The sequence below is a fragment of the Tenebrio molitor genome, chromosome 3 (genome assembly GCF_963966145.1).
Source record: "Tenebrio molitor chromosome 3, icTenMoli1.1, whole genome shotgun sequence".
Taxonomy (NCBI): Eukaryota; Metazoa; Arthropoda; class Insecta; order Coleoptera; family Tenebrionidae; genus Tenebrio; species Tenebrio molitor.
Genome location: NC_091048.1, coordinates 271,633 through 533,592, shown reverse-complemented (window position 1 = coordinate 533,592; position 261,960 = coordinate 271,633). Strand labels below are relative to the sequence as shown.

The 261,960-nt window shown below is 35.4% G+C and overlaps 20 protein-coding genes and 9 long non-coding RNA genes across 42 annotated transcripts; 17 read left to right on the top strand and 12 right to left on the bottom strand.

The window, feature by feature from the left end:
• Positions 1–5,572: 5,572 nt before the first annotated feature.
• Positions 5,573–6,220, bottom strand: LOC138125302 (uncharacterized). Its single transcript, XR_011157399.1, has 2 exons — positions 5,773–6,220; positions 5,573–5,709 (listed from the first exon to the last, which is right to left on the bottom strand). It is a non-coding gene; the product is annotated as an uncharacterized lncRNA (long non-coding RNA).
• Positions 6,221–22,255: 16,035 nt separating this feature from the next.
• LOC138125418 (uncharacterized) lies at positions 22,256–24,753 on the top strand. The gene is made up of 2 exons (XR_011157449.1): positions 22,256–23,479; positions 23,547–24,753. It is a non-coding gene; the product is annotated as an uncharacterized lncRNA (long non-coding RNA).
• Positions 24,754–25,320: 567 nt separating this feature from the next.
• On the bottom strand, positions 25,321–26,497 carry LOC138125417 (uncharacterized). The gene is made up of 2 exons (XR_011157448.1): positions 26,360–26,497; positions 25,321–26,310 (listed from the first exon to the last, which is right to left on the bottom strand). It is a non-coding gene; the product is annotated as an uncharacterized lncRNA (long non-coding RNA).
• A 225-nt stretch (positions 26,498–26,722) lies between these two features.
• Positions 26,723–29,328, top strand: LOC138125419 (uncharacterized). The gene is made up of 2 exons (XR_011157450.1): positions 26,723–26,847; positions 26,915–29,328. It is a non-coding gene; the product is annotated as an uncharacterized lncRNA (long non-coding RNA).
• Positions 29,329–43,259: 13,931 nt separating this feature from the next.
• LOC138125661 (uncharacterized) lies at positions 43,260–51,785 on the bottom strand. The gene is made up of 3 exons (XR_011157506.1): positions 50,172–51,785; positions 44,329–48,818; positions 43,260–43,741 (listed from the first exon to the last, which is right to left on the bottom strand). It is a non-coding gene; the product is annotated as an uncharacterized lncRNA (long non-coding RNA).
• A 2,075-nt stretch (positions 51,786–53,860) lies between these two features.
• On the top strand, positions 53,861–56,048 carry LOC138125659 (uncharacterized). Of its 4 annotated transcripts, none has more exons than XR_011157505.1 (5): positions 53,861–54,138; positions 54,190–54,809; positions 55,183–55,701; positions 55,747–55,875; positions 55,927–56,048. XR_011157505.1 is itself a non-coding variant. In XM_069041094.1 (5 exons), the coding sequence occupies exons 1-5, from the start codon at positions 54,130–54,132 to the stop codon at positions 56,023–56,025; spliced, it is 1,368 nt and encodes a 455-aa protein (XP_068897195.1). In that variant the 5' UTR covers positions 53,861–54,129; the 3' UTR covers positions 56,026–56,048. The 4 variants fall into 4 exon arrangements, 3 of the variants coding, with proteins under 3 accessions (XP_068897195.1, XP_068897196.1, XP_068897194.1); XM_069041094.1 differs by having other exon boundaries at positions 55,755–55,875; XM_069041095.1 differs by having other exon boundaries at positions 55,747–55,932.
• Positions 56,049–56,145: 97 nt separating this feature from the next.
• Positions 56,146–57,122, top strand: LOC138125660 (acylphosphatase-2-like). The gene is made up of 3 exons (XM_069041096.1): positions 56,146–56,305; positions 56,355–56,481; positions 56,689–57,122. The coding sequence occupies exons 1-3, from the start codon at positions 56,248–56,250 to the stop codon at positions 56,801–56,803; spliced, it is 300 nt and encodes a 99-aa protein (XP_068897197.1). The 5' UTR covers positions 56,146–56,247; the 3' UTR covers positions 56,804–57,122.
• Positions 57,123–60,481: 3,359 nt separating this feature from the next.
• On the top strand, positions 60,482–70,295 carry l(3)80Fj (lethal (3) 80Fj). Its single transcript, XM_069040747.1, has 23 exons — positions 60,482–60,635; positions 60,715–60,817; positions 60,869–61,064; positions 61,114–61,300; positions 61,727–62,135; positions 62,186–62,562; positions 62,611–63,456; positions 63,517–63,695; positions 63,747–63,957; positions 64,005–64,578; positions 64,705–64,984; positions 65,040–65,244; positions 65,298–65,531; positions 65,590–66,448; positions 66,505–67,279; positions 67,344–67,998; positions 68,050–68,677; positions 68,742–68,971; positions 69,023–69,216; positions 69,268–69,479; positions 69,528–69,781; positions 69,832–70,056; positions 70,149–70,295. Exons 1-23 carry the CDS (start codon positions 60,621–60,623, stop codon positions 70,275–70,277), a joined length of 7,977 nt encoding a protein of 2,658 aa, XP_068896848.1. The 5' UTR covers positions 60,482–60,620; the 3' UTR covers positions 70,278–70,295.
• Positions 70,296–70,438: 143 nt separating this feature from the next.
• und (methionyl aminopeptidase und) lies at positions 70,439–73,362 on the bottom strand. The gene is made up of 4 exons (XM_069040766.1): positions 73,178–73,362; positions 71,066–71,878; positions 70,842–71,016; positions 70,439–70,778 (listed from the first exon to the last, which is right to left on the bottom strand). Exons 1-4 carry the CDS (start codon positions 73,320–73,322, stop codon positions 70,526–70,528), a joined length of 1,386 nt encoding a protein of 461 aa, XP_068896867.1. The 5' UTR covers positions 73,323–73,362; the 3' UTR covers positions 70,439–70,525.
• Positions 73,363–73,400: 38 nt separating this feature from the next.
• On the top strand, positions 73,401–77,200 carry LOC138125443 (dihydrolipoyl dehydrogenase, mitochondrial). The gene is made up of 6 exons (XM_069040764.1): positions 73,401–73,556; positions 73,759–73,908; positions 73,956–74,339; positions 75,930–76,256; positions 76,304–76,502; positions 76,556–77,200. Exons 1-6 carry the CDS (start codon positions 73,515–73,517, stop codon positions 76,975–76,977), a joined length of 1,524 nt encoding a protein of 507 aa, XP_068896865.1. The 5' UTR covers positions 73,401–73,514; the 3' UTR covers positions 76,978–77,200.
• Positions 77,201–77,414: 214 nt separating this feature from the next.
• Positions 77,415–80,579, top strand: Plap (phospholipase A2 activator protein). Its single transcript, XM_069040756.1, has 7 exons — positions 77,415–77,628; positions 77,682–77,875; positions 77,926–78,301; positions 78,354–78,656; positions 78,703–79,184; positions 79,604–80,163; positions 80,213–80,579. Exons 1-7 carry the CDS (start codon positions 77,489–77,491, stop codon positions 80,540–80,542), a joined length of 2,385 nt encoding a protein of 794 aa, XP_068896857.1. The 5' UTR covers positions 77,415–77,488; the 3' UTR covers positions 80,543–80,579.
• ND-B18 (NADH dehydrogenase (ubiquinone) B18 subunit) lies at positions 80,567–81,209 on the bottom strand. The gene is made up of 3 exons (XM_069040775.1): positions 80,983–81,209; positions 80,764–80,932; positions 80,567–80,714 (listed from the first exon to the last, which is right to left on the bottom strand). The coding sequence occupies exons 1-3, from the start codon at positions 81,113–81,115 to the stop codon at positions 80,627–80,629; spliced, it is 390 nt and encodes a 129-aa protein (XP_068896876.1). The 5' UTR covers positions 81,116–81,209; the 3' UTR covers positions 80,567–80,626.
• A 396-nt stretch (positions 81,210–81,605) lies between these two features.
• LOC138125442 (protein-L-isoaspartate O-methyltransferase domain-containing protein 2-like) lies at positions 81,606–92,232 on the bottom strand. 3 transcript variants are annotated; one of them, XM_069040762.1, is made up of 4 exons: positions 92,089–92,232; positions 91,224–92,020; positions 91,029–91,173; positions 81,606–82,766 (listed from the first exon to the last, which is right to left on the bottom strand). In XM_069040762.1, exons 2-4 carry the CDS (start codon positions 91,918–91,920, stop codon positions 81,845–81,847), a joined length of 1,764 nt encoding a protein of 587 aa, XP_068896863.1. In that variant the 5' UTR covers positions 91,921–92,020; positions 92,089–92,232; the 3' UTR covers positions 81,606–81,844. The 3 variants fall into 3 exon arrangements, with proteins under 3 accessions (XP_068896863.1, XP_068896864.1, XP_068896862.1); XM_069040763.1 differs by having other exon boundaries at positions 91,224–91,974; positions 92,089–92,215; XM_069040761.1 differs by having other exon boundaries at positions 91,224–92,191.
• LOC138125454 (uncharacterized) lies at positions 86,346–91,173 on the top strand. The gene is made up of 2 exons (XR_011157461.1): positions 86,346–86,527; positions 90,300–91,173. It is a non-coding gene; the product is annotated as an uncharacterized lncRNA (long non-coding RNA).
• LOC138125453 (uncharacterized) lies at positions 86,537–90,146 on the top strand. Of its 3 annotated transcripts, XR_011157460.1 has the most exons (6): positions 86,537–86,892; positions 87,019–87,210; positions 87,258–87,446; positions 87,504–87,662; positions 87,729–87,957; positions 88,011–90,146. It is a non-coding gene; the product is annotated as an uncharacterized lncRNA (long non-coding RNA). The 3 variants fall into 3 exon arrangements; XR_011157458.1 differs by having other exon boundaries at positions 86,537–87,210; XR_011157459.1 differs by having other exon boundaries at positions 86,537–87,210; positions 87,255–87,446.
• A 1,452-nt stretch (positions 92,233–93,684) lies between the features above and the next one.
• On the top strand, positions 93,685–99,524 carry l(3)mbt (lethal (3) malignant brain tumor). Of its 4 annotated transcripts, none has more exons than XM_069040752.1 (8): positions 93,685–93,826; positions 93,882–94,064; positions 94,952–96,252; positions 96,612–97,286; positions 97,338–97,566; positions 98,283–98,594; positions 98,650–98,869; positions 98,918–99,524. In XM_069040752.1, the coding sequence occupies exons 3-8, from the start codon at positions 94,954–94,956 to the stop codon at positions 99,399–99,401; spliced, it is 3,219 nt and encodes a 1,072-aa protein (XP_068896853.1). In that variant the 5' UTR covers positions 93,685–93,826; positions 93,882–94,064; positions 94,952–94,953; the 3' UTR covers positions 99,402–99,524. The 4 variants fall into 4 exon arrangements, with proteins under 4 accessions (XP_068896853.1, XP_068896854.1, XP_068896852.1 ...); XM_069040753.1 differs by having other exon boundaries at positions 93,730–93,822; XM_069040751.1 differs by lacking the exons at positions 93,685–93,826; positions 93,882–94,064 and adding an exon at positions 94,079–94,693.
• Ssl1 (general transcription factor IIH subunit 2 Ssl1) lies at positions 99,503–101,392 on the top strand. Its single transcript, XM_069040767.1, has 7 exons — positions 99,503–99,629; positions 99,736–99,880; positions 99,934–100,135; positions 100,184–100,486; positions 100,535–100,788; positions 100,841–101,090; positions 101,148–101,392. The coding sequence occupies exons 2-7, from the start codon at positions 99,822–99,824 to the stop codon at positions 101,277–101,279; spliced, it is 1,200 nt and encodes a 399-aa protein (XP_068896868.1). The 5' UTR covers positions 99,503–99,629; positions 99,736–99,821; the 3' UTR covers positions 101,280–101,392.
• On the bottom strand, positions 101,267–105,678 carry DCTN2-p50 (dynactin subunit 2). The gene is made up of 5 exons (XM_069040768.1): positions 105,519–105,678; positions 104,993–105,465; positions 104,548–104,944; positions 101,645–101,747; positions 101,267–101,592 (listed from the first exon to the last, which is right to left on the bottom strand). Exons 1-5 carry the CDS (start codon positions 105,552–105,554, stop codon positions 101,411–101,413), a joined length of 1,191 nt encoding a protein of 396 aa, XP_068896869.1. The 5' UTR covers positions 105,555–105,678; the 3' UTR covers positions 101,267–101,410.
• LOC138125450 (transcription factor Adf-1-like) lies at positions 102,797–104,542 on the top strand. The gene is made up of 3 exons (XM_069040772.1): positions 102,797–103,826; positions 103,882–104,047; positions 104,102–104,542. Exons 1-3 carry the CDS (start codon positions 103,679–103,681, stop codon positions 104,445–104,447), a joined length of 660 nt encoding a protein of 219 aa, XP_068896873.1. The 5' UTR covers positions 102,797–103,678; the 3' UTR covers positions 104,448–104,542.
• A 107-nt stretch (positions 105,679–105,785) lies between the features above and the next one.
• On the top strand, positions 105,786–110,502 carry LOC138125435 (uncharacterized). Its single transcript, XM_069040748.1, has one exon. The coding sequence runs from the start codon at positions 105,889–105,891 to the stop codon at positions 110,494–110,496; it is 4,608 nt and encodes a 1,535-aa protein (XP_068896849.1). The 5' UTR covers positions 105,786–105,888; the 3' UTR covers positions 110,497–110,502.
• Positions 110,503–112,368: 1,866 nt separating this feature from the next.
• On the bottom strand, positions 112,369–121,357 carry LOC138125438 (high affinity cationic amino acid transporter 1-like). Its single transcript, XM_069040755.1, has 11 exons — positions 121,207–121,357; positions 120,735–121,040; positions 116,150–116,278; positions 115,830–116,093; positions 115,508–115,779; positions 115,358–115,455; positions 115,065–115,307; positions 114,878–114,946; positions 114,473–114,809; positions 114,309–114,417; positions 112,369–114,234 (listed from the first exon to the last, which is right to left on the bottom strand). The coding sequence occupies exons 2-11, from the start codon at positions 120,961–120,963 to the stop codon at positions 112,805–112,807; spliced, it is 3,180 nt and encodes a 1,059-aa protein (XP_068896856.1). The 5' UTR covers positions 120,964–121,040; positions 121,207–121,357; the 3' UTR covers positions 112,369–112,804.
• Positions 119,056–120,728, bottom strand: LOC138125456 (uncharacterized). Its single transcript, XR_011157463.1, has 2 exons — positions 119,595–120,728; positions 119,056–119,537 (listed from the first exon to the last, which is right to left on the bottom strand). It is a non-coding gene; the product is annotated as an uncharacterized lncRNA (long non-coding RNA).
• Positions 121,358–121,544: 187 nt separating the features above from the next.
• Positions 121,545–127,562, top strand: LOC138125436 (uncharacterized). Its single transcript, XM_069040749.1, has 6 exons — positions 121,545–124,085; positions 124,136–124,674; positions 124,726–124,780; positions 124,846–126,905; positions 126,958–127,084; positions 127,136–127,562. The coding sequence occupies exons 1-6, from the start codon at positions 123,653–123,655 to the stop codon at positions 127,501–127,503; spliced, it is 3,582 nt and encodes a 1,193-aa protein (XP_068896850.1). The 5' UTR covers positions 121,545–123,652; the 3' UTR covers positions 127,504–127,562.
• LOC138125441 (cationic amino acid transporter 2-like) lies at positions 127,495–136,761 on the bottom strand. The gene is made up of 11 exons (XM_069040760.1): positions 136,398–136,761; positions 135,873–136,127; positions 135,641–135,769; positions 129,191–129,346; positions 129,035–129,139; positions 128,712–128,986; positions 128,418–128,655; positions 128,118–128,366; positions 127,902–128,068; positions 127,743–127,851; positions 127,495–127,687 (listed from the first exon to the last, which is right to left on the bottom strand). The coding sequence occupies exons 2-11, from the start codon at positions 136,114–136,116 to the stop codon at positions 127,560–127,562; spliced, it is 1,800 nt and encodes a 599-aa protein (XP_068896861.1). The 5' UTR covers positions 136,117–136,127; positions 136,398–136,761; the 3' UTR covers positions 127,495–127,559.
• A 1,316-nt stretch (positions 136,762–138,077) lies between these two features.
• Positions 138,078–158,988, bottom strand: LOC138125440 (cationic amino acid transporter 2-like). Of its 2 annotated transcripts, none has more exons than XM_069040758.1 (6): positions 158,791–158,988; positions 146,689–146,914; positions 140,604–140,732; positions 140,031–140,186; positions 138,373–139,539; positions 138,078–138,321 (listed from the first exon to the last, which is right to left on the bottom strand). In XM_069040758.1, the coding sequence occupies exons 2-6, from the start codon at positions 146,912–146,914 to the stop codon at positions 138,203–138,205; spliced, it is 1,797 nt and encodes a 598-aa protein (XP_068896859.1). In that variant the 5' UTR covers positions 158,791–158,988; the 3' UTR covers positions 138,078–138,202. The 2 variants fall into 2 exon arrangements, with proteins under 2 accessions (XP_068896859.1, XP_068896858.1); XM_069040757.1 differs by lacking the exon at positions 158,791–158,988 and adding an exon at positions 146,981–147,124.
• On the top strand, positions 140,079–141,124 carry LOC138125455 (uncharacterized). The gene is made up of 2 exons (XR_011157462.1): positions 140,079–140,220; positions 140,561–141,124. It is a non-coding gene; the product is annotated as an uncharacterized lncRNA (long non-coding RNA).
• A 298-nt stretch (positions 158,989–159,286) lies between the features above and the next one.
• Positions 159,287–160,067, top strand: RpL27 (ribosomal protein L27). Of its 2 annotated transcripts, none has more exons than XM_069040773.1 (3): positions 159,287–159,354; positions 159,560–159,784; positions 159,833–160,067. In XM_069040773.1, exons 2-3 carry the CDS (start codon positions 159,566–159,568, stop codon positions 160,019–160,021), a joined length of 408 nt encoding a protein of 135 aa, XP_068896874.1. In that variant the 5' UTR covers positions 159,287–159,354; positions 159,560–159,565; the 3' UTR covers positions 160,022–160,067. The 2 variants fall into 2 exon arrangements, with proteins under 2 accessions (XP_068896874.1, XP_068896875.1); XM_069040774.1 differs by lacking the exon at positions 159,287–159,354 and adding an exon at positions 159,378–159,502.
• On the bottom strand, positions 159,636–164,348 carry LOC138125449 (protein FAM117B-like). 2 transcript variants are annotated; one of them, XM_069040769.1, is made up of 5 exons: positions 163,943–164,348; positions 163,545–163,817; positions 161,717–161,941; positions 161,582–161,647; positions 159,636–160,929 (listed from the first exon to the last, which is right to left on the bottom strand). In XM_069040769.1, the coding sequence occupies exons 1-5, from the start codon at positions 164,049–164,051 to the stop codon at positions 160,634–160,636; spliced, it is 969 nt and encodes a 322-aa protein (XP_068896870.1). In that variant the 5' UTR covers positions 164,052–164,348; the 3' UTR covers positions 159,636–160,633. The 2 variants fall into 2 exon arrangements, with proteins under 2 accessions (XP_068896870.1, XP_068896871.1); XM_069040770.1 differs by lacking the exon at positions 161,582–161,647 and having other exon boundaries at positions 163,943–164,341.
• Positions 164,349–169,348: 5,000 nt separating this feature from the next.
• LOC138125444 (cytochrome P450 6k1-like) lies at positions 169,349–171,465 on the top strand. The gene is made up of 5 exons (XM_069040765.1): positions 169,349–169,640; positions 169,689–170,538; positions 170,591–170,806; positions 170,874–171,125; positions 171,193–171,465. Exons 2-5 carry the CDS (start codon positions 169,689–169,691, stop codon positions 171,354–171,356), a joined length of 1,482 nt encoding a protein of 493 aa, XP_068896866.1. The 5' UTR covers positions 169,349–169,640; the 3' UTR covers positions 171,357–171,465.
• The last annotated feature ends 90,495 nt before the right edge of the window (positions 171,466–261,960 follow it).

Here is a 261,960-nt window from a genome sequence, read left to right as displayed (position 1 = left end):
TTTAAGCACCTCTAACTGTGTGCCAAATTTCAACGACCTATGCTAAACAGTTCTGAAAATATTTAGCTGTATCCATACTTTTTAGCGATCGTGTATGTAGATTTATGATTAACTCATAGTCGTGTTTCGTTGATTGTTAATTCTAAGACTAATTTGTACTTTGTAACAAAGATAGTCTGCATTAATCATTAATAACCCCAGTTGTGGCAGTTACGAGTACAGTGTTGAAATTGGAAATAAATTTATTATGTAACATTAATTTCGGTGGATTAAGTTATGACACGTTGTCTTTTTTCTTCTCACGTCAGCAATTTGTTTAGTGTTTTCGTTTTTCGTCATTGTTTTCGATTCGTTGTAAAATTATATAACACAACGTTTAGTGTCACGTAAACAAACAAAACTGTTTAATACGATCAACATAAAAATTCTTGTCGGTGTCCACCCCGCATGATGACACTCCTCATTGACCGACTGTCCAGATTGACCTAAAATAACCTTCTCGAATGCTCCTCGGATAAAATGGCTCCGACGACACTGACCAAGATTAAAATAACAAACAAAATTTATCGAAATTTTTAAATAGTCTGTACATCACTGACCTATGCTAAATCAAACAATGAGATACTACGGATACAACGTCCAAAATCTGCTCTGTAAGAGGTATTCGACCTTCTCTGCAATCACGGTGCCGTCGAGGAACACTTAAAGTTTGGTCGAGCCGCCTCTGTTGTGGTCAACATAAATTTCGTAATTTATAGCCCGGATGCGACTTTAATCGTCTAAAGTTACTCCAGGTGTTGTTTATTTCCTGTTGAATTTGCGCACGTTTCACGCCATTTCCCAGAATTATTTACTATGATTTTGGCTCTGGGAATGGGAAATCGGCATTTCTTCAGCGACATACGATACGGCCATTTTGTTTTCGTCGGCGCCGTCCACTACTCCACTGTGTAATAGGACATATTGTTCAAATTAATCAAATTTGATAATGAAAGTGCGACAATTGCAGTTTTGTCTCGGAAACAATGTCTACAAATAAAAAAATTATTTTTTACAATAATCTTTCTATAGGTATTCGACGCATTTCGCGATTAATTTATGTTTTTGTGGGTTGACCAAAACAAAATATTTTCCCTTAAAAAGATTACAAAATGGTTGGCTGCATTCTTTCACCAGTCTTGGATATGTCCCTGGGAGATCCGATTTCAATTTCGAGAAGAGATTTGTTATCCCTCGGAGCCCGACTTGATTTTAAACTGGTTGAACTACAGCAGTTTTCATTTGTAAATTTGTGAGGAAAAACAACAATAAATATGTAGTTTATTGTTTTAATATTTACAAAAATAACCTTACGTATTATTCCTTATAAGTTGACAAGAAGAGTTGTTTGTTGGGCAAACTCATCGATGAGTGAAAACAGTGGCTAAAATTTTAGCTTCTAATTTTCATTAAAATATTTCCTAACTTAAATCTGTATACAGAGGTACATCAAGTGGTTGCAAATCTAAAGATCGTGGTGGCTAGTAATAGGTACAACACTTGATACAAACAATATGTTAATGTTCTTTCAAGTTTTTTTTTTTAATATAGGTACAGGGTGTTAGGTAAATGTCCTGCCAAACTTTAACTGCGAGCTACTGGCTTCATGTAGAACTCGGAAAAAATATTTAATTTTTGATTTACAATTTTTTTTAACTGCTTCTACGTTGTCCCACAACCTCGTAGGTAAAATTTCGGCACATTTTTAAAATACACCTTGTATATCATATTTTATAAAACGTACACCATTGCGGTTTTCTTGTTTTAAAGCATATTTCCTAGATGTTACTTCGCATTGGCGTAGGTACGTTTTATAAAATATGATATACAGGGTGTATTTTAAAAATACATATGCCGAAATTTTACCTACGAGGTTGTGGGACAACTTAGAAGACTAAAAGCAGTTAAAAAAAATTACCTCAAAAATTAAATGTCAATTTATTTTTTGACATAGAATTTTTTAAATATTTTTTCCGAGTTCTACATGAAGCCAGTAGCTCGCGGTTAAAGTTTGGCAGGACATTTACCTAACACCCTGTATAATAGCAGATTATGTGTTCTGATTATGTCTAATCTATTTTTAATGTAAGTTGAAATAATTGTTCTACACGCAAATCTATTTTAATTTTTTTCATTTATTCACGCGCCTAGCTCACTGAAAATTATCTATCCTGAAAATTTCTCTACTATCTAATGTACATATCTTAACCAGTTGTAATGTAACAAAATATGATGATTTTCAAGATAGGTACTCGGTGCATAAATGATAGGGCCTGCGAACGTACCTAGCTACCTACATGATTGTATTAATTAATGAACGACTGAGTTTTTCGACCTCGGTGGAATTCTTACAATTTATTTTCTCACACAAACAAGGCAATGATCTTGACGGGTGTTTTCTTTCAATGCTTTGTTGTTACTCTTAAGATCAACAAACTGACATTTGACACACTTGCGAACCTTCAAAAAATTACCTAAACCGATAAAATTACGCCTAGATGTGATGTCATCGGTCAGGGAACTTACCGTGTTACGAATGAATACGTTTTATGCACCGAGACGAAACAATAATAACTGATTTGTGTCTGACCATCAAAGCTGATACACTAACACGCATTATTCATATAACTAATTCAATATTTTATGTATCTATACATTTTCCTACACAAAAATAAAACAAGAAGCAGATTTTGACAATCCCCCGCGTTGTTCTGAGTCCTGTAGTAAGCAATGCTTAGGTATACACATTACTTAAGCATTGCTTAGTACGACGGTGCAAATGGGCATTAGTAACACAGTTTTTGACTTGTTTTTGTTAGTTATAAAATTTATTCTTTCCAACTTTTTTTTCTCAAAAATTTCCTTTTTAGAATTTGCGTCTCTAATAGGTCTATATTGTATTCAATTTGAAATCGTTTATGGCTATAATATAAAAGTATAAACCACGAGTGCTTTAATAGATGCTCTAAATTTTTTTTTATCAATATTACAGTGTATTATTGTCATTTACACCAAAAAACTTCCAATATTAATGTTCAAACTCTACTTTTTAACATCTGTTGCAGATGTAGTTGCATCCGTTACCTTGAATTACCAATTAATACAAAATTCCCTAGAATTTGAAAATTTAATTTTTTTATTTAAAAATTAAAACAACGGTGCAAATTCTAAAAAATAACATAAAAAACTCGTTTTATAAGGCCATCGGCGCACTCGTCCCATAGAAAACTCCCCTACGGCTCGTTTTCTACACTTGGGACTCGTGCGCCAAATCAACCCTTATAAAACTTGTTCTTTAATATACTATTATGTAACGTAACAACATTTATACTGTCGTTTAGACAATTAAAAGGGCTATCAGAATACCTAAAGAAAAAAAAAATAGGGGGTTTCCATTTAAGAAAAATATTTAGATAACATCATCACTCGAAAATATGTAAATGACTGCTTGGAAATTTATTTGGGATTAAAATATGTATTTTTATAAACTAAAGGTTTTTTTGTATAATTTTTAATAAATTTATTCCATAGTTTTGCCGCCAACGTCCATAGGTACATGAATAAGTAAATATGTATGTATGTATGTACATACATATGTACCTATGTACATAATTAATAATTATCTAATGAAAAGAAATATGCAATACCGGGTTTTTATTTGTTTAATTTAGATATGCGAAAGCTGTCGTCTTAGTTCTGTTGCAGTTGCATAATATAGTAGCACTTCAAACGTAACTTTAAATGACGGTCGTTGAACCAAAACAACGCACCTGGCATTGACTCGAAATAAGATCAAATCATTATGTCATAATCTCCAAGCGAGGTATTTCCTTTGAAAAAACACCATCGGCCGAATTCTTCGAATCGGGTGGAAACTACCCAGACACTTTCGTTTTCACGTGAGCCGCCGACGGAAAATTTCCAAACCTTCGAAGGTCGCACCGAACACTTTTACTCTTATTCAACTTAACGGAACGAAATAACGGCGAGAAAAATCGTTGACCGCAACTTCACCAAAGAAATTAAAATCTGCCCCACATGGATAAACGTGCATTAGAAGAAGAGCTCCGTCACATTCTATCGAAAGTGAGTTTATGACGTAACCGGGCGTTGAAGTCGCCAGCTTCGCGTAATAAATAATTACACACCTGTTGACACAGAGCCGCGGTGTTTATTGACACCACTTCCGTTTCCACGACAAGGTCTCTCGTCAAGTTGTTTCCGGCCTTAGGGCTCGCTCTTCCCTTAAAAAAAATTTGCGAACTGTCTTTTCCGGGTCGACGTTTTCCTCAAGGTACGACTTTGTTTGGTCGGAACCTTGAGGTTAACCTTGATTTTTGGCAAATATTCGCCAGAAGACCACCAGGAAGTGCTGGTCGGAGCGAAAATAATCGTTTCATAATTAAACCTTGATCTTGTCACATGTTAAAATAAGTCTCGTCAACGAACTTCAGAGTATAGGTTATCCGATCGATAAATTGCATAAAACCGATGCAGAATCGAAGAAAAAACAATTTTAGGTGATTACGATGCATAAAGGTCAATGCAGAAGCGGTTATCGCGGTCGAATTGACGCGCAAAAATCATTCGAAATGTCAAGAGTCGAAATTAGCAAAGAGAAGGGATATGGAAGCGAAAATTTTTAAAATGAGATACTCTGTGGCGCCTTGAGTTATGTACATTTTAGGAAGTGGCATTGATAGGTAGTTCAACACTCCAATTTATTAATTATTCATAAACGTCCACTAAATTTACTCGTACCCATTTATCTCATGTTTAGAGTAATAATAATTACTTTTGATAGTTATTGTAAAAAAACAATTAATTAAGGAATAAATACACGGTGGACCATCGTATAGCAACAACGCTCCAAATGGCGTCAGGACGCAAAAACTGAAAAAATTAAAATTACGTACTTGATTTGACTCCCTGGATTGAAAATAGCGCAGAGAACTCATAACACATATTAAAAATTATTAAGGTGTCGCTGTATTCAAATTAATTGACATTTAATAATTTTTGGAAATTCTTTTACAACCGACAGGTCACACATAATTCACACCTTTATGAAAATCAAGATTTCAACGTTCTCAAAATCACTAACCTAACTTTTAAGACTGACATCTGATAATTGAAATCTTAACTGAAATTTTTGGTCACACCAACTCTATTTTTTTGTTCGATATAGGTAGCAACATGGTCACGGCGTTGATACTTCAGATTTCCTACAAAAATTTGAATTTTAAAATTTAGTTCTGAAAGCAATTGTACAAAAAATATTGTTTATACATATTTCGTGCGTGAACATGTTTTTTGTGCATGAAAAGGTCTTTTACGGCCGAGACGCAGGTCGAGGCAGAAGCATTGGAAGCCTGATGTTAAACTGTTTTTAATTGACATTCAGTTTATAATTTTTGCAGGTTTGAAGGAAGATCAGAAGCTGTAAGATTTTGGTTGCAACTGTAAGGGTCACTTTAGAAAGGCTGAATGTTTGGGGACATCTGTTTTTGTTTGCCCGATCATGATTGGTCTCTTTAAATGATTAGTTTTTCTTTATTAATCTCCACTTTTAATTACAACATACGCAAAAACTTCTTGGAACGAAATTAATATCAGTAAGTTTAACTTTTGGAAATTGGTTTGATTTCATAGACGGACATCGACCGATCACTGGAAAAATGACCATACCCTTAAAAAAATTCTGTAGAAAGTTATTTCATGAATTCTACCTACCTCCGGTGTGAAGACCCAAGGTCTTTAACCCCAAGAGGCAGATGCTTCAGACGTATTAACAGAATAGCGATGGGCGCCCTTACAACTCTCGAGGGTAACAACCTTTAACCACCGCCACTGACCTCACTAAAAACGAACCGTCGAAACCATCTAGAATTCTAGACTGTCACTTTTTTTTTTGATCAAAAATATTTAACGGTTTTAAATTTGTCGACCTTGGCGGCCATCGATTATTTGGTTCAAAGTTTCGATCTATTTATATTGAAATTACTCATTACTGACGTTCGCAATTCTTTAGTAAACAGAAGATGGCACATGCTAATTTGACATTTAAATGTTTCTGTTATTGATTGTAAAGCGTAACCTTCTACTCTACAGATACCAAACTGAAATTTTCAGTCATTTGCAGTCTGCGTGATTTTATACGAGCTAGTGCATGCTCGCCATTTTAATTAGATGGTTTTTTAAAGTCCACAGATTCTAGAAGATATATCACAAGGATACAACAAGAAAAAACACAAAGCGATAAGGCAAAAACAGTACATAAAACAGGAAAAGGTTTGGAGCCGTTTAGATGCATTTTTCGAAGTATGTATGTATGTTGGTCGTAATAAAAAAGAAATTGCAACAGGGAGAGAAAGAATAGTGTTACAGATTACAGGTACTGGCAAGATACAAGAAAGTGTGAATATTTTTTATTTCTTTATGGTATACTTATTATAATAAATTAATTGAAGTACTTTATAATGTATCTGGTTATTGAACATTCAAGGGCACTACATACATTGTTGTGTGTCGTCGTCGAATTCCTTTTTTCTCGTTGCATATTGCATAACAGATCAAATAACAGCGATCTCGGTTTTGTGAAGTCTGCGGTTAAGGGCCCAGACAGGCAGGTTTGGAGGTTTCGTTCGGTGAGACCTACGCTGTGTAAACTATCATCAATTTTTTTTTCTATTGTCAAGAAAGTACATTGAACTCATCACGACCGATCCCAAAAGGAATGGATTTTTTGTCGGCAATTCCACAATTATTAACTACTCGCTTAGATGAAAGTATTCTGACTCACGAGATTATTTCTAGATAAATGCAAACAATCGACCATGAACTCAACTTTTTCGGAATTATTGACGCACAGTTAAGGCCTTTAATTCCGATAATCAAAATTCATTCAGAATTTTGTTTCGCAGAAGTTGCTTTTCGGAATTGATCAATACCTTTACATATTATTCAACCGCATGAGAGAGAAAAAAAGTGTTGTACAAGGTCTCACTATACAAATACGTAATATCATAATAATATTGACGGATTGCAAGGCTATTTCACATTTTATTCTTTTATGTCAAGTGTTAATTATTTAGGAATTCTCGCAGCCATTGGCAAAATCGACTCTAGTTACACCTACGAGTAAGTACATATACGTACCTACGCAATAACAATATGTATTTTATAAAGATTTTTTTTCTAGTTGTATATGTATTAGGTACATTGAAAGTAGACTTGTAACATCAAATGTTATTCCTTTGAAGTTTTTGCGTAAAATAAAAAATAATAGTATATTATATTATAAGTAATAGAAATACGACGAGTGCGCTTGCGCACGAGTGGGACACTTCTCAGGAGTTTCATACTGGCATTTCGATCACGTGTGATATACGACGTTTTATCTTACAGGTGCAACTATTGCAAAAAATCCAAGAAATGAAGTTTCATTCAAATAAAATGACAGCTGTCAAATTTACTCACTAGTGAGTACTTTATCTCACTCGTGACTAAAATTTGACTTCTGTCACCGAAAACAATGGTGTAAGGTAGCTCAAAACCTCCAGCTGTAAGATAAAAATTATAATATGTAATAATTAATAATAATAATAAAACCTGGCTTGAATGTCGTGTAAAAAGTGGGCGTATAGTAAAAATAAATGATGACACAAAGAAATAATGCTTTCAAAAATACCGTGAGATCGAAAAAAAAAATTAGAGTGGACTGTGACCAAAAATTTCAGTTAACAAGTATAAATCGATCCAACGATCAATATTCAGAGAGGTTATGTTGTGAGGGCTCTTATTGTCAAGGGGTTTAAATTCATGCACAACAGACACACGATAGGGAAAAACGTGCACATCTTTTTTAAGGATAAGCTGAACTGTACCAAAAAATGATAGGTTAGTTTCTTGGGTTAATCTCCAGATGGATTTATTTGGGGTCTCTGCAATTCTTTGTTCAACCTCTTCAATATTTTTATCTGTTCTTTTTGTCGGTCGTCCACTGCCTTTTTTGCGCAGAACACTACCTGTTTCCAAAAACATGTTTACGCATTTGTAGACTTTCTGGGCAAGTTGTTGGTAAGTGCCTTGAAAGTCCGGAAACTTTTGTTGAAATTCCTCAAAAACTCGAGGTGTCGAATAGGACCATTCGCCGTTCTCAAGTGTTTCTCCATTTCTGAAGTAACACTGCACAATGAAAATGTTTTGCTCTAAAGTGAACATACATATTGTAATAGCAAATTTTTAAAAGTCGATAATTAATAATGACAATTACTATTGTATTGACATTTGAATTAAATTTTTACGTGTTGCCAACTGGAGCGTAGTAATCAGGTCCATCTCGATTTTTTTTATTTTCGATCGCACGGTATTATCATCACTTGCTAGAAATATCCGTAATCTATACAGGTGTCCCACTTAAGATTTTCAGATTTTATATCTCTATTATTTATGGACCGATTTTTTTAAATTTTATTTAACAAATGGATAATTTAAAGGATGGAGATTAATCTCGCGTTAGTACCTCCAGTCATTTTAACTCCCTTTATTTGGGAATTAAATCTTTTAAGTTTTATACTAAACTATAGGACGACAATAAACAATGACTTCCGCAAAAATTCGTCCCCTAAAGGTAGTCATACTACAAGAAAAAGAGGAAAAACCCTATCAATTTAAGTATTTAATTTTTCGCAGAATTTTTCAATTGTTTCAAAGCGACTTGACATGAATATCTCAATATCTCACATTTTTAACAAAATATCTCAAATTTTTTTCCGTTGTCAAGGATAATTCTGTTATACAACTTGATTTTTTTTGTCAGAAATTTATAATTTAAAGGCTGTATGACACGATGCTAAATTTTGTAGAAAATTTGTTAGAAAATGAGAGAGGACCAATGAACGATCAGGATCTGATAAAGACAGACTATGATCCTGATCGTTCATTGGTCCTGATCGAGGGTCTCTCTCATTTTCTAACAAATTTTCTACAAAATTTAGCATCGTGTCAAACAAGCTTAAGAAGCATAATGTCCATGTCGTTGCGATTTTCTTACCGAATATGCCCTCGTGCATCAATTAATATTCGGAAATAATCAATGCACTTGGGATATTATAAGTGATAAAAATTTTTGTGTAGACACATGTTCTTTGTAACGAGCAACAATCGGACAGTAGTTTCGTGTAGATTCAAATAAAAGAAAATGTTTTAAAATCACATTTTTTATTAATCAGGCATTTTATTACCAGTAATTTATTCTTCTTTCACTAGAATACGTATCTTCCAAATTTCACAAAAATCGGTCCATAAATAATAGAGATATTTGTCCAGCGAGATATTGGTTGACATAAAAATCACTAAATTCTAGGCAGAGAAAGTACTACCTAACGTAAATTATTTTACCTTCAATCAGTAATAGTAATACTTCGAATAAAGTTTTTAGGGAAATAAAAATTGGAAAAGTTGCCCAGAAAAGTGGAAATTTGGGGAAAAACTGGAAGTGCTGTTTTGTATGAGATTTTTTTATGAACTCAGACCATAACTCTGGATTCGAACGATGGATATGCGTAATTCTTTTTTTGGTTTTCTTGGAAAACTGCATAAATTATAATTTTTTTATGCGCTCTCGATCATAACTGACAATAGGAACGACATATTTGATTCATTCTTTTTTTTTGTTCGATATGCTCCCGGAATGGAAATTTGTAACTTAATTGAATGTTTCCAATTAAAAAAAAAATTTGGAAGATTTGTTTTTACTTTTGTGTTGTTTCGCGATCTGTCCAACAAATGTAGTAGTTTTCTTAACCCTCCACCCTTAGTTTTATTTCTATTCCAATTTATTCGCTACGTGCACAAATGTCGAAAAATTGATTGAGTTGTTTATTTGCAATTGTGATTCTGTTGTAAGTTCATCGCAATCGTTTCATGAAATGAATTAAGTTTCGTCGTTTTATCTCAAACAAATTTATAGATTTCCAATAGCTTTTCACAAATTCACAAAACAATCACAAACAAATTTATTGAAATTTGGATTGGACAAGACAAAGTCTGTTGGGTCAGCTAGTGATAAATAAATCCGTCCTTTATGCCGTGCGCCCTTTATTTATAACATTTATTGTAAAGTAACGCTTAAGGTATAAGATTATATGGCAGCACTAAAATTATCCCAATAATGGAAACCAATATTGGCGTTAAGATGGTTGTCACGGCTCGTGCAGCTGCATCCCTTTTCCTTCGTTCAGGGGAGGGATTAAATTAAATTAAAAAAAAAATTAAATTAAAATTTTGTGAAAGAACTTGTTTTTGATGTTTATTGTAAATTGTGTTATTGTAACGAAATTACCTTTAGTACTTTGTGTCTTGAAAACAATAAAGATGATTTGTAATAGTATTGTATATTTAATAAATAAATATAATTTCGTGGGTACGCATTTGTTTTGAGGCCGGCTCTGGAATTCACAACAGAATTGCTTGAAGCATGATTTATGGTTGGGCTGACCGCCTACTGCAATTGCGACAAAAGGAACGTTTATCTCCGGTGAAATACTTTTAAAGGGCCTTAAGCGTTACTTTATTTATATTATAATACCTAATACATGACATGTGAGTAATTTAGTAGGTATATTTTATAGGTGCATAGAAATTTATTTTGTGCTGAAAAGTTGCCACTGCTGTACTTCTGTCGAATCTAAGATTTCGCAATTAAACATTGATAAGACGTATTTCCTGTTTGCACCATGAGACCAATTTTTTGCAAAGCAAATGTTGAGTAAGTGAAAATGACTTATCGTGAACCAGTTTAAAATACATTAGCCCTCTGTTTGTTTATCATCTTGATGTAATTATTTCTTCAATTTGTTGTTGTTGAAGAATCAATCAAACACTTTAATTATGTCATTGACGATAAATTTGTTTTTATGAAGCGCAATTTATTGATTATTTTGTATCTCTGCTAAACATTTATTTATCAATAGATATGCCAAAGATATTTTTTTACCTTGAAATTATGCGCACTTGCAAAACTTTTAGTGTGTTTTGATCGTTATAAGGGAACCAAATTACGAATGAAATGAAAATCCTTACTAGTGTTCTCAGACCGGCCCACAGTGCTAAACAATCGCGCCGCAAAATGAGCGTAATAGGGGATCTTGCGGGCCAAGCAATAAAACATCAGGAAATACTATCTAGACACCTGAAGACGGTTACCATCACAATACCAATGCAGATAAGCAATATCTGCATGTTCAGCTACACTAAACTCATTAATTTTGATAGCTATCAACTAGTTACAATTGTTTCAGAAATTATGTTGTTTATTTCCATAGCTACTAGATTTTAAAGTCGCACTTTAATAATTATTTCAATAAAATTTGAAAATTTTAAAAAATTTAAAATCTGATGTAGTTCTGTAAATAAATAAAATAGGACCTATATTCATGTAACATATTTTCTTAAAATGACTTCCCGAACACGATGTCAAAGTTTTTTACTCCTATTATAAATCACCCTGTATACATCAATCAATTCTTCCATGATGTACAGCAACAGATTTGAGAATAAAGTTATCTATTTTCCCTGGCTAGCAGTCACTCTTAATATTTTTTCTAATCTTTAAAGAAGTGAAAAATACAAATTTTTATTGAAGATTAGTATAGCATTAATTACTGTGACGTAAGTAATGAAATAAATGCTATCATTCAAAATCAGATAATTTTGCAAATAAGGTTTTAAACTCCTGGGGCCAGTTTACAGAAACGAAATTACGTTAATCGTAATCAAATGCGAGATTAACTGAACACGTGATCAGATTGAAGCAATCGAAGTTTTTAGATTCATGGGTTAATCGGGCATTAAAATTTAATTCCAATTAAATATTTAATTATCTTTCTATAAACTGGCCCTTCTTAGTTTACTCGCATGATGTATGCACTTACTGATAAGGTCCTAAAACTTTTTGAAAGGCTGTTTTGTCACAGTGTTTATTTGTCTCACGCTATTTTGTCGCGGCACTCTTCTGTCGCCGCGCTCTTTTGTCGCCGCGCTTTTTTGTCGCCGCGCTCAAACGTCGTAGATTCGCTAAACAGGTATCTAAAATTTACTTTAGTAAAAAATAGGAGTAGTTGCTAAAAATAGTACTAACAATTTCGGTAAATCGAAAGTTTTTGGGCAAAAAATTGTCAAAGGTACTACAAAACAGATATTATTCTTTTTTACACAAAGTTTTTTTTTGTCAACTTTATCGAAAATTCGAGAAAATTAGTTTTGTGAGATTGGAAGAGTTTTTTTGGCCTAAAGGCTGTATGACACGATGCTAAATTTTGTAGAAAATTTGTTAGAAAATGAGAGAGGACCAATGAACGGATCTGACAAAGACAGACTATGATCCTGATCGTTCATTGGTCCTGATCGAGGGTCTCTCTCATTTTCTAACAAATTTACTACGAAATTTAGCATCGTGTCAAACAAGCTTAACAATGAAACGAAGAACTTCTCCCGGAAAACAAAAAATACAACTGACATTTAACTGACAAATATGTGTGAACTGGCCTTTATTGAATATAACCCAACTTTTGACTCGATAATGCTATTTCCCTGCTTTTTGATGTCACAATAAAAACTTCAAAGTGATTTTTAATAATTGTCATTTATTAATGACACTAATGATTGGTTTACATAATTTTTTTAGAAATGTCAAAAAAATGTTGGCCAAGATTCCGTGTCCGGAATAGTACGGTCGGTGGACAAATAAAACTGGGACACTTAAAATTTAATCTGTGTAAATCAGACCATTGAATTGTCAATATATTTGTCAGTGTCTATATAATATATCGTACCAAAGTTAACCTATTTGTGATAAAGCCGTAATTAAACGATGCAAATTTGTAAATTTTGACTTATGTGATTGTCATTTTTGTCCCAGTTTTATTTGTCCATCGACTGTACATACCTACATATTTCTGATATTCAGATATTTTTTGAATTTTTGATTTTTAAATTACTACAAAGTGCGAAGCAAGATTTATAACTCTGCACAAGCAAAATCGCCAATTCAGCGATACTGGAGACTCTGACATTTCCGTCATTAGTTAATCGTTTTTTTTTCTCTATCCTTTATCGGGCACGTTTTGTTGTTCTGGAAATGTACTAAATTTAATCCCTGACTATACTTTCCAGATAAATTACGCCAAGGTCGTTAATTACTACATCTGCTTTTTATCACTTTTTTGGCGCTGATAGTGGGTAGTACAACTCTGATAAAAAATGTGTGCAACTTTGTTTAAAAATATCTTCCACTGCCGAACCAGCAACCTCCTGTCATTCTGACGTAACTTCTTGTCGTCTTTTGAAATGTTAAATATCTGGCGAACGTTGACTTTGAACAATTTATTCCAGCTGAATAATTATTATGAATATGCATTTGTTTCAGTCCTTGGAGGTCGTTCTAATAAATAATTTTATAAAAATATGCATGAAAAGAACTGTGGAAAATCACATTGTGTGATGTGCCAAGACCACACTTCCAGGCAGTTATTGTACATATGAATTGATTACTCAATGAAATGATTTATTGTTTTATCGATGAGTTGTTTTATAACGCCGATCGACAACAACAATTTTATCCGTCATGAAATGGAATAATCCTGATTTCGCAGTTTCGTTCGACTCGAACAAAAATAAGCTTCGTTTTTGACATTTTGACACATCATTTAAGTTTCTTCCCTACAATTAACAGAGAATAAATTTAATTGTAAGTTACACCTATTTTAAAATATGTACACGCTTTTTCTTTTTGGGTTGGCGAAATCAGACTTGTGGTCAAAAAGAACAGTAAAATCTTTTTCGCTAATGAACCACTTAAAAGGACACCCACAACTCATATTTACACAGATATAAACCTATATCTGCAACGACTTTACCGCCCATAAATCCACCAATTCCAATGAGAAAAGTACTTTTACGACCCTTGCAGTAAAGGTCTGACCGGCTGAGAATTTAGGTTTATACGGTTCCGCAAAAACCACGGATGTGCCGACAAAATTTTTATTAGTGCCATAAAAAACAAAATCCAACCTGGTTGGTGTTACACACAAAAGAAAGAGAGATTTGGTGAACAAAGCTCCATTTTTTAAAATTATCCACCGTAAAAACGCACAAAAACTGATTTCATGGTGTTCTTGATTTATGTGTTGTAAAACAACCCTGACCCAATCATGCCGTTATTGGGGTTAGTGAAACGAATGAAATACCAATAAAGTGTAATGGCTTCGGTAGCGTCTCAATCGACTTCTGAATATTTACTGCCTCGTTAATAATTTTCGACTTTTACGGCACATTTTCAAGTTTTCTTTTTTTTCTGGAATAGAATGCATGTGACAGAAGTCGAATGGGTGTCTACTTCAGTCATCAAATCCGGGTTCAGTGTCTTTGTTCTTCTACAAAGTTATCAGTCTCTTTGGGTCACAGAATTTTACGATACAACAATGCAAACGAACGATGTGCCCGAAAGTACTTTGGCCGACGAAATAATTGATAAATTATTGTATGTATTTGTAGTTTAAGTAATTTTACAGGAGTAACCTAAAGGAGAAAGCAAAGGGTGGTGGAAATAAAATGCAAAAAAGGGAAAAAGGGAAGGTGGGGAGCAAATTTAATGGGTCGTAATGAATGTAAATGTAAATTGTCAAGTAAACAGAGAAGTAAAATGAACAAAAAACAATCACTCAATTAAACAAATATGTATAATCTGTTTCAAAATCAAAAATCCACCAACACTGCATTCTACCTCGAAAATACAACCGACAACGTCGCCACCTTTTGTGTTTAGTGTGTCTGCATGTGTCAGAAAAAAGTGGGGTTATGAAAGAAAACTGTTGACAGTCGTTTTGGTCGTAGTTCATCCTGTTTTTTATTCTCATTTTATTATTTTACTCAAAAGGTATGATATGGTAGCTACCACCTTTTTGCACATAATAATTACTTTGTGTTAGGTAAATAAACTCAACAGTTCAATGCCAAATTTTGGCGGGAGTTTGGGCCAACCCAAAAAAATGAAACTTATTCTAGGGATTTCTTTTTTTCTGCCAACATAATTCAACAGGTGGTGGATTTTTGATTTTGAAACAGATTATATGTACTTAAATATCGCGCGTTCAAATGAAATCCTGGGCTGGGGAGGCGTTGGAAACCGTCAATTGTTGTGCTTTTTTAAAGCGTAGATTACTTGGAGCATGTTGAAAGCTAACCTAAAATTTAGAGCCAAAAAAGACTTCTAGCTCACTAATTATTGATATCGCACAATCAAGGAAAAGTTTATTTGGAATTTTGACGTTTTCTGATGTGAAATTTTGTTGACATTGTATGACTTGATAATCGTAAAAATTTGCAATCCCGACAACGGAAAATTGCGGTCATCCTACCTACTCTGACTGGTCAAGTTTAAAATGTCTTGTCTCGATTATCGCTTGAGATAGACTTTTTTTCTTTAGAGGCAGTCCTGAGATACCTCTATAATAGTTATTTATTCAACGAGTTCGTGTGTAAATTGGGCTTTTTTTGGTATGAGTGGGCCAGATTTTTAAAGGACCACGAGTGCCAAAAAAAGTCCAATTTACACAAGAACGAGTTGAATACAACGTTTTTTTGTTCGAAATTGCTTAAAACCTTTAAAATTAACTTGACGTTTCGTTTTAACAAGTTGTCACATTTATCAAAATCCGTTCACATAGGAGAAAATTCTCAAATTCTGACAGTGTCGATCAAAAAATGATATTTTTTTAAAATTAGGGTCCAGTTGCAGCAGCCTCTTTCTGGTTGTAGATACATATTTCCACTGCAAATGATGAGACGAAGTGACAAAAATTAAATCGGTCGTGCCCGTCGGGGCCCCACTCGTCGAAGAAATCCCACCACTGTAACAGCTTTTCGTCGAGCGGAAGGTCGTGGTATCGCGTAGCGTAGGCTGACGGTAGTTCATACCTTTCGGCCGAGAATTTACAACATTCGTCATAATTTCCGCGATAACATCGTTCTAATCACTCATAAAGAATGCCGCTGTTTTTGTTATGTCACTGGAATTATTTGCAAATCAGCTCGGGGCGCAAACGCCAACAATGTGATTGAGGCGTGAAAAGCGCCTTCATCAACAAATAGTTTCGCTTTTAACGACAATCGGACGTGATCCGAATCACTCGCTGCCGGTGAATCACAGGTGGACGCGATCCGGTGCGTAATTGTTCCGCAGAAATTCCCTCTTCCCGGAATCAGGGTTACTATGAACGGCGGACATAGTAAATAATCTCTGTATCTTAACCTTGAACTTAACAATGCGTAATGTTGAGACTCGTTTTCAATTGAACATCTATAATCGGAATTCCAGAAGCTGAGGTCAGGGATTACGATGCATTTGCTACTTTTCCACTGTGTCATTTCAAGAGAACAGAATTTTTATTGTGATAGGCGACATGCGTAAGTCGATTTAAAAATCCAGGATAACTGTCGCCACTCTCGATTAAAAATTTATCCTCTAAGATGGGATGGCAAAGTTCAACAGTTATCGGTGATATGTAAAAATTCACGTAGCAATTTTTGCGATTACGCACGTTGAGCGATGAATTTTAGACGTTGCGAAAACATAACGAAACATTTTTTAAATTTAGTATGTATGTAATTCCTTAAATTTTATTTCTAAAATTTCGTTCGCAATCTGTCATTTGAACAACTTTTTCTCATAACTTCTTTTGATATCTCCATCGCGAAGCAAAATATGGAGAATTGCCTGTATTTGCGATAGTCGCAGGCGGCAGAGTTTACAACTTGCAATTCCTCTGGGTCCATCGAAAGCTCCTTGATCGAAAGCTACACCTCATGTAGTTTTACTACAGAGTTTTACTACAGATAATAAAATATGTATCATCATACAGGGCCACACACTATACAATTTTTTTTATCAATGAACCATAGGGATTTACATGGTATAAACTTTATTTCGCATTTTAATGGTTTTTCTACTGCTAATTTCAGAATTATTTTTCGCACACTTTTAGCTTACTTCAATTTTTACAAGTTCTGATAGATTTTTAAATGTTGTTGCATTACATTAATACATAATTTAATAATTTTAATCCATATTTTCATATTTAAAGTAAAATTTGTCATTTTCTCAAAAACATTGTTATGTAAGGTATCAATTTTTTTCATTGATCGTTTAGCTAGTATGAAGGCGTACCAGAAAAATAGGAAAAAAATTGTCATTTAAAAAACTGATTGATGACGTCATTATTAGGAGATGACAAGCTGTCAATACAAGTAAAGTACTGAATAATATGCACTTTTTAAAAACAAAGTTGACCTTTTCGAGGATTTTTTTCAGAAATTAAGACTTACAGTTTTATCGAATTTATTCTGAACTTTACGAACGCACTGTATGTATTACTCTTTTTGTGCTAAGCCCAGAGATTGAAGACCGAAACACAGCTGAGGTCGGCAACTGAGCGAAGCACAAAAAGAGCTTCTATTCTGAATGATATACTATTTTATCTTCAAATTTTAAGGCAATACATAATAGACATCGTGAGTCATTCAAAGCTGCTCGACCAGTGGCACAGGGAATAAAAATTATTTTTTCACATCGACGTTTTCTCCTCCATGGATAAAGGCTTAAAAGACCTTCCAAATGATGTATCACATAACTTCCTTTACTATTTGAAATTTCATGCACGCTTCGGTTTTACCCTAAAAAACAGTAAACTCACAACTATTTGATTTAATTTTGTCAGTGGAGAGACTATTTATGTCCCCAATGTATAATGTCCTGTATAGTGTCCTTGATCCTTTGGAATGAGAACAATTTCCCGATAAAAGTGGACTGCCCAAGGGTGTTAAAACTTTGTTATAATGAATTGTCGTTAGTTTCCTTTGTGGCAACCAGATAAATGAATTGCAATGACCGATGTGCAAAAACTGACATTGAAGCGGTCACTTTCTAGGGGTGTCGCCTGGCGTCCTTAAGCCTTAGATTCTTGACATTCTGTTCGTAGGTACGCCACTTCCTGACTCGATCGTTGATGTGTTTTGGCAGTCAAATCGAAAGTAATTTAATAAGAACTCGTTAAAAACTACCACGACCATTTTTAATTATAGTGGAGCAAACTGGTACAAAAAAAGTTGTATAATTTTCGGAGTTATTTTTGTTGAACCTACTGACCCAAAACGACTATCTTATTACCAATGCATTTTTGCAATAACTCATGACCTACCGCACTCGACAAATTATTAATCCAGTGAGTCATCGGCGGATTCTGCACATAAAAAGAGCCAAATGCGAAACAACGATTGTCGGAGAAAGTTTGTTTTTCGGCGTGCATTTTTTTCAAAATATATCTAAGTATGTAAATTGTAATCGATGTTTGACAATCCACAACAAACGGACATTGACATAGTCACGAAAAAACATCTTCCTCAACTCTTTTCTATGAATGACGTCAAAGCTGTCTAATTTATTTACTTACACATCGCCTATTAGTTTCCGATTTTACTGAGAACAACTTTTTTGAATACAAAGTTTAATTTGTTTACGTATGACGTATCGATAATATCAAATAATAATTAAGTCGCAAAAAATAAACCCACGTGTGTCTTAATGTTTACAGATATTTATGAATTTGTGACCTTGTCAGTACCACTATGCGTAAAAGCATAGGTCCTGGCAAAATAGTACTCACCCTTTGACTTTTTAATTATTGCTATGCCAATGTTGCTTTAGATATACTCGAAGTACATACATAGGTATCTAGGTACTTAAATAATGTTATACTTGCACGAACATTTTCCTCAGTTGTTTTGTTTTCCCCTAGTATTATTATGGCGGTTATTATTAATTCAGTATCCCACCTCCACCCGGCGGCACGGCAATATTGCCGGAGTACATACACTATTACGGATAATACTACCAAGTAATAGTGCAGTGCCTATCAACATAATTACCGGCGTCTCGCCTCCACATTTTGACTCACGATGTGACATGAGTATAATAATATACCTTTTTGAATTTCAACCGCCAATGTGTTCTCTAAGTCCAAAATTTTTAAATTTTTAGAAAGAGATTGCGGTACTATTCCTGTTGCTGAAATTATAAATGGTAAAAACGAATTTTTTTCTAAAGACCAAAGATTTCTCATAGCAACGGAAAGTTCTAAATATTTATTAATTTTTGTATTATATGTCTGTGTTATATTGTGTGAATTTGGAACAGCTATATCTAAAAGATATGCTTGCTTTTGTTGTTTATTTAAAATAATAATGTCTGGTCTCTTATGCTGAATGTGAATGTCAGTTAAAACTGTGCGATCAAAATATAATTTGTAATTGTCATTTTCTAAACAACTTTCTGGTTTATAAATGTAATGTGGTTGTGTATCCTTTAATAAATTGAATTTAACTGCTAAATTCATGTGTATAATTTTTGCGAATATATCATGACGTTTTTTATATTCGTTTTGAAAAACCCCTACCACCATTTTCGCGTGGTAAATTAAATCTTTCAATAGCAGATTTGGGGTGATGTTTACAGAATTTTGTAAAGAGAACCCTAGTTTGAATATTTATATTCTGTAAATTAGTTTTGGACCATTTTATAACACCAAAAGAATAGGTCAACAATAGAACAGCATATGTATTAACTGCTTTAATTAAATTATTACCGTTTAATTTTGATTTTAAAATATATTTAATTCTTAAATAAAATTGTTTTTCTAAATTTTCTTTTATAATTGAATGTTGAATATGATTTGATTGATTAATACCTAAATATTTATAAAATTCTCCTTTATTTAAATTTTTAATGATTTCTCCTTCTTTAGTTATATATTCTAAATTTTCGTAATGACCGCGACATATTGATTGCGTTTTACACTTATCAATACCAAAAATCATGCCAATATCATTTGAGAAATTTTCAGTTATTGTTAGTAAAGATAAAATGTGATTCTTTTAGATGCATAAAGTTTTATGTCATCCATATAAAGAAGGTGATTTAATTTGGATAGTGTGGTATTATTAACTCTAATATTGAAACCATATGCAGTGCTATTTAATAGATTTGTCAAAGGATTAATGGCTAGACAAAACCATAAAGAACTTAAAGAATCTCCTTGATAAATTCCCCGTTTAATTTGAATAGGCTCGGATTTTAATTTAGTATTGTTTATTGATAAATTTAAAGAAGTTTTCCAAAATGTCATAACATGGGATAAAAAGTTAATCAAATCCAAATTAATTTTATGAATTTTAAGAATTTTAATTAACCATGAATGTGGTACTGAATCATAGGCTTTTTTGTAGTCTATGAATGCGGTATAAATATTTCTATTATTTTTTCTAGCTTGTTCCATTATTACCATATCTATTATGAGTTGTTCTTTACAACCAAAACACTCCTTAACACAACCTTTTTGTTCTTCATTAAGTATATTTAATTTTTGACAATGGTCGTAAATTATTACTTTAATGCAAGATGTCATAATTTTATAAATTGTAGGCAGACATGTGATTGGCCTATATTTTGATGGATTTTTAGTATCGGAATCTTTTGGTTTCAGATATGTTATACCATGGGCCAAAAACTCTGGAAATGTGTTAGGTTCCCTAATAAATCCGTTAAAGTGATCAAGTAAGCATTTATGAATACAAGTAAATTTTTTTAACCAAAAGTTATGAATTTGGTCACCTCCAGGGGATTTCCAATTATGTGAACTATTAATATTTTTAACTAAAATTTCAAGGCTAATTTGAATATGATGTGGATTATTACTATCTGGTATCGCATTTTCTAAATTAGGAATCCATTCTGCCTGATTATTAAATTGAACTTCATTTGACCATATGTTTGACCAGAATTCTTTAATTTCATTTATATTTGGTATACCATTATTATTTTGAGTTTTATTATCTGCTAAATTTTTGTAAAACAACTTCTCATTATTTATTATTATTTCTCATTAACTATTATTGTCGAATATTTTTATAGTGGTATCACGAATGGTCATTCGCTTTATGAACACAATGAGTGCGCAGCACAAATGGTGTTCGTAAGTGTAATGAATGACGATACCATGAGTGATACCACCATAAAAATATTCTCTATACAGGGTGTTTTCGAAGTTGAAGCATTCTTTGTAACACGAGGTACTATACATTATTCTTAAGAATTTTAGCCTAAATCTTCTTAGTAAAATGTTTGTATTAACGGAGATAATTGATTGTATTTTTATTGTTGTCTAAAATTTTGAGTCCGGTCCTGTTTATTTCTCCGCTGTACTAGGTAGATTATTAACTGACGTGGCCCAGGATGGTGTCTTTCTGGAAATCGCTTTGCGTACTCTCTGGACGCCGCAGCTGCATTCTGATAACGTGATTGATAACATTGCCCATTTACATGCATACATTAGCAACATATCTGTGAGCTCATTATTTTCGTAATGATAAAGCCATTCCTACTAATTATATGACAACTCTGACAGTATTTAATTAACGTCCATCCTCATTTGATTTAACAAATCAGCGCAAATTTGAGCAGGACCGGTTTCAGAAATTTAAAAAAAATTAAGTTATTGTATCTTCATTGCCGTACACATTTTACTAAGGTGATTTTGGCTAAAACTCTGTGACCAAAAGTTGGCCAGTGACAGCTCCGGGCTCTCAGGGGGTTTTCGGGGCATAGGGCGTGGGTTCGGATTATAAAAAAATGGGCGCCAGGCAGCTATTGTCTTGAGCTGGTTGTTAAGCTTGTCCAGCTGCCGGGACAAGTGCTCAGTTTCTCGGATGCTTCGGAGTCAATACGAAAGAACTTAATTCCTTGCGAATTAAATAATTGGTTTATTCAATTTTTGTCCAACAGTCCAGGAAATTCGAAATGCTTACTTAAGTGTGCACTGGTCCGTGGAATTGGCAACGTTACTCTACGTAATTTTGTTAATTGAAATTTCGAACCAGTTCACATTAATGATCTTATTCAATACCTTATTCTGGTCTTATCAAGAAAGCTTTCCTTTACAGGTGACCTTGTAACTTATTTGTGAATAAACTTAAAATTAATACAACTCCGATGAAAAAAAAACGAAAGGAAAATCTGTTGCAGGCGTGAAACAAGAATGAAGCGCAGTCTTCTGCTTTCATAAATTTACAACGTTAATTTAACATCGATTCTATAATGGAAAAAATTGCAAATTTACTGGAAGTAGAAGAACTGCTACTAATAATTGAAATGTGAAATTTGAAAACTTGAGCTTTGTGAAGTCTTTCTAAAAATTTGAAATTATTGAAATGCGAGATTTTTACAAATTGAAACGGTTCTAAATATTGAGAAGCGGGATATTTGAGGCGTTCTTTGATTTTTCGCAAATCCGCAATTAAATTGTGCGACTTATCTTACGCCGGTAACGTGGTGTGACCTTGACGATTTTCTTTAGTCCTTGGTGAAACGGTACGTGGTCCGATGACCTTAATGGACGGTTTGCGGTCTGGCGACGACCACTCTGACGAACGATGTGGCGACGATCACCCCATATAACGATAGTCCTGGTGAACAATCACCCTAAAAGCGACGCGGCGACGAATGACCCTAAAGAATAACGTTCCTGGTCCGAACTATCGCCCCAAATAACGATGACTGGTCCGGCTGACCCTAAAGAACAACGTTCCTGGTCCGAACTATCGCCCCAAATAACGATGACTGGTCCGGCTGACCCTAAAGAACAACCCCTAACGAATTGTCGTTAGTGTTGCGAAACTCAATCGATTCGGTAATTACCTTTCCGCTGAAAGGGGTTGCTTCTCGATAATTCGAAGGAGGACTTTCCGGTTCTCCTTCGCGGTACGGTAACGGTAATCTGGCTCGAACTACCCCTAACGGACGAAAATTAGTGAAGTGAATTCGCTAATGAAGGATAATTACCTCTATCTCGCTAGATGACGAGGGGTTTCTCGACCACGGCAAAACGGTAAACGGTAAAACGGTAAATCTTCGGGCTCCTCGACGGCCCCGAAGGCTGGCAGCGCCGGACGATAAGCGCCATGGCGTTCGGCAATCCACCCACAGGGATGATTGCGGATCCCGAACGCCACGCACGTGATTCGCAGCTCGCGACTTGCGGCACCTGCCGCCCGCTCGGCGGTCGCCGACCGAGTCCCCTTTAATTTCCGCTCGCGATCGGTTTTTTTTTTTTGGCTACCCCCTGCTCTAGGAGATCAACCCGAAAGATCTGGACCTTATTCCGTTGGGCGATAAGGCGTCCCGGTTATTGTACTGACCGCGCATCTTGATGACAACTTCCGGCGATCCTACACTTGCGCGCTAAATGACAGATGGTCGAACATGGCGCCGGTTTGTTTACGTTGGACGTCACCGATCCGAAAATTCAGATGTTGAAGCGGTAATGTGTCGGTGAGTCCACGCGTAATTCACGAGAGATGTTGCTTCCAGAATTCGATCGCAAAAACGATATCCGCAGATGATCCCGATGCGCTTGGGGCCCGCCGAGATACTACTACGCTGGCGACACCAGGCGCGGCATCACAGCGTGATCCTGACGTGTCCCCACAAAACGGACCACCTGCGAACGACGGTACGAAACTGGAAGAACGACGATACGGCTGGCACCCAGACTCTACAAAATGGACTGTAAATGAAACGCGACAGGAAAAAACGAAAACCGAAAGTGAAACTGAAAGCGAAACCGAAATAAAACTGAAAGTGATCCGATAAACAAAAATGAACCCTGAACCGATAAACTCAAAATGAATTGACTGACGGCACAAACAAACTGAATTATTTCGAAATGAGCGTCCCCAAAAAAGGTTACGGCAGGGTGGGCGCGTCGCGACGTCATATGCCGTGCGTTGTGTTGCTTGTTCCTGATCTTCGAACAGCGATCTTATTGTCCCGCGAGCATAAGTAGGACCTCTTGGCCTCCTACCCCGGCCAAAACGAATAGTGGCACTTTGACCTGCTACACTACCCCCCTCCTCAAAAAGAAAAAAGAAAAGGTAACGCGGTTGCCTTTTTCTTTTTACACAAAACGAAGATGAAGTCTTCTCAAAAACGTCAAAATTTGTTCAATGGAAAAGTTTTGATTCCGCCACAAAATGGCTAGTTGATATCTGCGCGTATCAAACGATTGAAAACTGAATCTCAATGTCAATTAGTACTTGAGTACTGCGGTATGATGTAAGTCGAATTCGGGATATGTCATAAATGGGGTTTTTCAAATAAACTTTTCCTGAACAAACTCCACGGTAAAATTTTTGGTCTCGATCATTTCAAAAAAATTCGACAAAAAAAATGCAACGCAATTTTCGCTGCAGCGCTCGAAAACGGAAAGTGAAAATGCGACGAAGCGTTTTCCACGATTCCACGGAACGTCATCCGCAAAAAAATCGCTCATAGAGACACTTGGAGGTCTTCGAGTGTCTGACCTTGACATTGGCGAAATGTCCACCGTTTCTCCGATTGTGCGACAAGGATGGAACTCAAACAAACATGTCACCCGAAAAAGTGTTTCGCAGCGCGATAACGTTCTCAAAAAATTTCTTATCTGTGAAGACACGAGATAAGACTGAATACAATCCGCTAATTTTCTCTGCAAAATTCCTGCTTCTCTTACACGGTAAAAAAATTGAAAACTGAAATTTCTCTGAAACCCAAACCCAAAGCTCCGATTGTTGAACAATGAAAAATCTGTGATCTTGCCAAATCTGTAGTTGAGTCACAAACACGATAAACAAAGCTGAATGAGCCAAACTGACCAAATTTGCGGAATTCAAACGAGGAAGCAAAATCGTCAAAATTTGTGACTGCTACAAAGTTGACAAATCACACCCCTAACAAATCGCGTCAAAATTTGTGGCGGCTCGATTGACTTGACAGGCCCTCGAAAATCCAAGCGTCAAAATTTGTGGCTGTCAAATGCAAGCGAGCCCTCGAGGCCCAAATTGGTTTACAAATTTCGCGAAAATGAAGATGAGCGATAAACGAAAATTTGTGGTTGCTCCAAAAAGTCGGGAAATCGGGCCCCACGTTGTGGGCGTCAAAATTTGTGTGACCAAAAGTTGGCCAGTGACAGCTCCGGGCTCTCAGGGGGTTTTCGGGGCATAGGGCGTGGGTTCGGATTATAAAAAAATGGGCGCCAGGCAGCTATTGTCTTGAGCTGGTTGTTAAGCTTGTCCAGCTGCCGGGACAAGTGCTCAGTTTCTCGGATGCTTCGGAGTCAATACGAAAGAACTTAATTCCTTGCGAATTAAATAATTGGTTTATTCAATTTTTGTCCAACAGTCCAGGAAATTCGAAATGCTTACTTAAGTGTGCACTGGTCCGTGGAATTGGCAACGTTACTCTACGTAATTTTGTTAATTGAAATTTCGAACCAGTTCACATTAATGATCTTATTCAATACCTTATTCTGGTCTTATCAAGAAAGCTTTCCTTTACAGGTGACCTTGTAACTTATTTGTGAATAAACTTAAAATTAATACAACTCCGATGAAAAAAAAACGAAAGGAAAATCTGTTGCAGGCGTGAAACAAGAATGAAGCGCAGTCTTCTGCTTTCATAAATTTACAACGTTAATTTAACATCGATTCTATAATTGAAAAAATTGCAAATTTACTGGAAGTAGAAGAACTGCTACTAATAATTGAAATGTGAAATTTGAAAACTTGAGCTTTGTGAAGTCTTTCTAAAAATTTGAAATTATTGAAATGCGAGATTTTTACAAATTGAAACGGTTCTAAATATTGAGAAGCGGGATATTTGAGGCGTTCTTTGATTTTTCGCAAATCCGCAATTAAATTGTGCGACTTATCTTACGCCGGTAACGTGGTGTGACCTTGACGATTTTCTTTAGTCCTTGGTGAAACGGTACGTGGTCCGATGACCTTAATGGACGGTTTGCGGTCTGGCGACGACCACTCTGACGAACGATGTGGCGACGATCACCCCATATAACGATAGTCCTGGTGAACAATCACCCTAAAAGCGACGCGGCGACGAATGACCCTAAAGAATAACGTTCCTGGTCCGAACTATCGCCCCAAATAACGATGACTGGTCCGGCTGACCCTAAAGAACAACCCCTAACGAATTGTCGTTAGTGTTGCGAAACTCAATCGATTCGGTAATTACCTTTCCGCTGAAAGGGGTTGCTTCTCGATAATTCGAAGGAGGACTTTCCGGTTCTCCTTCGCGGTACGGTAACGGTAATCTGGCTCGAACTACCCCTAACGGACGAAAATTAGTGAAGTGAATTCGCTAATGAAGGATAATTACCTCTATCTCGCTAGATGACGAGGGGTTTCTCGACCACGGCAAAACGGTAAACGGTAAAACGGTAAATCTTCGGGCTCCTCGACGGCCCCGAAGGCTGGCAGCGCCGGACGATAAGCGCCATGGCGTTCGGCAATCCACCCACAGGGATGATTGCGGATCCCGAACGCCACGCACGTGATTCGCAGCTCGCGACTTGCGGCACCTGCCGCCCGCTCGGCGGTCGCCGACCGAGTCCCCTTTAATTTCCGCTCGCGATCGGTTTTTTTTTTTGGCTACCCCCTGCTCTAGGAGATCAACCCGAAAGATCTGGACCTTATTCCGTTGGGCGATAAGGCGTCCCGGTTATTGTACTGACCGCGCATCTTGATGACAACTTCCGGCGATCCTACACTTGCGCGCTAAATGACAGATGGTCGAACATGGCGCCGGTTTGTTTACGTTGGACGTCACCGATCCGAAAATTCAGATGTTGAAGCGGTAATGTGTCGGTGAGTCCACGCGTAATTCACGAGAGATGTTGCTTCCAGAATTCGATCGCAAAAACGATATCCGCAGATGATCCCGATGCGCTTGGGGCCCGCCGAGATACTACTACGCTGGCGACACCAGGCGCGGCATCACAGCGTGATCCTGACGTGTCCCCACAAAACGGACCACCTGCGAACGACGGTACGAAACTGGAAGAACGACGATACGGCTGGCACCCAGACTCTACAAAATGGACTGTAAATGAAACGCGACAGGAAAAAACGAAAACCGAAAGTGAAACTGAAAGCGAAACCGAAATAAAACTGAAAGTGATCCGATAAACAAAAATGAACCCTGAACCGATAAACTCAAAATGAATTGACTGACGGCACAAACAAACTGAATTATTTCGAAATGAGCGTCCCCAAAAAAGGTTACGGCAGGGTGGGCGCGTCGCGACGTCATATGCCGTGCGTTGTGTTGCTTGTTCCTGATCTTCGAACAGCGATCTTATTGTCCCGCGAGCATAAGTAGGACCTCTTGGCCTCCTACCCCGGCCAAAACGAATAGTGGCACTTTGACCTGCTACAACTCTTTAGAATAGCGCATACTATCACATGTTAAAAGGAACTCCTCAACTTCGAAAACACCCTGTATAAAAATGAGGAAAACACCCGTATATCTTTGACTACGAATTGTATTCAACAGACTCTTCAATGAACCAAATCAATGATTAAAATAAAATATTTCAAAAACTAGTTCGCAAATTTGCGTTACACATGAAGAGAAGAAAAAAGTGGGGGTTGCCATTTAAAAAAATTACTGATGACGTCATTGCGCAAAAACCAATTACGTCATTAAACAAATTCCACGTCACAGGTGGCGTTTTTCGACACAAAATCGACGCGTCCGAGCGATTTTCTTAAAAAGATCACATTACGCTATTATAAATTTTGTTCCTTACTTTATCACCACACTGTACTACATATAACGTGCGATCAATTAAAAAAAAAATCGAGTTACCTGGATTGTGCTATTCTGATGCTTTGATTGGTTCAAACCACCATTTTCGTCTACTCTGATTTTTTTTTTATTTGATCGCCCGGTAGTTATGTACCTACGTAAACTGATATTTTACTTATTAGATTCTACTAAAATCGGAATAAATCGGTCATTAACTGCAACTGTAAGACGTATTTTATCGAATCAAATCTAGATTCAGTCATTTCTTCGATTATAACAACCAAATATAGCCTTTTAACTGCATCAAGGATAAAGATGATTTACATAAACTTTTAGATCTGCGCAGAAGGAATTCCCCGATGTTCAAATAGATATACATACATACATTGTTTCATTTTGGAAGCTAAATGTCTATTGAAATTAACAATCCATTTTTTTTTAATTTTTTTTTCCTTCATGTGTTTAGCAACCAATTGCGTGACAAATATTGCCCAATCAAAACGAGAAAACAAAAAATAACCCGATAAAATTTCTCTAAAATGCACATGTGCAATAATCTGTTAAAAAATGTCGGTACCTGATTAAAAAAAAAAAATTTTGAATAAAAAGGATTGGTTTCATTCTATTCAGGAAATAATCAGCCGTATACCCCTCGTGAAAAATTTTAATATAGGAAATTTTTTTGCTAATGAACTCAAACATCCATAAATTATTCGGTCAGAAGACTAATTATTATCAAATACATAAAAGCCCTCGACTTCGTCTCGTGCTTTTATTTGCTAATAATTGGTCTTCTGACCTCATTTATGGATGTTTGAGTTCATTAGCAAAAAAATGTCCGATAAAAAATTTTGCACTTGGGATATAATATGTGATAAAATTTTATTTTTGATACTTATCAATTATAGTTCAGTTAAAGAGTTAATCTGCCACAATTTTACTCTTCACGAGGAATGCAAATATGAACCTAATCTTTTCTACTGATTTCAGTTCAGAACAGCCTGTCGGCAAACACACACATCTGTTTCTTTTAAATTAATGCAACACAAAAACAAGTAGCCGGTGTTCAAACAATTGAAATACATAATCTAATTTTTTGTGATAAATGACAAATTAAAGTTTTCAGTTCATTTTATATTATTTCTCCAACTCTTCCAACGGTTACTGAAATACGTATTGACTGTCGTTCACTTCCAGTCTTTAGTCTCACACTTCCCGTTTCAGAAGATATACATTTGACAGCTGATGAGGCTGCGATAGTGGAAACAAAAGCGAGCACGAAGCTACAGCTTCCCCACTGTAGCTTGAGCTGTGAGAGCCGGATGCGCAGTGGTCTAACACTAATTTTGTCGCATTGCTTTGCTGCTTCCAGGACCTCTTTATTGGACCTCTTTATTCAACTTTGCGCATACCTCACAGCTCAAGCTACAATGGGCAAGCTGTACTTGACCACACATTTTTTTGAACTCGCGTTAGGTAGGTACAATATTGTTTCTAAAATTGAGATCAATTTGTCCATTGATATGTAATTCCATATATTTTTGTACAGGTGCATATGTAATTTGAGTAAAATAATTTAATTAAAAAAATACAATACTGCAGATATTCCTCCCCAAATTCACAAGTGGATGCATTATTTACGACGATTGTATCAACCCAGTTTCTTTAGAAACCACAAAATAATTTAAATAACGTTCAATCAGACAGACATTAAACACCTACCATACATGGTGTGCTAGTTCGCATGACCTTAATTCTTTAATTTTTTCTTCTATGGAGTCATTTATTTTAAAAGCTCTTATTTTATGCCTAACCTGCCGCTACACACGTATCTATGTGCAGGATGTACTTACGTTATTAAGAAAGTAGGAAGCTGTTTTTACGCCGCGTGCCACAGATACAATCGAAATCATGAACATCAGAAATAACATGCAAATAATAAGCAAATAGTAAAAAGTGCGCTACAAGGAGAGGATAATTTTTTGCGAGAGTAGACTGTCCCAAATAGTAACAACTTTTGATAGGCACTTAATAACATTTCTGATTTAGTGTGGTATGTCTACGATTTTGCTTTTTGCAACGCTGCTTCTCATTTAGCGATGATCCTCAGACGTTTTAAAAGAAATTAAAAGACATTTCACGAGTACAATTCCGTTGTGTTTAGAAATCAAAGATACGTCACAAATCAAGTCTTCTGGTGGTCAGTACTCCGGCGAAACATGTTCGTTCTTGAATTTGTTTTCCGGTGGTTACGCAGAAAAGTGCGTGCTGCTCACTATGTGGGTTAAATTGTGTAATCGTCATAGAATCGTGCAGATAGAACAGCACGCATGTCAAGGTTAGCCCACAGACATGACACACCACCGCCGTCTGAATCTACACAACACTTTTGGTCCACCGCCAAAATTAAACCGGATTCACGAATAAGATGACCTTCATTTAAATCAATTGGTGACACAATTTTTGCTGACATAATTTTGGATCGAACACCCTCTTCTTCGCTGTTGTTGCTTTTCTATTATCGTTTTGGCTCTTATTCGCCAGTGTATGTCAAGGTCGGAGGAAGGAACTAATTGACCTGAATTCACCGACGACTCTTACTAAATGTGAATTGGTCTCGGCGTGCGTGAGTTGCGCAAATCGTCGCCAATGCCAGCTGTGTTGTGTCGAAAAAATTTGATTTTGCCAACCCGATTTGCACCACGCACGTCCAACACAATGCAAAGTACGACAAACCTGAGGCTGGGAAAAAAAGATCTTTTGTCAAATAAAAAAAAATATTTAGCCTTTTTCTTATGAGATCAAAAAATATAATGAAAGAGTTCTTCCTTGTACGAGTATATTGGTCCAGTTAAAACATTAGAACTTTGGTAGAATTCTGGAGGTGGTTTTGACACAATTGAAAAAAATTAAAAACCGTTTAATGATCCACTACGAGTGGAGTAACACGTATCTGCGAGGAATAGCTAAAATCAAATGATACCTCCTTGGTAATAGATGGTATGCACCTCTTACCATCATTTTTCTGTTCGGAGGGTGTTGTAAACGACGCCGTCTACGATCCATCTGATCACACACATTCTCTGTTGGTGATAAATGTGGTGACCTGGAAGACCAAGGCAGTTTGATTCACAACTCATGATCTGGGACGTCCAAGAAGTGACCACGTTTTGGAAATAGAACCTGAAATTTTACAAACCATTGAAGAAGAGCCAAATTTGAGCATCAGAAGACTTGCTTTACGTGTCGGTGTTTCCACTTTTATTGTCTATCGCACGTGACATCTTTACCATGTCCAACGTGTTCAAGCTCTTCAACGTGGAGATTCATTTCGGAGGATTGCTTTTTGTCAATGACGTGGCCGGAAGATCGACGAGGTACCAAATTTTTTGAGTCGATTATTAACAACGGACGAAATCGAAATCGTTTAATTGGACCCCATTATTTACCTCCACGCTTGAATGGCGCAGCGTATTTGGATTTTCTTCAAAATGTGCTGAATGATCCAGTTAATACTATTGAAGAATTAACTGCCCGTTTGATGCAAACGGCCGAAAACATACGTGAAAATCCGGAAATCCATTTTGAACATTTATTATGATTAAATCAGGTCAGTGAAATTATTACTAACCTATCTCAATAATACGTTTTTCTAACCCCTAATTTGACACTTCGCTCATGGGATAATCATCAATTAAAACGAAACAGAGAGTGAAAATGTTTTTGTGCCGTAAAAATTTTGCCAGTTTTTTGAAGAAAGAACGATCGCTGTTCTAATACTAACAGTTTTTACTGTTTTTCATTCGAGGATTTTAATCGAGTAATTCTTTTTTTGTGTTTCGTTTTCAGTAGATGTCTAAACACATGAGCGAGTATGAATTTTAGGGTTCAAATCATATTTTTTAATTTTAACTATTTTGAAAATTTTGCAGAAAAAATGATAAATAAAAAAATGTTTATTTTATCGAGACCTACTGGTGATTAAATTTATTACATGGACTTCCATAACACCCTGTATACTTGAATCCATATTCATAAACTGATGCTTGTCCTTATGAACAGATACATCATATAATTTCTTTGATTTTTTGATATGACAAACATAACGTAGTTTAGTAAATTGACTTATAAGTCTAAATAGCAGACTTGTGATTTTATAAGGATATGCTTATTTTTGTGAGCACTCAAAAAATTGTAGTGTGGGCTGCCATTTCAAGGCGTAGAATAGTTGGGCCATACTTTTTTCAAGGTAAAAATAAGACAAAACAGTTTATTTGTTGAAAAATTTACAAGAATGTTGCACAAAGATATCGAGAAGAAATTTTACAACCCTTTTTTGAAGAGTTACATGATGATGAACTCAGATTTGGTTTTTTCCAACAAGACGGGGCCACTGTGCACACAACGCAAGGCACCTTAAATCTAATTGGGGAATTTTTCGACGAGCGGATTATATTAGTCGGAATACACCGATACCCTATCCTTTCAGATCCTGTGACCTTACGCCATGTGATTTCTTTTTGTGACGGTATTTAAAGAACTCGATTTTTCAGCAGCTTGTAGACAATCTAGATCAACCGCAACACATAATAATGGAAAAAATTAATAAAATTAATAACTCTAACCATCTGTTAAGAAATGATGCAAATGGAATTGGGCGAAGAGTTCGACCGTGCCTGGATGAAGGCGGTGGCCATTTTGATCACTTATTGTAAATTGTTTATTGCAATAAATAAAAATAAAAGTTCATTTGATGAAAATTAATTGCTTATCACATACCCAAAAAGTGGGGTTCAGGTTAAGTTGATGACAGAAAAGACAGACAGACAGACAGTGGTACGTTTACAATCGAGTCTTCAACGTCAACTTTGAGGATAAATTTAAATGAACGCACATATCATGCGTTCAAATGAAAACCTGGGCTGTATAGGCGTTGAAAAAAGTAAAGCATTGAACAGTGTAATGTTTGAATTTCCCGCCGTTTGACATGAATGACATTTGTTTATATTTAATCGGCACATAATTGAACATGTTTGTTTTTGGCAAAGGGTGGTCTATAACATTTTTATATGTTCTCTATAACATTTCTAGGAAAAAGCATTAAAAATTGATTTAAAATTTGGAATAAAAATTACAACTATCATGATCAATTTCAACTTTAAAAAGCAACAAACTGACGGTTTCCAACTCCTACCCAGCCCAAGATTTCATTTGGACGCCCGCTAGATTCGACTTGTGATATGGAAAAAATAAAACGTTCGGTTAGGCCCTGTGCTGTTCTTTTTCTTTGTGATTGTGCTATTGAAAGCTAAACGTAGAAAGTTTATACTAAATTAGTTGACAATATAACCAAAAACAGTTAAAAACAGCACGTTTTGAGTTGTTATTCAAATTATTTCTTCGTTTGTGTGGCGTTTCAAATAATCAGGGGTTGGTTTTTGTAAAATTAAAGTAGACAGTAATTTTCCTCTTGTTTTGAGGGTCAAGTGTGCAAAATTTCATTAAGATCGGAGAAAAATTGTAGATTTGCATACAAAACAAACAAACAGACATTCAGTTTTATATACAGTGAGAGGCAAAAGTAAGTCAACAATTCGATAAATCATAAACTTTTGAGTTTTGAGAAAAGAACATAAACAGGTTGATTTTTAATTTAAATTTCACGTTTATTGACGTAACATTTTTTTATACAGGGTGTTCATTGTCAAAGTAATGACGTCATCATCTACTTTTTTATGCCTTTCGGTACTAACTAGTCGTAGTCAGAATCACGAAGCAATGCGTGTACGTCATTACAGATCCATGACGTCACGACATTACTGCGTTTATCTGCGTTAGTCAACGCGAATATTCGGTATCTTCGAATGTTTTGAAACTTGCAGGGATCGTAAAAAACGCAGGCAAAAGATAGCTCTGAAAAGAATTATTTTATTACACGTAGGAAAGCAATGAAACGAGGATCTCAAAAGGAACGTAAACACTAAACAACAGCGACGACTTCTTCTAACCTCACAATTTTCTTTAATCGTTATCGATCAACAAGATGATCTAAATTGACTAAAAACTGATTCCTCGACATGCCAATCATCAGGGATAAAAGTTACTAACAATTTAACGATATAATTCGCAGGTTTACGGTTTTAAGTTGGTACTTAAAATGGTAATTTATTAGAAAAGTCAAATTGTGTAAATTTATTGAAAATACTCTCAAAATAGACTACAATGGCAGAAATTTCAATATTGTTAAAAAAAGCAAACAATTTTTGCCCATGGAGAGTGTCGTAAGAACTTCAATAACAGTTCATTTTCTCGTGGAACACTATCCAAATGTAGGCTTTACAAAATTTAAGGTTCAGAGAGTCGTCAATTTATTTGAAGACACCTACGTGATAGTAGATTACATACCGAAGTGGGAAGTGTTTCATTCCTGTCGAGAGCTAAGATAGTTTACCAAGGCGTAGCCGAGGTGAACAAATGCTCGAGACAGGAATGAAACACATTCCCACCGAGGTTTGTATACTATTTTATGCGGAATCAATACATTTTTAGCAAATAAACAATTAATTTGATGCAGTTTCATTTCTACTGTTTTTCGACTTTCAGTAAGTACGCCACTGGAAAAACCTTATAATAGGGCGGAAAGTGGCCTATTACTGACCAAGAGAGGGAAGTAAAGATAAAAAGGAATGGTTAACTTTCCGCCCTCGAATAAGGTTAGGAATGCGCATATTACAATACGATTCCGAATAAAATAAATTACCTTGCTAAAATATTTCGATCGTGTTTTAGTCCTTTATGAAAGAATTAAAGCATCCAGTATAATAAATTACGTCCAAATGTCGTATTTAACTTTGTAAGTGTTTGTAAGGTTAGAACACAAATCTGTGGATTAGAAAGATAAACGTCCAATATGTCACCTGCGTTTGTGCAAAGAGGGGTGACAAAAATTCGACGATGGGTGCAAGCGTCTACGTTTTTGCATCTGCAGCCACGGTTTTTTTCTTTTTTCTTGCAAACCAGACGTCTTTCAAGGACGAGTTTTTCCTTACAACATTTTTTATTGACGATCAATTTTTTGATATAAATCTTAAGTGATTCAACATTTTAAAAAGGCATGTAAAAATTACATTTTTAAGACTTGGGTTATTGCTTTGATGGAATTTTACTCTTCACTGTCTAAAATATCTGCATTTTAAATTTCACAAAAATCCGTTGGAAAATAACCGAGATATTATGCTCGAAAGTCTTAGCTGAAACACCGTGTATGTATAGTTAGTTATTTTTTTTTTAACATAAATGTGTCAAATGTCGACCAGTTATAGACAATTACTCAATGACAATATTCAAAGAATAAAACTGCACTTTTTATAATCTTTAATTTTTTTTTTGACGTAGGTAAATGTACCTGTGTTGTTTTGTTTGAAAGCGAGACAACATGTGACGTGATATTTTATAACCGACAATTGTATTATAATACCGCATTGTATGAGTATAATAAAATAAAATGTGTTAATTTAAATACATACAGATAAAAGTATAACAATAATTTTTCATCATGTTTCTGCTCTACAATGAGTTCCTAAGTATGACCTGGATTTTTCTATCGTTTATAATTCTGGAGCAATTACGTTATACAATGACGCGAAGCAGCTTTGCTTGTGTCTTATGACAAAAAGTAAACATTTGTGTGATAATAAAAGAATCTTCATATCGATAAAAATTAAGTACATAAATAATGATTAGTTAAATGTATACTCGAGTTCCTCAACCTTACTGAACGAGTAAACCATAGCGAACTGTTATCTTGCATGTCATCTTCGACTGACAACACTAAAGAAAAAAAATTAAATATTAAACAAGAATTATTTATAATTGACGATACGTTGCGTTATAATTTGCTTTATGTTTGCGTTTAAATTGGCAATAAATAAAAAAATATATATTTGGAATCATTGGCAAGTGTACCTGGCTGAGTCCTGGGAATCTCGTATAAAAATATTTGAACATAGGAATTTTTATTAAGTTTAAAAAATGATGTCAATGTCAATTGTTTATTTAAAGAAGACTTTTAATTACGATCACGTTATGTTTTAGTCCTGATAACATTTAATATCTAAATTTAAATAAAAAACGGTGATTAACTTCGGTAACACCGAAGGCAGACGTTGACATTTGCACAAGAAATTTATCTAATTTAATTGATGTTCGAAGTGACGTTTATTATCAATATCACTGTTATTATTACACTACAGTGAATATAAAATTTCCAGAATCAATTTGAACCACTACGTCTGTGATAGACGGCCAAAGATGACAAATAAAAACATTAACAATGCGAAAATACCGAGAAATTTTGCAAAATTTGTTATTTTCCTATTCAAACAATATTAATCGCCCTTCAACATGACCTCGTCCAAATGAAGAAAGTAAATAATACATGACAGGTACACCTTATATTGATCTAAAAATTTGTTGAGTAACAAGATGGCCGCCGCAGATTAGAATGTGCACACCTTTGGCCAAATATTACAACCATTGTTCTATACAGCCTCTAAATTGATCCAAAACTGTACAAAAGCAAAAAAAATCTCTTTTGGTTTGAAGGTTGACAGCATGAAAAATAAGCATTAGACGCTTGACGATAAATAATCAGTAAATATTTACTTTGAGGAGTAAACAAAAATGGGATAAATTGCAAAAACTTCACATCGGAAAATTTGCGCGTTTGAATCGCGCAAAAGTAGGACCGGCGTGTTATTATTATTCGTTGCAAAAATAATTTTGCAACAAGTTCAAGTTAAAAACCGTTTTTTTTTTTCGAGAAAAAGTTCAAGTTCGCCTAACGCGAATAGCAGACGGCAAACTTGAACTTAGCAAAAATTATGGGTATTTAATTGGCTCCGATTAAGTGGCCGTTACGCAACTGTTAAATAACAACAACAATTCGATCGACATATATGTAAATATGTGTCAGAATCTTATAATAGGAGCAATAGGTCAGGGGTAGTGTGTTAAACCCACTCAATGTCACTATCCACGCGACGAATTATTCTCAACTTGCACGTTTCGTCCTTCCTATCAGTCATCCTCATTAATAAAATCCCACCACTGCCCGAGACATTTCTGCTGTGGTAGTCGTGTATTAACGAATTTTTAATGAATTAAGCAAGATTTGGTGACCTAAATTGTCTAACGCAATCATCTGAATATAAATTGATAGTTTCGGATAATTTTTGATTTGTGCGATGTTGTCGAGTCGTTTTCTCAAAAAAGGGGCCTCGGCCGGTGCTAACAATCATAATATGATGTTTGTGATACACAATAAGAATAGATAAGAGTGGGGGTTATAAAGAGGATTTCGGATTACATACTACTAAGTAGAGGTGATGGCGTTAAAAGTGCTTTTGTTTGTATTACATAATTATGTAATATTACAACGTTAAAAATTGGTTCAGGGTAAGCCAAAATTTTGATAAATTTTCAAAATATCGAAAATTGCTTCAAAAATATAAAAAGAAATTGGTATATAAATAAATTTAAAAGAGGGAGAAACGATAGATGTGAAGCGGAAAATGGACAAATTATCATAATACAGGGTATCTGTCCCCCTTGCTATGAAAACTTGTATTCTGTTCAATACAACAAATCATCGTCAAGAAAATAAAGCCAAAATGAAACTTACACATCAAAACCTAACTTCACAAATTTCGTCAGTCTCTTTACCTCTAAAACGGGCATATTTGCTGTTTATATTGAAAAATAGAGATTTTTGGTGTTTATTTAAAAACAGCAAAAAATATAATAGCTATTTATGCACCAACGGCGTTACAACGATGATTACGCCCGGAGAACGATGAATCCAGCTCGAGGGCTTTAGCCCGAGAGATGGATATCGTTCGATGGGCGTAATCATTCGGTGACGCCGTGGTGCATACAAGATTTTATTTTTCACTATACGTGAAAAAAAATTTGGCATCTTTGCAATTATGAATTGATGAGGGCGTTATGAATTCATTACGCCCGCTTATTCTTATTACACCCGCTTATTTTTATTACGCCCTGTTATTATTCCCCGGTTGTTATGGACATGTTTACGTATTTCGTATCCTAGGAGTTATCATGCAATTATACTAAAGTGAAAAATAAAATATTAAAATCTGCGAATTTTATTTTCAAGGTACTTGCCTTCGAAACACTGGGTCCTTGGAGCGAAGAAACTAGATCTTTTATCAACACCATCAGCTCGAAGTTAGTTAAAGAAACTGGCAACGTCAGAGCAAAACAATTTCTTCGTCAAAGACTTTCTTTGGCCGTTCAACGGGGCAATGCAGCAAGCATTCGCGGCACCCTTCCTCATAGCACCTTATTGGATGAAATTTTTTTAATTTAATTTTTACTTTGCTTGCTTCTGATTCCTCCAAGTACTATCATCCATAATAATATAATTTATTGTTTTCAGCTGTTATAAATTCTCATTTTTCTCCTTTGTAAACTGCCTTTTAACTGCCTTAAAGCAAAATGAGCAGATAACGAACCGTTGCCCTAGACAACACATCCAACGTTACATTTCTGACAGGTCTTGAAAAATTTGTCAAAATTGTCAAAAGCAAATGCGAAACCATTTTTAAAAGATTTGGAAGCTTCAGGGATGTCGTTTCAAACAATAAAGTTTTGTATGCAACTCGTTTCTGGGTAAATTGGGCTTTTCTAATTGCCCTCGAGGCCTTAAAACCCTCGCCACGCTCGTGTTTTAATCTTGTCCCTCGGGCAATTAGAAAAGCCCAATTTACACAGAAACTCGTTGGATAAATAACTACATAATTATAAAATACATATTACATACTTAAAATCAATAACGGGCGTCATAGAAGTTTTCACTTCTGTCGTGCGGTCTTAAGCACTCTCTTTTTTTTCTACATTTGAACGTATAAAAAAGGTGACACTTACATGAGGAAAAAATCGAGAAAAATAATAAAATACGATTTAATTTAATTAAACGTTTTATTTTGTAAATATGTACATATGTAGATCTGGCTACCCATGAAAACAACTGAATTTTGACATTAATAACGTCAATTATTACACTACCTACATTTAAATAAATAACTATAATTCATTCATTTTTGTAATGACGAACCAGCTGGAACTTTTTCTGTTAGATTTTTTTACAAAATAAATACAAATTAGACAGTTGGCAAGGATTTAAATTGTCATATCGGGTGTTTTTTTAAATTTCACCTGGTAGTAGGCGTTGAAGAATTGATGTGAACGCACCACTCCTGTAAAACGTCAGATTTAAACAGTTGATCGGTGATCCGTACCCCGTATAGTGCATTCACAATGGACTCTTCAACGCCTACTATGAGGTGAAATTAAAAAAAAAACACCCGATATTATTGTTGCTGCCAAAATGAATGAATGAAGCTGACGAAGCAGCACATTTTAAAGGCTTTCAACAAAATAAAAGATAACGGAAACGTAATGAAAAGTTACTAAATTGTAGAAGCAGTGGCGGATATTTTTTCAGTAAATTCTAATATAAAATAAAACTCTCCGTAAGTGCTGTACAGGTATCAGTCCCAGAAGTACCTATACAAAATTTTAAATGAAGGACAAGGACAAGGTTTGTGGGAAACTTTAGCATTCATGACATGTCCCCAATTATTGTTAATTTGGCTGAGTATTCCGATTCGCACTTAGAAAACAGCGACGATGACGAGGATGAGTAGGAAAATGCAAAATTATTTCATCGTTAGGTTCAACTGCTTTTTGTTTAGTGTAACCTTGCCATTTTTTTTAATAATAAAATAATAATAGTTATTTACATAATTAATGGGATAAAAGCAATATTACAGGACTCGAGTGTGAAGATTGCAGATGACGAGGGCGTTAGCCCGAGTTCATCTGTAATCACACGAGTTTCCTGTAATATGCTTTAGCCCACGTGTTATATACAAAATTTTATCTAAGACCGCCCCAAATTAAAAAAATAAATCTTATCTATTGATTTTCGCCAGTGAAATAAATGAGTTTCATTGCCGCACTCAGTGGGATAAGAATTTACTTATGCCACTGAGTGAGATAATGAAAATGCGTGAGGTAATGAAGTTCTTATCCCACTCAAAATTAGTGGGATAAGTATAATTTATCCCACGGGATTAGATAAATTTAATTTCACTATACTTGAAAACAGTTTTGACAGAACAAATAACGCAACCCATAACCTAAGCTTTTAAAAGCCCAAATTCGCGGGAAAAGGGTGTGTTCGCAAGACAAAAGTTACTAAATTTAGTAACTCTAGTTCGTCATTACAAAAATGAATTGATTAAAGCAGTGGCGGATGTTTTTTCCGTAAATTCTAATGTAAAATAAAACTCTCCCTAAGCGCTGTACAGGCTTCAGTCCCAGAAGTATGTACATGAAGGACAAGGACAAGGCTTATGGGAAACTTTAGCATCCATGACAAATACCCAATTATTGTTAATTTGGTTGAAGATTCCGATTCGGACTTAGAAAACAGCGACAATGACGATGATGAGTAACAAAATGCAAAATTATTTCATTGTTACGAGTACATTCAACTGCCTTTTCGTATTTGTTTAATGCAACTTTGCTTTTTTTTCAAGATAATTAAACAAATTTAATTTCACAATACTTTGGATGGGACCAGTCTTGACAGAACGGATACGGAAGATCACAACAGAAAAAACGAAGAGGTCGAGGATGTGGGCGTCGTCATCTTCATTACTGATATGACCAATTAGTACTTCATCATCATTCTAACGAATTTTTCACCAGAACCACTTTTACTATATTAAGGGCCGATTTCACCAACGCTAGTTAACGTTAACTGTAGGTTAAATTAAAATGCTTCGTTACCAATGATTACCTATTGTTATAACAATGTTTTCGCATATTTTAATCTGTAGTTAAATTTAAGTTACTTCGGTGAAACCGGCCGTAATGAAATATTTAGTATAGTAATATTTAGCAATAATAATAAGTTGTCTCGTGAAAATGCAATAAATAATCATAAAAAGAGAATTTGTTGTCTTACATTTGATACGTACTGACAGCAAACTATATATTTCAACATTCAGAAGAAACTTCTAGTGTGCGTCATTATTTTCTAGAACTGCACGAAAAACTAAAATCTCTTGTCAATGCTATGAGCAGTATAAAAAAGTGATTTTTTTTAGTTTTGATTAATGTTGTACCAAATTTTAATCAAATGTTGTCCAACTTCATCAAGGCTAGCTGGTTGATGTTTTGTAGGATTCAGGTCTGGACTTCATTCTAACCGGTCTATTACTAAATTCCTGTCGCATCAGGAACCTTTTAGATCTTTGTTAATGATCGAGGATTCCCTAAACATGTTCTGTCATCCATAAACATCATTAATTTAGCAAAAAACGTAATGGAATATGTTTTGGTCGCTTTTTGGAATGCTTTGTTCTCCAAGTAGATCAGAAAACAATTAGTTTTTAAATGACTTAATAGAAAAAAAGAGAGAAATGAAGAAAGTTTTTTATTTCTTCCTGTAAACTAATGTTAAATCAGAAAGTTTGGGTCCTTCCTGTACAATATTTAAAATTTTTATTGTAGATACATACAGATGTCCAAAAAATGACACACTAACGAATGGTGTACTACGGTATACATATAAGAGATTACAGTAAACCTAAGAAAAATGTAAAAAAATTCAATTGGACTTATTTGCTGATTTAGAGGACTTTGAAAGTGGCACGACGTACAGTCGATGGACAAATAAAACTGGGACAAAAATGACAATCACATAAGTCAAAATTTACAAATTTTCTTCGTTTAATTACGGCTTTATCACAAATAGGTTAACTTTAGTATGACATATTATATAGACACTGACAAATATATTGACAATTCAATGGTCTGATTTACATAGATTAAATTTTAAGTGTCCCAGTTTTATTTGTCTACCGACCGTACCATTGCGGGCAAAAAAATGGGACATCAAATTTCTGTCAGTTTTGAAAAATTTATTGTCATTTTTTTGACACTATTCCAGTTGACAGTTTAAAAATTTATTTTTTAAAATTTCATTAAAAAAAGTTGACTATTTTTCATTGATTTTAGTGTTAGAAGTATCACTTTTTTTCACTTAGTGAAAAAAAGTTATGATGTCAGCAACTTTTTTTAACTGCTTGGTTTTAATCCAAGAATGAACGATATACCTACGTATTCTACAGAGAATTGATTTATCAAAATGAAAATTGAAATAACGATTAGAACAATTAGTAACATTAAACCCACCTTTCTTTAGTCCACTAGTAATTTCAGGACCTTCATCTGAATCACTCATTTTGACTTTTATTGAGACTGACATAAAACTGACAAATTAATTTTAAAACAATAAACATATAATGTTTCCGTAGTTACCACAACCGGCCACCGCACTTGACCAAAATGGAAGCATAAATTACAGTTAAAATAGGTTTTGATTTATGAAATTTAAAAATGTTTTATAGACAACTCGTGTTAACGTGCTTTTTTTTCATGCGTGTGGATTATTTAACTCGTCTACGACTCGTTTAATAAACTTCCACACTGAAAAAAAGTTGCACTTCTAACAATCGTTGTCTAAATAACTATTATACTTTTATACTATTTGCCTTTTCCAAATGCCCCCTTCTTTTGATAAAGGTAGATTTTGATTGGAACTTTACATTAAATAAATATTCAGTTATAATACCACGAATAGTCAAAGATTGTCGAATATTTTTGTTGTGGTATCACGAATGGTCATTCGCTTTATGAACACCATGAGTGCGTAGCACGAATTTGTAATTGTCATTTTCCAAACAACTTTCTGGTTTATAAATACATATAATGTGGTTGTGTATCCTTTAATAAGTTGAATTTAACTGCTAAATTCATGTGTATAATTTTAGCGAATATATCATGACGTTTCTTATATTCTAAAATGATAACCTCACAAATACAACATGACTCATTTTTCACCAAGTTATACAGGGTTATTATAAATGTTTGTAGTCAACGAGCCCATGAAAACAAATGAAATTTTTTCTTTTGCCGGTCCATAGTTCCATACGAAAATGATACGAAGTAGATTATTATTCTTGACATTAGGAGGTTATGTTTACCTTCAAAAAAGATTCTTTGAATTATTAACCACAACAGTGAAGATTCGTTTAAAGAGATTGTTCCAACGTTTTAATACCGTGAGTAACAGTGACTAAAATCCATCAAGACGGGATTTGTTATCAAAGTGAACTTTAAAGTTCATATGGTTCAATCCATCTCATACAGACAATAAAATTTAATTTTCTCAATTTCAGTTTTGTAAACTTATCCACTGGTGTTCAACCACAGGTGTGTAGAACTGAATTGTTGCTGGTAATTATTCAATGGGTACTGAATCATTTTTGTTTTAATAAGTTTCGAGGAAACAGTGTTAGGTACCACAAGATTCCAAAACTGTTGATGGAAAATGAAAGAATGAAATCTTTGTAAATAAGACATTTTATTTATGTGTTATATGGCAACAAATTAAAGCTATTTGACTGTCTAGCAAGGTTTTATTGTTTTTGATTTCCAATGTTATAATGTGGAGGGGCAGGATACACAAGATGAGTGACGTCAGACAGGTTCCGTGCATGCGTTGATCCAATCTGGAATTGTCGTTAACGAAATCAGCAACAAATATGGAAGAAGAGGTATACTTATTAGTTCTAACGTCTCCCTGACTACAATCAGGTTAGGAACTTACAGCAGGACCATGCTTTGTCTGAAAAGAATGACAAATGCAAAGTTCTGTTATCATTCATATTGTTTAAAAACCAGCAACACGACGTGGATAATCTGCTGGTTTCAGTTCTTGAAACAATGACATTTTATAAGGGTGCAAATTTAATCTTTTCTTCACAATTTTCTGACATGTGCTCAGTGGTACACCTGATTGTGCTGACAGTCTCAGCAATGATGTTCTGGGATTTTGTTCCATTCTCTCTCTCAAATCTTCACCAACTTGAAGCCTTCTTGATGACTTTTCCTTTGAAACATCTCTAGTTTTGTCTATTCACAATCCATCGAATGTGGGTCATTAAAGATTGTTCCTCCATCTCTAAATTAGGAAACTTTGCGAGATATTGATCCTCACATGATTGCATTCTGTTTTCATCTCGTACACCATTTTAATAAAATGAAATAATAATGAAAGTAGTCTGTTCCACGGTGTACCCCATTGCAATCCTAAAAATCCTTTTTATCCTGAAAAAATGTGTTTAGGAGAAACTGATAATTAGAAGAGAGAATTTGGAAGAGAACAGTTAACCTGAAAATAAATTTACTTCAAAGTTACAGAATTTTACTAACCTAACCTTGATCACTTGTATACTCATCGTCGTCTGCTATGGTCGTCTGTGGTCTTAACACTCTTAACTTTTACTAAAGACTTATTTTGATTCGAAGGAAAAAAATGCGGCAATCAGTGATTTGACACTGACAGTGACTTTTACAGTTTCAGTTGGTCAGGAGCTCACTCATGCCAATATTCCACTAGATACAGTGCACAATCGAAACAAGACGGCACAAATTTAAAGCATTTAAAGCAACACCTTGTCTAGTTTTTTTTGCTATCCGATAGTGATGGTACGATTAAACATCTTCGATAAGGTAGTAAATAGTACGCCAATTTTGGGACACGCTGTATGTACGAGTATACACATTTATACTGGGAGGGGCATCGGTTATGCGCAGGCGAGACTTCTGATTAATTAAAATGAGGGATATTTTATATAGAGTTCTGTTAGGGGCTGAAGCGCTGAAGGGACATTTGGTGGGGGAAACTTGCGCGGTCCAAATATCGAACTAATAGCAACCACTCTTATTTACTAATAAATGGACCTGATCGAACCACAGAACAGTCAAACGAAATAGCGTTGCTGCACATTCCCATCTAATGTCCCTTCGCCAAACGACTGGAGTCTGCCTAACTAATTATTAGTAAGGTATATTTGAGATTTTTATACATGAAATCTCAGTTGGACGGACACCTCCGGGACCGTAAAAAGTTGTCCGCTTTAGGGAGGTCTCCGCTTAAGGGACAAACTAAAATGATATAATTAAAAAACAAACAAACAAGTATGTAGTTGCAGATGCTTGCAAAAAAAAGGAAAATGAACATTTTACTAATGTAAATTAGGTTCGTCCATTTGTCAATTTACTGTCTACTTGATAATAATAATAATACTAATGTTTATTTGCCCAACAGTTCTAGAAGAACCAATTACAGAGCAAAAATTACAAAACATGACATTAGTAACACCCATAATATTACATGAAACTAAATTAATGCTGAATGATATTCATCCTAACTTTTATTTACAAAAATAGATCGTAAGAGATTTTCGAAAGTAACACCCAGAAACGTAATAGATGTCAAAATCTTTACAAACTGCATTATACAGACTCGACATAGATTGAATAGGTGCACGAAGTAGGGTGCCTATCAAAGAATTTTTTGAAATGTCATTGAATTTTGACCATAATTCTAACCTATCTCTCCGTAAGAAGGTTTCACACTATGAAAAATAGTAAAAATGTGTCCATTTTATTCTGACAATTCCCGTTTTTTTTTTGCAACAACTGTACATATTATGTATGTATTTTTGATTAACACACCAAACAAATGATACATAATTATATCATATTAAAATAGTCCAATAATGTTGTTTGCCGGGTATTTGTTTTAAAGACGATATCTTGGAAATGTAAAGAATTTCTCCACATTTCAGCTAAGCTTTTCAAAGGTAGGTCGTCTTCTATTAAAAAATCGTCATTTGCAATAGTGTTCCCATAATTTTCACATGTGATTCCTTTTTTCATTATTATAAACATTCACTATTTGAATTTTTTCTTTAAGTGTCAAATGTGGCGTTTCGCGGACATTTTAAATATTTTAAAGTTAAAGTTATAAGTTATAGTGAGACACACTCTACAGTCAATGACCACACCAACGCCTTGTAAACTGCTTGATTTGATGATTACATAAGAGAGAGCGCTTGTGCATAGGTACATCGTTATAATTTGATGTTGTCCGTTCAACGGAGATTTTTGCGTGATTCGTGTAGAAATATCGTGTCCGGGTCCACCCAATGGAGAGTCCGTTTAAGAGAGGCTCCTATATACGAGATTTCCTATTTCCGAGATTAGGACTATGAAAATGTGTCCGTTGAACAGAGGTGTCCGTTCATGGGGGGTGTCCGTAAACAGATATTTCTCGTTATTTTTTTTTGTTAATAAATAAGGCCGTAACAGTTTTGTTAGTTTTCTGACATTAACTATTAATTTACTTATAATGTTTTTACACTAAAATGAATCTCTATCTACCTGCCAGCGCATCAAACCCTGATGTCACAATTACAAATTTTGACTTGGTTGGCTAAATAATTCGCTTTTTTATTTAAACGCAAACCAGACGCGTGATTTATGGCAAAATGGTGTAATTTGCCAACAAAAGGATCATTCACTAGTAGCCGACCGTTTTGAAGCCACTTATTTACAGTTTTGCCAAAAAATTGACAGTTTCCATTGTTACCTAAATTTATGACAGCACAAGTAGCAGCAAATTTAAAATGTAAAATTGCGTTTAATTCAAAATCTAATTGGTGTTTTTTTCCGCTGATTTCGTAAATAATTATATGAAGTGAATCTGTGTGGGTCAGTATAAAAATCAGAACTGGACTTTCTGGTTGTAAGTGAAAAATTATCAAAAAATTATGGAATATACCTTACCAATACCCAGGTAAGTGTGAAAAATTTAGACAATTTTATTTAGTTAGAAGTCGAGATTTCTCGCCTGCGCGTAACCGATGCCCCTCTTGGTACATATAATACTCGTTATAACGAAATTAGGTCCAGAACTTGACATTGAAAATGAGAAAATTATGTTTATTGTTCATAGTTGGTGATTGTAACAATAACGATACATATGTAGTAGAGGAATTAATAATAATATTGTAATTGCGTTGCTATAAATAAACGCGTTTAGTTGAAAAGTACACTTCGCAGCTACATATAAGGCGTGTTAACTTGGGATTTTCAAAAATAAGTATGTCTCATCAAGGTTTTCCACTCAATAAACTGTATTAAAACCAGTGAACTCCGTTGAACCTCATATCAATTACGATTGTATATAAATATCGATAATTAATATCGAAACGACAGTATTATTACATTTATTAGCCTTTTTTCTCATCGATTGTAGATTATTTTCATATACGATTTGCATAACCAGTTCATAATAATTGCGCAATTACATAATTGTTTATCTGTCAGCGGCAATATTTGTGCCAGAAGTAGTTGCGTCAATGGACATTGTCTTCGTTTCCTCGGCGAGTTTTTCGATTTTTGAAAATATTATCAATGGCCGCCGTCCGTAAACGTTCAGGGACCCGGATGCATCCTTGACATTTAATCAGAATGCAAATAAATAACTATGCATCTAATCTCGCATTGCATATTACGAAATGCATTCGATTTAGCAGACGAAAGCTCAAGGTCAAGGAGAATTATTATGTTACCAGTACATCGAAGCGATTTCCTCCGGGGGAAGAATCCGAACCCCCACAGAGGCCCCGCACAAATCGAGATTTGTGGACCCAATTTAAATGGTAATTAAAACAAAAAGATGGAAAAAACGGCGCCAAAATATTTCCAACCGGTTGAGTTATTTTGTGAAACTTTTTTTTTATCGGTGTTCCAACGTGACCAGAATATTATGTTCGTTCTGTACTTACATGCGATGATTATAAATAAACAAAAAAATATATGCGAGACGTATAAAAAGTCAGGTCAGGGACGTTGTTAAAATGTACATTTAAAAACATTGCCAAGTAGATTTTTTGCCGACGGTCGACAAACCAGGTGGTGCTGGCACATTATTAATTTTTTGACTAGTACATACATACGTGTCTAATTTGTACTTTTTACCAAAGCACCCAGTTGTACTTTCTGAATTCGTTCTTCTAATGGTTGATTCGTAACTACAACAATTAGGAGTCAGTATTTTATTTAAAAAAAAAACAAGAACATTTTTTTAACAGGTGACTCCACTATTTTTGAAGTTCGTGTCAATACCAGTTTCTTACTGCCTATCAGTCTCCAAAAAGCTGACGTGGGTAGTAAGTTCCAAAAAATCTACGATGACATCTTCTTATCTTTAAGGTGACAGATTTAACCTCCACATTGTTACATTTTTTATAATGTGAAATGAATATTGTACACTCAACTCAACTTCTAATGCCACAGTATAACGATAACAATAATTTACTAATGCTTTAATTTACAGCAGCATTTACATATCTCAAGACTCTGTTGATATAAATTGACATATAAAAAGTATTTCCTAATACATATGTACATATAAGTAATTTTTGGGTAATTTTTGAAATTCTTTGTACAGTTGCGGCCGTTGAAATCTCAGACAGGAAAGATTTAAACACTCTGTACAAATTCCGAAATTTGATTAGCGTAAACAGAATTTTCATGAAAGATTATAAAGTCAGTGTCAGTTTTTGACATATTAGATCGGAATCGCGCGTAACTTTTGGAATGCCGCAATTATCTGATTGGGACGGTGTGAGTATAAGAGCCATTGAGATAGAAATTAATGTGGATAATGTTTGAGTGACATTTTGAGAAACGTCACTTTCAGTACCATTTACAAAGCCAAAAGTTTGGAGTTGTCAAAGTGTCTGAGTTTTCAACGGCCGCAACTGTACTACTGAAATTCTTGCTGCCAGAATGGAATTCATTAGATGCATAATACATTTATTAATGATGATTATTGATGACACCAGATGGTAGTCCATAAAAATGGCTAAAAATATCAAAACTAGAAAACTGATTTTTTTTTCTTAAAAAAAATAAAATAAATGGCCATACGTCCCTTATCAGGCATCAGATGGCGACGAATCTTTCACCGTTGGACTTCCCCGTTTTGATTTTCTAGAAAAAGTGATTTTTTTACCTAAAAAAATAAAACAAAGAAACTAGCTCATAAAGCATCATATGGTAATGAATATGATGGTTATTGATACAGTGCAGTTCGTATTTTTTGCCTTTATCTTTGACAGATTTGTAGATTCAGTAACAAACATTGAATAAAGAATATTAGAGTAATGTATGGATAATTCTTACAACGAAGATAATGTACTCGTATGTATGTTACGATTTTCGGAAAAATGTAAATAACGAAAGACGAAAGAAGTTATTTTAAAAATCAATTTGAGTTACACGTTATCGAGAAATAACTTGTTATTCTGTACAAAATCAATCACTTTACGCAATTCCGTTATTTATAAGACGTAAGAAAAAAATTCAAAATACATACATACAAAATATTTTCTATCTCTGCGATAAATTTCGCTAAAAATAATTTTCCACAGAATTAATAATCAATAATAATGCACAGGTGGTCTTAATTTTATAGCTCACATTTGAAAAAAAAAGCATTACAAGTACAAAATGTACAGGGGGTCAGCAACTTCAAGACGTTAACAAATTAACACTTTGAATTCTCTCGGCTTGTGCCATTTTTAAATTGTGTAAGATTGTTTTAGACCTTCTAGAAGTTTTCGACAAGTTGCTGCAAGTGAGGAATACCCTGTATATGAAGTTGACCGGACTACAAATAAAGTACAAAACACGAATATGAAATTCAAAACTCACGTCAGATGTGTTGATCATTTCGCAACCAAAGTATGGCGCGTGTACATATTTTTTTCTTAACAACGTAAAGTATCCAGATTAGGATTATTTGCATACGATTTTTCACAACCGTATATTTAGAATCAATGACACACTAAAATTATGTATGCGGTCTGAACTGAGGGTTATCTAAATTTTTTGTCGTTTTGTATAATATAATGACAAGTGATTTAAATTTATTACTACTATCATCAAAAATATGGTGTGAGTACTACAAGTGACATTACGTAACAGTCTCTAGTTATAATAGTACTTACCATGTTTTATCACTGTTCCCGTTTTTGCTCTTTTTAAATACGTTGACTTTAACGAGCCTATCTCCTAAACCAAAACAGATACCATTGTGCAACAGAAAAAAATTATATCACTAAAATACGGAGTAAGTTCAAAAGTCGAAAGAAATATTGAAAAAATCCTTTCTTTCCAGCGGACCTTTCCAACCGTTTGTTGAGAATATAATTTTTCAATTTGAAACATTAGAGTATAAACTTGTTCTGACCGTACCTGATCGCTTGATAATATTTTTAGAAAGACAAAACCGACTTCAGTGAAATTCTTAATCTAAATGTGTGAAGGGTTAACTAACGATTAAGTGACAAAAAATGTGACCTACCGTGTAAAATCTGAAACTCTTGGATTTACTACGTACGTAGTAGCAGTGCAAAACTGATCAGTCAGACGCAAATGTTATCTCGAGATCGCCCCCTAATTTTTTGCCATTTCCAAGTTCGTTACTATCAATCGGACAAGTTCTTTGACCCTAAAATTCGATTAAATTAGACCAATTTTTGCAATTTATACATATCTGCTAAATGGCTTGTACACGCTGTCGTATCTGGAAAATGTAAAAGTTGTAAATATTCTTGTTTGTAAAAAAAAATGTCAGTACCTGGGTACTGATTAATATTAAAAGCTTTGTCGGATTTAATTGGTAAGCTGTACCTGTATCAATTCAATTACAATTGTTAATTGTAAGAAGAAACAGCCTAAAAATCGTGTCCGAGATAAGATCAAATTCTGATTGTCCTATGCTCAAAACGTAAAGAAAGTGGTTTCTGTGTCTGCGGATTTTTTTTCGTGCGCGATAACTTCCGCAAGAATTCACCGATTTGAATTTAATTTGTAGGTACAAAATGATTATTGGTACTAATCGGACTAGTGGTTTTGGCAATATGTACTCGTATATGCAACTTTATCCAATTTTTTTCGTTCACGATAACTTCTGCAAAAAGGTACCTTTCAGAATGTTTCTTTATGTCACAATTTCCCCGTGTTGTAAACTTATGAAACCTTGAAGCTGTAATCACATGCTGGCATACAACTTTATTGTTATATGGATTCTATCTTATAATAACACAAATAATAAATAAAAAAAATCTATATTAAATTAATAAAACTTCCATATGTTCGTTCTTATTTAAAAAAAATAAGTCCTATAAGTTTTTAGGAAAGACATTTCAACAGAATGAAAGTACTATTCCGGACACGGAATCTTGGCCAACATTTTTTAGACATTTCTAAAAAAATTGATGTAAAGCAATCATTAGTGTCATTAATAAATGACAGTTATTAAAAATCACTTTGAAGTTTTTCTTGTGACATCAAAAAAGCAGGGAAATGGCTTCACACATACTTGTCAGTTAAATGTCAGTTGTGGCCAAGATTCCGTGTCCGGAATAGCACATATTACAGTTGGTGGGAAAAAAACGGGAACTGTCAGAATACAACTGACACATTTTTACAATTTTTTCATAGTGTGAAACCTTTTTACGAAAGATAGGTTAGAATTAACATCAAAATCCAATGACATTTTTAAAAATTATCTGATAGTTATTGTCAAGTAGACAACTAATTGACAAATGGACAAAATCAAATTTACATTAGGAAAATTTTCGTTTCCCGTTTTTTTTTTGCAACCAACTGTACTAATGTAGCAGAAATATTGGGTGATTCAAAATGATTGTGGATAAGTATGACACCTATATACAAAAATGTATGTGGCAACTGTGTGGGTGGGGTATGGTTGCCATTTGTATGACATTTCATAAGAATGCATTTGATCTTTTTTATACCATTGCGCGTTGATTTGAGAATTTTCAAATTCGCGCGACTCTGAATTGTCAAAGAAATGTCAACTCTATCCCACCCACACAGTTGCCACATACATTTTTGTACATAGTTGCCATACTTATCTACAATCATTTTGAATCACCCAATACATAATTAATGGTTACATACCTCGTTAATTACAACAATAACAACATTTTATTTTTTCACTCGTTAAACTTAACACGTTAACGCTTAACATCAGTTAAAATGACCAATCCGATTCAACAGAAAGGAACATCAACATCAAAATAAATTTAATTAATCAAAAGCTATCATTATTTTATTTTTAAAACAAACCTTGATAAAGTACAAAAAATATGTTTTTCGATATTAATTGCAGTCAGAGAGTAAATCAATATTTAAATATAAAATTAAATGTTCCTAAGGAAAAAATGATAATATTAGACCAAGCATGTTCTGACCCAACTTACGTAAATCAACGCAAGCAGTTTGTATTAAACAACTATGTATCTTTGCCATTTAATTTAAATAAAGACTACAAAGGACACATGACCATGAGCAAACACAAAAATGTTAAAAGCAAGAAATCAGAGAAATCGATGGACAAGTTTGTTATGTTATCAATTATCATTAACTAAACGCATTGATCAAAACACTTTTAACCTATGTTATCTCCACTCCTACAGCAAAAACTGTTTTTCAAAAAACGAAAAACTGAACAATTACGAGATTCAATCTAAATAATTGTTGCATAACATTTCACCATAAACGGGATAAACTAACCAAATTTGCAGTAAAAATGTAACTATCAATATGATTCCACATCTTCTCCATGTTAAGGTGTAAATCAGGATTATAACAACTAAGATCAGAGAGTTAGGTCAGTAAGAACAGTATTTACTAAAGATAGGGTGCAAACTATTTTCAAGTGTGCACAGAAACTAATAAATCTGACTATGAGTAATATCCAAGGTTTTCGTTTCCTCCAGTTAGGTAACATTCCTTCTGCTTCACACTGCTGTAAAAGTATTTTAATTTTTTCAATTGTTACTTTTAAAATAAAACTGCAAATTAATAACACTTAGGCCCGGTATTTCAGTCGTGGGTTAAACCAAATAAAAATGGTTAACTATTAAATTACCTGGTTAGGGGTATTTCGGTGTCGGGTTGGTTCTAATCAAGGTTAAATTTAACTGGAAAGTTAACCCAGGGGATAGGGGTGGGTTAACCTGCTTTTTCTCGGTTAGACATGCGCATTACTCGTGCCAAAAGTGCGGTGCAGAATTATTTATTTTTCTGTTTTGGCAAGTTTAATATTAAATTAGCACTTATAACGGCTATTTTGCATTTTGAAGGGGCGCCAAATGAAAGTTTGAAAATGGACAATCGTCGAAGATCCAAAAATTAGAGTTTGATATATGCATTGTATTTACATTAAAATGTTAATTGTGAAATTCAATTTAATTTGATCTTACAATAGGTATTATTTATTTTTACTTGAATAGATATTTTTTTATTATATCTAGTTTACAGTATTATAAAAGAATTATTTTTTGTTAATAAAAGATTATTTTATTTAATAGTATGCCCGTACCTTGTGTTTCATAAATTTTTATATAAATTCTGATTTTCCCCGAATTAAAAAGAGCTAGAAGATTAATTTTTTTTTTTATTGTTACATTAATATTTATAATTATTTTTTTGTTTTTTAATATACATATCTGATCCAAAAGTCGGTATCTGTTGTAAAATTCCATTATAAAAAAATAGGTATGTATTTTTGAATAAAAACACCTCACTCTTTAACCAAAACAACTCTACACGTGGGTTAAATACTGTCACAGCTGACAGCAAACGGCAGCATTCTACACCTGTCCGCTACGACCTTTTCGAATATGTCTGCCGAAAGCACTGCCAACATTAAGAAAAAGTTGGTTAAATACTTTAACCCATAACTAAGCACTGAAATACGCATACAAGGTTAATAATTGGGTTAAAATTTAACCGCGTTTTGCAAACCCAAAAGTTAACCCTGAACTGAAATACTGGACCTTAGGACCGGTTGCACCAACGCCAGTTAAAGTTAACTGTAGGTTAAAATGTTTCGTTACTTTAGTTACCTATTGCTATAACAATGTTTTCGTATATTTTAATCTATAGTTAAATTTAACTCACGTTGGTGCAACCGGCCCTTAGGGTGTGTTTTTTAAAATTCCCGGGTAATTTTAGTCACGATACTCACGATAGAGAGTTTCGTGATGACTGATGACGTTCCTGTTGTGTTGTTGAAATTTTAAATAAAACATGGCATTTACCTCGGTTTTAAATAATTTAAAATTATTATTACCCTTTCAAATCAAAACCTATTTGTTTAAAAAATCGCTGTGAATAGTTTGTGTAGTGATAAGTGAGGTTAGCTGATTGTCAATATTGTCAATTGCGGAGTTACCAGCGTCCTCTATTGGTAACTGTATTCACTGAATATACTAATACAGAGACCTATGAGAATGGTACGTGTAATGACTTTTAATCTTGGTTTTTGATAAATATTTTTCTATTAGCACGAAATAATCATTCATAATTTTAAACCAAACGAAACTGTTTACTACGATTTGATAATCATTAAAGGCGCGATAAGGGACAAACAAACATCCACTTGTCGTGAATCGAGAACTGATGAAAACATTTATTTGGAACTAGATTCAACGAACTTGAGTTTCAAACTGGTCAACGGTAAATTTAAAGCATTGGTAGAACTGAAATCCCTCCAGAATTCGATAACACTCAAATATTGTTGTTCGATTATTACTCTTGATATAAATTACTCCCCCCGAGCAACATTTTTTTCAGTACTTCCCCTTTACATAATCTGTGAAGGACATGACGGTAAATTCCAATCACCTCTGAATGAGTCCAACGATGTCGGCAACGCACTGAGAAGAATCACTTTAGGTGCAAAGTTGCTTCAAAGCGTTGTTGCCGAGAAACTGTACGAGGAAAAACAAGGAAGGAAAACCTTCCGACTGGAAGATAGTTGTAGAGTTTTTCACAGCAGTTTAAATTACCTGAAAGCGAGGAAGATGATACAAGAAGAGTTATGGACTAGCCTTGGCCGTGAAATTGTTAATTCGGATTTGGGACACGAAAGAATTAAGTTCCTTAGTTTCCTTTCGTGTACTAAGTAAGTCTAGATATTAATCATTTACGAACACCTACGAATCCACAATCTCTCTTTAAGTACTGGAAGTCATTATTTATAAAAAATTAAATAATTGATAATTATTGTTAAAATCGTGAGAGTCACCTTGAATTACTTACGTATCTTGAAACTAATGATAGCTTTAAGTTATCTCAATAAAAAAGAAATAAGGTATTACGAAATCTCTTTTAGGTATTAAGCTGTAACCAAACCTAATAACCGCTCTAAAAATACTTACTACATCACATTTAAGTGTTGCGTCAGTTTTTGAAAATCTTTGTCTGTGATGAAAATGAAAACGAATTATCTGCCTTCGTAATCGGTATAATTGCTTCCTAATTATTCAACATTGAAGGTACTGCGGCGAAAATTGTGAAGACAATTTCACTCATGACGACATCGTGAAGCTAACGCAAGCCCACGTGGCTCTAGGAGGCGGAGGTTTGGCCCTGTTCGGCACCGCTTGTCTCTACACCTGGCCGGAGAAGTTGTCCGAAGTGGTAGAAAAATTTGAAGATTCCACGACTGTAGATAGGAAAAAATTCATGGACGACAGCTGCTACAGGGGGACTTGGGGTGCTTGCTTCTCAACAACTTTGGGCGCAGTTTTACACGAATTGTGTCACACATTCGACTTGGGCCACACCCAAAAGGGAATAATGGGCAGAGGCTTCGACGACATCTGCAAGGTTTTTCTCTGTAACAAACAAACATCTCCCGGTAAAATGTACCAAAACTCGATAAAATTCGACGAGAAATTTGAATCGAATCTCACAGAAGCAAGGAAAACGTGTTCGATTCAAAGCGAAAACGCGAAGGATCAAGATGATACTTTTTGGACGAGGAGTTGCCTTATTTTTTTAGCTCATCACAAGTAGTTTTGATTTTTTTGTTAAGTATAATGTTTTATAATTGTGAGAGTTGCAGATGGTTCAATAACACTAAACCTGGAAATAAAAAAATTATAAAGTTCGAACCAGCATTGAGAGTTGTGAAATCAACAGACGGACTAAGAGTCATCGAACTACGAAACGAAGACAACGGAATGGTGTTGTTGAGCTGGACTTTCGAAGGAAAGATTTTGAAGTACTCATTTCAGCTACCAGAAGACGATTTGGGAGAGTTGAGATACCATTCCGTGATGATGTTCGTCGAAGACAACGCTGGGAATATATTTAAACATCTTGTAAACATTTAAATAAAATGGCTCGAGTAATAGAACCCTGTGTTTTTTTTAATGCTTGCATCGTTACTCTGTTGGTTATAATTACATAACACCTATTAGCGTCTTCGATGATGTTTGTTGTTTTAAATAGACCAGATTTATAATTGGATACCTACCGCAAACATTTTAGCTGTCAGTAAAGAAACTTCGTTGCAGCAGTTTTTGGCCTCTTGCGCTAATTTTCATTTCGCGAAAATGAACAACGCAGACCCTTTCGTTTCGGTCGAATTCGAAGTTTATGGAAAAGTGCAAGGTAAACGGTTGATTTAATAAATTCCACGGACACGACATTTGTGTTTTAGGAGTTTATTTCACGAAATACTGCAAAGAGTTGTGCGAAGAACTCGGCATAAGTGGATGGGTCAAGAACACGAAAAGGGGATCCATACAGGGGAAGCTTCAAGGGTCGAGGGGAAACGTGGAACACATGTGAGTTGACATTTCGCGAAAGTCGCATTGTCGTACTTAAAAAATGCAAACAATTTTAATGTTCAGAAAACAAAAACAAGCAACGGGTACATAATAAACAGCAATTATTGGTCACTTGCCAAATTCGCGCTCAACGTATATTTATCTTAGATTGACACTGTATAAATATACAAGACGCAGCGTTTCTGACAATTTCCCATTTTTCAGGATCATTTGGTTGTCAAATACTGGCTCGCCGGGTAGTCAAGTGGAACGTTGCGATCTGAATAACTGGCAGACTTTGGCCAAGCCGGATTTTAGAGGATTTACAATAAGATTTTGAAAGTTGATGCCATGCTGGACAGGTATACGCCAGTTGTATTTTCTTTCTTTTCAATAGTTTTGTAATGTATAATGGTGAAGGTGTAGTCAACAAATCTGACTAAATTCAGTTTTCTTAATTATACCGTATAAACATATTTGTGATGATAATAAAAAAAAGAAGACTTCATCCTTTTGGTGTAGTTTACTTGTAACTTAGGTTTGTTATTGTATTAAAAATCGATATTTTTAATACAATATATGTATGTACTCGCATTTTAATTATAATCTGGATGATATGCAGTATGTGATGGTAAATAAAATTTTCCATTTTCTGTCAAGATCCAATTTTCCTGGTTATTGCATTTTCTTATCTTTACTGCAAAAAAATCTTTCTTTCAGTAATTCTAAATTTTGCGGCTTTACCGATTAATTCTAGATTTAATTAAAAAAAAAAAATAGATTACCGAATCACATCTAGGTATATCAAAAGAAGAAAAAAATCTACGCATGTACTAATATTCTATCTCCTCACGAACACGAAATGTGATGGTAAGATAAAAGAAATAAAAATCATTAATACAGGGTGTTTGGGGTATAAGGTAACAACCTTCTCCTGTGTAAAGAACTGGACAAAATAAAACTTTTATTCTAGTAAAATTTTTTTGTATGTGTTATAATTTCAAGAATTATTGTTTGAGATTCATTTTCCTTTAGAAATCTTTATTAGCTTGGTATTAATAATTACGTGTTTATAGATACGAACAGTGGCTCTCAAACAGTGAAAACAGAATTTAGTTCAGCAAAATAAAAAATGCAAATTAAAAAAAAATGTTACTAAGAAAAGTTGTTCATTTAACCTAGCTGTGCATCTCAGAAAAGTTTGTTACCTCAAAAACCAAACACCTTGTATTTGAGATAGAACAGAAGGTAGTTCCTGAGAAAAATATTCCTTTCAACTAATGATGAAGGAAACGACAAAACAAAAGAATAGAAGATACGTCCGCAGAATATTTTACATGAGAAAGTACGAGGATACAAACATTTTAATGTTTTAAGGTTCCGTTTCGGCTTGGGGTGGGTTCCGGGTCGGCTCCGGGTGGGTTTCGGGTCGGCTTCGGTGGGTTCCGGGTCGGCTCCGGGTGGTTTCCCGGTCGGCTCCAGGTGGTTTCCGGGTCGGCTCCGGGTGGTTCCCGGTTCGGCTCCGAGTGGGTACCAGATCGGCTCCGGGTACTTTCCGGGTCGACTCCGGATGGGCTCCGGGTCGGGTCAGGTCGGGTTAGATCTGCCACATGTTACTGCAGCGCAAAATGGAGGGACTTCATTCTCTTCAGCGAGCCGAATAAGAACAGAGCAAGAGGTCATAAGACCACGTACACCAATAAGGATCTGACCTGACCGCCTGCATAATCAACGCGAGCAAGAGACACGTTGAGGAGCGGCAGCTGCTTCGTGGGGGTGGAAACGGAACAATTAGCGATCTACAGCGTCTATATCGGGTGTGTCAAAAACAAAAAGCACGGACACCAAAGAAGGTACACAATTTAGGGTAATCATGGAACATGGAGATAAAATTTGTTTTTGCTTTCGGCCTTTCGTTAACGCGCAAGAGCTTTTGGAAGTTACTTACATCTAAACTACCTGTAAAACTAAATGATCCTGTTATTATTGATGTAGGAACATAATTGTATGTGTCAAGTGTCAACTCTCAAAGGTGCCCTCAATAGATATCCAAAAATTCCTTTCACGAATACGTTCGAAATCCATTTCTTCGTCAGTGTTAAATATGTATGATGAAATTTGGTGTGGGGGAGCAGTTTTCAAACATGGCAACATTGCTAACATAATATCACAGTAACGAAAAAAAAACCTTTATAAAATAAATGTCAATTAAATTGTGTCCGTTTTTAAATTGTTTTCAAAATGAGTTTTACTGCAGATAATTTAATTCATGTATAAAAAATCCCATAAGCCGCGATGCATGTGTCACTTTGACATCGGATAAAGTTAGCCCTAACTTTGCATCTGGATAAAATGTGCTTAAACTTCCATGGCAAACTTTTTCGAACCTGATTATTGTTTGTTGTTATGATAACGAACCAACAATCTTAAACATTGACACAGCTTGTAATAAATTGACGTGCAAAATGGCAATTCAATTTTTCATAATTACCTACCTATCATTATTCATTAAATTATCTCATCGAATTACGCTCGAGGTTTTTTTCGTCCAGGATAAAATTTCATTTTTTAAACTCTAATTTGGTTTCTTTTTGGTAAATTGACTCCACAAACCACCAGATAAAAAAACTCGTCCTACGGACTCGTTTTTTTATCGGGTGGTTTGTGTCGTCAATTTACCAAGCAACCAAATTATCGTAAAAAAATTCAATTTTATCCGGACAAAAAAAGACCTCTCGTGTAATTACAGTCGATTATTTCCTTCATACATAAAAAAAGGTGGCTGTGCGCTATGCTTTAGGTGCACCGCTACGCCCACTAGTTGTTACAAACATTTATAATGACCCCATACCTATTGCGTTGCTGACATTTTCATTTTCACTTTCTGGGAGTTTTTTTCTTTAACTGAAAGCTGCAGAACAATTTTTGTTACACAATCGGGGTCTATGTTATGAACATTGAACAATATTTCCATGGATTTTTTGCTGCCAGAAAAAATAGCAGATTGCATTTATTTGTCAAAGTTGACATGTGATTATACTTTTCAAAGCAAAATGCCTAATGATTAATGATAATAAAATAACAACCATTGAATTGTTAATTTTAGCCAAAATAAGTTTTTAAATAAAATGTTAATTATTAATTGACTGCTTGAACTACCATTTAAAACCCAAAAATGAAGTTGTCCCAGATTTATATGAACAAGTAAAATTGAGAGCCACGTTATTGTAAAACAGTTAGCCCAGGTTTACTTGTACATGACTACGATAATTTTAGTATGTACTTTTTAGCTCATCCTGCAACACGTATTTATGGAATGGCCGAATAGATTAATACAATTTTTTCTCTTCTCTCAAAGTTTTAATTTTGTAGTTGTTAAAATTGGATACAAACTTGTGGGTATTTTGTTTGAAAAAACTTGTATAGGTACTCTGAATACATTTGTGATGCAAAAAAAATTATAGTGTTTTATTTTCCTGCAGTTTTATTCTCAACATCTCAAGTGTTAACTGGGGCGTGGGGCGTACCTCACGGGTTGCATATACTGAATTGCGTCCGTTTCCTTGTCCCCCACCACTTCCCCTCATCAATTTACGCGCCCATAAGCTTGCGTATGTCCCTTTCCTTCCCTATATTTCTATAATCTATACCAGGATCTATACTATACTCTATACTCCTTAGGGTACGTTTATGTTGGAGCTAGGATGAGCGATAAAAGCGGCGACAAGAGCGAACTGCCATGGTTTTCAAATGGCAATTCGTTCTTATCGTCGCTTTTATCACTCATCGCAGCTCCAACATAAACGTTCCCTTAGCTTCCGCAGCTGGGATTTACCACCCCACTCGTGTGACCACAGAACACCTCGTGTGACAGTTATGACACACAGTTCACAGAATTAATGATTTTGACAACAGTAAAAAATAAATCCTAAACCTAAAGCTTGCTTTACAATTAAATATCATTAATGTTACATTGATGACCAAAGTATTTCGGCCGCGTTTTGCGCGAAATTGTAGAATCCGCTTGACATAAACATAACCAAACCACAAAGACAGTACAGATTACAGAATATCATCTATCTATTCTATTCTGTCTGTGACATAACCTTAATTTCGGCACATTTCGGCTTGTCAACTGTCAAAATCAATTCGGAAAGATGGCAGATTCAGAGGTAAGAAGATTCTCACGTGTAACCCGATTTACAAAATATTAAGCAAAAAGCGTGACCTAATTAAATACTCTGATTACAGCTTGCAAAAGCGCTGAAAGATCTTCCGTATAGAGTACAAACTGCTAGCTTGAAACAACGGAAAGAGGTTATAGAAAGTGTCATAGATGTTTTACAAAATCCCGGTAAGTCTTAAACGTAGCATGTATCATATATCAATAAATAAATAATTCCAGCGTTAAATGATAGCATCATTAAGGGAATTTGTCGAGTGATACAATTAACATTACCCCGATATAGAGACAGTTCATCTCAACTGTTAGTAAGAAATTTGATTGTTGCTTTACTCGAAAAACATTCCGATTCTGCCATAAAATGTTTGTTGTTAATGCTTGTCGATATCGCGTCTCAACACAAAAATCTTGTTGTAACGTATGCGATTCAATTTTTTGTTTTCTGCTTTTATATTGACAAATTACAGGACCAACACCTGTCAAACAGGTCTTTATGCACTACATTGGTCATGTTTAGTTTTGACAGTAGGATGGAAAGTCAACCAAAGCACTCTTCAGAAACATATTTCACAACTAATCGAGATTCAAGCTCTACTTCTAACAACTGTTGTAGCTGCAGGAATTGAAAAGCGTTCTATTAAAGCGTTTAATCTAGTGAGTAATTTAAGATGATTTTACTGTAGCAGAGGTCCTTTAGTTAAAAGGAAGATGTGAAAAAAGATGTAACAATTTTTGTACTGGAAAAATATAAATAAGCTGATGGTGGCTTAACTGAATGAAATGATGAAAGATATGAGATTCATATTAAATTTTATTGCGTAATCAGCATGCATTTACAACTGTTTTTTTTTTTGTCGCAAAAGTGCGAAAACGCTTTTTATCATTAAATATAGGTGGAGAATCTCACCAATTAAAACTGAAAATAGGCAATACGTTATTCTGCCAAGGTGGAAAATTTATGCTTTTCTGGTACGCCGACGATTCTTGGGTTTCTGCTTGTTATTTAAAATCTGACTGGGACCTGTGTAGACAGTTAAAGATACAAAAATTATCACAGTGGTTTGAAATGAAAATTTTTAGTTAAATAATTCGTGGAATTCCGTGGGTGAAAGCGAAAAATTGTATTTGGAAACCTTGAAAGGATTAGAACAAACCCAGTACGTGGTAGTCTTGGCCGCTTCTTTAGCAAAGCGACTAACTAGCATCAACAAAGCCAACTTGTTGGACGACTACCTGGAGTCGCTGTTGGAAACTTTCATAAAAAAATTTGTCAGTTGCAAAACAAGACCTTTGCCAAACGTCATCATCGCGAGTTATCCGTTATTGAAGCAGGTAAATCACGACTTGTTCAAGAAAAATTTGTGGCCTTCTCTGCAAAAGGCGATGCTAAGGAACCCCGAAATAATTCTAGAATGTGTCGGTCTCGTAATATCCGGTCTGAATCTAGATTTAAGCGTTTACGCTACCGAAGTTGGGAACAGTTTAATCGGTACGACATTTGACAACTCCTCATCACAATTTTCACTTTGTCGTTTTCAGCAAATTTGTATTCGAAAGACGATCAAGCGCGAAATGACGCGGCCGACGCTTGTAAACGTCTCTCGGAACAAATTCGAGATGCTAATGCTATCAAAGAACTGTTAAAAAAAACTTTCGCCGTATTCCACGGGTCCGAGGGCAAGCTCACTGTTGTCGACCATAAAATTAGCGTCCTGCAAGCGGCCGGCAATTTCAGTTACAACAACGTGTCAGAAGAACATCTGCAGGAATTAATAGCGAACGCGGCAGACTATTTCATAAAGATATTGGAAATAGAGGTGCACGAAAAAACTTTGTGTCACGCCCTCGACATGTTTTCTTTGTGGGGTTCCAAATTTACAGACAACGTGCCCAGCAAAGTGATCGACACGTTCAAGGTACACCGTTCGAATATGTGGAATAGTTTTTTTCAGAATAATTTTTAGAACGGCATGGGATTGAAAACTTCCACGCCTCTGGTCAGGACTACGTATATCAAGTGCATGTTGAGCTGCTTCAATTCAAAAACCATCGCTCAAGGTTCGGTTTTGATACCGGTTCTGTTAAAAGCGGTCGACAGAGCCGCGGCTCAGCCCTCGCAGTGTCTCTCGGTGACCGAAGGACTCTGCGCCACCTGCCTGCTCCTGAAGCTGGTCTCGGTCGTGGGAGAAAAAGAGAACAACTTTCAGATCTTGTGGAGCGCCCTCCTGGACATGGACAAACAAATCTTCGTCTCCGAGAAATTCCTCTCGATAACGGGAGATGACGGTCTCATCTACGTCATGCAGCTGTGCGAGAAACTCTTGATAGAGCATTCCGACAAGCTCAACGGGAAAAATTCGCCACTCCACAGAGCGGTCTTGCACTGCGTCATCTTCGGCTCGGCCAAAGTCCGGCGGAAGTGTCTGACGATTCTTAGGCGCATGGTGGGCGACTCCTCAAGGGCAGCACTGGCCCGCGCCTTTTTGAAAGAACTGCGGATTTTCCTGGAAACATCGAAGGTCCAGAACAGGATCGACAAAGAACAAGGAGATAATAGTGCTGAAGTTTCTCCGCATGCTTTAGTCGAATGCATCACTTCGTTGTGCTCGTCGACCGATTTGCCTCCAGAAGACGTGCAGTTGCTGGCTTTGGACGCTTTTCTTCCGACGCATCATCCGTCTGTCATGGCAGTGGCGCCAGACCTGTGGGTCAAGGTGATCAAGCATTTGAATGTCAAACCGAAGAATCTGATAACTCAACAGGCGGATTTTTTCAAGAAGGTGTTGGTCCAGGAATACGTCACCTCTCCGGTGAGGGTTTCGTGTCAAAAATTAATTTTTTTCCTTCATTTCTCAAATGAACATTTTTAGACAAACGAAAACGCATTGGCCACGACTGTCTCTTTAAACGCGGAGATCATTTTGCCATCCCTAATCCAAACAATTGCCACTCACTTGCAAGATCCCCGAATATGTCAAGTGTCTAAAGACGATTATTTCACTTTTCTAACACCAGAAGGCGAGCTTTACGACAAAACTGTAGTTCCAGGGTACTAATTCGGTTAAGTGAAAACGCAGTTAATCAAATGTTGATGTTGCAGAGATGACAGCAATGAAACGATGAATCTGAAACGCGAGAGTAAAGTTTACAGTTACAAAGAACAACTGGAAGAGTTGCAGTTGCGTCGAGAACTCGAAGAAAAGAAGAAAAAAGACGGTAAGACTAAGCCGCCACGGTTCACACCCAAGCAGCTAGAAGCCATCAAAAATCAGAAGACGAAGGAACAGGCCATCAGATCGCGACTGACGATTGTAAGTTTACAGTTTGCTTGTGACCCGTGTCTGATCGACTCTTTCAGCTGAACACGTCGATCATCAATTGCGTGTCGATGATCAGAGCCGCAGCAAAAGGCAACTCTTTGCAGTTGTCTTTGTATTTCAAAGACTTGTTGCCGTACATTTTGAGCGGTCTCCAGTCGCCTTTGGCGGCTCCATATCTGTCGAAACTCTTTACGGACCTTCGAAGTGCGGTCTTCACTCAGCAGTCGGAAACTCTGGGCGAGTTGATTGCTTTCGTCACGCTGAGGTTGTCGAAGCCGCAGTGCGATTTGGATGCCAACTGGGAGGCCGAAAATTTGAACAAGGCGATGGTCCGCACCGTGTCCCTGATCCACGAGAGAACGGTCTCGAAGAAGTCCGAAGAAAATCAGACTTGCTTCACTGTACCGGCGTTTTGTTACACTTTCGTATTGCTGAAGTCGAGTTTGTTGTCTAATTATGCGAGAAATCACGACGAGTTGGTCCACGACGGTCTCCAGATCATCTCCGAGCATGCCAAGTTGAGGGCGAACGAACAGAACGGCGTCAACGACGTCTACGATCCTCAGTATCTGCCGATCAAGCAGATGTTTGAGCTTCTCGTCGAAATCATAAGTGAGTGCACGATCACGTAAATGACAAAGAAGGAAATACAAAATCTTGACGAAGCGCGTTGCGATAACTTTCTTTATTTATTTTCAGTGTGTCTTTACAAACCTGTAGATTATCGATTATTTTAAGGTAGTACAACCGGGCGCGTCCAGTCACAAGCCGAGGCGTGTCTGTTGGACGTCGCCACTTGTGCCAGTGGCGACCCCGGATGTGCCAAAGCGTCCATCAACGAGATCGAGGTTTTATTGGGAGGCTTACAGAATCCTGCTGTCGTGGTCAGAGACGCGGCTTTGCGCAGTCTCACAATAGTGGTGTCTTCGTTGCCGAGCTACGAAACTGATTACGACTACGCTAAAGAAGTGAGCAAAAGAATTTGGATCGCAAAGTTCGACGAAAACGAAGACAACAGGTTAATTGCTTCTTGTGTAGTCGATTGTTTTTCCTTTTATCTGACGTTTTCTCAGAGTGTTGGCCGATAGATTGTGGGAATTAGCACAGTTAGATTTTCCGGTTTACCTGAGCGAAGAACTGATGTCTGACATCGAGCATCCGGTCGAGTGTGTCCAGTCGGCTGCATCTAGAGCTCTGGCCGCCCTGTTGGAGAATAACAAGGAACAAGTACAAGAGACGTTGGATAAACTGTTGAAGCTGTACAGTGCAAGGTTGCAGGTGAGGATGCGGTACAATTGGGGTTGAGTAAATGTGAAATGACGTAACCGTAGATGATACCGGCGAAGCTCGACGAATTTGGCCGTGAACTGGAGAAACCCATCGACACTTGGTTCCCTAGACGCGGTGTAGCTCTGGCTCTGGCTCAGCTGGCTCCTTTAATCACTCCCGACTTGATCGGCGATCTGGTACAGTTTTTCGTCTCCACCTCTCTGAGTGATCGCAACGAACAAGTGCGGAAGGAAATGTTGAACGCCGCTTTAAAAATTGTCGATCTACACGGAAAAGTAGGTCTCGAGTCCGTGAGGAACGTAGTGACGTTATTGTTTGTTTTTTTTTTTGTAGGAAACCGTCAGCACTTTATGGCCTGTTTTCGACAATTTCATGGGAAAATCTACAAAATCGGCCCATTTAGACGCCGTCAAGCAGGCCGTTGTGATTTTGATGGGTTCGTTGGCGCGTCATTTGGACAAAGACGACGAGAGAATCAAACCGATCGTACTGAGATTGATCCAGGCTCTGTCGACGCCTTCTCAGACCGTGCAAGAAGCCGTCGGCAATTGTTTGCCTCCTTTGATCCCGTCGGTCAAAGAGGAAGCTCCCGGATACATCAATAAACTTCTCCATCAACTGTTGAAAGGCGACAAATACGGCGAACGTAAAGGCGCAGCTTACGGTCTCGCGGGCATAGTTAAGGGAATGGGAATTCTGGCTTTGAAACAGCACGACGTGATGACCAAACTTACGGAGGCCATCCAAGATAAGAAGAACTACAAACACAGAGAGGGCGCTCTTTTTGCCTTCGAGATGCTCTTCCACATGTTAGGAAAGCTGTTCGAACCTTACATCATCCACGTCCTGCCGCATCTGCTCCAGTGTTTCGGTGACACGAGTCAGTACGTTCGTACGGCGGCCGACGATACGGCCAAAGTTGTGATGAGTAAATTGTCGGGGCACGGGGTCAAGTTGGTGTTACCATCGTTGTTGGACGCTTTAGAACAAGACTCTTGGCGGACCAAGACTGGATCGGTTGAACTGTTGGGTGCTATGGCGTACTGCGCCCCCAAACAGTTGTCATCCTGTCTGCCGAGTATCGTTCCCAAATTGATCGAAGTGTTGAGTGACTCGCACATGAAAGTGCAAGAAGCGGGAGCAGCCGCTTTGAAGGTTATCGGTTCGGTCATCCGCAACCCGGAAATTCAAGGTAATAAAAAAAAGCAACCGATTTTTGTTATATCCGATTGTTACATTTTTCCGCAGCCATCGTTCCCGTACTGCTGAAGGCTCTCCAAGATCCCTCCAACAAAACTTCCATCTGTCTTCAAACTCTCCTCGACACCCAGTTCGTCCATTTCATCGACGCGCCTTCTCTGGCTCTGATCATGCCGGTGGTTCAGCGCGCTTTCATGGATAGGTCGACGGAAACGCGCAAGATGGCTGCTCAAATCATCGGCAACATGTATTCCCTCACGGATCAGAAAGATCTCTTTCCCTACTTGCCGACCATCATTCCCGGTTTGAAAACTTCGCTTCTCGATCCCGTTCCGGAAGTGCGCAGCGTCAGCGCCAGGGCTCTGGGGGCGATGGTCAGAGGCATGGGAGAGTCCAGTTTCGAGGATTTGTTGCCGTGGTTGATGCAAACGTTGACTTCGGAGAGTAGTTCGGTGGATCGATCGGGGGCCGCTCAGGGTTTGTCCGAAGTGGTCGGAGGGTTGGGAGTTGAGAAACTGCACAAACTGATGCCGGAGATCATAGCTACGGCGGAGAGGGCAGACATCGCGCCTCACGTCAAGGACGGATACATCATGATGTTCATTTATATGCCGGTGGTTTTCACCAACGATTTCACGATTTACATAGGGCAGATCATTAACCCCATTCTCAAAGCTTTGGCCGACGAGAACGAGTACGTGAGGGACACCGCGCTGAAGGCGGGCCAAAGGATAGTCACGTTGTACGCAGATTCGGCTATTCAGTTGCTGTTGCCCGAGCTGGAGGCGGGATTATTCGACGAGAACTGGAGGATTCGATACAGGTAATTGAAGCATTCGTTTTTCCCGTAAATCACTACACACTACTGCTTTTTTGTTTTCTTTTAGTTCCGTACAACTTCTCGGAGATTTGTTGTATCGCATATCCGGAGTGACCGGAAAGATGAGCACGGAAACTGCAAGCGAAGACGACAATTTCGGCACGGAACAATCGCACCATGCCATAATAAAATCTTTGGGGGCCGAAAGACGCAATCGGGTCTTGGCCGGCTTGTACATGGGACGCTCGGACGTAGCCCTGATGGTCAGACAGGCGGCTCTGCACGTGTGGAAAGTCGTCGTGACTAATACTCCCAGAACTCTGAGGGAGATATTGCCGACTTTGTTCGGCCTGTTGCTGGGTTGTTTGGCCAGCGACAGTTACGACAAGCGACAGGTCGCCGCGAGAACTCTCGGCGATCTTGTCAGAAAGTTGGGAGAGAGGGTGTTGCCCGAGATCATACCAATTTTGGAAAGGGGTTTGCAGTCAGACCAAGCCGATCAAAGGCAAGGCGTCTGTATAGGGTTGTCGGAAATCATGGCGTCGACGTCTAAAGAGATGGTGTTGACTTTTGTGAATTCGTTGGTACCTACGGTGCGGAAGGCGCTGTGCGATCCCCTACCGGAGGTGAGGCAAGCCGCGGCGAAGACTTTCGACAGTTTGCATTCGACTGTGGGGGCGAGAGCTCTGGACGACATCCTACCCACGATGCTCAGTCAACTGGTGAGTCACCAAAACAATACCGATCCGCTCAAGTTACATTTTCTTTTTCAGAACGACAAAGACTCGGAAGTAGTCGAGTGGACTTTGGACGGGTTGCGCCAAGTGATGGCGATAAAATCTCGCGTCGTTCTCCCCTATTTAGTTCCTCAACTGACCGCTCCCCCCGCCAACACCAAAGCCCTTTCGATCTTGGCCTCGGTGGCTGGAGAAGCTCTCAACAAGTACTTACCTCGCATCCTTCCGGCTCTGCAAACGGCTTTGGCGACGTCCCGCGGCACTTCCGACGAAGCGCAGCAACTCGAGTACTGTCAAGCCGTCGTCCTGTCTGTCGTCGACGAGGTTGGCATCAGGACGATCATCGATACGATGTTGGAGAACACCCGGAACGACAACGCCGATCAGAGGAGGGCCGCCGCGACACTTCTTTGCGGTTTCTGTGCTAATAGCAAGGCCCAGTACACGGCTCATGTGCCTCAGTTGCTCAGAGGTTTGATACATTTGTGTACGGACGACGACAAGGACGTGTTGCAGATGTCGTGGGAGGCGTTGAATGCCGTCACCAAGACTCTGGATGCCAAACTGCAGGCCACTTACGTGTCCGACGTGAGGCAAGCGGTGAGGTATGCCATGTCCGACATGAAGGGAGCGCAGTTGTTGCCCGGGTTTTGTTTACCGAAAGGTGAATGCGTGATTATGTTTATTATATCTTTTTTAATGCAAATGTGAAAATTTACATCCGACAGGGATAGCACCTATTTTACCGATCTTTCGAGAGTCCATACTCAACGGTGACGGTGACGAGAAAGAAACAGCCGCTCAAGGTTTGGGCGAGGTGATCAGGGTGACCAGCGCACCAGCCCTCCAACCTAGCGTCGTCGCTATAACTGGTCCTTTGATCAGAATTCTGGGTGACAGGTTCAGTGCCAACGTTAAAACAGCCGTTCTAGAAACTCTGGCGATCTTGTTGGCCAAAGTATTTATTAACCACCTGTTTTAACAACTTGTACGCACCACTGAGTTACAGGTGGGAGTTATGTTGAAGCAGTTCCTGCCGCAACTGCAGACTACTTTCGTCAAGGCGTTGAACGATCCCAATCGAGTGGTCCGATTAAAATCGGCCGCGGCTTTGAGCCATCTGATCGTTATCCACCAGAGGGCGGACCCCCTCTTTATGGAATTGCACAACACCATCAAAAATACAGACGATTCGGCGATCAGGTACGCCCACGGTATACATATTTCTATTTTTATTGCGCAATTGTACTGCAGAGAGACCACATTGCATGCCCTGAGAGGAATTATAACGCCAGCAGGAGACAAAATGTCGGACGCTGTTAAAAAACAAATTCATCAGAGTCTGTTGTCTTTGTTGGGCTATCAGGAAGACGTTACGAGAAATTGCGCCGCCGGATGTTTGGGTGCCATCTGTCGGTGGCTGCCCCCGGAACAGTTGGACGCAACTCTTCTGGAAAATCTCTTGTGTAAGTTAAACATCCGAGCGTGTACGCCTCGTAATGACGCACGTGCAGGTGACGATTCGCAAACCGACTGGATGTTGAGACAAGGGCGGGGTGCTGCTCTCTCTGTGGCATTGAAAGAGTCCCCTTCAAGTGTGTGGCAAGAACGGTACAAAGTAAGACTGATTCAGACGATTTTGAGCCAGCTTTCGGCCGACAGGGTCTTTATAACTCAAACTGCTGTCCGCTCGTGCGGTTACTTATTGCAGTATTTGATGATGAATGAGGAAACTTTGCCCACCGGCCTGTTGGGACCTTTCGTCAGGGTTGGTCGCCATGTTTGTCGATATAATTTTTTTTACGCGACAATTTTTAGACGATGAACAATAATAATAACGACGTGAAACAGCTTCTGGCGAGAGTCTGTATACATTTAGCGAAGACCGTACCTCAGGAAAAGATGTCGCCGGATCTGTTGAAGCTCTTGCTACCCACTTTGGTGAACGGGACGAAGGAAAAGAACGGTTACGTCAAGGCCAATTCGGAGATTGCGTTGATCGCGGTCCTCAGACTGAAAGATGGAGATGATGTCATGCAACAGGTGAGCAACTAACCGAGTCAGAGAGTAGGTTCTCGGTGATTTTTTCGCTTGTTCGATAATAGGAAGTTGTTGATCTGGTCGAGTTTTTGCAGAGATGCCTCAATATCTTGGACGTGGGCGCCAGAGAGTCCCTCTCCGACGTCGTCAGCAAAGTCTTGAGGAAAATAATGTCGCAAACCGAGGGTAAGGAAGAAGAGCTCGACGACACGCTATTGACTTGATCATTAGGGTCACGCACCGGAGCAATCACATTCGATTGTTGTGTCCCTGCGTTTCTGATACTTTTAAGTGTTCCTCAAAGGTTTACTTTCGGTTTCGTTTTATTCCTATTAAGTTTTAATGACGATTTTGTAAATTTTCTTTTACATAATAATAACCGCAATCAAATTGACAAAAAATCGTTTTATTTACAATTCAATGTAAACAAATTCAAAAACATTTACAAAAGAGAAAAAGTCGAAAACACAAACTAATAATCGTCGCCACGCGAAACCACTTCTTTGCAAGTCGGACGTAGCATGATGGTGTGTTCGAATTGGGCCGTGTAGCATCCTTTGATGTCGCACAAGGGAGGATAAGCATCGACCACGCCTTTGTCGCACAGATCCTTCAGGGCCATTTGGTACTTGGTGGCGCCGGCGCGATCCAGCCAGCGCTTGCAGAAAGCCAAAGTGCCGAAGTTCTTGTTGATGATGTTGAGAAGCGTCTTCGATGATTGCAACCTTCAACAAGAAACGATCGATTTTAGGATTGTTTCAAACTGAACAGTTACGATAAATATTCACCGTAAGGGAACGTAAGAGCTCTCGAAATTTTTCATGTAATGGGAACAGTCCATGTCGTCGTGAACCACTCCACGACCGGTCGACCCGAAAGTTTCGATGGCGTAAAATTCATTCTCTTCCATTACCGTGGCCTCTCCTCCTTTGACGATTGGTACAGTTTTTCCCGCGTGTATTCCTACGACAAGGACCGATCATCACCTACATTTTCACGTCGTCCGACTTACTGTATGGAGAAATTGAATGCCCGTTAAGATTCCGAATCGACTTGATGGGATAAGTCTTTCCGTCCAGTTCCAGTTCGTATGACTCCATCACCTCTTGAATGGCAGACCCTATTTCGCACAGCTGAACGTCAATCCCTGCAGCTCTGATCCCGGTATTGGTCGCATCTCTCACGGCCTCTACTAGCTTGTCGTATTTCGGATTGAAGGTGTGAGTGAAGGCGCAGTCGATGATCCTGCCATTAATGTGAGTACCAAAATCGATTTTGACCACGTCGTCGTACTCCAAGACCGTCGGATCGCCGGCGTTGGGTGTGTAATGTGCGGCGCAATGATTCCTCGAACATCCTGTAGGAAATGCCAATCCTGCTTTCAATCCGTTCTCGGCGATCAATTTCCGAGCCGTATTCTCGAGTTCCTCGCAGATTTGTATCATTGTCATTCCCGGTTTGATCCACTTCTGGATGTACTGACGGGTTTGGCGGTGCGCTTCTGCGGCTAGTCGAACCTCATTGTAGATGTCATTGTGCATCCGATCTAGGGCGCGTTTCTCTTCGGAGGTGGAGCGATCCTTGGCGGTTCGATCATCTTGTTTCGTGGGATACTCTTGGACTTCCCCGATCGGAAATACTTGGTCGGGGAACAATTCCACAATGGGAATCGAAGGAGGATCGGTTTGGACGATTTTGCCGCCGCCTTTTTTACGATTACGTTTTTTCTTCTTTTTCTCGCCGTCAGCCTCCGGGACGTTGTCGGCGAGTTCTTCCTTGACATCTTCGACGGTACGTTCAACTTCCTCTTCGTTATTTTCCACGGCTAAAGTTGCAGAATAAAGACAATGGAATGGGTACGGATTTCAAAAACCTAACTTGGACGGTTTATCGATTGTTCTTTGCGACCATCCAATATTTTTATTCGTCATTTCGAAAGTTTATCATCACAAAGGCATATTGCATCAAAATCACATTTAAAAAAATTACTCCAAAACGCTCCATAAATGGTCACTATAATTATTAAGGGGTAGATTCACGAAACTCAGATAGTTTGCAAATCGTTAAGGAAACGGCAAATACAATGCTTCAACAATATCAGTTGTCATGGTTTTAAATTTGCAATGTCTTATAACTAGAGTCTTGCAGTTTCGTGAATAACCCCCTTAGAATAGTTATTTTTGTATTAAGGGCGTGAAGGAGGCGATTTTGGCCCGCGGTGGAATTATAAGCACGAGGTCCGAAGGGGCGAGGGATTATAAAACGCCAAAGGGCCAAAATCGCCGTTCACGCCCGAAATGCAAACATTATTTTTTGTGAAATCATAAATCATTTAAATCCACCTTAAAACTTTAAAAAAATTAATGACATAATTCGTTTTCAAAAATCAAGAGTTATGTTGTTGGTTGCCAATGTGATGCAACAAATAAAATAGCTATTAAAATTAATTATTGTTCTTATGTTCTTTTAGGCCTTAGCCTCGGCCTTAGCCCACAAAAGGCATTATTTATGCTTGCAAATTACTGTATAGTGTTTTTATCTTCCTAAGGAATTTTGGCTTAAGTCATAAATAAACCGAACAAAGACCCTACTTTTTTATTGTGATATTGTACCTGTCAATCACTAGCCGGCCTCGGAGAAAAAAATTACCTGGGGTATATAGTACTCAAAATATTTGTCGGAGACCCTCTAGTGATTGACAGGCACAATATGACAATAAATTTCTTTAAGTAGGGTCTTTGTTCGGTTTATTTAGGGTTTAAGTCAGAATTCCTTAGGAAGTTACAAGCACTATATAAATGACTTATTTTGATACGATTTTACAAAAAGTATATTTCTTTTAATTTCCAAGTTTTGCGTCACGATGGTGATGCACTTCCTCGCTACAAACTATCTTTCTTTTTATTTTCATCAAATTGACCAAATTTAGGTTAGGTTCGTGGCCAGTACTCTTGTCTCGAGTTGCACAAACACTAGCAACGGATGCTAAAGAAACTGTATAGAACATTATTATCAATTGTGATAATATCCAAAATGATTGAGTTTTTGTTGATTTGTAAATGATAAATGTCCTCGGAAACGCTAGGAGGTCGTACAATCACAAGATCTTTGAAACATCACTTACCAGTTTTTTTCTTCTTCTTCTTTTTTCTTTTCTTCTTACCGGCTTCACTGGAATGATTTTCGGCACCTACATCTTCCACATCATTTTCGTTTTCGTTTTCATCCTCATTATCCTGGGGATTTATCTCCGTCTTTAGGGCCGCCATTTTCCACAACAAAACAGTCAACTCGTACGCTTGCGTCAATTTCGTCGACCAATCACATTCGAGGTTCGCAGAGGGCGCTGTAGCTTGACATTGCTATGATTGCTATTAACTTTTGACAGCTAGTCGCGGTCGCAAGGGGTCAGTTACGATCAGCTGTCATTCTATACTTTTAATAAAATTAACCAACAGAAAATGCAATCGGCGATTCGGAATGTTGTCTCCTCCTCAATTAAAGTGAGTTTTTATAGTCTATTTAGGTTATCGGTACTTTTTGGTTTAATTTTCTGGGACGAAGTTTTACGTAATATCATAACCTCAAATTCATTTCTTCGTTAAGGTATTCTAAATTATTATACAGTTTACGTAATTAATATCGCAGTGTTGCGAATTCGATGTCGAAGGTCATCCGATAATATCATGTATGTCACATTTCCAGCCTTCAAATTTGATAAGATGTAACAAGGGAGTCTTGACTGTTTTCCATCATCGTCGATATTCTACAACACATGACGCCGATCTGGTCGTGATCGGATCCGGTCCTGGAGGCTACGTCGCTGCCATCAAAGCTGCCCAACTTGGATTGAAAGTGAGTTTTTTTCTCTACTTGAATGCCATAAAAAAGGTAAATTTTAGACAGTATGTGTAGAAAAAGACCCAACACTCGGTGGTACCTGCTTGAACGTAGGTTGCATTCCATCGAAGGCCCTCCTAAACAACTCTCATTTCTACCACATGGCCCACTCAGGTGATTTGGCAGAAAGAGGAATCAGCATTGAAAATGTTAAACTTGACTTGAACAAATTCATGGGGCAGAAACAGAATGCTGTTAAAGCCTTGACAGGTGGGATAGCGCAGCTTTTTAAAAAGAATAAAGTCACGCTGATCAGTGGCCACGGAAAAATTACTGGTGTCAATCAAGTAACAGCTTTAAAAACTGATGGCTCTTCAGAAGTTGTCAACACCAAAAACATCCTAATCGCGACAGGATCAGAAGTTACTCCATTTCCAGGAATCGACGTAAGTTACAAGATTAAACCAAATATGAATTGTATGTTTATTTTTTTTCTGAATGAATTGTTTTATTGAACAAATTTTATGCTCACGTGACCGAGATTTTTTTTTTAAATTGTTTTTGGGTGGGCGATTTTGGAATAGAATAGTTTATTCTTCAATAAATGAAAAAATCGAAAATGTGGTTAAACATTTTAAATTCATAGAGTCCAATTTAGCTTAATTTCATCCCGAACGAGACGCTTCTGGAAACTTTAATAAATTGAAACAAGAATAGCCGCAAAAACGCTTTACAAACCGAGAGTCACAAAACCTTACTATGAATGAAACAGCCGAAAAACACTTTAATTATTATATAGAGCCGCAAAAACGTGTAAGAATACTATGAATGAAAATGCGGTACTAGCACCCGTGATAACAAAACTTTTTACACCTTTTTTTGCGTTGCACTCTTTGACTTTTTAATCTTACTATTCTATACGCTTGCCAGATATCGTTTTCTGATGGTTTTCTGACGACTGCCGCGCCGTCCCGCGGAAGCAGCGCGCAGCTTTCAGTTGGTGTGTTCAAAATTCCGCCTGTCCTGACGTGTAATATCACTCATTAAAACAGGAAATGTTTTGGATATGGATTGTCAATCTCAAGGTTGCTTAAAACTTATGATTGAACTGTACATTAGTGAGATCTGTCATAAATTCCAGTAACCTTATTGGCGCGTTTAGTTACTTTTGCTGGTAGTGCCAACTTAACGATAAGTCCCCAATCCACATCCATAACCACAGATAACGTTCCAGCTATTCCATTTACTTAACGACAAGCAGTTTTATTTGACTAATTTTACTCTTCAAAGTTGAAGTTAATGAATGTAAATAATTTGACAAAAAATGGAAATATTTTTTTCCCCGTTGAGATAGTTGAAAAGACGATAAATTAGAATTTTATAATCTATCCAAATTTGCAAAAAAAGAATGGGAGGTTTTTAAAATGGCCATGAGGGCATTGCACGGAATAAGACGGAAAAATGAAAATTATCGAAAGATAATGTTTATTAAAAAAAAAAAAATAGAAAAGAAAATATTTCCATTATTCCATATTTCTACTGCCTTCTGTGTATAAAATTCTCCCCGCTTCTCTAACAGGCGCAGAAAAATAAACTTAACGAATGCATGCCATTACATATAGTATAACAAAACCGTTATGGATTAGAACGGAACAAGGTGTTATGAACAGGAAAAACGTTTAAAATTCAACCAAAAATATTTTGAATGATCGAGTAAAATCAGTAGCGCAAAAAATAGTATCGATACTCGTTCGTTATGTGCATATAACTAGCAGATCTCGAAGATTGGAAAACCCGATCCTTTGGTTCTCATTTCTCCAACTTTTTTTTCATTCTGTGATGAAACATTTAACCGATCTGGTAGTGTATGATTTTGTAATAGATGTTCAGAAAATAAGGTCTTGTTGGCTCACGGTAATTATCTAATTATATGGTACCGACAAAAATAATAGTTCACAAGTTGAAACTTCCGGACTGTACTGGGATTTTGTTTCATTGAAAATTTTGCTAATGTTGCGCTTTTTCAAACAACCCAGATCGACGAAGAACAAATCGTGTCGTCGACTGGAGCTTTGTCGTTGAAAGAAGTACCAAAAAGGATGGTCGTGATAGGAGCTGGGGTAATCGGGTTGGAATTGGGTTCCGTGTGGTCAAGATTGGGCGCAGAAGTGACCGCAGTCGAATTCTTAACTACGATTGGGGGCGTCGGCATCGACGGCGAAGTGGCAAAAACGTTCCAGAAAATATTGACCAAACAAGGCTTGAAGTTCAAACTGGGCACTAAAGTGACCGGGGCTCAGAAATCAGGAGGTCTCGTGAAGGTCAGCATTGAAGATGCGAAAAATCCAGACAAAAAAGAAGAGGTGCGTATGGTGTACGTCTGTTGAACCAGATTCATTTGAAATTTTAGCTGGAGTGCGAGGTGTTGTTGGTCTGTGTGGGGCGCAGACCGTACACTCACAACCTGGGCCTCGAGGAAATGGGCATCGAGAGAGATCAAAGGGGTCGAATTCCGGTAAATTCCCACTTTCAAACAGTTATTCCGAATATTCACGCCATCGGTGATTGCATTCACGGTCCGATGTTGGCGCACAAAGCAGAAGATGAGGGTACGGGGTGGCGTTGCGAACGCAGCATTTTGATTAACATTAAATTTTCACAGGTATCGTTTGCGTCGAGGGTATTAAAGGTGGGCCGGTCCACATCGACTACAATTGTGTACCGTCAGTCATTTACACTCACCCCGAAGTTGGTTGGGTCGGTCGAACGGAAGAGGATCTGAAGAGTGAAGGAGTAAGCTATAAAGTCGGAAAGTTTCCCTTCATGGCCAATTCTAGAGCAAAAACCAACAACGAAACTGACGGTTTCGTGAAAGTTTTAGCCGATAAAGCTACGGATCGCATTTTGGGAACGCACATAATCGGACCCAGCGCCGGTGAACTCATCAACGAAGCCGTGTTAGCTCAAGAGTATGGAGCTTCAAGTGAAGACGTTGCGAGAGTATGTCACGCCCATCCTACTTGCGCCGAAGCCCTGAGAGAGGCCAATCTAGCTTCGTATTTCGGAAAGGCCATTAATTTTTAATTTCACTTAAAGTTCTCTGCCAATTTGTTTCATGTAAATATTCACTGCAGGTGATTAAGGAAAATACCGAACGAAAAGTAATAATCTTGATTTTATTTATATAATGTTTTTCGTTGAATTTATCGCACCAGTCAAAAATTGTGTTAATATTGTTATCAAATTGTTCTTGTCATCGTTCTAATGAACTACAATAAGTTTTATTAAATAAAACTAATTCCGTAAATAGGTTTTTTCCCTAAATTTACGACACCTTGAGTGTGGTTAATGTTACGTCTACAAAAGTAAAAAAAAATGTAATGGTTTTTATTACAATTTTGTTACAATTACACTTTTTATTCCACCGAATGTGCCACGCTACATTTGGGAATTAAGATTGCATGCGCAAACACGAGAATGAGGTAAAATTGAAAATTGTTGTGATTTGTCTTGTGACAGACGTAACTGTAGACGCAAACGTCATTTGCCGACGAACGTAACCAAACTTGCTTGTCATAGTAAAATTCTCAAAAACATGGCTATGGCTCAGAAATTCAAGCTGAGCGCTGTGCTTTTTGGACATTCGTTAGATGTGAGAAGTGTAGTTGTTTCGGCGAATAATTCCATAATTAGCGGTTCGCGTGATAAAACCGCGAAATTCTGGAACCCCAACAAGTAAGTACTCAAGTGTACTTGCATGCACGAGGCCACCACCGAGACAATTTCAGCATCAACACCGGTTATTCCCTGGTACAGACATACCAGGATCAAAAGAATTTCGTCATTACAGTTTTATATTTGGAACCGACCGCCGAATTCCCGGACGGTTTAGTAATTACCGGAGGAAACGATAACATAATATACGTCTATAAACCTTCCGAGCCTTTTGCAACATTTACTTTCAAAGAGCACTCCAACGCAGGTGACTTTTACAATTTATGAATGCCCGTGAAACATAACCTATAATTTTAGTTAGTAGTCTGTCGAAATGTTCGAGTACCAATTCTTTCTTGAGCGGCTCGTGGGACTGCACGGCTAAGTCGTGGGCTTTAAACAAAACCGGTTCTACCATGACGTTCACGGGACACGCGGCGGCAATTTGGGCCGTGGTCCAGTTGGTAGATTCCCGAGTTGTTACAGCTTCAGCTGACAAGACTATCGGAATATGGAATTGTGAAGGCGTCAGATTAAATTCATTAAGCGGACACACTGACTGTGTGAGGGGGCTTTTGGATTTGCCAGAATTGCATCAGTTTGTGTCTGTCGCAAATGACGCAACAGTGAGAGTGTGGTCATATTCAGGGGACAGTTTAAATGTTTATTATGGCCATACCAACTACATTTACAGGTTTGAATCGGGTCGACTCTCACAACGTCACAATTGATTACCAAATTTTTAGTATCGCACGCTGCAAGGGTGCAGGTGAGAACTGCTTCGTCACGTCAGATGAAGACCGAACTGTGAGGTTCTGGCGAAACGGTGTAAATGTTGAGTCGTTTCAGTTGCCAGCGCAGTCGGTCTGGTCAGTCGCTTGTTTGTCCAACGGTGACATTGTGACGGGTTCCAGTGACGGTGTCGTCCGTGTATTTACGCAATCCGAGAGTCGGTACGCTGACCAAGCTACCGTGAACAAATTCACTGAAGAAGTGGAAGTGTTAACTAAGCAGAGCACGCAAGAAATCGGAGGTTACAAAATATCAGAGTGTGTATGAAACAATTCACTATTACAAAAGTAACACTAAATTTAGTTTGCCAGGTAAGGAAGCCCTCTATGACCCGGGACGGAAACCGGGACAGATGAAGATGATTCGGGAAGGTGGCGGAGTGGTAGCGTACACTTGGGTGGAAGATGGAGACAAGAGTCATTGGGAAAAAGTGGGAGACGTTCTCGGCAGCACCAACAAGACGAATCAAGATAAGACCATGTTTGAGGGCAAAGCGTACGACTTCGTCTTTTCCGTGGACGTGGAAGATGGGAAGCCCCCACTCAAGCTACCGTTCAATCGAGGAGATGATCCGTACCAAGCGGCCCACACTTTCTTGGCAAAAAATGTACTTCCTTCGTCATATCTGGAGCAAGTTGTGGATTTTATCCTGAAGAATACTCGAGAGCAGTATGTAGCTCCGAGTACGGAATACGTCGATCCGTTCACGGGACAGTCGAGGTACACTCCGAGCGGTACAGCGAACAGCCAAGGGGTCACCGGAACCAACCTCGACCCGTTTACAGGTACATACAGGGTGTCTCAAAATCCGCGAATTCCGAATTCAGAGCGTTGTAGGGGATCACTTCAGTAGTCCAAATATGGAAATAAAAAAAAAGGGACTCCCCTCACAAAGATACATTGGTCTGAAGGTAGCTTTACTTTGGAGGAAAAAAATCTTAAATTTTTGTAATTTTTCTAAAAAATGGAACGGCAACGTAGCTAGAATAGTATTTTGTCACTGTGGATATGAAGGCTGTTATGTATTGAACAAAATTAAAGTGCTTCAGGAAGAGCGAATTCTTTTTCTAAGTATTTTTCGAGCTCCACTGGGTCCTTCCCTACCACGCTCTGAATTCGGAATTCGCGAATTTTGAGACACCCTGTATAACGACGAAATTTTCTCGAGACTTCACGTGATATTTTTTGTTTGTCTTTAATCCAGGCGGAAGCAGTTACTCGACGTCGGTGAACAGTTCACGTCAAGGGTCGAGTTCCAACATTCCGAGCCAAGGTATCAAATTCTTCCCGATAAACACGTATCGAACCTTCGAAATGGGCGACTCCAAAGTAATCTTGATCAAGCTGAAAGAGTTCAACGAAAAATGTGGAGACGGCAAAAATCCCCCTATCAACGAAGCACATCTCGAAGAATTGGTGAAGCTGTGCAACGGACCCCCGGACGATCCCAACGTATTCGACACCTTATTCAAGCTGCTCGAATGGCCGGACGAGATCGTGTTTCCGGCGATCGACGTCATAAGAATGGCCGTCAGGTACAAGAAAAACAACGAGATTATAGCGTCGGCTAATAACGGAATCCTTCTCCAAAAATTGCTGAGTTTCGTTAGCGACAGCTGTAGAATAGCCAACAACGTGATCGTGGCTCTACGGACGTTGAGCAATTTGTTCGTTCACGAATGCGGAGAAGAATTGGTATTCGAGCATCGATTTGACCTCGTCGAGAACATAACGACTTTAGGATCGCTCAACAAAAACGGACAAGTCAGTTTGCACCGACTCATAACGTTGTAGGTTGATTTTGTACTTTCAGATAGCTCTGGCGACTCTACTGTTGAATCTCTCAGTCGCAACTCTCAAAAAGCGGGACGAATTGGGTATTTCGGTTTTGGCAGACGTGATTCCTGATATCCTGACGAAACTCAGCGATCCAGAGTCACAGTTCAGGAGTTATGTCGCTTTGGGTACTCTCCTCACTTCCGCCAGCTCTCTGCAAGCGGCTGAAGTGAAAACCAAAGTGAAAAGTAATCCAGGATTCGTCAGTGCCTTACAGTCGCATCTGATGTCTGGCCAGAACGACTTGGAGAATAAGAGGCGCAACTGCGCTTGTCAAGTGCAGGACATCATTAGTATAAGTTTCTAATGGAATTTATTTAATAAATTTCGATGTGTTTTTCTAATTTATTCAACTTATTTACAAACAACCTACAAGTTTCAATATAAGACTTTACGCAGCGCCCTCCAATTGTTTTCTTTTCTGCTCGCGGACTCTTAGACGTCGCTCGCGTTCATATTCTTTCATGCGTATAACGTGACTGCAAAGAAATTTTCAGTATAACGTTGTGACAAGACAAGTATACCTACTCTTCGTATTTGCAAGTGGCATATTCGTGTTTTTCGTGTTCACATTTAACAGCCCACGGCCAGTTGTCTTTTCGACAGCTCATGAATTTGAGGAGAAAGTGGGCACAGTAGTCGCGTTCTTCCGGTGGTATTTTTGCCGATCTCATCTCTTCCTCGGTGGCTATCATAACTACGGGCAAGGAGTAGATTCGGGGGTGGAACAGTTCTATAAATAAATACCTCTTTCTCTGCGTCCATTTGGAAAACCCAAGCAAGGGTCGAAAGTGGGTTCCTCAAAAGGAGAGGGAGTCACATCTGGATTGAAATAAAGTTTAAATCCACTTTCTGGATAATAACCGAATGCATTCCCCATAGTTTTCCTTTTTCAATGTTTCAAAACATTAAACCTATGACATTCGACGAGATAACCAATGAGGTTATGTAACGCTGTACAGTTATCTATAATACCTACTTCCATAAGTGAAACAGCACTCTATGTTCAAGGACTCTCAACGTTATATTGTTCTAGGATATTGTTCACGTTACAGTTCAAAATTCATGTAGCTCCACAAAGAATGGACGTAATCAAACACACAACACAAGACTCGAACAGTGATTTATTTATAATTTCTGCATAAAATTTTGTTTTTTCGTTATGTGCAATAAAGCAGATTCCTCAGCAGTTTTGAACTACTACTTTGCGGTTTTGGATTAAAAAAAAACAATGCGGACGGTAGTCTATGTTGGGCCGAGGGGTCAGTTTCTCAGCAGTAGATGTCAAATAACAATTCTTTATTACAGAAGTTAAAGAATTAGAATTCTTGAATATTGACATGTACAAAGACGTCGAAAAAAATTCACGATTCAATCAGCCAAAATTACTTTAATAATGAAATACAATAACCCAAAAAAAGCACAAATGTGAGTACATGAAAATACAGAAAATCAGATCGTAACATATAATTTCCTGAATGTCACCAATGTATAAAATTCCTTTAGATATTACATCTTTATCTTTGTAACATTATCTACTTTTAATCGTTTGGGAACGTTCTAAAATAACTCTTCTATTCTATGACATGATTATTAGTTTGCTGAAGGATTAAAATTCTCTGTAAAAGTTGAGGAATTTTTTTACATTGGATGGCAGAGGCAACTGTTGAATTTTGTTCCTCATGTGTGCAGTATATGGACTTATGTACATTTTCTTTCGATTCATCATTTCAACAAATTCACTTTCACTATCACTTTTGTCCTCATTGTCAGTGCTATCTTCACTATCACTATATTTTTTGGGAACATCGACTCTGTCGATTTTGCGCCACTTTGAGCTCAATTTCTTTTCCTTTTCTTTCAGACCTCTCTTACATCTCTTATTATCCTGATCGTCATCGCTGCTGCTCGACAAAACCTTTACCACATCGACGGGTAAATCAGAGATTATTATCTCATCATCTATGCTGCCGTTATCGAGTCTACCTTGCTGGTGGGTTTTTTGTTTGTTCTCGTCCACAACTTCACCAGTGCGGACGTTCACCAGTTTCTCTTCTCCATCTATGACTACCGACTCTACGGTCACGTTGAAACTGACTTCTTTTTGTATGTTTTCAAACGTAGGTTCGCAGCTTTCCACTTCTGTTATGTTTTCTCTGTGGACTATTACTTTACTTTCGGTTTCCATCTCTTCAGGGGTTACTTCGGTAGCAATTTGCTTACTACTGCTCGCTTCTTCAGTCTCGTTATTGTTAGAATTGCCGCTGCTCGTCGAGGCGTTGTTAGTGCGAGGCTTCATACCCAATATTCGACAAGCGCGCTGTGCAGTGTCCATCGGATCATCCGCTGAAGATTCGTCGCTATCTGACGAAGGTCCGTCGGTGTCATTATTTGCCGAACTCGAGCCGCTACTTTCGTCATTGTCTCGATCGTGAGCTGCTGCTGCGCTTCTTCTTTTCTTCTTGCGACCCATCGTTAACAGGAAAAATTCAATGAAATCTTTCCGGGTGTCTCGCCTGTTATTCCCTTCTCTAAAACAAACAATATTTTCATATTTGAGGCGAGAGCGAAGGAAAGTTTCGTTATTACTAAAATTACGACTGCATCTTATAACGAACCTGAGCATGCAGTGTTTTCGAAATTACAACACTTACGGAATTTGATAATGTTTATGTAGTATCGAAAATAATTCCACTAAATCTAATAATCACATACTTTATGAAATTATAGCGAGCAGAAAGAGACTTATGTGATAACTGTATGGCTGCAACATACTTTTGAGTAACTGATATCTATAATACCGTATGCTTAAAAAAATGTATGATCAAGATCGACTGTGAAAAACAAAAGCATGCAAACCTGTGGCGTAACTTTACTATAGAGTCTTTGCTAGTGATGGATAAATGTTTTCAATAGGAAAAAAAATCTGGAAAAACTGAATTAAAATAATTCGGGAAAAACTGAAAGTGCTTTTTTGTATGAACTCAAGATCATAACTCAGGATTCGAACGATGGCTATGCGTAATTCTTTTTTGGTTTTCTTTGTTAGGGTTTTGGATAAGTTTTCGGAAAAAAAAATTCGGGACAATTACAAAGGAAAGTCGGAAAATTCGGACAAATTTCAAAAATTATAATTTTTGTATGCACTCTCGATCATAACTGACAATAGGAGCTATATACATATTTGCTTGATGCTTTTTTTTTTGTTTTCAATTGGAAAAAAATCTGGAAAAACGCAACCCAGTAAATTAAAATAAAATTACATTTGCTTTTACTTTTGTGTTGTTTCGCGATCGGTCTAACAAATGTAGTAGTTTTTTTATTTCTATTCCAATTTATTTGCCTATATGCACAAATATCATCTGACAGCTGATTGTAAAATTGGGAATTAAACTAATCGGATTGTTTACTTGAACATCGATTTTGCAATCGAAATGTAAATATTGGGTGATTCAAAATAATTGTGGATAAATCTGGCAACTATGTACGAAAATTTATGTGGGAACTGTGTGGGTAGGATAGAGTTGACATTTCTTTCGACAGTTCATAGTCGCGCAATTTTATAAGTTGTCAAATGCACGCTTATGAAATGTCATACAAATGTCAACTCTATCCCATTCACACAGTTGCCACATAAATTTTCGTACATATGTAGTTGCAGTACTTATTCAGAATCATTTAGAATCACCCAATAAAGCTGCTTGAGATTCATTGTCGTTTCAAATTTAATGGAAGAAAATATGTAAATCATTTGTTTGGACATGATGAAATTCTGACTTAAATTCTGGAACAAAAACGCATCACATTCCGGGCACATCACACATTTCCAGTATTTCAGCAGTGCAGAATACTGCCGATAGAATTCATCTCCCATGTAAAATTCCTCATTTTTACTTTGTTTACACATTTCCAATAGCTTTCCACAAATTCACAAAACGATCACAAACAAATTTGGATATTGAAATTTGGACAAGACAACATCTGTTGGGTCAGCTAGTTTATAATAACCCTGTATATGTTGTTAACAAGTGGCGAAGAACGGGCCTAGTAGAACGTCGCAGACCAAGAAGAGGCAAACACAGGATATGTATATATGTACACTTGACGACTACATAGCTTTGATTGCGACGATACAAAATAGCTCTTTCGCAACAGCTGCAAGAATGGCATCTTGTAATATACAGGGTGATTTTGAAAGTTGTGCAGATATTTTAATAACGAGCTACTGGCTTCATGTAGAACTCGGAAAAAATGACATTAATTTTTTGAGCTACAATTTTTTTAAATTGTTTTTAGTTTTCTACGTTGTCCTACAACCTCGTAGGTAAAATTTCGGCACATTTTAAAAATACACCCTGTATATCATATTTGATAAAACGTACACCAATGCGGTTTCCTTGTTTTAAAGCATATTTCCTATAGGTTACTTCGCATTGGCGTACATGTTATATAAACATGATATACAGGGTGTATTTTTAAAATGTGCCGAAATTTTACCTACGTGGTTGTAGGACAACGTAGAAAACTAAAAGCAATTTAAAAAAATTGTAGTTCAAAAAATTAATGTCATTTTATTTTTTGACATAGAATTTTTTAAATATTTTTTCCGAGTTCTACATGAAGCCAGTAGCTCGTGATTAAAATATTTGCACAACTTTCAAAATCACCCTGTACAACGTCTCAGAAATAAGTACATTAATTTTAAACAGTGACAGTTCTCGTCAAGAACAACAAAATTTTTATGTATAATTTTTTCGAAATATAATTTTCATTTCAGTATTTTCCTCTCCCATAAATTAACGAGCTGTCTATTTACTCGCATTTTCAAGTTATTTGACCCAATGACAGTGACCGTGAAATAATGCTTTTTGTAAAATCAACGCAAAACATTGCGTTTTTGGAATACAGTTTTTCCGCTCTGCGGGCGAGGTGTAGGTAGTTTTTAGTTAGATTTGTCCGACTTCACAAGGCAGGTGTTTACGTCTTGATTCTGTGATTTAAGCTAAAATTTTGTGAAAATGGCGAATTTATTTTCGAGTAGTGAATATGTACTATGGCGGACAATAAATTTAGGCCGGCAAATTTCTGACATTTCAAAAAAGTCAATGCAAGCGACCATTTATTGTCATTATAACTGATGCGTCAGTTTCTCAAACTGAAGGTTTTCAAGCTGTTTGGCGTTTCCTTTGCTTTTTTCATAACTTACAGATCATGACGCACTAGCATAACTGATTTGTAATAGCACTTCTCTCTGGTGCACGCTTCTTTTCCCAATTTTAATTTTGATTATCGCTGTCACGATGACAAGAATGACAAAAATCGAAAATGGGGTTAGTTGAACATAATGCCAGCTTCACATTTTGATGTCAACTCAATGACAGGCCGGCCTAAATTTATTGTCCGCCATAGTACATAAATATTGTGTTGGTGGCATGATGAAGCGTCGGGAGTGCTCCTCGAATCTAGAGAATTTCCGTGCTACTTCTTGTGGGGGTACATTAAGGACTTGGTATATTCGATCCTAATTGACAACTGAAGTTTTAAGAAAGCGGGTGGAAAATGCTGCCACAACAATTCGCAATAACAGCTGGAAAGAGTGGAGGAAACATTTCGTCGGCGCCTTCATTATTTTATTGACAATAACGGCGGTCACTTTGAACACTTCTTGTAATGGTTAGTGATTACTGATTACTCTAATTACTTCATGAGGATTTTTACAGATTAATACACTAATTTCAGGAGACATTTTGTCATTATTTGGGTACGGGCGGTTCATTAGGGTCAGTTTAAAATATTTATTATTAAAATTGTTTTCATTTAATATCTACCATATGATTCTCTTTTTTCTCTTCCACCCTTATCATTATAGGTTACAGCAACGGGTGCAGCAATTAGCCGCTGTACTTAGGTTCGCAAGAAACAAGTGAAAGTTTTCTTGCATTTGTTTTTTGTTCTTAGCTTATCGGCAACGGCGAAGCAGGTAATCCCCATTAGCGGGTAATGAAATTTTTGCCAAATTTTTCAATAATTTTAATTGGATAACTATAAGGTTTAGGAAAAAAATATATTTAAATATTGTATTGTTGCTATTAACGAGTTCTATTACCAGTTAAAATTAATGTACTTATTTCTGAGACACGTTGTATATATTTTTTTATTTATTAAGCTATGATTTATTAAAGCATGCTACTACTGCCTTGTGGAAACCTTTTAAATTTTTCCTCCTTGGAATTTCTCATTCAATTTTTTCGATATTAACATTTTGCAATGCTGAGTCTGACAGTGACAGTTAGTGACAATCTTCGACCATACAATACATAGACACGGTACACTGAATTTTGGTTGAAGCCAACATATGCAGGTGGGGTAAGGGGAAAACAGCAAGCGAACGCGAAATTGAACCTTGTTGAGATCAAGGCTGCGATTGGTCAATTAGTTTACTTCGCTTGTGATCGTGTCCGCTCGGTGAATTTTAAGTTAATTTCGTAGCATCTCTAATGGCTGCCTAGTTTGCGAAATTGTTGTTTTTGTGCTTTAATCTTGTGTTTGGTGGTGATATAACTAATATAAACTATTATAAACTTTGTTAACTATGGTTAGGAAGTGCTATGTGTGTAAACGACCGTATGAAAAAGCGGCAACGCGTTCATATCACCTGTAAGTACAACGATCCACGTGCTTCATGTAAACAAACCATAAGCGTCACATCGCTATGGAATCTGGGATTCCAACAGAATATTAATTATATTTGTAGAAAATACTCGAAATGTTTTTATGTTTTAGTTTTCCGAAGGATGTAACTGAAAGAAACAAGTGGTTTCAAAGTTTGGGAGTAGAAATTAATTCCCAGCGGTTTACATTTTTGTGTTCGGATCATTTTTTAACTTCTGATTTTTATACTGAACCTAGTGGGAGAAGAAGATTAAAAAAGGATGCAATGCCCACCTCATCTGGAAGCGGTGTTATATGCACAAGGTGAGTCTTACATTTTAAACATTGTTTCTTACTCTAATATGTAGTAGTTCTTCGACTTCAGCATCATCAGTGACTTCAGAGGAGACACTCGATTGTGCAAGTAATTTGCCAGTTCAAGAAAAGGAAACCCTAGCTCTTCCCCTTTCTTCATCATCTTCAGCAACAAAGTCAGCCTCAGAATGTGGAGAATTAAAAGAGAAATCTGTTACCAGCCTTATGGGTCCTCCACAAAAAAGGTGAGAAAAGTTATTTCTTTAATGAGACAAGAAAACTTATATTATGAGGAACTTTAGAGTGAGATTGATGAAGTTACAACGTTTGAAAAGAAACTCAAAATTACTCACAGGAAAAACGACAAAAAAAGTTACAGCGATTGATTCATCTTCTGCCACACCATCAGTAGCGTCAAATGATGAAGATATTGCACAAATTAGACACAAAAAAAGGAAGAGGTAAGAACATAATTCTTAATTGAAATGAGAATATTTGTATGTGTAATGTTATAATTATACATTTAGGAATCCACGATATGTTGGAGATATCTATAGTGATGAATTTAATACTCCCAGAAGAGGAAAAAGAAACTGGCATATTGCCAAACGATCTGTTGCAATTAAACGGAAGAAACTTGTTGCTTTGCAACAAAGAAATAGACGTTTAAAAGCAAGAATTCTTTGTTTGAAATCATTACTGAAACATCTGCATGAAAGCAATTATATAAGTGAAAATGCAAAAATTGCCGTTGGTGTAAGCTACAAAATTCTTATTTAAGTAATTTAATTAATCCAATCATGTTTTAGGCATCGCTTCCAGCGTCATCGGTAGAAATTATCAAGAAGCTGTTAAAAGGGCCGTCCAAACAAAAATATACACCAGAATTAAGAGCCTTTGCTTTGACCTTAAACTTTTATTCTGCTAAAGCGTATAATTACGTGAGGAACAAATTTAATAAATCTCTTCCTCATCCGGATACTATCAGCAAATGGTATCGTTCAGTTAATTGTGCACCCGGTTTTACGGAGGAATCCTTGGTAGCGTTGAAAATGAAAGTTGCAGAAGCTACTTCCCGAAATTATCAAGTTCTTTGTAACTTGGTGATGGATGAAATGGCCATTAGAAAAATGATTGAATGGACAGGAAAGAAATTTTGTGGCTACGTTGATTTTGGTGGCAATTTTGACTCCGATTCAACGCCAGAAGCAAAAGAAGTGTTGGTTTTTATGTTGGTAGCCTTAAATGCCAACTGGAAAATACCGGTCGGTTATTTTTTTTTAAATGGTTTAAACGGCACTGAAAAAGTTAATCTTCTGAACAAATGTCTAGAGTTCATAAATGAATCTGGGGTTGTTGTTTCATCATTTACATTTGACGGAACACCTACAAATCTGGCCATGGCGACAAATTTGGGTGCGTCTTTTGAGGACACTTCGAATTTAATTACTTCGTTCCCCAATCCTCAATCACAAGAAAATATCTTTTTCTATTTAGACGCTTGTCATATGCTTAAATTAATCAGAAATTGCTTGGCCAGTCAGGGAAAATTGACAGATGGGGATGGAAATGAAATTTTGTGGTTTTTTTTTGAAAACCTGGTCAATTTACAGAACATTGAGGGTCTTCATGCTGCAACAAAATTGCGGAAAAGACATTTACAGTGGGCACGAGAAAAGATGAAAGTGAAAATTGCAGCACAGACGTTTAGTAATAGTGTAGCGGATGCTTTTCTTTTCCTCTGTTTAGATTTGCAACATGAAGATTTTCTAGGTGCTACCGGCACAGCAACGTTCTGCAAAATTTTCAATAATTTATTTGATATATTAAACTCACGAAATTGGGCTTCAAAAACAAAATACCGTAAACCATTATCTATGAGCAATCATACAGAAATTATTGATTACTTAAAATATTGTAAAAACTATATTTTAGGCCTTAAATTGAATGGTGTACCAGTAGTGCAAACAAACCGAAAAACTGGATTTCTCGGCTTTTTGGTGGACATTGAAAGTTTAATGTCTATGTTTACAAAATATATACAATCTGAAACTCCCTTGTTGAAATATATATTGACATACAAGATCTCACAAGATCATCTTGAAATATTTTTTAGTGCTGTGAGGAGTAGAGGTGGATCCAACAACAACCCCACTTGCAAACAGTTTGAAGCGATTTACAAACGCCTATTACTTCACACTGAAATAAAAGGTGCAGATTCAGGCAATGCAGTGGCGATAGATAATACGTCGCTATTGCATTGTTCATCTAGAACTTTAACTTGTAATGATAATGGTGAGAACTTACAAGACACGCCAGATTTTATTCAAATTTTCAATGAACTGCAAGAGCATGATTATATCAGCACTCCAGTGTGGCATTTAACAACCTATACGACAGATATTGTGGCATATATATCTGGATTTGTTGTTAAATGTCTCACAAAATGTATTAGCTGTGCTTTTTGTCTTCTCACCCTCGAAAATAGTACTGTTGTTTCTTTGTTACAACAAAGAAAACAATACGGCAGAATGGTTAGTGCTTCTCCATTGGTAATTAAAATTTGTGAAACTGCAGAAAAATGTCTCAGAGTGATTAAAGCAGAGCATGACATTTTTCACATGAAAAATTTGCCAAATATATTGATAAATTCTACCATTAGAAATTTACCGTTAACTTTGTTTGATGACTTTGCTGAGCATATGGTCACTGAAAATATTTTAAACAATCATTGTTTACAGTTGATTAAATTAATTTTAGAAAAATATTTTAAACTAAGACTACATCATGAAACTACACGGTTAAATGATGCAGACACTGGCAATAGAGTGAGAAGTATGCTCACAAAAACAATATTGTTTAAAGGTCAGTAGTATATAATTCCAATTGTATCTCTTTTCGGTTTTTTTTAATACACATTTTGTTTTTAAATATTTATTTTCGAATTTATTGTTTTATTGCCCCCTAAAAACGACCCGCCTCTGTTGGAAAGTCCACGCCCCTCCCACCGTTCTCCCCTCTCGCCCATTCATGTTGCTTTCAAACAAACTGCCTACAAACTGGTTCGCATGCCGTGTCTATGTATTGTATGGTCGAAGGTGACAATGGTTGACAGTGGAGGTAATGTCAAAACGAAACATGACATCACGTGGTTTGCGCAGAAGACGAATGTGGGATTTGAATCCAGCTTACGTATATGACAGTGGCGGAGTCCAAAATAAAAAAAAAAACACTTTTTGTTAGGTTAGGTGAATGTTCTGAAGATGAAGATAGTTTTCATTATTCTATTAGAGGTTCTAACCAATCTTTTTTTTTTGACAGCCATGATAAAAAAGATATCCTCTTTCATAATATGTACTATCGGCGCCATCGAAATGTGAACGCCAAATTTTCCTAGTGTGTGTTGAAGCATTAATCATAGGCGTGCGTTAATGTGACAGATTTGTGACAATTTTCATAAACATAATTAGTCAACAGATTTAATTTATTTTTAAACAATATACCTGCCACGACACTTGACCGATATAGGAAAAGCGAGGGCTGTTGCCAAACTCGACGAAAATTGTAAAAATTGTAATAGAAAGTTATAGGTAATAGAAATCTTTTCTTAACTTCCATACATATAGTACGCCAGTGAACAAAGTTTTATTTAATGTACATAGAACAAAACAGAAGACGTTTCTATGGCACCAGAAATTCGTTCACATTTCGTTGGCGCCGATAGTACATATCATTAATTAACATTTTAGAGCGGGGGCAGCGGCCGGCGTGACGACGACGTGTTAACAGTACTGATTAACCATCTCACTAAAACTAATGTCACTCACCTTTTCCCAGGTTTTTTCTTTCTTAAAGTCCTCCGGCACTTCTTTATGCTTTTAACCTTAGGATGCTCCAGTTCAATGTTTCTTCTTAATAAATTTCTGACAGTGGTACGACACAGTTCTTGCAATGATAAAGGTTCAATATCAACTGGAAAAATGTAATAGACCCTGACCAAAAGTAAGTAAGACATTACTTACAAAATGGAACAGTTTCTTGATTTACTTGTTCCGGTTTTATGAGGGTTGTAAATGAAACAGATAACAAATAATGAGTATTCCAGCTGGTTTCTGACATTCTCCTCATTTCAATCAAGCGTTCATTTATGGGTATGACTAAGGTCCCTCCCACTTTGATTAGATTTTTCATATAACTGAGATACTTTTCAGGACAAGCAGCTCCACAATAAACCCTATCATATTGATGGTAACCACTAGGTAAAGACAGGCAATTCCCTTGCATGAACTTTGGCTCACAAAAATCAAACTCATCCATAGCACCTGAATGTTTCTTAAAATCCTCCAATCTCATGTACGCATATTCTATAACGTTTTCGTGGATCTCGATCCCGTGATTGATGCCGTAAGTGCCCAACAACAGTCCCGCTACTGTATTAAGATACCCAGTGCCTGATCCCAGATTGAGAAAACTCAAACCTGGTCTCAGCTTCAGCCCTTCCATCACCTCGCTGTAGATGCAAGGTGCCGATATGTGGAAATTTCCGTTTTTCCACGCCACGTCTCGATACGCATCGGCCGGCGGGTCGGGCAGAAAATACGCCCCTCTGTCTACGGCCCGAAGTACCCTCTCCACCGTCGATGTCTTTATGTAATTCGCCTCGATCAGATTATCAACGAGCTCATCGTTGTTCTCTCCGGCGCTCACTCCGGCCCCCATTACGACGTCTCCGGTCAAAACAAATTACGTCACAACGTGAAAATTTGTTTACCTCTGAAACGTCAACGGATCCAAAATAGTCGCAGCTGTCGTCGCCCAACTTCGACGACAATCATCGAAAAGTTATTAGACCGATTCTAATGCGGATATTAAGCAAATACAACTTACATTTTCAATCAGCAAATTAATAAATACGACGCAATAATCTACACGAATGGAATCAAGCAATCAGCTGTCGTTTTGATTAAAATGGTGGCGACTTGAGCAGTGTTGCCATGTCGTCCAGGCTAAATTTAAATTGTTGCTGATTATTTATCAGGATCGATGATTTCCTATAATTTATAAAATTATTGTGTCGAAGGTTGACGAAAAAAGAAGTAAGCCACCCAAAGCGGCTTACTTAAAACCAGTTGACATTCAATCAAGTTATGGGAAACGAATCACAGTGGAAGACAAAATTATGTCATTCAAAAATAAAACTGGTAGGTATACTTTGTCCAGCGAGAGATTGGGAGATTTTAAATTGTATTAAATTAACGCAACACAACAAAATGCACTAGAATACATTAATTAGACCATAATTTGAGGGCAAAAATGGTAGGTACTGCTTGAAGAATATATTCACTATTCACGTGCGCTAGGTACTCCTTCTTCTACGTAGTGGTTCTTAAACTTCTTATCTCAACCAATCTCTCGCTGGACAAACTTTACCTAGATCTCTGCTGGTTGTGCTTTCTTGCTTTTGGCAGAAATTAAAAAACCAAATGTACATTTACAAATGATACATAAGTAGGTACAGTCGATGGACAAATAAAACTGGGACAAAAATGACAATCACATAAGTCAAAATTTACAAATTTGCATCGTTTAATTACGGCTTTATCACAAATAGGTTAACTTTGGTATGACATATTATATAGACATTGACAAATATATTGACAATTCACTGGTCTGATTTACATAGATTAAATTTTAAGTGTCCCAGTTTTATTTGTCCACCAACCGTACATCACTTATCACAAATACATTAATTTCTTTATTACTCCAAAACAAAGTGGCAACATCAGTTTAACGTCTTGTTAACATTACATAAATATCTTGGATGCTTTGTAATAACAAATTAAAATTTTTTGCAACGTTGTTGCTTCATTATTGTTATTCTGAAATGAATACATATAAAATTTGTATGTAATAGTACAAATCTTGATGTAAAAAAAAAAATAATTAGACATGTACAGTGGGGAGCACGGAATTTCGCACGCCAATTTGTACGTCATTAAAAAAAAACTATCTAGTCTAAGCTTTATTGTCATTATAATCAATAATGAGGTGGGATACGCATGATATATGTGATCATGACTGATGTTTCACCTAAACTGTCACGAAACTGCCGCCAGTAGGTATCTCATTTTAATAAAATTAAGTCAGTGAAATGTCCAATGTGTGCGAAATTCCGTGCTCGCCACTGTACGTACGTATAATACTTAAATAAAAGTAAAGAAAAATAAAATACTGATATAAAATAACTGAACCGATTGGTTTCAAAAATTAAATAATTGCAGACAAATCAAAGAGAATAATAATCAATATGCATTCTTAATGTAACTTTTAGGTATTTCATTTTCAATCAATTCTATGTAGGTATTGTGGTAACAATTAAATAATACTAGTTCAGCAAAGATACAAGTTGAGCACGTGTGAGCATACACAGTGTGGGAACACAGTTTTAAAGTTTGTCGTCAAATTAATTTAACGAAATAATGAAAAAAAAACTCTTTTAAATTATGAAGGTTTGGCAACGTCGCTTCGGTAAATTTATTTGTCTAATGCGCGTGCGTACCTACCATTAAGGTATCTAATAATTTTTATTTTACAATACTTTGGAAAATAATTTAGCTAATTGTAGGTAAGTTGATCACAAAAAGTGTAAGAAAACTAAGAAAATGTGGTCTTTTTTACAGATTTACGCAAGAATTTCGTGTGACATGAACCAAGAATAAACATAGTCCCCCAATCACTGTTGAAAAATATTCGTTGTAGTTTACACAATAACAAAGCACAGAAAAATTCACTTGATAGTTTCAAGTCTTGATAGTTTTATCTTTTTGTGAGTAAAATCTGTTGAATCAACTGGATAACAGGAGGTAAACTATTATAAAGGTCACACGCATGAATTTTTCAATTAAATATGTGAAATCACTTTTGATGTAACACTGAAAAAGCGTCAGAAAAATTTCTTTGGAGCATGCTTAAGTGATATTCAAAGTTTATTCGTTAAAGTTACCTTCGCAGATCGGGCCCCCCCTTGTTGCAACCCGAACGAGCGTTCAGATTATTAACTGATTTTTTTTTCACGATTCTTAGTGGCAGATGGTGTTGTCCCAAATTTTCACAAGTCGAGGTGTGAATATCGTGTTAATTTTACGTTTTCGATCGGAACAGAATTAATTTGAGGGCGGGAAAAGCGTTCAAATCTTGTCTCACGATGAACGCGCGTGCGCTAGAATTGTCTTGGTTTTTGGAGTGAACGGCATAAAATAAAAGTTTTCGCAAATTAACGCACGATAAAATTTTACCGCAACAATCTGTGGCCGATTTTGGTAAATTGTGAACTGTTTAAGTGTTTTCTGGAGCTTTGCGAATTATCTGTCCTCGCGTAATTACAAAAGTTTATGGTGGTGCATTTAACAATTGAAAAAAAAGACAACCGTCCCTGAATGGATCAAAACAATATTTTTATTTATTTTACCGTTCAAAAATAATTATATAACAGGTAAGGTGCAGTTTTATTAGATTAAATCTGTGTCTTGTTTAAAGAGTGAAGGTTAGTAAAGACAGGTCCGTAATGTTCGTGTTTTATCCTCGACAAAAGAAAAATGTTACGTTAGTTGTTGAATGGTCTCGACCGATTCTATTAATTTATTGTGTTAACTGATTTTTTTAAATTATGTAACAGGTGAGACATTTTTTTAAAAATCGTTTGTACTGTAGTGAAAGTAATAACAGGACCGTAACGTGTTATGATTTGCAGAAATGTCGTCCGGGGGCACCGAGTCGGGCGAATTGGTTCAAACCGAACTAGACACAAACACTCCGGATTGTCAAGGTGCACAGTCATCAATTCTTTCAACTAATCCGATGAAAACACAGGTTCTTCCATTGGTTTATATACAAACACCATCAAAACTTCCTTTCACCTCCATCACAAAAACTAACATGGTCAACACAGTACCTCAGCTCCAGTTTGCAACACTTCCTCCCAACATGAACAAAAACACATCGAACAGGTCGATATCGAACCAAGGAGTGATTCTCACACCAGTAAAGAATGTTGCCAAAGCTCAACAATTAGTGATACATAAACCAAGCAATATGCAGACTGTGACGTTATCGGGAGGCTCGAAAATAGCAGGGACATATTTAACGATGATCAAACCTTTAACTAAAATCGCGGAACCCAAGTCTGAAGGGGGGCAAAAATTAATGATAGCTCCCATGCCCAACGTTATTAAAAACAGACTACCAGTGACTGTCACCACCAATACGTTACAACCGAAAATCGCCTTCATGCCCTTAACGTTACCTTCTTCGAACGAAGTAAACAACAAAATGTTCAACATAAAAATATCCGACGCGCAGCTACAGAACGAATTAGAATCAGGTAATAGAGAAGACGGTGAAGAAATAAATCGTGAGTTAGTTTGCGACGAAATCATCGATTTAGATAGCCCCGTTAAAAGTGAGAAAGAATACGAATTGTCAATTCTGGAGGACTCAAATTCAAAGAGCGAGAGTCTGAGCTTTAGTTTTGATAATTCAGTGGAGAAACGCAAAGAAATCGTACCAAAGTTCCCAAAGCACGGGATTTCAATCCTCAAGAAAAACTACCAAGGGGATAAAGTGCGTCCCTCCAACATCACTAACAACAATCCACTTCTAGATCCGGACCCCGTGAAGTTGCAAAAAACCGAACGCAGGCGAAAGTCGAATTTTTCCTACAGGAAAGATTACGACGACATGGAGATCATCGACTCAAAAGACAAGTACAAGCTGGATTCTGACATCACACTGACCAAACTGGAGGTCACGGATAGTTTCGACAAGGACCACAGGAAAGACGATTATCTGGAAATAAAAGTGATTAAAGAGAAGAAAACGGACATCAATATGAACGACGACTTCGACTTCCAGAAGATTCTCAAGTGGGAGGAAGGGATAGGAAGTCTTCCAGGTAGCGACCTCAAGTTTATCGTCAATGAATTCAATCTCATCGAGTACGTCACCAGGGAAGAGTACGACAAAATCATCGAAAAACGGCTGGCTAAGGTTAAAGTATGTGTATTTTGTTTAGTTTAATGTGAAGATATTTTATCAAATGAATGTTTTTTTTTTTAATTCAGCGTTTTCTCGCAGACGTAAATGAAACAAGTCGCTATTCCTAAATTTTGTTTTTATTGTTTAGGCCATTTTTTTGTCTGAATAAAGTATTTGAAACTTTAAGTATTGTTAAAGAAATCTAGTAGTACAAATTTTTCTGATTAGTTTTTAGTTTTTGTCGTATTTATACAAGAACAGTTTTTACATTTTTACTTCGTAATATGTAGTATTAAAATTTCAAAATCTGTCAGTTCGCTGTTTGATACAATTGGAGTAATTGACGTTACTTATGATGATGGTGATGTTATTTGCAGGTCAAAAATGACTTCCAAGAGGAACTCAGATGCGTCGAATGTGGTTGTTATGGTCTCCCATCCGAATTCATCACTCTGAAATATTGCAGTCTAGACTGTCAGGATAGCGGCAACAGCAAGCAGTTGAGAGACAGAGATATGAAGGTGAAAAAAAAGAAAAAGAAAGGTTTTCCGTTAAAAAAGATGGAGTCCGATCCCATCAGTGGAAGCGATGACGAAACCTCGAACGAAAACTCCCAAGACAAGTACTCTTATCCTTGGACTTGTTCAAAGAAAGGATTTTCGTGGACCAAATATCTCGACCATATCAAAGCCAAAGCCGCCCCCGTTAAATTGTTCAAGGACGCATTTCCCTACACCCGCAACGGTTTTCGTCCAGGAATGAAACTGGAAGGAGTGGATCCTCAACATCCATCGTATTTTTGCGTCTTGACGGTTGCCGAAGTGTGCGGTTACCGGCTGAGGTTGCACTTCGACGGCTACCCGGACAACTACGACTTCTGGGTCAACGCCGATAGTATGGACATTTTTCCAGCTGGCTGGTGTGAGAAGCACGGTCATGTGCTTCAAGCACCTCCTGGATATACGAGCGACAATTTCAACTGGATGTTTTATCTGAAACAGACCAAATCAACGGCGGCACCTAAACATTTGTTCGCCAACAGGGCCGGAAATGTGAGCGTAAAAACGTTGCAATAGTTCAGTTTTTACTGTTGTGGGTTGTAGGCGATCTGTCCCAACGGGTTCCGGGTCGGGATGAAGTTGGAAGCTGTCGACAGGAAGAACACGTCGTTGGTGTGTGTGGCGTCTGTCAAGGATATGATGGACAATAGGATACTCGTTCACTTCGACAGTTGGGACGACATTTACGATTATTGGGCGGATCCCACGTCGCCCTATATACATCCGGTGGGTTGGTGTGATCAGTACGGACATAATTTGACACCACCAAATGGTAAGTTTCAAGTGATTGTTGTTTTCTCTTCCGTCCGCTGTGATTTGTCCTTGTACCGGAAACTGTCAGAATAAAATTGACACATTTTTACAATTTTTTCATAATGTGAACATTTCTTTAGAGAGATAGGTTAAAATTATGTATGGTCAAAATCCAATGACATTTTTGAAAATTATTTCCTATTTAGGTATAGTAGACAATTAATTGACAAATGGACAAAACCAAATTTACATTAGGAAAATGTTCACTTTTTTTTCGCAGCCAACTGTATTAATGTCACTAATTTTAATAAAAGTTTTCATTCTTCATTAAGTGGACAAATAAAACTGGGACACTTAAAATTTAATCTGTGTAAATCAGACCATTGAATTGTCAATATATTTGTCAGTGTCTATATAATATGTCATACCAAAGTTAACCTATTTGTGATGAAGCCGTAATTAAACGATGCAAATTTGTAAATTTTGACTTATGTGATTGTCATTTTTGTCCCAGTTTTATTTGTCCATCGACTGTACCTACAAAGGGTGTTTTTTTAAATTTGGCATCGAAGTTGGCTTTGGAGAGTCGATTGAGAACGCACCACTCCTGTAAAAGCGGAAGATTTAAACAGCTGATCCGTAATCTGTTATCCATATAGTGCATTCAAAATTGACTCTTCAACGCCAAATTAAAAAAAAACACACCCGTTATTATTATTGTTGTTACGTTGCTAGATTACCCAAATCCGGAAACGTTCTCGTGGGCCAAGTACCTGAAAGAAACTAAATCCGTGGCGGCTCCCGTTCGGGCATTCAAACAGCGCCCCGCGTGCGGCTTCAAACGGGGAATGCGTCTCGAGTGCGTCGACAAGAGAGTGCCTCAATTGATTCGCGTCGCAACCGTTGACGACGTGCGAGATCACCAAATAAGAATGCACTTCGACGGCTGGCCGGACCGGTACAGCTACTGGGTGGACGACGACAACGAAAATATACACCCAGTGGGTTGGTGTCAAAAGACCGGTCACCCAATAGAAACACCCCTGAGTAAGTAACTTGTCTTGCGGTCGAAGGATGGCGGGAATTTGAATATTGTCCACAGCCCCCGATGACGTTTACGACTTCCTTGAATGCCCGACGGTGGGGTGCAGAGGAATGGGACACATCCAGGGCCCCAAATTCGCCACGCATTCCGACCAGAAGTTTTGCCCCTACGCTGAAGATAACATAGATGCCGAACGAGTGTTACCCGACAGGTTGTTAACTCCGGATCGGTTAATTGAAGCCGTCGTGCCCGTATCGAGAGAGCCGAGAGACAAATTGTGAGTTTTGTTTTAGTAATCAATTGATTTGGTAACATTTTATCGCAGGAAACCGAAACTGGGACGTCCCCCCAAATATCCACGATTAGAGACGATAAAAGTCGAACTTGAAGACGAGTCGACGAAAAAACCGAAAAGAAAATACAAGAAACGGTTAAAACTGAACGCGGAGGAAGAAGAAATTAACTCTAAAATTAGGAAGATCGAGTCATTCATTGAGGAATCTAAGATAGAACCTGCCGTTAAAGAGACGTGGTCGAAGCACAGTAGATTTTTAGAGGAATACATTGAGGATGTAGGGGATCCTTCGCGGTGGAGTGAGAATAGAGTGGCCGAGTTTGTATCTACCGTACCAGGATGTGAAAGCAGCGGTGAACAATTTAGAAAGGCGGAAATAGACGGTGAAGCTTTACTGTCCCTCAGTCAGAGGGATCTGATAGACGTTTTGAATGTTAAAATTGGCCCAGCTATTAAATTATATAATATTATTATTTTGTTGAGACGAAAAGTGAGTCATGAAGTGTTTTCATAACTAACAATTTATGTAGTTAAGTCTTTATATTATGGATTTGTTTTACTTTGTAAATATTTATAAAATTTATTCATTATGTTGTTAACACCCTTTATATGTACAATAAATCCAAAAAATGATCGATACGGTCTTGTGACAGTTTGAGGTTCATAAAAAAACAATAATTGTTTAAATCGACATTTTTTAAATGTATTGTTGCCTTTGAATGGTGAAAAACGAGTATAATAGGTAAATCCCTTCAAAATTGTACTAGGTGGGTTCAAGCGTACAGTAAATTTACTTTTTTTTCCGTTTTTGACGGTTACCATCAACATAACCTAACTTTTGGGTATAGAAAGCGGATGATGATTAAATATAACCTAACCTTTTACAATAAATGAGAATTTGAAATTTGTACTGAAATACCGAATAATAAATAAAATGGTCGACGAGGAAGATCCGAAAGAGTACAGATGGGAGACTGGTTACGAAAAAACATGGTAACAAGAATTTAGTTCTTTAAATATCTTTCAGCTTAATTTGATAAATACAGGGAGGCAATAAAAGAAGATGACGATGGTTTTCTGGAAGCTTCTGTTGCCGATATTATCCAGAGGGCAAAGCGAAAGCGACAAGCGCAAAAACAAGGAAATTCCAAACTTGGAATGATGAGGCATTTGTTCATGATCCTAGATTGTTCCGACTCCATGTCGAATCAAGATCTGAAACCGACCCGCCTTCTTTGCACAATCAAGGTTAGTGTGAAACGCTGCCGAGTCTTTTTCATCATTATAAAATTGTAGCTGTTGGAAAACTTTATTGACGAATTCTTTGATCAAAATCCCATCAGTCAAATAGGTATCATAATAATGCACAATAAACGCGCTGAAAAAATCAGTGACCTGGCGGGCAATTCTCGTAAACATGTTAAAGCGGTGAACGGCTTGAAACACACGTCGTTAGTGGGAGAGCCTTCGTTGCAGAACAGTTTAGAAATGGCGTTGAAAGCGCTGAAACTGCTACCAATGCACGCCAGTCGTGAGATTTTAGTTATAATGGGCAGTCTGACAACTTGCGACCCTGGGGATATCAATACAACAATCAGTGTAAGTGAATAAATCATATGATTGTGTGATAATCTGTCATGTTTGTAGACCTTGAAATTGGAAGGGGTGAGGTGTTCAGTGATAGGATTAGCCGCCGAGGTCTACGTTTGCCGGCAGTTGGCTAATCAGACTGGTGGTCTTTACAATGTCATTCTAGACGACTGTCATTTCAAAGATTTGTTGTTTCAACAAGTGGATCCACCTCCAGCTGCTCTGACCCTTGAGTCGAACTTAATAAAAATGGGTTTTCCACATCAGATGTCTGTAGAGGGTACAGAAGAGCCCTTAACAATGTGCATGTGGTAACTTACCATCTATTGGACGACATTATTTTTCTATTCCCTTTTATTTTAGCCATGTGGACAGCGCAGATGAAGGCAGTAAATTAAATACAGGGGGTTACTATTGCCCCCAGTGTTACAGTAAATACTGTGAACTACCTGTGGAATGCAGAGCATGTGGTTTGACTTTAGTATCAGCACCACATTTGGCCAGATCTTACCACCATTTATTCCCAGCGGCTAATTACGACGAAATAGCTTATGACAAACAGACTTTCATTTGTTTTGGTTGTCAGAAAAATTTCAACGATAGTGATAAACAGGTGAATTTATATCAACATTGGGATCGTGGCAAATTCATTTGAAATTTGAAATTTTAGGTTTATCAGTGTCCCAATTGTGTAAAAATATTTTGCATCAATTGCGACATTTTCGTACACGACATTTTACACACCTGTCCGGGTTGTGCCACCAATTTATCAACTTTCCAAATATCTCATTCAAGTCAATAAAATGACATCAGTTTATTAAACAAATAGAAAATATTTAGTTACACAATTACACCATCATTAGTTATAATTTACAGTAAGTGAGAAAAAATAATAATAAATATGTTTTACCGTAATCTATCGTTAATTATGTTTTACTTTTTTTTTAAAGCCTTGATCCTGGCGTCGAGACTTACGACAGTTGCATTGATTTCGTTAAGGTTCACAGCGAAGCTTTCTTGGACGCCTTGCAGTAAAGTTTTGTTGTTTTGTACATTTGCCGATATTTCGGACTGCACTGTTTCTATTTGCGTTAAAGTTTTCACGAAATCGGTTGCTGCGGAAGTGTCAGTTACGTTACTCGTTTTGTGGCTTCAGTTGTAACTTACCTTTGTTGTGAAGTCCTTCCAGAGCCTTGAGACGTTCTACAGTTTTCGGTAGAAGCTTATTAATTTTTTCACTATTTTTCACCAGTTCGTACAACTCCAGAATCTAAATTAACAAAAAAAAAAAAAAAATATCGCTACTTATAATATACAGTGTGAACATAAAGTTTGGAACAAAATTCATAATAGCGCTATGTGATGCTTTTAAGAAAATCGGTCGGACACATCGATTTTATTTCGAAAAATGCCATAGTGTGAAGTGCAATTTGTTTAAGTGACGTCATTGGTTTTTATGCAATGACGACATCACCCATTTTTAAATGACAACCCATTTTTTTTTCTCTTTCGGATAGACCTTCCTACTACCTAAACGATGAATGAAAAAAAATGGTACCTTACATAACAATGTTTTTGAGAAAATGACAAATTTGCCCCCTACCAACCATTAGGCACTTACCGACACACTGCGCTCAATAACGTCGGAACTTATTTGTTCCATTTTAGCTCGAATTCTCTGCCGTAATCTTCTGAATTGTTTGGTCTATTAAAATAAACCTTCTATTTCAAATAAACCCATAGAAAAAAGTTTTAAATTAAAAATTAAATTAAATTGTTGAAGTAAAATTTGTCATTTTCTCAAAATTGTTATGTAAGGTACCATTTTTTTTTTCATTAATCGTTTAGGTAGTAGGTAGGTATATCAGAAAGAGATGTTGTCATTTAAAAAAATAGGTGATGAAGTCATTGCGCAAAAACCCATGACGTGATTTAAACAAACTGCATGTCACAAGATGCCGTTTTTTAAAATAAAATCGACCTGTCCGAGCGATTTTTCTAAAAACATCACATAATGCTATTATGAATTTTGTTCCAAACTGTAGTAAGATATCATGTAAGAATAAAAAATGATACAACATTGAACTACGGCTGCAAGCTTTATATTATGTTAGTAATTGCACTTTGGAGTTGTAAATACTTTTATATGCTAAACTAGCTGACCCGACAGACGTTGTCTCGTCCAATCCAAATTTCAATAAATTTGTTTGTGATCGTTTTGTGAATTTGTGAAAAGCTATTGGAAATGTGTCAACAAGTAAAAATGGAACCATGCGGTTTTGTTCGAAAGTTTAAGTCACAATTTAATGAAGTCAGAATTCCATGTGGAAAAAATTTTCTTTCATTAAATTTGAAATCACAATGAATCTCAAGGTGTTTTATTTACATTTCGATTTCAATTGCAAGATCGATGTTTAAGTAAATAATCAAAACAAAGAAATGATTTGTTTGGATTGGATTTGCTGTGACATCATTGGCTTGATTCACAATCTGACAATCAGCTGTCAAATGACATTTGTGCACGTAACGAAATAATAAATTGGACTAGAAATAAAACAACTAGATATATTTGCCGGACAGATCCCGAAACACAAAAATAAAAACAAATGTAATTTTTTTGTTCGACATTGTCAGAATTTGAGAATTTTCTCCTATGTGTGCGGATTTTGGTAAAAGTCACAACTTGTCAAAACGAAACGTCAAGCTAATTTCATTTTTTCATTTTCAATTATTTCATTGCCAATAGACTCAGTCATTGTTGATCACGCTGTATAACTTATTCATTGGAGAAAATAATTATCAGGTACATTTGACAGCAGAAACAAGTTTTGATAAATATCGAATGAATAATTAATAAGGTTCCCAACGGCAACTTTAACGATAAAACACAAATATCATTTGATTCATTTGCGTAACAACCTGGATACGAGTACATTATCAGATTTTATGCCGAGAGAATATTATAATTTTCTAGATCTAGACAAAAAAGCCGTTTTCTTTCCAACAGCCCTCCCCGTAAAAAATATTGATCGGACAATAACGTGACGCATCGCTTTCCGTTTTCCCTCTCTCGCTCTCCTGGCGTCCTAACGGTAACGGAAACGTGAAGGTCATCCAAGTTCAACATTATAGTTATCGACGCCGTACTGCGACATCACGATCCGTAGTTTCGAGTTTTGATCGTTTTTGACCTGCGACGGGATGTCTTTCTCGATGGACGTCGACGAAATGCTCGTGTCTCTGATGGAGAAACATCCCAATTTGTACAACAAACGTCACGAATTTTACAAAGACAACAGACGAAAGCGAAACTCGTGGGCCGACATCGCGAAATCAGTAGGACTAGACGGTACAACTCTTCACTATATACTTTTTCAGCGTAAATTTCTACTGTAATCTTCTAGTCGCTACTGCTAAAAGGCGGTGGGAGAATTTACGCGACCGATTCGTGCGAGTTTACAGAGAATATACAGAGTATCCACCTCTGTCGAACAATTCCTCGGGAAAAAACAACAAATTCAAATTATTTGATAGGATGTTGTGGTTGGCTCCTCACATTCGTAAACGAAGGTTCGGTATTCAACGATTGATCGGTTCGATTTGTTTCAAGTGTTTCTCTTACAGAATAACGTCGTCTATTATGGCACTCCGAAACAACACTAATAGCTCGCAGTACAGTCTAACTGACGACACTCAAAGTAGTGAAACGCACGAAAGTGTAAATATTAAGGCGGAAACACAATCGAACGTGTCCAACCTAACCTACCAAGACACTTGCCTAGAAGAAGACGGTTTTTTATCATCTACTACTGTAGCCATCCCTCGACAAAATGAAATTGACAATAAAGCTGATCATTATTTTATGATGTCAGTGATTCAAGACTGCCAAAATATGCCTCCAAGAAAAAAGCTTAAATTCAAAAGGGACGTCTTAGGTCTATTGGACAAATATTTATATGATGACAAATAACTTCCTTTGTATTAATTGTATTTAAGATTTAAAATAATCTGTCTTTTAATTTAAAATGTAATTTCACATACTACCAAATAAGAGTTTTCTGTTGACTTACCATTTTATCCTTCTCTTCATCTTGAGCTATCTCTTTCTTCTTCTCAGCAATAGCGTCAAGCTTCTGTTGCAAACAGGATAGACGGCCTTCAATATGATCTAGTTGTGCAGAATCTAAGAGGCTGGCAGTTGCGCTTAAATACTGAGCGGTTTCCAACAGCGTCCCTTTATTAGTTGCAGACGCCAACCTAGTTAACTTCTCATTAGATGCTCCTAAAACTGACTCCAAATGATGTAGTCTACTTTCTAATTCAGCTACTCTGGTAGTTTGGGCTAAGCGCGCCTGCTCTGGCCTGTAGCTCAATTGGTAGACAATACTGGAACTATCACTCTCAGCTTGAGATTCTGACTTCTCCTGGGCACTAGCTTTGAATTGTTCCAATTGTGACAACAACTTCCTACAAATTCATTGTAAAATATTATTTTTTCAAACTAAATTTCGTTACTTTATTTGAGCGCCCTGCGGGTCAGAAATGCTTGAAATCACGTCGGCTCCTAGCGCCTCTTCTAATCTTAAATCTGTTAATTTTTTTAAAGCTTGCTCAACTTGTCCACTTGAGACCATGCAGTTGGCTTCCTCGCCTTTCTTTTCAGTTTGAATTTTCGTGATTTCTTCAAGTAATTCTTTCATTTCGCACTGAAGTCTTTGATATTTCTGCAAAGGTGTCTCTCTTTCGCCCTCACCGACCAACTCCCAATCGCCAGAGTGGGCATCATAGCCCGTGCGAATACGTTTGCTGATGCGTTCCGAAAAATCGACAGTGTTAGCTTTGAGGAATTTACCCTTAAATTTATTGAACGCTTCGCTGGCAGAAATGTGGATTCTCTCGATTGAATCGTTCTCTTCTTCGAAAAAATCCGTCACTTGCTCCGATTCGGGGAGGTCGTTGGTTTCGTAGACGTCAGGTTCGTCGTGGGCCTTTCGAGGAACTGTTTTTCGCACAGATTTTAACAATGTCGAATCATACTCACTATTCCAGGTAAATCGGCGTACTTGGGATCGGCCATTTCGCACAGTTTGTTTTTGGGTGTCTTCAATACCTAACCTCGAATTCCGGTGACAGCTGTCAGTTAAGTAAGCCTTCGTGCAAGCAAGTCAGTCACACAGTGTCGCCAAACTTTAAACGCTATTGAGCACTAAACTACTTGCTCTCCTGTCATTTTTGAAAAATGTTTTTTCCTTTTTCGATACCCTTCTTTTATTGTTCTTTATAAAATAAGTTTTTATTTTGTGAAATGGCATTTTTTAAATAAAAAATATATTTTCATTTTGTATGCTACAGAAAAAGTAACTTTTACTTTGAAATGTACAATTTGTCATTGATTTGAAGTTTCTTCAAAAATGTTTCAAACAACCAAACGAGAGTCTCCAGTATTCGAGGAGTTACCACCTATCGTCAATACCCTTGAAACGTTGTCAGTGCTCCCTCTTCAAAAATTTTGTAGTAAAAAGGCATTCGAGATCGAATTTGTCACTCCACTCACAATAAAAGATTATGAATTTGTAAAGCAAATCATCGAAATAGGAAAAAAGTACGAATATCTGTCAGATGTACACTTCATTACACATGAAGATGTAATGAATCTGGTAGAGAGATTAGCGTACAAAGACAAGAATGTTGATCTGCCGAAACATGTGATAGAATGTGCTCAAGAAGTAGTACAGACGCAGTTAAAAGAACTTCGATCGATTTCGCTCGGTTTTTTGGCTACCATGACGAAACTCAAAATAATCGAGGTCATGTATAAAAAATACGCCTCCGAGGTGAGCAGCATGCAACGGAGACACGAACTCCAAGAAGAGCTGAATAGATTAATCAAAGACGGGGGAGATGAAGAGAAAAAAGGAAAGAAAAAGAAGAAAGGTAAGAAAAAGAAAAAGGGGAAAGGAAAAGGAAAGGGAAAGAAAAGTAGCAAATCGTCCAAAGAGAAAAAGTCCAAAAAAAGTGACAAGAAATCGAAGAAATCTAAAAAAAGCGATAAGAAATCAAAAAAATCCAAGAAATCTAAAAAAAACAAGAAGAAATCCTCAAAGACGGCTGCTAAGGTGCAAAGTAAAGCTGAGATTGTAATCGACGACTACACTGAGATAGTTTTGGAAGAAAACGAATTAATTTTTGATTATAACGTCGACAATCACTTGATGTATTTCGTTTTGTGTGGATTTCCAGATCCTCTGCTACTGCGAGATTTGTCGAAAATAAACACCGAAGTATCAGCTATAATTGAAATTTTCTTGGAATCGTCAAATTCGGAGAATCCAGACGAGTTCATGTTGAAATTACTGGAATTGTTCAAAGCTCCAAAATCTAATCAGTATCTCGAGAATACGGTATTGATGAAATACGTTGGGACCAGTACTAAGCAGTTGAAAGAAACTCTGGAAGAATTATTGTACGTAATCAAAAATATTAACTACATAAAACGCCAACACATGAGTTATATCAAGAACTTGAAATTGTACGGTTTTGGACCAGAACTGAAAAAACTGGATCCCGATTGTTTAGAAAAATACAACAGAATAATGGACTGCTATCTCCCTGAACTTATATCCGTAGCTCTTATTATGGACGCTTTGATCGAAGAAATTTGTTGGAGAGAGCTGGGTCCTATTTACTCGCTGTCAGATTTATCCGAATCCTGCGAATCGAGCGAAGAGTCGATACACGCTCAGGTAAAATCTTTCCAAGTGCACGAAGAAGATTTCTTAAACATGGCACTCAACTCGTATAAATTAATCGGAAGGAAGTATTACGACACGAATTTGGAATATTTAAAGCTTCTAGGACCTCTAAATCAAGTAGACTCCCCATCTTTCGGAAAGCGAATGCAAAGTCGTTCTGTCTCTACAGAGGACTATTGTTACTGCAGTAACATCGACAACTTGGCCGATTATCTTCACCTGGCTATCTTTAATCAAATGAAGAGAACACAGTTCGAACCGAAAATTCAGGATGAATACGATTTTATATCGAATCTGGTTACATACAATCAAGTCGAACAGTATCAAAAAGCGCTACCGAAAGGAAACATTTGCAGTGAACGGGAACACGACGACGTCATCAATCACTACCACATGAAAGAGGACTTATCGACGTCAGTTCTTCGTCAACTGGTTTTGAAAACAATGAACGATTATTCGCGATGGGATCGCTTCTTTTGTACTGAAACCGGAGCAGTTCTTTTACGATTCCATGACAATTTGGACGAATTCGGACTTGATACGACCATATGGGAGGACAATCTACGAACCCCTGTTTGTTTAAGGGATTTCTGCGGATATGTAGCCGCTGAAGAGAGACGATGGTTGGAAGAACATAAACTGGTGGAACACGCGGAACTGAATGATGATGAAAGCGAAGAGGAGTGCGAAGGTCTGAAGGATATGCACGTTCCAGAACTCTACCAAGACTACCAACATCTCCTGGGGTCAATAAATGGTACTCCCACTGAAGAAAAAAAGAGAATTTTTAATGAAGTTTTCGAAGAGATCCTTCACTATCCGAAAAGTAATGATTTGGAAAAATATTGCACTGAAGGTGGATCTTTCCTAGCTTACGATTTAGGACCGAAACGTTTGCAACTGACCGGTCACACGATAATATTCCGTAGTGATGATGGTATTAAGGTTACCATCGATACATCCAGGTTTATGGTGGATGATGCCAAATGTATCATCAACATAGATGCAGATGGTAACAGTTTTGTATTCCATAAAACTGACCCAACGGCTTTTCATTTCATTCTTAAAGATGGAACAGTAATTGGTTTCACCGAACTAAATCAAACAGTAGACGATATGTCTGCAGTTATTTCAATAGAAAATGTAGGTGATAAATTGAGTTTTCATTCGAATGAAGAAATCTACGAGGAGGAAGAGGACCAAGAAAGGGCATTAGAAATTCCTAATTACAACGACTATTGGGTTCAAATGATTCGTAAAAGTAAGCTAGCCAATGTGCTTCCTAACTTCTTTATTAAAACACCTATTTTTGACAAACGAATTAAAATGGATGACAGAAACTTAGATAGATTGTTGGAACTGTTCAAACTGGCACGATCTTTACAACATCCCATTTACAAAATATCGACCAAACCTTCAGTCTCCCGTTTAAAGAGAACTACTTCGCCCTTGTATCTCCCCTTAGCGGGTACTTTGAAACGTATCCTTTTCAAACCGGTGCACAAAAAACGCAAACTGAAGGGTTACAGTGTTTTGAATCTAAAAAAATCTAAGAAAAAAGTTCCATTAAAGTACGATTTCCAAATTACTCTTCCTAACGGATTAACCATAACAACTTTAGCAAGAAACAAGGATATAGGTGAGATCAAGCAGGAGAACAAGTATCGAAGATTTAAAGAACAGTATCGGCTCTTTTACACTAATGGTGTAATAGTGATCAAAAATTCAGACGGTACTACTACAATCTACCGATCGAACGGCGAAATAATCAAACTGACGGACCAAAGCGAGTGTCATAGCATCAACTGCCCAAAAAATATGACGTACATTTTCAGGCAATCCGAGAATGAGGTTTGTCCGTACCATTTGAGTAGATGTAAAGATACGCCGAAGGTAAGAGTGGTGGAAAATTTCGCTGGTTTGTTCGAGTTTGGAGACATTCCTTACAACAAAAAGACTCTCTTGGAGTTCGAAGGGAAGCAAATCAAAGTGTCGGACGGGTTAGCCACCGAAAAGCAACTTTATTACGTCGTCAGCGAACATGATTATCACGCCGAGGAAACGTTCTACGAGAGGGAAGACGGAATGCGATGCGTTGTAGACAAGAAAGGTACCCGAATCTTTCAGTTTCCGGACGGTACCAAAATTACAGTTTGGCCTGAAGTTCAGAAGGAGCTAATCTTCGTGAGTAGCAACCCTAAAAGTGAAGGGTGGGTGTCCATAGTAATCAGTTACAAATTTGAACATCCCGACTACATAACTGTTGTGTACGACGGATCAGGGAGTTCTACTCAATTGTTCTTGAAAGATGGAGTTATAAAAAACACACAGGACTCCTTCATAATGACCACTAACGTAAACGTCGCCTTGGAAGTAACTTCGGCCAACGTGATTTTTTTGAAAACTTGCGAAGATTGTGACGGGGACTGTCTCTGTAAACTTCATCTGGACGAGAATCAGGAGAAACTACTGGAAGTTTGCGACAGTTACGATAAATATTTGTCGTGTGACAGAGAGGGCAATGTTGAAGTCAACCCCGATTATGTTAAAGGTCAGCAAAACAAAAATGGTTGCAATCACCGTTCGAGGGACGAAAACCAAAAATTGCTCATTCTGAACAGTCGGGGCCCCCCCGGGTCCGCCCTTTGGAAGGACAGCTCAGTCGAAGGCAGATTGTCTAAGGCACACCACTCTAAAAATGTCGCCGTCGCGAACTACATGAACAAGTTGACAAACAAACAAACGATTAAACTCTTCACGGAGATTTATCAGAATTTTGCCGAACGATTCACACATTCTGAGCTGTACCGACACAAGATTACTCTGTCAAAATTCAAGAACAACGACGAATTGCTACTGTTCTACGTGACATTTCGGATTCTGATAGAGTTCCAGAACTTGGTCGAGCATCCAGAAGTGATGGCAGAACTGGAGGACTTCCTGGAAACCAGAATTGGGAGTCTCTCCGCTGGTCTCTTGAACGGAATCAAAAAATTGTTAAAGTATATGAACGACGAAGACGACAGCACGAAAGAAGACAAGTGTTCTTATCGAATAAGTATGCGGGAGAATGAGGGATTAGAGAAGACTGAAAGTAGCAGTGTTAGTAGGAGCATCGATTTCGAGAAAATCACGGTGCAGGATGTCATAGCTAGGTGGCGTAAGGCCTGTGACGAGTACAGATTTCTCATAAGGAACAGAAAATTTCCACCTTATTTCCATTCGGAATATTATCGATATGTATTGAGTACATTAAAGGCAGCTTAAGAGGTTTTTAAAGCTTTTGGAATATTATACCATGTGATGTGATCGAGAAAATGTGGTACTTAGTACGTTTTATTTTAATAATTAACAATTATTTAAGTGAGTTGGAGACAGTTACCTACATCAAATTGAAAGGAATTATTACTAGACGTAAAAACTTTTATTGGTTTTTAGGGTGAAATTTCACTGTTAGTACACAATACACAAAATATTATTAGATGACCATTCAAATTTTGCTTAAAAATTTATAAATTTGAATAATGAAATGACTACAGTTGAAAAGAATCTAGATACAGATGATAGCTAAACTTCCTATTTTTTTTTTTTTTAATCTAAATAGATACAGATGACAATAAGGGGTTTATCTGCTGCAGATACATTTTAGAAACCTATTTCAAAAAAGCGCAAATTTAAGAAACAGTTGCTTAATGGTAGGATAATTAGCTTTCAGAATAGAAAAATCTGCTTTCTTGTCGTCTAAATATTAAATAAGCCAAAGCCTCACAGTTTGTTAAATTTTTATTCGTCGTTTTTTTTTTCTTTAACAAAACATCATAAAATACGTCATTTTCGTTTTTTGCACATCGTAATGAAAGACTTTTTTACACGCAAAATCGTAGTGAAAGTAGCACTTTTTTACACGGAAAATCGCAGTGAAAGTACATATCGCGTGTTCAAATGAAATCCTGGGCTTAGTAGGCGTTGGAAAAATTAAACCGTTTAGAACAGTGTAAAGTTTGAATTTCCCGCCGTTTGATACCAGTGATATTTGTTTATGTTTAATCGGGACATAATTGAGCATGTGTGTTTTCAGCAAAGGGTGCTCTTAGATATTTGCTTCGAGAATAAGAATCGTTAGGTTATTCTATTTTTAATGTAAAACATTGCAAAGAAAAAAAATAGAAATATTTTTTTGACTCTAAATTTTAGGTTAGCTGTCAACATGCTCCAATTAATCTACGCTTTAAAAAAGCACAACAATTGACGGTTTCCAACGCCTTCCCAGCCCAGGATTTCATTTGAACGCCCGATAGTACTATTGGGGACAAAATACTTTGGTCGTCATTTTTCTGTCACTTCAAAACAAATTAATGTAAACCAAGCATTAACGTCAAGTCAACATTGATGACAATTTCAAATTATTGACTTTTCTTTTGTCAAAAATATGGGACCTTCCACCATTCAAAAATTTAGAATCGTCTCCCTTGCTTCTGAGGGAGTGTCCATGGGCCAAATTGCCTTGTGGAAACGTTTTCAATTTTTCCTCCATGGAATTTATCATTCAGTGGTCTATTTTTCGGTATTTAACATTTCGCAATGATGAGTTTGACAGTGACAGTGGTTGACAGTACCTAGTAAAAAATAAGGTTAACCGACCTAATGCTTGCTTTACAACTTTATGTCAATCAACTGACTTTGACGACCAAAGTAATTTGTCCCCAATAGTACATAATGTTGACTCAAGTTGCAAAAAACCAATTTGGATTTGCAACAGCAATTTTATGGCATTAGTCGTTTGAAATTACTTTAAAACTGTACTTATATGGAAAATATTCAATCCAAACTATGATTTTCTGGCCTTTTTGTGCCTTTGTTTGGTTTAAAAATATTGAAAAAATGCTGTTGCAAATGACAAGTGGTTTTTTGCAACTTGAGTCGACTTTACCTACTTGTTTGCATCATTTTATTCCATCTCCTTGGAATGTCAAAGCATACCAACTTTTTTCGATAGGCAAAAAAATAGTGTGCACAACACGTTATGAAAGTCTCTTTTTTCATTTATTTGCTTGCATCTGCAAATTCGTGAAAAAAAGTATGACTTTCATAACTAGTTGTACAAATAACTATTTCCATGGGTCAAAAATTAGAAAAAAATTCGATATAACAAATATACTTTATTAAACAATGATTTTTCTGTAAATATATACACATATAAAATAGCAATGATAAAATTGATATCGGTACAGGACAATTATTCTAATCTTTCATAATTTCTGTACGTTCTTATACTATTTGGAAGACCATAAAGTCCGTAAATAGAAAAACCTGTAAAGAACTTGATAATAGTTCCACAGTGTTAAATATCACTTTTAAAGAATATTAAGAAAAAAGGATTCATGCAGAGTTTCAGAAGCATAGCAGTGAGGAAAGGTTAAAACAAATAAAGCAACAAAAATAGGAATAGGACGTAAAGCTTTGTAATCTCCATTAGCATCAGTCCCGGATTCTTCGTCGTATTTATTAATATCAAATTGCAGTTACTAAATTCTTCGGATGAATATCAATAAATTTCTGTCGGTCTTTTATTGCTTTATTGAGATTCATTAGCTTTAAAACTATCCATTTTTCTCAGCCTAATACTCTTGAAAACATCGTCCATGTTTCGTTTATGCTCTAAACGTTCGTCGTTTCCTCTATTGGCCGTCGTGATGTGTTCCCTCTTCAGGTCAGAATTGTCTCTATTATTAGGTTGTTCTATGTCTTGTGTCTGACTGTTTTCTTCTTCTGTTGTGTCATTTTCCGTTTTAAAACTATCTTTTTTTGTCAACCTAATACTTCCCAAAATATTCTTCATATTCTGCCTGTGCTGTTCTCTATCGTTCACTTCATCTGATGGTTTTGCTACGTATTTTCTTTGAACATGGTTGGACGAATCATGGTTATGATTCCTGCTGCCAAATAGCGGCAAGCTGTTCGTCCTTGCTAAAAATTGCGCCAACTTTTCTTTGGCTTCTTTGCGATCAATATTGTCATCAATCACGTCTTCGTTGGGAAGATTTGGAGCAGGTTTCGCCTTCAGATTGACAACCACCTGTGTTGGTACGTAACCCAGTTGCAATTTTTGATCCAACTGCTCCAAAAATTCCTTATATTCTTGGGTACCGAATTTGAGATTGTCATCGGTCGAATTTTCTCGCGAGTAGTCTACCGACGGTGTATCGGGGATGACTTCTCGCACAGGTTTCAATTTCACGTTGCTTAAACCGCTCAATAGGGGCCTCGGAATTGCAACTTTGGGATTTTCCGCGAGGAAAGATGGGGGTGGTGGTATCGCAGGTTCGTTTTCTACGATCGGCTCGGGAGGTGGAGGAGGCAGTAAGTTTACGGGGGTGGTTTGTTCGGTTTCCGCGGTCGGGGGCGCGCTTTGGGACTGGTCTTCTTTTTCTTCGACTGTTTGAAAGTCTGTCGTGTCAGTTTCGACAGTCTGTGGTTCTCGAGATGACTCTGACTCGTCGTCAAGCACGAGCGCCACCACAGCTACGTCGGCAGTACTGGTTTCGACGGCGGCCACCTCAGAGGAGTCTGCAACGATACTAGACGGACTGGGAGGGATAGTAACGTCACATGATTCGAGTAGGGGAGGAGCTTCGACAACTTTGACAGGTGTGACGGGAACATCTGAACAGTGGACGTCAGCTTCGACATTTTCTTCACGCAACACATTAGAAGCGGTCGACAAAGAATCGACGGAAAATTTCCGATCGCTAATTATATTGGCTTCTTCGTTATCGAGCATCTCGTCCAGGTCCGCTATCGTCGCTTCGATATTCCTGAGGGTGGGTGGCGGCGGTGCCGGCCTCTTTTTCGACACCGTCGTGATATTGTGGTCGAAGTCGATGCATCCGTGATTGGTGTAACCATTTTGTTTTTCGTGCGGCACAATTTGATTATCACGACTAGATATGCTCTCGTTTCGTGCATCGGATTGAGATTGTACGGAAAAATAGTAAATGGGGATGCCTGAATACCCATGCAATTATTTACAGCGTGCAAACTTAAAGGAAAACGAAAAAGAAACTGTCAATTCGACTCACCTATTACCATCCAGACGGCGAAACGAATCCAAGTGTACGGGTCCAGCATCAGCATCAAGTACACGTTGATCAGAATGCTCAATGCGGGAATCAGAGGCACCAAGGGTACCTTAAATAAGCGAGAATGACCTCCAAAATGGTACGAACTGTGATAATTGTATTACCTTGAAGGTCAGCTCTTTCCGCGACTTCGGTTGCGTGGTCATGGACATGATAACTAAAACTGTGACAAAGACGACGATCGCTGTCAGTACTATCGCCCACGCCTCGCCATTTCCGATGTACTTCTTCAAATATATGGCACAAAGACCGATCAAAACACACAATACGCAATACAGACAAACTTCGATTTTCACGATCCTTTCCGATAGCTTGGAAGGGAAGTCGTGACGTCCGCAGTTAAAAATCTGCTTGAATACACCCGACGAAGTGACCGTTCCATCCATCAACTCGACTTCTTCGTTGGTTTCTGTCTCGTCCAAGCCTCTGGTCTCCGAATATCTGCAACAGAAACATTCAGAAATGTGTCGCCGTCGATAAGACGAAACGTTCCGAAGCGACTTACTTACGTATCGCTATCCTCCGAGTCCGAATGGGCCCTTAGAGGTTCGTAAATGTCGTCTTTGTCAATTTCGTAGCTGACAAACAATACACAAGCACATAAAGAGACGGATACACAGAGACAGCTTTCAAAAACAACACACAATCTGTCGTGCGTCGTTCTCGAAACTAATCCGATCACGTTCAGATAATTACCGCAAAAGGAGAACGCTGGCGGCGACTATGGTGTAGGCCAACAAGGTCCCGATGGACATCATATTGACCAGCTGTTTGAGGTCGAAGAGTGCGGCCATTAAACCGGTGAGGAGACCTGCGAGCAAGGTCCCTACGACTGGCGTTTTAAATCTAGAGCTGACCCGGCCCAGGAAACGGAAGATCAAACTGTCGGAAGCCATGGCGTAGATTATCCGTGGCAAAGGGAACATGGCTCCGAAAAGACTAGAAAGCAGCAGGTAAAAAAAAACAGCGACGAATGATGGGGAACCTACCTAGCACAAAGACCGAAAATACCTCCGATAGCGACGATCCACTTGGCTGTGGGCCAGCCGACCGTCTCGAAGGCATGAGGCAGAGGAGCGTTTGGGTCCTAGCGACAAGAATAAAACAAAACCAGAGAGTAAAAACGGAACTGTACACACCTGATCGTAATACGGCAGCATCAACGTGACCACGGTGGAAGTTCCGAAGTAGGCCAAAAAAATAATGAATAGTGAGAGGACGATGGCCACAGGTATTGCTTTCTTCGGGTTCTTCACTTCTTCGCCGGTAGTGGCGATACAGTCGAACCCCACGAAACCATAGAAACATGTTGCGGCTCCCTTGATCATACCCTCGACTCCGAAAGGCATGAACCCTCCGTGGTCGTCGGGATTAGATGCGTTGGCGGGGAGTCTCCAATTTTCTCCCTTGGCTGAATCATGTAGAATAAGAGCAACGAAAGAGAAATCATCAAACACTTACCGTTCATGCCTCCGGCCACAATTACGAAAGCCACCACTGCCAAATTCAATAAAGTGAAAATATTGTTGACCCAGCTGCTCTCTTTTAAACCGAAAGCCAGCGCCACCGCCAAAATTAATGACACGCCGAAAGCGAAAAAATCAAAATATTTCGACAGGAAGTCCACATCTCCTAGTGGGGCTATGTCGCGGAATGTGTCTTTGAGAGTGTCGTTGATGAGCGTGTCCAAGTAAAGACTCAATCCTCGTGCCACACTCGCCGAACCTGAAATTCTCCGAGTTAATTCTAACGTTGGGCGACGTCTCTTCAACACCGATCACCTATGACATACTCCAAGATTAAGTTCCATCCTATCACGAATGCTACGAATTCACCCACGCACACGTAACTGTAGATGTACGCCGAACCGGCTCTGGGGGTTCGAGCTCCGAATTCTGCATAGCATAAACCTGTAACAATTGTGTTTATTATTTCTGATCATTTTATTTATTTTCATTTTATCAGTATTGGATTGAGCGAAATTTACAACAAACATTATACGAGTAAAATAATTAAGAATTAAATTCGCTTGTTAAAAGTAGGGGTTTTCAAATATTACAGATATTTATGCATTTGGCCCGAGATTTATAAGTCAACTGAGGGGAAAAACATGAATATCTCCCGTGGTGCATACAATATTTTATTTTTTAGTGTCTGTACTTAAAAGTTAAAACTTTCTTAAACATATTTTGCAAGGAAAATTGCGTGAATATGTGGTTGCTATAGTTTGGTTCTCATGAGTTTGTTTTAAACAATGTGGAAGTCGAAAAAATTTGAAAAATCCCAAGGGAGTTATGAGTGGTTTTTCATAATTGTGTATCTATGACGAAAAGAAACAATGTCGTGTTGCTAAAAAATAAATAAATATAAATTCTGATGAAGAGTTTTAATCTAAATTAGAAATTATTTTCGCTATAGTGTTTGTACGGGGCAATAAAAAATGCTGTTGGATTGACTTGCCACCAAGAAAGATATTACTTTGTTTGAATACTCTCCTTTTATTATGCGCAGGTGGCTGGCATTCTCAGATAACTGATAAGTTATCTGTCATACATCATCTCAATGAAGAAAAATAGTTTTTTCAAGAATTTAAAAACTCATCAGAAAAATAAATTTTTAAACTGTCAGCTGGAATAGTGTCAAAAAAACGACAATATAGTTATTTTTGTATTAAGTGCGCAAAATGATTGTTTTTTGTTGGGGCATGAGAATGAGTTTTTGGTCGAGACCGCCAGGTCGAGACTTCAAACTCATTCGAATGCGCCAACAAAACAATCATCTTTCGCACGAAACACAAACACTATTTTTTCTACAACCGCATTTTAAAATTTTTGAATTTTTTAATTTTTGTAAAATTTTCCTTGGATGCTAAAATATTTGTCAAAAAGTTTCCTTGGGTGCTAAAATAGAACTATTTTAGCATCCAAGGAAACTTTTTGACAAATATTTTTTCACTATCAAAAATGACATACTTTGCGACTTGATAACGATGCATAAATATCACGTTTTTTTGACGGTTGTAGAAAAAAGCTTGAACTACATCGAATTTTTCAAAACTGACAGAAACTTGATGTCCCACTTTTTTTGCCCGCAATAGTACTTAAGTATGTAGATTAATTAATAAAATTGAACTTTCACCGTATAAAATATCTGCATTTTAAATTTCGTAAAAATCCGTTGGCAAATAACCGAGATGTTAGGCTCGAAAGTCTTAGCTGAGACATCCTGTATATAGGCCGTGCCAAACCCAAATAACCACCACCTGTTTAATTAAGTTGGTGAAAACAAAATTACAGTGTATTGTATGGCAATTTTGATATTACAGTTGATTGCAAAAAAAAACCGGGAACTGTCAGAATAAAATTGACACATTTTTAGAATTTTCCCATAGTGTAGGGGTCTTCCATTATCTCGTGAACCAGCGCAGAACGGCCAAATTTGTTCGCTGCGTTAGATACAGGACGACCCAAAAACATTAGACAAAATTTTCGTTCTCAGTCTGGGTTTCGAGTAGTACTGGTGTTGTGTTTCCTTGCGTTCTCGTTGTGTTTTTGGCTTTGATTTGAACAAATCAGTCTTTATCAAATTACAATAATTATGATATTTAGAAATATTTTTAATTGAAACATTTTCATTTTGAGAATTTTCGAAGGATGATGTTTTTAGAATTCACTTTATCCCTAGCTGACTCCGCCCACGCGCAGGTTTGGTTCACGACATAATGAAAGACCTCTAAAACTTTCTTACGAGAGATAGGTTAGTATTAACGTCAAAATTGACAAATGGCCAAAACCAAATTTACATTAGGAGAATTTTCGTTTTCCGTTTTTTTTGCAATCAACTGTACTAGCATGCTAGACCAATAAAATCTAAATACACAACGTTGCCGGTTGATTTTCTGGGTAGAATGCAGTGTTGGTGGTTATTTGGTTTTGGCAAAGACTATACTTACTACGTATAATCTGTTTCAAAATCAAAAATCCACCATCTGTTGAATTATGTTGGCAAAAAAAAGAAATCCCTAGAATAAATTTCAATCCAACCTCCCGCCAAAATTTGACATTCGGTTTATCACAAATATCAAATTATAAAAATTCCTCGAAAAAAGAGGAATCTTTTAACCGCTAAATTAAAACGACCGCTCATTAACTGCTTTGAAGAATTTAAAAAAACACGATGAACTACGACCAAAATAATTATCAACGGTTTTCTTTCATAACCCCGCTTTTTTCTGACATTTGCAAATACACTAAAAACAAAAGTTAACGACGTTGTCGGTTGTATTTTCGAGGTAGAATGCAGTGTTGGTGGATTTTTGATTTTGAAACAGATTATGTATATGTATTAGTTATGAAAGTCATACTTTTTTTCACGAAATTGCAGATAAGTGAAAAAACAGACGACTTTCATAACGTGTTGTACACACTATTTTTTTGCATATTGATGTAAGTTGAGAAATTTGGTCTAAACGGATTTATGAACAATTACAAAAAAAAAGGTATGCTTTGACAATCATCTCCAAGGAGATGGAATAAAATGATGCAAGAAAGTACCACTTTCGCTACGACTTTTCGTGTAAAAAAGTGCTACTTTCACTACGATTTTGCGTGTAAAAAAGTGCCACTTTCATTACGATATGCAAAAATGATATTTTCATATTTTTGATGGCGGAAACAAAAGACTGAGGAATGTCGCAAAATTGTATTGTCAGTGTAAAATTTCTCAACGACGTTCGTGATTTCGACAGAAATCCAGCAGATTGGTAATAACAAAGTTATTGAGAAATAATTTGTAATACGTTTGATTATATCAGAATAACTTTTCCTTTTGAACCATTGACAAATTTGTGACATTTCTCAGTCTTTTGTTTTCGCCATTCTTACTAACAATACACAACTACTGCAACAACAACGCAACAAATGCTTTATTTTGCCCCACGGACTTTCTGATTCCGAGTTACAAAATAACTTAACATAAATAAACTTAAAGTAACAGTTCCAAAATTTCTAAGTCAATTAACATTTTTCTTGTTATCTCCCACACCTCTCCTCTATACTTTCCTCCTCTTCCATACCTCTTTCATCCATCCCATCTCCCTTCCGTCTTCGTTCAGTATTTCTCCCCGTTCCTTTCCCTCCCTCTCTCTCTCTCATTTCCAATACATATCTACTGTAATCATACATAATATTTATGTTATCAGTGATGTTTTAAGTTTGATGAACCCACTTTGTACACAGGTGTTCATAATGAAATGGTTATTCTACACTTTCGCAATTGTGGCTTCAAATTTTGAAAAAAAGGTTACAGTAAGAATTTACGTTTGATTAAAAATTCAATAAACCAAGAAAAAGAAAACAACACAGATAAAACTGTGGGAGATAGGTACTCCTTTAATTGTTAGATTCGAATTCCGTCTTCATATCCCGATAACTCACTTTTTTTGTCGTTTCTTTATCCAGTTATTCTTTTTAACAAACATTTAACAGGAATAATTTTTCCTTATGCAATTATGTATTAACATTAGATTAGATGTTTCCTTTTCGATTATGTTTTTACAAACCTGTTAGATTGATTAAAAAGTTTGTACAAAGCGTGTGTACCATTCGATTGCAAAATTATGTAGGTTAAGCACGGGCAATAAGTTTTTTTTTAGACCAGATTTACTTAATAAATTCTGTAGGTACGTCATTGATAACTAATAGAATACTTGTAAGATAAACGTATGTGATTCATTTTTAAACAATAAATTCTTAAAATTCTATAAGAAACGTTAAGGTGAAACAATTATTTGAGTTGAGATTATTTTACAAAAACTAAAAACAATCTAACGCCTAAAAAGATTCTAACCGTATTAAACACCAAGTTGAGGGTTACAGCTACTCAAACGTTACTTGTGATTGGTCGGTTCATATGAGTGACTAGATTAACGATGTGTAGTTGGGTAAATCGGTAATCGTAAAATTCGACTGTACGTTCAGGCAGTCAAATACTTTCGATGTATTGAATGTACTTTTAATATTGTAACAATCAAAAATTTTTCTGTTTATGATACCAAAAATTATCTTAATCTATATCACGTTTGTGATATATTGTCTAATACAAAGAAATTCTGAAATAGTTTAATTCTCGACTAATGCAATTAAAATGCACATTATGATAAGACTTTATGTTCACTATAAAATGCAAAATAAAACCGTTAAAAATAATCACAAAATGTGTTTCACATTTACATTGCAGACAACACAAAGAGAAGGTTATCACATTTATGCCGTCGATTATCGTGAGACATTCCTGTCAAATACTGGGTCAACTTAATCGTTATAGGAAGTAATAATAGGAATGCTGGTAGAATTGGGTCATATTTACCTGCAAACACTGAAGCAATTGTAGCTATTAAGAATGAAATAACCACAGCAGGCCCAGCTGTGTCTTTTGCAACATGGCCTGCTAACACATAAACTCCCACACCTAGCGTACTTCCGACACCTAACGCCGTCAAATCCACCGTATTCAACACCCTCCCCAATTCTGATTGTTCGGTAGTTACCGGATCGAGGATCTTCTTTCTGGTCAAAACCCTCCACGCCGTATCCATTTTCACCACTTTTACAGATTTAATAAATTGGGCTGGTTTATCTCAATACGTCGCTTGCATCGTGACACTCGCTTCAACTACAAAAAAAACAACGGGATCGCGATAACGGTGGATTGTTTGATAGTGTGCTGATAAAATTAATGTTTGTACAAAAATTTATTGTTTGGAAATAATTCAGTTGGTACATAAAAAATTGAGTGGTCGATTTATTTCTTTCACGAGATAACATAACCTCGCACTCACCTGTCGATTGTTCTAATTTGGTCAAATGTGGTAGGTAATAGATATATTCAGGCGGAAGATTTTGTTGCATCTGATGACAACAAGAAAGTGGAATGTCGCACGCGATTTACACTGAAATACGTCACACAAATAAGATAAAAACTGACATATCTATCTGACACCTGTCAACTAACAAGCAGATGAATAATGAATTATTTGACAGATGGCTGGAATTTTATCACCCCGCCCCTTTTACAGCGGTAAATTTAAAAAACAAAAATTTTTCTTGTTATATATTTATGTATTTATTTAAGCAATTAAAATTAATTAGGACGTTTTGGTAATATACGTTAGTCTATAACTCACAGGTAAATTTCCAGGAAGTTAAACACAGTTAAAGCAAGTAGCTGCTTACAAACTCATTTATGTAGACAAGATAAAGACAAAATTTTACTGACGATAAATTGTAACATTTGTTTTTCTAATATCAGTACACTTCTGCTTATCGCTACTAGCTTAAGTTTGTAGAGGGTGATTCATAATTATAACAGTTGACATCAAAATGTTATTAGTTCTGGACCATCGGCCAACGTGAAGAAAAGATAATTAACACCTATCTACTTCTTATAATTTTATTACGAAATCATCTAGTGTTAAGACTGTTAAGTCGGCTTGTCTGACCACTTCTATCCATTAGGAGGAGGTGCGTGTATTCTCTGAATCTAAAGAAAGCTTATCGTGGAGCTTCGCAGAAAAAAATTTGAACCAACTTATCGATTTCATTTAAAATATTTTTTATTTTTTATTTGTATTTATTTTATTTCTTCATTTAATACTTTGTCGAAGTTAGAAAATAAACGAAACATTGTAGGAGAACTAAGTATGAGAAGATTTCCCTCTTCTTATTCGAGATTGTGCGTCAAAGACAAAGACAAAGACGAAAAATAATGCGAAAATAAAAAAACACTTTTTCTATAATTGATTCAAAAAATTGAAATTCACGCATACTTATCCGTGCTTGAAGTGGGTCATTTTTTTACGTGTATTTTTTTTGCATTGTTAGTAAGATCGAAACCATAGAACCCATACAAAACAGTGTGTGAAATGCGATTTCACGCACACGACTATTTCTGTGTTTCACTTCACGTACTGTTTTTTATTAGTTACCTAGCAACATGGTCACTGCATTGAAACTTCCGAGTTCCTTCAAAATTTGAATTTTTAATTTCAATTTTTTGAATCAATTATAGAAAAAATATTGTTTATATTTCGTGCGTGAAGATGTTTTTGTGCATTCAAAGGCTTATACCTACTGCCTCGACCTTCGTCTCGGCGTAAAAGACCTTTTCATGCACAAAAAACACTCTCTTCACGCAGTTAATATAAAAATAACTATTTTTCTATTCGTCTTCAGGAGTGGTCTAGAAATGGTATTTTTTGTTCGACAGAATTTGAGAATTTTCTCCTATGTGAACGGATTTTGATAAATGTCACAACTTGTCAAAACGAAACGTCAAGCTAATTTTAAAGGTTTTAAGCGATTTGGAACCTTTAAGGGGTTCGTCGAACAAAAAAACGTTGTATTCAACTCGTTCGTGTGTAAATTGGGCCTTTTTAACCCAATTCACACATGAACTCGTTAAATAAACTACCTATACCTACTACATAAATTTGGTGTCGACACTTGATGTATTTTTTTTTTCAAAAACAAATGCAATACACGGATACCGTTAATGTCATTTTATTATATCATCAAAATTTCTGTCACTGTTGTTAAGTCCATTTTCATCTCAACATGCCTCACGCGGGGCCTCACAAGAAACCGAAATTCATGAACAACATTCTCGACGAAATATTTCACCCGCAAGAACCCATTTGTCAGATAATCAAGACTTCTTCTGTTCTAAAACCGGACATTTTTGAACTCTTCAGACCGAAGAGTAAAACATGTTTGGATTATAACATATCCCAAACAGATATGAAATTGGATGCTGGCAATACAAAAATTCACATTCAACAAACCGAAGCAAGTTACGTTCCTGATGAAAAACCCCCACCTCCACCTCGACGATATAAAAAAAGAAAAATAAAATATTTTAGTGGAGGTCCTCCTCAGTGGGAGTTTGTCGACGAGAAATGGCGAAGAGAACAGGAAGAAAAGCAGAAGATTTATCGACAACAGCTTCAAGAGAGACTGGAAAAACAAGAACTGGAGAAAATTAAGAAGAAAAGAAAAGTTAAAAATAATTAGAGAAATGTAACATTAACAAGAGAAAAGAATGAAATATATTTACCTATACTGAAAGTATTTTAATAAATGTATGTTATTTATTCTGAAAAAAAATCTCATACCTACGTCTAGGAGGTGATCAGTGATAACTGATCACAAAACTGAAAAAAATGTCAATTATTTAGGTGTCAAAATTTCTGATTGATTTTAAATTTGTTCTAATAAATTGTGTATTGTATGTTTCTCCAAATGAAACACCCACGTAAGCCAAATTTTATGAACAACATTTTGGATGACATATATCATCCTGAACAACCCGTTTGTCATATAATTGCGACGAACGCTGAGAAGAAGAAACAGGATCATTTTGCCGTTTACAGACCGCAACCTAAAACATGTGTTGACTATAGCATCTCCCAAACCGACACGAAACTGGATGCCGGAGATACCAAAATTCACATTCAAGAAACCAAAGCAGAGTATATTCCGGGATTATCAGAACCGCCTCCACCTCCGCCACCTAAAAAAATAAAATACTTCAGCGGTGGTCCTCCTCAGTGGGAATTTTTAGACGAGATATGGCGTCGCAAGCAAAAAGTACTACAAAAGATGTATCGTGTAGAATTTAAAAAGCGCGTTGCAGCGCGAAAGAAAAAATTAAGACAAGCTCGTATGTGGTTTTGATCAGCAGATAAGTCCGTTTGAAACATTTTGTTTCAGAGATGGGTAGCCATCGAAGAGTTATCGCTCTAGTAGGCCCCGCCTGGTTTCAAGAATTATCACCGAAACAGATGGCTACCGTCGATAATTTGAAAAACTGCATCTTGAAAGATTTGGCCGAAGGCACCATCATCAACACTCAGGAGAATATTGGTGATTTGGGTTTGGTCTTGCGACCTAATCATCGACATATCGATAAAGCGTTGAAAAATTGTTGCAAATGTCCGGTAGAGTTTCTTTTGATTTTATATCAGTTGATTAATCCGAATCGAGTGAAATATTCTATCAACGACAGACTTTTATTAAGCGCAGTCGTGCATTTAACAATGAAAGATACGCTTAGAGAATTACATATAAGAATACCGTCGCCACCTCCACCGCCAAAACTTAGAAAAAAGGTACCAAAAAAGAAAAAGAAGGTCAATTATCCCTCACCTTATCTTGTACCGTACACGTTTAAACGAGAACCACCAAAATTTAGTGGAATTTATTGTAACAAACACGTGCAACGGCCCCAGAGTCCCTACTTTTGTTATCTGGTACGTAGTATATCACATTTTCATAAACAAAAATTTTAATTGGTGTGTTAGGAAGGACTAAAAAAAAGTAAAGAACAAGCGGCACAATCCAAAGATAATAAAAATGGTAATTAGTGGCTTTGCGAAACACTCTTATTCACGTAACAAAAATATTTATTCTTGTGATTTTAGTGGTTTTGGAAGTTGTGGATGAAGAAATTGAAGAAGAGATGCTTCTTGCTCAGGCCCTCTACGAAGAGCTAGTTGATTTCAGACCAGTACCTGTATTGCTGAAACCGTCTAAATATATTCCATGTGACAATTTCCGGAACAGACTCCCGGAGCCAGAAGAACTAGAAGAAGAAGAAGAAGAAGAAGAAGAAGAGGTGACGGAAGATTTCGTATACATATACGACGACACTCCATGTTACGCCGCTGATGAACAAACGTGTTGTGATGCACAGACCGAAATCGATGAAGAAATTGAGGGAGCGTGTACTTGTTCACCAAAAAGTACATGCGGATGTGCTTCACAAAATGAAGCAACTGATAGAAGAACGTCATGCTGCGAGGAAGAAAAGTCTACAGATTCTCCATGCGTCCGGTACGAAGAGGCGGTGAGAAGGTCCTGCCACGAAGAATTGACGCCTTGCTTACAGAATGAAGAAAGTACCAGAATAAAATCTTGTCATGAGGATAATACTCGACAGGACCCATCATGTGGATGCAGAGAAAATTCAAGAAAATTGTGTTTTGATGAAATAAATGCCTCATACAAGTCACATTGTAGATCTGCGTGTACATCACGAAAAAATGACCAAGACAAAGAATGCGAAATGACTCAATACCAACATGTATGTCCGTATTACAGAAAGTTGCTTGCAGAGAATTCTTATGATTGTTCCCCGAAAGCAACTAAAAAAAAGAGATGTGAGTGTAAAGAAAAAGCGAAAGAATTTATCGAGACACCGTTGTGTCAATGTGAGAGGTGCGTAGAGGAGAGAAAGAAAAAAATCACAACTTATGTGATAAGTGGTTTAAAAGAAACTGAATCCAATGAGATGGTTCCCATTATCGACCGAGTCATTTTGGAAAAACCATGCGAATGTTTGAAAAATTATGAGAAAAAAGTCGAAGAGTACGAAAAGGAGAAAGAAGAATCGGCAAAACGACCGTGCGATTGTCGAAAAGAAGCAAAAAAATTGATAGAAGAACCGTTGTGTCCTTGCGAAAAATGTCAAGAAGACCGAAGAAGGAAAGCGATGAAATACATCATCGGTGGAATAAAAGAAACCGAAAGTGACCAAAAAATCCCGATCATTGAAGGAGTAACAACAGGAAAGCCTTGCAGATGTTTGAAGGAATACGAAAATCGTATCGACAAATACGAAGCGTTCCAAAAGAGTAGAAAACTAGTTTGTTCCATGAAAGAACAAAATCATAAATTTATCATAGGAGGAGTGGTTAACACTCGCCAAGGTCCCGTGTACGTCATTTCCGGCATGCGACCTCCTCTTGACTGTATCTGTGCTAAAAAGGCGCGCGCGGAAGAAGAAGAAAAACGAAGAGAAGCTATGATGCCGCACGTACCTCCTGGTCGCGTTATGTACGGAATCTGTGGGGTTAAGGAGACACCTCAGGGGAATGTCTACATTCTCAACAGTGCTTTGCCAATCGAAGACTGTCAGTGTATGGGAGTTTACCAGCAATTCAGAGAAGAACACGCCGCTTGCATCAAACTATATGAAGACTACCTGGCTTTGATGAAAGACGAGTACAACGAATTTATGAACGAAATGTTGCCGCCGAGTAGGATATCGAGTAGAATTGGTAGTGTATTTGATGAGGAGGAGGCCGATGAAGGCGAGAAAAATGAAAAATCAGAAAGTGAGACAACAGAATTAGAAAAAGGTGTAGAAGAGACCGCAGAGGCATGGGTACAAGAAAATGTAGAGAGTAACGGTGAACCCGAATTAACAGAAGATGTAAAGACGCAACGGACGTGCGAGTGCTGTAGAAGAGTCTGTTGGATGAGCTACATTTATCCTGTTTGTTGTTATTGCGGTTACGTCCAGAAAGTTGAATGCGAGGAGTGTATTTGTGGCATCAAAGAAATACCATGCATTGATTGTACGTGTGGTCCAGAAGAAGTAGAAGAGGAGGAGATAGAAGAAGAAGAACAAAAACTAAAGAGGTTTTTCATTTTCAAAAAAATTCTGTGCAACTATAGATGGCAGATGGAACTGATCAAGGTTGTTATTACGCTATTTTCTTGCCTTGACATTTGACCTCTATATCTTGCAGAAGGCTCTTGAAACGATGGCGAATGATGGTTACCCTTTAGCCAAACTTCCAGACTGTTATAAGCTGCCTCATTTCAAGTTGTGGATGCAGATGAGGTGCGGACAATTTTGGACGCAAGAAGACAGATGTAAAAATATTGCTATACTTTAGACAGAAAAACAAAAACAATTTTTTTCAGATAAATATGTGCTGAAAAGCAAATCCCTCTGGCGTCATTGCGACGTATGTTCAGTCAGAACTATGCCTTTTCCAACATTGGCTGTAAGCAAATCGGAGGCGCGTTTGTTGAATTGGTCAAAAGCCGACTATTGTCGGAAACTTGTCAGCGATACTCTTGAAACGTTTTATCGAAAAATCAAGCAAATTACTGTTGATTTCGGTCGGGAATTTTTCCCGTCAACTTTCTCCTACGAATTCCCGTTTATAACATGGAGGGACTGCTACTTTGCCTACACTCCTAGCAAAGAAGAAGACGTCTTGGCGAGATTTGTTTGGCAAAGATACGACTTTAAAAACTTTGCCGACATGAACCGTCACTGTGGATAGTTTGCATTTATTTGAATCTTGTGTTTAGGCAATAAATAAGTTAGTGTTTAATATCGTTACATATGACTTTCACTTAAGTTGTCATTCTTATCGTGTGGAAGTCTATTTTCTTTCTCTTCGCGATTTTTGTTGCTAGCTCGTTCTCTGCTGTTCCATATGCCGTAAACAAAGTAAATTGCAAAACCTGTTGAAAGAGTCTCCGACTTATCACATTGTGATTATTTTCATGACGAACATACCTATAAGCATCCAGTAAGCGTAATACTCCCAAGTGTGTGAAGGTAGTGTCGTCATCAGGTATACATTTACTAGAATACTCAATCCTGGAATCCACGGAACTAGAGGAACCTATTTAAAAGTATTGCAAGAATGCCACAACTGACTACTTAGATACTCACCGCAAACGTGAGTTCAGCTGAAGACTTTGGTTGCCAAGACACCATCAACAACAGAAATATCAAAACGATCGCCAACACACATATGATCGACAACAACCAAGGCTCCGCATTTTCTAGTTCTTTTTCGAAACCAGTAATCAATCCAGAAAAAATGAACGCTGTACAAACTGTAAACATCACGTGTTTTGAGATATCTCAAAGAAGAATATTACCTACAATATGCCAATACCAACCAGGCGACAACAGACGCCGTTAAGGTCGTCGGAATTTTGCTTTGGCGATGAAACATCTGCGTGAAATATTTTTTAAATGTCAATTCTTCTTTATCTTCAAATTTCTTTTCGGGTTCGTCTACTGCGTACCTCAGGATAAGAACACAAGCAGCTACCATGGAATAAGCCAGTAGTGTTCCGATAGACATCATGTTGGCCAACCGATTGAGTTCGAAAATACAAGCCAAGCATCCTGGTTTCTTTCCGATTAGAACGTTAACAAAACCACCTAGATCTTACGCACCTGCTATGCTTCCAGCGATCAGAGTTCCCATGAAAGGAGTTTGGAATTTTGGATGTACAATAGACAAGGCTTTGAAGAGGAGACCGTCAGAAGCCATCGCGTAGATAATTCGAGGTAAGGGGAACATCGCACCAAGTAAGCTGGAAAAGAGACCACAGATGGCACCGACGCTTACGACGTACTTGAGAGCGGGCCATCCTACTTCTTGATAAATGTGAGGTAAGGGAGCATTTTCATCCTAAATTATTTTAAACACAGTCGGAGAATCTCTACTAAATAAAGAATGTGTCTAACCTGCAAGAAGTACGGCCACATCATTGTAAGTACTGTGGAAATTCCAAAATACGCAAAAAATACTATTAGAAGTGACACTACTACTGCAATGGGGATCGATTTTTGAGGCGTTCTAGCTTCTTCTCCGGCGGTTGCGATACAATCAAAACCGATGAAGCCGAAGAAGCATCGAGCGGCGCCTTGGATTACACCTTTGACTCCGTACGGAGCGAAACCTCCAGTACCGTGATCTGGAGGGACTTCCTCTTCAGAAATAGACCAGTTGGAAGCGTTCACTAGAAAAAGTCGTGTGATCTGGTTGTTAACAATTTCAACTAATTCACCTTTCCATAGACCTGAGATTATGACTGTTATTACAACAAGTAAATTAATTGTTGTAAATATGTTGTTCACCCATGACGATTCTTTTGCTCCTAGAGCTATAGCAACTACAAAAATAATTCAATTAAGATAAGTGTGACATGAATTCGTGGAGTTACCAGCAAAAACAATTGACAGTCCTAGGGAGAATATGTCAGCGTAGTGTCCCAGGCCTCCTCCTGTCATTGGCATATTTTCTTCGAAGAACTGGGACATCACTTTGTCGGATAATTCGTCGAGATAAAGAAATAAGGCTTTGACAACTGTTGCAGATCCTAAAAATAATATTCAGGAAATAAATATTGACATTATTATATAGGGTGTTTCAAAATTCGCGAATTCCGAATTCAGAGCGTGGTAGGGAAGGACCCATGTGGAGCTCGAAAAATACTTAGAAAAAAAAATTCGCTCTTGCTGAAGAAGATATAAACACTTTCACTTTGTTCAATACATAGCAGCCTTCATATCCATAGTGACAAAATACTATTGCCCTTCCATTTTTAAGAACCATACACCATAAATAACTTTTCAGCCTGTATTTGAAGAAAACGCAGTTCAAAAAGTGCACCTTCAGGTCAATGTATCTTTGTGGGAGGAGTCCCGTTTTTTTTTTCATCCATATTTGGACTACTGAAGTGATTCCCTACAACGCTCTGAATTCGGAATTCGCGAATTTTGAAACACCCTGTATTTAATAAAACACTATTTTTTGCATTAGATAGCCGAAGTTCAAATATTTCTTTCGGTGAAAAATCTATAATACCTTTTGTAGCTGTTTGGATTTTAAAAAATAACTTGTTTTCAAAAAACCAATTTGTCTTATGAGAACTACAAACTTCAAAAGCCTTCGCACTTTGGACACTTTCACAGTTTTACATATGAAAGTTATCAAACAGAGTGTTGCTCGTGACCTTTTTGGTGAGTGTCGATAAAAGAGTTCTTTAGATTAGAATTTAAAATTTAAAAGAGTTCTTTAGATTAGAATTTAGCATTCAAAAGTTTAACATGTAAAATGTAAATGATTTATAATTACTTACTCCCTATACCGGGTGAGCGCGAGAAAAGTTCGGATGCGTTAATTTCTGCTCTCTTCATTTGTGCGCTCGCTCAACTTCTGCTCTCGTGAGTAATAGACAAATGCACTTAAAACAACTTTTAATCCTAATAAATAACACAATATACTAATTTATTACGATTATTTTTTTTAAATCTCGTAGTAGACACGATGTTTTAGTGTATTTTTTTTTAATTATTCTTTAAATAAAAAATCGAGGATGGCTCTATCATCAATTTGCGTCATTTGCGTGTTTTATTTAAACTTTGCGTTTTGTACTCTCATTTTGCGTCCGACAAGTATAATTTCTGCACACTACAAACTTTTGACATACGTTTGTAGTCAAACAGCTACTTACCGAAGTTACCGAACGAAATAACATGCGCCAAGATAGCACCGTGAGATCATTTAAATTTATAGTTAGAGTAGGCTACGACTTTTACATTAGATTGGTAACACTGCTGACAACTTGATTTGAATTGTCAAAGTGACGCTTTAAAATTCAATACAAAATATTATGAAACGGTGAGTTAACAGTTGTATTCAAGGCGTAGAGAACACTTTGAATATTTTCTGTGATTGTCAATAAAACTGTATTATTATTTTCTAGTGCTTCATTTCTTTTAAATTAAAATGTTTGAACATGAGAACCCTAAACGTCAACAGTGTTGTCAATCTAATTTAAAAGTTATCTCACGATACGTATCCCACATGAGTATAAAAAAAGGTTTAAATTTGAAATTTTAGAATGTTGGTCAGGGCATAGGGGGATGTATCTTAGAATAATTTTCACGTCACCACTATTACAAACATCAAAATTAAATAAAGCAGTATTTTTTCCAATTTGAAATTTATACCGGGTGATCAAGAAGGACTGTTTAAGTTGGCAATACAATTAAGAAAATTTTTTTATTCGCCTATTTACAACACTGCAACCAGATAATGTTTTGTGGGTTTATTTGACAGATATCTGACGTAGCATTAATAACGACAAAATGGTAGGTTATGAGAGTAAAAATTAACGGCAAAAAGAAATCAAATTTGGAATTCGGAATAATAATCTAAAAATTAACTAAGGCTAGGGCCACACTACAGACTTTTCATCGGTCGACAATTTAGTTGGTTCTTAATAAGTATGAGGGCTTATGTGAGTGCGCACACTAAAGCGATTGTAGTCGGCCGACAGATTGATCGAAAAATAGTTGCAAGGACTTCCCGATTCCCTTTCAACAAGAAAGTTGGCCAACTATCGATAGAGCATGGTGTACTATGCGAGTGCGCACATTCACCGACTATCCAGTCGGTGATCCACACATATTTGGTGCGATTCTATTTTGAAATTTACCAATATTGCTATATTATAAGTAACAATGTTGTAGTTGCTATGATATGAAGCTATTGATTGGTTGGATCTATTCAAAATCAATATTGTTCAATAACAATATTGCTAAATTTTGAAACAGAATCGCACTAATTATGCCTGCAGTGCCTCTCTGCAGTGCAAAGATTTTGATTTTTAATTTATGATTATGAAAGTAATAAAATATACTGAACCAAAGGATATTTTCAACCTATGTAAAATCTCATATTTAATTAATATCACGTAGATTTTATCAACTGTGCATAAGCAGTCGACCGATTAATAGTCGCCTGTCTGCGCACCGACAGCCAACCAAACAATTTAGTTTGCCTTGGTTTGCCTGGTGTGCGCGGAAGCTACCCAATCGGACTAAATTATCGGCCAATTATTTAGTCTGTAGTGTGGCCCTAGCCTAAAGGAAATTCTCGAAGTGTTTCCCATTTTGCTCTAAACATAAATTAACTCTTCTTTCGAGCGATTCACCAGCATGTTTAATTTAATTTGAAATGTCAAATTTGAATTGTCTTGTCACTGATACGGCTGTCAGTGTGAAGCCGTCAACAACCGGAACCTACTCCAGTTGTACCATTTAAAAATAAAATTCAGCATTGCCAACTTAAACAGTCCTTCTTAATCACCCCGTAATTGCGCCAAACATTTTCAAATTAATAGTTATTTAATAAACTAGTTTGTTAATGAAGGCGATTAATAAATCGAAACTGTTTAAAGCACGAACGAGTGAAACGAGTTGATTACAAAATTTTTTCGTTGACCGCAAAATTTTTTTTTGGTGACAAAATTTCAAATTAAAGCCAAATCAAAACCAATTTCATTTTTTTTGATAAAGATGTGACCTTATAAAATACCTTCATCCTTTTTTTGTCCTCAGGGTAGGCCATTTTTTAATTTTTCCACACTTTCTCTTCACTTTTCCACAAAGAGTGTCAGAAGACGTCAACGTCACGTAAAAATCACGATTGCTAAGAAAACCTAGTTACCTTTGAAAAATATGACATGCGAATTATAACCAAAAAGGTCGGCTTTTGAAAAAGTGAATTCGTACTTAATTGTGTAGTTATGGAGCTATAAAATATAGAAAACCCACTGCAGTACCTGCTGCAGTGTTGGTAAGTGCAAACAATGCATGTTCGAGATGAGGTTGTTTATACTTCAAAATTTCATCAAAACGTCAAAATCGCAAAAATCGTTGATTAATGAAAAATAGTGTATTAATGAGGTCCATTAATACACTATATTTTAGATAGAATAATTCATTAATAGTGAAATTAACAAGCGGTCAACGGAAAAACATCTTAAAACATCACCGTTTTTTAAGGCAACAGTTTAGAAAAAAATGCCGCTCTTAGAACTATGCTTTGAAAAGTTGAAATTGCTTTTATAAAATATGATGTACAGTTTACATTGTAAAATTAGATAAACGAAATTTTTGTATAAGCTGTTTTAGATCAAATAAAATGTCGAATTGGACTAGATAAGAAATATATTATCGACAGTTATACACATCAGTTATTGTCTGTTCAAATTCCACTATTTCAATTGATCACACATGTTTTGGGTATAAAACCTTCACTAAAGTTTATTCCATTTAAGTATGCAGTATAGAATAGCATAGGGACCATTTTTCCGTCGTTGATTTATCAAAATGAGAGAAAAGTTTACACGAAGGGAATGCTCGATTTTTGATAACTACTGTCAAATTTTGATATTTCATCGATTTTTTGGTTATTATTAGTGTCAAACTTGTCGAGTTTTTGTATCAAACGCATCATTAAACTAGAATTTTATTATTAGAATACCACTAAAGTCCAATTTTTACCCCTTTGCGATGATGTCATTATCTAGTAACTTCACGTATGTTTGAGCTAGAATCAGAAACAAATTTGAATTGATCATACATAACTATTATGTTTCAAATTTGTTGACAATTGCTACGAAAGGTTATGTTTTTAATCAATGTATGTATGTGAAAGAAATTAAAAATTGTCAAATTGACAGGAGCATAAAATAACCACAAAGTAACCAACAATAAATAAACGTGCCATTTTCTTTGTTTTTTTTTATCTGTTTCTGTCGTTTCAGTAGAGAGAAAGCGTGGAAGGAAATCGCGACGTCACCTCAAAAGGGTAAAAATTAGACTATACCGTAAGTTCCTTAATGACTTTTTTTTTGTAATTTTTTTAAATTTAAATTTGTCGCGTTCGACAGCGTGAAACGTTCTCCATTCGAAGCGACATCTACTGCATTCTTAAATTAATGGAATAGACTTTAGTATTGTCATTAAATTTAAAAACTATACAGGTCGCTAAAAAGTTTGTATACAGTTAAATATTTTCAGAACAGTTCAGCAGAGCTCGTTGAAATTTGGCACATAGTTAGAAGTGTTTAAATTCTATCATCTGAGATTTTTTTCAATTTTCTAACATCATTTTTTTTGAAGATACCTACAAGGCTAACTTGATTTTTTTTTAAATGGCAAAGCGAGTCAAATTTAATATTTTTGAAAAAACAATTTTTTTGTGAATTTAGTGATGTAGTAACACATGCCCACGTTCAGTTAAATGTCTTATTTTTACACTTTTTATTAACTTTTATTTATTTTTTGGTCAAAGTACAGGCGCCAAAGAACTAACGATAGCTGAAGACAACATTTTTACATTTTTCAAATTTTATTAATTGGATAATTTTTTATTATAAAATTTAGATTAAAATAAGATATGCATGTGTTACATCACTGAATTCACAAAAAAATACTCTTTTGAAAGAATTTGAAAATTTTCTCCTGCGTGAACGGATTTTGATAAATGTCACAACTTGTCAAACCGAAACGTCAAGCTAATTTGGATTTGGAGCCTTTTTAAGGGCCTCGTCGAACAAAAAAGCGTTGTGTTCAACTCGTTGGTGTAAATTGGGTTTTTTTGGCACTCGTGGATCAAATTACACAGGAACTCGTTAAATAAACTACCTACTATAAATTTGATCCGCCGTGCCATTAAAAAAAAATCAAGTTAGCCTTTTATCTTCAAAATAAATGATGTTAGAAAATTGAAAAAAAACGCAGATGGTAGAATTTAAACACTTCTAACTGTGTGCCAAATTTCAACGAGCGCTGTGAACCGTTCTGAAAATATTTAGCTGTATCCATACTTTTTAGCGACTCTGTATGTATATCGGGTGTGTCAAAAAGGTCGGATACCAAAGAAGCTACACAATTTAGGGTAATCATGGAACATGAAAATTTTTTTTTTTGCTTTTGAGTTTTGGCCTTTCGTTAACGCGCAAGAGCTTTTGGAAGTTACAACTAAACTGCCTGTAAAACTAAATGATTTTGTTATTGATGTGGAAACGTAATTGTATGTGTCAACTTTCAAAGGTGCCCTCAACAAATATCTAAAAATTCCTTTCACGAATACGTTTGAAATCTGTTTCTTCGTCAGTGTTAAATATGATGAAATTTGGTGTGGGGGACTTGTTTTCAAACGCGGGAACATTGCTAACATATCATAGCAACGAGAAAAAAACACCTTTATAAAATAAATGTCAGTAAAATTGTAACAGTTTTCAAAATGAGTTTTACCGCAGATGAATATTGTATAATATGTATTCAGCTCTTGGTGCCGTAGAAAATAACGCGGCATTTAGATGCATGGGCATAACGGGTGTTTTTTTAAATTTAGCGTCGAAGTAGGCGTTGAACTGTCGATTGTGAACGCATTATCCAGGTTACGGATCACGGATCAGCTGTTTAAATCTTATGTACACTTTTACACGAGTGGTGCGATCTCAATCGACTCTCCAACGGCTACTTCGACGCCAAATTTAAAAAAAAAACGCCCTTTACACCATGCGTTTTCCTAACGGAAGGCATCCCAGTGTGAATGTTATTAGGCGTTTTGACAAACGACTGAAAAAAAAAATAACCATGACAACTATATACGATAGTTTTTAGTTACCGATTTTATTGCTCCCATTTTCACTTTCTGAGAGTTTTTTCTTTAACTGAAAGCTGCAGAACAGTTTTTGGTATAAAATCGGGGTCTATGTTATGCTATGCCCTATGCTACTAAAACGCCTGTCCGACCTTTTTGACACACCCGATATTATCGAGAATACAGCAAAAGTCACAATCATAGTTACCTATTAGATACTCCAGTATTAAATTCCATCCTATGATAAAGGCAAACAATTCGCCTATGCAGACGTAACTGTAGACGTAGGCTGATCCTGCTTTTGGGACCCGAGCACCAAACTCAGCATAACAAAGTCCTACAAGCGCGAAGAAATGTGGACAAAATACGATTTTTCAAAATTCAATTTGAATTTGAATAAAAAAATCTCGAAAAGTTTTGCTTCTTTTGAGAAAATTCACCTGCTAGAATCGATGTAACAGCTGCAATGAAAAACGAGACCGTGACGGCCGGTCCGGCTGTGTTTTTGGCCACATCTCCCGCCAACACGTACACTCCAACTCCCAAAGTACTCCCGATTCCTAGCGCTGTTAAGTCCAAAGTACTCAGAACTTTCGCCAGTTTGGTCCCTGATTCGAATTCAACGATTTTCTTTCGCGAAAACGTTTCAACAACAGCCTGGAAAGTTATCGCGCGTAAACCCATCTTGACTAAATCTGTAACAAAACATGTTGACTGACATAGAGCAACAACGACTTGGATTAAAAGATAAAAAATTGTATACCCATGTACTCGACGATTTCCATTATTCTGTTTATTTTATAATACTCGTATGTATATTACTCAGTGAACACTATGATCAGAACTGTCTGGTCTGAACAATTCGAGTGACAATTGGTGGCGATTGAGATTAATTTAATTAAAAGCCAATGTCATAATGTTAAATTAAAACTAAGTGATGCCTCAATTGAAACAAATTTTCTTACCTTTTCTCCAAGAGAAGAGATTCGCTCACACCGACACATTAACTGAATGATTTTATGACGAGCTTATTTGTTGCTTCTATCAAATAAGTACCTTACAATTAAACGGATTAATAGTTCAATAAATTTATTGTTAATTCTCTCAGATAACCACATCGGAAAAACATATCGGAAATTGTTCCCTTTCGAATTAACCGTGTTTCTAGGTGAGAGACACTACTTTATCACTAAGTTGTTTGTTTTACTTTTTTTTAATTCACCTCACATGACAGTTTAAATTGATACTTTGCAATTAACCCGAACCATGCACACACTACAATTAAAGAAAACTTTTATTTATCTTTTGAAGTACAAAATATGACGATTTTTGCCGTGGTTTTGGCAAAATGATATGGAGTCGACCCTGAACTGTGTTAATTCTCTAGCAAATATTTTTGTTGCACCTATTTTAAGTTCCTTTGTTTTTCAATGAAATTATGGATAAACGTGGGGTGTTTAATTACGTGACCTAATTATTCTAATATAGTAGAACCTCAGTAATCCGAACCTCGATAATCCGAACGACCTCGGAACCGCGGTTCGAAATTAAATTACAGAATCGCGTCACGAAAACTAAATCGCAATATTGAATTTCAGTTTTGTGTTTATAGAAATAAAGTTGGTTGCAAAAAAAACGGGAACAGGCTTTTCTAATACCGACAATTTCTCATTTTTTTTTCATTCGGCTAGGCAATCAAGAATACAGTCGTAGTCAGCTGCCAACCAAAATCGAAAAACTGGAAGACTGGACCAAGCAGCTGAAAATTTCTTGTCTACTTTTTTTTGCATTCGACTGATATTTTTGCTTTTGAGTTCTGGTATGCAGATGCAGGTGATTTATTTTTGTATCCAATACTCGTATATTTTCAACTAGGTACTATACAGGGTGTTTTCGAAGGTGAGGGGTTCCTTGTAACACGAGATACTATACATTATTCTTAAGAATTTTAGCCTAAATCTTCTTAGTAAAATGTTTGTATTAACGGAGATAAATGATTGAATATTTTTATTGTTTTCTAAAATTTTGAGTCCGGTCCTGTCTATTTCCCCGCTGTACTAGATTAATAACTGACATGGCCCAGGATGGTGTCTTTCTGGAAATCGCTCTGCGTACTCTCTGGACGCCGCAGCTGCATTCCGATAACGTGATAAAATTGCCCATACATTAGCAAAATATCTGTGAGCTCATTATTTTCGTAATGATAAAACAATTCCGACTAATTAGATGACAACTCTGACAGTATTTTTGATTAACGTCCATGCTCATTTGATTTTTTTTTTGTCAATTCTAATTTCTAACAAATCAGCGCAAATTTGAGCAGGACCGGTTTCAAAAATTTCAAAAAAATTAACTTATTGTATCTTCATTGCGGTACACATTTTACTAAGGTGACTTTGGCTAAAACTCTTTAGAACAACGCATACTATCACAGGTTAAAAGGAACACCTCAACTTCGAAAACACCCTCTATTTGATAATCCGAACCACCTTCGGCCCCAATAAGTTCGGATTATTGACGCTCTACTGTATTGACAATAATTAACGGTGAACGAACCAAAATTACACTTATACTCGTAGTTATAATATGTAGTTAAATCATATAATTATTGTGGTTTGAATGGGAGACAATTTGTTTAAGTTACGTTAAGTTAGTAGTTTCTTTTTATTTTTGACTCTAAATATTACAATTTTTCAATAAATAAGCAATAGGTATACAAAGTCATACATTAAAATAATCATATCACAATCATGTTAAAGAAATTAACCTTCTAAAATTTAGTAACTTCTTTATTAGAATCACTGGTAGCTTCTGTCTTTAATTTATTGATTTTCCTGAATTTTCCTTCCTCACTATTTTGCATTCCATAGAAGAAATAAATGAGGAAACCTAAAACAAAATTATAGAATTTTTGTTGTTTTTTTTTTAATAGCTATTTACCTATGAACAACCAAACCGCGAATCGTATCCAAGTTTGTTCGTCCAGTTCCAACATGAGGTATAAATTGATTATAATACTCAAACAAGGAATAAATGGAACCCATGGAACTTTAAATGACAATTTTACCTCATCTGTGGGCTGTCTGGCAATGACCACTACGAGGGTCAACATCACCGCAGTTATGATGACAAAAATTGTTAAATAGTACGGCTTATTGAGCTCGTCGATTCCATAGATGATGAACGCATCAAAGCCAGCAGCAAAAATACTGAAGATTATCAGACTATAGTTTGTGATTTTGGCAGATGTAGGAGTAGCGTGTTTGATCATGTTTAAGTTAAACATTTGTTTGAAAATTTCGAAGAATGTGTACTCTACATCTGTGTTTTGCTTCGTTTCCAAATTAGGATATTCTGCTTCTACAGGTTGGTACCTCAGAATCAGCACACACACCGCTACTATAGTGTACGCCAGTAGAGTACCAATCGACATCATATTGATCAGTTGATCGGTATCGAAGAGAATCGCCATTATTGCAACTAAAAATCCAGACAATATTGTGGCAACTAGAGGCGTCTTGGTTTTGGGATGAATTTTCGCCAAGAATTTAAAAATCAGGCCGTCATTCGACATGGCGTAGATGACCCGAGGTAGGGGAAACATGGCACCCAACAGACTAGTGCAAAGCGCGATCACCGCCCCAATCGTCACTATCCACTTGATCACCGTCCACCCCAACTTGTCGAAGACATAAGGGAATGGAGCGGTGGCGTCTTGGTCGTAATACGGCGACATCATCGTTAGTACCGTGGAGATACCGAAGTAGGCCAAGAAGATGATGATCAAGGAGATGACGATGGCCAAGGGAATGTTCCTTTGGGGGTTCTTGGCCTCCTCGCCTGTCGTTGCGACGGCATCGAAACCGACGAAACCGTAGAAACATTGGGCGGCTCCGGCCATCATTCCGGCGACACCGAATGGCATGAACCCTCCTTCTCCGGCATTTTTCTTGAAGTTGTCCGGGATCTCTTCGAAGCGTTTGTTCCAGTTGGAGGTATCGGCATTGATGGCTCCCGAGACGATCACAATGGCGACGGTGACGAGGTTCAAAGCAGTGAAGATGTTGTTAAGGAAGGAGGACTCTTTCACGCCGATCGAGAGCAACGCTGAAAAAATATTTCAAAAATTGTCAGAACATGTTCACGATTTTAATTGACTACAACTTTCAAGAACAATGATTATAAAAAGATTTATTTTTAACAAGTGTCTGTCTAAAATAACGAAAATGTTATACTAACAAAATTAGGCAAATTGTTGCTCATGTGTTGAGTTGTTGGATCTCACAATTAAAAAATGTTTCTGTTTACTTCGGTTTCGGATGCTGTGACAAGCAACTTGTTCGTCCAATTCTCACATGTTTAACGATACGTCCTTATTAATACATATTAAACAATCCAGTTTACGACTGAAAAACTTCAATCTAGTTGAAACTGACTGCGATATAGAAAATATCTCAGGAATTGCAAGGTGAAGAGAAGACCTCGAAACACGAAACTGTTAATAAATAGGTACACAACTAATATTTTGAATAACATTGTTTTTTTTTTAAATCTTGTACTAATATTGCTGAGTATAGTGGTAAGAGGATGACAGTAACCTGTAAGAAGCATAACGAATCCAAACGCCAAGAAATCTGGATATGTGGCCAAAAAGTCTACGTGCATTCGGGCCCAACTTTCCATTCCCGCTTGAATCTTGTGCTCTGCGAGGGCATCGATGTAGCCACTTAGGCCTCTGGCAACGCTAGCTGTTCCTGAAACATTATTACATCAGTAAAAAATTTGCAGGTAATTATAGATTTTTGTTTGCAGTTTGAATTCTTTATATTACCTGTAGTGTATTTTTTTAGAGTAAGTAAAAGTAATTTCTTTGGAAATTAGGTATACTTTAACATTATTTGGGCAAGTTTAAAAACATCGTAAAAAATGCTTTCTTTGTCTCTTTTTTAACAAAGATTATTTATTTGGCTGAATCTTTGCACATTATAATTCAGTAATATTCACTTTAAATTTTGACTGTAATCTATTTCTTTTAAAGTTTGACAGCAATATGATTTTACTAAAAATCTATTAAAAAATAACAGACATTTTTATAACAAATTTTAAGATGTATAGAATATCATTTCAGGCAGTTGACAACGGAACGTTGTTAGCCATGGGGAAAACCTCACCTATGGCGTACTCCAAGATTAAATTCCATCCAATAACATATGCAACAATTTCGCCTACAGATACGTAACTGTAGACGTAAGCCGAACCGGCTTTGGGAACCCGAGCTGCGAATTCTGCATAGCACAGACCTGCAAACAAACAAAAAGATTTTTCGTTATAAATAATGACTAGAGTTACTTTCTAATCGCCGCTTATGTAACTACTACATATGCTTTCACACGTTTTTATTTTTAATCAATGTATTCACATGTCATCAACCGGATATAAAAAACAAATATCGTACATTCCTATTAACGTTCAGAACAAAAACTTAAAAAAAATATGTATTTCCGTGTTGATGTGAACTCACCTACCAGTCTCAATGTCGTTTAACAACATGGCCACAGATCCTCGCAATTATTGTTAAATAAGTAACAAACAATTTTTTTATCGAGGATGAAAAACGTGATCTGTTATTACGTAAATTCGTTCTCTGTTGTTTATTATTAGTCTTATTAGTTATTACATAGCAACATATTTATTTTGTTTTTATTTAATGAAACCTATTTGTACTTGTTCTATAGGGTGAATTCGAAATACGTCACAATCTTAAAACCCCAGAATTTTCAGGAAGTGAATAAACCGAAAATGTGGTTAAACATTTTTAAATTCATAAAGTCCAATTTAATTTAATTCCATCCCGAACGGGACGCTTCTGAAAGTTCTAATAAATAGAAACATGAATATCCGCAAAAACGATTTAAAAACCGAGAGTAACAAAACCTTGTTTTGAATGAAATAGCCGAAAAACACTTTAAACACACAGCCGCAAAAACGTGTAAGATTAAGAGTGAAAACCAAGTGAAAGGAAAAGTCAAAGCAAAAACCACAACTACATTGGACACAATGTTTAAAATGTCGGTCGTGATTTCTAATATATGTAATACACGCCTGTGCCCTTCGATGTAGATTGTCCCGAACCCTTGCAAAACTTGCTGTATCGTCCGGGATTTGCGCTGATGAATATGGGTGTTAAAAACTCCGTTAACAACACTATTCGCATAAAATCAGGTTGATCGACGCACATTTGAATCACTCACAAAACTCTTGCTGACGAATGCAATCGAAAAGTACCACCGCGCCGGAAACTTTTCGCGATGCAAAACTTGTGCCCTTAATGTAACACCATCTGCACTTCCGTAACAAAGTACCATATCGGTCATTTCACTATTGGTATAATTTTCCATGACAATGACACTGACAGAAAATTCCAACCAAACAATAGCCGAAGGTCGCACTGAAAGCAACTAATCTGCACGCGGTACTAGCACCCGCGTAACAAAACTTTTTGCACCTTTTTTGTGTTGCACTCGATAACTTTTTAAATCTTACTATTCGTCCTAACGTGATATCAGTGGCGTACTCAACTTTTGTGCTTGAACTGTACATGGCTTTTCTGCCCTTATGCAGATCTATAGCGCAAAACTGAGTGCACGTGATTTTCACAATTGGTCTGAAGATCCTGGGGTTTTAAGATTGTGACGTATTTCAAATTCACGCTGTATTTACTTTTCCAAAATTTGTTCTAAAGTCTCTAATAAATTTTTTCACATTTGTAGGTCGTTTTTTCATTATTTCTTACAAAAAATAATCAACTGCTAATCGCAAGTAGGTATTGTTAAAAAAAATTATATGAGAACCTTGACGTGTTCTCTTATTTTATTACTACTCTCATTGCAAGTACATATTTTGTGAGTTCTCGGTTTGTCAGTTCACAAAATTTCGAACACCAATCCAAGACTGACGGTTGACAGAAGCTAGAGGCGACATCCTGAAATTAAGATTTCCTACATTAACTCCATTTAAAAATGCAATGTTTTTTCTTTAGTTTTGGTGAAATGTTAACATCGTTAAGACTTGTGATATTTCTGGTTTATTGTTCGCTACTACGTACTAGTATTATGTATTATCAAAAAATTTACTCTAATCAGTACCAATTGCTAAAAAATCAGAACAATATTCATTTGTCAAAACAGTTTGATTTTTTTTTTAATAATAATAATGTTGCCGTGGAAGAAATTTCCAAAGACGATTTAGTGTTAACGTGTGGTGTGGCATTTTTGGAGATAGAATGGACTAGTGGGTCCCTTTTTTATTGATAGCAGTCTCAATCAAACAAAATATCATATTATTTATTATCAAACGAAATAAGCAACTTTCTGGATGAGATGCGATTAGCAATGTTGAATAGAGTCGTGTTTCATCAGGACGGCGCCATACCACATAATGCACGCATGAATTTTGTATTTTTAAATCATTTAAATCATTTTGGTGAACGATGAATGGGAGCTCATGGGGCTATTCGATGGCCCGCTAGATCCCCAGATTTGAATCCATTGGATTTCTTTATAATCATTCGAAACCTTTGAGACAACGTTTATTTGACCCCACCATGTACCCAAAAAGAGTTAAGAAAAAGGATAGTGCGAGTATGTCAGGAAAAACCCCGAAATTTTTTACTGAATTCAAAGGTGGGCATTTCTAGAAGGTATCGACAGTGTCTGCAACAGCAATGAGAAAATTTGGAGCAACTAGAATAGATTTTTGTATTGTTTACAAATTTGATTACTTAATTTTTAATTTTCAATTTTTTTCAATTAAAATACATTTTTTGTTTTTTCTTTTAATGTACGAATATTCAGAAGAAGTTTCTTTGTAAGAACGAATAAAAAATATATAGAGTGTAATTTGAAAAGAAAGTTGGCAATCGTCTGTCAAAAAATAGATGTCGAAAAAAATATCGAATAGGATAATAATGAAGTGTTTTTCGAACTATTTGATTTGATATGTCATTTATTCAAATCGGATAAAGAATAAGTAAGATACAGCGTCAAAGGTTTTTCGTCAGTCACCCTGTATTTTGGTAATGAACATTTAAATAATTTGCTCTCCAGTTATTTTATTTTACAATAATTATTGACATAGAGTCAAAGAAATTGAAAACTACGTCTCGACAAGATCAAATAATAATTTCAATTTTATTGTGACCAAAAGGCTAAAAAACGATTCTGAGAAGTATTGTGCATTTTCAAAATTTTAACTCTTCCCCTTGACGGTAAACAACCGACGTCAAAAACTGAACTTTAGCCTGATAAAACTGATAATGCACACAATAAGCAAATATAGGTGTCCCAAAATTCACGAAATAACTCAATGTCAATTCCTGTTAGAAAATCATACAAAAAATAAATAAATATTCTATATCTTTTAAATTTAAAGATATGGAGGCCCAAAAGGTGCAGCTTTGATCTCATTTATTTTAAATATTAAATTTTTTTTTGACTATGTATTTGTTTTATACTTATTTATTAGTGATATGTACAGACTGTCTTAAAAAAATGGCCTACACTATAATTTTGCTATTATTCACCGTAACCCCACATTCGATTCTTGTCATTTTGACATGTACAGGGTGGAAACTTTAAATGGAATAAAATTCATAACTTGGAAATAGGCGATTTTTGTAAAAAATACCGAAACAGGTCAATTTTTATTTTTCCTTGCCCACATTTTGACGCATATGGTTTTTGCATATCTGCTCCCGGAAGTGCGCAACCACCCACAACTTTTTTTTTTCAAACATAAGGGTATATCAAGTGACACCTCGTTTGAAAGGCCAATTTGTAAGGAATACTACGCACTATTTGTTTCTTGAATATTTTCAAAGCCTACGTGCTAAAAAATAACAACCAATTCTACAAGTTCAACACTATTTAATGCAACAAAAGTTCAAAATGGGCACCGTTTCTCTCTTGGCAAATTACAAATTGATAGTAACATGCATCCCTTAGGTTTTGTAACATTTCCGGTGTGATTTTGCTAATTTTATGGTTCATGCCGTGTTAGGCATGAAGTTAGGCAAATCACACCGGAAATGTTACAAAACGTAAGGGATGCAGGTTACTATCGATTTGCAATTTGTCAACAAACAAACGGTGGTCATTTTGAACATTTTTTGCATTAAATAATGTTAGACTTATAAAATTGGTTTTTATTTTTTAGCACGTAGGCTTTGAAAATATCTAGGAACCAAACAGTACGTTGTATTCCTTGAGAAGTGTCACTTGACATACCCTTCCATTTGAAAAAAAAAAGTTGGGGGTGGTTGCGCACGCAGATATGCAAAAACCATATACGTCAAAATGTGGGCAAGGAAAGATAAAAATCGACCTGTTTCGGGATTTTTTACAAAAATTGTCAATTCCCAAGTTATGAATTTTATTCCAGTTAAAGCTTCCACCCTGTATATTGTTGTTCTGCCAATCAATTTAAATTGTTTAAAGCTCAGACATTCCAAAAATCCGACATGAAAGAACAAAATTAGAGCAGTCGTACATAGACAACCTGAGGTAATGTCGAGTTTTGAAATTTATCACCCAAAAAATATCAATCATAATCAAGACGGTAATCATAATGACAATAAAGTATGGATCACAATTTTTTTTTTGAAATGTCAGAAAATGACGGCTAAAATTTTTTTGGCCGGCATGGTACATATAGGTCTTCGTATATGTGTTTTCTACAAAAAAGAAGATTTTTTTTTACATTTTTATCTTCAACGTGGAAACGCTGCAAGCATTCGGGGCACTTTTCCAGATTCCGCAATATTATCGGAAATTTTTGTATTATAAAACAAAAATGTTTATGTAATTGTTACATTGTTATTGTTCAATAAATAATTTTTATCTAAAATTTTAATAGCTAATTAAAACTGTACTGCTAAGCTGTTCCGCGAATTTTGGGACACCTGTATATTCTTGTTCTTGCTGTTGATAGAAAAATTACGAGTGGTTAATGATTTTTAACCTTCACAACAATAATCTTGAGAATTTGATGCACTTGAACCTTATTTGAATATCCTTTATGAATTAAAAACATAAATCCAAAAACAAAAGATTATTGTAAAGATGCACTGTCAAGATTGTTATCTCTAACATCGCATTATGGAGAAACAATCAAACCGAATATCTAACGAACTTATAGGTACTTTCACTTCATAAATACATATTACTTTTTTGTTAAACTAGGTACTGTGTTTCAATTACGAATAATTTCAATTCAAAGAAAAGTCCTTGAGATACGTATTTAGTTAAGTTTGAAATTAAAAGAATTGAATATTTTTATTGATTAAAAAACTCAAGTTACCTAGTGCATAGTTATCTGTGCCTGAAGTGGGTCATTTTCTGACGTGTATTTTTTTTGCATTGTTAGTAAGATCGAAACCATAGAAACCATACAAAACAGTGTGTGAAATGCAATTTCACGCATACGACTATTTCTGTTTTTCATTTCACGCACTGTTTTTTATTAGTTACCTAGCAACATCGTCACTGTATTGAAACTTCAGAGTTCCTTCAAAAATTTGAATTTTTAATTTCAATTTTTTGAATCAAATATAGAAAAAATATTGTTTATATTTCGTGCGCGAAGATGTTTTTGTGCATTCAAAGGCTTATACTGCCTCGACCTTGGTCTCGGCGTAAAAGACCTTTTCATGCACAAAAAACACTCTCTTCGCGCACTTAATATAAAAATAACTATATCTTAAAATCTTGGGTTGACAGGATGACAGGGTTGTCGAGTTGCGTTTCCCAAAAATGATCTCTTAGGTGGAGAAAACAAAAAGTATCTCTGTGTTCATCCTCCTGACAAACATTAACAAAATGAAAACAAAACATCTTAATCATCTTCACTTTTTGAATATGATTTAATAGCACCTCGATTCATACGCTAATCTACATAGTTTATTAAGAATTCTCGACGTGTAAAAAATTTTTGTGGCATTGGCAACAAACTTGTGCCACATACCTGATGTCTCACTTACCCACTTTTCGATAAAGAAACCGAATTGACTAGTGATAAAAAGTAACCTCACAATAATCAAAACTATTTTTTAGTACGTTGTAATTATGTAATCAATTTTCGCTTCATTTACCTCATGTATTTTGCTAATCAGTTCACTTATTCACGATGTATTCCAATAAAAAAACAATTTATTAGGTGCGTGTAGTGTGAAACCTGACGGTTTTCCCCGTTAAAATATACCTGCAACAGCCGAAGCGATGGCGGCTACCAGGAAAGAGAGACAAACTGCAGGTCCTGCAATGTTCTTCGCAACGGATCCAGCCAAGACGTAAACACCCAGACCCAAAGTCGATCCCACACCCAGAGCAGACAAATCCAACAGCGACAGGACTCGGGCTAGTTCGCTGGTGCCGGTGTCCTCGAGGGTCTTTTTCCTCGCCAGAGAGGAAAAAAATGTCTTCACCATCTGTAATGTGACGGTTTTCGAAAAAAGAATCTGCAAATTGATGGTCTGGCGGACCGATTGACTGACCTGATTTTTCTTACCCGACATCTTAGAGACTAGAGTACCCTATTAAAGGAGCATCTGTGTCGATAGAATTGATATTAAACCAATCTTATCTAGAAATCTTCGATCAATCAATTTCGGTAACCAATGTAAAAGCAAAAACGCAATCGGCGTAAAAAGTGAGATTTGCGCCACTTCAGTCGGTTTAGAGAAATTTTTTCTAGGTTGAGGTCGGCGAATCCAACCGGTTCAAAATTATTATTGTGATAATAAAATTTTAGATTTGCGACGTCATTGACACGGTTTTCTAAAGAGCAAGAAAAGAGAATTGCATTTTAATGAGCAAACAATAATTGAGGATTTAATAGTGCTAAAGTAAAAAAAAAATTATTTGACTGATATCGGAGAAATATGTTTCTACTTCAACACTGATTTGCGTCATATTTCGCTTGAATTGATTGCTGATAAGGTAAAGCAAGACAATGATCCCATTTGAAAGCAGACGACAGATTGTAATTGCATAAGTTTATAACTGTTAGTTTATTGGTATTACATCATTCAGCGAGGTGGATGATGAAATTTGCTTTATTCCATAATACATACTATCTATTATTATATGTACTATCTATATACAGAGTGTTCCACCTAAGAATTTCAGGTCTTTTAGTTTTATTATTTATGGACCGATTTTTGTGAAATTTTGTGAAAACAGATAGATAATTATAATTTAAAGGGTGGAGATTAATCTTGCGTGACTCAAGTACCTCCAGTCTTAAAAACGCCATTTTAATTCACTTTATTTGTGAATTAAATCGTTTAAGGTTTATCCTAAATCCTAAACTGTGGAACAATAATAAACAATGACTTCCACAAAAATTCCTAAAGGCAGTCATACTACAAGAAAAAGAGGAAAAAACCGTGTTAATTTTCCAAAAGGTATTAAAACGCGCATATCCATGAAACAAATGAGCACCATTGTGAAATTTTGGACATTCTTTCAATTCCTGTTCAAATGTACAGTTAGGGACACTAAATTTCGGGCATCATTTTTCTGTCACTGTTACAAAAAATTGCTGTGTAAATCACTCTTTATTGTTAACGTGACATTCAAAAGTCAAATTGTGAAATTTATTTTTTCGGCCTCCATCTAGAAAAACTGATTTTCCATTCGTCTAAATCGTCTGGAAAATATCATTTCCCTACATAGGCAAGAAAATCGAAACAGGAATTTTTAATCAAAGATTTTATGTTGGCAGCACCAAATGTCAATGTTATTATTTGTATCCTTTATCGCAAGCTGTATTTACATTGTATATTGCAGTAGAGGCCGAGGGGGGCTATCAAGCGATGGGTTAGGAATAACAAAAAGGACAACGATTGTTCTGAATATTTGAGGAATTGGTTAACTTTTGTCGTAACAGTCGTTTGTTGTAAATGTAAAATTTAATTTTAATGCCATTTTTATTAACATTGTGTATGCGAATTCACAGCCGCTTTGGCCTAATTTCAATTTTTTGAATAAAATATTCTTTTTTTTTTATAGCGCAATTATTGTTTTATTTGAATCTTTATTCAAAAATCGCATGCAATAAACAGTAGATAACAACGTAATAATTTAAAAAAAGCAAATTAACAAAAAATATTTTCGGTTGTAATTCCCCGAGAGCTCTGAAATGATCGATTTTTAACACGAAAGCTCTCCTAGGTAACAACGAGTGTCACTTTGACAGTATTAATTATGTCAAAGTGACACGAGTGGTTACCTTTTGAGAGCTTGAGTGTTAAAACAGATCATTTCAAGAGCTAGAGTGTAATTCGGTTGATTATTTAATGAATTAAATATGTAGTACCATTTGACAACAGTATTTATTTTATTACTTTGGCAATAGGATTGAAAACATCTGAGAAACCTACTTGACGAATTATCGAATTATCACGAGTGCATGTCAAATTATCGACAATTTGACATGCACGAGAGGATATTTTGGCAGACTATTTCCTGAGAAAAATTTACATGATAAGTAAGTACAAATAAACGTAATTCTGTGTTTCAAAATTGGTTATTCTTTAAATTTTTATTTTGAATTTTTTGAATTTTTATGTTGAAAATTTGGCACTAGTGCAAATGATCGATAATTGCACTAGTGCAGTATTATCGCTGTAATTCGATCGCTATTGGCTAAAATTCAAATATTCGAGCTTTTTGATTGGCTTAAATTTTTCGAAGGAAATAGTCACTATAATCCAAAAAATAAAGCCTTACGATTGGTCGAAAACGATGATGAATGAAATATGTAATCACTTATAATATCCCGATAGTAATTTGAATTAAAATTTTGCAATTTTTGTTATACTGGAAATATTTTTCTTTCCACCTAGAGTTGTCAAAAATATTTCCGGAAATAAAAATAAACGTAGCTTCCTCATTGGATAGTAGACTCATGAATGCGATTTTCATAAGTAATACAACGAATGGGTAGGAAATTGCAGGAAATTTTCGATCTCAAGATCTCAAGACTTGAATGCACACGCCACGAGGTACAGTTAAAACTCCGTGTGTGTGGAGAAGAAGTGACACGCACATTCAAGTCAGTTGGAATCAAGACTGTCTTGATTTTTTGCGTGCACATTCAAACCTGCGCGGGGATAACTTACTGTGTATGGCGACAAGTCTCTGCATGCTTCGGTTAAAATTCAGTGGCGGCCGTATTTTGTCTGATTTACGAAATATGTCTCGTGAGTACAATACAGGGGCACGCCACTGTTATCAGACAAATTTCCTTTTTGGTCACCATCGCAATGAACGTTTGCTGCACAACTGACGGGGAAGCAGTAGTGTGTGTGTACTCACAGAGAGTACGGGTTTAACTTAGGACAAGTGTGTACACTTTTAACTGCACATTCTTCCCTCTGTGTGTGTGGCCGGCTTTAGAAACAAATACGAGTGGTCTGAGGAGAAAATTTCCGGCAATTTCGTACCCACGTGTTTGTATTCAGAATGACTATTTCCTTCGAAAAATTTAAGCCAATCAAAAAGCTCGAATATTTGAATTTTAGCCAATAGCCATCGAATTACAGCGATAATACTGCACTAGTGCAATTATCGATCATTTGCACTAGTGCCAAATTTTCAACATAAAAATTCAAAAAATTCAAAATAAAAATTTAAAGAATAACCAATTTTGAAACACAGAATTACGTTTATTTGTACTTACTTATCATGTAAATTTTTCTCAGGAAATAGTCTGCCAAAATATCCTCTCGTGCATGTCAAATTGTCGATAATTTGACATGCACTCGGGATATTGTCACTACAATTCACCGAGCAAAAATTAAAACATTGAAAATAAAATATCCTAGTGGAAACATTTGTTGGAAATTTTTGGTGGCAATTTTCGCTAGTCAAAATTTCCGCGGCAATTTTTTTTTAAATTATGTCAAATTTCAAAAGCGAAATCTGAATGGTACTCCATAATGGCGAGGGTGCTGAATTTTTAATGTTTATATTGAAACAAATGGCTGCGCTACCTTAACGACGAAAAAATTATCGCGGTAATTAGCTACTAGGAGTAGCAAATAGTCACTTATTATATCCCAAGTGCAAAATTTTTTATCGGAAATTTTTTTGCTAATGAACGAAAACATCCATAAATGAGGTCAGAAGACCAATTTATTAGCAAATAATTTGATAATATGTAATTGGTCTTCTGGCCGAATAATTTATAGATGTTTGAGTTCATTAGCAAAAAAATTGCCGATATTAAAATTTTGCACGAGGGGTATACGGCTGATTATTTCCTGAATAGAATGAAACCAAACGCATTATTTCCAATCCTTGTTATTCAAAATAATAAAAACAAATCAGGTGGATTTTAGAGAAATTTTATCGGGTTATTTTTTGTTTTCTCGTTTTGATTGGTCAATATTTGTCACGCAATTGGTTGCTAAACACATGAAGTGAATTTTTTCCTCATTACGATTGGCTGACAGGACTCTTTAAAAAATAATCAGTTGTAATACGACGAGTAGTCAATGTTATGCCGATTATTTTTGTGGTGCTGGTAGGAATGTCAACGGCGCTGGGATATGAATCTGACGAGTGCGTTAGCACGAGTCGAATTCGAAAGCGCCGTTGACAGGAGTAACACCACCGCAAAAATGATCTGCATAACATTGACGAGTCGTATTTGGAGGACTATTTAATGAATCAAATTCCTCAAATTTCTTTCAGTTTTTAAAATTGTACACTTCAATTTGTTAGAAAATAATATTTTTGTGTTCGTTTTTTGCTGCAAAAAATAATTTAATGAAGATTTTCATTTGTTTAAAATATTCACTTCGATTACTAGTACAATAGTCGCTGATATTTGTACTAGTCCATTATCCGTTGCAATTCTTTTGTAACCATGGAAATCACTAAAATTAACTTTGTTTCATTGGTTGATGAACATTAAGTGACAGATGAATGAAATAGTCAATGAAAACGGTGTACACATTTGCATGAAAATATTTTTTTGTTAATTTGCTTATTTTTTTTATTATTTTGTTGTTATCTACTGGGTATTTATTGCAATGCTATTTTTGAATAAAAATTCAAATAAAACAATTGCTTTATAAAAAAGAATATGTTATTTAAAAAATTGAAATTACGCCAAAACGGCTAGAAATAGGCATGCACAATGTTAATAAAAGTGGCCTTAAAATAAATTTTACATTTATATCTAGAAATGGTAATTGCCATTTAAAAAAATTAAGTTTTCGACATTCTTTGATTACACAAGTCTGCACTGATTTCGATGTTTGCATAAAATTGACAGTTTTTGAACAATTTCGACCCCCTGATTACGAAAATGATTTTGGTTTTGCGCTATCACGTCTAGTTTTTTCACAAATCGTTTTTTCTTAAAATTGAAATGTTCACCTAGAATGAATGAATTATTTCAAAATTTCGATATTGTAATATCGGACAACAATATGGATATTCGAAATTTCCTTGTTTTATTTGCGAGTGGGACTGCCGGGCACGAGACAAGCATTGGACTCAAAAAATTGGACTTAAGAACTAGACTTGTACCGGGAAGCAATAATAAAAAATAATTTAGTTGTATCCTAAAAAAGTAGTATTAGGTACCACCAATGCATATCAAACTCTGTTTGATGAAGCAATTTGTAAAGCCTCTTGATAAAAATGGACAATGTTTCAAGTATTAATGTACACAGTTACCAGATCTCTCCAATGCCAAATTAAAAGAGGTTAGGACCTCAAATAAGATCTTTGTACAAAGGTAATGATTTTCAAAATTCTATGAATGTTGTTGAAAGGAATGCCTAGACGGCATTTAAGAAGGTCATAGAAAAATTGCTTGGAAATCACAAAGATGAAGACTACGAAAATATTGTAAGAATCATGTTTAAAATTTTCACATCTTGGGATGTAATATGAGTTTGAAAGTGAATTTCCTCTTTTCGTACTTAAATCTTTTTCCTAAAAATCTTGGTGCTGTCAGCGAGGAACAAGGGGAACGTCTTGACCAAGATATAAAACAAATGGAGAGATGATATCAAGGAAGATGAAGCGTATCAATGATGGTAGACTTTTGCTGGATGTTACAGCGCGATGTACCCAAAAAAAATATACAGCAGGCAATCAATTAAAAGAAGTTTCCTCACAAAGCGTTAAAGATGCCATTCTCATAAGGAATAAAAAATTTAGTTAGATTATTAACCAAGAATTATTATAAACATCTTATTTTCCTAAATAAATTGCTTAATTTTTTTTGTTAATTGTGAAAAAACCTGACGTGATACAAAAAAATGAATTGTATTTTTGTAATCAGGGCTCCAATGTTATACAAAATCAGTTATCAAAATCAAAACATCGATTAAAAAGTTTTGTTTTGCAGGCCTGTGATTATCAAATTTAAAAAATTGCAGTAGGCGTATGAAACATAAAAAAAATGTTACTAATAGCGCAGAAAATCGACCAAATCTTTAATAATTCGGTAAAAAAAAAAAAAATAATATTTCCGATGGTTCAGGAGTTATCAATTATTTAATAGCTAGCCATAGACGAACACATTTTTCGCCATATTTGCATGCGGCGAGCAAAAGTGGCACATTTATAAAAACTACTCGTGGCGAGCAACGTCGAGCATTTTTACGACCGACACCATAAACATCCACGCCACTCCACGGAATTATCCGTCTTGCTGATCCACCACGAGTAAATCGGCCTGTTTATGGAAGAATCTGACGATTTACGGGACGGATTTGCATGGCTCGTGGCTCTTGGAAATTTCAAGAGGTCGCACGCCACGACAACGGCATTTACAGTTCACAATTCGAAGTGTGCGTAACAATTTCAAAATGTCTCAAATTAACAAGAAAAGAAAATTAGTTATTATTACTAGTGCTACTGCTCTAATGTACTATACAATTTTTGCAAATAATAATGGAAACAAAAAATAAAACGACGTTTATGCCAAAACTAATGGTTACGTGAAAGGGAGAAATATCGTGACATAGAATTGCGCGTTAATGAACATGACGATCTTTGTTAGTCATTTTTGCTGCACTACCGAAATTGTTATAAATACCAATCAATTTTTAACGCCATGCAAACGTGTGCTTTTATTTTGTAAAAATGTGGCATGCAAGCCGTCGGATTTACATGGCTCGCGATGTGGCACGTCAAGTCTGCATAAATGCACAGTTTTATCCGTCATTTTTGCTTGCCGCATGCAAATATGGCGAAAAATGTGTTCGTCTATGGCTAACTATCGAAGCCCTGCAGCCCAGATTTTTTGCTGAATGAAAATTTGCTTTAGTTTTTTTTACATAGGTCAAAAACTATTATAGATAAGTGTTAACAGAAGGACGTTCTAAACTCAAAATTTAACGTAAAGTCCAAATGTGAAATCAAAATGGGGCCTTATTTGAACTTGGAGCAGTCGACTATAGTCGGCTATAGTCGGTTACCAATTTTCGGATTACCTAATACGATTTTGGGAAATCAGAAAGTTTCTAACGAACGGGCTATGTGAATCGCCCTGTATACCGCAATATTTTCCGAATGTGCAGTAGAAAGGCAGCTATCATCTAAAAAAAAAAGAAAAAGTCTACGGAAAAAGTTGATATCTTTAATAACAAACAAGTTATGGAGTTTTTTCGAAACTCTGGGACACCTATACAATATGTTATTAAAATGCGTTAAGAAAATTTAGACGGTGATAGAACTCATCAAAACAAATTACTTTTTTATTTACCATTTTTTCGAAAACTCAAATTTATGCTCGAATTTATTTTCACCGTATTCCGTGTCATCGAGTCGTTTATGGATGGGATGGTGAAAGAACAACGGCTTCGTACGAAAAACGTTAACGCAAAAAAGTAAATACGGCAAAAACCCAGGCGGATAGGTCTTGCAAAAACTTACTGACACAATTTAGTCACGTCCTTCACCTGCATGCGGCCGTGTTTACAATTGATTAGAAAGTGAATTTCCCGTAATTATCGTTAAAAATGGTGCAGTACACTAATCCAGAGTTAACGGACTTGGTGCTCATCTACGGGGAAGCTTTATCAATTATCAAATGCTGATACAACCAGGCGTTTGTGTGTAGGTACATGAAGAGATTTCCCGGTCGCCAAGTTCCCTGTCCACGTACCTTTGTGAATGCTGTCAAGCATTTAAGGGATTATGATACTTTTAGTCCTGTCGTGTCCTGTTTAAATTTTCCTAATGCATTTCAATAACACGCTGTAGACAGGCTGATTCACGTAGCCCGTTCGTTAGAAACTTTCTGATTTCCCAAAATCGTATTAATATGAAAATTGGTAGCCGACTATAATCCACTGCTTCATATTTCGATTCTACATTGAGTATTCAGTAAAAAAAATCAATTATTTATTTCCAATGGTTCAGGAGTTATAATTTTTTAATGAAGCTCTGTAACCCCGGTTTTTTGCGAAAAAATGACATAGGTCAAAAACGATGACAGATAAGTGTTAATAGAAGGACGTTATAAACTTAAAATTTAATGTAGAATCCAAATATGAGATCAAAATAGGGCCTTTTCCTTTAAAAAAAAAACAAAGATGGCGTGGATTTCCGGTATTTCCGGAAGTGTCGCCATTTTGAAAATATTTTATTTGAACTTGGAGCGGTCGACTGTAGTCGGCTACCAATTTTCGTATTAATTTGATTTTGGGAAATCAGAAAGTTTCTAACGAATGGGGTACGTGAATCACCCTATATAAAACGATATTTTGTCACTTATAATTACACGAGAGCTTTTTTTTGTCGAAGTAAACTTGACATTTCAATGAGAATTTTGTTGCCCGGCAATTTAACGAAAAAAACGGCCTCTGAAAAAATTACGAGTCCGTAGGACGAGTAATTTTTTCTGGCAGTTTTTTTAGTTTAATTGCAGACAACAAAACTCGAATAATAAATGTCAAGTTTACTTCGACCCAAAAAAAAAAGCTTGAGTGTAATTCGGTAAGACAGTACGATGATGCAGACCTACTAGAATCAGACGCTTTCAAAAGTTAGGTTCCGTTTTGTCGCTGGAAAAGTTAGGGCAAACTTTTTTCGCTGTCATAGTGACAAAAACACCGCTGCTTATGGGATTTTTAGTGTATGACTTAAATTGTCAACATAAAAGCGTCATTAAAAAAAAATAAGTGATACTGTATACAGGGTTGCGATTATGTATGGAACCGTCTCCGTCCTGCTAAAACGGTTGAAGCTAGAACCCTGAAATTTTAAGCAGACCTAGAACTCATTGAAAGCTACTTTTAAAATATTTTTTTATCCACAAGTTTTCAAAATACAAAGCCAACATGATTTTTTTTTAAATAGGAACATGAGTTAAATGAGGCATCCTTAATAAGCTTATTTTTTTAGAATTAAATGATATAATAGGTTTGATGATTTCTTCGATAGAATCTTAGAAAAAAAAATTAATAAATTTGGAACATACCTATTGTTCAAATATTAATTGAAACATTTTATTAAATATTCGTTGTTTCGTTTAGTTTTGTCATTTTAGTTTCATTGAAAGCATTATTTGCAAGGTGTGTTAAACGATATCAAATTTTAAGAGCACAAAACTTAGAAAACAATTACTGTATAGGTACCTAATTGCTAAAGTTTCAAATATCAAACTTATGTGCCCAACTAGGTACAATCGCGGGCAAAGAATACTAGTACAGTATGTTAGTATAGACACTTCCAAAACTCAATCAAAATTTGAGATTTGGAAGTGTCTACCCAAACATGCTGTACCAATATTTTGTGCTCGCAATAGTACTCCTCTTATTTACAAAATTTTAATATTCTCAATCAGATATTTCAATGAGAAATGAAATAATCAAATTGCGACATTCTAGTGTCATAGGTTTGGTTTTCTCTAATTTTTGACGGATTTTAAATGCTGTTTCATTTATAAAAAAAAATACATACCTGTTTTCATTCTGTTTTACTTAAGTTTTAATTTTTTTCTAAGATTCTGTCGAACAAATCACTAAACCTATTACATCATTTAGTTCTAAAAAAAATAAACTTTTTAACGATGTCCCATTTAACCGATGTTCTCATGAAAAAAAATCAACTTGGCTTTGTATTTTGAAAACTTATAGATATTTTTCTTTGTTTTTAATTTGGTAAGTAGCTTTTAATTAATCCGAAGCGTATTTAAAATTTCAGGGTTCTAGCTTAAACCATTTTAGCAGGACCGAGACGGTTCTATACATAATCGCAACCCTGTATGATTTATTATTGTGATAAGCGATACAAAAGTTTGCTAATAATAAAATTTATTTCTTTAATTAAAGTTAAAAGTAAATTTAATTAACTAGTCGAGTTACTGTAAACGTTCGAGAATTGATTAATTTAATTATTAGGAAGCGTCAGAAATTAGTTAAAAACTTAAAATTTTAAGTAAACGTATTAGTTTTTTGGGAAATATGCACTTGCAAATGTTAATGAAAAAGTTGCAGCATCTCATTACAAGTAAGTTAATGTCGTGTTAATTCCTCCCTACCGTCATTGAATAAATTCAGCACTATAGGTATAATACGAGTACAGTTGCGGCCGTTGAAAACTCAGACACTTTGACAACGCCAAACTTTTAGCTTTGTAAATGGTATTGAAAGTGACGTTTCTCAAAATGTCACTCAAACATTATCCACATTAATTTCTCTCGCAATGGCTCTTATACTCACACCGACCCTCAGTCAAACACATTTTTGCAAATCAGATAATTGCGGCATTTCAAAAGTTACGCGCGATTCTGACCTAATATGTCAAATACTGACATTGACTTTATAATCCTTGATGAAAATCCTGTTTACGCTAATCAAATTTCGGAATTTATACAGAGTGTTTAAATCTTTCCTGTCTGAGATTTCAACGGCCGCAACTGTACCTATACATACATACTTCAACACTTTGAGACATTAAGAGTAAAACACTGTTACAAAAATGTAAGTAATTCAGTTTGCAAAATTTAAAAGAAACAAAGTGTGTTACAAAGTATACTGCGCCAAAAAATTGTCGCAACACTAAACGTATTTTTGCATTACATAAAAATGGCAGAAGTACCTAATTGAAAAATAATATCTGTATTAAAATTTATTATTATGTTAATATTACGTTAATAGGAGAATTATGTTAATAAAACCGTTTGCATTTGTGTAGATAACTATGTTTTCTTATCATGAAAGAAATAGTAGTTTATTTAACGAGTTTGTGTGACACACGAACGAGTTGAATACAACGTTTTTTTGTTCGACGAGCCCCTTAAAGGCTCCAAATCGCTTAAAATCTTTAGAATTAGCTTGACGTTTTGTTTTGACAAGTTGTGACATTTATCAAAATCCGTTCACACAGGAGAAAATTCTCAAATTCTGACAGTGTCGAACAAAAAAAATATTTTCGAAATTCGATGTGTTGCAACAATTTTTTGGCGCAGTGTAGTTTCCGAATATGTTTTGTCAACAATAGTAAAATAATCTCTGTACCTACATATACCCACTTCCGGTGAAAACTATTGTAGCTTTCACCATCATATTAAAAATAAAAGAAACCGCAGTTGTCAACAAAATTAAGGCTCCAGAATCCCAGATTTAACAACTCATTCTGGTTTACTTTCTATTTTCGTTCGATTTAAGTATACATATTTGATTTGTGTAAAAAAAATCTTTATTGATACATGTAAATTGTAAACAAATAAACAAGGAGACTGGTTCCTACGAAGTCCACGAGATTAAATAATGAACCAACAATATTTTAATAAACTGGATAGTACCTAAGTTTACTTTAAGAATTACAAATGTTCCATTTATTTATTTAACTTAAGTTACCACGTAAAGGCAGTTATATGTGTAACCTGCACAATAAAAATAACAAAACGTCTTGATTATTTACTGTTTGACACCAGCTTTTAAATTACTGTTAAAGTTCAATATCTTTGCAAATGATTTTTAACAAAAAAATTAACAAAAAAAGTATCCGAAAATTTTGTAGCGGTCATTCGTCATATTTTTGTTAATATTTTATGATTGCAAATTATAAATTTTACGGGAAATAAAAAATTAATCTCTCAATGATACAGTAAGTAATAAAAAAAATTCTTAAACATTATCAGCGTGCTCGAAAAACTTAGCTAAAACGCTGCTGCAGCATTCAATAATGACATTTTTAAATCGTCGCATATATTGATGCATCGCTATAGAAATTTGTAACATCCCATTGCAAACATTTAAAAAACTATCACTCGTATTTTAACAGTTAAAATAATTACACTTTCGAACGTAGAACTAAAACTCACCTTGTCTTTTTGGAAAGTCGGTTAAAAAAGTGTTAAATCCTAGAGTTTCCCAAAAAAACTATACATTTTTCCTTGAATGAATCCGCAGTTAACACTGAATGTGCAATTATATTTGAAATTACAGTGCGGTGTTCCACCTTGTAATAATTGACGAGGCAACAGTAACAGGTAGAACTCAATTCAGCAAACTGACTGAATATAATCATTGTTAATTACATTTTGCGTCCCCCCTTTTGCTAACATTGAAATACAAACAGAATTAAAAAATGGCAGCAAAAACGTTGACCGTTTCTTTATTTATATTTATTCGACATCCCAATATTGTTTTCACAGCCGTCAATGAAAAAAATAAACATACGTAACTAGATGCATCCAGTTCGGCACAATTTACAGGACACTTAACAAATCCTGTTTGTTGGCGAACTGAATGCGAAAAAATAAGCGAGCAGTTTGTATTTGAATTTCGCGGGCATGTATGACCAACTTCCACTCTCTTCCCTAGTAAAAAACTAAGAAATTGAAAATCCCCAACAAGGCCTTCTGTTCTGTGTTGTGAGAAAGCACGTAAGTTGGATTGTTAAGTTTTAAATTTATTTAAGTCATCCGTTGAAATTTTCACGTAAATTTTGAACAGTAATCAACTAAATTGTTTTCCTCGAAGAGTCTATTGTCGATTTGTGTTAGCTACTTACTAGCTTTTCATATTTTAGATGTATAAGTAGTTTGAGGTTATGTCATTATTTGTTTTACCTTCAGAACTTCGTTTCAGAGCAAAATGGGTAAGATTATGAAACAGGGCAAAGTCGTGTTGGTCCTCGCTGGCCGATACGCAGGACGCAAAGCTATTGTAATTAAAAATAACGACGATGGAACGTCTGATAAACAGTATGGACATGCTATCGTTGCTGGTATTGACAGGTACCCCAGGAAGGTGAACAAACGCATGGGCAAAGGAAAGATTCACAAGAGGTCCAAGATTAAGCCCTTCGTTAAGGTAATTTTGATAGGATTCGTGTGAGAAATCGTTAACGTGACTTTGAAGGTTTTGAATTACAACCACTTGATGCCTACTCGTTACTCTGTGGATTTGACAAGTGACGTGAAAATTACCCCCAAAGACTTGAAAGATCCAATGAAGAGGAAGAAAGTCAAGTTCCAGACTCGCGTTAAATTTGAAGAAAGATACAAATCAGGGAAGAATAAATGGTTCTTCCAGAAGTTACGATTCTAACTATTATAATACATTTTTATTGTCAATAAACTGAGTAAAAAACAAATCTGGTGTATGTCAGTCTGTTTATTAGATATGTTTGTACATACACAAGTAATGCCTTAAATAACAAGAAGGTAACGTTTTTTCTCTCTTCAATTATTGTTTCTAGGTTAGAAAATTCATACATAAACAACTTTGATCGAATAATGTTTGCAAACGTTACAAAAAGAATCACAGCATTTATTAACAGTTCACTCTGGATCCTAACGGAATGTATCGTTAAAGGAGTTGCTGTGAACTAATTGAATTTCAGATCGTTCAAATTAAAACAATTCATTTAAGCAAACGATTTTATTTTCAAATCAACTATATCACAAACATGAAAATGCAATTTGGCCAAATACTTAAATTACAGAATCCAGCATCTCTAATGACACAGCCTTCATTTAAAACGAAACGTACACTGAAAGAGATTCTAACCTGTAATAAAGAGGCAGAGTTCTCAAAGAGATCAGATTCATACAAGGTGATAAACAAAAATTAAGTGAAAAACTCTGTCCCTAAGCACAGTCAAGTCAACGATCTGAAACTCTCCCCTTAATCTAACAAAAAATACAATAAACTTGAAATTTATGGGTCCTCTTGTTCGGGCACTTTTGGTGAATCTCCGTCCATCTCTTCATCTTGTTGAGACACTTGCATACCCCTGTGCAAACTCTCGAAAGCCGAATGAGAACTTGGTTTGAGCGTATAAAGGGTTGTCGGATGCGAGACGACTTCTCGAGGTATTGGTCTTAGGATAGGTACAGATTTTGATAGCACGCGCTCGCACCCGTCGGGAGGCGCCCTCGATGAAAAGCGGTTGATTTGCGGCGACGAACCCGACAACATCCGGTCCTGGTCGGGGCTCGAACCCTGACTATCTTCTACAAACCAAACGTACAATCAATGAAGAGAAACTGACATTTCGTAAAGCGAACGCAAACAAGGTTGCAAAACACTTATGGCAGAGTACTTAATGCCATTTTTATGCCAAACGTGTGTGAAGGATGTGGCAGTGATTCGTACATCGGAATTAACAAAATGAACACAACAAATTAACTCAGGTTCAGACGGTACTGGTTTTCTCAATGAAAAAAATTACGATATAAAAAAAAACTTTTTTTATCATAATTATCATACTTGGACTGGTAAGCAAATACTGTCACGGACTGTCTTGAGTAAAAAGATTTTAGCAACACCACTTATACTTATTTTGTCTAATAAATTAAAACAGTTCATGTTTACTTGAAAAATAACGAATTACTATTACTAATCTCTAGTTTCATTGTTAATAATAACCACTTGTCGACCTATATATTTTGGACAATAGATAAATTTAAAAAAAATCGTCTTTCATTTGGTAAAACTTCAAAAAATATTTGTAACAAAAAAATGGAATGAAAGTTCTGCAACCAGCAATACAAATAGGCATGTTTGCTGTAGTTTATTGCGTGCAAGTGAAAATAAAATTTTCTACAGATCAAAACTGAATTTCTGCCACGGTCAGTCCATGCAAAATCGACAAAGATTCTTAACCTGTTTCGCTATGTGGCGTGTCCAAGTGACTCGGAACGGGCGATATCGAGTCCCTCAACGGCGAGTCTTGTACAGAACAATATTCAGATTAGCTCACTCGAAATATCACCAATATGATGTTGAAACAATACCAACCTGATGAATTCTGATTGGCTGATTGATGCGCTCTCGTGTAGGGTCCTTCTCTACTGATCAGTTCGGCAACTGGCGCTTTTCGTCCTCCAGGTATTGGTTCCGTTAATCTATCACATTGGGGCTCGGCGGAGGCGTATAGTTCTACTTCTTGGTTGAGACCTTCTTCCGAGTTCCTCGACGACTTTGGCGGGACACTAGCTGAACTTTTCGCAATCGGAGACGGTGCTGGGGGGACAAAGCGACATTCGTAAATTGACAAACCTCAAACGTCCACTTATACTCAAAAAATCCATCTCTAAATAACCTCTGTCTTTGGCGATGACACTACAAAAAGTGAAATCAGCGCTTACTAAGTTTTTTAAAATCCAAATTTGTTTTGCTGATGTGAAGATTTTTATTTGTTGCTATTTTTCTATCACGATTTCATACTTACATCACTGAGCTAAAACCATTTTTGCTCCGAATAACATGATATACTATTTTTTCTTCAAACCTTCATAACATATTATTTAAGAAATGTTAAGAAACCAGGTAGGAGATTGGGTAGACTGATAAATTAGTTTAGCTCGTTTTGCAAAGCGTTACTATGACTATGACTAGTATAAACAACGCTGTGAACAAAATCCGAAATAATTATCCGTCTGTCAACCCGTTTTAATTTGGATAGATTTTGTAAGTACGTTTTGCAATAATGTACAAGTTTCTTGATTAAACCTTATTTATTCACTTCAGCTTTCAATATCTCACATTCAGACACGAATTTGTTACAATTTGAGGTAGGATTTTCAAATGATTTAGCTAGTTTACTTCACAGCCGCTGATCAGCGGAGATAATAACTTCACGGACGCTCCTCAGCGGAGATAATAATTTCACGGACGCCGGTTAGCTCGTTAGTGACACTTCAGCATTATCAATGCAGCAGTATAATGTCATAATTTACGGACGTTTGAAGAAAAAACTGTTTTTTTGAAGCTCGCCGATAAACCACTATTTAAAAAACAAAGACAGGAGGTTATTTCCGGCGGTTGAACCATTCTCTCATCAATAATTTCGAATCCGATGATCCCCTCATTAAGGTTTTTCTTATTTTTATTATTGACATAAAAACATTTTCTTTTTTATTATACACCGTGATCAACAATGACTGAGTCTGTTGGCAATGAAACAATTGAAAAGTACTGGTGTTTTTTGTCTCGTAATTGGCACTGACGGGATTTTTTAACTTGAGACGATATTGTTATTACAAAAATGAATCGTTCATGGTAAATTTCAAATTTGCCATATTTCATTGTTACCAACAGATGCAGTCATTCTAGATCACACCGTATTAGATTTCCCTTTTTAACTGCTTTAAATTACCAATTTTTGTTTGTTTATGTAGGTACTAACAAAATCTAATATTTTAAATGTTAAATAAACAATTGAGATTACTCCTGGAGTTAACGACATTTCGACATTTAGAGATTGGTAACAATGTTATTTATAGCTAAGCTGACAACATTGTCACATTAAATAGAGCAAAAACTAAAGATACACTTTTTTCTTCACAAAAAATCCAACCTTTCATTTTATGCATCATCTTGTTCCTTTTTCTAATATGGTGAAAACAGTTGATAAAACTTATACCTTAAAATCAGATAAGCATAACTAGTGGGAAATGAGTTGAATATTTAAAAAAAATGACAATGGAGTAGTTTGAAGGTTTGATCATATTGTAGAATTAAACGTAAAAAATATGAGTTTTTTATGTATTTCAATTAACATGATATATGTACCTTGAGTTTTGGGTACATTTTGTATGATTTTCATGAGATTTGATGTACTTACGGTTCCTAATCAAGGGTGCCTGGTCCCCCTTGTCTTCCCTACTGCAACTCCTTCGCCGCGGATTTAGCGTCAACTTGCTAACTCTCTCCTCCAAAGTCTCGGAGGCGGCCAACGTCTGCAGTGAATCTAAACTGTTGGATCGGTCAGTCTGTGTGGCCCTATCCCGGTGCCAGAAGACGCTCTCCTTTGGAAACAAGCCTTTCAAGTAGATGGCGTCCAAAGACGCCGTCCTCCGGATGGTCGCCCCCCTGTCGGGAATCCTGGAACTGCTACCTGCAACCGACTTGCTCTTATCCATCGCACAAACTGAACGAACTTCGTCGAGACGAAGGCCGTACAGGAATTTTTTGCCGGCCAGTTATCGAAAGAAACTGATAAGGGCCGGCGTTTTTGTGTACCTCTGAACGGGGCGCCGGGACTGCGAAGGCCGCTGCCCTGTTTGGTGACGCACGAGAGAGGAACGGTCGCTTTGAGGGGCGAAGTCTTAGCGCGAGGGGCGCTGGACATCTTGACGTCTGTTCGTTCGGTATCAGTCGGTTATCACGGAGTTGACATTACACAGGTTCGGTGCGCGCTCTTTAATACTGCTTCGAAATGGTTTATTTCGACAGATTCCTGAAACCGTTCATTGTTAGAGATCACCGTTCAGCCTCAGCGTTCACACTTGGGATCTTTTTGTCTCCGAAAACACAGCTGCGCAACTCGTTTATTCTGCATTCACGGAGAAAAAGTGGACGAGGGAGTAGCGTCGATTCCGTCTTGACAATGTCAGATATGTCAAACTCAGCTGATCGAATGCTGCTGTTCTATGCGGATCGGGAATACTCACTTCACTATCAAGTACAGTCGCGGAGGTGAGACGCATTTCCATTGGACGACAGCAATTCTGAATTCATCAGAAGCGTGCTAACGCGGGTACATTCTACGACAAAAAGTTTGGAGTCAGGGACGGACTGGCCCGCCGATTTATTGAATAAAGTTGAGGAATAAAAACAATGCAATGCATCGCGCTCTTTAATTGAAAATTGCAATCCCACTAAGAATTTTCGGTAATTGTTCACTTTAACTACTTCTGGAATTTTCGCGTTTTTTCTGGCTAGACAGCCTCAGGAAGTCCTCCTACATCGTTTCCCACCAGTCAAACCTTGTGCAAATGAAAATTTTCCTTACCCTTTAGTTATACTAAGACTTGGCGCGACCTTGACGCGACCTTGAAACACAAGAGAGAAAAAAAGGCATTTGCACAAGGTTTGAATGGTGGGACACGATCTAGGAGGACGCCCTGAGGCTGTCTAGCCAGAAAAAACGCGAAAATTCCAGAAGTAGTTAAAGTGAACAATTACCGAATTTCCATTTGCGTTCTTCGAAAAGAATCTATTCACAGTCGCGACCTATAAATCTTTTTCTCCAATCGTCTTAAAAGAAGTTACCTACTTTTAAATTTTAATACCGTTTTCTGTTACTCAAGTTGATGTTTTTGCTGTTTTTATAACTGTACTATGGCGGCCAAAAAATTTTAGCCGTTACTTTCTGTCATTTCAAAAAAAAATAAAAAATTGTAATCCATACTTTATTGTTATTTATGATTACCGTCTTGATCATGATTGGATTTTTTGGGTGGTAAATTTCAAAACTCGAAATTATTTTGTCATTTTCTACTACACAGAACGTTTACCTCAGGTTACCTATGTAGGACTGCTCTAATTTTGTTCATTCATGTAGGATTTTTGGAATATCTGAACTTTCAACAGTTTAAATTGATTGGCAGAATAACAATATGCATATTAAAGTGCAAAATTTAGCTATGATTTATTATTAAATTGGGCGGTCAGTCCTACAAAAGAAGTTGACGTAGGTTGTTTATGGTACCATTTAGGGGCTTAAAAATTACTAGAAAAGTTGTCAACAGATGTTTCCCAACAATGAGATATTTATTTATGACACTGTAGCTGTAAATCTTGGTCATTTTTCGCTCTTACTGTTAAAATTGGAATAATTAAAAAACGAATAATTTTCTTTTGATGCGAATTTCATAAATGTGCTCTTTAAATTAATTGTGAATTATGAGCGTGTACGAAAAAAAATTTTTTTTTGCTCAAAATCGATTTTTTAATTTAATGGTCTGAATGAAGTGATAACGGAAAATTGATTGCACACATTTGAAGTCTTATATCAAGGGAATGTAACCCTAAAGTTTCGTAATTTTTATTAATTTTTTAATAGGGTTAATGGTGCGAGCTGTAAAACTTGACTCACCCGATATTTAAATTTCCATCAAATAAGGAGACGAAGCCAATTTGGAAAGAGATTTTAAAAACCGATGAGTGAAGAATTCGCAAAAGCAGCCATGCTTGTGCTAAACATTTTAGGGAAACAGATATCAATGGGGACAAAATGAAGCGATGAGAAATTACACTTTAGTGACAACACAATCACTGGGGAAAATCTTTTGGCTTTAAAAACGAATATTGAAATGAGACTAGGAAGCAAGTTACAAGAAATCGGGTGGGATTTAGGCAATGAGGAGAACAAAATTGTTATATGTATTTAAGTTGGAAATGCCCACCTCGCGTTACTTTATAATCAAACAGTTTCAATCGGTGGCGGCTCGTGAGGGGAGGGCTCTGGGGCGGCGCCCTCCCAGAAATTTATAAAGGAAATACGGGAAATAATTTTTTTTATTAAAGATATTGAATTTGTTAATTTACTTATTTATTTTATGTCAATAATATAAATTTATCATATGCAAAGATTGTAGTAATCTAACTCCGTCAGTGGTATAAGTTTCGTATTACACTGCGCCGCAAAATTAACGCATAATTTCAAAACTCGTGTTTTTGAGCCAAATTTATTTCCAGTTACAACATTTCGAACTGTAAAGTATTAAAGAAGTAGATTTATAAAAGTAAACACTACAAAAATCAGAACACAACAAAGAAATCAAGAAAACAAAAAAATAAAAAAATTTAAATTCGGAGAAAACAAAGAAATTTAACATTTAAGAGTGCGTGTTGGCACACCGTGCCTTTATTACAGTTGCACAACATTGTCTCATGCTTAAAATGAGGTTTTGTATAACTCTTTGCTTAATTTCTTCTCAAACTTGAGTTAGACCCAAAGACAGCTGATGAAGAGTTGTTGGTGGATTTGGTAACCTTCTAACTCTTTTATCTGTAGGATCCCACAATTACTCGATGAGGTTTAGATCTGAACCCCTTGCTGGCCATTGCATTTGCCCAATTTCGACCTCACGGAAATAATGCTGCACTATTCCTGCAACGTGCGGTCGACCATTATCATGCTTAAAAATAAAGTCATCCCAATAAATGGTCGGAATGGGACAATATGAGGTTCCAGAATATTGGTAATGTACGTCGCCGCATTTTGGTTTCCTCTTTCTAGCACCACCAACTCTGTGCGAGCGTCGAAAGTGACACCTGCTCAAACCATAACGGAACCTCTTCCAAAATTGACTTTCGGGATAATGTTACATTGAGCATATCGCTTTCCTGAGCATCGGTTCACCCGCACACGTCTGTCACTTTGATGCAGGCAAAATCTGGACTCGTCAGAGAACATTACTAACCTCCATTGATCCAATTCCCAATCAACGTGATTTTGGGTAAACAGCAATCGTACTCTTCGGTGAGCCGCTGTTAACTGTGGGCCCCTTGCTGGTATCCTGGGCCTTAAATCGTATTCAGCAAGTCTTATTCTAACAGTATTTGCACTAATTTGGAATTGATATCTTCCTAAAGTCATAACTTGCAAAGCTGGAGCAGTCAGAGTCCTGTGTCTCAACGACTGTAAAATCAGAAAACGATCCCGTTGAGCTGTTGTTGTTCGTCTGCGTCCTTATCCAGGTCTTGCTAGAGTATTCTCCTGTCTCGTGGAAACGACGCAAAACTCTAGATACCGTTGACTGGTGCAGATCAAGACCATTTGCAATATCTTGCTGATTAATACCGTCTTCGGCTAGTACAACAATTTGTGCACATTGTTCGGCTGTTGTATGTCAACTTAAACGTTCGTAGGGATTCATTTTCGAAATTTATGACTGAAGGAACCAAAACTTCTTACTAACCGTCTCTCAAATCCACAATCAAAATGCTTTATGAAATTGCGCAATAACACTAATACAAACTTTTCATAATAAACAACTTTAGAAGTTATCAACATGGCGATTTTTGCTACTAAACAAAAGAAATACGATAAAATAAGAGATTCAGCATAAGAAAATCGCAGAAGAAGTAAAATACAAAAAACTACGGTTCATTTTTACTTTATGCGATAATTTTGCGGCGCAGTGTATTTATTCGCCTCTTTCGGCGGCCAGCTCGGAGCTCTCGATCGCGTATCCTGCATCAATGGAACGCAGCGTCGAGTTGCGTTGCCATGACGTCACGTTTCAAAAGACGATTTGTGATAGGAAAAGTCTGCGCCCAGCGTTCGCCGCCTTCGTTGCAAACGAGATTTTAACGCGTGTCCGTGTGTCGGCAGTATTTATACGTACTTTTTTAACGTTGATAAAATGAAAGTAAGTGATTTAAAAAAACTGAAGTTTGGTGGATTCACTATGAGACGAAAATTTATTTAAAAAACAGCGGTCGACCAGTGCCGAATTTAAATATTGTTCATGAACAAAAACAATACAAAAACAAAGCTGCATTTATACACCGGATTAATAAGAATTCAAATTGTCAACGAGTTTTATAAGGGTTGATTTGGCGCACGAGTCCCAGGTGTAGAAAACGACCCGTAGGGGAGTTTTCTATGGGACGAGTGCGCCAATACCCTTATAAAACCAGTTTTTTATGTTATTTTTTAGACTTTGCACCATTGTTTTAATTTTTAAATAAAAAAAATAAAATTTCAAATTCTAGGGAATTTCGTATTAATTGGTAATTCAAGGTAACGGATGCAACTACATCTGCAACAGATGTTAAAAAGTAGAGTTTGAACATTAATATTGGAAGTTTTTTGGTGTAATACACTGAAATATTGATAAAAATTTCATTAAAGTACAGTGTACTTTTATAAAGCCATAAACGACTCCTACTGACTGACGTTTATGGACGTATTATAAACGCAAATTCTAAAAAGGTCTTTAAAACACGCGCGAAATAGAGCAAGTGTTTTAAAGACCAGTTATCGACGAATACTTTACGATATATTTTTTTTTAAATGTTAAACTAGTTAACATTTAGACTTCATGTTTCTCCGGTCCTCTCGGGTTTGGTGATGTTTCCATGGAAAACGCGCGATGTTGCCATGGAAAAGAGCGTTTTTTTAAGTTCGATTTATTATATAATTATTATATAATTAAACACGCTCAGGCGTGAGCAAAATTGGTTACCAATAAAAAAAAAAACTAATAATGTGCATTATGATAATGTAATAGAGATTGAGATAGCTTTATAAATCGTATTTTGGGTTACATTTTTACCTGGTCAGGCTCGTCATCTTACGTGAATAATCCTGTATATAAAATTGAAAAAATTACAAGTAGGTAATAGAACTTAACTGCTCCAAACCCTCTACCAAATCTCAATGAATTCTGATAAACAGTTTTCAAAACATTTAATTGTTTCTATAATTTTTAGCGACCCTTTATCACCACGTAGAAATTGTTTTCTCTGTACTGATAAGTTCGTAGCGCCGACACTGTGTAACATTATTACTTAATAATTGTTATCGTTGATATTTAATAATAATTAATCTTTAAAATTGCCTACGTATTGGTTTTTATCTGTATAGGGGAAATACGAATAACAAATAAATGGGCACTTTAGGATACAAATTAATTCCGGAGGTTGTGCTGTGACCATGAAGCAACTTCTAAATTTGTTTCTATTCAACTAGACAAGTAGGAGTTGTTTATGAAGTTCGGACAATTTACTCATTTGTCAGTAATGGTACATCGTTATTAGTCCAGTTTTCTATATAATAAATTAAACGGAACTATCCACTCGCCTCACCAGTGACTTAAAATTAACCTTTATCGTTTTATACAAGATAAATTTTGGCCAACGTCAACATGATATTTTCAATTAGACAGTTTCATCTTGGCATCCAACGAGAGAGCACATAAACAAGGTACGTTAATTGCAGGTGTTGCTTAAATATTATTTTAATAATTTTTAGATGATCTTCTTGTACTTGACTTGTCTTTTACTAATATTGTACTATTTATTTGCGAAAAACTACAATTACTGGAAATCTCAAAACATACCGTTTGACAAGCCGTTTTTGATCTTTGGAAGTTTCTACAACGTAGTTTCCAGAAAGGAGCACATTTTTGAGAGGATCCGTACGATATATGACAAATTTTCTACGCCATATGTGGGAATATACATTTTTCATCAGCCAGTTCTCCTTATCAGGAGTCCACAAATGTTGAAAAAGATTTTAGTTAAAGATTTTGACAAGTTTACCAACAGAAATATCGCCACGAACGAAGCTGCAGATCCGCTCGCATTTCACACTCTCTTTATCGCCAAAGATACAATATGGCGCAATCTACGTGCCAAGTTGTCACCAGTTTTTACGTCCGGCAAAATGAAACTCATGTTTCCATTAATGAAAGAGTGTGCAAAAGATCTGCACTCTTACTTGAACAAACGCACCAACGAAATCATCGAGACCAAAACTCTCATGAAGAAATATTCCGTCGATATAATATCGTCGTGCGCCTTTGGAATAAATACCGATTGTTTCAAGAATGACAACTCGGAGATGTTGAAAATGGCCACAAAACTCGTCGACTTTAGGTCGTTCATCAGGAGTATTTCAATTTTTAGTTTCTTCTTCTTGCCCACGTTCGTAGATATTTTTAAACTGACTTTTGCCGATAAAACTGCGTCGGATTACTTAATAGACGTGTTCAAAACTACACTGTACGAAAGAGAAAAGAAGAAGATTGTTCGGAATGACTTCATCGATTTATTGAGTAACTTACGCAAAACCGAAACCATCACCGATAGCTACAAATTTGGTATATTTTGAAGTATCTTAAAATCAGATAAATTACGGATGATCTGTTTTAGACGACGACATCAAAATGGCGGCACAGGCAATTGCATTTTTTTCAGCTGGCAACGACACCACTTCAATAACATTATCACTCACTTTGTATGAACTTGCTCTGAATAAAAATATTCAAGATCGTCTCAGACAAGAAGTTACCGAGGTTCTACATGAAGACGAAGAATTCTCCTACGAATCGATTCAAAAAATGAAATATCTAGACATGGTCCTAAACGGTAGGGTACCTAATAACGTCTTGATTTATTTATGTATTATAATTAACACTAACTGAATTACTTTTAGAAACTTTAAGAAAATATCCTTTGGCACCATTTTTAAATCGAAAGTCCGATGTTCCATATACATTCGAGGAGACTGGTTTCACTCTAGACAAAGGTGTTTCGGTCATTGTACCTATTTCTGGGCTGCACTATGATCCAGAATATTATCCGGATCCTGAAAAATACGATCCGGAACGTTTCAGTGACGAAAACAAGAAAAATATCAACCCTTACACATATTTACCATTCGGAGAAGGTCCGAGGAATTGTATCGGTTAGTAAGGAAATTTCACCTCAAATGTACGAGTAGATACTTACAATAATTGTAAAAAAAATTGCAGGTCAAAGATTTGCCTTGTTGGTAAGCAAAGTGGCTCTTGCGTACACCATTAAAGATTTCTTGTTTGAAACAACTAACCAAACGGCTGTACCGTTACGGTTTGATCCCGGTTCCCTGTTTGTGCAAAATCGCGGTGGTATTTACCTGAAGGTCGTCAACATTTGAGGTTCACCTGGTTACGTTACTAAGAAATGGTAAAATACAATTTTGCATTTGTTAAAACTGTAACTGTATAAATATTACAATAATATTAAAGTGAATTGATTTTGCTATAGTGGCTTCCTTTATTGAGCTAGAACTATACCTACCTTTAAAAGCACCTTTTAAAGGTAAAACATTACATCATCTGGAACAGGATAACTTGAGTTCTTGATCTTGTTATCTTAACCCTCCAACACCCGGCGGCACGGCAAAAGTGAAAATTTAATGCAGTCTATGCCACGTAAACTAAATGCACTTATAAATGCAAACGGTGCCACGACCAAATATTAATGTAATATTCAAATAAAATAATCTAAAAATTAAAACATAACCTGACTTATAACTACAGTGTGGAATTTACATCTAGTTACCTTTGCATTACCCTTGTAAAAATACGAAATGCCGCTCTATAAAAAAAAAGCCTAACCTCAAAATATATACCCAAATTCCAAATGTGATTAATTGCGAAGGGATGATATGAATGCACAGTTGAGATTGAAATTAAAAAGGAGCTAACAAAAGCAAGTCACAGCTAGTGTTGAAAGTGGCCACCAACGTTTGTTAATGTTGTAATTATTAGGGGCTGGGGTTGTGGTTTTGGCAATAGTGAACATATTGTAACGTGGTCAGAGAACAGACCTTCTTTTACAGTCCTAGGATTTATGGCGGTAGTTGCCGTTTGTCGGGGTATTTAACTCCCTGACAACAGGGCTGGTAGTAAAACCAAATTAGAAATGGGAACACTATAACTAGATGTAAATCATTTTATTCCACACTCTATTGTCAAAATGACAGAAAAAGTCCGTTTTTAAACGATACAAAAACCTAGAGAAATTACTAGATTTAAATGGTGTACGCGATTTTTTTTTAATACAAGTGTACTTTGAACTTTACTCTTCGGTATGTTCTTATTAATACATTTAGATTAATTCTTGATGTTATTAGAAACAATCATAATCAGTTTAATGATAATACGGGGTCATTATAAATGATTGTACCATCGTAGGTAGGTGTCTGTGCGCTATGCTTTAGGTGCGCCGCTACGCCCCACAGTAAGACTTTCGAGCCTGATACCTGATCTTTGAATATGTATTTGTATTGGAACGGTTCATCGTTTATTATTATATGGATCATAAGAATGACTCGTATTGCTCCACTCTTTCTGTTGTCTTGATTCTCTATTGATATTTAAAAACTGGTTTAAATTTGTTTTCGTTGAGTAAGACATTATTTCTTCGTGGTTTTAAATAGTACAATTCTCTATCATCTGGTGATAGAGTCATTAATAACACTAACACATTAATATCCTCTTGTACAACAGCTACATGAGGAAAGATCAGCATCACTTTCTGCTAGACTACGTTGAATAGCTACTTATGCACCAAGGGCGTTACAACGATGATTACGCCCGGAGAACGATGAATCCAGCTCGATGGCTTTAGCCCGAGAGATGGATATCGTTCGATGGGCGTAATCATTAGGTGACGCCGTGGTGCATACAAGATTTTATTTTTCACTATACGTGTTCTTAAAAAAAAATGGCATCTTTGCAATTTTGAATTGATGAGGGCGTTATGAATTTATTACGCCCGCTTAATCTTATTACGCCCTGTATTATTCTCCGGTTGTTATGGACATGTTTACATATTTCGTATCCTAGGAGTTATCATGTAATTATACTAAAGTGAAAAATAAAATTATTTTCGGTCAATTTTTTGCCAAGAACATTAATAAATCTATTTTTATTTTTGCTGTTTGACGTTTTAATCTGTGAAGTGTCATACCACCATCAATTATGTAGAAAAACTTGCTAGGATCGTAACATCCATTTTAAATTGTTCAAAAATATTATACCGGGTGTCCCAGAACTGCCGCATGATATTTTAATAACGTATTCCGGAGTGAAAATTAAGACTAAATTTTAAAGAATAAATGTCGAGGACCGTAGGGTATTTAAATGGTAAACTATTGAAATTAACCAATCGTGTGAAGCTTTTTTCAACCTGTTTTAAGATATATTAAGTAATCCGACTAGTTGCTAGGAAACAACTTACATTTACATTTTTCAAAATTCTTATAAATTTAGCTGGTCCACTGTACTTGACAGAAATGAAGTGTCAATGTGACATTATTTTTTAATAGCTGCGTTGATACCTGTCGCCCTAAGATGAAAGCGTAAATGTTGAGCTGACAAACGTTAATACACTCCTTGAAACTAGAGAAAAATATTGAGGTTCATGTTTGATTGGAATAATGCGTTAACAAAAGCTGGTTTTTAAGCAGGGTAAAACAGAAAAGCAATATTGTTTTGATTTTTTAGAATTAAAAAAAAAGTTTAATAAACAATCAAAAACCATAACAATTTACAATTCGTAGATACTCTTATAATAATTGCTCAAAATGACCTCCACCAATTTGAATACAAAGGCGTGCTCGTCTTATTAAGCTTGCTTGGGCGCCTTGAATCATTTGAGGTGTAATTGTTGCCAAAGCTTCATGCAATCTATCATCCAGTTGTTCTAAAGAGTTCACCGGTTCACGATAAACCATCGTGTTGAAACCAGGAATGTGCCAAGAATTGCACATGGCACATCGTCTAGAAGCTCAGGCAATTCATCATTAACAAAATTGGCATACCTAAACTTTACCATTTAATCTTGGAGGAAATTCAAACGGACCAACCTGAAACTCTACAGTCGATATTTTATCTGATAATCGTTTGTTTATCAACACTTGCCAATGAACCTCCTAAAATCCCAGCCCACAGATTAATGCTAAACCGATGTTGAAATGCATTAACATGAATTGCATGATGTGGATTTTCGTGTACCCATACATGATAATTATGAATGTTAAATGTTCCGTTTCTTGAGAAAAAACATTCATCCGTAAATAAAATACTTTTTACAAAGTTGGGATTTGCTTCATGTTGTTGCAGTAACCATTCACAGAACTGCACTCTGAGAGGAAGATCTTCAGGCAAGAGATTCTGTACACGCGTATGATAAGCGTGATAAGCGTGTTGTCGATTATCCTTTAGAATCCGCTGTGTTGTGCTTTTTGAAATGTCAAACATACTAGCGACGCTTCTAATACTTAACGTTCCATCTTCCTCAAAAGTCTGAAGAACAGCCTCTTCATTTTATGGAGTGCGAGCCTCTCGTGTAACACCACCAACTCCTTTAGTTTGAGGTACTAAATTGAAATTCCCGTATTCGTAGCGCGAATCACCAAACGCAAAAATACATTTGCAGGAAAACGTGCAGCGTAAGCTTCTACGGCTGCATAAGCACTTTCACCACATGCTCCATAAACTATGAGCATATCATAGTACTCTGCAGCGGTAAACATTTTCAAAACTGTTCACTTTTGGATTTTATGAAAAAATATTAGTGTCAAAATGACGTTAAGAAATGTCACAATGTAATTTATTATTCGATTACAGTGGACCAAATAATTCAAAGAATTTTATCGTATTATGAAAATCCATGGATATGAAACAAAGTAATGAGCTTACCTAATAAAGCAATTAACAAAGGTCTTATGATTGGTCGGCGAAAATCGTTTACAATATAGATACTATAGGACCCTCGACATTTTTTCTTTCAATTTTAGTCTTGATTTTCACTCCAGAATACGCTATTAAAATCAAAATATCATGCGGCAGTTCTGGGACACCCGGTATATCTATGTAGCGACGATTTAGTCGTTTTTGTTGGAGTTTGGCAATTTTACCCTTTGGTGTTGCCATGTGTTGTGTTATATAGTAGGCACATAATAACAAACAATTGTACGGGGTGATCAAGAAGGACTGTTTAAGTTGGTAACACTGGATCGTATTTTAAATCGTATAACAGGAGTAACTTCCGGTTGTTGGTGGCTTATCGTTGTTAATGATATACCTATATCAGATATTTGTCAAATAAGCCAACAAAACATATCCAGTTGCAGTGTTATAAATAACCGAATTAAAAAATTTTCTTAATTGTACTACCAACTTAAACAGTCCTTCTTGATCACCCGGTACTTTTAACGAGTTGTCATAATAAAGAATTTCGTGTTCGCTGAACCTGTATTTCTGATTCACTGAAATTCTCACAGTTTTCCTCATTCCAGCATTCTTCTTCCTACTTATAGCCCTTACATTAAACATTTTTAATACCTATAAGGGATGATACGTTTTGAGGGAGATTATAGGAAAAATCTTTTATGTTTAATATGTGATGTGTGAAAGTGAGTGTTGGTTGAACTACAACGATAGCAGGCTGCGATTCACCTTAACAAACAGATTTGAAAATACACTGCCCGCCAAAATTATCGCATAAAGTGAAAAAACGTGTTTTTGTGTCAAAATCAATTTTCACTTACAACATTTCGAACTGTAAATTATTAAAGGAGTAGATTTATACAAGTAATACTTTACAATAATCAGAACACAACAAAGAAATGAAGAAAACAAAAACATAAAAAAAATCCAAAACAAATAAGGGAGCTATGGGCGTTTAAATGTTTCTTCGGTGTGCAAATTCGAAAGAAGGAAAAAATTTTTTGTCGCCGATTCGAACGAAATTACGGTGAGTTATTGTATAGGATGAGTTGAAGTCAGGCATAGGGAAAGTTCCGGCCATAGACCCCATTTGTTGGTGTGGGAGCCAAAAATAGGCAAAAATATGAGTTTTTTGTTTTTTTGTGAATTTCTCTTAAACGAAAAAAGCGAGGAATAATTTGCTTGACTCAAAAGAAGCGCATGGAAAAGAGGAATCCTGCGGTGTATAATTCATTATCATATTATGTTTAATAAGGGCGCTATGGGCGTTTAAATGATTTTCCGAAGTGAAAATTAGATAGAAGGGGGGGGGGTACATGGTTTTTTTCCAAAAATTTTTGTCGCAAGTTCGAACAAAATTGCTGTCAGTTATTGAATAGGATGACTTGAATTCAGGTATAGTAAAAGTTCCGGCCATTGAACCCATTTTTTGCTGTGGGAGCCAAAAATATTTTTGTTTTTGTTTTTTGCGAATCTCTCTAAAACGGAAAAAGCCAGGTAATTTTTGTTATACAGCGTCATCAACAATGACTGACTCTGTTGGCAATGAAACAACTGAAAAGTACGGTTTTTTGTCTCGTAATTGGCACTGACCGGATTTTTTAACTTGAGACGACATTAAAAACCTTTTTGGTTACGTCAATTATAATCGTGTCAAAAATAAATTACTCCCTAGGATTTAGGGATATTCGTTACTAGGTTGCCATAAATTTAGTTTGGTTAGAGGCTGTGTGGTTTCTGGTGACAAACAAAAGATATCTCAAAAATTCCTTGTAACAGTTGCAAATGCTACTTCTCGCTAAGTGATAGATGATTTTTCGTTTCACAATCAATTTTGGTTTCTGGCGGCATATTTAGTTGGACTTAATCTCTCAATTTATAGTAACCAACCTTAGGCATTCAAAATTATTTTTGAAAGTTCTAGTTACACACAACATGAAAAACGTTATTTCCCTAAAATTTCGAAATATAGGGAGTAATTTATTTTTGACACGATAGTATGTTTATGCTATTACAAATATGACCCTTCCATGGTAAATTTCAAATTTGCCAAATTTCATTGTTACCAACAGACTCAGTCATTCTTGATCACACTGTACAATTGACAAATGAAATTAAAGAACAAATATTGTTTCCAGGATGAAGATTAGGTTTATTGCTCAAAAATTGTGGAAAAGGGTCATACATGAGGAGCTCCAATTGTATTCTTTAAAGATAAAAACTAGACTAGATGTGCGAAATGTCTGCCTAGAGCTTTCAAACATAATGTTACTCTTCGTTTCATGTGTAATTTCACCCACAACATAGGTTAGTTTTTTGGGCTAATCTCGGGATGGATTTATTTGGAGTTCTTTGTTCAACCTCTTCAATATTTTCAGCTGTTCTTTTTGTCGGTCGTCCACTGTCTTTTTTGCGCAGGACACTACCTGTTTCCAAAAATATGTTTACGCATTTGTAGACTTTCTGGGCAAGTTGTTAGTAAGTACCTTGAAAGTCCGGAAACTTTTGGTGAAATTCCTCAAAAACTTGAGTTGTCAAATAGGACCATTCGCCGTTTTCAAGTCTTTCTCCATTTCTAAAGTAACACTGCACGATTAAATTTTTTTGATCTAAAGTGAACATAGATATTGTAACTCAGCAAATTTTAATAGGCAATAATTAAATAATAATGACAATTACTATTCTAATGACATTTGCATTAAATTTTTACGTGTTGCCAACTGAAGTGAATTCATTATAGCCTTCTCGACTTTTTTTATTTTCGATCGCACGGTATCATATTTACTTTTATTTTAAACAATTCAAGTTAATTAGTCAATGACTTCTGAAGCAGTTCACTGCTTTCGGCTACTTTATCAATAATTTCGTCGCAATCTAAATTTATCAGCAGATCCTTTTCTACCCCATTATCATGAAAGAATTTAAGTAATCGAAAGATAAGGTGCTCCTCATGCGATTTTTGATATTATTTGGGGTAGAAAAGGATCTTTCACAAGCAACTTGACTCAATGATAACGTAAGCAGAAATTTGAATCATAATCCAAACTGCAAACTGCGCAATTTTTGCATCTACGGCATGTCTCACTCTCACATGCTACAAACATTTCTTCTTCTTGGTTTTCTAAAGCCAGTTCGCATTACCTTCACTTTATTTATTTATTTATTTATTTCCTTCTATTCATATTTTATAATGTTCTATTTCAGTAGTATTTAAGTTTATCCCAATGCAATGCTAAATTTTTCGATTCTGTCCGCAAATGTTTGACCTGCAGCTGTTTTATCAAAATTTAACAAGTGTCTACTAGTTCACCAGACCGGCGGCCGGCCCACCGGGCATCCGGCCCATCGGGCATTTGCCCGGTCTGCCCTATGGCCAGTCCGGGCCTGTAACAAAATAAACTAACTACCATTTTTACAAAAATAGACATAAAACACTCTAAACACAAAATCACACTTCCGATATACCCAATAAACTTAAAAACTTATAATGCTTATTGGCACAAAGCCCTTTTGTTAACAAATCAGCTGGCATATTGGAGGTTGGTACATATTCAAGTTTAACTTTATCATCAAACACACATTCGCGCACAAAGTGATGTCGCACATCTATATGTTTTGTGCGCTTGTGGAACAACGGATTAACCGCCAACTTAAGTGAACTCTGACTATCACTATACAGACATATTGGCATACACACATTTTTTGCTAATATATCAGATAATAATTTCTGCAAATAAATAGCCTCTTTGCAGGCTTCCGATAGTGCCATATACTCGGCCTCTGTGCTGGATAAGGCTACTGTTTTTTGCTTCCTCGATTCATAAGATATGACACATCCCGACATTATGAAACAGAACCCAGTATATGACCTTCTATCTAAGGTACATGACGCCCAGTCCGCATCTACAAAACCATGTAAAGGACGATCGCTTTTCTTATATACTAGACCATAGTGTTTAGTTTTCTGCAAATATCTTAACAATCTTTTTAAATGCTTCCAATGACATTCTTTATAACAATTGTTATACTGACTTAGATAACTTACACTATAAGCAATATCCGGTCTAGTCAATACAGAAAGGTACATAAGACTCCCTATCAACTGCTGATATGGATATTTCTGATCACAATTATTATTCACATCTTTTTCCAACTTTAAGTTGTTCTCCATTGGAGTACTATCGGCGCCATCGAAATGTGAACGCCAAATTTTCCTAGTGTGTGTTGTAGCATCAATCATAGGCGTGCGTTAATGTGTCAGATTTGTGACAATTTTCACAAACATAATTTGTCAACAGATTTAATTTATTTTTAAACAATATACATGCCACGACACTTGACCGATATGGGAAAAGCGAGGGCTGTTGCCAAACTCGAGGAAAATTGTAAAATTGTAATAGAAAGTTATAGGTAATACATATGTAGAAATCTTTTCTTAACTTTCATACATATAGTACGCCACTGAACAAAGTTTTATTTAATGTAGAACAAAACAGAAGACGTTTCTATGGCACCAGAAATTCGTTCACATTTCGTTGGCGCCGATAGTACCTGAAGTATGACAATTTGACATATTGAACTTATCCAAAATACTATTTACAAATTGCGCCTGGTCAACAGTAATACAGTGTTGTTGAACATTTAGAGCCCGATTTCAAGTCAGGGTGACAAATAGATGGTGCAGCGCAAATGTGAAGCTATCTTTGTCCTACACATTAATTACTAATATGTGTCATCTTTCTCAAACTTGCAATTTTGTGCCGTTACCATGACAATACAAGTTGCAAGTCAACTTGAAATCGGCCTCTTACTCTCATTCCTAGACACTGTTTGATCTGGCCTAAATCTTTTATTTTAAATTTATTCACAAGTTCAGTCTTTAACTGTTTATAAGAACTCAGGCAATTATAAAACACAAAAAAATCATCTACAAATAAAGCAACAACTATTTTAACATCATTATCACATTTTACAAAGAGACAAGGTTCATATTTGGACTTTTTGTAATCTAAGTTTAACAAACATTCTTCCACTCTAGTATACCAGGCCCTAGCCGACTGCTTGAGATCATAGATTGCTCTTTTCAATTTATACACCTTATTCTTACAATTAATAGAAGAATTACCAGAAGAACATTCTGGAATTTCCATAAATACATTTTCTTTTAAATAACCATTTAAGAACGCTGCAGGCACATCAAGGTGGTTCATATTAAGATTCAGTTGAACGCTTAAGGCAAACAATAGTCTTAGCACAGATTACTTATACCAGATCGGACACTCTTGTCGGAATCTTTGATGAATTGCATTCGCCGTCAATGACCTTCACTAGCGTGGCCCTTTAAATGGGTTACTGCTGCTGTTGCCATATTGAACAATATGTCAGCGATACAGTGTTGCAATTGTCGCAGATTTAACAACGTATTAACAACGTCGCGTCGGAGTGTTAAAAGACAGGTTTAAAAAAAATTTTTTTAATCAAAATAATCTATAATATCCATCATACATACGTATAAAAACCATTTACTGAAATATCTACATACCGGGTGTAGAATTGGTTTACGAGACATAGGATTTTACATGTAAAAATAAGGAGATCCAATTATTGGCTCCCCTAATAATTTTATGGCAAAATGGTTAAAATGAAAGTTAGAGAGAATTAAAAGTACTGTCTAATTCCACTCTTTGTTTTTTTTCTAACATCTTGTGGTACTGAAAGAAAAGCAAGAAAAGAGTTAAGACAAAAATACTAAAAAGCAGTACTAGCAATGAAATTTGACTTCTAAAATTATTTGTCGGGTGGTTTCACTATTATTTAATTTTCTTTTGATCTGCCCTTCAAATGAACTCGTACAGGACTACAGGACGAATGAAAAGGTATCTTCCATTAAATGTTCAAACTTCTCTCCAATTCTTCGAATTGTTTCTATGGCTGAAATTGGTCAGTCTGGGAAACCTGAAGCAAATGTTGCTTGGAAGTTTCTTAAAGAAGATCCTCAATAATACCATCTAAAGAAAGAAATAAAATTTCATGCCTAGTAGCACTTTTTAGGATTTTTGTGTTAACTCTTTTCTTGCCTTTCTTTCAGTACCAGAAGATGTTAGAATAAAACTAAGATTGAAATTAGACAGTAATTTTAATTCTCTCTAACTTTCATTTTAACAATTTTGCCATAAAATTGTTAGGGGAGCCAATAATTGAGACTCTTTATTTTTACATGTAAAATCCTATGTCTCGTAAACCAATTCTACACCCGGTATATCTATATGAACCACTTTATTCATTTAGTTAGCATGATTATAGAGGTAATTCAGAGGCGTTGGATTAAAAGATTTATCTATAAGGGCAACAAGCGTGCAATAAAAGTCAACTATGTAGAATTTTTTATGTTTTTAGAATTTGCGTCTCTAATAGGTCTATTATTGTATTCAATTTGGAGTCGTTTATGGCTATCTCGTATTAAAGCAGTCGTGGTTTAATACATTTCTAAAAATTTTTTTATCAATATTTCAGTGTATTATTGTCATTTACACCAAAAAACTTCCAATATTAATGTTCAATCTCTACTTTTTAACATCTGTTGCAAATGTAGTTGCATCCGTTACCTTGAATTACCAATTAATACAATATCCCTAGAATTTGAATATTTAATTTTTTTATTTAAAAATTAAAACAAGGGTGCAAATTCTAAGAAAATAACATAAAAAACTCGTTTTATAAGGGCATTGACGCAATCGTCCCATAGAAAAATCCCCTACGGCTCGTTTTCTACACTTGGGACTCGTGCGCCAAATGAACCCTTATAAAATTCGTTCTTTTAAATTTTTATATACAACAAGAATAAGCTTTAATATACTATTATTAACTTATAAGTGTAGTAATATGGAAAGTTTCCTATTATGTTTACTACATGTTTTAAAACTAAGGTTTGTATTTTTTACAACATAATAAATTCTCAATCTAACATACAACTTGAGTAAATAATCCAGCGGAAAATGATTACATGGGTGTTGAAATCCCCGAATCGCTTTAAATAATGTATACATATGATTACCAGGTTGATTATTTAAATGCTGTTCAAAGTTTGCAAAAAAAGTTTGCTCTAGACTGTATATATAATTATAAATAGTTTCATGTGGAGATTTAAGGCCCCCGAATAAAAATGATTCGCGTGTGTATGCTTTATAATGTAAAAATAAATTTGAGTTATCCAAATTATCATTTTCTTTGGTGAACTTCTCACATATGTTGCACGTATGTATTTTAAGGCATTTATGGATCAAATATCCACAAACGTTGTTTGACCCGGTGAGGTCGAATGTTTTTGAATAAAGACTTGTTAATAATAATAACAATTTATTAACGTTTTACCAGCTCACTCCGTTCGAAGTGTGTATTGAATTAATTGAACGTTAATGTAGATTTGGTAGGAATCAAGAGAGACACTAACCTGACGACGTGATGGGCCTCGGAAGTTGGAGCGCCTGCCTTGGACGTTGTCGGAAGTTGAACCTTTGAATCCTGGGTTGAATGGAGTTCCTGGAAGTGGCGATTCTTCTTGGAGTTTCGTACCACGTTTATCGATAGAACTCGCGGTTTGATTTCGTGAATTGTACTACTTGTTCGCACTAGATCCGGCTCGAAGGACCAATGTTTGACACGGTGAGGTCGAATGTTTTTGAATAAAGACTTGTTAATAATAATAACAATTTATTAACGTTTTACCAGCTCACTCCGTTCGAAGTGTGCTGGTTGAGGTACAGATCTCGAATGTTGGTAAAAGGTGGACAGGCTTAAACTAAATTTACAATTGCAAGGGGGGAGGTAACGGCCCTTTTAGGTAGAATTTCTAGGATTATACAAACGTACTTAAATGCGTTTTGTTCAGGAAGTGGTTTTTCATGGTAATCACAGTTGGACACCTGAAATGCTTGACTATTTGTCTCACTAATGATTAAAGCGCGAGGCTTACTGTCATTAAAATCAGACAAACTTGTCAACATCACCGCAAAATCGTCACAACAATTCATATGTCTAGTGTGAATATAAGTTAATAAAAACAGTTTTCTGAAAGATCTTCGAAATTGAACGGCAGTAGGGTTAATAGAATTTCCATTTTGTTGACGTATACTGCCAAAGAAATTTTCTAGGCAGTCTTGGCTTATTCTTCTTGTATATAAAAATTTAAAACCTTCCTGTTTCAGATTATTCCACAGTTGCATCAGTGAGTTTATTGATATCTTCCAACATTTTATAAATTTTACATAATTATTGACTGTCTTTTTATTTGCACTCCTAAGTTGCAAATTATTGAGGAACAACAGCATATCTTGCAAAAAATTTATCTGCTCTTCTTCTCCTTTGAATGCTTTATTATACCATTTAGTGCTGCTCACCGAACTTGAATTAAAAATATCAAAAAGTTTATCAAACCTTGATATAAACTCTACTGTGGAAGAAGCAGTTTCAGGCAAAGCGTTTAAATGAATATAGGTTTCAAGGGCAGATGCTACAGTTGCACTTATTACATGAACAGCATATTTTACTCTCATCTTTTCAAAATTATTAGGGTGTATGTGATGTTCTGTTAATTTTGGTGCTAAACGATTTTTTTGTTGTTTATCACTTGCATAGAAGTCTTCAATATACTTCCATGAAGTACTGTTATCACCCCAGTAAATTTCATTTTTCATCAAATTGTTTCGGGTAGCTTTAATGAGGTGTGATGGATCAAAATAAAATAGTAATTCCTTTCCTCCAATAGATACTTCTGAATTGTCTTCCGTTACTCCCAACAATTTTGACAATTCAATAAAATTCGCTCCCATGTCAATAACAAGGCACTTAATGTCAAACCCCACATTTGTTAATTCATAAACAAATTTGTTTAAGATCCCTCGTACTTTCTGTGCTTTACATGTTGTAGCACCCAGAATATACCCACATGGTTGTTTCCAGTTTGATGTGATCCCCCTTATCATGATGGTTGCTGCATGGGAAGCTGGAGAAGATGATTTTGTTGTACCGTCATCTTCCACACCAATAATTTCATCTAATCCCCAGTGATAAAAGAGGTTGTGTTTAATAGATACCTCATCTATACAAATGACACATTTTTTGGTTTCTGGAAGCATCTTGTCCGCTTTCAGCTTTAACAGCTGGAATAGTTGCTTATTATATCCTGCCCTTATTTTTACCTTCTCTGTGAACCTCCTTAATGCCCGTGGAGAAGGTAAACATAAAGTTTTCATTAGTTGCCTATAACATCTAGGGCCAAGAAAATATAATGTTAAACAATATTGTTTAAATTCATCGGAGTATCTTCGGCCTTGTGCACTTCGATTCATTTGATGTAATTGAACTTTGACAAGTTTTGCAAAGTCTTCAGTTAAAAATTGATCACAAAGGAATTCAAAATATTTTTGTGAAGGCGCCTCCCCTGGTTTGAGCAATTCTGCAATTTCTTGCTTTAAATGTAGATTTTCCTTTCTTAAATCCTTCTGTTTATTTTGCAACTTCTCTTTTCGAGGAGTGTTGGCAGAAAGAAACAGTGGTGTCTGACTTTCAGCTACTTCTACTGTTTTAGACGTTGACGGCTGTGAATATAAATCATCTGTAATTTAAGTTTATGTAACTTTGCGGTTAAATACCTGTGGCTGTGGCTGTATAACTATATCCTGCAGAATTTTAATTCTTTTGGGTGATCTTTCACCCACAACAAAATGTGTATCAATACGTTTTTTCTTAGTTGCATTCACCACACTTGAAGTTGATGGTGGTATTTTAGCAACTAACAAAAAAAAACAATATCGTCATTGTTGAACTTGTTGAATGTTTCCCTAAGTACTAAGTAACTAAGGGTCCATTCACCAACATCAGTTAAAGTTATTCCACAGATTATTACCTTCATTTCAAATAGACCAATTGAGTCACGTCATTTTGATCACGTTCTCCAATGAAATCAATACTTGTTGATAACAAAACCGGAAGAGAGGTACTTACCGCTGTAAGTATGCCTGTTCTCGTATCATGACAACGCTTTACAATTTTTTTTTTAATATCGATGAAGCTTTAGACGATAATATGCCAAAGAATCCGAAGAATTTAATATCAATATTGTTTTAGAGTTTATTCGGGTAATAATCAATAAATTACATTCGTATTTTTCTAAAATTATCTACAATTCGACACTTTGTCGGAAACTTTTACTAGGCAACACGATCTCGTGTCCGTCAAAAATGTGTTTCATTTTCGATAACTTTACAAATATATACTCATGGTCATGTTGTAATCATACAGTGTTATGATTAAATAACGCACAAAATTCATAAAATGCACAGTATTGATTTTTAAAAAACATTTTTTTAAATTCTGTATCTTTTAACGTAGGTACTTATATAGAAAATAAATTGGGTAAAATTTGTTATTTGTTATATGATTTGTTATATGATTGTTATTCGACAGTTAAAAACAATCGATGCTATAGCAGTAACAGTTGCTGTTATTAACTTATTCGATGATTAAAGTTAACTGATGTTGGTGAAATCGACCCTCAAACATTTTTAAATCACCAAATTACATACATGAACAAGAAGCCTCCTCTTCACTAGGATTTGAATATGTAATCGGCACTGCGGACAACAACCTGTTTTTTTCAAAAATATTAATGTACATATGGTCATCAAAGTGTTTGCTGCATATTCGGTATTTCAAATAAAAGTTTGAAATATCCGTGTTAACAGACAACAGTTCTGTTTTTCCACATGCTTCGATCCAGCGTTTGCACCTAACGTACCAATATTTAAAACTTAACGGTTTTTTGTAATTAAGCTATACATGCCTTTCTGGATCTTTGGGAAACCTAAAAAACTTCACCTTTTCTTTATTTGAATAAAACTTATTCTTACACCCTTGATAAAAACAAAAAACACCGCCTTGTTTACTCATCTTAAGTTTTGTCACTGTAAGAAAATCGACGTCGACGTGGAAAATGATGCGAAAACACCCTCCCCCCTTCCGGCCCAAGTGGTGGAAAACACGGTGGTGTAATAGTTGCTATGACCATAAATGGTCATATCCCTGGCCTGGCAACATTTTTGTGTACGTGGCCACGATGGTGAAATATCAGGGATGGGGGTAGTATATAAGCTGATTCAGGTAATTTTTTAAATTTTGATTTTTCGAGGCGACATAAAATATCTTTTATCGTATTTGCAGTGTCCGTGGTAATTTTTATATTTATTATTCTTCCAAAGTTACTAGCGGTTATAGTAGTTTATTTGACGAGTTTCACTCGCGTTTCAAAATAGCCCATGAACGAGTTGAATACAACGTTTTTTTGTTCGACGAGCCCCTTAAAGGCTCCAAATCGCTTAAAACCTTTAAAATTAGCTTGACGTTTCGTTTTGACAAGTTGTGACATTTATCAAAATCCGTTCACATAGGAGAAAATTCTCAAATTCTGACAGTGTCGAACAAAAAACCTATTATTTCTTAGCCTCTCTCACTCGTCATTATTGCGTTGCCCCATTGTTAAAATTGGAATTGATTCAGAATATAATCTCCAGTGGTTTCTAAGCCAGCCGATTACTGGCAATATCTGGATTCATACCATAATGGGCCCTATTAAAATCCTGGAAGATTATCAATATTTTTCTTGTAAATATTCAAGTAACTTCTTAGTGCACAGGAAAAAATGCAAAACTTCACCAACAATTGGTAAATGTTTTTTTTTTACCTACAATATGAAAGATGCAGGTTTAATAAGTGAAACGACCCTTCCAAATGTTTCCCAAAAATATTGCAGGTAAACAAGAAGGTAGAGAATATCGACATCGACATAGTGTTATTACTTACTACAATTTTTTCAGATAACCAACTTATCAACTTTCATTAATTAATTTCTTTTTATTATTTTAATAAAAATAAAAAAATAGATTTTTAACGCCTTATCTAAATGAATAAAAATTCGAATTGAGTTAATTTTAAAATATTAACAATGCAAAATTATAACTATTTTTTTAGTATTTGGCTGACCTCTTTGATGTCTAGGATCCACTAATTCTGGAAGAAAGTCCCAAAATAAAATGTTTCTAAGTGATCTTCCATTTCCAATTTATCAATTTCATGCCAGAATCTATCGTCCCTTTTAATTATGCAATATTTTAAATCAGAATTGATTTTCTCTTTCGTAGGAGTATACAGGTGCGTCCTAAAAAACGCCGCAAGCCATATCTCTGTTATTTATGGCTCGATTTAAGTAAAACAAAAACTGTCATAAATTAATTTAAAAACACTATAAGCACAATATAGACTAATTTTTTTTCAAAAAGTCATTCAAGGTCAGATGAATGAACTTTGTTTTTTCAAATAGCTTACTATATTTTTTTATTCCGATTTTGAAAGAGATTATTTTTCTCAATCCAACGATATGCCACATGTTAGAATGCATTTAACAGTAACCGCGAAAATAAATAAATAAATTAGCATTATTGGAAATTTTTTCTTCGAAAAAAATCAGTTATAGTGTGGAAAACAATCCTAAACGCAGTAACAATACTTTCTGTAGATTAAAAAAAATAATAATATGAGAACGTGTAATAAATATTGCGTTTAGGATTGTTTTCCATGGTATACTTGATTTTTTTCGAACAAAAAATGTATAATGCTATTTTATTTATTCTAACATGTGGCATATCGTTGGATTCAGAAAAATAATCTCTTTCAAAATCAGAATAAAAAATATACCAAGCTATTTATTTAAAAAAACAAAGTTGACTATTATCTGACCTTGAATAACTTAAAAAAAAAATCTACATCGTGCCTATAGTGTTTTTAAAATGATTTATTCCAGTTTTTGTTGTACATATCATCCGTTTTATTATCCGTTATTTATCGAGCCATAAATAACGGAGATATGGCTTGCGGCGTTTTTTAGGACGCACCCTGTATAAACAACGAAGTAACAAATATCACGATTGGTGATATTTGTGGTTCTCGTATCTAATTATAATAAGGATGCGATGTTTTTAATGTTATATGGTTTTCATGATCCATAGTTAAATAAATCAGTAATGTTATTTTTGATACCTTCTTCATTTGTTAATTCACGTGTGGAATATGGTCACTTTATTGCAAGAATTGCATCCGAATTTATTAATCCATCTCTTTGCTAAAAATGATTTATATTTATCAATAAACATGGCACAACTTTTAACATTCAACCCGATAATGTGCTCCAATTTATCTGTCGCTTTGTTTTGTCACAGAATTTCGAATGGTTGATTTTTCTGAATACAAAATTTCTTTTACCGTATTTGTAGTGTCAGTATTCCCAATCCCAAATATGTAATAATTTCTACCTGACAGAAAATGCATGCATTTTGTGACCATAACTTCTGCTCGAAGGACCCCCGGCAAATTAATTGACACCCGTCAAAATTTGCAGAGTATACAACCCACATTCCTCGAAACTGGAATTTTATTTTACTCCACTGGAAGGGAGACATTCTCTCTTCGCTATTGTCTAAGCATAACGTGAAGTCACGTGCGTTTATTGTATTCTACCAGATTTATTTGAAAAGTTAATAAATCGTTACTAAGATTTTCTATCTCGTTTAATTGTTCTTACATCAGATCAGATTACAGAACAGTCAGATGATGCGCTATGCTAAACAATACTGCGATAAAGAAAGATAAAGCAAGGAGAGATCGATATTGTCGTCGGATGTTGATGGTTTTTCTCGCTACGGATTTCGATCCGAACATTCACGATGTACTCTTATATTATTTTGGGACAAGCGGCCATGCTGCGCATGCCTACGCGACTTTTAAATTGGTTAATATTCTATCCTTTTTCAATTTCTTAACATCTCTCTCGAGTGTCCGATCTGGTATAAGTAATCTGTGGTCTTAGTGTAGAATATCTCAGCACTGGAGAAAAGGTCTCAGTAAAGTCCACGCCTTCTTTCTGCGTAAAGCCCTTAGCAACTAATCTTGCCCTGTAACGCACTTCACCATCACTGTCATATTTCTTTTTGAACACCCACCTGTTCTTTACCACTGTGCCATCCTTTGGTCTATCCACCAGCTCCCAAGTGTCATTTTCACTAAAAGACTTCAACTCCTCCCTCATTGCGCATTGCCATTCCACTTTCTCGGGTCCAGTCACTGCCTCAGTGAAAGAAATCTCTTCACCTGTTACTTCTTCCACACACATGTTTGTATAACCATAATAGTTTGGTTTTCGCCTAACACGTTTCTCCGGAACATTCGAAGTGTCTAGCTGTGCAATAGCAGTTGTATCAATCGAAGCCGAGGACTCATTCAAACTGTCTTCAGACTCACTTGTCATCTCACTGGGAATATATGTCACATCATTCACATTATCTTCAACATCTGTGCTATCTAACTCGCTTACCTCTTCAGGTTCAGGCTGCTCTTTGTCTTCTATCAAAGTAGCTGTTGTTGAATTGTCACTCACATTTTCCATGACCACAACATCTCTGGCAACAATGATTTTCCGTGACTCTGGATCATACAACCGATAACCTTTGATATTGTCAGAATAACCAACTAGATACATCTTGCCTGCTTTCTTATCCCATTTTCTTCGTTTTTCCTTTGGGATATGGACCATTACTGGGCTTCCAAAAATTCTCAAATGACTTACATTTGGCTTTCTGCCCGTCCACATTTCGTAGGGTGTAGAGTTAGAATCTAGTCCTGCTGCTGGTGACCTATTCTTCATATACACGGTTGTATTTACAGCTTCTGCCCAAAAACTTTTTGGTAAATGAGCATCAAACAGCAGACAGCGAGCTTTCTCCACAATAGACCTGTTGTATCTTTCTGATACCCCATTTTGTTCTGGCGTATATCCATTTGTTTTCTGATGCACTATACCACATCGCTTCAAGTAGTCCTCCATTTCAGTTGAACAAAACTCGCCTCCATTATCTGATCTTACGTTCTTTATTTATTTTGATTTCTGGTTCTCAACCAACTTTTTGAATTCCTTGAAGTACTTCAGTGTTTGATGCTTTGACTGTAGGAAGTATACAAAACACATTCGGCTGTAGTCATCCACAAATATCAAAAAATATCTGGCTATAGCAAGTGACTTGTTCTCCATTGGCCCACATAGATCTGTATGTACCAATTCCAGTGCTTCCTGACTTTTGCTTGCGCTTAAAGGGAAAGGTAGCCTTGTCTGCTTGCCCTCGCAGCAAACTGTACAGCTGGAGTTGTCGATTTGACCATTTTTATCTGGAAATGTCACACCTTCGACTGCTCCATTTTTCATCTTGCATAGGTCATTCGCATTTATATGACCTAGTCGTCTGTGCCATGTCGTACTGGATGTTTTCACTGACGCCGCTAGCACATGCTGAGACTTAACAATATTTAATCTGTAGACCTCATTTTCTAACCTTGCTTCACCAATGCAAACATTCTGCGAATTGTAAATAAAGCATCCCTGTTCATTAAATACCACCCTATTACCGTTCGCGATGATCCTACTCACTGAGAGCAAATTCGTAGTGAGGTAAAGTACATACAAAACATTGTCCACTCTTACTTCGTGCTGTTCGTTTCCGACTGCAGTCGTAATTTTCAAATCTCCCGAACATACAACTTGTATACTTGTTCGATTAGCTACAATAATCTCTTTAGTTTTCGGTGGGTATGAAACATTTGTTAACATGTTTGCATTTGACACTAAATGTGTACTCGCGCCGGAATCAACGTACCAGTCATTTTGACTAAATTCACCAGACAAAAATACTGCACTGAATGCGTTCATCTTACCTTTCTCTGCAGAACATTGGTTTTTGTAATGTCCAATCTGTTTACATTTGTAGCAACGAATTATTTTTGCTGTTTTGTTGACATCCGTACTGACAGATGGTTGACTTTGCGTTTCGTTACCGCCATTACTGCCGCCATGATGCTTCGAATGATAATAATTCTTACTGTTGCCGCCAAAACGTTTGTGAGAATTTCTGGCGATGAATGCGCCATCCGATTTAACACAAGTCTCCAAGCGAATTGAAATTAAATTCCTCAGTAAGCTAATCTTGCGTGTGAAGCCGGAGTCATCAAACAATGACTTCAATTTATTCCACACACTTCGCACTGTGATTTCACCTTTAATATGCACATAAAGGGATGGGTCGACGGTCATGATCATCTTCGCTCTGGCTTTTCTGTCATTCTGTTCGTCTAGCGCTTGCTCGCTAGACAAATCGACGCCTTCCAACTTACGTCTTTTTAGAAAATTTCCGGCCGAAACCGTACCTTTCACGGGTTATAATTGAAATTTACGTCTTTTCAGAAATTTAAGAATTTCCTGCCCAAACCGTACATTTCTTGAGTTATAAAAGTTCTGCCTCGAAAACTTCTGGTTAAGAAAATCGCATGAGATGTAGAAACTTACGTCTTTTTAGAAAATTTAATAATTTCCGGCCGAAACCGTACCTTTCACGAGTTATAATTGAAACTTACGTCTTTTCAGAAATTTAAGAATTTCCTGCCCAAACCGTACATTTCTTGAGTTATAAAATTTCTGCCTCGAAAACTTCTGGTTAAGAAAATCGCATGAGATGTAGAAACTTACGTCTTTTTAGAAAATTTAATAATTTTCGGCCGAAACCGTACCTTTCACGAGTTATAATTGAAACTTACGTCTTTTCAGAAATTTAAGAATTTCCTGCCCAAACCGTACATTTCTTGAGTTATAAAATTTCTGCCTCGAAAACTTCTGGTTAAGAAAATCGCATGAGATGTAGAAACTTACGTCTTTTTAGAAAATTTAATAATTTTCGGCCGAAACCGTACCTTTCACGAGTTATAATTGAAACTTACGTCTTTTCAGAAATTTAAGAATTTCCTGCCCAAACCGTACATTTCTTGAGTTATAAAATTTCTGCCTCGAAAACTTCTGGTTAAGAAAATCGCATGAGATGTAGAAACTTACGTCTTTTTAGAAAATTTAATAATTTCCGGCCGAAACCGTACCCTGCACGGGTTATAATTGAAACTTACGTCTTTTCAGAAATTTAAGAATTTCCTACAGAAACCGTACATTTCTTGAGTTATAAAATTTCTGCCTCGAAAACTTCTGGTTAAGAAAATCGCATGAATTGTAGAAACTTACGTCTTTTTAGAAAATTTAATAATTTCCGGCCGAAACCGTACCTTTCACGAGTTATAATTGAAACTTATGTCTTTTCAGAAATTTAAGAACTTCCTGCCCAAACCGTACATTTCTTGAGTTATAAAATTTCTGCCTCGAAAACTTCTGGTTAAGAAAATCGCATGAGATGTAGAAACTTACGTCTTTTTAGAAAATTTAATAATTTCCGGCCGAAACCGTACCTTTCACGGGTTGTTATTGAAATTTACGTCTTTTCAGAAATTTAAGAATTTCCTGCCCAAACCGTACATTTCTTGAGTTATAAAAGTTCTGCCTCGAAAACTTCTGGTTAAGAAAATCGCATGAGATGTAGAAACTTACGTCTTTTTAGAAAATTTAATAATTTCCGGCCGAAACCGTACCTTTCACGAGTTATAATTGAAACTTACGTCTTTTCAGAAATTTAAGAATTTCCTGCAGAAACCGTACATTTCTTGAGTTATAAAATTTCTGCCTCGAAAACTTCTGGTTAAGAAAATCGCATGAATTGTAGAAACTTACGTCTTTTTAGAAAATTTAATAATTTCCGGCCGAAACCGTACCTTTCACGAGTTATAATTGAAACTTATGTCTTTTCAGAAATTTAAGAACTTCCTGCCCAAACCGTACATTTCTTGAGTTATAAAATTTCTGCCTCGAAAACTTCTGGTTAAGAAAATCGCATGAGATGTAGAAACTTACGTCTTTTTAGAAAATTTAATAATTTCCGGCCGAAACCGTACCCTGCACGGGTTATAATTGAAACTTACGTCTTTTCAGAAATTTAAGAATTTCCTACAGAAACCGTACATTTCTTGAGTTATAAAATTTCTGCCTCGAAAACTTCTGGTTAAGAAAATCGCATGAATTGTAGAAACTTACGTCTTTTTAGAAAATTTAATAATTTCCGGCCGAAACCGTACCTTTCACGAGTTATAATTGAAACTTATGTCTTTTCAGAAATTTAAGAACTTCCTGCCCAAACCGTACATTTCTTGAGTTATAAAATTTCTGCCTCGAAAACTTCTGGTTAAGAAAATCGCATGAGATGTAGAAACTTACGTCTTTTTAGAAAATTTAATAATTTCCGGCCGAAACCGTACCTTTCACGGGTTATTATTGAAATTTACGTCTTTTCAGAAATTTAAGAATTTCCTGCCCAAACCGTACATTTCTTGAGTTATAAAAGTTCTGCCTCGAAAACTTCTGGTTAAGAAAATCGCATGAGATGTAGAAACTTACGTCTATTTAGAAAATTTAATAATTTCCGGCCGAAACCGTACCTTTCACGAGTTATAATTGAAACTTATGTCTTTTCAGAAATTTAAGAACTTCCTGCCCAAACCGTACAATTCTTGAGTTATAAAATTTCTGACTCGAAAACTTCTGGTTAAGAAAATCGCATGAGATGTAGAAACTTACGTCTTTTAAGAAAATTTAATAATTTCCGGCCGAAACCGTACCTTTCACGAGTTATAATTGAAACTTACGTCTTTTCAGAAATTTAAGAATTTCCTTCCCAAACCGTACATTTCTTGAGTTATAAAATTTCTGCCTCGAAAACTTCTGGTTAAGAAAATCGCATGAGATGTAGAAAATTACGTCTTTTTAGAAAATTTAATAATTTCCGGCCGAAACCGTACCTTGCACGGGTTATAATTGAAACTTACGTCTTTTCAGAAATTTAAGAATTTCCTGCCCAAACCGTACATTTCTTGAGTTATAAAATTTCTGCCTCGAAGACTTCTGGTTAAGAAAATCGCATGAATTGTAGAAACTTACGTCTTTTTAGAAAATTTAATAATTTCCGGCCGAAACCGTACCTTTCACGAGTTATAATTGAAACTTACGTCTTTTCAGAAATTTAAGAATTTCCTACAGAAACCGTACATTTCTTGAGTTATAAAATTTCTGCCTCGAAAACTTCTGGTTAAGAAAATCGCATGAATTGTAGAAACTTACGTCTTTTTAGAAAATTTAATAATTTCCGGCCGAAACCGTACCTTTCACGGGTTATTATTGAAATTTACGTCTTTTCAGAAATTTAAGAATTTCCTGCCCAAACCGTACATTTCTTGAGTTATAAAAGTTCTGCCTCGAAAACTTCTGGTTAAGAAAATCGCATGAGATGTAGAAACTTACGTCTTTTTAGAAAATTTAATAATTTCCGGCCGAAACCGTACCTTTCACGAGTTATAATTGAAACTTACGTCTTTTCAGAAATTTAAGAATTTCCTTCCCAAACCGTACATTTCTTGAGTTATAAAATTTCTGCCTCGAAAACTTCTGGTTAAGAAAATCGCATGAATTGTAGAAACTTACGTCTTTTTAGAAAATTTAATAATTTCCGGGCGAAACCGTACCTTTCACGAGTTATAATTGAAACTTACGTCTTTTCAGAAATTTAAGAATTTCCTACAGAAACCGTACATTTCTTGAGTTATAAAATTTCTGCCTCGAAAACTTCTGGTTAAGAAAATCGCATGAATTGTAGAAACTTACGTCTTTTTAGAAAATTTAATAATTTCCGGCCGAAACCGTACCTTTCACGGGTTATTATTGAAATTTACGTCTTTTCAGAAATTTAAGAATTTCCTGCCCAAACCGTACATTTCTTGAGTTATAAAAGTTCTGCCTCGAAAACTTCTGGTTAAGAAAATCGCATGAGATGTAGAAACTTACGTCTTTTTAGAAAATTTAATAATTTCCGGCCGAAACCGTACCTTTCACGAGTTATAATTGAAACTTACGTCTTTTCAGAAATTTAAGAATTTCCTACAGAAACCGTACATTTCTTGAGTTATAAAATTTCTGCCTCGAAAACTTCTGGTTAAGAAAATCGCATGAATTGTAGAAACTTACGTCTTTTTAGAAAATTTAATAATTTCCGGCCGAAACCGTACCTTTCACGAGTTATAATTGAAACTTATGTCTTTTCAGAAATTTAAGAACTTCCTGCCCAAACCGTACATTTCTTGAGTTATAAAATTTCTGCCTCGAAAACTTCTGGTTAAGAAAATCGCATGAGATGTAGAAACTTACGTCTTTTTAGAAAATTTAATAATTTCCGGCCGAAACCGTACCCTGCACGGGTTATAATTGAAACTTACGTCTTTTCAGAAATTTAAGAATTTCCTACAGAAACCGTACATTTCTTGAGTTATAAAATTTCTGCCTCGAAAACTTCTGGTTAAGAAAATCGCATGAATTGTAGAAACTTACGTCTTTTTAGAAAATTTAATAATTTCCGGCCGAAACCGTACCTTTCACGAGTTATAATTGAAACTTATGTCTTTTCAGAAATTTAAGAACTTCCTGCCCAAACCGTACATTTCTTGAGTTATAAAATTTCTGCCACGAAAACTTCTGGTTAAGAAAATCGCATGAGATGTAGAAACTTACGTCTTTTTAGAAAATTTAATAATTTCCGGCCGAAACCGTACCTTTCACGGGTTATTATTGAAATTTACGTCTTTTCAGAAATTTAAGAATTTCCTGCCCAAACCGTACATTTCTTGAGTTATAAAAGTTCTGCCTCGAAAACTTCTGGTTAAGAAAATCGCATGAGATGTAGAAACTTACGTCTATTTAGAAAATTTAATAATTTCCGGCCGAAACCGTACCTTTCACGAGTTATAATTGAAACTTACGTCTTTTCAGAAATTTAAGAATTTCCTGCCCAAACCGTACATTTCTTGAGTTATAAAATTTCTGCCTCGAAAACTTCTGGTTAAGAAAATCGCATGAGATGTAGAAACTTACGTCTTTTAAGAAAATTTAATAATTTCCGGCCGAAACCGTACCTTTCACGAGTTATAATTGAAACTTACGTCTTTTCAGAAATTTAAGAATTTCCTTCCCAAACCGTACATTTCTTGAGTTATAAAATTTCTGCCTCGAAAACTTCTGGTTAAGAAAATCGCATGAGATGTAGAAAATTACGTCTTTTTAGAAAATTTAATAATTTCCGGCCGAAACCGTACCTTGCACGGGTTATAATTGAAACTTACGTCTTTTCAGAAATTTAAGAATTTCCTGCCCAAACCGTACATTTCTTGAGTTATAAAATTTCTGCCTCGAAGACTTCTGGTTAAGAAAATCGCATGAATTGTAGAAACTTACGTCTTTTTAGAAAATTTAATAATTTCCGGCCGAAACCGTACCTTTCACGGGTTATTATTGAAATTTACGTCTTTTCAGAAATTTAAGAATTTCCTGCCCAAACCGTACATTTCTTGAGTTATAAAAGTTCTGCCTCGAAAACTTCTGGTTAAGAAAATCGCATGAGATGTAGAAACTTACGTCTTTTTAGAAAATTTAATAATTTCCGGCCGAAACCGTACCTTTCACGAGTTATAATTGAAACTTATGTCTTTTCAGAAATTTAAGAACTTCCTGCCCAAACCGTACATTTTTTGAGTTATAAAATTTCTGCCTCGAAAACTTCTGGTTAAGAAAATCGCATGAGATGTAGAAACTTACGTCTTTTTAGAAAATTTAATAATTTCCGGCCGAAACCGTACCCTGCACGGGTTATAATTGAAACTTACGTCTTTTCAGAAATTTAAGAATTTCCTGCCCAAACCGTACATTTCTTGAGTTATAAAAGTTCTGCCTCGAAAACTTCTGGTTAAGAAAATCGCATGAGATGTAGAAACTTACGTCTTTTTAGAAAATTTAATAATTTCCGGCCGAAACCGTACCTTTCACGAGTTATAATTGAAACTTACGTCTTTTCAGAAATTTAAGAATTTCCTACAGAAACCGTACATTTCTTGAGTTATAAAATTTCTGCCTCGAAAACTTCTGGTTAAGAAAATCGCATGAATTGTAGAAACTTATGTCTTTTTAGAAAATTTAATAATTTCCGGCCGAAACCGTACCTTTCACGGGTTATTATTGAAATTTACGTCTTTTCAGAAATTTAAGAATTTCCTGCCCAAACCGTACATTTCTTGAGTTATAAAAGTTCTGCCTCGAAAACTTCTGGTTAAGAAAATCGCATGAGATGTAGAAACTTACGTCTTTTTAGAAAATTTAATAATTTCCGGCCGAAACCGTACCTTTCACGAGTTATAATTGAAACTTACGTCTTTTCAGAAATTTAAGAATTTCCTACAGAAACCGTACATTTCTTGAGTTATAAAATTTCTGCCTCGAAAACTTCTGGTTAAGAAAATCGCATGAATTGTAGAAACTTACGTCTTTTTAGAAAATTTAATAATTTCCGGCCGAAACCGTACCTTTCACGAGTTATAATTGAAACTTATGTCTTTTCAGAAATTTAAGAACTTCCTGCCCAAACCGTACATTTCTTGAGTTATAAAATTTCTGCCACGAAAACTTCTGGTTAAGAAAATCGCATGAGATGTAGAAACTTACGTCTTTTTAGAAAATTTAATAATTTCCGGCCGAAACCGTACCTTTCACGGGTTATTATTGAAATTTACGTCTTTTCAGAAATTTAAGAATTTCCTGCCCAAACCGTACATTTCTTGAGTTATAAAAGTTCTGCCTCGAAAACTTCTGGTTAAGAAAATCGCATGAGATGTAGAAACTTACGTCTATTTAGAAAATTTAATAATTTCCGGCCGAAACCGTACCTTTCACGAGTTATAATTGAAACTTACGTCTTTTCAGAAATTTAAGAATTTCCTGCCCAAACCGTACATTTCTTGAGTTATAAAATTTCTGCCTCGAAAACTTCTGGTTAAGAAAATCGCATGAGATGTAGAAACTTACGTCTTTTAAGAAAATTTAATAATTTCCGGCCGAAACCGTACCTTTCACGAGTTATAATTGAAACTTACGTCTTTTCAGAAATTTAAGAATTTCCTGCCCAAACCGTACATTTCTTGAGTTATAAAATTTCTGCCTCGAAGACTTCTGGTTAAGAAAATCGCATGAATTGTAGAAACTTACGTCTTTTTAGAAAATTTAATAATTTCCGGCCGAAACCGTACCTTTCACGAGTTATAATTGAAACTTACGTCTTTTCAGAAATTTAAGAATTTCCTACAGAAACCGTACATTTCTTGAGTTATAAAATTTCTGCCTCGAAAACTTCTGGTTAAGAAAATCGCATGAATTGTAGAAACTTACGTCTTTTTAGAAAATTTAATAATTTCCGGCCGAAACCGTACCTTTCACGGGTTATTATTGAAATTTACGTCTTTTCAGAAATTTAAGAATTTCCTGCCCAAACCGTACATTTCTTGAGTTATAAAAGTTCTGCCTCGAAAACTTCTGGTTAAGAAAATCGCATGAGATGTAGAAACTTACGTCTTTTTAGAAAATTTAATAATTTCCGGCCGAAACCGTACCTTTCACGAGTTATAATTGAAACTTACGTCTTTTCAGAAATTTAAGAATTTCCTACAGAAACCGTACATTTCTTGAGTTATAAAATTTCTGCCTCGAAAACTTCTGGTTAAGAAAATCGCATGAGATGTAGAAACTTACGTCTTTTTAGAAAATTTAATAATTTCCGGCCGAAACCGTACCTTTCACGAGTTATAATTGAAACTTACGTCTTTTCAGAAATTTAAGAATTTCCTTCCCAAACCGTACATTTCTTGAGTTATAAAATTTCTGCCTCGAAAACTTCTGGTTAAGAAAATCGCATGAGATGTAGAAAATTACGTCTTTTTAGAAAATTTAATAATTTCCGGCCGAAACCGTACCTTGCACGGGTTATAATTGAAACTTACGTCTTTTCAGAAATTTAAGAATTTCCTTCCCAAACCGTACATTTCTTGAGTTATAAAATTTCTGCCTCGAAAACTTCTGGTTAAGAAAATCGCATGAGATGTAGAAAATTACGTCTTTTTAGAAAATTTAATAATTTCCGGCCGAAACCGTACCTTGCACGGGTTATAATTGAAACTTACGTCTTTTCAGAAATTTAAGAATTTCCTACAGAAACCGTACATTTCTTGAGTTATAAAATTTCTGCCTCGAAAACTTCTGGTTAAGAAAATCGCATGAATTGTAGAAACTTACGTCTTTTTAGAAAATTTAATAATTTCCGGCCGAAACCGTACCTTTCACGAGTTATAATTGAAACTTATGTCTTTTCAGAAATTTAAGAACTTCCTGCCCAAACCGTACATTTCTTGAGTTATAAAATTTCTGCCTCGAAAACTTCTGGTTAAGAAAATCGCATGAGATGTAGAAACTTACGTCTTTTTAGAAAATTTAATAATTTTCGGCCGAAACCGTACCTTTCACGAGTTATAATTGAAACTTACGTCTTTTCAGAAATTTAAGAATTTCCTGCCCAAACCGTACATTTCTTGAGTTATAAAATTTCTGCCTCGAAAACTTCTGGTTAAGAAAATCGCATGAGATGTAGAAACTTACGTCTTTTTAGAAAATTTAATAATTTTCGGCCGAAACCGTACCTTTCACGAGTTATAATTGAAACTTACGTCTTTTCAGAAATTTAAGAATTTCCTGCCCAAACCGTACATTTCTTGAGTTATAAAATTTCTGCCTCGAAAACTTCTGGTTAAGAAAATCGCATGAGATGTAGAAACTTACGTCTTTTTAGAAAATTTAATAATTTCCGGCCGAAACCGTACCCTGCACGGGTTATAATTGAAACTTACGTCTTTTCAGAAATTTAAGAATTTCCTACAGAAACCGTACATTTCTTGAGTTATAAAATTTCTGCCTCGAAAACTTCTGGTTAAGAAAATCGCATGAATTGTAGAAACTTACGTCTTTTTAGAAAATTTAATAATTTCCGGCCGAAACCGTACCTTTCACGAGTTATAATTGAAACTTATGTCTTTTCAGAAATTTAAGAACTTCCTGCCCAAACCGTACATTTCTTGAGTTATAAAATTTCTGCCTCGAAAACTTCTGGTTAAGAAAATCGCATGAGATGTAGAAACTTACGTCTTTTTAGAAAATTTAATAATTTCCGGCCGAAACCGTACCTTTCACGGGTTATTATTGAAATTTACGTCTTTTCAGAAATTTAAGAATTTCCTGCCCAAACCGTACATTTCTTGAGTTATAAAAGTTCTGCCTCGAAAACTTCTGGTTAAGAAAATCGCATGAGATGTAGAAACTTACGTCTTTTTAGAAAATTTAATAATTTCCGGCCGAAACCGTACCTTTCACGAGTTATAATTGAAACTTACGTCTTTTCAGAAATTTAAGAATTTCCTACAGAAACCGTACATTTCTTGAGTTATAAAATTTCTGCCTCGAAAACTTCTGGTTAAGAAAATCGCATGAATTGTAGAAACTTACGTCTTTTTAGAAAATTTAATAATTTCCGGCCGAAACCGTACCTTTCACGGGTTATTATTGAAATTTACGTCTTTTCAGAAATTTAAGAATTTCCTGCCCAAACCGTACATTTCTTGAGTTATAAAAGTTCTGCCTCGAAAACTTCTGGTTAAGAAAATCGCATGAGATGTAGAAACTTACGTCTTTTTAGAAAATTTAATAATTTCCGGCCGAAACCGTACCTTTCACGAGTTATAATTGAAACTTACGTCTTTTCAGAAATTTAAGAATTTCCTACAGAAACCGTACATTTCTTGAGTTATAAAATTTCTGCCTCGAAAACTTCGGGTTAAGAAAATCGCATGAATTGTAGAAACTTACGTCTTTTTAGAAAATTTAATAATTTCCGGCCGAAACCGTACCTTTCACGGGTTATTATTGAAATTTACGTCTTTTCAGAAATTTAAGAATTTCCTGCCCAAACCGTACATTTCTTGAGTTATAAAATTTCTGCCTCGAAAACTTCTGGTTAAGAAAATCGCATGAGATGTAGAAACTTACGTCTTTTAAGAAAATTTAATAATTTCCGGCCGAAACCGTACCTTTCACGAGTTATAATTGAAACTTACGTCTTTTCAGAAATTTAAGAATTTCCTTCCCAAACCGTACATTTCTTGAGTTATAAAATTTCTGCCTCGAAGACTTCTGGTTAAGAAAATCGCATGAATTGTAGAAACTTACGTCTTTTTAGAAAATTTAATAATTTCCGGCCGAAACCGTACCTTTCACGAGTTATAATTGAAACTTACGTCTTTTCAGAAATTTAAGAATTTCCTACAGAAACCGTACATTTCTTGAGTTATAAAATTTCTGCCTCGAAAACTTCTGGTTAAGAAAATCGCATGAATTGTAGAAACTTACGTCTTTTTAGAAAATTTAATAATTTCCGGCCGAAACCGTACCTTTCACGGGTTATTATTGAAATTTACGTCTTTTCAGAAATTTAAGAATTTCCTGCCCAAACCGTACATTTCTTGAGTTATAAAAGTTCTGCCTCGAAAACTTCTGGTTAAGAAAATCGCATGAGATGTAGAAACTTACGTCTTTTTAGAAAATTTAATAATTTCCGGCCGAAACCGTACCTTTCACGAGTTATAATTGAAACTTACGTCTTTTCAGAAATTTAAGAATTTCCTACAGAAACCGTACATTTCTTGAGTTATAAAATTTCTGCCTCGAAAACTTCTGGTTAAGAAAATCGCATGAGATGTAGAAACTTACGTCTTTTTAGAAAATTTAATAATTTCCGGCCGAAACCGTACCTTTCACGAGTTATAATTGAAACTTACGTCTTTTCAGAAATTTAAGAATTTCCTTCCCAAACCGTACATTTCTTGAGTTATAAAATTTCTGCCTCGAAAACTTCTGGTTAAGAAAATCGCATGAGATGTAGAAAATTACGTCTTTTTAGAAAATTTAATAATTTCCGGCCGAAACCGTACCTTGCACGGGTTATAATTGAAACTTACGTCTTTTCAGAAATTTAAGAATTTCCTTCCCAAACCGTACATTTCTTGAGTTATAAAATTTCTGCCTCGAAAACTTCTGGTTAAGAAAATCGCATGAGATGTAGAAAATTACGTCTTTTTAGAAAATTTAATAATTTCCGGCCGAAACCGTACCTTGCACGGGTTATAATTGAAACTTACGTCTTTTCAGAAATTTAAGAATTTCCTACAGAAACCGTACATTTCTTGAGTTATAAAATTTCTGCCTCGAAAACTTCTGGTTAAGAAAATCGCATGAATTGTAGAAACTTACGTCTTTTTAGAAAATTTAATAATTTCCGGCCGAAACCGTACCTTTCACGAGTTATAATTGAAACTTATGTCTTTTCAGAAATTTAAGAACTTCCTGCCCAAACCGTACATTTCTTGAGTTATAAAATTTCTGCCTCGAAAACTTCTGGTTAAGAAAATCGCATGAGATGTAGAAACTTACGTCTTTTTAGAAAATTTAATAATTTTCGGCCGAAACCGTACCTTTCACGAGTTATAATTGAAACTTACGTCTTTTCAGAAATTTAAGAATTTCCTGCCCAAACCGTACATTTCTTGAGTTATAAAATTTCTGCCTCGAAAACTTCTGGTTAAGAAAATCGCATGAGATGTAGAAACTTACGTCTTTTTAGAAAATTTAATAATTTTCGGCCGAAACCGTACCTTTCACGAGTTATAATTGAAACTTACGTCTTTTCAGAAATTTAAGAATTTCCTGCCCAAACCGTACATTTCTTGAGTTATAAAATTTCTGCCTCGAAAACTTCTGGTTAAGAAAATCGCATGAGATGTAGAAACTTACGTCTTTTTAGAAAATTTAATAATTTCCGGCCGAAACCGTACCCTGCACGGGTTATAATTGAAACTTACGTCTTTTCAGAAATTTAAGAATTTCCTACAGAAACCGTACATTTCTTGAGTTATAAAATTTCTGCCTCGAAAACTTCTGGTTAAGAAAATCGCATGAATTGTAGAAACTTACGTCTTTTTAGAAAATTTAATAATTTCCGGCCGAAACCGTACCTTTCACGAGTTATAATTGAAACTTATGTCTTTTCAGAAATTTAAGAACTTCCTGCCCAAACCGTACATTTCTTGAGTTATAAAATTTCTGCCTCGAAAACTTCTGGTTAAGAAAATCGCATGAGATGTAGAAACTTACGTCTTTTTAGAAAATTTAATAATTTCCGGCCGAAACCGTACCTTTCACGGGTTATTATTGAAATTTACGTCTTTTCAGAAATTTAAGAATTTCCTGCCCAAACCGTACATTTCTTGAGTTATAAAAGTTCTGCCTCGAAAACTTCTGGTTAAGAAAATCGCATGAGATGTAGAAACTTACGTCTTTTTAGAAAATTTAATAATTTCCGGCCGAAACCGTACCTTTCACGAGTTATAATTGAAACTTACGTCTTTTCAGAAATTTAAGAATTTCCTACAGAAACCGTACATTTCTTGAGTTATAAAATTTCTGCCTCGAAAACTTCTGGTTAAGAAAATCGCATGAATTGTAGAAACTTACGTCTTTTTAGAAAATTTAATAATTTCCGGCCGAAACCGTACCTTTCACGAGTTATAATTGAAACTTACGTCTTTTCAGAAATTTAAGAATTTCCTACAGAAACCGTACATTTCTTGAGTTATAAAATTTCTGCCTCGAAAACTTCTGGTTAAGAAAATCGCATGAGATGTAGAAACTTACGTCTTTTTAGAAAATTTAATAATTTCCGGCCGAAACCGTACCTTTCACGAGTTATAATTGAAACATACGTCTTTTCAGAAATTTAAGAATTTCCTTCCCAAACCGTACATTTCTTGAGTTATAAAATTTCTGCCTCGAAAACTTCTGGTTAAGAAAATCGCATGAGATGTAGAAAATTACGTCTTTTTAGAAAATTTAATAATTTCCGGCCGAAACCGTACCTTGCACGGGTTATAATTGAAACTTACGTCTTTTCAGAAATTTAAGAATTTCCTTCCCAAACCGTACATTTCTTGAGTTATAAAATTTCTGCCTCGAAAACTTCTGGTTAAGAAAATCGCATGAGATGTAGAAAATTACGTCTTTTTAGAAAATTTAATAATTTCCGGCCGAAACCGTACCTTGCACGGGTTATAATTGAAACTTACGTCTTTTCAGAAATTTAAGAATTTCCTGCCCAAACCGTACATTTCTTGAGTTATAAAATTTCTGCCTCGAAGACTTCTGGTTAAGAAAATCGCAAGAATTGTAGAAACTTACGTCTTTTTAGAAAATTTAATAATTTCCGGCCGAAACCGTACCTTTCACGAGTTATAATTGAAACTTACGTCTTTTCAGAAATTTAAGAATTTCCTACAGAAACCGTACATTTCTTGAGTTATAAAATTTCTGCCTCGAAAACTTCTGGTTAAGAAAATCGCATGAATTGTAGAAACTTACGTCTTTTTAGAAAATTTAATAATTTCCGGCCGAAACCGTACCTTTCACGGGTTATTATTGAAATTTACGTCTTTTCAGAAATTTAAGAATTTCCTGCCCAAACCGTACATTTCTTGAGTTATAAAAGTTCTGCCTCGAAAACTTCTGGTTAAGAAAATCGCATGAGATGTAGAAACTTACGTCTTTTTAGAAAATTTAATAATTTCCGGCCGAAACCGTACCTTTCACGAGTTATAATTGAAACTTACGTCTTTTCAGAAATTTAAGAATTTCCTACAGAAACCGTACATTTCTTGAGTTATAAAATTTCTGCCTCGAAAACTTCTGGTTAAGAAAATCGCATGAATTGTAGGAACTTACGTCTTTTTAGAAAATTTAATAATTTCCGGCCGAAACCGTACCTTTCACGAGTTATAATTGAAACTTATGTCTTTTCAGAAATTTAAGAACTTCCTGCCCAAACCGTACATTTCTTGAGTTATAAAATTTCTGCCTCGAAAACTTCTGGTTAAGAAAATCGCATGAGATGTAGAAACTTACGTCTTTTTAGAAAATTTAATAATTTCCGGCCGAAACCGTACCTTTCACGGGTTATTATTGAAATTTACGTCTTTTCAGAAATTTAAGAATTTCCTGCCCAAACCGTACATTTCTTGAGTTATAAAAGTTCTGCCTCGAAAACTTCTGGTTAAGAAAATCGCATGAGATGTAGAAACTTACGTCTTTTTAGAAAATTTAATAATTTCCGGCCGAAACCGTACCTTTCACGAGTTATAATTGAAACTTACGTCTTTTCAGAAATTTAAGAATTTCCTACAGAAACCGTACATTTCTTGAGTTATAAAATTTCTGCCTCGAAAACTTCTGGTTAAGAAAATCGCATGAATTGTAGAAACTTACGTCTTTTTAGAAAATTTAATAATTTCCGGCCGAAACCGTACCTTTCACGAGTTATAATTGAAACTTATGTCTTTTCAGAAATTTAAGAACTTCCTGCCCAAACCGTACATTTCTTGAGTTATAAAATTTCTGCCTCGAAAACTTCTGGTTAAGAAAATCGCATGAGATGTAGAAACTTACGTCTTTTTAGAAAATTTAATAATTTCCGGCCGAAACCGTACCCTGCACGGGTTATAATTGAAACTTACGTCTTTTCAGAAATTTAAGAATTTCCTACAGAAACCGTACATTTCTTGAGTTATAAAATTTCTGCCTCGAAAACTTCTGGTTAAGAAAATCGCATGAATTGTAGAAACTTACGTCTTTTTAGAAAATTTAATAATTTCCGGCCGAAACCGTACCTTTCACGAGTTATAATTGAAACTTATGTCTTTTCAGAAATTTAAGAACTTCCTGCCCAAACCGTACATTTCTTGAGTTATAAGATTTCTGCCTCGAAAACTTCTGGTTAAGAAAATCGCATGAGATGTAGAAACTTACGTCTTTTTAGAAAATTTAATAATTTCCGGCCGAAACCGTACCTTTCACGGGTTATTATTGAAATTTACGTCTTTTCAGAAATTTAAGAATTTCCTGCCCAAACCGTACATTTCTTGAGTTATAAAAGTTCTGCCTCGAAAACTTCTGGTTAAGAAAATCGCATGAGATGTAGAAACTTACGTCTATTTAGAAAATTTAATAATTTCCGGCCGAAACCGTACCTTTCACGAGTTATAATTGAAAATTACGTCTTTTCAGAAATTTAAGAATTTCCTGCCCAAACCGTACATTTCTTGAGTTATAAAATTTCTGCCTCGAAAACTTCTGGTTAAGAAAATCGCATGAGATGTAGAAACTTACGTCTTTTAAGAAAATTTAATAATTTCCGGCCGAAACCGTACCTTTCACGAGTTATAATTGAAACTTACGTCTTTTCAGAAATTTAAGAATTTCCTTCCCAAACCGTACATTTCTTGAGTTATAAAATTTCTGCCTCGAAAACTTCTGGTTAAGAAAATCGCATGAGATGTAGAAAATTACGTCTTTTTAGAAAATTTAATAATTTCCGGCCGAAACCGTACCTTGCACGGGTTATAATTGAAACTTACGTCTTTTCAGAAATTTAAGAATTTCCTGCCCAAACCGTACATTTCTTGAGTTATAAAATTTCTGCCTCGAAGACTTCTGGTTAAGAAAATCGCATGAATTGTAGAAACTTACGTCTTTTTAGAAAATTTAATAATTTCCGGCCGAAACCGTACCTTTCACGAGTTATAATTGAAACTTACGTCTTTTCAGAAATTTAAGAATTTCCTACAGAAACCGTACATTTCTTGAGTTATAAAATTTCTGCCTCGAAAACTTCTGGTTAAGAAAATCGCATGAATTGTAGAAACTTACGTCTATTTAGAAAATTTAATAATTTCCGGCCGAAACCGTACCTTGCACGGGTTATAATTGAAACTTACGTCTTTTCAGAAATTTAAGAATTTCCTGCCCAAACCGTACATTTCTTGAGTTATAAAATTTCTGCCTCGAAGACTTCTGGTTAAGAAAATCGCATGAATTGTAGAAACTTACGTCTTTTTAGAAAATTTAATAATTTCCGGCCGAAACCGTACCTTTCACGAGTTATAATTGAAACTTACGTCTTTTCAGAAATTTAAGAATTTCCTACAGAAACCGTACATTTCTTGAGTTATAAAATTTCTGCCTCGAAAACTTCTGGTTAAGAAAATCGCATGAGATGTAGAAAATTACGTCTTTTTAGAAAATTTAATAATTTCCGGCCGAAACCGTACCTTGCACGGGTTATAATTGAAACTTACGTCTTTTCAGAAATTTAAGAATTTCCTGCCCAAACCGTACATTTCTTGAGTTATAAAATTTCTGCCTCGAAGACTTCTGGTTAAGAAAATCGCATGAATTGTAGAAACTTACGTCTTTTTAGAAAATTTAATAATTTCCGGCCGAAACCGTACCTTTCACGAGTTATAATTGAAACTTACGTCTTTTCAGAAATTTAAGAATTTCCTACAGAAACCGTACATTTCTTGAGTTATAAAATTTCTGCCTCGAAAACTTCTGGTTAAGAAAATCGCATGAATTGTAGAAACTTACGTCTTTTTAGAAAATTTAATAATTTCCGGCCGAAACCGTACCTTTCACGGGTTATTATTGAAATTTACGTCTTTTCAGAAATTTAAGAATTTCCTGCCCAAACCGTACATTTCTTGAGTTATAAAAGTTCTGCCTCGAAAACTTCTGGTTAAGAAAATCGCATGAGATGTAGAAACTTACGTCTTTTTAGAAAATTTAATAATTTCCGGCCGAAACCGTACCTTTCACGAGTTATAATTGAAACTTACGTCTTTTCAGAAATTTAAGAATTTCCTACAGAAACCGTACATTTCTTGAGTTATAAAATTTCTGCCTCGAAAACTTCTGGTTAAGAAAATCGCATGAATTGTAGAAACTTACGTCTTTTTAGAAAATTTAATAATTTCCGGCCGAAACCGTACCTTTCACGAGTTATAATTGAAACTTATGTCTTTTCAGAAATTTAAGAACTTCCTGCCCAAACCGTACATTTCTTGAGTTATAAAATTTCTGCCTCGAAAACTTCTGGTTAAGAAAATCGCATGAGATGTAGAAACTTACGTCTTTTTAGAAAATTTAATAATTTCCGGCCGAAACCGTACCTTTCACGGGTTATTATTGAAATTTACGTCTTTTCAGAAATTTAAGAATTTCCTGCCCAAACCGTACATTTCTTGAGTTATAAAAGTTCTGCCTCGAAAACTTCTGGTTAAGAAAATCGCATGAGATGTAGAAACTTACGTCTTTTTAGAAAATTTAATAATTTCCGGCCGAAACCGTACCCTGCACGGGTTATAATTGAAACTTACGTCTTTTCAGAAATTTAAGAATTTCCTACAGAAACCGTACATTTCTTGAGTTATAAAATTTCTGCCTCGAAAACTTCTGGTTAAGAAAATCGCATGAATTGTAGAAACTTACGTCTTTTTAGAAAATTTAATAATTTCCGGCCGAAACCGTACCTTTCACGAGTTATAATTGAAACTTATGTCTTTTCAGAAATTTAAGAACTTCCTGCCCAAACCGTACATTTCTTGAGTTATAAAATTTCTGCCTCGAAAACTTCTGGTTAAGAAAATCGCATGAGATGTAGAAACTTACGTCTTTTTAGAAAATTTAATAATTTCCGGCCGAAACCGTACCTTTCACGGGTTATAATTGAAATTTACATCTTTTCAGAAATTTAAGAATTTCCTGCCCAAACCGTACATTTCTTGAGTTATAAAATTTCTGCCTCGAAGACTTCTGGTTAAGAAAATCGCATGAATTGTAGAAACTTACGTCTTTTTAGAAAATTTAATAATTTTCGGCCGAAACCGTACCTTTCACGAGTTATAATTGAAACTTATGTCTTTTCAGAAATTTAAGAACTTCCTGCCCAAACCGTACATTTCTTGAGTTATAAAATTTCTGCCTCGAAAACTTCTGGTTAAGAAAATCGCATGAGATGTAGAAACTTACGTCTTTTTAGAAAATTTAATAATTTCCGGCCGAAACCGTACCTTTCACGGGTTATAATTGAAATTTAAGTCTTTTCAGAAATTTAAGAATTTCCTGCCCAAACCGTACATTTCTTGAGTTATAAAATTTCTGCCTCGAAGACTTCTGGTTAAGAAAATCGCATGAATTGTAGAAACTTACGTCTTTTTAGAAAATTTAATAATTTCCGGCCGAAACCGTACCTTTCACGAGTTATAATTGAAACTTATGTCTTTTCAGAAATTTAAGAACTTCCTGCCCAAACCGTACATTTCTTGAGTTATAAAATTTCTGCCTCGAAAACTTCTGGTTAAGAAAATCGCATGAGATGTAGAAACTTACGTCTTTTTAGAAAATTTAATAATTTCCGGCCGAAACCGTACCTTTCACGAGTTATAATTGAAACTTACGTCTTTTCAGAAATTTAAGAATTTCCTGCCCAAACCGTACATTTCTTGAGTTATAAAATTTCTGCCTCGAAAACTTCTGGTTAAGAAAATCGCATGAGATGTAGAAACTTACGTCTTTTAAGAAAATTTAATAATTTCCGGCCGAAACCGTACCTTTCACGAGTTATAATTGAAACTTACGTCTTTTCAGAAATTTAAGAATTTCCTGCCCAAACCGTACATTTCTTGAGTTATAAAAGTTCTGCCTCGAAAACTTCTGGTTAAGAAAATCGCATGAGATGTAGAAACTTACGTCTTCTTAGAAAATTTAATAATTTTCGGCCGAAACCGTACCTTTCACGAGTTATAATTGAAACTTACGTCTTTTCAGAAATTTAAGAATTTCCTGCCCAAACCGTACATTTCTTGAGTTATAAAATTTCTGCCTCGAAAACTTCTGGTTAAGAAAATCGCATGAGATGTAGAAACTTACGTCTTTTTAGAAAATTTAATAATTTTCGGCCGAAACCGTACCTTTCACGAGTTATAATTGAAACTTACGTCTTTTCAGAAATTTAAGAATTTCCTGCCCAAACCGTACATTTCTTGAGTTATAAAATTTCTGCCTCGAAAACTTCTGGTTAAGAAAATCGCATGAGATGTAGAAACTTACGTCTTTTTAGAAAATTTAATAATTTTCGGCCGAAACCGTACCTTTCACGGGTTATTATTGAAACTTACGTCTTTTCAGAAATTTAAGAATTTCCTGCCCAAACCGTACATTTCTTGAGTTATAAAATATCTGCCTCGAAAACTTCTGGTTAAGAAAATCGCATGAGATGTAGAAACTTACGTCTTTTTAGAAAATTTAATAATTTTCGGCCGAAACCGTACCTTTCACGGGTTATTATTGAAACTTACGTCTTTTCAGAAATTTAAGAATTTCCTGCCCAAACCGTACATTTCTTGAGTTATAAAAGTTCTCGAAAAGCCTCGAAAACTTCTGGTTAAGAAAATCGCATGAGATGTAGAAACTTACGTCTTTTTAGAAAATTTAATAATTTCCGGCCGAAACCGTACCTTTCACGGGTTATAATTGAAATTTACATCTTTTCAGAAATTTAAGAATTTCCTGCCCAAACCGTACATTTCTTGAGTTATAAAATTTCTGCCTCGAAGACTTCTGGTTAAGAAAATCGCATGAATTGTAGAAACTTACGTCTTTTTAGAAAATTTAATAATTTCCGGCCGAAACCGTACCTTTCACGAGTTATAATTGAAACTTATGTCTTTTCAGAAATTTAAGAATTTCCTGCCCAAACCGTACATTTCTTGAGTTATAAAATTTCCGCCTCGAAAACTTCTGGTTAAGAAAATCGCATGAGATGTAGAATCTTACGTCTTTTTAGAAAATTTAATAATTTCCGGCCGAAACCGTACCTTTCACGAGTTATAATTGAGACTTACGACTTTTCAGAAATTTAAGAATTTCCTGCCCAAACCGTACATTTCTTGAGTAATAAAATTTCTGCCTCGAAAACTTCTGGTTAAGAAAATCGCATGAGATGTAGAAACTTATGTCTTTTTAGAAAATTTAATAATTTCCGGCCGAAACCGTACCTTTCACGGGTTATAACTGAAACTTACGTCTTTTCTAAAATTTAAGAAATTCCTGCCCAAACCGTACATTTCTTGAGTTATAAAATTTCTGCCTCGAAAACTTCTGGTTAAGAAAATAGCATGAGATGTAGAAACTAACGTCTTTTTAGAAAATTTAATAATTTCCGGCGAAACCGTACCTTTCATGAGTTAGTATTGAAACTTACGTATTTTCAGAAATTTAAGAATTTCCTGCCCAAACCGTACATTTCTTGAGTTATAAAATTTCTGCCTCGAAAACTTCTGGTTAAGAAAATCGCATGAGATGTAGAAACTTACGTCTTTTTAGAAAATTAAATAATTTTCGGCCGAAACCGTACCTTTCACGGGTTATTATTGAAACTTACGTCTTTTCAGAAATTTAAGAATTTCCTGCCCAAACCGTACATTTCTTGAGTTATAAAATATCTGCCTCGAAAACTTCTGGTTAAGAAAATCGCATGAGATGTAGAAACTTACGTCTTTTTAGAAAATTTAATAATTTCCGGCCGAAACCGTACCTTTCACGAGTTATAATTGAAACTTACGTCTTTTCAGAAATTTAAGAATTTCCTACAGAAACCGTACATTTCTTGAGTTATAAAATTTCTGCCTCGAAGACTTCTGGTTAAGAAAATCGCATGAATTGTAGAAACTTACGTCTTTTTAGAAAATTTAATAATTTCCGGCCGAAACCGTACCTTTCACGAGTTATAATTGAAACTTATGTCTTTTCAGAAATTTAAGAATGTCCTGCCCAAACCGTACATTTCTTGAGTTATAAAATTTCCGCCTCGAAAACTTCTGGTTAAGAAAATCGCATGAGATGTAGAAACTTATGTCTTTTTAGAAAATTTAATAATTTCCGGCCGAAACCGTACCTTTCACGGGTTATAACTGAAACTTACGTCTTTTCTAAAATTTAAGAAATTCCTGCCCAAACCGTACATTTCTTGAGTTATAAAATTTCTGCCTCGAAAACTTCTGGTTAAGAAAATAGCATGAGATGTAGAAACTAACGTCTTTTTAGAAAATTTAATAATTTCCGGCGAAACCGTACCTTTCATGAGTTATTATTGAAACTTACGTATTTTCAGAAATTTAAGAATTTCCTGCCCAAACCGTACATTTCTTGAGTTATAAAATTTCTGCCTCGAAAACTTCTGGTTAAGAAAATAGCATGAGATGTAGAAACTAACGTCTTTTTAGAAAATTTAATAATTTCCGGCCGAAACCGTACCTTTCACGAGTTATAATTGAAACTTACGTCTTTTCAGAAATTTAAGAATTTCCTACAGAAACCGTACATTTCTTGAGTTATAAAATTTCTGCCTCGAAAACTTCTGGTTAAGAAAATCGCATGAATTGTAGAAACTTACGTCTTTTTAGAAAATTTAATAATTTCCGGCCGAAACCGTACCTTTCACGAGTTATAATTGAAACTTATGTCTTTTCAGAAATTTAAGAACTTCCTGCCCAAACCGTACATTTCTTGAGTTATAAAATTTCTGCCTCGAAAACTTCTGGTTAAGAAAATCGCATGAGATGTAGAAACTTACGTCTTTTTAGAAAATTTAATAATTTCCGGCCGAAACCGTACCTTTCACGGGTTATTATTGAAATTTACGTCTTTTCAGAAATTTAAGAATTTCCTGCCCAAACCGTACATTTCTTGAGTTATAAAAGTTCTGCCTCGAAAACTTCTGGTTAAGAAAATCGCATGAGATGTAGAAACTTACGTCTTTTTAGAAAATTTAATAATTTCCGGCCGAAACCGTACCCTGCACGGGTTATAATTGAAACTTACGTCTTTTCAGAAATTTAAGAATTTCCTACAGAAACCGTACATTTCTTGAGTTATAAAATTTCTGCCTCGAAAACTTCTGGTTAAGAAAATCGCATGAATTGTAGAAACTTACGTCTTTTTAGAAAATTTAATAATTTCCGGCCGAAACCGTACCTTTCACGAGTTATAATTGAAACTTATGTCTTTTCAGAAATTTAAGAACTTCCTGCCCAAACCGTACATTTCTTGAGTTATAAAATTTCTGCCTCGAAAACTTCTGGTTAAGAAAATCGCATGAGATGTAGAAACTTACGTCTTTTTAGAAAATTTAATAATTTCCGGCCGAAACCGTACCTTTCACGGGTTATAATTGAAATTTACATCTTTTCAGAAATTTAAGAATTTCCTGCCCAAACCGTACATTTCTTGAGTTATAAAATTTCTGCCTCGAAGACTTCTGGTTAAGAAAATCGCATGAATTGTAGAAACTTACGTCTTTTTAGAAAATTTAATAATTTTCGGCCGAAACCGTACCTTTCACGAGTTATAATTGAAACTTATGTCTTTTCAGAAATTTAAGAACTTCCTGTCCAAACCGTACATTTCTTGAGTTATAAAATTTCTGCCTCGAAAACTTCTGGTTAAGAAAATCGCATGAGATGTAGAAACTTACGTCTTTTTAGAAAATTTAATAATTTCCGGCCGAAACCGTACCTTTCACGGGTTATAATTGAAATTTACGTCTTTTCAGAAATTTAAGAATTTCCTGCCCAAACCGTACATTTCTTGAGTTATAAAATTTCTGCCTCGAAGACTTCTGGTTAAGAAAATCGCATGAATTGTAGAAACTTACGTCTTTTTAGAAAATTTAATAATTTCCGGCCGAAACCGTACCTTTCACGAGTTATAATTGAAACTTATGTCTTTTCAGAAATTTAAGAACTTCCTGCCCAAACCGTACATTTCTTGAGTTATAAAATTTCTGCCTCGAAAACTTCTGGTTAAGAAAATCGCATGAGATGTAGAAACTTACGTCTTTTTAGAAAATTTAATAATTTCCGGCCGAAACCGTACCTTTCACGAGTTATAATTGAAACTTACGTCTTTTCAGAAATTTAAGAATTTCCTGCCCAAACCGTACATTTCTTGAGTTATAAAATTTCTGCCTCGAAAACTTCTGGTTAAGAAAATCGCATGAGATGTAGAAACTTACGTCTTTTAAGAAAATTTAATAATTTCCGGCCGAAACCGTACCTTTCACGAGTTATAATTGAAACTTACGTCTTTTCAGAAATTTAAGAATTTCCTGCCCAAACCGTACATTTCTTGAGTTATAAAAGTTCTGCCTCGAAAACTTCTGGTTAAGAAAATCGCATGAGATGTAGAAACTTACGTCTTTTTAGAAAATTTAATAATTTTCAGCCGAAACCGTACCTTTCACGAGTTATAATTGAAACTTACGTCTTTTCAGAAATTTAAGAATTTCCTGCCCAAACCGTACATTTCTTGAGTTATAAAATTTCTGCCTCGAAAACTTCTGGTTAAGAAAATCGCATGAGATGTAGAAACTTACGTCTTTTTAGAAAATTTAATAATTTTCGGCCGAAACCGTACCTTTCACGAGTTATAATTGAAACTTACGTCTTTTCAGAAATTTAAGAATTTCCTGCCCAAACCGTACATTTCTTGAGTTATAAAATTTCTGCCTCGAAAACTTCTGGTTAAGAAAAACGCATGAGATGTAGAAAATTACGTCTTTTTAGAAAATTTAATAATTTCCGGCCGAAGCCGTACCTTGCACGGGTTATAATTGAAACTTACGTCTTTTCAGAAATTTAATAATTTCCTACAGAAACCGTACATTTCTTGAGTTATAAAATTTCTGCCTCGAAGACTTCTGGTTAAGAAAATCGCATGAATTGTAGAAACTTACGTCTTTTAAGAAAATTTAATAATTTCCGGCCGAAACCGTACCTTTCACGAGTTATAATTGAAACTTACGTCTTTTCAGAAATTTAAGAATTTCCTGCCCAAACCGTACATTTCTTGAGTTATAAAAGTTCTGCCTCGAAAACTTCTGGTTAAGAAAATCGCATGAGATGTAGAAACTTACGTCTTTTTAGAAAATTTAATAATTTTCGGCCGAAACCGTACCTTTCACGGGTTATTATTGAAACTTACGTCTTTTCAGAAATTTAAGAATTTCCTGCCCAAACCGTACATTTCTTGAGTTATAAAATATCTGCCTCGAAAACTTCTGGTTAAGAAAATCGCATGAGATGTAGAAACTTACGTCTTTTTAGAAAATTTAATAATTTTCGGCCGAAACCGTACCTTTCACGGGTTATTATTGAAACTTACGTCTTTTCAGAAATTTAAGAATTTCCTGCCCAAACCGTACATTTCTTGAGTTATAAAATATCTGCCTCGAAAACTTCTGGTTAAGAAAATCGCATGAGATGTAGAAACTTACGTCTTTTTAGAAAATTTAATAATTTTCGGCCGAAACCGTACCTTTCACGAGTTATAATTGAAACTTACGTCTTTTCAGAAATTTAAGAATTTCCTGCCCAAACCGTACATTTCTTGAGTTATAAAATTTCTGCCTCGAAAACTTCTGGTTAAGAAAATCGCATGAGATGTAGAAACTTACGTCTTTTTAGAAAATTTAATAATTTTCGGCCGAAACCGTACCTTTCACGGGTTATTATTGAAACTTACGTCTTTTCAGAAATTTAAGAATTTCCTGCCCAAACCGTACATTTCTTGAGTTATAAAATATCTGCCTCGAAAACTTCTGGTTAAGAAAATCGCATGAGATGTAGAAACTTACGTCTTTTTAGAAAATTTAATAATTTTCGGCCGAAACCGTACCTTTCACGGGTTATTATTGAAACTTACGTCTTTTCAGAAATTTAAGAATTTCCTGCCCAAACCGTACATTTCTTGAGTTATAAAAGTTCTCGAAAAGCCTCGAAAACTTCTGGTTAAGAAAATCGCATGAGATGTAGAAACTTACGTCTTTTTAGAAAATTTAATAATTTCCGGCCGAAACCGTACCTTTCACGGGTTATAATTGAAATTTACATCTTTTCAGAAATTTAAGAATTTCCTGCCCAAACCGTACATTTCTTGAGTTATAAAATTTCTGCCTCGAAGACTTCTGGTTAAGAAAATCGCATGAATTGTAGAAACTTACGTCTTTTTAGAAAATTTAATAATTTCCGGCCGAAACCGTACCTTTCACGAGTTATAATTGAAACTTATGTCTTTTCAGAAATTTAAGAATTTCCTGCCCAAACCGTACATTTCTTGAGTTATAAAATTTCCGCCTCGAAAACTTCTGGTTAAGAAAATCGCATGAGATGTAGAATCTTACGTCTTTTTAGAAAATTTAATAATTTCCGGCCGAAACCGTACCTTTCACGAGTTATAATTGAGACTTACGACTTTTCAGAAATTTAAGAATTTCCTGCCCAAACCGTACATTTCTTGAGTAATAAAATTTCTGCCTCGAAAACTTCTGGTTAAGAAAATCGCATGAGATGTAGAAACTTATGTCTTTTTAGAAAATTTAATAATTTCCGGCCGAAACCGTACCTTTCACGGGTTATAACTGAAACTTACGTCTTTTCTAAAATTTAAGAAATTCCTGCCCAAACCGTACATTTCTTGAGTTATAAAATTTCTGCCTCGAAAACTTCTGGTTAAGAAAATAGCATGAGATGTAGAAACTAACGTCTTTTTAGAAAATTTAATAATTTCCGGCGAAACCGTACCTTTCATGAGTTAGTATTGAAACTTACGTATTTTCAGAAATTTAAGAATTTCCTGCCCAAACCGTACATATCTTGAGTTATAAAATTTCTGCCTCGAAAACTTCTGGTTAAGAAAATCGCATGAGATGTAGAAACTTACGTCTTTTTAGAAAATTTAATAATTTCCGGCCGAAACCGTACCTTTCACGAGTTATAATTGAAACTTACGTCTTTTCAGAAATTTAAGAATTTCCTACAGAAACCGTACATTTCTTGAGTTATAAAATTTCTGCCTCGAAGACTTCTGGTTAAGAAAATCGCATGAATTGTAGAAACTTACGTCTTTTTAGAAAATTTAATAATTTCCGGCCGAAACCGTACCTTTCACGAGTTATAATTGAAACTTATGTCTTTTCAGAAATTTAAGAATTTCCTGCCCAAACCGTACATTTCTTGAGTTATAAAATTTCCGCCTCGAAAGCTTCTGGTTAAGAAAATCGCATGAGATGTAGAAACTTACGTCTTTTTAGAAAATTTAATAATTTCCGGCCGAAACCGTACCTTTCACGAGTTATAATTGAGACTTACAACTTTTCAGAAATTTAAGAATTTCCTGCCCAAACCGTACATTTCTTGAGTAATAAAATTTCTGCCTCGAAAACTTCTGGTTAAGAAAATCGCATGAGATGTAGAAACTTATGTCTTTTTAGAAAATTTAATAATTTCCGGCCGAAACCGTACCTTTCACGGGTTATAACTGAAACTTACGTCTTTTCTAAAATTTAAGAAATTCCTGCCCAAACCGTACATTTCTTGAGTTATAAAATTTCTGCCTCGAAAACTTCTGGTTAAGAAAATCGCATGAGATGTAGAAACTTACGTCTTTTTAGAAAATTTAATAATTTCCGGCCGAAACCGTACCTTTCACGGGTTATAATTGAAACTTACGTCTTTTCAGAAATTTAAGAATTTCCTGCCCAAACCGTCCGTTTCTTGAGTTTTAAAATTTCTGCCTCGAAAACTTCTGGTTAAGAAAATAGCATGAGATGTAGAAACTAACGTTTTTTTAGAAAATTTAATAATTTCCGGCCGAAACCGTACCTTTCACGAATTATAATTGAGACTTACGACTTTTCAGAAATTTAAGAATTTCCTGCCCAAACCGTACATTTCTTGAGTTATAAAATTTCTGCCTCGAAAACTTCTGGTTAAGAAAATCGCATGAGATGTAGAAACTTACGTCTTTTTAGAAAATTTAATAATTTCCGGCCGAAACCGTACCTTTCACGGGTTATAATTGAAACTTACGTCTTTTCAGAAATTTAAGAATTTCCTGCCCAAACCGTACATTTCTTGAGTTATAAAATTTCTGCCTCGAAAACTTCTGGTTAAGAAAAACGCATGAGATGTAGAAAATTACGTCTTTTTAGAAAATTTAATAATTTCCGGCCGAAGCCGTACCTTGCACGGGTTATAATTGAAACTTACGTCTTTTCAGAAATTTAATAATTTCCTACAGAAACCGTACATTTCTTGAGTTATAAAATTTCTGCCTCGAAGACTTCTGGTTAAGAAAATCGCATGAATTGTAGAAACTTACGTCTTTTAAGAAAATTTAATAATTTCCGGCCGAAACCGTACCTTTCACGAGTTATAATTGAAACTTACGTCTTTTCAGAAATTTAAGAATTTCCTGCCCAAACCGTACATTTCTTGAGTTATAAAAGTTCTGCCTCGAAAACTTCTGGTTAAGAAAATCGCATGAGATGTAGAAACTTACGTCTTTTTAGAAAATTTAATAATTTTCGGCCGAAACCGTACCTTTCACGGGTTATTATTGAAACTTACGTCTTTTCAGAAATTTAAGAATTTCCTGCCCAAACCGTACATTTCTTGAGTTATAAAATATCTGCCTCGAAAACTTCTGGTTAAGAAAATCGCATGAGATGTAGAAACTTACGTCTTTTTAGAAAATTTAATAATTTTCGGCCGAAACCGTACCTTTCACGAGTTATAATTGAAACTTACGTCTTTTCAGAAATTTAAGAATTTCCTGCCCAAACCGTACATTTCTTGAGTTATAAAATTTCTGCCTCGAAAACTTCTGGTTAAGAAAATCGCATGAGATGTAGAAACTTACGTCTTTTTAGAAAATTTAATAATTTTCGGCCGAAACCGTACCTTTCACGGGTTATTATTGAAACTTACGTCTTTTCAGAAATTTAAGAATTTCCTGCCCAAACCGTACATTTCTTGAGTTATAAAATATCTGCCTCGAAAACTTCTGGTTAAGAAAATCGCATGAGATGTAGAAACTTACGTCTTTTTAGAAAATTTAATAATTTTCGGCCGAAACCGTACCTTTCACGGGTTATTATTGAAACTTACGTCTTTTCAGAAATTTAAGAATTTCCTGCCCAAACCGTACATTTCTTGAGTTATAAAAGTTCTCGAAAAGCCTCGAAAACTTCTGGTTAAGAAAATCGCATGAGATGTAGAAACTTACGTCTTTTTAGAAAATTTAATAATTTCCGGCCGAAACCGTACCTTTCACGGGTTATAATTGAAATTTACATCTTTTCAGAAATTTAAGAATTTCCTGCCCAAACCGTACATTTCTTGAGTTATAAAATTTCTGCCTCGAAGACTTCTGGTTAAGAAAATCGCATGAATTGTAGAAACTTACGTCTTTTTAGAAAATTTAATAATTTCCGGCCGAAACCGTACCTTTCACGAGTTATAATTGAAACTTATGTCTTTTCAGAAATTTAAGAATTTCCTGCCCAAACCGTACATTTCTTGAGTTATAAAATTTCCGCCTCGAAAACTTCTGGTTAAGAAAATCGCATGAGATGTAGAATCTTACGTCTTTTTAGAAAATTTAATAATTTCCGGCCGAAACCGTACCTTTCACGAGTTATAATTGAGACTTACGACTTTTCAGAAATTTAAGAATTTCCTGCCCAAACCGTACATTTCTTGAGTAATAAAATTTCTGCCTCGAAAACTTCTGGTTAAGAAAATCGCATGAGATGTAGAAACTTATGTCTTTTTAGAAAATTTAATAATTTCCGGCCGAAACCGTACCTTTCACGGGTTATAACTGAAACTTACGTCTTTTCTAAAATTTAAGAAATTCCTGCCCAAACCGTACATTTCTTGAGTTATAAAATTTCTGCCTCGAAAACTTCTGGTTAAGAAAATAGCATGAGATGTAGAAACTAACGTCTTTTTAGAAAATTTAATAATTTCCGGCGAAACCGTACCTTTCATGAGTTAGTATTGAAACTTACGTATTTTCAGAAATTTAAGAATTTCCTGCCCAAACCGTACATTTCTTGAGTTATAAAATTTCTGCCTCGAAAACTTCTGGTTAAGAAAATCGCATGAGATGTAGAAACTTACGTCTTTTTAGAAAATTTAATAATTTTCGGCCGAAACCGTACCTTTCACGGGTTATTATTGAAACTTACGTCTTTTCAGAAATTTAAGAATTTCCTGCCCAAACCGTACATTTCTTGAGTTATAAAATATCTGCCTCGAAAACTTCTGGTTAAGAAAATCGCATGAGATGTAGAAACTTACGTCTTTTTAGAAAATTTAATAATTTCCGGCCGAAACCGTACCTTTCACGAGTTATAATTGAAACTTACGTCTTTTCAGAAATTTAAGAATTTCCTACAGAAACCGTACATTTCTTGAGTTATAAAATTTCTGCCTCGAAGACTTCTGGTTAAGAAAATCGCATGAATTGTAGAAACTTACGTCTTTTTAGAAAATTTAATAATTTCCGGCCGAAACCGTACCTTTCACGAGTTATAATTGAAACTTATGTCTTTTCAGAAATTTAAGAATTTCCTGCCCAAACCGTACATTTCTTGAGTTATAAAATTTCCGCCTCGAAAACTTCTGGTTAAGAAAATCGCATGAGATGTAGAAACTTACGTCTTTTTAGAAAATTTAATAATTTCCGGCCGAAACCGTACCTTTCACGAGTTATAATTGAGACTTACAACTTTTCAGAAATTTAAGAATTTCCTGCCCAAACCGTACATTTCTTGAGTAATAAAATTTCTGCCTCGAAAACTTCTGGTTAAGAAAATCGCATGAGATGTAGAAACTTATGTCTTTTTAGAAAATTTAATAATTTCCGGCCGAAACCGTACCTTTCACGGGTTATAACTGAAACTTACGTCTTTTCTAAAATTTAAGAAATTCCTGCCCAAACCGTACATTTCTTGAGTTATAAAATTTCTGCCTCGAAAACTTCTGGTTAAGAAAATAGCATGAGATGTAGAAACTAACGTCTTTTTAGAAAATTTAATAATTTCCGGCGAAACCGTACCTTTCATGAGTTATTATTGAAACTTACGTATTTTCAGAAATTTAAGAATTTCCTGCCCAAACCGTACATTTCTTGAGTTATAAAATTTCTGCCTCGAAAACTTCTGGTTAAGAAAATCGCATGAGATGTAGAAACTTACGTCTTTTTAGAAAATTTAATAATTTCCGGCCGAAACCGTACCTTTCACGAGTTATAATTGAAACTTACGTCTTTTCAGAAATTTAAGAATTTCCTACAGAAACCGTACATTTCTTGAGTTATAAAATTTCTGCCTCGAAAACTTCTGGTTAAGAAAATCGCATGAATTGTAGAAACTTACGTCTTTTTAGAAAATTTAATAATTTCCGGCCGAAACCGTACCTTTCACGAGTTATAATTGAAACTTATGTCTTTTCAGAAATTTAAGAACTTCCTGCCCAAACCGTACATTTCTTGAGTTATAAAATTTCTGCCTCGAAAACTTCTGGTTAAGAAAATCGCATGAGATGTAGAAACTTACGTCTTTTTAGAAAATTTAATAATTTCCGGCCGAAACCGTACCTTTCACGGGTTATTATTGAAATTTACGTCTTTTCAGAAATTTAAGAATTTCCTGCCCAAACCGTACATTTCTTGAGTTATAAAAGTTCTGCCTCGAAAACTTCTGGTTAAGAAAATCGCATGAGATGTAGAAACTTACGTCTTTTTAGAAAATTTAATAATTTCCGGCCGAAACCGTACCCTGCACGGGTTATAATTGAAACTTACGTCTTTTCAGAAATTTAAGAATTTCCTACAGAAACCGTACATTTCTTGAGTTATAAAATTTCTGCCTCGAAAACTTCTGGTTAAGAAAATCGCATGAATTGTAGAAACTTACGTCTTTTTAGAAAATTTAATAATTTCCGGCCGAAACCGTACCTTTCACGAGTTATAATTGAAACTTATGTCTTTTCAGAAATTTAAGAACTTCCTGCCCAAACCGTACATTTCTTGAGTTATAAAATTTCTGCCTCGAAAACTTCTGGTTAAGAAAATCGCATGAGATGTAGAAACTTACGTCTTTTTAGAAAATTTAATAATTTCCGGCCGAAACCGTACCTTTCACGGGTTATAATTGAAATTTACATCTTTTCAGAAATTTAAGAATTTCCTGCCCAAACCGTACATTTCTTGAGTTATAAAATTTCTGCCTCGAAGACTTCTGGTTAAGAAAATCGCATGAATTGTAGAAACTTACGTCTTTTTAGAAAATTTAATAATTTTCGGCCGAAACCGTACCTTTCACGAGTTATAATTGAAACTTATGTCTTTTCAGAAATTTAAGAACTTCCTGCCCAAACCGTACATTTCTTGAGTTATAAAATTTCTGCCTCGAAAACTTCTGGTTAAGAAAATCGCATGAGATGTAGAAACTTACGTCTTTTTAGAAAATTTAATAATTTCCGGCCGAAACCGTACCTTTCACGGGTTATAATTGAAATTTACGTCTTTTCAGAAATTTAAGAATTTCCTGCCCAAACCGTACATTTCTTGAGTTATAAAATTTCTGCCTCGAAGACTTCTGGTTAAGAAAATCGCATGAATTGTAGAAACTTACGTCTTTTTAGAAAATTTAATAATTTCCGGCCGAAACCGTACCTTTCACGAGTTATAATTGAAACTTATGTCTTTTCAGAAATTTAAGAACTTCCTGCCCAAACCGTACATTTCTTGAGTTATAAAATTTCTGCCTCGAAAACTTCTGGTTAAGAAAATCGCATGAGATGTAGAAACTTACGTCTTTTTAGAAAATTTAATAATTTCCGGCCGAAACCGTACCTTTCACGAGTTATAATTGAAACTTACGTCTTTTCAGAAATTTAAGAATTTCCTGCCCAAACCGTACATTTCTTGAGTTATAAAATTTCTGCCTCGAAAACTTCTGGTTAAGAAAATCGCATGAGATGTAGAAACTTACGTCTTTTAAGAAAATTTAATAATTTCCGGCCGAAACCGTACCTTTCACGAGTTATAATTGAAACTTACGTCTTTTCAGAAATTTAAGAATTTCCTGCCCAAACCGTACATTTCTTGAGTTATAAAATATCTGCCTCGAAAACTTCTGGTTAAGAAAATCGCATGAGATGTAGAAACTTACGTCTTTTTAGAAAATTTAATAATTTTCGGCCGAAACCGTACCTTTCACGGGTTATTATTGAAACTTACGTCTTTTCAGAAATTTAAGAATTTCCTGCCCAAACCGTACATTTCTTGAGTTATAAAATATCTGCCTCGAAAACTTCTGGTTAAGAAAATCGCATGAGATGTAGAAACTTACGTCTTTTTAGAAAATTTAATAATTTTCGGCCGAAACCGTACCTTTCACGAGTTATAATTGAAACTTACGTCTTTTCAGAAATTTAAGAATTTCCTGCCCAAACCGTACATTTCTTGAGTTATAAAATTTCTGCCTCGAAAACTTCTGGTTAAGAAAATCGCATGAGATGTAGAAACTTACGTCTTTTTAGAAAATTTAATAATTTTCGGCCGAAACCGTACCTTTCACGGGTTATTATTGAAACTTACGTCTTTTCAGAAATTTAAGAATTTCCTGCCCAAACCGTACATTTCTTGAGTTATAAAATATCTGCCTCGAAAACTTCTGGTTAAGAAAATCGCATGAGATGTAGAAACTTACGTCTTTTTAGAAAATTTAATAATTTTCGGCCGAAACCGTACCTTTCACGGGTTATTATTGAAACTTACGTCTTTTCAGAAATTTAAGAATTTCCTGCCCAAACCGTACATTTCTTGAGTTATAAAAGTTCTCGAAAAGCCTCGAAAACTTCTGGTTAAGAAAATCGCATGAGATGTAGAAACTTACGTCTTTTTAGAAAATTTAATAATTTCCGGCCGAAACCGTACCTTTCACGGGTTATAATTGAAATTTACATCTTTTCAGAAATTTAAGAATTTCCTGCCCAAACCGTACATTTCTTGAGTTATAAAATTTCTGCCTCGAAGACTTCTGGTTAAGAAAATCGCATGAATTGTAGAAACTTACGTCTTTTTAGAAAATTTAATAATTTCCGGCCGAAACCGTACCTTTCACGAGTTATAATTGAAACTTATGTCTTTTCAGAAATTTAAGAATTTCCTGCCCAAACCGTACATTTCTTGAGTTATAAAATTTCCGCCTCGAAAACTTCTGGTTAAGAAAATCGCATGAGATGTAGAATCTTACGTCTTTTTAGAAAATTTAATAATTTCCGGCCGAAACCGTACCTTTCACGAGTTATAATTGAGACTTACGACTTTTCAGAAATTTAAGAATTTCCTGCCCAAACCGTACATTTCTTGAGTAATAAAATTTCTGCCTCGAAAACTTCTGGTTAAGAAAATCGCATGAGATGTAGAAACTTATGTCTTTTTAGAAAATTTAATAATTTCCGGCCGAAACCGTACCTTTCACGGGTTATAACTGAAACTTACGTCTTTTCTAAAATTTAAGAAATTCCTGCCCAAACCGTACATTTCTTGAGTTATAAAATTTCTGCCTCGAAAACTTCTGGTTAAGAAAATAGCATGAGATGTAGAAACTAACGTCTTTTTAGAAAATTTAATAATTTCCGGCGAAACCGTACCTTTCATGAGTTAGTATTGAAACTTACGTATTTTCAGAAATTTAAGAATTTCCTGCCCAAACCGTACATATCTTGAGTTATAAAATTTCTGCCTCGAAAACTTCTGGTTAAGAAAATCGCATGAGATGTAGAAACTTACGTCTTTTTAGAAAATTTAATAATTTCCGGCCGAAACCGTACCTTTCACGAGTTATAATTGAAACTTACGTCTTTTCAGAAATTTAAGAATTTCCTACAGAAACCGTACATTTCTTGAGTTATAAAATTTCTGCCTCGAAGACTTCTGGTTAAGAAAATCGCATGAATTGTAGAAACTTACGTCTTTTTAGAAAATTTAATAATTTCCGGCCGAAACCGTACCTTTCACGAGTTATAATTGAAACTTATGTCTTTTCAGAAATTTAAGAATTTCCTGCCCAAACCGTACATTTCTTGAGTTATAAAATTTCCGCCTCGAAAGCTTCTGGTTAAGAAAATCGCATGAGATGTAGAAACTTACGTCTTTTTAGAAAATTTAATAATTTCCGGCCGAAACCGTACCTTTCACGAGTTATAATTGAGACTTACAACTTTTCAGAAATTTAAGAATTTCCTGCCCAAACCGTACATTTCTTGAGTAATAAAATTTCTGCCTCGAAAACTTCTGGTTAAGAAAATCGCATGAGATGTAGAAACTTATGTCTTTTTAGAAAATTTAATAATTTCCGGCCGAAACCGTACCTTTCACGGGTTATAACTGAAACTTACGTCTTTTCTAAAATTTAAGAAATTCCTGCCCAAACCGTACATTTCTTGAGTTATAAAATTTCTGCCTCGAAAACTTCTGGTTAAGAAAATAGCATGAGATGTAGAAACTAACGTCTTTTTAGAAAATTTAATAATTTCCGGCGAAACCGTACCTTTCATGAGTTATTATTGAAACTTACGTATTTTCAGAAATTTAAGAATTTCCTGCCCAAACCGTACATTTCTTGAGTTATAAAATTTCTGCCTCGAAAACTTCTGGTTAAGAAAATCGCATGAGATGTAGAAACTTACGTCTTTTTAGAAAATTTAATAATTTCCGGCCGAAACCGTACCTTTCACGGGTTATAATTGAAACTTACGTCTTTTCAGAAATTTAAGAATTTCCTGCCCAAACCGTCCGTTTCTTGAGTTTTAAAATTTCTGCCTCGAAAACTTCTGGTTAAGAAAATAGCATGAGATGTAGAAACTAACGTTTTTTTAGAAAATTTAATAATTTCCGGCCGAAACCGTACCTTTCACGAATTATAATTGAGACTTACGACTTTTCAGAAATTTAAGAATTTCCTGCCCAAACCGTACATTTCTTGAGTTATAAAATTTCTGCCTCGAAAACTTCTGGTTAAGAAAATCGCATGAGATGTAGAAACTTACGTCTTTTTAGAAAATTTAATAATTTCCGGCCGAAACCGTACCTTTCACGGGTTATAATTGAAACTTACGTCTTTTCAGAAATTTAAGAATTTCCTGCCCAAACCGTACATTTCTTGAGTAATAAAATTTCTGCCTCGAAAACTTCTGGTTAAGAAAATAGCATGAGATGTAGAAACTAACGTCTTTTTAGAAAATTTAATAATTTCCGGCCGAAACCGTACCTTTCACGAGTTATAATTGAAACTTACGTCTTTTCAGAAATTTATGAATTTCCTGCCCAAACCGTACATTTCTTGAGTAATAAAATTTCTGCCTCGAAAACTTCTGGTTAAGAAAATCGCATGAGATGTAGAAACTTACGTCTTTTTAGAAAATTTAATAATTTCCGGCCGAAACCGTACCTTTCACGGGTTATAATTGAAACTTACGTCTTTTCTAAAATTTAAGAATTTCCTGCCCAAACCGTACATTTCTTGAGTTATAAAATTTCTGCCTCGAAAACTTCTGGTTAAGAAAATAGCATGAGATGTAGAAACTAAAGTCTTTTTAGAAAATTTAATAATTTCCGGCCGAAACCGTACCTTTCACGAGTTATAATTGAATCTTACGTCTTTTCAGAAATTTATGAATTTCCTGCCCAAACCGTACATTTCTTGAGTAATAAAATTTCTGCCTCGAAAACTTCTGGTTAAGAAAATCGCATGAGATGTAGAAACTTACGTCTTTTAAAAAATGTAATAATTTCCGGCCGAAACCGTACCTTTCACGAGTTATAATTGAAACTTACGTCTTTTCAGAAATTTAAGAATTTCCTGCCCAAACCGTACATTTCTTGAGTTATAAAATTTCTGCCTCGAAAACTTCTGGTTAAGAAAATAGCATGAGATGTAGAAACTAACGTCTTTATAGAAAATTTAATAATTTCCGGCCGAAACCGTACCTTTCACGAGTTATAATTGAAACTAACGACTTTTCAGAAATTTAAGAATTTCCTGCCCAAACCGTACATTTCTTGAGTTATAAAATTTCTGCCTCGAAAACTTCTGGTTAAGAAAATCGCATGAGATGTAGAAACTTACGTCTTTTTAGAAAATTTAATAATTTCCGGCCGAAACCGTACCTTTCACGGGTTATAATTGAAACTTACGTCTTTTCTAAAATTTAAGAATTTCCTGCCCAAACCGTACATTTCTTGAGTTATAAAATTTCTGCCTCGAAAACTTCTGGTTAAGAAAATAGCATGAGATGTAGAAACTTAAGTCTTTTTAGAAAATTTAATAATTTCCGGCCGAAACCGTACCTTTCACGGGTTATAATTGAAACTTGCGTCTTTTCAGAAATTTAAGAATTTCCTGCCCAAACCGTCCGTTTCTTGAGTTTTAAAATTTCTGCCTCGAAAACTTCTGGTTAAGAAAATAGCATGAGATGTAGAAACTAACGTCTTTTTAGAAAATTTAATAATTTCCGGCCGAAACCGTACCTTTCACGAATTATAATTGAGACTTACGACTTTTCAGAAATTTAAGAATTTCCTGCCCAAACCGTACATTTCTTGAGTTATAAAATTTCTGCCTCGAAAACTTCTGGTTAAGAAAATCGCATGAGATGTAGAAACTTACGTCTTTTTAGAAAATTTAATAATTTCCGGCCGAAACCGTACCTTTCACGGGTTATAATTGAAACTTACGTCTTTTCTAAAATTTAAGAATTTCCTGCCCAAACCGTACATTTCTTGAGTTATAAAATTTCTGCCTCGAAAACTTCTGGTTAAGAAAATAGCATGAGATGTAGAAACTAACGTCTTTTTAGAAAATTTAATAATTTCCGGCCGAAACCGTACCTTGCACGGGTTATAATTGAAACTTACGTCTTTTCAGAAATTTAAGAATTTCCTACAGAAACCGTACATTTCTTGAGTTATAAAATTTCTGCCTCGAAAACTTCTGGTTAAGAAAATCGCATGAGATGTAGAAACTTACGTCTTTTTAGAAAATTTAATAATTTCCGGCCGAAACCGTACCTTTCACGGGTTATAATTGAAACTTACGTCTTTTCTAAAATTTAAGAATTTCCTGCCCAAACCGTACATTTCTTGAGTTATAAAATTTCTGCCTCGAAAACTTCTGGTTAAGAAAATAGCATGAGATGTAGAAACTTAAGTCTTTTTAGAAAATTTAATAATTTCCGGCCGAAACCGTACCTTTCACGGGTTATAATTGAAACTTACGTCTTTTCAGAAATTTAAGAATTTCCTGCCCAAACCGTCCGTTTCTTGAGTTTTAAAATTTCTGCCTCGAAAACTTCTGGTTAAGAAAATAGCATGAGATGTAGAAACTAACGTCTTTTTAGAAAATTTAATAATTTCCGGCCGAAACCTTACCTTTCACGAATTATAATTGAGACTTACGACTTTTCAGAAATTTAAGAATTTCCTGCCCAAACCGTACATTTCTTGAGTTATAAAATTTCTGCCTCGAAAACTTCTGGTTAAGAAAATCGCATGAGATGTAGAAACTTACGTCTTTTTAGAAAATTTAATAATTTCCGGCCGAAACCGTACCTTTCACGGGTTATAATTGAAACTTACGTCTTTTCAGAAATTTAAGAATTTCCTGCCCAAACCGTACATTTCTTGAGTAATAAAATTTCTGCCTCGAAAACTTCTGGTTAAGAAAATAGCATGAGATGTAGAAACTAACGTCTTTTTAGAAAATTTAATAATTTCCGGCCGAAACCGTACCTTTCACGAGTTATAATTGAAACTTACGTCTTTTCAGAAATTTATGAATTTCCTGCCCAAACCGTACATTTCTTGAGTAATAAAATTTCTGCCTCGAAAACTTCTGGTTAAGAAAATCGCATGAGATGTAGAAACTTACGTCTTTTTAGAAAATTTAATAATTTCCGGCCGAAACCGTACCTTTCACGGGTTATAATTGAAACTTACGTCTTTTCTAAAATTTAAGAATTTCCTGCCCAAACCGTACATTTCTTGAGTTATAAAATTTCTGCCTCGAAAACTTCTGGTTAAGAAAATAGCATGAGATGTAGAAACTAACGTCTTTTTAGAAAATTTAATAATTTCCGGCCGAAACCGTACCTTTCACGAGTTATAATTGAATCTTACGTCTTTTCAGAAATTTATGAATTTCCTGCCCAAACCGTACATTTCTTGAGTAATAAAATTTCTGCCTCGAAAACTTCTGGTTAAGAAAATCGCATGAGATGTAGAAACTTACGTCTTTTTAGAAAATGTAATAATTTCCGGCCGAAACCGTACCTTTCACGAGTTATAATTGAAACTTACGTCTTTTCAGAAATTTAAGAATTTCCTGCCCAAACCGTACATTTCTTGAGTTATAAAATTTCTGCCTCGAAAACTTCTGGTTAAGAAAATAGCATGAGATGTAGAAACTAACGTCTTTTTAGAAAATTTAATAATTTCCGGCCGAAACCGTACCTTTCACGAGTTATAATTGAAACTAACGACTTTTCAGAAATTTAAGAATTTCCTGCCCAAACCGTACATTTCTTGAGTTATAAAATTTCTGCCTCGAAAACTTCTGGTTAAGAAAATAGCATGAGATGTAGAAACTAACGTCTTTTTAGAAAATTTAATAATTTCCGGCCGAAACCGTACCTTTCACGAGTTATAATTGAAACTTACGTCTTTTCAGAAATTTATGAATTTCCTGCCCAAACCGTACATTTCTTGAGTAATAAAATTTCTGCCTCGAAAACTTCTGGTTAAGAAAATCGCATGAGATGTAGAAACTTACGTCTTTTTAGAAAATTTAATAATTTCCGGCCGAAACCGTACCTTTCACGGGTTATAATTGAAACTTACGTCTTTTCTAAAATTTAAGAATTTCCTGCCCAAACCGTACATTTCTTGAGTTATAAAATTTCTGCCTCGAAAACTTCTGGTTAAGAAAATAGCATGAGATGTAGAAACTAACGTCTTTTTAGAAAATTTAATAATTTCCGGCCGAAACCGTACCTTTCACGAGTTATAATTGAAACTTACGTCTTTTCAGAAATTTATGAATTTCCTGCCCAAACCGTACATTTCTTGAGTAATAAAATTTCTGCCTCGAAAACTTCTGGTTAAGAAAATCGCATGAGATGTAGAAACTTACGTCTTTTTAGAAAATGTAATAATTTCCGGCCGAAACCGTACCTTTCACGAGTTATAATTGAAACTTACGTCTTTTCAGAAATTTAAGAATTTCCTGCCCAAACCGTACATTTCTTGAGTTATAAAATTTCTGCCTCGAAAACTTCTGGTTAAGAAAATAGCATGAGATGTAGAAACTAACGTCTTTTTAGAAAATTTAATAATTTCCGGCGGAAACCGTACCTTTCACGAGTTATAATTGAAACTAACGACTTTTCAGAAATTTAAGAATTTCCTGCCCAAACCGTACATTTCTTGAGTTATAAAATTTCTGCCTCGAAAACTTCTGGTTAAGAAAATAGCATGAGATGTAGAAACTAACGTCTTTTTAGAAAATTTAATAATTTCCGGCCGAAACCGTACCTTTCACGAGTTATAATTGAAACTTACCTCTTTTCAGAAATTTAAGAATTTCCTGCCCAAACCGTACATTTCTTGAGTTATAAAATTTCTGCCTCGAAAACTTCTGGTTAAAAAAATACCATGAGATGTAGAAACTAACGCCTTTTTAGGAAATTTAATAATTTCCGGCCGAAACCGTACCTTTCACGAGTTATAATTGAAACTTACGACTTTTCAGAAATTTAAGAATTTCCTGCCCAAACCGTACATTTCTTGAGTTATAAAATTTCTGCCTCGAAAACTTCTGGTTAAGAAAATCGCATGAGATGTAGAAACTTACGTCTTTTTAGAAAATTTAATAATTTCCGGCCGAAACCGTACCTTTCATGAGTTATTATTGAAACTTACGTATTTTCAGAAATTTAAGAATTTCCTGCCCAAACCGTACATTTCTTGAGTTATAAAATTTCTGCCTCGAAAACTTCTGGTTAAGAAAATAGCATGAGATGTAGAAACTAACGTCTTTTTAGAAAATTTAATAATTTCCGGCCGAAACCGTACCTTTCACGAGTTATAATTGAAACTTACGTCTTTTCAGAAATTTAAGAATTTCCTGCCCAAACCGTACATTTCTTGAGTTATAAAATTTCTGCCTCGAAAACTTCTGGTTAAGAAAATAGCATGAGATGTAGAAACTAACGTCTTTTTAGAAAATTTAATAATTTCCGGCCGAAACCGTACCTTTCACGGGTTATAATTGAAACTTACGTCTTTTCAGAAATTTAAGAATTTCCTGCCCAAACCGTACATTTCTTGAGTTATAAAATTTCTGCCTCGAAAACTTCTGGTTAAGAAAATAGCATGAGATGTAGAAACTAACGTTATTTTAGAAAATTTAATAATTTCCGGCCGAAACCGTACCTTTCACGAGTTATAATTGAAACTTACGTCTTTTCAGAAATTTAAGAATTTCCTGCCCAAACCGTACATTTCTTGAGTTATAAAATTTCTGCCTCGAAAACTTCTGGTTAAGAAAATCGCATGAGATGTAGAAACTTACGTCTTTTTAGAAAATTTAATAATTTCCGGCCGAAACCGTACCTTTCATGAGTTATTATTGAAACTTACGTATTTTCAGAAATTTAAGAATTTCCTGCCCAAACCGTACATTTCTTGAGTTATAAAATTTATGCCTCGAAAACTTCTGGTTAAGAAAATAGCATGAGATGTAGAAACTAACGTTTTTTTAGAAAATTTAATAATTTCCGGCCGAAACCGTACCTTTCACGAGTTATAATTGAAACTTACGTCTTTTCAGAAATTTAAGAATTTCCTGCCCAAACCGTACATTTCTTGAGTTATAAAATTTCTGCCTCGAAAACTTCTGGTTAAGAAAATCGCATGAGATGTAGAAACTTACGTCTTTTTAGAAAATTTAATAATTTCCGGCCGAAACCGTACCTTGCACGGGTTATAATTGAAACTTACGTCTTTTCAGAAATTTAAGAATTTCCTACAGAAACCGTACATTTCTTGAGTTATAAAATTTCTGCCTCGAAAACTTCTGGTTAAGAAAATAGCATGAGATGTAGAAACTAACGTTTTTTTAGAAAATTTAATAATTTCCGGCCGAAACCGTACCTTTCACGAATTATAATTGAGACTTACGACTTTTCAGAAATTTAAGAATTTCCTGCCCAAACCGTACATTTCTTGAGTTATAAAATTTCTGCCTCGAAAACTTCTGGTTAAGAAAATCGCATGAGATGTAGAAACTTACGTCTTTTTAGAAAATTTAATAATTTCCGGCCGAAACCGTACCTTTCACGGGTTATAATTGAAACTTACGTCTTTTCAGAAATTTAAGAATTTCCTGCCCAAACCGTACATTTCTTGAGTAATAAAATTTCTGCCTCGAAAACTTCTGGTTAAGAAAATAGCATGAGATGTAGAAACTAACGTCTTTTTAGAAAATTTAATAATTTCCGGCCGAAACCGTACCTTTCACGAGTTATAATTGAAACTTACGTCTTTTCAGAAATTTATGAATTTCCTGCCCAAACCGTACATTTCTTGAGTAATAAAATTTCTGCCTCGAAAACTTCTGGTTAAGAAAATCGCATGAGATGTAGAAACTTACGTCTTTTTAGAAAATTTAATAATTTCCGGCCGAAACCGTACCTTTCACGGGTTATAATTGAAACTTACGTCTTTTCTAAAATTTAAGAATTTCCTGCCCAAACCGTACATTTCTTGAGTTATAAAATTTCTGCCTCGAAAACTCCTGGTTAAGAAAATAGCATGAGATGTAGAAAGTAACGTCTTTTTAGAAAATTTAATAATTTCCGGCCGAAACCGTACCTTTCACGAGTTATAATTGAATCTTACGTCTTTTCAGAAATTTATGAATTTCCTGCCCAAACCGTACATTTCTTGAGTAATAAAATTTCTGCCTCGAAAACTTCTGGTTAAGAAAATCGCATGAGATGTAGAAACTTACGTCTTTTTAGAAAATGTAATAATTTCCGGCCGAAACCGTACCTTTCACGAGTTATAATTGAAACTTACGTCTTTTCAGAAATTTAAGAATTTCCTGCCCAAACCGTACATTTCTTGAGTTATAAAATTTCTGCCTCGAAAACTTCTGGTTAAGAAAATAGCATGAGATGTAGAAACTAACGTCTTTTTAGAAAATTTAATAATTTCCGGCCGAAACCGTACCTTTCACGAGTTATAATTGAAACTAACGACTTTTCAGAAATTTAAGAATTTCCTGCCCAAACCGTACATTTCTTGAGTTATAAAATTTCTGCCTCGAAAACTTCTGGTTAAGAAAATCGCATGAGATGTAGAAACTTACGTCTTTTTAGAAAATTTAATAATTTCCGGCCGAAACCGTACCTTTCACGGGTTATAATTGAAACTTACGTCTTTTCTAAAATTTAAGAATTTCCTGCCCAAACCGTACATTTCTTGAGTTATAAAATTTCTGCCTCGAAAACTTCTGGTTAAGAAAATAGCATGAGATGTAGAAACTAACGTCTTTTTAGAAAATTTAATAATTTCCGGCCGAAACCGTACCTTTCACGAGTTATAATTGAAACTAACGACTTTTCAGAAATTTAAGAATTTCCTGCCCAAACCGTACATTTCTTGAGTTATAAAATTTCTGCCTCGAAAACTTCTGGTTAAGAAAATAGCATGAGATGTAGAAACTAACGTCTTTTTAGAAAATTTAATAATTTCCGGCCGAAACCGTACCTTTCACGAGTTATAATTGAAACTTACCTCTTTTCAGAAATTTAAGAATTTCCTGCCCAAACCGTACATTTCTTGAGTTATAAAATTTCTGCCTCGAAAACTTCTGGTTAAAAAAATAGCATGAGATGTAGAAACTAACGCCTTTTTAGGAAATTTAATAATTTCCGGCCGAAACCGTACCTTTCACGAGTTATAATTGAAACTAACGACTTTTCAGAAATTTAAGAATTTCCTGCCCAAACCGTACATTTCTTGAGTTATAAAATTTCTGCCTCGAAAACTTCTGGTTAAGAAAATAGCATGAGATGTAGAAACTAACGTCTTTTTAGAAAATTTAATAATTTCCGGCCGAAACCGTACCTTTCACGAGTTATAATTGAAACTTACGTCTTTTCAGAAATTTATGAATTTCCTGCCCAAACCGTACATTTCTTGAGTAATAAAATTTCTGCCTCGAAAACTTCTGGTTAAGAAAATCGCATGAGATGTAGAAACTTACGTCTTTTTAGAAAATTTAATAATTTCCGGCCGAAACCGTACCTTTCACGGGTTATAATTGAAACTTACGTCTTTTCTAAAATTTAAGAATTTCCTGCCCAAACCGTACATTTCTTGAGTTATAAAATTTCTGCCTCGAAAACTTCTGGTTAAGAAAATAGCATGAGATGTAGAAACTAACGTCTTTTTAGAAAATTTAATAATTTCCGGCCGAAACCGTACCTTTCACGAGTTATAATTGAAACTTACGTCTTTTCAGAAATTTATGAATTTCCTGCCCAAACCGTACATTTCTTGAGTAATAAAATTTCTGCCTCGAAAACTTCTGGTTAAGAAAATCGCATGAGATGTAGAAACTTACGTCTTTTTAGAAAATGTAATAATTTCCGGCCGAAACCGTACCTTTCACGAGTTATAATTGAAACTTACGTCTTTTCAGAAATTTAAGAATTTCCTGCCCAAACCGTACATTTCTTGAGTTATAAAATTTCTGCCTCGAAAACTTCTGGTTAAGAAAATAGCATGAGATGTAGAAACTAACGTCTTTTTAGAAAATTTAATAATTTCCGGCGGAAACCGTACCTTTCACGAGTTATAATTGAAACTAACGACTTTTCAGAAATTTAAGAATTTCCTGCCCAAACCGTACATTTCTTGAGTTATAAAATTTCTGCCTCGAAAACTTCTGGTTAAGAAAATAGCATGAGATGTAGAAACTAACGTCTTTTTAGAAAATTTAATAATTTCCGGCCGAAACCGTACCTTTCACGAGTTATAATTGAAACTTACCTCTTTTCAGAAATTTAAGAATTTCCTGCCCAAACCGTACATTTCTTGAGTTATAAAATTTCTGCCTCGAAAACTTCTGGTTAAAAAAATAGCATGAGATGTAGAAACTAACGCCTTTTTAGGAAATTTAATAATTTCCGGCCGAAACCGTACCTTTCACGAGTTATAATTGAAACTTACGACTTTTCAGAAATTTAAGAATTTCCTGCCCAAACCGTACATTTCTTGAGTTATAAAATTTCTGCCTCGAAAACTTCTGGTTAAGAAAATCGCATGAGATGTAGAAACTTACGTCTTTTTAGAAAATTTAATAATTTCCGGCCGAAACCGTACCTTTCATGAGTTATTATTGAAACTTACGTATTTTCAGAAATTTAAGAATTTCCTGCCCAAACCGTACATTTCTTGAGTTATAAAATTTCTGCCTCGAAAACTTCTGGTTAAGAAAATAGCATGAGATGTAGAAACTAACGTCTTTTTAGAAAATTTAATAATTTCCGGCCGAAACCGTACCTTTCACGAGTTATAATTGAAACTTACGTCTTTTCAGAAATTTAAGAATTTCCTGCCCAAACCGTACATTTCTTGAGTTATAAAATTTCTGCCTCGAAAACTTCTGGTTAAGAAAATAGCATGAGATGTAGAAACTAACGTCTTTTTAGAAAATTTAATAATTTCCGGCCGAAACCGTACCTTTCACGGGTTATAATTGAAACTTACGTCTTTTCAGAAATTTAAGAATTTCCTGCCCAAACCGTACATTTCTTGAGTTATAAAATTTCTGCCTCGAAAACTTCTGGTTAAGAAAATAGCATGAGATGTAGAAACTAACGTTATTTTAGAAAATTTAATAATTTCCGGCCGAAACCGTACCTTTCACGAGTTATAATTGAAACTTACGTCTTTTCAGAAATTTAAGAATTTCCTGCCCAAACCGTACATTTCTTGAGTTATAAAATTTCTGCCTCGAAAACTTCTGGTTAAGAAAATCGCATGAGATGTAGAAACTTACGTCTTTTTAGAAAATTTAATAATTTCCGGCCGAAACCGTACCTTTCATGAGTTATTATTGAAACTTACGTATTTTCAGAAATTTAAGAATTTCCTGCCCAAACCGTACATTTCTTGAGTTATAAAATTTATGCCTCGAAAACTTCTGGTTAAGAAAATAGCATGAGATGTAGAAACTAACGTTTTTTTAGAAAATTTAATAATTTCCGGCCGAAACCGTACCTTTCACGAGTTATAATTGAAACTTACGTCTTTTCAGAAATTTAAGAATTTCCTGCCCAAACCGTACATTTCTTGAGTTATAAAATTTCTGCCTCGAAAACTTCTGGTTAAGAAAATCGCATGAGATGTAGAAACTTACGTCTTTTTAGAAAATTTAATAATTTCCGGCCGAAACCGTACCTTGCACGGGTTATAATTGAAACTTACGTCTTTTCAGAAATTTAAGAATTTCCTACAGAAACCGTACATTTCTTGAGTTATAAAATTTCTGCCTCGAAAACTTCTGGTTAAGAAAATAGCATGAGATGTAGAAACTAACGTTTTTTTAGAAAATTTAATAATTTCCGGCCGAAACCGTACCTTTCACGAATTATAATTGAGACTTACGACTTTTCAGAAATTTAAGAATTTCCTGCCCAAACCGTACATTTCTTGAGTTATAAAATTTCTGCCTCGAAAACTTCTGGTTAAGAAAATCGCATGAGATGTAGAAACTTACGTCTTTTTAGAAAATTTAATAATTTCCGGCCGAAACCGTACCTTTCACGGGTTATAATTGAAACTTACGTCTTTTCAGAAATTTAAGAATTTCCTGCCCAAACCGTACATTTCTTGAGTAATAAAATTTCTGCCTCGAAAACTTCTGGTTAAGAAAATAGCATGAGATGTAGAAACTAACGTCTTTTTAGAAAATTTAATAATTTCCGGCCGAAACCGTACCTTTCACGAGTTATAATTGAAACTTACGTCTTTTCAGAAATTTATGAATTTCCTGCCCAAACCGTACATTTCTTGAGTAATAAAATTTCTGCCTCGAAAACTTCTGGTTAAGAAAATCGCATGAGATGTAGAAACTTACGTCTTTTTAGAAAATTTAATAATTTCCGGCCGAAACCGTACCTTTCACGGGTTATAATTGAAACTTACGTCTTTTCTAAAATTTAAGAATTTCCTGCCCAAACCGTACATTTCTTGAGTTATAAAATTTCTGCCTCGAAAACTCCTGGTTAAGAAAATAGCATGAGATGTAGAAAGTAACGTCTTTTTAGAAAATTTAATAATTTCCGGCCGAAACCGTACCTTTCACGAGTTATAATTGAATCTTACGTCTTTTCAGAAATTTATGAATTTCCTGCCCAAACCGTACATTTCTTGAGTAATAAAATTTCTGCCTCGAAAACTTCTGGTTAAGAAAATCGCATGAGATGTAGAAACTTACGTCTTTTTAGAAAATGTAATAATTTCCGGCCGAAACCGTACCTTTCACGAGTTATAATTGAAACTTACGTCTTTTCAGAAATTTAAGAATTTCCTGCCCAAACCGTACATTTCTTGAGTTATAAAATTTCTGCCTCGAAAACTTCTGGTTAAGAAAATCGCATGAGATGTAGAAACTTACGTCTTTTTAGAAAATTTAATAATTTCCGGCCGAAACCGTACCTTTCATGAGTTATTATTGAAACTTACGTATTTTCAGAAATTTAAGAATTTCCTGCCCAAACCGTACATTTCTTGAGTTATAAAATTTATGCCTCGAAAACTTCTGGTTAAGAAAATAGCATGAGATGTAGAAACTAACGTTTTTTTAGAAAATTTAATAATTTCCGGCCGAAACCGTACCTTTCACGAGTTATAATTGAAACTTACGTCTTTTCAGAAATTTAAGAATTTCCTGCCCAAACCGTACATTTCTTGAGTTATAAAATTTCTGCCTCGAAAACTTCTGGTTAAGAAAATCGCATGAGATGTAGAAACTTACGTCTTTTTAGAAAATTTAATAATTTCCGGCCGAAACCGTACCTTGCACGGGTTATAATTGAAACTTACGTCTTTTCAGAAATTTAAGAATTTCCTACAGAAACCGTACATTTCTTGAGTTATAAAATTTCTGCCTCGAAAACTTCTGGTTAAGAAAATAGCATGAGATGTAGAAACTAACGTTTTTTTAGAAAATTTAATAATTTCCGGCCGAAACCGTACCTTTCACGAATTATAATTGAGACTTACGACTTTTCAGAAATTTAAGAATTTCCTGCCCAAACCGTACATTTCTTGAGTTATAAAATTTCTGCCTCGAAAACTTCTGGTTAAGAAAATCGCATGAGATGTAGAAACTTACGTCTTTTTAGAAAATTTAATAATTTCCGGCCGAAACCGTACCTTTCACGGGTTATAATTGAAACTTACGTCTTTTCAGAAATTTAAGAATTTCCTGCCCAAACCGTACATTTCTTGAGTAATAAAATTTCTGCCTCGAAAACTTCTGGTTAAGAAAATAGCATGAGATGTAGAAACTAACGTCTTTTTAGAAAATTTAATAATTTCCGGCCGAAACCGTACCTTTCACGAGTTATAATTGAAACTTACGTCTTTTCAGAAATTTATGAATTTCCTGCCCAAACCGTACATTTCTTGAGTAATAAAATTTCTGCCTCGAAAACTTCTGGTTAAGAAAATCGCATGAGATGTAGAAACTTACGTCTTTTTAGAAAATTTAATAATTTCCGGCCGAAACCGTACCTTTCACGGGTTATAATTGAAACTTACGTCTTTTCTAAAATTTAAGAATTTCCTGCCCAAACCGTACATTTCTTGAGTTATAAAATTTCTGCCTCGAAAACTCCTGGTTAAGAAAATAGCATGAGATGTAGAAAGTAACGTCTTTTTAGAAAATTTAATAATTTCCGGCCGAAACCGTACCTTTCACGAGTTATAATTGAATCTTACGTCTTTTCAGAAATTTATGAATTTCCTGCCCAAACCGTACATTTCTTGAGTAATAAAATTTCTGCCTCGAAAACTTCTGGTTAAGAAAATCGCATGAGATGTAGAAACTTACGTCTTTTTAGAAAATGTAATAATTTCCGGCCGAAACCGTACCTTTCACGAGTTATAATTGAAACTTACGTCTTTTCAGAAATTTAAGAATTTCCTGCCCAAACCGTACATTTCTTGAGTTATAAAATTTCTGCCTCGAAAACTTCTGGTTAAGAAAATAGCATGAGATGTAGAAACTAACGTCTTTTTAGAAAATTTAATAATTTCCGGCCGAAACCGTACCTTTCACGAGTTATAATTGAAACTAACGACTTTTCAGAAATTTAAGAATTTCCTGCCCAAACCGTACATTTCTTGAGTTATAAAATTTCTGCCTCGAAAACTTCTGGTTAAGAAAATCGCATGAGATGTAGAAACTTACGTCTTTTTAGAAAATTTAATAATTTCCGGCCGAAACCGTACCTTTCACGGGTTATAATTGAAACTTACGTCTTTTCTAAAATTTAAGAATTTCCTGCCCAAACCGTACATTTCTTGAGTTATAAAATTTCTGCCTCGAAAACTTCTGGTTAAGAAAATAGCATGAGATGTAGAAACTAACGTCTTTTTAGAAAATTTAATAATTTCCGGCCGAAACCGTACCTTGCACGGGTTATAATTGAAACTTACGTCTTTTCAGAAATTTAAGAATTTCCTACAGAAACCGTACATTTCTTGAGTTATAAAATTTCTGCCTCGAAAACTTCTGGTTAAGAAAATCGCATGAGATGTAGAAACTTACGTCTTTTTAGAAAATTTAATAATTTCCGGCCGAAACCGTACCTTTCACGGGTTATAATTGAAACTTACGTCTTTTCTAAAATTTAAGAATTTCCTGCCCAAACCGTACATTTCTTGAGTTATAAAATTTCTGCCTCGAAAACTTCTGGTTAAGAAAATAGCATGAGATGTAGAAACTTAAGTCTTTTTAGAAAATTTAATAATTTCCGGCCGAAACCGTACCTTTCACGGGTTATAATTGAAACTTACGTCTTTTCAGAAATTTAAGAATTTCCTGCCCAAACCGTCCGTTTCTTGAGTTTTAAAATTTCTGCCTCGAAAACTTCTGGTTAAGAAAATAGCATGAGATGTAGAAACTAACGTCTTTTTAGAAAATTTAATAATTTCCGGCCGAAACCTTACCTTTCACGAATTATAATTGAGACTTACGACTTTTCAGAAATTTAAGAATTTCCTGCCCAAACCGTACATTTCTTGAGTTATAAAATTTCTGCCTCGAAAACTTCTGGTTAAGAAAATCGCATGAGATGTAGAAACTTACGTCTTTTTAGAAAATTTAATAATTTCCGGCCGAAACCGTACCTTTCACGGGTTATAATTGAAACTTACGTCTTTTCAGAAATTTAAGAATTTCCTGCCCAAACCGTACATTTCTTGAGTAATAAAATTTCTGCCTCGAAAACTTCTGGTTAAGAAAATAGCATGAGATGTAGAAACTAACGTCTTTTTAGAAAATTTAATAATTTCCGGCCGAAACCGTACCTTTCACGAGTTATAATTGAAACTTACGTCTTTTCAGAAATTTATGAATTTCCTGCCCAAACCGTACATTTCTTGAGTAATAAAATTTCTGCCTCGAAAACTTCTGGTTAAGAAAATCGCATGAGATGTAGAAACTTACGTCTTTTTAGAAAATTTAATAATTTCCGGCCGAAACCGTACCTTTCACGGGTTATAATTGAAACTTACGTCTTTTCTAAAATTTAAGAATTTCCTTCCCAAACCGTACATTTCTTGAGTTATAAAATTTCTGCCTCGAAAACTTCTGGTTAAGAAAATAGCATGAGATGTAGAAACTAACGTCTTTTTAGAAAATTTAATAATTTCCGGCCGAAACCGTACCTTTCACGAGTTATAATTGAATCTTACGTCTTTTCAGAAATTTATGAATTTCCTGCCCAAACCGTACATTTCTTGAGTAATAAAATTTCTGCCTCGAAAACTTCTGGTTAAGAAAATCGCATGAGATGTAGAAACTTACGTCTTTTTAGAAAATGTAATAATTTCCGGCCGAAACCGTACCTTTCACGAGTTATAATTGAAACTTACGTCTTTTCAGAAATTTAAGAATTTCCTGCCCAAACCGTACATTTCTTGAGTTATAAAATTTCTGCCTCGAAAACTTCTGGTTAAGAAAATAGCATGAGATGTAGAAACTAACGTCTTTTTAGAAAATTTAATAATTTCCGGCCGAAACCGTACCTTTCACGAGTTATAATTGAAACTAACGACTTTTCAGAAATTTAAGAATTTCCTGCCCAAACCGTACATTTCTTGAGTTATAAAATTTCTGCCTCGAAAACTTCTGGTTAAGAAAATAGCATGAGATGTAGAAACTAACGTCTTTTTAGAAAATTTAATAATTTCCGGCCGAAACCGTACCTTTCACGAGTTATAATTGAAACTTACGTCTTTTCAGAAATTTATGAATTTCCTGCCCAAACCGTACATTTCTTGAGTAATAAAATTTCTGCCTCGAAAACTTCTGGTTAAGAAAATCGCATGAGATGTAGAAACTTACGTCTTTTTAGAAAATTTAATAATTTCCGGCCGAAACCGTACCTTTCACGGGTTATAATTGAAACTTACGTCTTTTCTAAAATTTAAGAATTTCCTGCCCAAACCGTACATTTCTTGAGTTATAAAATTTCTGCCTCGAAAACTTCTGGTTAAGAAAATAGCATGAGATGTAGAAACTAACGTCTTTTTAGAAAATTTAATAATTTCCGGCCGAAACCGTACCTTTCACGAGTTATAATTGAAACTTACGTCTTTTCAGAAATTTATGAATTTCCTGCCCAAACCGTACATTTCTTGAGTAATAAAATTTCTGCCTCGAAAACTTCTGGTTAAGAAAATCGCATGAGATGTAGAAACTTACGTCTTTTTAGAAAATGTAATAATTTCCGGCCGAAACCGTACCTTTCACGAGTTATAATTGAAACTTACGTCTTTTCAGAAATTTAAGAATTTCCTGCCCAAACCGTACATTTCTTGAGTTATAAAATTTCTGCCTCGAAAACTTCTGGTTAAGAAAATAGCATGAGATGTAGAAACTAACGTCTTTTTAGAAAATTTAATAATTTCCGGCGGAAACCGTACCTTTCACGAGTTATAATTGAAACTAACGACTTTTCAGAAATTTAAGAATTTCCTGCCCAAACCGTACATTTCTTGAGTTATAAAATTTCTGCCTCGAAAACTTCTGGTTAAGAAAATAGCATGAGATGTAGAAACTAACGTCTTTTTAGAAAATTTAATAATTTCCGGCCGAAACCGTACCTTTCACGAGTTATAATTGAAACTTACCTCTTTTCAGAAATTTAAGAATTTCCTGCCCAAACCGTACATTTCTTGAGTTATAAAATTTCTGCCTCGAAAACTTCTGGTTAAAAAAATAGCATGAGATGTAGAAACTAACGCCTTTTTAGGAAATTTAATAATTTCCGGCCGAAACCGTACCTTTCACGAGTTATAATTGAAACTTACGACTTTTCAGAAATTTAAGAATTTCCTGCCCAAACCGTACATTTCTTGAGTTATAAAATTTCTGCCTCGAAAACTTCTGGTTAAGAAAATCGCATGAGATGTAGAAACTTACGTCTTTTTAGAAAATTTAATAATTTCCGGCCGAAACCGTACCTTTCATGAGTTATTATTGAAACTTACGTATTTTCAGAAATTTAAGAATTTCCTGCCCAAACCGTACATTTCTTGAGTTATAAAATTTCTGCCTCGAAAACTTCTGGTTAAGAAAATAGCATGAGATGTAGAAACTAACGTCTTTTTAGAAAATTTAATAATTTCCGGCCGAAACCGTACCTTTCACGAGTTATAATTGAAACTTACGTCTTTTCAGAAATTTAAGAATTTCCTGCCCAAACCGTACATTTCTTGAGTTATAAAATTTCTGCCTCGAAAACTTCTGGTTAAGAAAATAGCATGAGATGTAGAAACTAACGTCTTTTTAGAAAATTTAATAATTTCCGGCCGAAACCGTACCTTTCACGGGTTATAATTGAAACTTACGTCTTTTCAGAAATTTAAGAATTTCCTGCCCAAACCGTACATTTCTTGAGTTATAAAATTTCTGCCTCGAAAACTTCTGGTTAAGAAAATAGCATGAGATGTAGAAACTAACGTTATTTTAGAAAATTTAATAATTTCCGGCCGAAACCGTACCTTTCACGAGTTATAATTGAAACTTACGTCTTTTCAGAAATTTAAGAATTTCCTGCCCAAACCGTACATTTCTTGAGTTATAAAATTTCTGCCTCGAAAACTTCTGGTTAAGAAAATCGCATGAGATGTAGAAACTTACGTCTTTTTAGAAAATTTAATAATTTCCGGCCGAAACCGTACCTTTCATGAGTTATTATTGAAACTTACGTATTTTCAGAAATTTAAGAATTTCCTGCCCAAACCGTACATTTCTTGAGTTATAAAATTTATGCCTCGAAAACTTCTGGTTAAGAAAATAGCATGAGATGTAGAAACTAACGTTTTTTTAGAAAATTTAATAATTTCCGGCCGAAACCGTACCTTTCACGAGTTATAATTGAAACTTACGTCTTTTCAGAAATTTAAGAATTTCCTGCCCAAACCGTACATTTCTTGAGTTATAAAATTTCTGCCTCGAAAACTTCTGGTTAAGAAAATCGCATGAGATGTAGAAACTTACGTCTTTTTAGAAAATTTAATAATTTCCGGCCGAAACCGTACCTTGCACGGGTTATAATTGAAACTTACGTCTTTTCAGAAATTTAAGAATTTCCTACAGAAACCGTACATTTCTTGAGTTATAAAATTTCTGCCTCGAAAACTTCTGGTTAAGAAAATAGCATGAGATGTAGAAACTAACGTTTTTTTAGAAAATTTAATAATTTCCGGCCGAAACCGTACCTTTCACGAATTATAATTGAGACTTACGACTTTTCAGAAATTTAAGAATTTCCTGCCCAAACCGTACATTTCTTGAGTTATAAAATTTCTGCCTCGAAAACTTCTGGTTAAGAAAATCGCATGAGATGTAGAAACTTACGTCTTTTTAGAAAATTTAATAATTTCCGGCCGAAACCGTACCTTTCACGGGTTATAATTGAAACTTACGTCTTTTCAGAAATTTAAGAATTTCCTGCCCAAACCGTACATTTCTTGAGTAATAAAATTTCTGCCTCGAAAACTTCTGGTTAAGAAAATAGCATGAGATGTAGAAACTAACGTCTTTTTAGAAAATTTAATAATTTCCGGCCGAAACCGTACCTTTCACGAGTTATAATTGAAACTTACGTCTTTTCAGAAATTTATGAATTTCCTGCCCAAACCGTACATTTCTTGAGTAATAAAATTTCTGCCTCGAAAACTTCTGGTTAAGAAAATCGCATGAGATGTAGAAACTTACGTCTTTTTAGAAAATTTAATAATTTCCGGCCGAAACCGTACCTTTCACGGGTTATAATTGAAACTTACGTCTTTTCTAAAATTTAAGAATTTCCTGCCCAAACCGTACATTTCTTGAGTTATAAAATTTCTGCCTCGAAAATTCCTGGTTAAGAAAATAGCATGAGATGTAGAAAGTAACGTCTTTTTAGAAAATTTAATAATTTCCGGCCGAAACCGTACCTTTCACGAGTTATAATTGAATCTTACGTCTTTTCAGAAATTTATGAATTTCCTGCCCAAACCGTACATTTCTTGAGTAATAAAATTTCTGCCTCGAAAACTTCTGGTTAAGAAAATCGCATGAGATGTAGAAACTTACGTCTTTTTAGAAAATGTAATAATTTCCGGCCGAAACCGTACCTTTCACGAGTTATAATTGAAACTTACGTCTTTTCAGAAATTTAAGAATTTCCTGCCCAAACCGTACATTTCTTGAGTTATAAAATTTCTGCCTCGAAAACTTCTGGTTAAGAAAATAGCATGAGATGTAGAAACTAACGTCTTTTTAGAAAATTTAATAATTTCCGGCCGAAACCGTACCTTTCACGAGTTATAATTGAAACTAACGACTTTTCAGAAATTTAAGAATTTCCTGCCCAAACCGTACATTTCTTGAGTTATAAAATTTCTGCCTCGAAAACTTCTGGTTAAGAAAATCGCATGAGATGTAGAAACTTACGTCTTTTTAGAAAATTTAATAATTTCCGGCCGAAACCGTACCTTTCACGGGTTATAATTGAAACTTACGTCTTTTCTAAAATTTAAGAATTTCCTGCCCAAACCGTACATTTCTTGAGTTATAAAATTTCTGCCTCGAAAACTTCTGGTTAAGAAAATAGCATGAGATGTAGAAACTAACGTCTTTTTAGAAAATTTAATAATTTCCGGCCGAAACCGTACCTTTCACGAGTTATAATTGAAACTAACGACTTTTCAGAAATTTAAGAATTTCCTGCCCAAACCGTACATTTCTTGAGTTATAAAATTTCTGCCTCGAAAACTTCTGGTTAAGAAAATAGCATGAGATGTAGAAACTAACGTCTTTTTAGAAAATTTAATAATTTCCGGCCGAAACCGTACCTTTCACGAGTTATAATTGAAACTTACCTCTTTTCAGAAATTTAAGAATTTCCTGCCCAAACCGTACATTTCTTGAGTTATAAAATTTCTGCCTCGAAAACTTCTGGTTAAAAAAATAGCATGAGATGTAGAAACTAACGCCTTTTTAGGAAATTTAATAATTTCCGGCCGAAACCGTACCTTTCACGAGTTATAATTGAAACTTACGACTTTTCAGAAATTTAAGAATTTCCTGCCCAAACCGTACATTTCTTGAGTTATAAAATTTCTGCCTCGAAAACTTCTGGTTAAGAAAATCGCATGAGATGTAGAAACTTACGTCTTTTTAGAAAATTTAATAATTTCCGGCCGAAACCGTACCTTTCATGAGTTATTATTGAAACTTACGTATTTTCAGAAATTTAAGAATTTCCTGCCCAAACCGTACATTTCTTGAGTTATAAAATTTCTGCCTCGAAAACTTCTGGTTAAGAAAATAGCATGAGATGTAGAAACTAACGTCTTTTTAGAAAATTTAATAATTTCCGGCCGAAACCGTACCTTTCACGAGTTATAATTGAAACTTACGTCTTTTCAGAAATTTAAGAATTTCCTGCCCAAACCGTACATTTCTTGAGTTATAAAATTTCTGCCTCGAAAACTTCTGGTTAAGAAAATAGCATGAGATGTAGAAACTAACGTCTTTTTAGAAAATTTAATAATTTCCGGCCGAAACCGTACCTTTCACGGGTTATAATTGAAACTTACGTCTTTTCAGAAATTTAAGAATTTCCTGCCCAAACCGTACATTTCTTGAGTTATAAAATTTCTGCCTCGAAAACTTCTGGTTAAGAAAATAGCATGAGATGTAGAAACTAACGTTTTTTTAGAAAATTTAATAATTTCCGGCCGAAACCGTACCTTTCACGAGTTATAATTGAAACTTACGTCTTTTCAGAAATTTAAGAATTTCCTGCCCAAACCGTACATTTCTTGAGTTATAAAATTTCTGCCTCGAAAACTTCTGGTTAAGAAAATCGCATGAGATGTAGAAACTTACGTCTTTTTAGAAAATTTAATAATTTCCGGCCGAAACCGTACCTTGCACGGGTTATAATTGAAACTTACGTCTTTTCAGAAATTTAAGAATTTCCTACAGAAACCGTACATTTCTTGAGTTATAAAATTTCTGCCTCGAAAACTTCTGGTTAAGAAAATAGCATGAGATGTAGAAACTAACGTTTTTTTAGAAAATTTAATAATTTCCGGCCGAAACCGTACCTTTCACGAATTATAATTGAGACTTACGACTTTTCAGAAATTTAAGAATTTCCTGCCCAAACCGTACATTTCTTGAGTTATAAAATTTCTGCCTCGAAAACTTCTGGTTAAGAAAATCGCATGAGATGTAGAAACTTACGTCTTTTTAGAAAATTTAATAATTTCCGGCCGAAACCGTACCTTTCACGGGTTATAATTGAAACTTACGTCTTTTCAGAAATTTAAGAATTTCCTGCCCAAACCGTACATTTCTTGAGTAATAAAATTTCTGCCTCGAAAACTTCTGGTTAAGAAAATAGCATGAGATGTAGAAACTAACGTCTTTTTAGAAAATTTAATAATTTCCGGCCGAAACCGTACCTTTCACGAGTTATAATTGAAACTTACGTCTTTTCAGAAATTTATGAATTTCCTGCCCAAACCGTACATTTCTTGAGTAATAAAATTTCTGCCTCGAAAACTTCTGGTTAAGAAAATCGCATGAGATGTAGAAACTTACGTCTTTTTAGAAAATTTAATAATTTCCGGCCGAAACCGTACCTTTCACGGGTTATAATTGAAACTTACGTCTTTTCTAAAATTTAAGAATTTCCTGCCCAAACCGTACATTTCTTGAGTTATAAAATTTCTGCCTCGAAAACTTCTGGTTAAGAAAATAGCATGAGATGTAGAAAGTAACGTCTTTTTAGAAAATTTAATAATTTCCGGCCGAAACCGTACCTTTCACGAGTTATAATTGAATCTTACGTCTTTTCAGAAATTTATGAATTTCCTGCCCAAACCGTACATTTCTTGAGTAATAAAATTTCTGCCTCGAAAACTTCTGGTTAAGAAAATCGCATGAGATGTAGAAACTTACGTCTTTTTAGAAAATGTAATAATTTCCGGCCGAAACCGTACCTTTCACGAGTTATAATTGAAACTTACGTCTTTTCAGAAATTTAAGAATTTCCTGCCCAAACCGTACATTTCTTGAGTTATAAAATTTCTGCCTCGAAAACTTCTGGTTAAGAAAATAGCATGAGATGTAGAAACTAACGTCTTTTTAGAAAATTTAATAATTTCCGGCCGAAACCGTACCTTTCACGAGTTATAATTGAAACTAACGACTTTTCAGAAATTTAAGAATTTCCTGCCCAAACCGTACATTTCTTGAGTTATAAAATTTCTGCCTCGAAAACTTCTGGTTAAGAAAATCGCATGAGATGTAGAAACTTACGTCTTTTTAGAAAATTTAATAATTTCCGGCCGAAACCGTACCTTTCACGGGTTATAATTGAAACTTACGTCTTTTCTAAAATTTAAGAATTTCCTGCCCAAACCGTACATTTCTTGAGTTATAAAATTTCTGCCTCGAAAACTTCTGGTTAAGAAAATAGCATGAGATGTAGAAACTAACGTCTTTTTAGAAAATTTAATAATTTCCGGCCGAAACCGTACCTTGCACGGGTTATAATTGAAACTTACGTCTTTTCAGAAATTTAAGAATTTCCTGCCCAAACCGTACATTTCTTGAGTTATAAAATTTCTGCCTCGAAAACTTCTGGTTAAGAAAATCGCATGAGATGTAGAAACTTACGTCTTTTTAGAAAATTTAATAATTTCCGGCCGAAACCGTACCTTTCACGGGTTATAATTGAAACTTACGTCTTTTCTAAAATTTAAGAATTTCCTGCCCAAACCGTACATTTCTTGAGTTATAAAATTTCTGCCTCGAAAACTTCTGGTTAAGAAAATCGCATGAGATGTAGAAACTTACGTCTTTTTAGAAAATTTAATAATTTCCGGCCGAAACCGTACCTTTCACGGGTTATTATTGAAATTTACGTCTTTTCAGAAATTTAAGAATTTCCTGCCCAAACCGTACATTTCTTGAGTTATAAAAGTTCTGCCTCGAAAACTTCTGGTTAAGAAAATCGCATGAGATGTAGAAACTTACGTCTTTTTAGAAAATTTAATAATTTCCGGCCGAAACCGTACCCTGCACGGGTTATAATTGAAACTTACGTCTTTTCAGAAATTTAAGAATTTCCTACAGAAACCGTACATTTCTTGAGTTATAAAATTTCTGCCTCGAAAACTTCTGGTTAAGAAAATCGCATGAGATGTAGAAACTTACGTCTTTTTAGAAAATTTAATAATTTCCGGCCGAAACCGTACCTTTCACGGGTTATAATTGAAATTTACATCTTTTCAGAAATTTAAGAATTTCCTGCCCAAACCGTACATTTCTTGAGTTATAAAATTTCTGCCTCGAAGACTTCTGGTTAAGAAAATCGCATGAGATGTAGAAACTTACGTCTTTTTAGAAAATTTAATAATTTCCGGCCGAAACCGTACCTTTCACGAGTTATAATTGAAACTTACGTCTTTTCAGAAATTTAAGAATTTCCTGCCCAAACCGTACATTTCTTGAGTTATAAAATTTCTGCCTCGAAAACTTCTGGTTAAGAAAATCGCATGAGATGTAGAAACTTACGTCTTTTTAGAAAATTTAATAATTTCCGGCCGAAACCGTACCTTTCACGGGTTATAATTGAAATTTACGTCTTTTCAGAAATTTAAGAATTTCCTGCCCAAACCGTACATTTCTTGAGTTATAAAAGTTCTGCCTCGAAAACTTCTGGTTAAGAAAATCGCATGAGATGTAGAAACTTACGTCTTTTTAGAAAATTTAATAATTTTTGGCCGAAACCGTACCTTTCATGAGTTATTATTGAAACTTACGTATTTTCAGAAATTTAAGAATTTCCTGCCCAAACCGTACATTTCTTGAGTTATAAAATTTCTGCCTCGAAAACTTCTGGTTAAGAAAATCGCATGAGATGTAGAAACTTACGTCTTTTTAGAAAATTTAATAATTTCCGGCCGAAACCGTACCTTTCACGGGTTATAATTGAAATTTACGTCTTTTCAGAAATTTAAGAATTTCCTGCCCAAACCGTACATTTCTTGAGTTATAAAATTTCTGCCTCGAAGACTTCTGGTTAAGAAAATCGCATGAATTGTAGAAACTTACGTCTTTTTAGAAAATTTAATAATTTCCGGCCGAAACCGTACCTTTCACGAGTTATAATTGAAACTTATGTCTTTTCAGAAATTTAAGAACTTCCTGCCCAAACCGTACATTTCTTGAGTTATAAAATTTCTGCCTCGAAAACTTCTGGTTAAGAAAATCGCATGAGATGTAGAAACTTACGTCTTTTTAGAAAATTTAATAATTTCCGGCCGAAACCGTACCTTTCACGAGTTATAATTGAAACTTACGTCTTTTCAGAAATTTAAGAATTTCCTGCCCAAACCGTACATTTCTTGAGTTATAAAATTTCTGCCTCGAAAACTTCTGGTTAAGAAAATCGCATGAGATGTAGAAACTTACGTCTTTTAAGAAAATTTAATAATTTCCGGCCGAAACCGTACCTTTCACGAGTTATAATTGAAACTTACGTCTTTTCAGAAATTTAAGAATTTCCTGCCCAAACCGTACATTTCTTGAGTTATAAAAGTTCTGCCTCGAAAACTTCTGGTTAAGAAAATCGCATGAGATGTAGAAACTTACGTCTTTTTAGAAAATTTAATAATTTTCGGCCGAAACCGTACCTTTCACGAGTTATAATTGAAACTTACGTCTTTTCAGAAATTTAAGAATTTCCTGCCCAAACCGTACATTTCTTGAGTTATAAAATTTCTGCCTCGAAAACTTCTGGTTAAGAAAATCGCATGAGATGTAGAAACTTACGTCTTTTTAGAAAATTTAATAATTTTCGGCCGAAACCGTACCTTTCACGAGTTATAATTGAAACTTACGTCTTTTCAGAAATTTAAGAATTTCCTGCCCAAACCGTACATTTCTTGAGTTATAAAATTTCTGCCTCGAAAACTTCTGGTTAAGAAAATCGCATGAGATGTAGAAACTTACGTCTTTTAAGAAAATTTAATAATTTCCGGCCGAAACCGTACCTTTCACGAGTTATAATTGAAACTTACGTCTTTTCAGAAATTTAAGAATTTCCTGCCCAAACCGTACATTTCTTGAGTTATAAAATTTCTGCCTCGAAAACTTCTGGTTAAGAAAAACGCATGAGATGTAGAAAATTACGTCTTTTTAGAAAATTTAATAATTTCCGGCCGAAGCCGTACCTTGCACGGGTTATAATTGAAACTTACGTCTTTTCAGAAATTTAATAATTTCCTACAGAAACCGTACATTTCTTGAGTTATAAAATTTCTGCCTCGAAGACTTCTGGTTAAGAAAATCGCATGAATTGTAGAAACTTACGTCTTTTAAGAAAATTTAATAATTTCCGGCCGAAACCGTACCTTTCACGAGTTATAATTGAAACTTACGTCTTTTCAGAAATTTAAGAATTTCCTGCCCAAACCGTACATTTCTTGAGTTATAAAAGTTCTGCCTCGAAAACTTCTGGTTAAGAAAATCGCATGAGATGTAGAAACTTACGTCTTTTTAGAAAATTTAATAATTTTCGGCCGAAACCGTACCTTTCACGGGTTATTATTGAAACTTACGTCTTTTCAGAAATTTAAGAATTTCCTGCCCAAACCGTACATTTCTTGAGTTATAAAATATCTGCCTCGAAAACTTCTGGTTAAGAAAATCGCATGAGATGTAGAAACTTACGTCTTTTTAGAAAATTTAATAATTTTCGGCCGAAACCGTACCTTTCACGGGTTATTATTGAAACTTACGTCTTTTCAGAAATTTAAGAATTTCCTGCCCAAACCGTACATTTCTTGAGTTATAAAATATCTGCCTCGAAAACTTCTGGTTAAGAAAATCGCATGAGATGTAGAAACTTACGTCTTTTTAGAAAATTTAATAATTTTCGGCCGAAACCGTACCTTTCACGAGTTATAATTGAAACTTACGTCTTTTCAGAAATTTAAGAATTTCCTGCCCAAACCGTACATTTCTTGAGTTATAAAATTTCTGCCTCGAAAACTTCTGGTTAAGAAAATCGCATGAGATGTAGAAACTTACGTCTTTTTAGAAAATTTAATAATTTTCGGCCGAAACCGTACCTTTCACGGGTTATTATTGAAACTTACGTCTTTTCAGAAATTTAAGAATTTCCTGCCCAAACCGTACATTTCTTGAGTTATAAAATATCTGCCTCGAAAACTTCTGGTTAAGAAAATCGCATGAGATGTAGAAACTTACGTCTTTTTAGAAAATTTAATAATTTTCGGCCGAAACCGTACCTTTCACGGGTTATTATTGAAACTTACGTCTTTTCAGAAATTTAAGAATTTCCTGCCCAAACCGTACATTTCTTGAGTTATAAAAGTTCTCGAAAAGCCTCGAAAACTTCTGGTTAAGAAAATCGCATGAGATGTAGAAACTTACGTCTTTTTAGAAAATTTAATAATTTCCGGCCGAAACCGTACCTTTCACGGGTTATAATTGAAATTTACATCTTTTCAGAAATTTACGAATTTCCTGCCCAAACCGTACATTTCTTGAGTTATAAAATTTCTGCCTCGAAGACTTCTGGTTAAGAAAATCGCATGAATTGTAGAAACTTACGTCTTTTTAGAAAATTTAATAATTTCCGGCCGAAACCGTACCTTTCACGAGTTATAATTGAAACTTATGTCTTTTCAGAAATTTAAGAATTTCCTGCCCAAACCGTACATTTCTTGAGTTATAAAATTTCCGCCTCGAAAACTTCTGGTTAAGAAAATCGCATGAGATGTAGAATCTTACGTCTTTTTAGAAAATTTAATAATTTCCGGCCGAAACCGTACCTTTCACGGGTTATAATTGAAATTTACATCTTTTCAGAAATTTACGAATTTCCTGCCCAAACCGTACATTTCTTGAGTTATAAAATTTCTGCCTCGAAGACTTCTGGTTAAGAAAATCGCATGAATTGTAGAAACTTACGTCTTTTTAGAAAATTTAATAATTTCCGGCCGAAACCGTACCTTTCACGAGTTATAATTGAAACTTATGTCTTTTCAGAAATTTAAGAATTTCCTGCCCAAACCGTACATTTCTTGAGTTATAAAATTTCCGCCTCGAAAACTTCTGGTTAAGAAAATCGCATGAGATGTAGAATCTTACGTCTTTTTAGAAAATTTAATAATTTCCGGCCGAAACCGTACCTTTCACGGGTTATAACTGAAACTTACGTCTTTTCTAAAATTTAAGAAATTCCTGCCCAAACCGTACATTTCTTGAGTTATAAAATTTCTGCCTCCAAGACTTCTGGTTAAGAAAATCGCATGAATTGTAGAAACTTACGTCTTTTTAGAAAATTTAATAATTTCCGGCCGAAACCGTACCTTTCACGAGTTATAATTGAAACTTATGTCTTTTCAGAAATTTAAGAATTTCCTGCCCAAACCGTACATTTCTAGAGTTATAAAATTTCCGCCTCGAAAACTTCTGGTTAAGAAAATCGCATGAGATGTAGAAACTTACGTCTTTTTAGAAAATTTAATAATTTCCGGCCGAAACCGTACCTTTCACGAGTTATAATTGAGACTTACAACTTTTCAGAAATTTAAGAATTTCCTGCCCAAACCGTACATTTCTTGAGTAATAAAATTTCTGCCTCGAAAACTTCTGGTTAAGAAAATCGCATGAGATGTAGAAACTTATGTCTTTTTAGAAAATTTAATAATTTCCGGCCGAAACCGTACCTTTCACGGGTTATAACTGAAACTTACGTCTTTTCTAAAATTTAAGAAATTCCTGCCCAAACCGTACATTTCTTGAGTTATAAAATTTCTGCCTCGAAAACTTCTGGTTAAGAAAATAGCATGAGATGTAGAAACTAACGTCTTTTTAGAAAATTTAATAATTTCCGGCGAAACCGTACCTTTCATGAGTTATTATTGAAACTTACGTATTTTCAGAAATTTAAGAATTTCCTGCCCAAACCGTACATTTCTTGAGTTATAAAATTTCTGCCTCGAAAACTTCTGGTTAAGAAAATCGCATGAGATGTAGAAACTTACGTCTTTTTAGAAAATTTAATAATTTCCGGCCGAAACCGTACCTTTCACGACTTATAATTGAAACTTACGTCTTTTCAGAAATTTAAGAATTTCCTGCCCAAACCGTCCGTTTCTTGAGTTTTAAAATTTCTGCCTCGAAAACTTCTGGTTAAGAAAATAGCATGAGATGTAGAAACTAACGTTTTTTTAGAAAATTTAATAATTTCCGGCCGAAACCGTACCTTTCACGAATTATAATTGAGACTTACGACTTTTCAGAAATTTAAGAATTTCCTGCCCAAACCGTACATTTCTTGAGTTATAAAATTTCTGCCTCGAAAACTTCTGGTTAAGAAAATCGCATGAGATGTAGAAACTTACGTCTTTTTAGAAAATTTAATAATTTCCGGCCGAAACCGTACCTTTCACGGGTTATAATTGAAACTTACGTCTTTTCAGAAATTTAAGAATTTCCTGCCCAAACCGTACATTTCTTGAGTAATAAAATTTCTGCCTCGAAAACTTCTGGTTAAGAAAATAGCATGAGATGTAGAAACTAACGTCTTTTTAGAAAATTTAATAATTTCCGGCCGAAACCGTACCTTTCACGAGTTATAATTGAAACTTACGTCTTTTCAGAAATTTATGAATTTCCTGCCCAAACCGTACATTTCTTGAGTAATAAAATTTCTGCCTCGAAAACTTCTGGTTAAGAAAATCGCATGAGATGTAGAAACTTACGTCTTTTTAGAAAATTTAATAATTACCGGCCGAAACCGTACCTTTCACGGGTTATAATTGAAACTTACGTCTTTTCTAAAATTTAAGAATTTCCTGCCCAAACCGTACATTTCTTGAGTTATAAAATTTCTGCCTCGAAAACTTCTGGTTAAGAAAATAGCATGAGATGTAGAAACTAACGTCTTTTTAGAAAATTTAATAATTTCCGGCCGAAACCGTACCTTTCACGAGTTATAATTGAAACTTACGTCTTTTCAGAAATTTATGAATTTCCTGCCCAAACCGTACATTTCTTGAGTAATAAAATTTCTGCCTCGAAAACTTCTGGTTAAGAAAATCGCATGAGATGTAGAAACTTACGTCTTTTTAGAAAATGTAATAATTTCCGGCCGAAACCGTACCTTTCACGAGTTATAATTGAAACTTACGTCTTTTCAGAAATTTAAGAATTTCCTGCCCAAACCGTACATTTCTTGAGTTATAAAATTTCTGCCTCGAAAACTTCTGGTTAAGAAAATAGCATGAGATGTAGAAACTAACGTCTTTTTAGAAAATTTAATAATTTCCGGCCGAAACCGTACCTTTCACGAGTTATAATTGAAACTAACGACTTTTCAGAAATTTAAGAATTTCCTGCCCAAACCGTACATTTCTTGAGTTATAAAATTTCTGCCTCGAAAACTTCTGGTTAAGAAAATCGCATGAGATGTAGAAACTTACGTCTTTTTAGAAAATTTAATAATTTCCGGCCGAAACCGTACCTTTCACGGGTTATAATTGAAACTTACGTCTTTTCTAAAATTTAAGAATTTCCTGCCCAAACCGTACATTTCTTGAGTTATAAAATTTCTGCCTCGAAAACTTCTGGTTAAGAAAATAGCATGAGATGTAGAAACTAACGTCTTTTTAGAAAATTTAACAATTTCCGGCCGAAACCGTACCTTGCACGGGTTATAATTGAAACTTACGTCTTTTCAGAAATTTAAGAATTTCCTACAGAAACCGTACATTTCTTGAGTTATAAAATTTCTGCCTCGAAAACTTCTGGTTAAGAAAATCGCATGAATTGTAGAAACTTACGTCTTTTTAGAAAATTTAATAATTTCCGGCCGAAACCGTACCTTTCACGAGTTATAATTGAAATTTATGTCTTTTCAGAAATTTAAGAACTTCCTGCCCAAACCGTACATTTCATGAGTTATAAAATTTCTGCCTCGAAAACTTCTGGTTAAGAAAACCGCATGATATGTAGAAACTTACGTCTTTTTAGAAAATGTAATAATTTCCGGCCGAAACCGTACCTTTCACGAGTTATAATTGAAACTAACGACTTTTCTAAAATTTAAGAATTTCCTGCCCAAACCGTACATTTCTTGAGTTATAAAATTTCTGCCTCGAAAACTTCTGGTTAAGAAAATAGCATGAGATGTAGAAACTTAAGTCTTTTTAGAAAATTTAATAATTTCCGGCCGAAACCGTACCTTTCACGGGTTATAATTGAAACTTACGTCTTTTCAGAAATTTAAGAATTTCCTGCCCAAACCGTCCGTTTCTTGAGTTTTAAAATTTCTGCCTCGAAAACTTCTGGTTAAGAAAATAGCATGAGATGTAGAAACTAACGTCTTTTTAGAAAATTTAATAATTTCCGGCCGAAACCGTACCTTTCACGAGTTATAATTGAAACTTACCTCTTTTCAGAAATTTAAGAATTTCCTGCCCAAACCGTACATTTCTTGAGTTATAAAATTTCTGCCTCGAAAACTTCTGGTTAAAAAAATAGCATGAGATGTAGAAACTAACGCCTTTTTAGGAAATTTAATAATTTCCGGCCGAAACCGTACCTTTCACGAGTTATAATTGAAACTTACGACTTTTCAGAAATTTAAGAATTTCCTGCCCAAACCGTACATTTCTTGAGTTATAAAATTTCTGCCTCGAAAACTTCTGGTTAAGAAAATCGCATGAGATGTAGAAACTTACGTCTTTTTAGAAAATTTAATAATTTCCGGCCGAAACCGTACCTTTCATGAGTTATTATTGAAACTTACGTATTTTCAGAAATTTAAGAATTTCCTGCCCAAACCGTACATTTCTTGAGTTATAAAATTTCTGCCTCGAAAACTTCTGGTTAAGAAAATAGCATGAGATGTAGAAACTAACGTCTTTTTAGAAAATTTAATAATTTCCGGCCGAAACCGTACCTTTCACGAGTTATAATTGAAACTTACGTCTTTTCAGAAATTTAAGAATTTCCTGCCCAAACCGTACATTTCTTGAGTTATAAAATTTCTGCCTCGAAAACTTCTGGTTAAGAAAATAGCATGAGATGTAGAAACTAACGTCTTTTTAGAAAATTTAATAATTTCCGGCCGAAACCGTACCTTTCACGGGTTATAATTGAAACTTACGTCTTTTCAGAAATTTAAGAATTTCCTGCCCAAACCGTACATTTCTTGAGTTATAAAATTTCTGCCTCGAAAACTTCTGGTTAAGAAAATAGCATGAGATGTAGAAACTAACGTTATTTTAGAAAATTTAATAATTTCCGGCCGAAACCGTACCTTTCACGAGTTATAATTGAAACTTACGTCTTTTCAGAAATTTAAGAATTTCCTGCCCAAACCGTACATTTCTTGAGTTATAAAATTTCTGCCTCGAAAACTTCTGGTTAAGAAAATCGCATGAGATGTAGAAACTTACGTCTTTTTAGAAAATTTAATAATTTCCGGCCGAAACCGTACCTTGCACGGGTTATAATTGAAACTTACGTCTTTTCAGAAATTTAAGAATTTCCTACAGAAACCGTACATTTCTTGAGTTATAAAATTTCTGCCTCGAAAACTTCTGGTTAAGAAAATCGCATGAGATGTAGAAACTTACGTCTTTTTAGAAAATTTAATAATTTCCGGCCGAAACCGTACCTTTCACGAGTTATAATTGAAACTTACGTCTTTTCAGAAATTTAAGAATTTCCTGCCCAAACCGTACATTTCTTGAGTTATAAAATTTCTGCCTCGAAAACTTCTGGTTAAGAAAATCGCATGAGATGTAGAAACTAACGTTTTTTTAGAAAATTTAATAATTTCCGGCCGAAACCGTACCTTTCACGAGTTATAATTGAAACTTACGTCTTTTCAGAAATTTAAGAATTTCCTGCCTAAACCGTACATTTCTTGAGTTATAAAATTTCTGCCTCGAAAACTTCTGGTTAAGAAAATCGCATGAGGTGTAGAAACTTACGTCTTTTTAGAAAATTTAATAATTTCCGGCCGAAACCGTACCTTTCACGAGTTATAATTGAAACTTACGTCTTTTCAGAAATTTAAGAATTTCCTGCCTATACCGTACATTTCTTGAGTTATAAAATTTCTGCCTCGAAAACTTCTGGTTAAGAAAATCGCATGAGATGTAGAAACTTACGTCTTTTTAGAAAATTTAATAATTTCCGGCCGAAACCGTACCTTTCACGAGTTATAATTGAAACTTACGTCTTTTCAGAAATTTATGAATTTCCTGCCCAAACCGTACATTTCTTGAGTTATAAAATTTCTGCCTCGAAAACTTCTGGTTAAGAAAATCGCATGAGATGTAGAAACTTACGTCTTTTTAGAAAATTTAATAATTTCCGGCCGAAACCGTACCTTTCACGAGTTATAATTGAAACTTACGTCTTTTCAGAAATTTAAGAATTTCCTGCCCAAACCGTACATTTCTTGAGTTATAAAATTTCTGCCTCGAAAACTTCTGGTTAAGAAAATAGCATGAGATGTAGAAACTAACGTCTTTTTAGAAAATTTAATAATTTCCGGCCGAAACCGTACCTTTCACGAGTTATAATTGAAACTTACGTCTTTTCAGAAATTTAAGAATTTCCTGCCCAAACCGTACATTTCTTGAGTTATAAAATTTCTGCCTCGAAAACTTCTGGTTAAGAAAATCGCATGAGATGTAGAAACTAACGTTTTTTTAGAAAATTTAATAATTTCCGGCCGAAACCGTACCTTTCACGAGTTATAATTGAAACTTACGTCTTTTCAGAAATTTAAGAATTTCCTGCCTAAACCGTACATTTCTTGAGTTATAAAATTTCTGCCTCGAAAACTTCTGGTTAAGAAAATCGCATGAGGTGTAGAAACTTACGTCTTTTTAGAAAATTTAATAATTTCCGGCCGAAACCGTACCTTTCACGAGTTATAATTGAAACTTACGTCTTTTCAGAAATTTAAGAATTTCCTGCCTATACCGTACATTTCTTGAGTTATAAAATTTCTGCCTCGAAAACTTCTGGTTAAGAAAATCGCATGAGATGTAGAAACTAACGTCTTTTTAGAAAATTTAATAATTTCCGGCCGAAACCGTACCTTTCACGAGTTATAATTGAAACTTACGTCTTTTCAGAAATTTATGAATTTCCTGCCTAAACCGTACATTTCTTGAGTTATAAAATTTCTGCCTCGAAAACTTCTGGTTAAGAAAATAGCATGAGATGTAGAAACTAACGTCTTTTTAGAAAATTTAATAATTTCCGGCCGAAACCGTACCTTTCACGAGTTATAATTGAAACTTACGTCTTTTCAGAAATTTATGAATTTCCTGCCCAAACCGTACATTTCTTGAGTTATAAAATTTCTGCCTCGAAAACTTCTGGTTAAGAAAATCGCATGAGATGTAGAAACTTACGTCTTTTTAGAAAATTTAATAATTTCCGGCCGAAACCGTACCTTTCACGAGTTATAATTGAAACTTACGTCTTTTCAGAAATTTAAGAATTTCCTGCCCAAACCGTACATTTCTTGAGTTATAAAATTTCTGCCTCGAAAACTTCTGGTTAAGAAAATAGCATGAGATGTAGAAACTAACGTCTTTTTAGAAAATTTAATAATTTCCGGCCGAAACCGTACCTTTCACGAGTTATAATTGAAACTTACGTCTTTTCAGAAATTTATGAATTTCCTGCCCAAACCGTACATTTCTTGAGTTATAAAATTTCTGCCTCGAAAACTTCTGGTTAAGAAAATCGCATGAGATGTAGAAACTTACGTCTTTTTAGAAAATTTAATAATTTCCGGCCGAAACCGTACCTTTCACGAGTTATAATTGAAACTTACGTCTTTTCAGAAATTTAAGAATTTCCTGCCCAAACCGTACATTTCTTGAGTTATAAAATTTCTGCCTCGAAAACTTCTGGTTAAGAAAATAGCATGAGATGTAGAAACTAACGTCTTTTTAGAAAATTTAATAATTTCCGGCCGAAACCGTACCTTTCACGAGTTATAATTGAAACTTACGTCTTTTCAGAAATTTAAGAATTTCCTGCCCAAACCGTACATTTCTTGAGTTATAAAATTTCTGCCTCGAAAACTTCTGGTTAAGAAAATCGCATGAGATGTAGAAACTAACGTTTTTTTAGAAAATTTAATAATTTCCGGCCGAAACCGTACCTTTCACGAGTTATAATTGAAACTTACGTCTTTTCAGAAATTTAAGAATTTCCTGCCTAAACCGTACATTTCTTGAGTTATAAAATTTCTGCCTCGAAAACTTCTGGTTAAGAAAATCGCATGAGGTGTAGAAACTTACGTCTTTTTAGAAAATTTAATAATTTCCGGCCGAAACCGTACCTTTCACGAGTTATAATTGAAACTTACGTCTTTTCAGAAATTTAAGAATTTCCTGCCTAAACCGTACATTTCTTGAGTTATAAAATTTCTGCCTCGAAAACTTCTGGTTAAGAAAATCGCATGAGATGTAGAAACTAACGTCTTTTTAGAAAATTTAATAATTTCCGGCCGAAACCGTACCTTTCACGAGTTATAATTGAAACTTACGTCTTTTCAGAAATTTATGAATTTCCTGCCCAAACCGTAGGTACATTTCTTGAGTTATAAAATTTCTGCCTCGAAAACTTCTGGTTAAGAAAATCGCATGAGATGTAGAAACTAACGTGTTTTTAGAAAATTTAATAATTTCCGGCCGAAACCGTACCTTTCACGAGTTATAATTGAAACTTACGTCTTTTCAGAAATTTATGAATTTCCTGCCCAAACCGTACATTTCTTGAGTTATAAAATTTCTGCCTCGAAAACTTCTGGTTAAGAAAATAGCATGAGATGTAGAAACTAACGTCTTTTTAGAAAATTTAATAATTTCCGGCCGAAACCGTACCTTTCACGAGTTATAATTGAAACTTACGTCTTTTCAGAAATTTATGAATTTCCTGCCCAAACCGTACATTTCTTGAGTTATAAAATTTCTGCCTCGAAAACTTCTGGTTAAGAAAATCGCATGAGATGTAGAAACTTACGTCTTTTTAGAAAATTTAATAATTTCCGGCCGAAACCGTACCTTTCACGAGTTATAATTGAAACTTACGTCTTTTCAGAAATTTAAGAATTTCCTGCCCAAACCGTACATTTCTTGAGTTATAAAATTTCTGCCTCGAAAACTTCTGGTTAAGAAAATAGCATGAGATGTAGAAACTAACGTCTTTTTAGAAAATTTAATAATTTCCGGCCGAAACCGTACCTTTCACGAGTTATAATTGAAACTTACGTCTTTTCAGAAATTTATGAATTTCCTGCCCAAACCGTACATTTCTTGAGTTATAAAATTTCTGCGTCGAAAACTTCTGGTTAAGAAAATCGCATGAGATGTAGAAACTTACGTATTTTTAGAAAATTTAATAATTTCCGGCCGAAACCGTACCTTTCACGAGTTATAATTGAAACTTACGTCTTTTCAGAAATTTATGAATTTCCTGCCCAAACCGTACATTTCTTGAGTTATAAAATTTCTGCCTCGAAAACTTCTGGTTAAGAAAATCCCATGAGATGTAGAAACTTACGTCTTTTTAGAAAATTTAATAATTTCCGGCCGAAACCGTACCTTTCACGAGTTATAATTGAAACTTACGTCTTTTCAGAAATTTATGAATTTCCTGCCCAAACCGTACATTTCTTGAGTTATAAAATTTCTGCCTCGAAAACTTCTGGTTAAGAAAATCGCATGAGATGTAGAAACTTACGTCTTTTTAGAAAATTTAATAATTTCCGGCCGAAACCGTACCTTTCACGAGTTATAATTGAAACTTACGTCTTTTCAGAAATTTAAGAATTTCCTGCCCAAACCGTACATTTCTTGAGTTATAAAATTTCTGCCTCGAAAACTTCTGGTTAAGAAAATAGCATGAGATGTAGAAACTAACGTCTTTTTAGAAAATTTAATAATTTCCGGCCGAAACCGTACCTTTCACGAGTTATAATTGAAACTTACGTCTTTTCAGAAATTTAAGAATTTCCTGCCCAAACCGTACATTTCTTGAGTTATAAAATTTCTGCCTCGAAAACTTCTGGTTAAGAAAATCGCATGAGATGTAGAAACTAACGTTTTTTTAGAAAATTTAATAATTTCCGGCCGAAACCGTACCTTTCACGAGTTATAATTGAAACTTACGTCTTTTCAGAAATTTAAGAATTTCCTGCCTAAACCGTACATTTCTTGAGTTATAAAATTTCTGCCTCGAAAACTTCTGGTTAAGAAAATCGCATGAGATGTAGAAACTT

Excerpts from the sequence above, each read along its gene's own strand:
- LOC138125659 (XM_069041093.1), top strand. Across the intron at positions 54,810-55,182 it reads AGTTTCCTTTCGTGTACTAA|GTACTGCGGCGAAAATTGTG; the intron begins GTAAGTCTAGAT and ends TCAACATTGAAG. Across the intron at positions 55,702-55,754 it reads ATTTTTTTAGCTCATCACAA|ATGGTTCAATAACACTAAAC; the intron begins GTAGTTTTGATT and ends TGAGAGTTGCAG.
- LOC138125660 (XM_069041096.1), top strand. The coding sequence starts at position 56,248 with ATGAACAACGCAGACCCTTTCGTTTCGGTCGAATTCGAAGTTTATGGA. Across the intron at positions 56,306-56,354 it reads AGTTTATGGAAAAGTGCAAG|GAGTTTATTTCACGAAATAC; the intron begins GTAAACGGTTGA and ends TTTGTGTTTTAG. Across the intron at positions 56,482-56,688 it reads AGGGGAAACGTGGAACACAT|GATCATTTGGTTGTCAAATA; the intron begins GTGAGTTGACAT and ends CCCATTTTTCAG.
- und (XM_069040766.1), bottom strand. The coding sequence starts at position 73,322 with ATGGCGGCCCTAAAGACGGAGATAAATCCCCAGGATAATGAGGATGAA. Across the intron at positions 71,879-73,177 it reads GAAGAAGAAGAAAAAAACTG|CCGTGGAAAATAACGAAGAG; the intron begins GTAAGTGATGTT and ends CTGCAACTTTAG. Across the intron at positions 71,017-71,065 it reads GCATTCAATTTCTCCATACA|GAATACACGCGGGAAAAACT; the intron begins GTAAGTCGGACG and ends TCCTTGTCGTAG.
- LOC138125443 (XM_069040764.1), top strand. The coding sequence starts at position 73,515 with ATGCAATCGGCGATTCGGAATGTTGTCTCCTCCTCAATTAAA. Across the intron at positions 73,557-73,758 it reads TTGTCTCCTCCTCAATTAAA|CCTTCAAATTTGATAAGATG; the intron begins GTGAGTTTTTAT and ends TCACATTTCCAG. Across the intron at positions 74,340-75,929 it reads CTCCATTTCCAGGAATCGAC|ATCGACGAAGAACAAATCGT; the intron begins GTAAGTTACAAG and ends CAAACAACCCAG.
- Plap (XM_069040756.1), top strand. The coding sequence starts at position 77,489 with ATGGCTATGGCTCAGAAATTCAAGCTGAGCGCTGTGCTTTTTGGACAT. Across the intron at positions 77,629-77,681 it reads AAATTCTGGAACCCCAACAA|CATCAACACCGGTTATTCCC; the intron begins GTAAGTACTCAA and ends AGACAATTTCAG. Across the intron at positions 79,185-79,603 it reads CAACCTCGACCCGTTTACAG|GCGGAAGCAGTTACTCGACG; the intron begins GTACATACAGGG and ends TCTTTAATCCAG.
- ND-B18 (XM_069040775.1), bottom strand. The coding sequence starts at position 81,115 with ATGGGGAATGCATTCGGTTATTATCCAGAAAGTGGATTTAAACTTTAT. Across the intron at positions 80,933-80,982 it reads AAATGGACGCAGAGAAAGAG|TTATGATAGCCACCGAGGAA; the intron begins GTATTTATTTAT and ends CCTTGCCCGTAG. Across the intron at positions 80,715-80,763 it reads GCCACTTGCAAATACGAAGA|TCACGTTATACGCATGAAAG; the intron begins GTAGGTATACTT and ends ATTTCTTTGCAG.
- LOC138125442 (XM_069040762.1), bottom strand. The coding sequence starts at position 91,920 with ATGGGGGCCGGAGTGAGCGCCGGAGAGAACAACGATGAGCTCGTTGAT. Across the intron at positions 91,174-91,223 it reads TCAAGAAACTGTTCCATTTT|TTGATATTGAACCTTTATCA; the intron begins GTAAGTAATGTC and ends ACATTTTTCCAG. Across the intron at positions 82,767-91,028 it reads AAGAAAAAACCTGGGAAAAG|AGAAGGGAATAACAGGCGAG; the intron begins GTGAGTGACATT and ends TGTTTGTTTTAG.
- Ssl1 (XM_069040767.1), top strand. The coding sequence starts at position 99,822 with ATGGTCGACGAGGAAGATCCGAAAGAGTACAGATGGGAGACTGGTTAC. Across the intron at positions 99,881-99,933 it reads ACTGGTTACGAAAAAACATG|GGAGGCAATAAAAGAAGATG; the intron begins GTAACAAGAATT and ends TGATAAATACAG. Across the intron at positions 100,487-100,534 it reads ATATCAATACAACAATCAGT|ACCTTGAAATTGGAAGGGGT; the intron begins GTAAGTGAATAA and ends TCATGTTTGTAG.
- LOC138125450 (XM_069040772.1), top strand. The coding sequence starts at position 103,679 with ATGTCTTTCTCGATGGACGTCGACGAAATGCTCGTGTCTCTGATGGAG. Across the intron at positions 103,827-103,881 it reads GAAATCAGTAGGACTAGACG|TCGCTACTGCTAAAAGGCGG; the intron begins GTACAACTCTTC and ends GTAATCTTCTAG. Across the intron at positions 104,048-104,101 it reads CCTCACATTCGTAAACGAAG|AATAACGTCGTCTATTATGG; the intron begins GTTCGGTATTCA and ends TTTCTCTTACAG.
- DCTN2-p50 (XM_069040768.1), bottom strand. The coding sequence starts at position 105,554 with ATGGCCGATCCCAAGTACGCCGATTTACCTGGAATA. Across the intron at positions 105,466-105,518 it reads ACGCCGATTTACCTGGAATA|GCCCACGACGAACCTGACGT; the intron begins GTGAGTATGATT and ends GTTCCTCGAAAG. Across the intron at positions 101,748-104,547 it reads ATGAAGAGAAGGATAAAATG|ATTCTGGAGTTGTACGAACT; the intron begins GTAAGTCAACAG and ends TTGTTAATTTAG.
- LOC138125435 (XM_069040748.1), top strand. The coding sequence starts at position 105,889 with ATGTTTCAAACAACCAAACGAGAGTCTCCAGTATTCGAGGAGTTACCA.
- LOC138125438 (XM_069040755.1), bottom strand. The coding sequence starts at position 120,963 with ATGGATACGGCGTGGAGGGTTTTGACCAGAAAGAAGATCCTCGATCCG. Across the intron at positions 114,418-114,472 it reads GGAAAGAGCTGACCTTCAAG|GTACCCTTGGTGCCTCTGAT; the intron begins GTAATACAATTA and ends CGCTTATTTAAG. Across the intron at positions 114,235-114,308 it reads CGCCGTCTGGATGGTAATAG|GCATCCCCATTTACTATTTT; the intron begins GTGAGTCGAATT and ends ATGGGTATTCAG.
- LOC138125436 (XM_069040749.1), top strand. The coding sequence starts at position 123,653 with ATGTTTCTCCAAATGAAACACCCACGTAAGCCAAATTTTATGAACAAC. Across the intron at positions 124,675-124,725 it reads GTCCCTACTTTTGTTATCTG|GAAGGACTAAAAAAAAGTAA; the intron begins GTACGTAGTATA and ends TTGGTGTGTTAG. Across the intron at positions 124,781-124,845 it reads ATCCAAAGATAATAAAAATG|TGGTTTTGGAAGTTGTGGAT; the intron begins GTAATTAGTGGC and ends TTGTGATTTTAG.
- LOC138125441 (XM_069040760.1), bottom strand. The coding sequence starts at position 136,116 with ATGGGTTTACGCGCGATAACTTTCCAGGCTGTTGTTGAAACGTTTTCG. Across the intron at positions 128,367-128,417 it reads GATCGCTGGAAGCATAGCAG|GATGCTTGGCTTGTATTTTC; the intron begins GTGCGTAAGATC and ends GAAAGAAACCAG. Across the intron at positions 127,688-127,742 it reads CGCTTACTGGATGCTTATAG|GTTTTGCAATTTACTTTGTT; the intron begins GTATGTTCGTCA and ends CTCTTTCAACAG.
- LOC138125440 (XM_069040757.1), bottom strand. The coding sequence starts at position 147,001 with ATGTCGGGTAAGAAAAATCAG. Across the intron at positions 146,915-146,980 it reads TGTCGGGTAAGAAAAATCAG|ATGGTGAAGACATTTTTTTC; the intron begins GTCAGTCAATCG and ends GTCACATTACAG. Across the intron at positions 139,540-140,030 it reads ATTCGTTATGCTTCTTACAG|CGTTGCTCTCGATCGGCGTG; the intron begins GTTACTGTCATC and ends ATATTTTTTCAG.
- RpL27 (XM_069040773.1), top strand. The coding sequence starts at position 159,566 with ATGGGTAAGATTATGAAACAGGGCAAAGTCGTGTTGGTCCTCGCTGGC. Across the intron at positions 159,785-159,832 it reads AGATTAAGCCCTTCGTTAAG|GTTTTGAATTACAACCACTT; the intron begins GTAATTTTGATA and ends GTGACTTTGAAG.
- LOC138125449 (XM_069040769.1), bottom strand. The coding sequence starts at position 164,051 with ATGTCCAGCGCCCCTCGCGCTAAGACTTCGCCCCTCAAAGCGACCGTT. Across the intron at positions 163,818-163,942 it reads TCCCGGCGCCCCGTTCAGAG|GTAGCAGTTCCAGGATTCCC; the intron begins GTACACAAAAAC and ends AGTCGGTTGCAG. Across the intron at positions 161,942-163,544 it reads GGCACCCTTGATTAGGAACC|CACCGTCTCCGATTGCGAAA; the intron begins GTAAGTACATCA and ends TTGTCCCCCCAG.
- LOC138125444 (XM_069040765.1), top strand. The coding sequence starts at position 169,689 with ATGATCTTCTTGTACTTGACTTGTCTTTTACTAATATTGTACTATTTA. Across the intron at positions 170,807-170,873 it reads TCTAGACATGGTCCTAAACG|AAACTTTAAGAAAATATCCT; the intron begins GTAGGGTACCTA and ends AATTACTTTTAG. Across the intron at positions 171,126-171,192 it reads AGGTCCGAGGAATTGTATCG|GTCAAAGATTTGCCTTGTTG; the intron begins GTTAGTAAGGAA and ends AAAAAATTGCAG.